Raw genomic sequence first — 288,358 nt, forward strand, 5'->3', positions numbered from 1 at the left:
CAGAAACATAACAAAGGACAATTGCTTTTCAGAAATGACTGGAATCTCATTCTCTTTCTGATTTTCTCCCCCCTCCCATTTTTTTTTCAGAAAAGAAGACACTTCCAGATGGTAGCTAATATTTCTTCATATATAATTCCTAGGATTTCGTTTTAACATAGACCAGACATCATGAAAAGAGATTTTGGTTCCCAAATCTTTTGCCATTTTGCCTCTGCTAAGAGGAAATTGCATTTTCCTAGGAACAATGTGAGAATAGATTACAAGAAAAATTACGATTGGGGTATCCTCTTTAATTCCCTCAGGATTTATACAATCACTTCAGTGAGAATAAAATCAAAAAGTATATCAGTAAAAGAAAAGTGTAGCAACTATACGTATTAGTACACTTTGGGGAACATGCATAGATAATGTATGTGTGTCTCCAAAAATTGTTACTGTATGAAATCCTTCTCCCCAACTATGCCTAGGGAACTCAGACCTCTCTTTTCAGGAAGTATTCTTTAATTGAAACAGAAACAGCTGTATTTCATATCTCCCAGACAGTCTACATTGCTGCAAAAATCAACAGATACCTGTACAAAAACCAAGGCAGCCGATATCTGAAGATATTGCGAAGATATTTGAAGATAAAAGTGCCAGAACTGAGTCTGTGCAGGTGACAGGAGCAGAAATATCCAGGGGTTTCCAGTTAATATGGGAAGGCTGGCAGAACAGCTTCTGATTCAGTGATAAGATCCCTCTTTCAAGTATCATGCCCACTCATCAGCTTTTGGATACATCTCCTGAAGCACCTGCATCTCTTGGAATCCATGGCTCTCCTGCAGTCTTCTACGCAGAACAGCTGCCCTCCTGCCCAGTCTGTTTCCATTCATATATAGGATAGACAAGATATGAAAAGAGCATTGCAATGGATTTTGTGTACTGTAAAAGATGATGACTAAAAATTCCTCACTTCATATTTAAAAACAGATAACCATAAGTTTGTATGTCAGACAATTCCTTTAGGACACAAAATCCTTATTTGGGATCCTATCTGAGGGCTCTTAATTTCAAATCAACATTACTTTCTCTTATTCACACTTACAGGTATGGAACATGACTGTTTCAGTTATTTTCTTTGCAGTAATATGACTAAATAAATAATAAAAACATTCATGGAAGTAAAATGTAAATCACAGATTTCAAATGGAAACGGTCAGACAAATTTACCATTTTTTCAATTGGTAGCATGTGAAGGTATGCAAGTTTCTGTAAATAATTTGGTGACAGTAATGGAAGTTCTGTAACATCATGGGAACAACCTCTGTCAGGGCTCTTTCATGCTGTTTTACTACTTTGAATTCTTAATTACAAGACTAATCTGATGTGATTTTTACTGCTAGTGTAAACAGAACAAACAGTGAAATTTTAAAACCACATTTATTTTTAATACAAAATCCGTTGCACTATTACAGAAGTGAGCCTTTATGTTTACCCCCACATGCACAGATAATTCAGCATCTACAATTAAATAAGAGTAAAATGATATTTTTTTACCAAAACCATTGGCAAATCCTGTGAAGAAATGTTCTCTTTGTGCTTTGTAATCAGTGTTCATAGAATTCATTTTGTATTTCAGTTCCCATTAAAAAAACTGACCAATGGAAAGCTCAAAGGTGCGAAAGAAGCTTATTACAGCTGGGTTACATTTGGGATTACTTCAGTTGTGCTTTACCTACAATATATACATGAAAGCTGCAAGGTGTCCTATGGGCTAATGTAGTGCACTGGCAAAAGCTCTGAATGGTTCAGTTGGAATCTGCAGTAAATGAGCAGATAACTATTTTATTTTCACAGAAAAAAAAAAAAGAAAAAAGAAAAAAAAATTAAGTAGATGCTTTAAAATACCATGCACACCATTGGCTATAGTACTTCTTACACAGTACAACATAAGCTTTCTTGGTTTATTTGTCTGTAACACCTAGAAGCATATAGCATCTACGCTTTAAGTGTATTTACAAATTCAACAAAATATCTACATATAAAAAGCTTACTTAAAATTAAACTTGATGCAAGTTATGAAAAACCAATTTATTGGCAAATGAAACTGAGCATTCCTTCAACCATAGGTTGTTATAAAAATTTATATTTGGAGGTAAACATTTGATTGATATAGTATGCAAGAAAATAATTTTTTAACCGATAAGGGAAATCCTTTACCAATAAACCGTATTAGCACTTGTCAGATGGAATGCTGTGGTCTGAGCGTAACCCCCACACTGCTTCAGGCTGGAGATAATTACAAAGCTGCCACACTGATCAGGCTGGGACACAGAGAGAAATGCACTCTCACCAAATGATGGAGTCAGCTGCTTTGGGTTTTTAATGATTTATTTTACAAGAGCTTATTCCTTGCTGTGTTAGTAAATAATTTAACTCTGGTTGTGTTTTGGGATTTTTGTTTGTTTTGTTTGTTTTCATTTTTGTTTTAAGTATTCTAAGGCCATGAAAACATGTTGTGCTGTAACTGTGTAGAAAGCTTTTTCTAAAGGGAAAAAAAATCATTCTTTATGTAATTTAAAATATTTTAAACTTTCCATTTTTAGCACAACAGTTTCATAACACTTCTTTTTCTTCACATTTTTCCTTTATTTGGCAATGACAGTAGTCTGCTAATCACAGTTTACACTGCACCAACTGATTTAGTAGTACAGCACATTACGGAATGCATATTGTATAAAGGCACTGAATGTAATTTGCCCTGTGTTTTCTGGAATATTTTCCTTAATTTTTAAAGTTTTTCTTTCAGTGACTGTAAAAATTACAAAATGCATTGCAATGCATATCTTTTATGCCCTAAAATCAATTCAATATGTTTTGATGTAAAAATAGAACACTGTACTGCCGTAATACTCGACAGATTAAAAAGGCTATAAAGTAATAGGAGCAAAGAGCAGATAATAGGGTCTCATTAAGCATCAGCAAATGCAAGTGTCATACTTAAATCATTTAGCATTTATATACTGTACATACTGTTCCTAACTGTCTTGCAAAAAGACATATGATAGCTAGACATTAAGTCACCAATTTCACAACAATGTCCACAAAGACATTGAAGTTCTATATAATACTACTATAACACTCTGACATTGAGAACGGAATTCATATCCAGGGATTCAGCTGAGGACTGCATAACAAATTGTCAAACCATGTCTTTATAGTGTACACAAGATTATCTGTGAGTTGTGTAGGGGGGTTTTTTTCCATGCATTTTACTGTATTTTCAACAGGAAACAAAATTACAAGCTGATGTTACTGTTTGTGTCAGTTCCTTTAAAAAAAAGTAAAAATACCCAAGTTTTGAACAAAATTTGAATTTTCTATTTTGACTCATAGTAACATACCACTTACTGTGTCATTATGCTGTGTACTGGTGTTAACCTGCATGTTCTCATAGCATTAACTTCTGGTGGTGAGGAGCTCCGATACCTGCGTGTTCATAGTATGAGAAGGAGGATGTACAAGTGCTTTAAGCAAATTGGAGATACAAGGGGATCAAGTTCTGTGGTTACACAAATGAATTCATGGCATTTACAGGAGAAGGAGCCTCAGAGCTTTCATTTCCTTCTGCAGGTTCTTTCTCTTTTTTACCACTATATTGTCCAATAAAGGAGCCATCCTCATTGAACTGACCATTTACACCTTCTCCATAGTCAACTAAACTATCATCACTGTCTTCTTTTTTCACAGTTCTGTCTGAAGGTGTCCGGCTTCCTTTTTTTAGAGGTTTATGGTCCTCTGCATCGCTGCAGACACAAACAAACAAACATGGGATTAATGAATGTACTGTTTATTAAGACAAAATCAGCCATGCATGCAGATTTTATGAAAAGCGTGTGTGCAGCCCTATAATCCTTTAGTAAACCCACATCACATTGTAGAGACAAATCAATATGATGCAGTTCACATGGAAACATGGTGTAAGAATGGTTTAAACAGAGAATGTCTTCAGTGGCAGGAGGGGGAGTTGTAGTTTCTTGTATTTTTTTCCCCCATCGTGCATGACTTTACAGTGGGTCCTTGGCTTAGAGGTCATGTAGATGCAACTGCAAGCATTAAGAAGTGGGTTGTAAAGCTATAAAAAATAATTTGTTTGTTCTCCAAAGTAACAAGCTCATGATGTGCCATGAAGTTAGTCTGTTAAACTTCTTAATTTCTTTGACTCCTTGAAAATGAATGAGGAATGAATTTGGTTAAATGAAATATACTGATTTTCTTTACTAGTATAAAGAAAATAAAAGAGCTGCATTTCAAATAATTTGTTACATAATGCAGGCCAGACTTGCAATTTTTAACCTTACCTTTCAAGAGACCTACATATTCCATTAAATGGGTGCAGAAGAAACAAATGAAAATAGCCTAAGAAGAAAAGCAAAGTCCATATCCTGATAGTGATCAGTATTGTATCAATAATAAGTTGCTCTTAAAATTTCTACAATATTTACTGTATTGCAGGTAAAGCAACAATTTAGCTTACAGTAGCTAGAATTGAGGAGTTGAGAGCATGCTTAGTCTTTTTCATTTCTTATCAGATCCATCTCCCTACCCTACTCCATGACTGATAATGTTCTGACAATGATGATGGTGATTTGGAGGACAACAGAAAAAGGAAAGGAAAGAAAGGCCAGTAGAGGAGATCCCTGTAGCAAAGAACTGTGGTCTTTCCTTTGTCAGTGAAAAGCTGCAGCACCATCAACATCCTCAAATAAATTTGCAGCTGTGGTAGGCTTGTATTTCATGAAATATAGTTGGGCTCTTTTCAGAATCCTTTACATTGCACTTCAGTGTCAAGATGAGGACTTCAGCAGCAGCTCCAAAGCATTTTGAATTGAAACCCACCATTGCCAGCTGCACTTTTGGGTGCAATTATATACCTTGTCTTAAACAGAACATGTGACTCGATTTCCATATAGGGTACAAAAAAATGAAGTGGTTTGGGGTTTTTATTTAGATTCACAGCTTATGGGAAATATAAAGAAACACATAAAAAATATTAAAGAAACAAAATTACATTTTGCAATTTCTAGAACACTAGGCTGAATATATACTCAGCAAATTATTTTAACCCTCTTATTCCTAAAACCTTTATTCTTATAAAATAATGCATTTTTTTTCTAACTAATACCTTTAAGCACCCAGAGAAACCATATATATATATATATGGGTGTGTGTGTGTATATATATATATATATATGTAAAACACAAACACAGGATGTACAAGGCCACATCAGATCATATAGTTAGCCAACAAAAGCCCTGTTGAGAAACTGTTGCTAGAAAATCATTACTGCCATTTTCCATCAAGCTGTTTCTCCTCATCACCTTTTTCTTTTGTTTGTTTTGGAAAACACTAAGTTATTAAATTCTAAAAGAAGGCCACCTCTAATATGCATATACTTACAGAAAAGCATACCAGAGATTTTATCATTCTGCATATATACCAGAAAAAAAGTGGTAGGAATATCTCTCTTATTTACATGTAAGAAAATCCTCATGCTCAAAGCACACAAAAGAAAAACCTCCAAATGTGACTGTATCAGGCTTGATGTTTTACTTATTGTGGTGTACCAGGCACGAGGATAAATGTCATTCATCTGTGCTCACTGGTGCTACAAACATAGAGGCAAATAACATTTAAAAGACTGTACTCCAAAATTTCAAGAATCCAGCAGCAAAGTGAAAATGTTTGTAACACTATGAGCACAAGCAGATTACAGAGACATTACTGAAGAGAGTTCATTTTGGAAGGACCCCATATTTAAATGTTGAATATGGAATTGAGTATTTAATACTCATACACAATGTAGTTTCTCCAATGCCCCCATCAGAAGGTATTAACAGTTATTAAAAAAGACTACAGGAGTCAAAAGAAGGCCTGGCCCTCCTGCTGAAATTGTAACCAGTCCTTCTCCCAGGGAAGATCTGCTTTCTGGGTTAGTCTGTTAAGGAAAGGGCACTGGTATATGGTTTGCTGTTTAATTTCAGGTGAATAGCTTCATAGTTCTTTACACCATAATATGCAGAAATTAAAATAAATTAAAATTGCAGTTGTATCATACTCCGATTGGTCATGAATCTCTGTGCAAATATTCTAAAGTATGACTCTAAGCCAGTGTAATTCACTAGGTTGGAATATACATATATAAACAATATGCCACTACTGTATAAATACACCAACATTTTTGTGTTTAATCCAATGAAAAGATTGATTTGCCATTACAATTTAGAAAAATCTCAGTATGAGAACTTCTGCTTTCTGTTGCTCTTCTGGTTTTCTTATTTATATTTTTGCAAATGAAGTTTATTTATAAGACAAACAATGAAGAAATACTTACAGAGTTGCATTGAGTATAAGGTTTTTTCTATATTTTAGTCAAGATGTGAAATCCACAATCTCTATAATTGAAAGCAAACAACTGCAGATTTACCCAGGAGTGTAACTACATGGAGGTGGGTACTGGTGTGAGAGGACAGTCACAGAAACTGCAAAAATCAAATCTGAACCCGGGGATTCCTTCACTTGTTGCACTATATAAGTCTAGAGAGAGGTTCTGTCAGGACTCTGGCAGTGGGAAAAACAAGTGGGATTATCCAAGATGCTTTACACTCCTGGTTCAGAAAAGATAACATATGCCATGGTACCATTTTTTCTGTATCAAACTGAATTATGACTCTTAAAATGAACACAGTGTTTTGGGTGGAAGAGAAAGAAATTGGGAAAAAAACCCAAACAAATAAGAAAAGGAGAAAAAAAGTGAACACATCAATGTTTTGGACAACACTTTTGCTACCCTGGGGATTCAAAACAGAGGAGGGGCTCTGGTGGTCTGGCAAAATGAGTGTATTATCTGTTTCCTGACAAGAAGCAAACTACAAAAACTGCTGAATTACATTAGGAAGAGCTATAGAACACTTTAGACAGTAGAATATATAATATTATATTGCCAAAACATGGTAAAGCCATAAATTTTGATACTGTACCCACAAGGTTTGCCAACCTTGCTTACAACTGTTCATAAAACTATTCCAAAGTGCAATCAGGATAAATCATAGTTTCTTTCTGTTTCTGTTTGGGGTTTTGCTTGCTGACTTCTATTACATACCTAGTGTAATACTGTGATATTAAAAAATAAATTGCAAATTGGGTTGACTAAAATTACAGTGGTAAATTGAAGAAGTTTTTTAAAGCGTCATTTATGCAGTGCATATAATTAATAGTCAGAAAACAATACTTGATGGGAACCAAACATGAGGTGAGAATGGGTATGCTTTATTTAGAGCCATGGAAGTTAAGTGTTGCCATACTTTTACTATTTTTTGCTGTAAAAATAAATTCCATACTAGTATCTTTTTAGGGATGCAAATTTCTCAAAGAAGACTCATATGTACCAATCATTTTGATAGGTACTTATATGTACCATATACACTTCTTTTCAGTAAGAAAAGTGTTTCTTATATTCTTCTTTGTATATTAAAGCATATTCTAAAAGCATGATTTAAATATTAATCATTAATGATTGCTATTATATGAATATGTTTCTCTTTCTTCTTAGTTTAATGAAACACATCTCAAACTTGAAGTTAATTATTAAGAGATATAAGTATGAAGGTAACAATAACATAAGTGCAAAGTACAAATTTATTTGTTTAAAAAAAGTAATTCCATTTCACAAGCTTATCAATTATTGAAAGAAATATGTACCTTGAAATCTCCTTTCTTCTTTCAACTTTTCAATTTTTCTTCCTTAGATATGGGTACATGCAGCAACCAGTCAGAATGGGGAAGACACTTTTACGATGCCTCTGCAGTCCAGCAGGCAACTAGTTCCCAACTAAACTTTGCCACATTCACAGACATGCAAAAAGACTCAATATATGGTTAGCAATATACTACTTTTCCTCACAGCACAACTGTCAGGTGAAAGGCAACACGAAACAAAGTGGGTAAAACATTCTGGGCAATGAGACACAGAAAGTGGATGCAGAAGATGAAAACTGTTAGCAGTAAATTCCTTTTTCTGTGACCTCAGGTCAATAGCCCAGAACTGTTTAAGTAAAAGCAATGAGGTAAAGCCACAGAAATCCCTTCCTCTATGGCTTCCCTGCATACTCCAGGAGAATCTGTCCCTATACCTAAGAGGTTTCTGCTGACACTCTTAAATTATTAGGACTGTGAGTCCTAATATTATTACAGTCACTCCAGACTTCAAACCATTTTACTATTTCTTATTTAAGCACACCTGTATTAGTCTTCTGAGTAGTTTTTCATTAACATCTCTCTAATATTCAATCTTCAATCCTGACAGAAGCTGGAAAAACTGGGTAATGAAGCCTTGGCTTTAAAAAGCAATGTGCTGAAAAAGTTGTTAATCACACAAGTATTAAAGAATTAAAACAAGAATTGTCAAAGAAAGTACATGTGCGTAAATTAGAACACAGTGAGACCACTGCCAAATCCAATTGGACTGTTCAGTTCTTCAGGCAGTCCACTGAGATAACCTCTTGTTCTGGAAGGGACCAAGCTTAGAGTTACAGTCTTGAGGCACAAATCATGGCTAGGTCCCTAGGGAAACACATCTAAGCTGCAAGTTAAGTAACTACAAGAGAAAAACCCCACAATTGTGGTTACAAACTTTATTTTCATTGTTAGTTAGCTCAGAAGAAGGAAGAGTAATATATTATCTAGAAATCCCAGAACTCTCTGCCACAGTGTCTCACAGCATATCCTAGAATTTCTAGGAAAAATACTGTGTCAAAATATTGAAGAAAAGAGGCAAATAATTCACCTAAATGTGCAAATATCCTGCATTACCACACTATCAATCCAACCACTGTAGTTGCCTTGTCCTGTTTCATCTTCTTAAGAACATTCTTCAGACCACTGGACTTTCATCCTTCCCTTGTAGTTGCTTGCTTCCAGTCTTCCTACCCATGAACTCACGGGTCTGTAGCTGTCATAACTTCTTAATTTCTCTCCATTTATGGACCAAGAGGAAAATTTAGGCTGCTTTATACACCTACACTGACCTCAACACACATCTGTGGTACTTATTCTGTTTCTTGCAGGTTCTTGGTGTAGACAATGACTGTCCACAATTTATTGTCTCAGTCTTCTACAACTCAGAAAACCACTGAGAGTGCAGAGAAGATTGCTACAGAGGCACTGTTTTCCCTTATTATGTAAAAATGAAGGAATCCATCCAGTCACAGGAACATAGCATCCATAGTCATTCCAAAGTTCCCGAAACACCTGCATTTCCTAAAGCATTATTTCCTTCACTAGATCAATATGGCAGAAAAATCTGATTGCTGTCTGGTCCTGCAGACCAGCCAACTCTCACGCAGAAAGTATTCTCTTAGTTGAAGTTGAGGAGTGCAAAACTTCAAACAAATCCGAAGCATCCCAAGACCACTAAGAAGCCGAGAAATAGAATGGGAAAAAACCCTCCCCCCTAAAGAGAGAGGATTTGAGAGCTATGATTTCTCTAGCTTAATTAGTCATTAAGATTTAAGTAACTTCATAATTTAAATCTTTCTTGGAAACACCTAATTTTCTAAGCACTGGGTTTATTTGTCCAGAAATACTGAAACATTTCCATGTCTTTCACTCTTCTCAGTTCCTGAGAAACTAGGAAGCAAGTTTATGTTCTTAGAAAGTTCCTCTTGATGGTCTGATATCTCTCTGAAAGTGAGATGTCTTTTCATACTTGGCATGAAATGACTGTGAGACCTTATACTTTCCCTTCCCTCCTTTAAACTTTGGGGGAGAACGCAAGGAACTCACACACTTGTGAGGAGAACAGGAAGAGCTTCCAGCAGAGCTCTTTTTTTTCCTCTGACCTAAGTAGTGCTTGTGTTCTGAGACATCCTTCATGATCTGGACTAAGGATTCACCAAAGAGCTTGCCCCCTGTGTATGGCAAGGACAGCAGTTTACATTTCAGATCTAGTGATGAGCTCCAAGGACGCAGCCAGAGAGCTCTCCAGGCTACAGTGAGGCATGCCACATTTTTAACAGTGAGTCTGAGAGAATCCTCAGCTGCATCGTGGATAAAATTAGCTGCAATTTTACACAGCCTGCGTTTTCTCTGCATGGCACCAGATGGGACCCATTTCTTTTTGAATCTAGCTCGTTCTTCCTCTAACCATATTAGTAAAGCTTTAGAAGCATAAGTGCAGTAGATAGATACTCCAAGCTGGGCTGCAACTAGCTTGAAAGATCTTTTAATTGCTTCCTCAATCTTTCTGTCAGTAGGATCTTTAGGGAGAGCATCTGCATTATCAGGCACTGACAGTAGAGAATTACCAGTAACCAATACTCTGTCTACCTCAGGCAAGGTTCCCCACAAAGCAGCTTTGTCCACTGGAAAAGGATAGAGCTTACGTAGGACTGGTGGGGCTTCATGCTTGCCTTCGGGATTTCCCCAAATTCTGCAGACAAGATCTTCCACAGCTGAATGGATAGGAAGTGCATTATCTACCTTGCCTTCTTCAGAGGGGATAAGTAGTTCTTCAGAGGCACATTCAGATTTGGAAGATTTTAGCATTAGCACCCTCTTTATGTGTTCAAAAAGGTAATTCTGATTCTCCATGTCAAATTTACGCAGAGGATCTGGTCCCTCTGGATCTTCTGTAGGGGACTCAGATGCCACCTCTCCATCTTCAGGGGCTGATTCAACCTCCAAGGCCTTGTCAGCCTCAGGTTTCTCCTTCCCAGAAGCTGTTTGATCTTTTAAGCTGTCCATATGATCAAACTCAGAAGTCTGGGAACTGCTCCCAGATGCTTCTAAAGGAACCAGTGGAACTTCTGTAATTGGTACCCTGGGATGCTTCACTGAATGGGACCTAGCCTGTGCCACAGATGTTATGCTTTGTCTGGCTGCTGTCAAAGCATCCTTTAAGACAGTGGCCAGCTCAGGCAAGATTACAGATTTCATTAGTGAATTCTTTTCAGATTCGGAGAAGTGAGTAGCAGTAGAAGGTCTTACCTTCCTGTGGCAGGAGCTCTGCGTGTCGTCTGAATCTGAGCTGCAGTCTGGGGTCTGGCTGCACCAGTGCTGGAGAGAAGAATGCTGCCTTGCCAGTAAGCCACCAATTGAGTTGCAGCTGAGGGGTTGCTGGAAAGGGGATGGCTGTCCTGCCTGAGAATCTGAGCCCTCCTCCAACCCCATAATGTGTTGCTCAGAAGCATGATGTCTAGAGCCATGCCTGTACTTCCATTTGTCTGACCTCTTTTCCTCTTGGCAAAGGGAAGGAGAGACAGAACTAACCCTTGTAAGCTCTGAAGACTGCCTAGCCCTCCTCCTGGTGTAGGAGGTCTCTGATCTGGTGCTGGAGTATTGATCCCCTGACCTTCTGAAGAAGTTGGATCTGTCAGATCTCACAGACTTTGCTTTGGTAAAGACAGGGTTTGCTTCAGGAGAATTGGCACAGCTACCTTTTGTTTTCTTTTCCTTGTCCAGTTTCTTTCCTGTCCAAGCAGACATGGACCTGAAGTGATGAAAAAAGTTCAAAATACTCGAATTCCTAGATCTTTCAAAAATTACATTTTTTTCCAAGGGAAACCCTATACCCTTTTTCCTCAAAGAAGCACCGCATCATGTGAGGCAGACAAACTGGGAACTGAGTGACTGCAGTGATGCTGGGCTGCAGAGAGGATGACAAGGTATCTTCTGTAATCTGACTGGTTGCTGCTCCTGCCCTGTCTCTAAGGAAAAAAGAGGAAAGCCCAATATAGACTAATTACACAGAAATACATTTTTAAAAGGAGGTTTTGCAGGGTACATAGAACTCTCCCATTGAATAAGTGTGAAAGCTTGGCATGCATCTGCCCATATTCACTAGACATGAGTGAATGAATGCATTATAAAATAATTTAATAAAGCTCTAGATCATTCTTTAGATTAACTCAAGCCACTTAAACATGGAGACATAAATTAAAATCTTGCTACAGGTCACACATGAAAGCAGGCTTGAATACTTATTCCAGGCCTGAGAAAACATGCATTGAGGTCACATCATTTGTACAATTCTGTACAAAGGTCAGTTTCTGCTGCTGGAAGTTCCAAGAATCAAGAACCAGTGGAGCAATACAGGAGTATGCAAACTAGGCTTCCCAGGAAAACTTATACAGTACTTAAACTCTCCTTCCAAAGATTGCTCTATACTTCCTTTTTTATCTGTTGAATTTAGGTAATTCATATGAACTTACAGCTGTAATAAAATACTATTCTGAACTCATTAACCTAAGAATGGAGTATATTGTTTTTAATCAGAGAAGAATAAACAGAAACTGCTCCTTAGCATTCAGAACTGCACATCTAGTCCTGTCAGATCAGGATGTACCTTTTCCTTCTATGAAGAAGCTATGGCAACAAAGTAGATCCTTCTTGAAAAAAATCTGCTTTTTCTATGTACATTTGTAAATGCCACATCTTTGCAATAATAAAGAACTTCTACAGTGCTTTTGACACAGGAATGCACCACAAAATCTATTTTATACCCACGTAAAATATAATCATATTGACCTATTTAGAAAATAGTAACATTATTTTTTGTACTAATCAAAAAACAAATAAACTGCTTATTTAATAAGCTATATTCATAATTGTTGTATGAATAGTCTTGCCAAGGCATGCTTTTGGTAATGCCAGATTTGGCTAGTATAAAGAAGAGTGTCAGGAATAAGAGCTGTGTTGCATGCTTTGAAGCTGCTTGCTATAGATCTTGTACTGAAATACATGAAAGGGAGATTTGCTTTCTTTGTAGGACACTCCTTCACCTCTGTGTATAACATCACTTCTTTGTTATTGGATTAGGTGTTAGAACTGGCAGCTATTTTAAACACATTTGTTTTCCAGTCAGCTTTCCAGATTGTCTTTGTTAGGCTTCAGTTAGAAATTTATTTTCAAAAACTGTAATGCTCAACATAGTGCCCCAACTAAGGACACTGCATCTGGCATTTGAAATCTCTGAAAGATGGCTTCGTAAATAAAGATTCCACACTTTGACTTTGAAACACACACAATGGTGTTTGAATGTGGTTTTCACCTTGCATTAGCAAATGGCTTATACTAAGCTTGGATAATTTTTTTTTTTCTAATGGTGTGGTTGAAATGTTATTTTTAGTTCTAAATAACACAGGATACAAAATCTTTGACATGGAAAAAAAAGTTAGTCTTAAATTAATAAGTGTGATACTATATACAGTACAAGTGTGATATGAACAGTGAACATGACAAACCACATCAGCTGCTCACCTGTATTCACCAAATGTTCCATCATCTTCCTTCATAGGTTGTATTTCTGGATCAGCATGTGCATCCTCCTTTTCCTTCACTAAAATATTTGAAATAGCAATTTTTATCATGAAACTGCAAGATGAGAAAATCTAAGACCTTAATTTCTCAAACTGATCACACTTGGCAGGAATGTCTTTCGAATAAAAACTATTTTTAAATGGGTCCGTAGGCTTTTTTTTTTCCGGAGGAAAAAGATCTGCTAATTAGTGATAGGATTTTATTTCCATTCAACTATGACTGCAAGTCATTTTGTATTAGCAGAACTTTTTCTTTCTTTTATTTCTAGCAAAAAGAGAGAAAATTGTTAAAAATCCTACTAAAATAACTTATTTACTTAGATTATTAATAGAGTTATTGCCTAATCAAATTTGAATTATTTAGTTCTACTTAACAATGCTCTCTATTTCTTCTTGATATTCTTCTCATAATGATAGATAAAACTGAATCAGATTCTTTTTTTTTCACTCTCAGTTTGAACATTTTCTGCTTTAACTTCATGTAGTAAGCCTCCAAACAATTTTAGATTTTTTTTCCATTATTAATAATTCTCAAAATACTAGGCATGGTTTGTTTCTTTTCTACAACGTGATCAAACCCAACGCAAAGTCACATACACTGGAACCTAAATTTTACACAATTGTATTTCTTGCACATTCTGGTTTTAGGTTTAATCCTTGTTCACTGGTGGGAATAAATCTAGGCATATAACTTGTCCCTATAACATAATAAATGTAGCACACTGACACAGAAACCCACTAGCACCTGAGGAGTCAGATATTTACAGATGACATATATTCTTATAAGTTAAGATTGTTGACAGGATAAAACAATATACTGACTTTGAGAATTCTATTTATGGTTCTTCCCTTTGCCTTTTCATTTCTGTTTTTCTGGAATCTATTCAATTGTTTCCCTTGTCTAGCAGATACAGTTATATAATCCAATACACAATCTCTTGTCTTTTACTCTGGTAATCTCCACACTTTATTTGTACATCACTGATTTATGTGCCATTATTTAAGAGGATATTAATTATTCTTGACAGTATTTACTAAGTCCATAATTGCAGTAACACATATGGCCTTTAGACATATCGAGCTGTTACAACTTCATACTGAAGTAATGAATTACCTTCTACATACCACAGGCAACCTCAAGATGACATGCAAAAAATTATGATGAAAAAGAGTTCATAACTTAAATTTTCATAGATTTCATAACTTACATTTCATAACTTCAATTTCTCACTACCTGTGGAACAGTACATTTGCAGTGACCCAGGAAATACAAAGTCACTGCTATAAACACTAGTACAAACTGATTCTGGAAATCGTAAAAACAGTCCAGGTCCACCTTTATGTATGAGTCTGTATATACATAGGTATCTGTGCATGAAGAAACGTATACCTTGCAACTAATAATTCTGCAGAAGCAGCAAAAAGGACAGAATATCAAGGATCCACAGAGCAATGACAATCTTAGCATCCAACTGCCCTCTACACTTTTATGTAAAACTTCTGTTTTACTCTCCTCTAGATGGTGGCTCACTCTATGTCTTCCTTACTCTTTTTAGTTTCATCACTTCATTGTTTCAGTCACCTGAATCACTTTTTCTATGTCCTCTGTTATCTCATTTTCTCTTTAAAAAAATCCAAATATTAGGAAAAAAACCCTAAGATGATGTCTTTGGCCTGTGATATTTCTCTATGTACTACTATGTGTTCCTTAATCATCTGTTTTTTCACAGGCATAGGCAGCTGGAACAGAAACTTCTCTTACCTAATTTTTGCTGTCACTAGAAATCTTTGTTCTCGCTGTAAAACAATCTAACAGATTGGGCAGAATAGAATTCTTGTACTTAATAACATGATTGTCTCATAAAAATAATCTGCTATTCTAGTCCAGCAGATTTCCCTATGAAGAGCTGAAGTTCTTAGTGGTCCCTGACACTATGTTTTTAGAAGTGCACTGATCAAAATAAGCAGAAGAAAATAAAACAAAGTGTGGGTTTTATTTAATACTTTTCTAAATGCATCCATATTTTTCATGCCCAAATTAACAGTATGAACTTCAAGAAGTTTGAGTTGAATTTAAATAAGCATTCTAGAGTCTAGATATTTATTCTCAAACCTTAGGAGAAAATATTTTTTCATTAAATCAAGATTTTACATGAAACTTAGCAACTGTACTTTCTATTGCAGCTAGAATAGGAGAATGAAAAATCAAATTATCCTTGGATGCTCACTTGAAGTTCATTCATAGTCACTCATACCTCAACAGCTGCTCTGTGATCCTATCCAGCAGTACTGTGCAAGGTACAGTGGTTGTCACTGCCCTTTTCAAGAGAGCTTTGGTCTATGGAGCTATTCCATGGAAAGAAATATAATACTAGGGAAAGATATATATGATACCTGTATGTCCACATACATACACACACATACATGCCTTCTGTAAAGTACACCAGGAGGGATGAGTGTTTTGATAGAAGACATACATTGTCTAGCTCCAATTTTTAATGAATAATTATAAAACATACTTGGCCATTCCTAGACATAATAGAAAAAGCCATTTATTTTACACCTCCTCTTAGAAAGAAAAAAAATATAGAAAAAATCCCCCAGCCTAACTGAAGGATGGTAACTTTAAACTTAGCTGAAAAACTGCAGAGGCTGAAGATGACACAGATTCTGGGAGGGAACTCAAGGTATTGGAAACAATATAAAATATGAAGAGATTTGTCCTATGGCATGCATTCCCATACTTTAAAGTAACCAGTAGCTATGATTTGGACTTTCTGACCAAATAAATTCTAACTCAACTCATGTTAGTGGACTAAACTCATCTGCATTGGACTTCAGAAAGTGGAATGTGCACTAGTGGTGACATTCCAAACAAAGCTCAACCTCTCTAGAGAGGTCATGCACTGATAGGACCCTCTGGGGATGAAGAAGGTCCTTCTCCTATGCTGAAATAGATGTAGGTTTCCTACCAAAAGGCAGATGGCTCCTGCCAAGCCCACCAAATGATCAGACTGATTTGCCATATACACAGTGTAAATGTAAACCAGCAGCAAATGTAATTTTCCAGTAAGCCTGAGATCTTAGTGGTTACCAACAGATGAATTTTCCTACCCTGGTTAAATAGCTTACCTGGATACTTGCCACCCTTATTCCTCCTTATGAAGCAAACAATGAGTAAAATCAAGATCAGAAGAGCAACAGCACACATTAGACCAATGAACCATCCTTGAGTAGCGATGTCTACCTGCCGGCTTGCCATTGCTAGAGATAAAAGAAGAAAAATTATGTTTTGCTGCATTTAAATGCTATGCTAATTCAGATAAATAATAGACAATATAATGTTCATCAAATAATAACATTCACTGTGAAAAATAGATAGCATTAAGAAAACCAGCAATTCTGTATTTTGTATTTCCATTATTCAGAATATTTCCAAGTACCTACGCATAGAAGTTAGTTTTCGGTATATAAAAAGTCTGCTAACATTTAAGCTTAGCAACTACTTTGCAAAATCTACACACATACTACATTACTTTCTACAAACCTCAAAACTATTCTCAACCATTTTGAATTAATTAAACTCCTGATATAAAATTTCAAATTGTAATTCACACAAATATGTCGATTGCATTCTCAAGATGAATAAAAAGCCAATACTGGTAAGCTAATGTATTTCCATCATTCTGAAATGGGGAAACAGATGGATCATTCAAGTAACCTAGCATTAAATTTCAACTAAAAATCAGCAATAAAGCATCCTTTAAAACTTTATTAAGCATCAGGTTTTCTTTCTTTCCTCAAACCCATACCTCATCCTACAATTAATTTATCATGATTACCATGATTTAGCATTAGTGAGGTGGGAAGCCTTCCCTTGGCACTATTTCTCTCCAAATGCTAACTCTAGCTGGAAGATAATGTAAATAATAAGCAAACTACAAAGAAAACACTACAGGCACTAATAAGAACAGGAATTAACTATGTGTTCTAGAGTCTGGATCTACTGGTCTCCAACACAGTAGGAGGATTATTCTGGTGAAGCTTATTTTCTCCTCTATTGCTGGAAATACACTACAGGCAACTTGATTTAGGATTAGCTGCTGGGAGAAGGTGGAAGAGTGAGAGGAGTTAGGGATACATGCTCCAAACAAAAAAAATATGAAGTGAAGGAAGATGAACATCTCTCCAAACCTGTCTTATTCATTCTTCAACTTCTTCTCCAGACCCAAAACCCAAGTATGAAACTCTGTGAAGAGCTGCTCAACTGACAGAATTCAAGCCAATGTCTCAGTGTCATTTTCTAGTTAAGGAGTGTGAGACAGGTATCTTAGAAAAGCAGCAATGGTCTCACATTCCTGACAGATTCTATGGAAACACAAAGTTCTTCCGATGTACAGAATCTCCAGTCCACTCCATACAGAAGACCAGTGTGTATTCCACTTTAGAAGTACTTTTTCTTTAAATGCTTATATTTGGTCTCACTGGACTATGACTTGATTTTCATCTAAATAATTCAGTGAGTTAATGTGCTCGGTTATTTTGGAGATACACTCAGAAGATTTCTCAGTCCTTGTTTATATTTTCTGATATTTTAGAAAGTGACTCTTATATGCACAAGAATTTAAACTGCTTTTACATCAAAGGCTCTACATCTCATATATAGTTTATATACCAAAATATTTCTACTCTTTATGCCACATATAAATGTACGTAAATACATATACATAAAATATTAAAAAGTGGCAATTAAAAAAGTCACAAAAGGAATCTTCCTCTGAACTACATGTGAAAATAAAAGAAAATTTTGTTTTCATCTTAAGGGTAAAATTATTTTGAGTTTTGTGCATCTGCATTCATAATAGGACATTAGATGTTGTATAATACATACTGTAACAAAATGCAAAAGCACAATTCACATTCAAATGTAGTAAGAAACAGAATCAAGCCAAAAACTCATGCATAAAAATATGCAAGGTAGATGGGAAGATGAAAACTTACTTATGCAGCTTCCTGTATTAGCTTACTGCATTTCCAGTAGGAAAGGGTTTCTAGATCTCTGTGCATCTTTAAAAATGGCACATTTCCTGCCTATGCTAAGCAAATTATTTGCTTCAGGCAGAACAATCTTGCATCTTGGTGAACCACTGATGCAGGAGTCAATGCAGAACAGTCTACCAGGAATGCCCAAAAGGATAAACCTGCACACTATGAAGATGCTCTATAGGAATGCTTGTCAAAGAAAAAAATGTGGGAAAAGCCTCATATTTGAAATACCAAAGTTTCATTCCTAATAAGGACATACTCCAGTGTTTGCCTCTTTGTCCACTCCATCTTTTTGCAGTGTTTAAAAGCTTTGACCAAGACTGAAGACAGTGTGACAGAAGATTTTTCTGTAAGAAATAGGCTGTTTAAAATTTCATGCTGAACATTGAAACTTGCCACTAGAAAGGAGAATGGAGTGTCTAAAGTCCCTTCTTCCTTAACTACACAGGGGAATGAGTTAACATGACTGGGTAAGTACAGGAATCCTTATCTACTGGCTCAGTAATTTTATGCAGGGAGATGCTTTTGGGAAGGTTTCCATGCAACTTGTTTTGAATTATATTACAGTCTTGGTCCTTGTTTTCTGCTCCTTTAGGCTTCAGATGTGTATATGCATAGCATTTCACAGGTAGGCTTTTGTACCACTAGCTGTTCCTGGCTCTGTATTCAGCCTGTACATATTTGCCTGGCACTGTTATTCAGCACTATGTTTTCAAACCTTCCTGCAACATGATAAACTGTGAACAGAAATTGAACGAATCAAAGGAAAAAATGACGATTTTAGAAAGTGCTCACTTTCAATCTGGCATACCCATTATCTATATTGTTGCCTGATAAATATAACATAAAGTTCAAGTGTACTTTTGTATTTTAAATACTTTTTATAACATTCTGGAGTTGGTGGGGCTACTGCTGTATAACTATGCACTGGCTAAAATGCTTAGAATGAGCAGAAGTGGCTGGCAAAGACAAAAATAATAACAGCTGACCAAGAACATGATGATGGCATGGCATGTGATGGCAACACAATATTCAGCACGACATCAAAGAACCTTCCAATAGACCCTTTTTCCTGAGTGCAACTGGCAGGCATTGCTGATTTGCTTACAGAGAAATAGGACTGCAGTAGGAACATAAGAAACTTAAACAGCCTTACTGATTCCCAGGATATATGTGTGACATCAAAATCCATATTAAACTAGTATATGGCAGGAAAAGAGAGATTTACAAGTAGGAATGTCTTAACACTGGTATAAATATATTAAATGAGACATCAAATTGAATCTGCATTTTCTGATTATGCAAATATTTTAGCCCTATAAAAAGCAGCATTATTTAAATACAGCCCTGTAATTATACTAATTGGAAATATAAGAAATAGGTCATCTTCAGTGCACAGCACACAGATGGAGTAAGGGCAGGGCATATATTGCCCCTAGTACAATCATGAGTCAAGTAGAGTGATTTGAAAGGATTGTAACATTCATAATTCAAACATAAATAAACTGGCATTATTTAGGCGTTTATAAAATAATTTAACATTGCTCTATGAAAGGAACATGCAAAGATTCTAGCTGCAGCATCTCTTGCTAGAAGCATTTCAGCATTGGTCTAACATGGTTCTGGCTAGGATACAGAAATGTACTACGGTACAGTGTGCCTCACCTGGACCTGTCTCAAACACATCCTCTGAACTCCTAAAACCAGACAGGCCCTCAGCACCAACCCGGACTTTATATGCTGTTCCTGGTGTTAAACCCTTTAAGACAAAGAAGCTTCGAGAACCATTTACAATTTCTTTTTTCCAATCTTCTTTGCCTATAAAAATTTTAGGAAAACAACAAATCGGTATTTTAATTTTATCTGTATTACTGAAAGTTTCTAGACAAAATACTACTGACAGTTACTTGACTAATCTATGGATCATCTGAGAAAAATAGCTGTTGTCTCAAAAATAATTATATAAAATTATGAGTAATAAATTGCATGCAACATATTAAAGAATTCGTTGTACAGTAATTATGAAACTATTTAAAACATTTGTTCCATTGTACTAAAGAAATAAAAATTTAATTTATTTTTAAAATGCTTATTGAACCTGTAATTATGAGAGACATTAAACAGATTTTAGACATTTTTTTAAATGACACTTGCAGTTTCAGTCCATATTTATTTTGGTCAAGAAGTTCTACTTCAAAATCTGAATCTCTCTTGTATCTTTTTTCTAGGACAGTCTCAGCTATTTCTTGGCCAATATCCAGAAAAATGCATTTCTATTCCAATTTTCAGATTAGTCACCTTTTGACATAACTTTAGAAGGATGAGGTATTTGAAAAGGAGTATCTTGCTTTTATTACCTAACTTTGTTCTAATTATTACCAGTATTATCAAAGTTTTAAACCTGGTTTTAGGCAATAAGGGCACATAAACTGTTTCATATCTTATTTTAAGGTTTAATTTAATAAAGGATATCTTATTTAATCTTTTCTTCCCTGAATTAGGCATAATTTAGGAAAATCCTTGTATCCTACTTTAATGCAAGTAATCGTATTTTTACACGTGTAATCGCTTCATGATAAACAACTTCATGCAAACTACGTTTTTAGAAGTTTGCATTCAAAAGAATTTATAAAATAATACAAAGGAACAAAGGTTCACATTTATCTATTCATCAAAAACATGCTAAGCATTGATGTTTATTAAAATGAAAATTATTTGATCTTCCTGATCAAATTATAAAATAATTTAAGACATTTAAGAGCTATCATTAACACTGGGTCAATTTAAGACCCCATTTACTGTAAAAATCCAAAATACATCTCAAAACTTTATCAGAATTTAATGAAATGACTTCTTACTGCCTGCTACACCATATTCAACATAAAAGTTCGCATGATCTGGTCCCTCATACTCCCAACTGATATTGGCATAGGTCTCAGCAGCAGCTGTTGTAACATTTCTGATCCTTGGATAAAGTGGTTGAACTAAATACACAATAGAAAAACAAAGCAGAATATGCAGTTGTGACTTCATACATTTAAAAAAAGTATTAAAAGAAGTTACTATGTTAATTTAGACCATATAGAGGGAAAGTATAGCACATTTTTCATTGGTTCCATTACTGGAAATTAGTGACTAAAGTACTGTATTTTGAAATTTAATCCCAGGCAGTTACTACACTAAGAAATTAGAAAGTAAAATCTATGTACTTTACTGATCATGCTCTGTACCATAAAAACTGCCAAATACTTAAAAATTACCTAACTGTCAAAATTCTGAAAAACATTATTTCTATTCATCTGGAAGTAAAATGAGTAAAAGAGATGAGAACACTGTCAGGGTAATGGGAAATGGTAGGACAGAAGGGAGGCATGAAGGTGGTAAGCTCCTCCCTTTATGGCATGTGGCAGTGAATGGACTGCAAATGCCCCAAGTGCAAGCCCTTAAAGGATTTTGGCTCTATTGCATGGATAGTGATAAAAAAGGAAGACAATACCCTTATAGAATGTTGGACGGACAGTATGCATGACTGGGGAAGTTGCAAAAAGGATTTCTGAATATCCTTCACCATCAGAGATAGTAGGAAAGAAAAAATAAAGAGTAAAAACATTTTGCATCAAAAAGTAGCAATTAACTAATACAGTAAAACCTTACCTGTTAAATAAATAACACATGCACATTCTAAGATCATGCAGGTTTCAAATAGTTTTACTTGTTAAAAGATGAAACAGCTAAGTGATACACATGTATTTGAAAACAAACTGAAGTATGTATGTACTGGCAGCTTTGCTTTCACAGGACATTCCTGAAATCAGCTTTTGTTAATACTATGCATTCATGGCACCTTTAGACACCAGAAAACTAGATATCAGATATTGGAAAGCCAATATCAGAGTACTCTGGAGTGAAGGACACGAAGGACTGGAATGCAAGGAGCTGCCCATTGTAAGGTGCTGTGTCTCCCCGCTGCCATTCCAGTCAGACAACAGCACTTCTCACAGACATGCAGAATGCCCACATCTGTGAGAAGAAGAGCTTCTCTCTTCAGCATTCTGAAATTAGCCACTTCTCTGCTCATATCTTCGTTCTTTGCCACTTTTCTGCTCATACATTCGTTCTTTGTAACAAGCTAGTAATCCTTGCTACAAATGAACATATGTGTCTCTGCTTGCCTAAGACTAATGAAAAAATAGATTTTAATAGTTTTAATGCTGTAATAGGGCAGATACAAAGAGGATGGTCCTTAGAGGCATGAAATTAGCTTTAACTCAAAATGCTTCACTTTGCCACTAACTTTTCTATCCTGCTAAAAATAGCTTTTCTATTACGAGCATTAAAAATGCTTCCTAAAGGACCATGCAACATCAGAGCTAAAAATCAAGTCTCAGTTAAGACAAATGACAGAATTCCAATGGCTTCATCTACACAAGAAAAAATGAGCAAAAGCCTGTTATCAAGGCAAAAAAGGCTACACAGAATTTATCTATCCACTTAAATTACTTTCTTCTTCTAACAGGCTGGCTTTGTCCATATGGCCATCTGGAAAAAGTTCAGTTATATGCACAGACAAAATAGCTTACTTCGGCCCCTAGATGAAATAATATGTACACAATGTCTAGAAAACTGTAGCTTTTGAGTATTTTTTAAAATACCTAAATTAGGCAAATTCCATTGGTTCTTCTGATAATGTATTCTGATTATTACAATGTTTTACAAAATAATTTTTTTTATCACCAACCAAAATAATAAGGAATATATTATTTAAATAATAAAGAATAGATTAATTTCTTGCTAAAACCACCTGAACACAATAATTGAAAAAGCACTAGATTAAAAAAAAAAAAAAGAAGAGCCATTTAGGTCTCTAAGTCACAACAACCACCCTAAGAAATACCAAAGCCAGAGCTGTCTATGGGAAATCTAGCATGTAACAATATACACTATGGTAATGCAAGGGGATTAGGTTCTGTTTCTCTGTGCCACTTGTAGAGGTAGCAAGAGGAAAGAAAAGCAGTCTCTAAATTTAGGAGGGTGCAGAGTCTGAGATTGCAGACAGGATGTATAAACTTCCTCCTGATTTAGACATAGGAACAGGTGTTTATTTCAATAACAATCTCAGCGTTTGTGCTGTGCCAAGAAAACAAGTGGCTTGTATTTGAAATATGACTTTGTTTTGTTTCATTGAATTGTATTTTCTCAAGGCCATATTCGCCTGGATTTTGGTCTTCCATGGAAGATGTCTAATTAGCTACCCAACCGTACAACTGATATTTGTCACAATATTAAGGACAGAAAAAACTGTTAGCAATAATCTGTTTTGTTCTCCTGCAAACAGATGCCACAGCATTACCCCTAACTTCTCCCTTCTCATGCCTGAGCACTTGGGGATGAAGGAAACTGTCTCATCTTCTGTGAAAGACTCCAGATAACGGAGAGCTTCTAAATTACAAAGCAAATTCAATAATAGCTCCATCTTATCTTGTGGGGTATTTTTCCATCTCCAATTTCCAGTTTCTGCTCTCATTAAAGAGTTGCCTGCTAGATTAAAGTATCTGGTAAAAGTCTTCCTGTTCATATGATTGATCATGTGTTCATATGATCAATCAAGTTGGCTCTGAAAGTTACCGTAATTTCCTTGCCATCCTACTTCTAAATTCTCTCAAGTGACTAATTTATGCTTATATTTATCGAATGTACTCATATCTGATTCTTACCAATAGCTGTATGAACATATAGCTATATTTACCCACATGTAGTATTTGGTCAGATTTAATTTCTGTGGGGTTTAACTATTGAATAAGGTGCACCAGGAAATTTGTTCAGTAGTGCGCTTCTTTGCAAAGTTATTATTTTTGCAATTCTTTTGCATTATTGCTTGATCTCATTTGCCATCAGGCCTGCCAAGTTTTACTTAAGTCTGTTAAATGTGCCATATTTGCAATATGACTACACACAGAAGAACATAAAAGAAGGCTGATGGATCCTGAGGTGATGAAAACCTGGAGGTGAATTGGTTATGACATTTAAAGCTTGTAGTCAATCCACCCAGACTCTTTTGTCTTCTCAATCACCACACCTCTAATTATAATTAACCTCTCAGTTCTTCAATATGTTTCCCAGCACTGTTCACAAATGGCACATGTGTAATTGTCAGCTGGCAGAAGCTCCCAGCATGTGCAAGTGCCACTTGGGAAAAAAGGGGGGAGAGGGGTGGGCAAGAAACTCTGTCCTGGAGAGCAGAGCACTGTGCTCTCTCATCTGTAACCATGCCCCACACTGTGCAGCAGTGCTGGCAAAAGCATCACTCTGAAAAACACGGGAATGGACTGCCAGTAAGTTACAGGTTTTATACAGACCCACTCTTATTCATCTACCTTAATTAAGCTATTTCACTCCTGCCTTGATACCGTGCAACATTCAGCTGGCATTTCCAAGTATGGTTTCATTCATGTAGTATAAAATATAAAAGCACCATTTGCCAATTGTTGAGAAAGAGGCCCAGGCTTGAAGCTAAATTTTCTTCTATTTTCAAATTAATTCCAGTGCTTTTTTACTATAGTTGTTTGGTAGAGTTTTATTTAATTTTTCAGCCTTTCAGGAACACAGTTCCTACAAATAACAGTTATAGCCAGGCTGCAGAATCAATAGGACTTAATAAGACAGGACTTGAGACTGGAAGGTATTTTAACAATGAAATGGTACTCTTTCTCAAGATTTTGTCCAGAAGAACAATAAATAATCCCTAAAGTGACTAAAGTTTAGGAATTTCTTGGAATTCACCTGATATTCAGGAAAAAATGTTGGGTGAGTGCAAAGCACAAATTTGAAGACTAGTGTCAAACGGGAAAAAAAACCCCACAAAGCAATATATCATAGACAATTAAGTTAAAATGCATATATTAAGAGAAAAGTTTATTTAAAGGAAAAACCCACACCCACACAAGAAAAAAATGAAGAACAAAGGTAATAGATTCTGCCAGAGCCTGTCAGACACAGGAAAGTGGTTTATTTTCCTTTGCCTTTTTAACATTTGTAGTATGAAATTCAAGCTTTAGTATAACAGTAGGAGTGAATTCCATTTCTGGCAGTGAGAAATGGGCATCAGTCACTTGTGGGATTATTTAGATCAATTGCAAGAGCATTTCTGTAGTGTAAGAAATACAGAAGCCAAAGAAGAAATGCAAAAAATTATGTCACTGATGAGCACGTAGAATGACATCTACAAAGCAAAAGGCATTTTCAGGAATTTTTGCACAGTGATAATAATAATTTTCTCTAGTCTAGCATGCAAAGCATCAGCATTGTTCCCAGTGAACTTAAAAGAGGACAAAAAAGTGGTTCTGCATAGCAGGCTGTACTGAAAGAATCACACAAATACATAATGGAGAAGTCCACAGGGGGAGAGTGGCTGAAGGAGCAATACAAAAATACTACACTTCACTTGACTGTAAAAGCAGCTTGAAATTGTTAGCAAAGACATGGACATATTATGTGAAATTATTCAAGAGAGAGGGAAAACAGATGGTGGGCAGAGAAAATTATTTAAAGAACTGCATTTTGTACAGAACAAAGAAAACTGAGACAATCTTCTACAAAGAGATCAGAGATACAAATTCAGTTGAGACTGATTTCCAGCCCACAGTGAGGAGTTACATGCTGGTGATTCATTCAAAAACCCCAAAAGAATAGCTTCAAACCCAGAGGACAGACTACTTACTTATCCCCCGTGTAACAAAAGGGAGTACTATATGTCACTGGTACGTGAGATATGGAGTTCAGTAGAAGAAGGCAGACCAGATTGAGTACCAGTGACAGGAGGCACTAGCTACAATTAAAGGTTACTGTGATCCCACAAACTTATTTTGATTGCATTTCAAGACTACCAGTTACCAGTGTTGGCATGCATGCAGATTAGAAGTCCTTGCTTTCAAGTGTAAATGTTGACTAAATCAAAGAGAAAGCAAAAAGTGAAATGAGAAGGCTTGTGGAATGAGGCTGACATGCCATGCCATGACTCCCTATACTTCAGCTAACAAAAACCATGCATCCCTATGACTCTATTTTAAGCAGCAACTTTCATTTCTGCCACTGGTCAAAATGGAATTCTCTTCCTTCCTCTATAGGGCAGGTATTTGAAACTTCTTATGGAAAAAGACTTGACTCCTGTGGTCACCTGAGTCACCTTGCAGGTGCTACTATAATTATTTTATATGTAATTGGGTTATTCCCCCATTTTTCTCACACCTGTGTTACCTCATGCCTGTGGTTAGCTGCCAATATATAAATGGCAATACCAGGGCATGCTTAGTATCTAACATTAGGTATAATAAATTCTGTTTTACATATGAAGTTTTCAGACACATTTAGAATATAGCTTGCTAAGAAAAATCCTTTCTTTTTTCTTTGTAGTACCATTAATTTGATCAATTTTAAGTAATTCATAACATCACAGTATTAGAAAGGAAAAATGACAGTGCAAGTCAAATAGGATTATCAACTGTAATATGATAGCTTTTTCATTTAGTAAATAACATCTAATGATTTACTAGTGTAGGCTTGGGACACTAAAAATATTGACTCTATTATAAAGATCCTTAGATTTACCACAGCAATATATCATTCTGCACTTTATAGTTTTACTGTAAGAAATGAAATATGTCCCAAGTGGCACAGCTCACTAAGGTTTAAATTATTTTAATTCCTCCAGGACCATGTTTCTAATGTATATGGCTGACCAAGCTGCAGGTCTTCACAGGCAGCTATCCAGTAGAAAACACCAAATGCAGAAATTTCAGTTCAGCAGTTTAGGCCAGCTGAATCTGGGACCTACTGTCTACTTAAATTCCAGGATCAGCGTGCTCAAATCAAAAGAAAAAAGAATAATTACATTTTCCTGGTAGGTTCTGCCCTTCAAAATTAAAAACTCAATATGTTTTTGACAGACCACAAAATGGTTGTGGTCTAAATTTGTTCTGGCTTTGGGTCCAAATTAATAAGAAATGTATAGACATGTAGGCTCTCCTGCACTTAACAGAAAAGGCAAGTTCACTGCTGGGTACAGCTACTTTTTGAGTGGGCTGAGCACTTCTATCTTCCAAATCCACCCACTCATGAGACAAACTAACTTGGTGCTTGATCTTGATAATATGATCCTCCTTTTCCTTACTCGTGGTCCCTGACCAGTGGCAAAGCAGTTAACATGGTATTGTAGTAACCACTGAGAACATTCATCTCAGGCCTGCAGCAACTCAGATGTCCTAACAGATGTCATGGCTTTAGTTCTGTGCTGTTTGCAGGTCCAAAGTCTTCTTTGTAACTGCAAGAGCTACATGCTACAGGAATATGTGAAAACTTTGAAACCATAAACAGCATGGAACCAAACAAAGACATCTGCTTAGTTTTCAGAGAATTTGAGATGACAGCTCTGAAATGTGAGCTGCTCCAGCTAATCTTACAAATAAGATGCTTTCTGATAGCCACATACAGCTATAATTAGACCCCAGTTTCACACAGAGAATCCATTTTTCCTTGCATGAGTTTTTAGAGTCAGCTATAAATAATGAAAACTTAATTTACATTTCTGCTGTGCATGTCCAGGACTAAAGCCAGTTTGATTGTTCCAGTCTGTGCTGACTTTTCAGCAACGACTAGAGTAAAATAGTAAAAAAGACTTGCCATCAAAATAATTCCACAACTTCACACTCTTGCCAGAAACACATCTGATATCAGAATACACTTATACCTATACATATAAAAACATATATATATGCCCAAATGCAGGCATACATATATTTATATATTGTCTGATTTATACCAGACTGGGTGAATGAATTTCTTTCTTATGGCTATCATTCACAACACCTGATAATCAAGTGAAAAGAAACTACATGTAAAATAATTTATGCTGTCTCTTCTAAGTTTATTAAAAATGTTGGGTACTTCATGTACAGATTTTGACTTGTGATGTTTATGGTCTGAGAATCTGAGGCACAGGTGCTCATTAGTGTTAATGACACCTGTTATTCAATGACACCTCTGTATAGAGAGATATTCCTGAGTTTGAACTACCTCAGGACAACCTTTGCTTCTGACAATGAAAGTATCAAAATTCATTAAAACTGTATGCAAAACTGCATCATAAAGAACAAAATATTACCAAAATTAATGAATAAGAATGATACTAGCTTAGACTCACTGAAATATCCTCAAGTACTCACTCACAAGATCTGTGAACCTAAAACAGCCGGAAGACATTTGCCTGTCTATTCAATCTGATACTCAAACTGAGAAGTAGACAGAGGGTATTGTCAGTCATCTGTCTATTATGCACAGTTGGCTTGCAAATGAAGTAAATGTGTTCAAGTGGGAAGCAGTAATCCACAGTGAGAACAAGATTGCAGATAGTTTTTTAAAACAAAAAAATGCACATGGCCCAAGCAGTAAATGAATCTCCTTCACAAAAGTGATGTTTTTTCTACTCCAGCTAATCAGTGCTAGTGCACCTGGATCCTGAATATTTATGACAGTGACATATAGCTGTTAAATGTTCAGAAATAATTAGACTTTGCTAAAGCAAAGCTAATGAATTCCCCTGAAACTCTGTGGCAAAATAAACAGATGAAAGGTATTAATAAGCATTCTGGACTCCTTAAAAAAAAACCCAACAAACCCAAACAAAAAACCTCCACAACTGTTTTCTTCCAGCCCTGATTATACTTTGTACAGAAATGTGTAGTCCAAGATTTTCTGTCCTTACCACTGCAATTTCCCCATTTGCAACACTGCAAAATCCACACATTAATAAATCATGCAGTTTCATTTTACCTTTGCCTGCACCTACAGCAGGACGGAGAATACCAGCTTTAGTGGAGGAAAACAAGAATAGGAACACTACATAATTAGATACAACACCAAAGGAAACATACACATATAATTTCACTATACAAAGCATGCAGACTAGATAAAATGTATTAATTCAAATAAATTAGAAACAATCCATCTATGCTGAACCCTGACAGACTACAAGACAAAATGACTGTACATGCATTTACAAAATTTTATTGGTCATGCTTGTTAGAGTGCAAGATTTAAAATAAATATGGTTCATATGCAAACTTAATACCCTGACAGAGAAATTGCATTGAATAGCAACTCATCTATGGCATTTCCAATAAACCATAATTTTAATGAGCATAAAAAGATGTAAAAACATGGTATACCAAAATAGACTTATTAATATTAAGATGATCAAAATGATAAAAAAGTTCCAAATTTCCTGTTGGCTTTCAATTATTCTTATTTTGTTAAGCGTCAATATTTAATTTACAAACAACTTTAACAAAGGTCTAGAATGGCTACAAATATAAAAATCAATTGTGACAGGATTTGACTATACACTTGGTAGTTTTTAAATTCTATACAGTTACTTGAGGCCACAGGTGACAAATGTATTTCAACAGTTTCACAGTTTTTTGCCAGTTCTGTGAAAGCAATTTAGATTTTTTTGCATACTAAAAAAAAGTAAATAACTTCCTCTAATCACAAACCTGCATTATTCCAGCATTTTTCTCTGTAACCAAAGCTGGTCAATGATGCAGAATAGTTGAATAGACAATAACCACTAATGATGTAAAGTTACATGAAACTTGAAGCACGGAAAGGCCAATGACTGTCTTAGAGGTTGCGAGTTGATACTAAAAGAAGAGGCTTTATACATTCTTGGGGGTTCCCACTACAGCAGAAGGCCTTTACATCTATTTTCTTTAAAAATATTTAAAATACTTTATTAGTATATGACACATTTAAGAAAGCTCTAGGAAAAAAAAAAATCACTTGGCCCTATTTCCTTAGTGGAAGGAAGCAATAGAAATTTTTAGATACAGATGTTTAATATAATCTGTAGTGGTTTTTAAACTCAAAGGAATTTCCTTATACATATATATCTTACCTTCATCCATAATTGTTACCGCTTCCTCAGTTATCTGACTTCCTGATCCAACTGAAGTCTGTGCGTTAAAGTAAAACTTGTACCGGGTGCTGTAATTTAAATTTTTTAATATCAAGCTGCTTTCATTGGCAGGAATTCTTATCTCTACCAAGGGACCCAATTCATGTGTGTTGTTGACTGTTGTTACAAAAAAAAAGAAAAACAAAAAAATTAGGAAACTTGTATACACTGTCATTGTATTTTAAAAGGTTTTTGGTTTGTATGTATTTTTTTTTGCTTGTCTCTGCATCTATACTTTCAAAAGAAAGTCATCTTTGTATAAAGGTGCCAAAATCCAACTGGGAGATAGGAAACACCAGCAAGTTTTTTAAGATCAGGTTTCATTCTTATAAATCTCTGAATCCAAGGCAAATGAGTTCAGTTCAAATCACCTGAATTTATGCAGCATTGAAGCCCTCCCTGACCATTGAAAAATTCTGAAACTCTAAGCTCAGTATGCTTAGGAAAAGAAAACATTGAAGCTCTTTGTGTCTAATGCCGAAGAACAGTGGGACTTGGTAAGTGGAAGAAAGTAAATTTCCTTTATCTGTTCCATGCATATGAAACTCTTTCCTTACCAATGTCACTGCTGAGAAACTTCTGGGCTAAGTAAACAGCTGGGATATAAAAGAAGTGATTTAATAGCTCTGAGATGAGTAAATGGCACATTTATGAATTTTTATTTTTAAGATTATTATACCATGAAAATTGAAAAAGCAGACAACAATATAATTTGGCATACTTTGGTTTACTTCTAATGACATTTTCTCTGCAGTTAGAATACAGAATTTTTAAGTAGTAGTATCTTGCATCTGACTTCAATGCCACTTATATGTAGGATCTCACCTTCATTTGTCTGTGAATTACAGTTTGAAGTAATGAAAGTAATAAAAATGTTAACCTTGTACTACCTCAAGAAAAGGTTTCCAAGTACAGTCATCTATGTTATCAAAATGTATTAGTCTTTTTCAAACTTGACATTTGCAATGCAATCATATCTTTTGTACATTATAAATTTAACATAATATTTTCTTCATAAATGGATTATCATTTGGTAGATACATTGCCTAAGTTAGAGTTGTATCACAGAATCAAATAATGATTTGGGTTGGAAAGGACTTGAAAGATCAGAAGTCCAACCCCCAAAATATATTAATATTTAACTTACTTGGCTGAAACTTCAGTGTATATGATGTCAAAACACCATTTGGATGGGTGGGTGAACCCCACTCCAGAGTCAAAGAGTCCAATGTTGGGTTAGTAATCTTCAGAAAGGAAGGTGAACTAGGAACTTTTAAAAAGAACACAGAGTAAATACAAAGTAGATTAACTTAAAACAGGTCATTAATTATGAATTCTTAAGAATATTACTGTATTGAGAAAGATTATTATTTTATGAAGTCCAAGTAAACCCCATTTAAGTTTAATATCTAGGGTTTTCATTTCATACCTCCTTCAGGGGTCTTAAATACTTTGTCTGGGCTTGCTGGTCCTTCTCCTTTACCATTAACAACTCTAACATTCAGCTTGTAGGAACTATAGGGCTCTAGCCCTGGTAACATTCCAAAAGTCTTGTTTCCCCTGAAAGTCAAGATCTTTTTTTCTATATGTCGTCTACTCCTTCTGGATAGACTCTGCACTTTCCAGTAGTAAACCTAAAGACAAAAAAAAGAAAAAAATTTACAGTGACTGCTTAGCTTCTCTGATTTTCTAAACTCTGAGCTTTTCCATAAGTGTCCATGAATTATAGGTAGAAATAACTTCAATTTTAATAAACTCGGATTAGACACAGCATAGAGCTTTCCTGCTCCAGAAACAGACCTTGTCCAGAAACAGTCTACACAACTGGGTACATACTTCCACCTGCCAGTCCTGCCAATGCTCAAAACCAGTTTTCTACAAGTTCTGGCTGGGAACTACTTTGGTCTGTGATCATTCTTCTGCTATCCAGTCTATCTGAGAGGCAGAAGTTATCCATTCTTTCAGTAAGACGTCTACAGGCCTTTCCAAGCAGATTTGGACTTTGGCTCCCTGTTAGATCACATCCCTGACCATGCTATTCCTTGATGTCAGATTACCTATAAATGGGGAAGAAATCAAAAGTTTTGACTTGGCTGGAAAAACACACAAGTTCTGAAATTACCCTAAGGTTACAGTACTGGAATGATCTCCACCCAGGGATGGGAACACTGTCCCTCCAATTATGTGACAATTTGGTCAGATGAGAAAGCTGATTCTGGTGTCCATTGAGCTGACTGAGTTTCTAAAAAACCACATATGAGCCTTAGAGGTGCTTTCCCTGCACCCTCTTTACTACACAGTCTCTCTACCATGGTAACTTGAAAGATATTAATAGCTGCCCCTCCAAAAGACTTGTGTTACTCCTGAGACTGTCAGCCTCAAATACATAATTGTTTATTTTTCACAGCATCATTATCATGTGAATATGATCACAAGCTAACGATCATTAAGAAATCTAAATGAATAAAAAATCCATTCCTATTCAGGCCAACTGCAAAACATCTCTTAAATTTAGGAAGCTGGGATTTCACACAGGAGTTTTAAAAAAAAGGGGCTGTTAAGACTTGCAAAGCCCAGCTAGACAGCTATAAAGCAATGTTGCACTAACATCAGCTTTCAACATACCATTTCACTCCAATCACTTTTAAATGCCACTATGTTTTACATGATTTGAGTTAATGTTTTTCAATATCACCAGCTGTCATCCAATAGCTCTTATCCTATCAGCTAGTGTAGAAAATCATTTACAAGTTAACAAAAATTGAAGTGTTGGTACTATTGGTACTGAAAGCTATAATAAAATAGAGTGCATCACATTTTCCATAATTTCTTCCTAAGTTTGAAAAGCTTTATAGTACTGCAGTATATTAAGTAATAGCTAGATTAATACAAGAGCAAAATATGAATTATGTGCTGTAGATGGCTTTGTTACATATCTTTCTGCTTTGTTCAGATATCTGCCTTCAAGACGTGACTCTTGAGTCACTCTCTTGGTTCTCTCTTTGTTAAGAAATCTGCCCCCAGTGCAACACTGTATATTGGGCTACTGACAGAAAGAATTTTATTAATTAGGAAAGAATGAGTGTGCTGGTAGGATTTTGCGTCTGTGTTTACAAAGAGCTCGTCATGTGCTTTGTAAGCTACGTCAATGATGAAGATACTTCATCCATGAAAAGTTTTCAGTTTGTATTGAGAGAAAGCTTTTTACCAACAGCTACCCACCAGGTCTTATTATTTCTTGCCTTGTCTAATCTTTAACCTATTTTAGCTTGATTTAGCTGTATTTGCAAAAATTATTTAAGGTATTCTTGCTGCATCTGCAACTTATTCAAGGATATATCATTGTCACATCTGTCCTAGCCAGAACAGCAAAACTATTCAGTGCTCTGGGGTCTGCTGTCAATCCTGTGGTTGTGAGCTTGTTTTACTATTTATTATCAAGTAACTTATTTGACCTTCAGTTTTGCTTAGTGTGTGTAATTGTGTGGCTCTCCTCCCCACAGAAAAAAAATTATATCCTATATAGAGAAAGCATAACAAATTAAATAGAAGTGGTCATGACATGGCAAACCCCCTGGATCATGTGGAAAGGAAAGTGATCCCATTAGTGATCACAGGACAGAAGATAACCCTCAGACGCTGAAATTCAGAGGAAAAAAACTTTGGATGATGCCAATTCACTGTAACCATGCTGTTGAACTTAACACCTGCTGTACAGGCAGAAATGTGTCTATGGATTTTGGTTTTGGTATCATTATCAATCTTTAACAGAAATTTTGTGATTGGATTAAGAGCTTTAGTGTTGCTGTAACTTGATTAATAACTACCACTAATTTCACTAGATTCCAACTCTTTAATCCTCATATAACAGACATTTTCTTTTGATTGCCCATTTCTGCATGAAATACCAGGCCGATGTAAAGCTGTTCATCTAATAGATAACATTTAAGAGACTAGTGAAGTCCTGTTTCTCAACTGAGTTTATTGTGTTAGTGTGGCAAAGTAGCACACAAGCTACAAACATTCATACTATGTCATACAGAACTTACATGTCAGACAGTCTAAGTCTCCCTGGATGGTGGTATTTTCTGCCAGGAAAGAGATATCTACATACCAGGAACTCACATTCATGTGGTAACCAACTGAAGTTCAGTTTCAACATTTTTGACTGCTCCATTTTATAAGTATGGTGTACATTTATTCTTCTCCAAATACTCTTTACTGGTTTGATGTTTCAAATACTTATTTTACCTCCTTTCACTTAAAAAGTAGTAGTTCAAATTAGTCTTAATCTAGTTTGGGCTAAGTAATCTGTTTTGTTAGAACACCCTTATGAGAATACTTACAGAGGAGCAAAGAAGGAATTACTTTGATTTTCTTCTATTGTTACATAGGATGTCAGTATACCCTCACTGAAGCAACTTCTCCCTATCCTCCAGGGACATCAGTTTCAAATCTTGAAGTCATTCTGTCTCCCCTTTTCTATTAAATTGCAGTCTTTTTTCTCCAGCACAACTTTTTCAGTTATGACCAAAGGCAGCACACTACCTTAGAATAAGTTTCCTTCCATTATATGAGCACTCTGAATCTTCTGCCATTTCATATGTCCTTAAGTTGAGCTTTTACACTGAGCTTTTTCCTGGCCTCCAAAAAGACACAGAACCCAGCATATGCTACTAAGTGCCCAGTTACTCTGAATTAAAGACATGATTGATCATATTGAAGCAGAAAATGAGTAACCTTAGCATTACACCTAGAAGAGAGTCCTACCAAAACTAGTTCTTCACATCCTCTCAATTACTTTGGAAAAAGGTCTGTAAAACTGTTACCATTTCTTAGCCTGTTTAACATGTGCAAGCTTGATTGCAAACACATGCCATTTTTCTTCAAGGACAATGTCACAGGAAGCTAGTGCTACAAGGCTGGAACATTGCTGAACTCTGTATGAATTGTATCAAAGCTTGCTCTTGTCAGCAGAACTTGGGAAAAGCATGAGTCCTCCTCCATGTCAGTTACTTCAGTCTGGATACAATCTCATACAGGGAGACTGATCTATTGTAATAAATATGGAAGAGAATGACCGTACTTACTTTGTACCCTTGAAGGTGTCCTCGGACACTTTTTAGTGGAACTGGGTCCCAATGCACCTTTGCTAATGTGCTGTTAATAACATGAACCTGCACATTGCCTGGAGCAACCATTGGCACTGTGTGGAAAGGATGCAACAAGCACCTAGTTAGAATTAAAAACCACACAAACAGTTTTTTAGAATGAGTCTTTGCATTGTACTCATGGAACAGGTTAAAATGTTCCTATGTTTTCAGTATTGATACTACAGAGTAGCATGAAGCCTTTATTATCTCTGAATTGCTTCCTTTCAATTAAAAAAATAACTACTATTCCCCATATCAATATTTCAGTATTTTAAATAACCATTCAGGCTACACATTTATCTCCTTTTAATTAGGATAACTGAGTCAAACTACAAAACTTACAGTCTTCCCCTGAATGTCCAATCACCTCTGATGGCTCTGGTGCATACCCCAAGTCATTTAAAGCTTGCACTTTTACTTCATATGGAACAAAAGTTGGTGTACCAGACACAATATATTTAGATACATTTGCAACTATAACAGATGTCCATTCATCATCAACATCTTTCTGGCGCCAGCTGACTTTGTACTGAAGCCCTGGTCCATTAGACTGAAAACCTTTTAAAGGCTGAAATGAAAAGAAATATTTTTTAAAATATTCTGAAGCATCTGAAAAATCACAACTTAGAAAGAAGTACATTGATTCTTTTATAGAATGTCACTGAAAATTCACATTTGTATTCTGCAACAGAGAAGCACTGGTGAAAGTTATGCAATTTAGTTTTTACAGGAGGTCACTTCAATTGACCATTTTTTTCAGTTTTCACTTTTTGGTAAAAAGCACATTGAGTGATGTTGGTGGCTAATTCTTACACAAATAGCACATTATGATTTCTGTATATATATTTCGTTTTCAAATATTTCCTAAGAAGTGGAAGAGAGAAAACCAGACTTGCACCACCTCCTTATGAAGAGTGTACCCTAGGCAATATTTCTTGCCTGAGAGGGCAAATTGATTATACATGGCTCTCCTTCAGCTCCTGTCATGATGGTAAGGGCATGATGGAAAAAACTTCAACCAAAGTTTTCTACTGAGAAAGTGCACAATGATTAGTTTATCATAAAAGGTGACAGTAGAAGTAACATTCACATTAGTATTCACTCTAAAAGTTAGACTCTCCTTGACATAAACCTCAATTTATATTTTGAAGTTTTCCTAAACTGGCAGCAAAACATCCTGTATTACCTAATTATTGGCTTATCTTGAGAAATTATGCAAGGAAATCTGCCCTCCACCTTTAACTTATTTTCATATTAAAAAAAAAAATCAGTTTTTTCATGAAAATGAAGATGGGAAATGTATGAATTTAGCCCTTTTTCAATAATATTTTAAGAGGCAGTTGGGTATTCTCATCATTGGTTCTAAAAAAAAAAAGCTACTCACAAACCTGAAAACACACGAAACCTTGAAAAAAGACCCAACTTACCTCCCATGTTATTACCAAATTATCAGGTTCTGAGCCTATCCCCTGTACATTAGCAGGATTTTCATCAGGACCTAAAAATAAAATATTTACACGTGAACAAGAATGGCTGGTGTGTGATTCCAAGCAAACTCAACGCTATTCATAGCAGGAATCAATCCCTGGGAAATGGGAATAATTATTTACTTGCAGATTTTGTCAGGTACTGCTCAGATGGCTCACTGGGCTGGCTCCTGCCAATCCTATTGACGGCGATCACACGGAAGGAGTAGTTGACGTAGGGAGACAGCTTCAGCTGCGCCATTGTCTGGGTGCCAGGCACCTCCGTCTGGTAGCGCCACACGCCCGGCTCGTGCAGCGCGTCTTCAAACTCGACCACAAAGCCTGCAAGCAGGAATTGAATCCAACCCCACGTCAAAACTCAAAACAGCCTCCCAGACAAGTACAGGCGTTTCTGAATGAGCTAGCCAGAAGGGATTGCTCCAACCAGTGCTTTCAAAAATCACGGAACCTGACATGTAAATCCATAAATCTAACACAAATCTATAATGTGGATATCAAAAGTAGAAATAAAGGTGAAATATAAAAAATAAACCCTTACTTTTATCCTTTGCTACTGTCATTAATGCAGCCATCCCTCAGGTAACACATTATTACAAAAGCTCTCTGTCAGGTACCGGATTTTAATTTAATGGGAGCCCTTGTACTATCACAGCAAGGAAGTAGAATTTGACTGCCAAATACATTGTTCTTAGTTGTATCAAGCAGACAGCAGGCAATACCTGTATAAATTTAAAACTCCCTTAATATTTCATTTTCCACAGTGAAACTGGTATAATGAAAATCTATTTAAAGTCAAGAACCTATACTTGAGGAAAGTTTTTGAGAGCACTTTTCATTATCTTCAAATTAAATCAGGGAATGTATGTTCAGAAACTAAATTTTTTGAGAGTACTCTGTGTGAAAATTATGATGATTACTGTTAAGACCTTACAAAGCATACAACCTCAGGGGTAAATAATTTTGTAGAATTCCAAAAAGAAAATTATATTCATTATGAAAGACAAAAGGACATTTTTTACAGATGTGAAACAGCCAAAAAACCTTGCTGTAAGATATGAGACATGAATTCTGAAAGACTTAGGAGGAATTTTTAGGACTCAATAAAAAAATGGGAAAAGAATGTACAGTCTGAGTACATTCCACAGAACCTGGAGCATCAAATATTTACCTGGAGCATCAAATATTTGTGTGTTGTGTAACAAGAATTTCCTCTATCTCATGTGTGGGTGGAGACAGAATATGACTCAAGATTGATCCTGTTTGAACTACCAAAAAAATCAGAGTGGCATCTAGAAATTTCTTTTAGAAGAATACTTACAGCAAGCACCACGTAGAAAAATGAACAATTTCAGGAGCAAGATGTAAAAGAGGTAAGTAGTACTAATCATAGCCTTCTGGCTGGCAGATTTAATTCTGACCTAAGTAGTAAGAGGGAGAATTGACCCCAAATTACTGAGCTACTGCTGCATTTGTGTGCTCAGTGATATGGGTCTTGGGATGGGATGCCTCCTGGATAAAGTCTTGCTGAAAAGGTGAGAACATTATATGCCAAAAAAGGTGTTCACTACTGCTTTTTGCTTCCCTGTCCACTAGCCTTCTGCCTGCAACTCCAGTAGAATTATTTATAGGCAACTTCAAGGGAAAAAAAAACTATCTGAGCTTTCAGAGAGATTCTAGCATGTCTGTCATACTGTGCAAACAGATCACTTCTAATGAAGTGCAATCCTTGAGTCTTCAACTGCACTTTGAAGTGATAGCAGCAGCAAAAGAAATAGGCTTACTTAGAAAGCAAATGCCTTATTTTGCATGCTCTAAGAAGACCATGCAGGAATATAAATTGTATTATAATTAAACCCAGCATTATTTAGTTAGAAGAGTTCAGTTTCCAATATGAGAGTGCATGCAGTATATAGTTCTAGAAAAACCTACAAGAGACAACACTGCCTAGCACTAACTCTTTTGCAACAGTGTGATCTCATTCCTACAGAAAGACACACTTCTGGCATGGAAAACAATGAGAATACCAATAAAAGTTTATGTATATGAATAAACCACTATTTAACTGTTTACATTGATGTCTATATATTATATTTTAAGGTATATTACTAATTGATATACATTAGAGATGCCTGAGACCATAAAATTTCAGAAAAATCACTTAGCGTTTCATTAAAATGCAGCCAAAATCTTTCATGTGTTCAGAAACTTGTGAAACTCTGTCTTTTACAAATTTTCCTTTCCAGATATCTGATCCTTATGGTTTGTTTTCAGTGTTGATACCAGCCCACCATCAAACCCTGGACAGCAACACCCAGTAAGTCAGTCTAATTTGTTCCAAACATAACATCCACACCGGTCTTAGCAACTTGTGGCTCTTATCATCTAAAAACACACTGCATAAATAATGAAATAATTGAATTAAGTTGCTCATAGGGAAAAAGTAATGCCAAAAAGTCTTTCTGATCCCATGATTTTTTGGAAAACAAACATTAATATCTTTATTCCTTGCTCCTAAATTCCCCCTTTGTCCTCTCTGCTCAATATAAGCAAGAGTTTTCATTATGTTTTAATGGGAAGAATAACAGCATTTAATATCAATTTACTGTCTGAAAATTGTATAGATTGTTTAGTTTTATGGATGTGGTTTATTCTTTTAATGGTCTGGATTAGAACAAAAACCCAGAAAAACTATCTACTTTATATTTTCATGAAAAATAAACTTCTGCACCAGTAGAAATGGATAATCACATACAATGGTGGTACTGATACTATTTCAAATTCACAGAATTACAAAAGAGTTAATGCAAGATGTTAGTAGCTCTCTCATTCAGAAGCATACAAGCAATGTACAAGACTGCTCTCTACATATTCATAAAATTGGACCTTGTCAGACAGACCTCATATCAGTAAATATAACTTCTATATTATCTAGCACAAGTTTTTGAATAAAAAAGCCCCAAAAAGCCCAGCTCCTCTGGTCTTCCTGCTTGGCTGTACAGTAGTTATTAAGGGTATGTTATGTAAATAAATGGCAGCTGTAGAGAATTAATTTATCATTTCCCCACGCTGTACACAACATTTATTCCAGAAATTTTTGGAATTTGAGAACAGTTAGAACAAAACCTTCAATGTAGTGTAGTAGACAAACAAACATACTTGTAATGGGACTGTTGTTTTCATCCCCTGGTATCCATGAGAGATCAATACTTCTTTCTAGCTGACCTGTCAACTCCAAGTCAAAGGGTGGATTTGGCCGAGCTGTAAATCAAATGAACACAAAGTCAGTAACCAAACCAGAATATGTACTTTAATATTTGAAAAAAATCCTTACATTCCAATTAAAGAACTCCACAAATAGAGCAGGGCAGGTCTACTCACTTATGTAAGCATGACTTAAAGACTAATAGCATGCAATTATTACAAAACAGACAAAAATGGAGAACTGATGTAACCTGGAAACTTCTATACCTTACCAAGAATTGGTATTTATTTTTAGCTATGTCTGAGTGCACTGTGATATAAAAATGTGACAAGATGCAAGGAATTATGAAATGCCTCTTTAGTTTATCTTTCAATGATTATGGGTGGTTATCTATTGCAACAGACATACCTCATACAACATGGAAAATAAAGAAACATTCATATAAAAGAAGCTTTTCTAGAACCATTACAAATATTTTTATATGAATTCAAAACAAGTATACTTCAAACAGAAACTAATTGCAAGTTACTAAATTATTTTTGTTGCTCTTTTAAAAAGACTCAGAAATACCATGCAAGCTGTTATTATAAATCCTTATAATACATAAAGATGTAATTGTCTGTTCCAAATTCATGAAGGTAATTTATTATATGATTTGTTACACAAAAATCACAACTAATAACTAGGTTCAGGTAAGAATACATAAGCACTTTCACTGATAGGATTTACATAAAAGTGCTTAAAACCCTTACACTTAAAAGTATTTTAGCTTAATATATTGCACTTGAATCCCCAAATTCAGAAAACATACTACTATCTAAGGTTCTATATAATCAAATATAAGACTATGCCTGACTAACAGATTTTTTTTTTTAAGTTTTAACTTAAATTTTAAAATTTTGGTGATTTCATCAATTATAATTCAAACTGGTCAGTATGAGCATATTCATCTTATGAGTGGAGTAAAATTAAGATAAACTATGAAATAAAATAGAGCAGGACTACAAGGCTGCAAAACCAATGTTAACATACAACATAATTTGGTTGGTGCAAAGTCTTTAATAGTGAATTACCTTTCACCAAAGAACTGGATTTACATTTTAGATATTTCATTTACTATATAACTAACTTGTGTTACAGTGTGGTCTATGAGAAAAACATTGCCATCCAATACCCAATCTTAATTAAAATTATCTCTGAAAACCAATTATTCCCTAAATATAAAGCAGCCTGCATTGTAACATTCCAAAGTTCTGTGCTACAGTAATGGAGTAGTCAGTAAAATGGGATGAAACCACACAGACACAGACACACACAGAGGAAAATGGGAAAGAAAAAAGGCAAAAAGAAATTGCAACAGGCAAATGAGCAATATATCTGCCTGATGATGTAGAAAGAGAACTTTGTTTTAGTTTACCGTAAATGATAGCTGGTGTTGGGGGAGCAGCTGAAAAGAACATTAATATAAAGGATTTAATCAGTTAGTAGCCAAAGAAACAGAATACTGTAGGTAGTTAAAGACTATAGTTATTAGAGACAAAGAAAAGTTAACTTATTTAGATTAAATGCTTAATTAAAAAAAAAAACAGATTATAATTTTTCACTGAAGGGCTAAAAAACCATTCTTGAATACTTTATTCATTTTTAAAATGACAGATCAAGAAAATAAATAAATTAAGCAATCCTATAAAAATTCCTAAATGAGTGCTAGGCTTTTGGCTTAGATCATTCCTGGATAGGCTTAAGATCACAGCAGAATTTTAAAACACAAACATATTTGCTCTGAGTCTCAGATTGAACTCATGTAAGAATCATTCAGGAAATCTACTTAAAACTTTCTTACAAACTGGAGAAAGGGCAAACTAATATATTTGGCAAGAATCTGCAATCATAAAACTTAAAAGAGAACAAAGCTAAAAATACAATCCATGAGAAGTCATACAGCCAAGTCTGCTCAGTCTTTCTGAAGCATAATTTAATTGTTGAAGAGATTCCTGAGATAACACTCTCCCAACACAACAAAGACATGTTCCTGTTGGAAGGAGTTCAGAGGAGAGCCACCAAGGTGACAACAGAGCTGGAGCACCTCTCCTATGAAGACAGGCTGAGAGTTGGGGCTGTTCAGCCCAAAGAAGAGAAGGCTCTGGGGGTGCCTTAGAGCAGCCCCCAGCACATACACAGGCTCCAAGAGAGCTGGAGAGGGACTTTCACAGGGGCATGTAGTGGTAAGACAAGGGGGAATGGCTTCAGCTAAAGCAGAGTGGGTTTATGTTATGTATTACGAAGACATTTTTTATGGTGAGGCATGGGAACAGGTTGCCCAGACAGGTTGTGTGGAAGGTGTCCCTGCCCAAGGCAGGGGGGTTAGAACTAAATTACCTTAAAGGTACCTTCCAACCACAGCCATTCTGTGACTCTACCAGGTTCATGTTCAAATACCCTCCAAAATTAAATTTCCTGTAGTAGCTCAGATGTGGTCAAAATAAAAAGCTATACAGCATGAATCTGCCCTGTAGCTACTCAGTCATCTTGTAAGCAGCTGACTCAAATGCAAACTGTAAGGTGAGACTACATTTTTAAAAAACTGAAACACATTGACACTTAGGTGGCATTTCTGTTATCCTGTCCTAAAAATCAAAACTCTGTTTGTGCTTTTCACTTTAAATCTAATGCTGTTTTCATACTTAACAGTAGAAGTTTGAGAGCATTCTTACCAACAACAGTAAGCACAGCACTTGCTGAAACACTGTCCAGAGTAGTATTAACTATGCAAGTGTATGTTCCATCATCTTTATCAGTTACATTCATAATGGTCAAGTTGTCTTTACCAACTAGAAACCTGTAAATACAATAAATTCAGCCACTGATTTTTCAATAACTGGTACTGTAATAAGAAACTTGCATAAAACATTATCAAATCCCATATACTTGTACATACCTAAACAGCTATGTTTACCCAAGTTAAGCTGTGGGACAACATAATCTTTTTTTTTTTCTTCATTGCTCTTGACCATCTTCCCACTGTGATTTTTATTCTAATGCGCTTTTCTTTTCAAATATATTCAAACAAATTTTAAATATTTGTGATCCAGAGCAAAATAGTTTTATGTTATTTGTTTAGCTTCTTAAGTCAATTATCTTTACCTTACACTTAACCTATAAGGCCAGTGTGCATAGTTTGTATAAATGTTTACATCTCATTTTATTTTTAATTCTATCTTGATATTTTCATCACACTAGGTAGGTCCTTTAGTCACCAAATATTGGATAGCCATGATGTTTATCAGTCTTCTTTGGAAAATATGTCAATAGGTCAGTATGTTCCTTTCAAAGATAAGGAAAAGGAGCAGACAAAAGGACCTAGAAAATTAAAAATAAAGGAAAACTATGCGGTCCTTACCTTTCATCATCTGGCAGTTCATCATTGTCCTTCAACCATGTAACTGTTGGTAGTAAGGTAGAATCATGTTTTATTATACACTCAAAAGAAACCTGGCCATATCTCTGAATCACTTTGTATTCTGGCTGTTTAATGATCATCGTTGGATCTGAAATTTAAAATTAAAATTAGATATCCAGAAAGTTTGAAATTCTGTAAAATTCTGAAAATCAGTGATGAAAGAATGACTAATTTCTCACCTTTAATTTCCAACTGCACCTCATTTTGTATCTTTCCTAATTCATTCCTTGCTACACATGTGTATGTACCGGCATTACTCTTCTGAGCCACTGGAATTTCCAAGGTTCCATTATCATGGAAAACGTACTCATTTCCACGCAGGATGCTACCTTTCACTCCCTTAAACCTTGGTACAAGAAGTAATATCATTAGCCAGCATCACAGTTAAATTCTGAATGGTTTTATTGCCAATAAAATAAAACTTAGGACTGCCACATTAGAAAATAGAGACAGAAGCACTCAAAGAAATTTAAACTTGACTCTGTAGGCGTAACTTTACTGCTGGTTCATTAAGTACATGCAATATTGCATTAGCAAATTGTAAACAGCATATATTTTAAAAACATTATTTTGAAATTGTAAATAGATTTAGAAAATTTTAAAGCTTCAAGTGTTTACTTCCATAGATATAAGTGGCTCATCTTCTGTTACATAAGCACAGCTGGAGCTTACCATTCAATTTCAGGCTTAGGTGACCCAAAATAAGCACAGTCTAGCAAAGCAGGGCTGTCTGCAATGACTTGATACAGTTTATTAGCAGGAGTTAGAATTCTTGGTGGCTCAGCTGAAAAGACAAAGAGATCTGCATATAGTTACAAAGTTACAAATAGCAAATACATAGTAAAAAGTATAAATACAAATACAAAATACAAAGACATCAAGAATGGCCTAAAAAATTACATAAAAACATTTTTCCCTGGGATGATTTTGGGTCTCAATCTGGGCTCAAATACATTCTACTACTGGTACTAGCCTGAGGAAAAGTTAATGCAGGGAAATTATCTTGTGAAAAACAACTGTTTCATGCCTATTTACAAGTAATAGTGATGGGCACCAAAGGCAATGATTTCAATTGGAAAATTTAAATCAGTACATACTTCAAGAAGATAATCTCCTGGGTACAGACCAAACTATCTAATTCCAAACAAACCTGCAGGCAGAAAGAAGCTAGGATGCATTTTTGGTGTAACACCTACATTTTCTGTCTTTTAAAGGACAGTGTCAATCAACACATCTGCCAGTTCCTGCAAGAGAGTCACTAGAGGCCATTCTGCCTAGGATTATGCTACTAGCTTTTTTAAATTCAGTGAAAAGAATTAGAGGGACCACAACATATTGTATTGTAATCAGAAACACATGCCAGGGAAGCCTTAGAGACAAATGCATAATCATGTCCCCTTGCAGCAGTAACTTGGAGATCATCCATTCCACTAATCCAAAACATCCAGACTCAATGAAACTGTATTGAAATGTACTAACTTAAGCAACACTAATTCCTGCCTTCTTTGTTGGGCTTCTGTTTGACTGACTTACACAAACAAAAAAAAAAAACAAAAGAAAGATAAAATTTCTTCCAATTTTTCCCAGCTTTCACATCTATCCTTCTCACTTTGGAACAGTGAAAGTGAAATTCAGAAATATCCTAAAAAAAAAAAAAAGCTATGTATACCCTTGCTCTTTACAGGGGTCAGGAAATAAACCGATTCCCAATGAAGACCTCAAGCAAGGCTTGAGCAGAGTCTGTGTGTTAGCAGGAGACAACTGAATACCCACGAAAACAGAAAAATATGAAGTCTTACCCAGAACATTCACAAATGCATTTGCTAGCAAGTATCCATATTCATTGGAAGCATTGCACTGATAGACAGCACTTGACCTTTCTTGCACGTGTGAGAAAATAATGGTGTCACCATCCACCTTTCTGCTAGGATCTTCTGGGGCAACTGTTGGTGTAAAGAAAAAGAGTTATTGCCTTTCCTAAACTGCTATTGGATTGCAAGTTTCATACTTCTGAAAAGAAGGAAGAATATGAAAAACCAATACCCTTTGAGTTGTTTTTTTTCCCTGGGTGACTGATCACTAGTAAAAATGTGAATTTTAATGCAGTTTAAAAAGTTCTTCTCATTCTACAGGTATTAAGTTAGGATGGTAGATTTCCCATTTTTTGAGAGGTTTTTTTGTTTGTTTTCTAAGGGAGTGAAGTTAAGATTGTATTTTGCACAGAATACAGAGGAAAAATACCAATATTACAAGATTCAGGCAAATACAGTCAATATCTAGAAAATTACAGAAATATTTCTGAATGTCACGATACAATGATACAATGACATAGTCCTCTGTGTCTTTAAAGTTTCAAATTGATTGTTATTCCATAAATAATTTTCCAAATATAAAATTAGCCATACTCAGTTGAAAATTATCTCAGAGTAAAGAATAAGCATTCCTTCTAACCAAGTCAAGAAACAATCTTCTCAAGAGCAGAGTTAGTTCTTCAGTAGGTGGCACTCTTTCCCTTATGTAAGAATTATACAATGCCATTTCCTCAACTGCTCTGGAGTGGCCTGAGCTGAATCAAACAGCTTCTGCATCACAGAAGCACCCAAGACATAACAGAAAATAAAATTCTAAGAAAATACTGAAGAGTAATAGCTGTCAGTTCTGATACAACTGAATGGCATTAAAGAAGTATAACGAAGAAAAAACAGCTTGTAACACCACACTGCATAAAAACGCAAAATCTATAGTTTAATATTTTATGAACATACTAAATAAGACCAGATATATTATTATTGTATTAAAAAGCACAAGTATTATTAATAATGAAAAATTAATGGTAAAATTACTGATCTACTAATATGAAAAATAGATGTATTTCTACAGAAATAAATGCATCATAGTTTGGCTGCATCATCAAAATTGACACCCTTATTGAAGTTTGAACAAGAATATTTGTGGAACACATTATCATACAAGGAAATTCTTATTTTAATTCATAAAAAAAGATCAATCAAGTAAATTAACATCCATTTTCTGTGACAGGAACCTTTTGATTCAGACAATACCTTAGTTCTCATCTGTAAAGAAAATGGAGACATTTCTCCTGCATTTTCTTAAAGTATGTATTACTGAATTCTCTACAAAAGAAACCAGATGAAGGGGACCACAGTTCTGTACTTCTGCTTAAGGGTATTTCCAGCTTGGATGAAATCTAAGACCATTTTTCATGTGAATACCTCAATATCCAAACAGCTGCCTCAAGAACAGATTTCCATTTCTGGTTTTTCTCATCTTCCATCACTCTGAGTTCAAATAAACATCACAAATTGAAAAATTTTGGGAAGGAAGAAAAAGGTACTACTGAGATTTTAAATGCTTAGTCTCTGGACTTCTGGATTGCTGGCACATATTTTTCTCTCATTTGCTTTACTTCCTATTGTGTTCCATGTTTCACATTGCCTCCTTTTCTACGTAAATGCCATTTTCATTAAAAGATTCATGGGCTGAAAATAGCTGGAGCAGGTGAGCAGCCCAGCAGGCAGGCCAGTCAGCTGCGGGAAGCAGTCTGTTTCTGCATACAAATCACAGTTCAACAGAAGACAGGCACAACTGCTCTCCCACGAGGAAGGAGAACTGCCCACAGCCACTCCAAGCATGGCTGCTTCCAGCCCTGGGCTCTGGGCTTCCCTCCACTCATGCCCTCTGAAGCCTGCAGCACTTTCTGCACCCAGCTGGGTCATTAATGGGTGCACAGACTGCCCCCCTCACACACACTCCCACACATAATCCCTTACAGGATGATGGCAGGCCCCTCCTGGAAGGCTGAAGCCATTAATTCAATCTTCTATGGCTGAAGGAACTGCATTGAAAAGAATGATCTAACCACTAAATTACTATAGAAAAACAGAGGCAGCGTCTTCCCTTCCCTCTGCCATACTGACAGAAAAAAGGAGATAACCCCTTTCAGGTATCTGAAGGAAAGGAGGTGCCTGTTCTCTAAAAAGGGCTTCAAACTGGGGTCCCAAGAGAAAAGAAGGCAGAAGTGTCAGGTTAGCTGGTGCTTTCTGTTAATTGGTCAAGCCAATTGGATGCTGAAGGGCACTGATTCAAAAGCTCCCTGTTAAGACAGACATCTATTTAACTGTCTGCTGAATACAGCTTCTTTAATGGTCTGAAGCACGCACTGCTGCACTCACAGACACAGAAACATTGAACTTGGAAGGGACTTTTGGAGGTCATCTGGTCCAACCCCCTGCTCAAGCAGGGCCACTCGGATCCAGTTATCCAGAACTGTGTCCAGATGGGGGAAGGATCACTTTCCTCTACCTGCTGGCTACACTTTTGTCTCATGTAGCCCAGGATAATGCTAGCTTCTTTGTAGCCAGCCATTGCTGGCTCATGGTCAACTTGGCATCCACCAGGATGCTCAAGTCCTGTTCTGCTAAGGCACTATCCATCTGGATGGCCCCCAGCATGTACTGGCACTAAGGCTGTTTCTCCTCAGGTGCAGAACTTTGTTCCACCAATCACCCTCTCTGGGTTTGGCCATTCAACCATTTTTCTATCCACGTCTCTGCTGTTTATCCAGCCCCTACATCAACAGCTTGTCCATGAGGTTCTAATGGGAGACAGTGTCGAAGGCCTCACTTGCAGTCCAGGCAGACATTATCCACTCCTCTTGCCCTCATCTATCTGGCCAGTCATTTGATCATAGAAATGTATGAAGTTGGTCACCTCTTGGTAAAGCCATGAAAACTACTCCTGAAAGTTTTCTTGTCCTTAATGTGCCTTGAAATGGTTTGCAGAATTAGCTATTCCATCACCTTCACAGGGATAAAGGTGATTGTAGTTCCCTGGTTTCTCCTTCTGGCTCGTTGAAGACAGGAGTAGCATTTGCTTTCTCTCCATCTTTAGGCACTTCTCCCCGTTACCATGATCAAGCAAAGATTGAGACTGTTCTTGCAATGACATATGCCAGCTCAGTCAGCACTTGTGGCTGCATCCCATCAGGGGCCACACACTTAGGTGTGTTCAGTTTGCTCCTGACCTAATCCTTTTCCAGCAAGGGTACACCTCATTCTAGTCTTTTCCCCTGGTCTTTGGCACCTGGGATTCCTGAAGGTCAGTCTTGCTAGTAAAACCTGAGGAAAAGTAGCATGCACTTCAACCCATTCCATATACCAGCCTACCACTTAAAAAAAAATCTTTTAAAATCCTTTTCTGGGGAAAAGGAGTGATGGCAGGGCCAGTCAAGCACTGCTTGTTTGTATATATGAATATTCTGGTCACATTACATGATAGTGGCATGAGAAGGAGAAAATGCTTTTGACACATTAGACAAATCTGAATTTGGCACTGATAGGCAAAATAGCAAAAACCTATATAAGAGTTAAAATGAGCTTGTACAAATAGGATGATGAATTAAAAGGATTTGCTATAGGAGTTCTGCTGCTGCAACAAGACAGGTGAACATGTGCCATCTAACAGAAAACATCTGCTCCCAATAACATGGAATCTCAGCTTATCAATGTGTTTTGGTCCTTTCTGAACAAATGCCTGGTTTCACTTGATTTTTTCATCCCATTGTACAATGATACAGCTTCTTGACTCTAACCATGTTCAACATATTCCTAAACAGAGAAGGCAGGGCCTCCATCAGATATTCTTGTTGTAGTTAGAGATCAGCACTGTGAATAACTTCTGTTCATTTGATTGCATACTTCCATCTGTTTCATAAACTTTTGACAGCCTAAGCAATTACTTTTGCTAGTATGCTCAAATAACCACAATGGCACCATTATTACTTTTTCTTCTTGAAAATAAAGACAGAATGGCATGTGCTCTCTGAACAGAAGTAGTTCAAACATACTGTTACACTTAAAACTGGAAGGGGAAAAATCTGGATAAAAAAACCATGGATAACTGAAATGGTAAAGAATATATTTTTCCTTGTTTTACCAATCTCACTTGCTCCTCAGCATATTATTTTCCTCTGATCACTGAAATCCTTTTCTTGCTGAGTTTCTGATTCTGACAGTTCTGTTGTCTCCAAAGGCACAGCATTACCTGCACTAACTATAACCACCCTTGCCTATTTTGTGAAGAATTGAAAAAAACCTGATAATCAAAAGTTTTTCATCTGCTGAAGTTCCTAGGCCAGATGCAAAGTTCCAACACAACAAGCAGTGGATAAACATCTTCCCATGCAGTCTTCTCTCCAAGACTGAAATAATGAGGGCATTAGGGTCAGCAAATTTCTCTCCACCCTCCCATAGCTGCAGTGAACAACTTCTGGTTTTTACTCTCAGAGAAAATGAAGGATGATGAATCTCTCATCCAGGGCATATCAAGGCCTTTCATGACAGAAATCTAAGGGCTAATGTTTCTCCCTTAAATTCAGTGTGAGTACTAATGGAGACTAACTCAAACCTAAAGATTCAATGTGGAATGTAATATAAGAAGAGAACAATGTGTTGAAAGAAGATAAACAGCACTTTTGCACTACTTTGTATAAATCTAAGTGTCTGTATCTAATATTTAATAGCTCGCCATGAAGTATAAACCACTGGACCAAAAAAACCAGTCTTTTGTACAGTATTTGCAATGCCTTTCTGAAGTCCAATTATGAAAGCGTTTCCCCTTCCCAATTAATTTGGGTTGTTACTTTCTTAAAAGTTGAGACATTTTATGCATGACTTCTCTTTTGTAAAACCATCCTGAATATCTAAGCAGTAAGACAGAATGGATTATGCAGTGATATAAATAATGCAGATCTTGAGTGTTAATTGAAGCACAAGGCAACACAGAGTCATGGCCTGAATTTTCAACAGCTACTTGCCAAAGTAATTCTAATTGACCTTAGCAGGACTGGGCACATAAGTTCAACATACTCCTGTGAGTAAACATTAGGAGGTTAGGTTAGGTCCTTATCATTCCAACATGACTAAAGCAGCTTTTTTTTTTTAGAAATGCTGGTGTTTTCAGCACGACTGTTGAAGAAAACTAATTAAAATATTTCAGGAAAACCTAGAATCTGACTTAAAAAATATATTTTTACTCAGATTATTGGAATATTGAACAAAATTCACACCATTGCAATTTCATTTTATAGTTGCTAACACACACTACATTTTTTTTTTTTTTGCCTTTTCCCTATAGATATTTAAAGCTCAGCCTTTGACTGAGATATGGACGAATGGTTCTTTCTCCAACATTCCCTCTTCCTTGTCTGACCCTATTATGGAAAAACAAAACCAGAAGAATTAAGTATCTCCCAGTTGTGCTTTCCAACAGAAAATTAAAGTATTGCAAACAGATTACTAGGCCACAAGAGGCACATTGTGGGATATATGATGACAGCAGTGCTTTGAAATTCAAATGTAGCTCTTTTTCTTTGAAATCCTGCCATGGGTGTAGCTCTCTCAGCACTGCCCTGAAGCAGAAACAGCTGCTTTAGTTTCCTTTTACAGTGATTTCCTAATCATTCAGTTGGAAGACGAGGGGCTCAATTCTATAATTTAGTAACAAGTGAACAAAAAGGCACACTGTACTTGGTAATTTCCAGAACAGCTTTTGATAACTCAGAATAATAAAAAATCACAAGAATCTTAAGAACTGCACTTTCTGTGATCATGATGCCTCTTATGTCCTGACAGATGCAGTGTACTAGAGCATCCAATGAGCATCCAATGAGCTTGCACTTAAATATTTAATGTGGATAAGACTTCAGCTTTTCTCAGCAGTGAAAATGACCTTTAATATAAGGCTGAGCTTTACTTATTTCCTGTGTTCTATTTTTTTTCCCCTATGGAGTTTGAGTGGGTAATTTAATTAAAGTCTTTTAATTTTTACTGAATACCCTCAACAAGACTTTGTGTACCAATTCCTCAAGGCCTGTCCAATATATGCTTCCTTGCATTTAGGAAATGTCATGGCATCCTGCAGCTGCTTCTGGAAACTCTGTTTCATAATGTTTTACTGTTACTGTGAAAGAAAGCAGAACACATCACTGCTTTTCTGGAAAATGTGCTTGTCGGTCCTTTGAACAGCTCATCCCACAGCTTTGATAAGGAAGAAGAGCAAGGCAAAGCTGACTCTCATAGCCAGATAAAAAGATTTTACTAGTCAGGAGGCCTGAAATAATAGTTAACCTACAAGAACTGGAGGATAATAATCCCCTCCAAACAAATAAACAAAAAAGGGAATGGTGAGTATACAGAAAACAACAAAGGAAGATGAGACCATCAAAAACCCAGAATGGAAAGTGAAGGACAGGTACCAAACTTTGATGATAAAATGCATTATGATATATTTATTTATAAATATATACTATACAAAATTACATTGATATTTTCCTGTTTTCCTGTCTTACCATTGTTTGATGAGGTGATTAATGTCAGTTTATGTAACTTATTTACCAATGGAAACTTCTCAATTTAAATTTCAGGCTGTAGATCTCACCTTCCATTTAATTAGGATTCCTGAAACAGGTTATTTGCTAAGTATTTCTATTTGTTTCAATATATACCCTTATTTTGCATTTTTTCCCTACAAATAAGTTTGCTCTCTTTTGTATACCAAATAGTTCAAATCTATCTAATGAGGGTTCTTGTTTACTTCTTGCTATTACCTAGATTCTGACCCTAGACAATCCTTCTCCATGTCCCAAACCTGGTGAATTTTATTTTGTCAACAGACTTAAACAACTCCTAAACTTCTGAAAGTGACAGAAGGGACACTGTCATAATTTAAACAGAAAAGTATTTTAGAGTACATTATCTTTCATGAGCCAACAGGTGAGACTGGTTTTTTATTATTGTTTTGAGAAAGGGGAAGGATAAAGGTAGAAGAACCAAGTGTGACTTTAGAGTACAGGGCATGCTAGTGCAAACCCAGCTGACAACACACTGCAGTGTCCTCCAGAAAGTTCTTTCCAAGGCAAGTTGTACTATATATAGCAGCTACCTTGTGTCTGTCATACAGCATTGCCAGTCCTAACACTGCAGCAATTAAGTGGCTCAATCACCAGTTCAGGGCTGCTTTTCTTACCCATGCACACTGAAACAACTGTTCCACTGCCTCAGGGGTTCCTTTTCTTTGACACCGACTTGGCACAAACTGTTTGCCAGGTAGCTGCTGACACATTCAGACAATTTTGCTGCTGCAGCTTCTTAGAGATGAAGCCTGGAAGGCTCAAACATACTAAGCTGCAAATCCTGCAGTGTATTGCAAATCCTGAAAATCCTACAAGTGCTCTGTATATCCACACATGTGGGAAGTTCACTTTTTATGTCACATTTAGGATTCCTAGTCAACATTAGAGTTGCAGTGAGGCAGCAAAGGAGAGAGCTAGCAGACATGACTGCCACAGAAACACAGGGGTAACAGTGACATCCCAGCAATGGCCCTCTGAGAGGCACCATCCAATAGCCACAAAGATACTACCAGCAGAATGCCAGACAGAAGAACCAGGAGCAGGATTACACATTTCAGCTCTTTCAAAGGCACATTTTGTTGTTCAGCTTTTACAAACCACAGTATTTTATCACATCTTTTATGATGTAGCATTACCTGTCAGGAAAAAACTACACAAATACAGACTCTTCACATCTATTTGACAAAAACCACCCTGAGACTCCTCATATTTTCTTACTCATGCTCCTGTAAGGTAATTAAAAATCTTACTTGCTATGGGAACACCATTTGCTAACCAGCTTATACTAGGCTTCGGGCTGCCATTAGCTCTGCAGATCAATGTTCCATCTTCTCCAGGAGACAAAACCAAGTTTCTGGGTGCTGTTATCCAGTATGGAGCAGCTGGGTTTAAGAAAAGAGAGACAGCAATTATTTGCCAAAATTATCTACAGAAAAACATAAGGCTCAGGCATAGTAATCAGAAGATAAATCAAACAAGCTATGTGCAGATATAGACTTACAGCTATACTGTTACTGTATATGTACATATATACATATATATATGTGTGTGTTTATGTGATACTCAATTAAGTGGTAGATCATACATTGGCCAAACTGACCTCCTGGTCACCCACTGCATTAAAAATCTGAGAAAAACAACAAGAGGACTTTTGTTTTATTTAGGGTTGCCTGCTTTGAATCTAATTTGCCTTTCCTAAAGAAAGCAAAATTTATCCGTGTATGGCATTTGCAGACACGACAGTGGTCTTCTGATTAATTTCAGAGATATCCATGCTCTTAGTAGTTAGGATGTTAGGAATTAATTTAGGTTTGATTGCAAAAAAGAGATTTCACATCAAGGGTGAAATTTTAAAATGACAAAATCCTTGATCTCACTTAATTCAAAGGCTGATTGCAGTGGGGTCAGATGTGTACCTGAGACAGATAAAAACACAGAGATCAAAATGGGTGAAACACTGTCCTTACTAGAAGATATTCACATGTTTCTCCATCCTTTTATACAATAAATAACCACAAACAGCATATATTATCACATCTTGCAATTAATTTTCAGATTTTGGATTGATGGACAGATGCAAACAGAAAATTAAACTTCTGTTCTTAGAAAGGAAGTTAAATGTGATCATAAAAAGATGCTGATCTACAACAAAATAAGTGGCTATTTAGCATGCAAAGTAAGCAATACAGCTGATGATTTCAATGACTAATTAACTGTCATTACAGTTTTTTGTTTCATGGCATTCACAGCATACTTACAATTCCTATTTAGACAAACATGTTGTAAATGTTTTTAGAACTATAAGGCATCATCTTTGGTAAAAACATGAAGAAGATAGGAACAAAAATAACAGTAAAAGAGAAAAAGGAAGAAAAACATAAGAGTGTAAGACAATAGTAAAATAGAAGAAAGAAATAATCTGGGCTATATGAATGAAAAAAAATGGAGAAAATGAGGATGAAATGATGAAGAGAGATAAGGAGGAAGGTAGAGAAGCAAGAGAAAGAAGCACTCTAACGACAGATAATCAAAGGATCTAAAATAAATGTAGTATTTGTGCAAACCAAGGCATTATCGTACCACTGTTACAGTAAAATCAGTAACAGTTTAGCCTGATGCTTTACCAAGTAACATTAAAAGATGAAAAAGCTATTATAGATAGTAAAGCTCTTCCAGTGTTAGAATTCAGATAGTTGAATGTTTCCTCAGGGTGATCTTTAACCATTATCATTCATCCTTTTAGCTATACTTCATCCTAGAAAGCCTGCTTCCATCCTGCATTCTGGACCTTGACAACATTCCATTAAGGATAATTTTAGTATTACCTTTCACAGTTACTGAAATCACATGATGAACTGAACCTAATGCATTTCTTGCTATACATTTGTAGTTCCCAGAGTCAGCTTCTGAAACATCTATAATCTTGAGAGTTTTCTTAAAGTTTTCAAAAAATGTTCTGTTGGCTGGCAGTTCCCCACCCTCCTTGATCCAGCGGATTACTGGTGTGGGTCTGGAGAAGTAAAAGCACAGATCAAATTTAAGGACTGAAGAAAAGGGAGGTAAGAGTTCAGAATGTTAATATTTTTAATATATGTTTTATAAATAATTATTTTAAAAGCCTCTACCCAGATTCTGGGCCACATCCAACAAATATGAAAATATGCCAGCATTTGTTTCTAGGAAATGACAAGTCTCACTAACATTGTCAATGGCCATCTGTTCATAGGATTAATAATTACAGAATACATTTGTCTGCTGATTGACCTAAAAACCTGATGGTTAATAAATGAAGACAAGCTTCTACTATCAAATTGATGCTTATGGTGCTTGTAAAGGTAGCTTCGATAAAATGACAAGTTTATAATTATCCTTGGTGTGAGCAATATCCTAATACTTCATGAACATCATACACTTCACAAAAGACCTGTAAGGAGGCAGAAACATTTCTTGTGTGAAATCAAGAAAAATCGTCAGTATTGAGCCAAGTATAACTTCTTGTCACTGCACTGAGTCTAAATCTTGGCTATGCCCCATGTTATCTACAGAAGTTGAAAGTTGTTCAAACATGTGGAGATATACTTTGAAAATTACAAGAAATTGCAATTTGTTGCTTACTGAATAGAATGTGCTCTCTCAAATAGTAATGGCTCTAAGCAAATGTTCCCTTAGCAGTCTAATACCACATATTTTATACCACAGACAGCTAGGAAAGATGACTTTTAATTATGGTGTCAGTGATTAGGAACAGTTGTTTCAAATAAAATCTGCATCTGGCCCTTTGTAGACAAGTATTCCCTCACTGATTATTTGTTTTTTTAATTACATGACAGCTAAAGACACAAAGCCATCTAATATAGTACAGTCTATTTTTTTTCACAGGTTTTTACCCAGCCATTTTACTGGAATTTGGATCACCTAATACTTTTATTGCAGGGTTGTCAAAAGGCATATAACTATATTGCAGATGGAGATTACCTGGGCTGGTGCTAATTCCACTCACAGGGGTGGTTTTGCTGGTGCTGCTGGGGCAGGCACCTGAGCAGGCCACAGCTGAGAGAGAAATACTGCACTGAGGCTCAGATCAAGCTGGCCTGAGCACATCCTGTGGAGCTCATGCAAATAAACATGTGTGTGGTGCTGTGGTGCATGATTTGCAATTATTGGCATTCCTCATGGCTACCTGAGAGCACTCTGCCTTTGTGCACTGCAAACATATTTACAGTTCTTGAAATAGGTACTAAAGGTTTTCTGCTTCTATTCTAACACCAATCTATTCTCAGATTTCTTCCTGAGAATGAAACTGATTTAAAGGTCAACCTAACTCATGAAGTTAAATTGCTCTTAGTAATTTTCTTCTTGCACAATAACCAGCAAAAGCAAACTTGCATTGCACTGAAGAAACAAATACCAATTAAGCTCAATTACAATGAGAAATTAGATGTAAGGACCTGAAGATTTGTTTTAACAATTCCCACCTAGCACTACTAAGCAATTATTACCACATATAAGCAGTTTTCTTGGATTAGAACAGCAAATTCTTATCTATTTTTATATAATTTGAGAACCTAATGACTGTAAACTTAGGAAAACAACAGAAGCTTTATTCCTGACTGCAAATCTGTGGATATATGTCTAAGATTAGTCTATAGGATTTCTTGCCTGTGTCCTTTACAAACAATGGCCCAACCTATATCCTGCGCATAGGGTTTGGGGATAAGAGAAGGCAGAGGCCATACACATTCACAGCCAGTTTCAAAGTCTGCTGATGCCCAAGTAAATGGTGGAGTTCCTTAAAAAACCTCTTTCCATTTTACACTTCTGCGTCTTTGAAACACATAAGCTTATACAGCAGTCATGTTTTTAAGCATGTCTGAAATGTTTCCCTCTGTTTCTGTAGTCCTATTTAGAAAAAAAAAATGTCTCAAAGGTTACTCACAATCCTGCTGCGATGCACTCCAACAAAAGCACATTTCCTCTGAGTTCCACTTTGGTACTTGTGCTACCTGTTGGTGTTAGAAGAACTGGCTGCCTTTCTGTAACTGGCTTTGCTGGAACAAGAAGTAGTAAAATAATTAATTTCTAAATTTTCTTCTGATATCAATCAAGTGCATACATCCATTTTCACATTTTGAACAGAGATTTTGCTCCACATTGGGCATTTGATTAAAAATCATTGTGCAGCACAATTACAAAGCTGAATACATTAGTTTTTTGACAGACATAACAGATCTGTTAAATGCCACAATGTTGAACACATAGAAGAGAAATGTTATTATTAAAAGACAGGAACAATTGATACAAAGCTTTTACATAGGCAACTGTGCAGTCTTAATCCTAAATAGCTGCTGTTTCATTCAATAGAACTATAATGGAGAGTAAGGACACTGGTGTGAGGCACAGTGCAAGAATGAGTGTTACCGAAAATTCCTGGGCTTCCATCAAAATAAAAATAAAGCAAAGTTATTTTTAATCAGAAATATAAACCAAGGGAGTGGAAGGTACAGTCTGCTTTAGAATGTGTTTTAATATTTTCTAGACCATGTGAGGCATTGTTTCAGAAATTAATCCCGGTATTTTCCTCTTACTATATATTTAACTTTAACGTAAGCTGTTCCCCAGTCTTGCAATATAGAACCCTGATTAACCTGTAAGCAATAAGCACAGTAAACAGGCAGCTATAAATATAAGATTCATTTTTGATACTATACTCTGTTGGCTTTTGAAGAATATGGTATTTCCTATGTCTTCATGGAATTCAGAATAAGAGTTTTCTGTAATTATAGAGTGTTTTCTGTGAGCAGTCTAATGTTCTCTTGTAACAATATTCATATATAGAATTAAATGGCTCTGAAGTGCTGTAAGAGTCTGAACCATTACAATAAATAGTTTTGTTTTTTAAAAATGGGATAAGAAACATAATAAACTCGAAGCATGTTAGGGTACATGATTTACTGATACATTAACATAAATACAACACTTCATTTTAATCCAGTATGTGCTGTGAATTTCTTAATAACCTGTACACAATCAGCTCAAAGTTGTGGGAGAACAGAGCAGTACAGAGTCAAGAATGCAGCCGACAGTCACAGCAACAACTCACCAACCCAGGGGCTGCAGACTCACTTGGCCAGACTGTGAGTGCTCAGAACAATTACTCAGGGTGGTTCTGAGCTGGGAGCCAACCCAACAGTGTTTTCCTCACTAATTGTAGCTGATACATCGCTTTGTGTTCAGATACTCATTTCTTGTTTGTCCCTCCTGAATAACATGCAATTTTTATGTAGAGAAGTAATATATTCTGTGCCCATGTTTTATTTTAGGATAACGTAAGTTATGGTTCAATATGCACAAAGCCCCATTTCACAAAGAGAAAGACAAAAAATAGAACAAATATCAAGTACTTTCTATGTCACCCAATATCAAGTGGAGAGTCTAGAATCAGTGGTGCTCCACAGTCAGCCTTGCTAAACACACATACATCTGTTCAGGGGGATTTAATTCAGAACATACAAAAGACCATTCAACATAGATTAATGGAAAGACCAGCTTAAACACAAACAAAAATTATCCTACCACTATGAATTTATTGGTACATTTGGTAAGTTATTAAATGTGAAGTGGATCTGTTAGGTGCTTGATTGTTGTTATTGATTATGCAGCACATGACATTGCATAGTCCTAGTGATAATGAACATATTGAAACTACTAGGTAAATTGGAAGAAAAATATAAAAAAAATCAACACAGTATAGAAGTAGTTTTTAAAATCTGCACCAGTGTGAAAGCAGTCTTTTATTATAAGCGTTTATATTTTCTATGAGTCATATGTTACAAGAGAATTGAAAAATTAAATATTTGAAAGGATCACACTGTGCAGTCCCTTTGTAAAGTATGTATTATCACCAGCACTAATTGATACCTTTATTAGAAACTGAAAAAGGAGCAAAAGATTAAGTAGCCATGGAGGTGAAGTTAGTTAACTAAATGCTACTGTAAAACAAGGAGTATCAGTGGGGACCAGTGTAACTCACCACCATAAATATCAGTGTCACTCAAATTAGCAGCTATAGTGTCATTCAATGAATCCACTGAAATAAACAGAATATCATGAAGAAAGCATAAAAAAGGGATAAATTAAAGTTCTGGGAATCAAAAGGTGATGACATGGCCACGGTGAGTTAATCAAGTGATTGATTAATTTGCTTCAAAAGTTACAATAATCATAATAACTTCATATTCTTGCACTGGAAAAACATTTGAAAACTGTTATTTTTTACACTGTATATATCAAATCTTAAAAATTTTTTCAAAACATAAAGCCTTATAAAGTGAAAAATTATAGCTTTTAAAATAAATTATCTATCAAGAAAAGTGGAGATTACTTTTCAAGTTCATACACTAATGTAATTTCTTATTTAAAATGGAAATGAAAAAATTCCCTAGCATAACACTACTTAACATTAACATGTAACTTGAGAACTCTGGATAAATACTGTGTAAGTATGTAATTTGGTGATGCAATACCTACTTGAAAAGACTTTTACAGATATGGGTTGTTTCTGCTGTATAGTTTGTGTGTGATTAAATCTTGCGTAGCAGATATAGTCCTCCCGGGTGTCCTCTGGTTGTACATTAGAAAAATAAAGATCTCCGTTTAGACCTTGGGAAACTCTTTCACTTTGAGGCAGCCTTTGGAAAGCTGAGGGAAAGAAAGCACACATTTATGTTAAATATAATTGACACACTCTATTATTATGATCTGCAGACTCCACATTCATTCAATTACACTTGTTTGTGCCTTGGTACATGTACAGACATTTCTAAGCTTCCTGATGAGACCCTTGTCTACTCATTCTTCCCCAGTGGGTTAATCTACAACTTACATTAAGATCTCCAGCTGCTTTTGGCTTCGTGCTTTTGGGCTGTATGTCTGCTTGTTTCCTCTGTTCTACAGAAATGGAAATTCACTGAGTTTTAACTTAGAGGGAAACTTCACCATCTGTGGTTTTGGTAAGCAATGATCTACTACACAGAAAAACTGCAAGAAGTCAACTGCATAAAAAACAAACTCACCATTATCCATCCAAAATATGATAGGTGGTGGCAAGCCAACAGGAGGTCTGCAGTGCAGCACTAGGGAATCACCCTCGCGAACATGATTTGGTTCGAGCTTTTCTTTCGTCCACAAAGGCGATCCTGCAGAAAGTGAATTTGACACACACACAACCTTTGGATTGGCAAAAATCTCAAAAATTTAAAGGGAAAATGCACAAAGTACTCCATAGAAATGAAAGAACTACATGCACCAGAATGTTAAGTCCTTACATGTTTACTAAAGCTTTTATTTTTGTCCGTTTTTATGTTTTCTTGGAAAAGTTCACCAATGATTTATTAAAAGGATGATCAACTGATTCAAATTAATTTGTCTACTCACTAAAGGTTTTATAGCAGCATCTTGCAAATTTTTAACTATACTGAAAAAAAGGTGATGTGCTAAAATAGAAAAAAGGATAGACATTCCTGAAGCAGTATTATACAGGCACTCTAATTAAGATGTGAGAACAGCACATATTAAGCTGAGAAGCTTGAAAACTAAACTGAGATAAAGCACATAAAAAGCTGTAGAAACAATCTACCTACAATCAAAAAATTTTAGCTTCTTTTTAGTTCAAATCTATTATGTTTTAAAGCTATTACAAAAACTATGGAGTACAGACTAATAAACAGAATAAAAATTGTGGTCATCAATTATGCCATCAATGTCAACAAATTATCCTTAAAGCCTTAAAGATGTAAATATTTTATTCTAGCAGTAGTGTCATACATACAACTCAGTTTTAAACATTATAAGGTTATCGAGATGTATCAAGAAAAAAATTAAATTAAAAATTACATTTTAAAAATAATTTTTTTTTGTAAAAAACCCCCGTATTTGAGAGAACCTGTAATACAGTATTATACCTGATTGTTAGAAAATAGGCAATAACTTCTAGCATGGTCATTTGGATGACTGAAGTTTTAAGACAGGAAAACAAAAAGGCAAAAAGTTCATAAGCAAATAAGAAAACCCAAGTGTTTCACACTTTATGAACATTAAGAGCTTTACTTACTAGAAGGCCTTATAACGATATTGTTGGAAACGGCTGCTCCTCGTTCATTCCTTGCTGTACACTGGTAAACTCCCTCATATGCTTCTGCTTTCCCACCATTCATAATATTTATGACAAGAGTCCCTGAATTTGGTTTCATTGTTACCTGGGCATCTTTATCTATATCAAAATGAGTTCCATTGCGTGTCCAGGAGAAGCTAAAACAATAAAAATAAGAAGTAAAGTTTATTCTTAGCTGCTTTTTGTAGATTGTATGAAGAAGAAGAAGAAAAAACAATTAACAAAAATACATATTATGCTTTCATTAGCAGATAAGTAGGACTAGTTTCCAAACTGAATTAACTAATAAAGCAATACAAAAATTTTACTATAAGAAATCTTGCAATATTTTAAGATAAAAGATTTGGTTGAACATATTAACAGGAGCTATTTCAAAGTAATTTCTTTTTTTAAAAAATACATTAAAAATTTCTGAAGTTAATTATACATGGAAAAGAATTTATTTCCTTTCTATTAAAAATTATGCAGTAACATCTGCAAGAACTGATATTGCTAAAGCTGCATTAGCATTTCCATTATAAAACCTATTGTTGAGAGGGTTTATAAACCTGTCTTTAAAAACTTGCTCAGGGCTGAAATGTGTCATCTCAGGCCCCAGCAGGAGACCATTTCTTTTAATTGGTTTGGTGATTTTGGAGTTATGCAAGTGAATTAAAGATTGTGGTGAGTTTGAGTCCTTTTCACTATTCTAATGCAAACATAATTCCCTAATAGAAATTATATAGTCTGAGAGCCTTTATTTCACCTAGTAAATTTATACCAATACTACTCAAAACAAGAGATATTTTGAAAGGTAGTCCTTAAAAATGAAGACTGATAGAACTCATAAAAAACTTGTCAAGAAGCAGAGATTCACAGTCTACAATTTAGACCATAAACACCACTTTCCTTCTTATGCTCTGTTTATGGTCAGAAGTATAGTCACAGAGAGCTTGACCAACACCTACGAAGTGCTGAGCACTCACAGCTTCAAACACTGTGAACAGCAGTTTTCATACTTGTTACATTTCAGCTTCAGAATCTTAAGCACAAACACTTTTTGTGCTGATATAAATGTATAAATATATATGGTACTGGAAAAGCTCAAATTCTAACTGACTTAAATTGTGCCCTGACCCTCTGCAGCAGGACTGGACATGATATTTGCACCTTGTGTTGGGGGAGAGAAGAACTGGACCTGCAGCAGTGCTTGGGAGGACTACCAAGCATAGTGAATTAATAGTGAACCCGTATCTTACAACTTTGCAGGTGAAGTTTCAGAATGCGGGGTTTCTGTTACCAATAATATTAAAAATGCAAGAAAGTGTAATGTAGATTCAAATGAGAGGTGGAAAAAGTGCTACAAACCCCTGAATTTGAGATGAGCGACAGTCAGAGTCTTTGCTGCTCTAGCTATAGGTAGCAGCACATCCACAAACCTTTATGCCAGGTGCTCTCACCAATAAGAAGTTATCACACTGATATCACACAATTCACACTGTGGGCTGAGAAAGTCCACCTTTGACTTCAGAGCTCTGGAGCAGTTCCAGTTCCAAAATACATTTGCAGGTTACCAAGAGTGATGGACCAAGCAGACTAACTATTGATAGAAATTAAATAAATTTCATATCTTAAAAAAACAGCAAGGCTAAGCATAAGCTTAGAAAACTCATTAGAAATTTCTTTACTTAAAACCTGTCCCTTCCTCTGTAGCATGGAAACAAAGCCATGTTTGATGAGGAAGATGAGGATGTGCAGCAGAAAGCCTAGGCACATGGCTCAGGTATCTCAGTCTCACAGGCAGCACTCTTGTTCTCTCAGGTAATTCCATCCAGAAGTGTTCAAGAGAAACACCTGCAGAAGCAATACTGTTGTCCCAAAGTGGACAATAATAATCTTATCCTTTAGGTAAACACCTAGACTATTAAAAATGGTATTGGGCCAGCAAAATTGAAATGCTGTCAAACAAAGCAGCTCTGTGGAACTCTTGTCCTTAATGGAACACTAGAAAGAGTGAGAATATCCCAGATAATCTCCATCTTCTCCATTCTGTTGACTGTGATGCCAAGGCAACCAGCAGGAGTAATGCAGAAATAAAACTGGTTATTCAGAAGAAATACATCTAACGAGCTCTGTCTGTGTCTGAATGAGCAGTTTAACATGGACCTTGCTAGTAAGGTGTGGCATAACACTGCTAGAGTAGAGAAAAGGGCATTTTTATGTTCACAGTCTCTGCAATCAGCAGCAGTTACTAACAATGCCAGAGTGTATCATGGCTACTGATGTTTCTAGTGCAGGTACTCAGTAACTTGAAAGGAGTAGCTGTCAAATATTTTAAAATGCTGAAAGATAATCTTAAAATGGACAACAAACAGGAATCTAATCCATTTCTGCCAAAACCAAAAACTTGAGGCTATTAAATACACAAGATTTAAATTAAATACATTAAATACACATGATCAATAAGACTGATACAGACTACATAACTTCTGACAAATTGTATTTCAAGACCAGCCTCATAAAATGGAATTATTTACAAAACATCACATTTGAATGCATTAGTGTTAGCCTGACTTTATTCACTGTCTGTTCTTCTTAAAGACTATGCCTGAACTTGGCACATGATCCAGGTCATAGTACAGAATGCCTCCTAGTGTGTTCCATGGGCATTTACCTATCTGTAATAATCAAGCATTATTTTACTGTTAAGAGTTTTGAGAAGAAAAAAATGCTACAATTGCTTGATGACTCTAGAAACACTTAAATGTCAAGTGTGATAAGAGTCAAAACTGTGCTGATATCTGGTAGCTGTGTAATTTACAGAGGTACAGATGTGTGCATGTTCTTGCATGTGCAAGCACATTCATACATGTAATCTTGATCTTGTTAGTTTACAAAAATTACAGTATGTTCTCCTAGTTCTTCTATACTCCTAGGCCAATAAAAGCAAAAAAAAAAAAGCTACTAACCTAGGAGGTGGCTTTCCTTTGGCTTCACACTGTATTACAATATTCTCTCGAGGGTCAACAATGTAATCTTTTGGAGATTGCTGAGTTATCGTAGGAGGCTGTGACACTTCATTATGAAATACAACAAAGAGAGAGGATTTCAACAATATTTTCAAAGTACCATCAAGACACTTTTGTAAGCAGAGAAAGAAGAACTGCAGTTAGCAACCACATCATTGACAGAAGAGTGGGATTAAAGTATCATTTGTATCAGGAGGCTGAAGTTCTTTACCCTTGTAAATCAGTGTAGCTATGCTAACTTCCAACTGAGCTATCCTGATTTACAGTGGATGAAGATCTAGGCCAAAACGTTTAATGAAAATATAATTTCTATACCTCAGATTTCAACAGATTTTTACAAAACCAAAGGACACTCAAATTCTAAGTCCAACAATCTGAAATCAAGAGCTGCAAGACTAAATCTCCACAAAATGGTTTTGTACCACACAGAAGGAAAAAATATACATTGCTTTGTGCTTCTAAACATTTTGTATATTTTCAAATTCTCTGCATGTCCACACATTTATTTTGTTTAAGATATTGCCTTAATCTATAAAGCATGCTTTTAAGAACTACTTTTCAGGAGTAAAAAATGTGTTATAAGGAAAAGACACTGTTAAAAATGACAAAAAAAGTATCTAGCTTCCAAATAAAGTAAACATGTAGGAAAAGTAAAGCACCAATTCCCCTTAATGTATCCATTAAAAATATAGTCACGTGAACTGTCCAGAAGAAGTAATCATTTAACATTTTTAATTTTTCAAGTACTATAAAACAATTAGCACAGAATTAAAAAAAAAAATTGATTCACCTGACAAAGTAGTTGGTGTCTACCCATGGTAATTTATAACCTATTACCATTATCTATGCCCATTTTTGCATTTAAAAACACTGTTTGTGATATTAAGACAGTGAGAAAGGTGTTGTCATCAACATTCTTCATATATTTATAGTTTAGTGTCACCTAAATAAACTTGTTGAATAACATGCCCATGAACATCCCTGTCTAAGTGCTGTAAATCACCTGTCCAGCAATACCCTTTGCTTGTGCTTTGGGGTAATTTCTAGCCACTGGAACAAAATATTTCAATCATTAAGTTAGTTTGGTTCTCATGCCTCACTCCAGACAGTTAAAATTCTATAACTGGGATTTTTATTTAAGTCTTCCTTAAGGATACCATTACACATTAAGTACTCCTTTGCACAGATGGAGGTAGCTGTCTGTAAAACCCTAGCTGCAAGAAACAGCAGTGAAAAGAAATCAGACTATGGAATCATAACCCAACACATGAGCTAAGCAGAACAGGCCATGGAGAACTGGGTTCTGCTCCTCACTGCACAGGGGAGAATCCTTGAAAGAGGAAGGCAACATTCTTACATGATGCCTTTGTGTGCATTTCTTTAGGAGTACTTGAAGGCGGTCCTTTTCCCTCTCAGAGGCATCTCTCAGGGTCAGTATGTATCAGATGGCAAATTCACTCTGAAAAAGGATATGACACAAACACTGCCCAGCCTAAAAGATATTCCATCTGATGCACATAAAAGACCTGAAATCTCCACTCCTGTGTTATGGACTGCACTTAAAACTGATTAAATTAGCGATAAAACTAAAGCTAAGTTAGAACCCATAAAATAGGAGGTCTACTTAAATAGCTATATCCACTGTGGATATAAAAATATGTCCACATCAGATATGTAACATAGTACAAAAGTACATATATTCCATCAATTTTTAATCAAATATATTTACTCCTGAAAGTAGTAATAAAACACTGCACATGCTGATATTGAGTGAAGATTTTAATGTTCAAATAGCACACCATCAAAAATCACACAATTTATTCAGAATATCAGAATGTTGTTTTATGTACATTAGTATTTTCTGAACACTGCATGCACAAAACATCCAGATACAGCAAATAAAATTATCAACAAGATGTCAGAATCACACATTTTTGGCAACAAATTCAATTTGCAGCACAATCTGTATTAATTTTCAGCAGCACGCAGCCTATTTTTAGGTGAAGAGTAACTTACATTCTTCTAGAAGTTTTGCTTTTATTCCCACATCAGAATCAGCAGTTGAATGGACAAATGGAGATTAAAGAGAAACATTTGTTAGTGAAGAGAAAATTAGCAATTTTGAGAGGGAAGATAAGTATCTCTGACAAGTACTTTGGTCACCATTAAAAAGAAAACTTTTAAAACATCCAGCACTGCAACCCATGCCTGAAATTCCAACCACAATTTCCATTGTGTTAGATATTACTACATTTATCTTAAAGCTCTTGGCACGAGAAACTTTCCTGAAGTGTTGACTTTTTAATGGCAACCATGCTATGTGATTTTGGCCTTGCAAGGACATAAAATACAAATACTGAGGTGACAGCAGCAAATCAGAATTAATGGAGTGCACTATGCTCATGCTGCAGTCAAAATCAATCCACCCATATGATCACATGGAAGAACAAAGAGAATGCTTCAGGCTAAAATTACTCTTGTAAAGACAAAAGCACCTAATCCTACTCAACAGACTTGCAACGCTTTCTGGCTTGAAAAATAAGTAAACAAAAAAAAATCATCTTAGCTAATTGGAATTATTGCTTAATTCCAATGTTGTGCATAAACACCTCCCTTTATCAATAGGCCAAATGTCCCTGAGTCCCTACATTTTCAGTCATTCCTGGCCTGCTTTGAGGAGACAATGACTAGGAACTAGTGAACTTGCTATGAATAGAAATTTTTAACCTGGATAAAACCTAAATATTCAACTAATCAAGTAGGTTCTCACCACCAGGTCTCTATGGTTGATATTCAGGGAAGACCCACAAAAAAATCTAAGTCCTTCCCTTGTGGTGCTCTCCCAGAGACCATTCTCATCATTATTTATGAAAGCGATACCATTATTCCAGATGTAATTTCTGGCTAAAAATTCAAGTATGTGACTTTATCAGACCTCACAAAATTAATAAGCATGCAGCAGAAGGGAATTAAATTCTCAGTACAGAATTAAAATGATACATCCAAAAGGGCTATTATTTTTTGTCTATTGATGCATTTCTGGTAAATTTAACCTAAAATCTTGCCCTTAAGATAACAATATTAAAGAGGTGCAGAATCTATATTAGTTGCTAAACTACAAGATAGGTTTAAAAGACTATTTATAGCCTGCAAAGATGTTTAAGGAGAAAAATTAAGTGTTGAAAGTAACACATTCATTTATTCATCAAACTTTCAAAGCCTTCCTTAACCCACAGCTTATTCCTCTAAAAGCATTTGCAACACAACAAGTTGGATGTCATTCAGATATATTGATTTTGTTACAGAAATACAGGTCATTGGTTTGATAGGCTTGTAAAATGCATGGGAAAAAAAAAACGCCAAAGCACTTGCAATGTATGTCAATGATTATTAAAGAAAAACATGCATTTCTGGAAGGGAGGAAGGTGTCAAAACCACGGGGTAAAGAAAAACATGCAGATTAGAATCACAGGCAAATTTACTGATGTATTAATCCATCAATTAAACACCAGCCCTAATGTTCTCTTCCCTGGAAATTAGTTTAACAAATGAATTATCACTGAGAGGCGCAACATGGCTCACTGAATTCTGAAAATGTGATCATGTTTATCTTAGAAAGAAAACAGCAATCTAAAACATGAGTAATTTAATAAAATTAGCTATTGAGAATGTAAAACACAGAAGCTACCATTGCTCCCTTTTCAACATGGAGTGCTATCTTCAAGGTTCCCCCTAACAGAGTCTGGTATTAGACAAGAACTTCAGATAATGGGATTTCCCCTCCTCCAGGCGTTTCCTCATGTGTTAATGCTGGACTTCCCTGCCCAGCACATTTCTAACATGTTTTTAAGAAAAAATTCTTAACTGTTTTCAGGCAAAGAAGAAATCTACTCAAGAAATCTAAGAGCCTTACTTACCCTTTGGCATCAAAAAAATCAGATGCTTTGAGTGTCTGAATTTTAGGTATTTGAATTTTTTACTAGCTCTCATACCAGCTCCAGGGAACCTCTTCTCTGAAGGTAAGGGTGATTTGATTGTTTACAACCACTAGGAACTGTCCTGGGATTTTTAGAAAAATATCAATGTGATCTTAATTTCACAAATAATTAACATTTAGTAGGGCTTTTCTGACTTTCTTCAGTTTGATCAAACAAAGGCACACTGAAATGTAAGTAGGATTCTGCGAGAATCCTGTGTTACACCTCCTCAACTGAACAACGTAACTCATTTTATATGCACAGGTTTTGAAAATCTTCAGTAAGTCAGTGTAAATATTCATAATTATAATGTCCTGATTGAAGTGACCAAACACACTCTATTTTTAGCTCTGTGTTGGAGTTATCTTCAGTTTCCTACAGAAATTATTTAATTACTCTTCCATTATTCTGCACTTATTTATCAGGTTAATACTTACAGTCAAGAGGTACATCCAGTGCAGAAATAATTTGGCACAGAAAGAGGACCAGGGAAGTTTTGCTTGTAGACATGCTCATCTTTTTCATCATGATTTTAAGCTGTACTGAGTAAATCACACTTGAAGAATGAAGTTCAACTTCGTAAGACTAGATAGCTTGTGGTAGTTATGTAAATATAGACAAGAAACCTGATAAATAAAAAAACAAAAGAATGATATGCAGATATAATGGAGAGTTAAATGGTCACATGCATCTTAAAAATATTATGAAATACAAGCAGTCTAAATACTATATCTAAAGATAAGGGTTACACCATGTATTCTACTGAAATCCAAGAAATTCACAAGGTCATCTAGATTGTAACACTTTCCTAAAGAAGCTAATGAAGAAATCCCACAACCTTATTGAATGGAAATACAAATACCTCTCCTAAGAAGGATAAAGCATCAGTCAGTCCATCTAGTTAAAAAAAGAGTATATACTAAAGATAACAGTCCTCTGAAGTAGATTTAGAGGATTACAGCTCTGAATGCCCACCTAGTCTCTCTTTCAAGCACCCTGCACCATTCTTGGAAAGAGGCATTTTAGGCATCTACTCCAATGAAAATATGTCAAGCCATGAATTTGCTAAGTAAACTGTGGAATCTTTCTGCAGCTTTGAGTTAGGTATCCCAGCTTCTCCCCACTTCGGAACTCTTTCTAATAAGGCAGCTGTGGACTGAATACACAAGACTTGATTAAGGTGCTAAGGTGCTATCCTGAGACTGTACCTGGGCTCCTACTTCTGGATATCTGACTCAAAACAGGTAACATCAAAATGCTTTGTCATTTCTAGCCTGAAACCAAAATATAATTAACTGTCAGCATATTCTCAAACACCCTTCTCCTCCTTTCCTATGTGACAAACTGCCGGTAATGAAACTTAAGTTCTTGGAAATCTGTTAGATTTCCCTCCTCAGCCAAGCATGAGAGATCACATTAGCCATGCAGAATGATTCTGGTTCCCTTCTTATTTTCTGCATTCAGGAACAAGCTCTAGCTGAGAAAAATGGAGGAGTGAAAACTGCCTGCAAGCCCCATCAGCATCACCAGTGACCAACAAAGAGCTGCGCAGCCCTAGAAATCCAAACGGTGCTTGCACAATGCATTCTCAGTAAATGAACATCCACTGAGAAAGTACTTCCCAGATGGATTAGGAAGTTCACAGTGATCAGCATTAATTCACCTTGAAGAGAACACTTGCTCAGCTCTGGCTACAGATATGAAACACAAAGCTATCCAGTCTACAAGGAGTTAAAGCTGCAAAGAAGCACCTGCTTTACAAATGTTAAATTAAGATTTGTTTGTGCTTCCTGAAGTTACTTAAGCCAGTCTATGGTAAGAATTTCCCTCATTTTTCACATTACAGAAGAATTTATGCCTCTTAATTGCTGCTGTAAATTATCTTTCTCTTTGTACAGTCCTCTGAGCGAGACTGGAATTAGAAACTAGAACTGAGGTGTGGAGCTCTACTTCTCATCCTAACCTAGGACATCAAACTCCCTGATTCTTACTGTCACTATCTGCAAAACAGATTTTTCTATCAAAATAAGAATATTCCAGTAGGTTAAAGTTCTAGACATGTACTATTTGGAGTTGTTGGGAACTACTGACTGGACAGGGCAAGTTGCTTATTGACATTCCAAACTATCTCTAGGACTGCATACTGTAATGTAATGACTAATTACTTATCATGGCAAATTAGAAAAATTATAAAACACATCAGAAGAGAGGACACCATAGTTCGGGCTTTAGCATAATTATTTATATAAATATAAGCTGGAACTTCACAAGCAGTCAAGGTGGCATGCTAATCTACAAAACATTCAGAAAGGGGTTCAGACACGTAGCAGGAAAGCATGAAAAAAACTCAGACTTTTCTAGAAAAACAAACTGAAATTTGCTATATTTTAAATAAGCACCCTAAATTACTGGGGTTGAGGTGGGAAAGGTGAGAAGTGCTTTCCTCATCCCATTTTGGCACATACAGTTTTCTACGCTCCTGCTGAAGTGAGCAAGGAGAAGGAGTAGAGCTTCTGTCAAGAGTGCCTGAGAACACTCCAGCATGTTTCCTGCAATGAAGTGCTCTCCAAAAAAGCTGATTTTATTCCAGCAACCACAGCTGTCTGCTCTTCTCAGTTAAACTAGGTTCTCACCCTCTGTTCTCTGATTAATATGCCATCTCCTCATTACAGTATCACTGCAATTATCAAGGTGTCCTCTCCGTGCCATGACCTGGGATTTACAGGATACTCTTTGAAGTACTGCACAAGAGAACCTTGACTTCTATTGTTTCTTCTCCATGCAACGTTTCAGTTCTCCTTCTGAAACCCTGAAAACCCTCCACTTTATTGTCTTGTTCTTTCGGCATGTAAAATGAGTATTGCAGTGATTTGAGAGTATTGTAAAATCAAATTGCATTTGCTTTGAACAAGTACAAATGAATACACAAGCACTGGTTAATCAGGCAGGGGCAATTAAAATGATTGGGAAAGTAATACTCTTGAGAAATTGTCTCATATTGTCTACCTCTGCTGCTGCAAAGTTCCAGTTGGATACCAATTGAATCTACTGCTGGGATGTTTGGGTATAATATGGGAATTCAACCTCAGAGAGCCCAAAGGGTTTGCGACAGAATATTACTGAAAATGATTTTAGGTTTGTCAGCACAACTGGGTGCTCTTGTTGAATGTAGTCAAGATTAAATCTGGCATAATTTAGTATGAATACAACAGCTGCTATGTAGAACTAAACATTGCTTTGACATAACATTATCTGCTACAAAATAAGGACAGGCCTCTAAGCACAGATCAATGTAAAGGCTTCAATTGCAAAACTTGAAATATTTATACAGCAGATTGCCTTTTCCTCCAGATAATTTATTTACGATCTCTTGTAACTGAGACATTTTTCCCTACCCTTTTCATAGGAAAACAAATATATTGTCACAGTTTGGTCAGGAGTTTGCTCGCTCACCAATTTGTACAAAATATGATTTTCTACACTTGCATACCTCTTATGTACCTAACAAAATGTCACTTGTTATGTCTAATGTGCTTCTTGATGAGATGCTGATTGTGACTAACAACATGGACTAAGGGTTGAAGCTATGGGATAGCAAACAGGAGTCCAGTTAAATAAAAATGCATAAGCAAAGTGCAATAGTATTTCATCATAAAGTATAATTTCAGAAGGCAAGGGTTTTATGTACGTATTACAAAAGAACCAGGATCAAGTGAGAGACATCAACCTTTTTTTCACTTGGGAAAAAAAAAAAACCAAAGAATTACTTTTTAAAAATGACCCACAGAAAGACACAATTAGAAGAATGAAGGCACCTGAGGTGAGCCTGAGGTAGACTATATGGCAGAAGATCAAGACACAGTTGGTTCCCAGTGGTCTCTTCACTGGGACCATTTGGCTATAAATGGTCTTCAGCAAAATACTGAAGAGCTAGGAAAAACAACATGTATATGGAAGGGATAATTTGGAAGGCAGAATTCAAGACTCCTTTTGTAAATCAAAAGGGACAAGGATCTCCTCAATTTTAAGAGCTCAAGAGCAAATGAATCACAGAATTGTTAAGATTGGAAAAGACCTTTAAGATCACCAAGCCTAACTATCAGCCCAGCACTGCCAAGTTCAACACTTCACGGTGTTTCTAAGTGCCACAGCTACATGTGTTAAATTACCTCCAGGGAGGAGAGTTCAACCACTTCTCTGAGAAGCCTGTTCCAGTGCTTCATAATTATTTCAGTAAAGAAACTTTTCTTAATATTTAATCTAAACCTTCTCTGGAGCAATTTGAGACTGTTCCCTCTTGTCCTTTTGCTTGCTACTTGGGAGAAGACACTGGTACATCATGGGTTACATCCTTCCCTTCTACTGAAGAAGCATCCATCCTACCTACTCACTGACACTCCCTGAATTGTGTCCAGGCACCATAGAATGACAATTGGTCAGGTCAGTATTTGCCAAAGAGAGTGCTATCAGGTGAACAGTATCCACAACTGTAGAGCAAACACCCACACACAGAGGATATTTTACTATACTATTACCAGTACTGAGTAATACTGATTTCTGATTGGAATATTAATACAGACAGACACACTATCAATTGACACCTCAAAGGTGAGTCAATTGAGGTTCCAAATGCGAGAGAGAACACATTTTTCCTCTGGCTGTCTTCAACAGAAGCATACAACATGTTTAATTTCCTTGTAAGTGCTGCTGCAATATTTCTTTTTTAGGATGTAAGAGTGTAAGGAAGTGTGTTTACTGAAATTCGATCTACTCCAAAGTTAGACAGCATTTTCTAAACGTAATATTGTTTCACAGAGATTTGATGCATCACTGATTATGGATTTCTACTCAATTATATTATTTTTAAGACAAAAAGGTCTTTAGAAATGTGAATGGAAACCAAGGTCAGTGTAAGAAATGTGAAAAGGTAATTAAATTGCAAGATAGAACAACTGGAATATTTCATACACATTAGGGGAAAAAAGCATTATCTTCTATATAAACATGATTAAATTAATGCAGTACAAGTTAGACACTGGAGATTAGAGAAAAATTATTACTTAGCAAAAAACTCCCACTGCTTCATTTGTCTAATGCCTCTATAGTGAAAGACAGACATAATTAGAATATAGGAAAAATAAATAGTTTTCAAGGAAATTTGTTTCATAGCAGTCTTATATCCACAGAAACATGAAAAGCAATTTTAAATGGCATAAATATATTTAATGATTTGTACATTAAAAAGAAGTGTTGAAGATTATAATAAAAAAGCACAAAATGCTCACTTTTGAGGACAACAGCAATACCCTTGTCTTAAGGATAGGTCTTTATGGTCTTAAGGATAGGTCTTAATGGAAGGTCTTTACAGGACTTACGTGGTTTACACAACTATGCTAGCTATGCAAGTATTAATAAGATTATTTAAAATATTTTCGAATCAATGGTTTCAAATTTCACCCTTCTTTTTAGGTTATCTAGTATTTGCAATAATAGGCCACATAAAAACCACTAATCATAAACAAATATTTAATTAAAATATTTCAAACAGAAATAGATAACAATGCACTTAGTGTTACACTACGTAAGTGGCACAGACACAGCACTACTAGAAACAATAATGCTTTATAACAAGAATAATTCTAACTGTTTTTGTGGAGGTAGTATGACATAATAGACTAAACACCCAGGTCTGTGCTGATAGACCCAAGTAGTAGTCAAAATTCTGCTCTTGAATAACCTTGTAGTCAATTCAGTCCCAACTGGTTTGCTCCCATCCATCTCTTACCTATTAGATGTAAATTATCCAAGTTATGATCTATTTCTACATAGCTGGTCTTAATCTACTTAGCACAGGACACATAGCTTTAGAGTGTCTGAATAGAGGGGTCAATAAATAGAAATAATTTTTTAAACTTTCTAAAAGCACACCGCATTAGAACTATTTCTCATTCTTTAGAACCCTGGAAAACACCACACTGCTTTCCTCCGAGTTTTTAATTTGTCACAATCTACTATAAATCTATCCTTTAAAGTCATCAGGAAATACTAAATCATTTTCTGTGATCTCCTGTTTATGAAGCTTAAGCCCATTGCTTTGGATTTGGCTACACTGTAAATATTATAGGGATATCCATTTAAAGAGAACTGGATGAAATATAAACTACACAGACAGAACTCCTGAATTCAACAAGATCTCCTCAGGACTAATTCAGATGCTTCAGCTACTTGTTAGGGTTAGATGCTTGAAAATGGCACTTAGCCATTTTCAAGCTATTTTGACAAAGGCAGATGGCCTTGTGTGCCACACTCTAAATGTTCTCAGCAGTTCTATATACAGCAAAAAAATCATCAGCCTGGTTACACTCCTGAACTGCCATTACACTCAGCATTACTGTTTTGGCTCTGAGAATGTACTTAAGCATTCACAGTGGTCTCCTTACTTTCCACAATCCAGACATAATTTACAGTCTCTCTACTGTGACTCTATTTTCAACTATGGGAAAGCCACTTAGTCCATGAAACTTCTTTACTGACAATCCTATATAAAGACCTGCCAACTGGTTTGTTATTCATCAAAGTCTGGTCTGTTTTGTTACATAGTTCAATTCATGTTTTTATTAATTGGTTTCACGTGGCAGTAAGCCAAATGCTTTTCAAAGTCATCTTACCGTCATCTTACCAAATGCGTAATTTTACCAGATATTAAAAGATTAAAATCAAGTTTTTGTAAATCATTTGTTTTACAAGCTCTACTTTCCATAAAACTCTGAGCAGAATCAATTTTACTCAAGGCTTTTAATTCCCTATCAGCTGAGTCCCCAATCAGCTTTTTCCATATGTTCACTGTGATTTATATCAGGCTATACTTACCCTGCTCAATCTGCTTGTCTATTCTGAATCTGGGCAGAACACCAGCTACCTCCCAGTCTTAAGGAACATATTAAAAATGAAAACCTGTGAACCAAATATCTTCTCCACTGGCTCCTCTGGAGCTCACAGGTAGGCCCATGACACCTATACTTGCTAAATTACATAAAATTATGTATCTTCAACACATAGTATTCTATATCTACTAATGGTTACTATGACTAAAGAGTCTTTCCATCCTAATATGATGAATCATAATTTTTCTTCCAATAATCATGTTACTTATAATAATATAACAACATCAGAAAACAGTGTTTCTAAGACTTGGTCCTATTAAAAAACCCCAAATATTTGCCTGTTTGTCTCCACCATGGAAATGACCAACACATCTACCATGAGAACATGCCTAAAATTTCATAGCTGCTAACTGGATCTCTTTGGTAGATTACTATGAACACTGGGATGCAGATAAAAAAGCAGAGATAGGGGGTCCTTAAAAATTCCACTCTCATTTCAACTGTCTGGTCAAGAAACACAATCTATGAGCACAAAAAATGCAGGGAAAAAAACCCCAAACAACTAAGCACAGAGGTCAAATATCTAATTAAGGGCAGCAGGTAAGCCTGTAAATTCAGTCATGTGTGACAGACTTGAATCCTTAAAGCAGCCACTTGGAGTTGACTTTTAAAACACTGGAGCAGGGCTAATCTGTGCTTTTACAGTTGTCTCACATATTCCCTTAAGGGCTATATTGGATTTGGCCCTTTTGAGGATTTAAACAGAGCAGCACTTACTTTTTAGGTCCTGCTCAGCTTAAATGATAAACTGCTTTGGCTGGGGTGACTATAGACATGGCCAAGCAAAGCTGTGGATAGCCCTCAAATAGGTAGGTAAGCCTAGTAAGCCTGGCAAGTTTAGATGCTCCCAGAATCAAATCAGCATCTGAACAGCACTTTTGCATTGCAAATTTAAACAGATGTCTAGGTCTTGCTTGGGTCCTTTCTGGTGTCCTAAATACTTGACTGGATTCAGATTCTCTTACCTTTTTAATCCCCTCATGTAAAAATGATGGAATAGAGCATAAAACTAATGGTATAGTGACACCTATTTCAGCAGCCCTTTAGAGTCATTACAGCCTGAACAAATACTCATCATCTCTTATGCATGTGCACATACTTTACTGTCTTTCAAAGACTTGGTTGAGATGTTGGAGTTGAGTGTAACTTTGCAAATCTGCTGCTGATGATGATCTACTCATGCTGAAGACCATGAGTTTACAAAGGAGGGTGTGAAAATGTAACTTGCATAAATTTAGGGAGCTAGTTTGGCTTGAAGTAAATCACTAAATATGGAGATCAAGGAGAGGAAAGAATTCTGCTTAATCATTAAAATTCTCAGTAAGTTAGAAAGAATTCAGAGTAAGTGAGAGAAAATAAACTAAGAAAACACATTTTCAGAGCTTGTGGATGGTAAAAGCAGGTACCTAGATGATGCTATCATTAGGACAGTTCTTCATGCTTTGACACTTTTAGAGCATGCAAATGATCTCGTCGCTCTTTAAGTACAAATAATTCAGCAGAAACTTCAACAAGGAAAACATTTTCCAGAAGCCCATCTCTTTCCTTTCTCTGAAAGGTTTTGCAATAGAATAAAACAGTACTTATAAGAAAAAATATCAATGTATCGTCAGCCTGCTTTCACAGCCATACCCTAGTGAAGTGGTGAGTGGAGCCATACCCTGAGTGAGGACTCCCAGTTCAGTTCCTTGTAACTATGCAAAGAGGATGCTCAGCTGAAATAGTCCCTGAAATATTTTCTTTACCCGGGAGATGTGATAAAATGGACTTTTTTTTCTATTTTCCTAATTTTTTTCTACCCATCAAAATTAAGTGCAGGGGTTTCAGAAAGCTACCTAAGGAGAAGGTAATACACTCTGTATTACACTGGTTAATTATCCTCTTTGCATCCCGACAGCTAACCCCAAAAGCACTGACCGTCCAGAAGTATTCCTGCAATCCTGGAGATACTCTTGAGAAAACCATACTGTGCAAAAGAGCAGGATCTGATTCACAGACAGGGCAACTCCTCCCTTGGGGAAGTAGAGCAGAAACCACTAATACTGGCATGAAATGCTGGAATAGTTATGCTAAAGAGGAGGTCACTCAGAATAGGGACATTGCCAGAAAAGGAGGACTAAGGCATTCTGTCAGATATAAAACCTTAACAAGTACATGAACAAAGGAGGGTAAACAGTGCAGAAGGAATAAACTGTACCAACTCCAGCCAGCTGCCCTGGGTACATTTTTTGGTGATGGTCATTGGGAACTAGCCACCTACGTGCAACACCTATTTAACAGGTAAAAGTTAGCCTGTTTGCCCATTTAATTTTAAATAATTCTGTTAAAGTAGTTACAATTAAACCTGTTATCTGCCCACCATTAAAAACTGAAATGAACAGAGAACTGTGATACAAGCACTTCAACACTGTAGAAATCTTCTTAGCTTTCTCTCTAAAAGTGAGACTTGATAATCTTCACATTTATTATAGCTATGCAAATCAAGTCTGTTCCTGCTTTATACAGCAATTCAAACTGCCACTGCTCCAACAGAATTATGTGAGACCTATGTAAATGAACCAACTTATAATTTGTTTGCAGATATCACCAGTGTTGTGGTACATTTCATAACCAGGTCGCTACACTCAGGAATGCTGCTGAGCACCATATGTGAAGGGGTGAATAGTGTCCTAACAATGGTTAGAAAGAATTTGCCCATTTCAGGACTTTCTGAAAGTGATTTCTGAAGTGATTTTTACCACATGTTTAAATGAGCAACTCTAATTTCTCCTCACTCTCAAATAATTCATAACAACTCAAAAAGTTCTGATTAACTTCATCACCAGTAGAAAACCTGCCTGCTGCAGCTGGACACCTCAATTCTATAGATAAAATTAAGCAGGTAAGATTGGAATTCAGGTTTTTTTTCTCTGCTACCTTTGTTTTTCTTTTTTTTTCCTTGAACCTCCACCCAGCTCTAGTGAGGGCACATCTGGAGTGCTGTGTCCAGTTCTGGGCTACTCAGGACAAGAGAGACATAGGATCTCTGGAGCAGCTGCCACAGAGGGAGACAAAGATAATTAAAGGGCTAGAGCATCTCTCTTATGTGTCAAGGCTGAGGGAGCTGGGCCTGTTCAGCCTCGAGAAGGGAAAACTGAGAGCATTAATGTTCATGGAGCATTGGAAGTTGATGGAGCAGATCATCTTGAGTGCCATCATGTGTCACATACAGGACAACCAGGGGTTCAGGGCCAGCCAACAGGGATTTAGGAAAAGCAGGTCCTGCTTGAGCAACCTGAGCTCCTTGTACAACAAGGCGACCCACTTAGTGGATGACGGAAAGGCTGCGAATGTTGTCTACTAGACTTCAGTACGGCCTTTGATTACTGTTTCCCACAGCATTATCCTGGAGAAGCTGGCTTCCCACGGCTTGGATGGGCATACTCTTTGCTGAGTAAAAGCTTGGCTGGATGGCTGGGCTCAGAGTGGTGCTGAATGGCAGTGAGTTGGCAGGCAGCCACCAGTGGTGCTCACCAAGGCTCAGTATTGGGGCTCATCCTGTTCAGTGTCTTTATCAATGATCTGGACAAAGGGATCAAGTGCACCCCCCGTGAGTTTGCAGGCAACACCAAGCTGGGTGGGAGCATTGATCTGCTGCAAGGAAGGAAGGCCCTGCAGAGCGATCTGGACAGGCTGGATCGATGGGCTGAGGCCAATTGCATGAGGTTCAACAAGGCCAAGCGCCAGGTCCTGCCCTTGGGTCACAACAACCCCAGGCAGAACTACAGGCTCGGGGAAGAGTGGCTGCAAAGGGGCCCCATGGAAAAGGATCTGGGAGTTTTGGCCAGCAGCCATTTGAACATGATCCAGTGTGTGCTCAGGTGGCCAAGAAGGCCAGTGGCACCTGGCCTGTACCAGCAATTGTGTGGCCAGCAGCACCAGGGCAGCAATTGTTCCCCTGTACTCAGCACTGGTGAAGCTGTACCTTGAATCCTGTGCTCAGTTTTGGGCCCCTAACTACAAGCAAGACATTGAGGGGCTGGAGTGTATCCAGAGAAGGGCAATGAGGCTGGTGAAGGGTCTGAGCACAGATCTGATGAGGAGCTGAGGGAGCTGGGGCTGTTTAGGCTGGAGAAAAGCAGGCTGAAGTGGAACCTTATGAAAGGAGGTTGTAACAAGTTGGAGGTTGGCCTACTCACCCAAGGAACATGAGATAGGACAAGAGGAAATTGCCTCAAGTTGTGCCAGGGGAGGTTTAGATTGGATATTAGAAAAAATTTCTTCACTTCAAGGGCAGTCAAGCCCTGGAACAGATTGCCCAGGGAGGGAAGTGGTTTAGTCACCATGCCTGGAGGTATTTAAAAGATGTGTACATGTGGCACTTTGGGACACAGTTTAGTGGTGGACTTGACAGTGCTGCATTAATGGCTGGATGTGATGATCTTAGAGGTCTTTTCCAACCAACCCATTCCATGATACTATTATTCTGTAAAAATGAACATTTTCAGTTCACAGCAGGGTAAGTACCTTGGATCAAAACTTTGGAAGCACAGATGACATTTTGGATGAACCAGCATTGCACCTGTTATTACTTCCCCACACAGTCTACTGCTATCCAGAAAGCTTTCCATTTATTACTATATTTTTCTTCTTGTTTAGAAGAAACTATGTGATTTTAGTAGGTTTTACTGACACTATTAAACCACATCTGTTCAAATGGATACACCCCTGTTGTTATGTTATTTTAGTGGAAAGACTTCAAATAACAGATATAGTTTACTAGAATTCATATTTTTAGTATTTATCCTTCCTTTTGCCAGTGTTATTCAATTAAATCTGTGACTGGCTTCATCTGGCGTAATTAAATCTTGGTTTGATTAAGATATGTTCTATCTTTGCTGCAGCTGATTCTGCTAACTTTCTGTTCTCCAGCCATTTTCTTGTATCTTCATTATCAAAGGCCGAGAAAAGAGAATTTATTCAAAAACATAAATGAATGTCTATTTTTATGCATTTCACATTTATGTAAATGTGAACAATTTCTCTGCTAATATGATGTTAAAGGATTAGTATGGTTTTTAAATGAATGTATTTTTTAGTTTAATGTATCAAAAATAAAACCCGGCGGCTTAATTCTCACAATAAATCTTACCTCTCTAACAGAGTTTAAAAACATCATTAAAAGCCTGAAACCTAAATGGGATGTGCTAACCTACATTTCCATGCTCTTGCTCTTTCATTTGAAATACATTTTATACATTAGGAATATTTTCAATTTCTCATTTAAAAGAATCAGAGAAGGCATTTAACACCACTGAAATAATGTAATTTCAGGTGCAATTTAAGCAAGCAGGATAGAACAAAGCAAGTAACTAGAGCCTGAGTATGCCTTTTTATAAAATCATTAATTTAAACCTTAAGGGTAAAAAAAGCTCATTTATTCATCAAGAAGTTAATCCAGTTTGTTCCCTAACTAGGAACTTTTTTCTTTTTTTTTTTGTATGTCTATGCTATTCATTAATGAAACAAAAAAAAATTCACCCAGGACTTCAGATCTATTATGTCAGTAAACATTACATTTTGATGTAAAAATTTACATTGTTCACAGAATCATTTGAATTTCACATTCATATTACCACTGAGGAGATAAAGGGAATTTCTTTCATGTTGCCATGTTCACTACTATTTTCTTTGACCGTTTTAAAACCAATTTATTCTTTACATCAAAATCTCAAATGCAAACAGCACACATTGCAAGAACAGTATTTTTTTTTTGTGTAAATACTATTCTAAGCATATATGATATCCTTCCACAAAATACTAGATATTGAATTACAGAAAGATTCAAGGTGAAGGAAAAAGAACATTGCAAGAGGAAAACACAATACAAAATCCGAAAATAACAAAAAAAACCTCTTGAAATTCTGTATTTAGTACTGCAAAAGCACTTCACTACACAACTTGTAAACCAGACTGTAAATTAGTACTAGTAGACTGATAAGCATATTATTTTATCCACAATAGAGAATGAGTACATTTAATGGTTCAAAAATAAAAAGAGCTTATTTACATATATACATATATAATATTTGTATTGCTCAAAGAGGCTTCCAAAGTAATACCTGCTTGTTATGACAGTATGTCTAGGCAGAGTAATGAAGTAGCACTGAAATGAATTGAATTCCTATTTCATTAAAAGGCACTGGTTTATAATTATGTATACATCTTCTTTCCAAACTGCCATTTTTTCCTAAGCCAGGTTATTTGCTCAATTTCTAGACATACACAAAAAGTTAAAATCTAATTTCTCTCCAATTACCCAGATACACTAAGAGCAATTTCTCACAGCACAACTATTAAAAATTATTTCATTCAATTTTGCCAGCTCTAACCTTTTTTGTAGTTGTAACATCTAATGCACCTTTTTCGTGCAAATGCAGTATCAAATATGAACATTTCAGAAAGAAAAACTCAAGAAACTATAACAGTGAAGGCATCGTAAAAGTGAAAATAAATCACTCCTCATTAGCTTTGATTATTTCAAACACTTTGCTACGCTTTATAGTTTTATAAATTACCTTACTCTTTGAGGCAATTTTCAGTCAATCCAGTCATAGTCAGAACAACAGTGCATCAAGGCAGCTCGTCAGTTAGACCCTTCTCCTTCACACATCTTGAAATATTGATCCTTCAAAGAAAATACAAAGGACTGTTCACTCAACTCTCAAGCAACACCTGCAGGTAATACAACCATATTAACATAACACTATTTTGGATTTCAACACATAAAGAAAGAAAAATTGCTATAAATCAACATTAAAGGCAAAAATTATTTTCTCAGACATGCTAATTTGAATTGAGAGAGAAGCTGTTGTCCCAGGATTTTTAATTTTACATTAAATTGTCTTACTGCTTATACACCAGAGAAACTGTATTTAACTAAAACCAGAAAGCACTCTTTAATCTTTAATATATAATTAAATCTTGGTGGTTTTTCAATTTATCCAGAGATATAGTACCTCTAAAAACTGTGCTTTGTTGTATTCATTTTAATCAAATGTTATTTTAATTGGGTCTGTAAGGACATGTAGAAACTACTGCACCATAGGGAAGAAAGTAATTTTTGATCTTCTATTCTTACATCTCTGAAACCAGCCTGGTTTGCAGTCTCACCTTTAACTTCCCTTCAGGCATTATTCCCTAGGATTCCACAGTTTCAATTCCCAGTTCAGATTTGCTCAAAAGAATAATGTGTCTCAAAGCAGTACTTCTGGAAATCAAATCAAAACATATGGAAATGGGGATATCTTACCAAATTTTCCATGTGATCTATGGGAAGAAGTCAAAACCTAAGGTAGGGCTCCTGGGAAATGCTTCACAGACCACGTGGACATAGCACAAACAAAAAGGCAGCTCTACCCACCAGGTAGGTTCCTGATGTTTATGAAGGTGCCACCATATGAGCACATTACAGAACTGGAGGCCCTCCTTCCAAAAAGGAGCAAGAAATCAAGACAAGACCTTCCTTAGACAAGCAGTTGTGAATGGACTGCATCCCTCCTTCCCCAACCCTGATTTCTCCTAAGCACCATTTCTTCTAGAAAACAGAGAGGGGCTGCCTTTCCTTCCTTCACAAAACCTGTAAGCTAGCCAGCACCACCAGACTGATAGAAAAGCTATTCTCCACACTGCTGAGTGCAGCCACCTATGACAAGAAAGGGTGATGGGAAATAAAGCCCATCATGGGAAAAAAACTCAACCAGACCTTGAATAAGAACAGTCTACCTCATACTGAAGAAGAGGGTTTGAGACACGGCTTTTCTTACAGTCAGAATAATAAAATAATAAATCAATAATACACTCACACAGAAATCAGTTATAATAGCTAAGACTGGTGGCAAATCCAGCCTGCAAAATTAGGGCCGCCCCTCTCCTAGTCCTCCTTCTTTCCTTACAGGAACTTGACTCAAGCTGTTTCACTGTAATCATTTGAGAAGTAGTTGACCAGTTTCTAGCCTAAACAACAAATTAAATTCATAATTATACTCTACTATTCAGTTTGGTTCAAATTTTCCAGGCAACACTTAACTTGAAATTAAAAGCTTCACTTTCCTGTCAGAGTCAAATTTAAGGCAGCAAATCAACTTTCATCTCTTAATGCATGAAAACAGTGTTTCTCATTCGAGACATATTAAAAAGTTCTAAGGATGGGGGTGTGGGGAATGCATTGAGGTTTTCTACATTTGTGGGTTTGGTTGGGGTTTTCTTTCATTTGTTGGGGTTTTCTTTCATTTGTTGGAGTTTTGCACTGAGTTTTATGCAGAAATGAATCAAATTTTGAAAGGGGTTATATCATGTTGGCTGCCTGTGCAGCAGTAACTAGACAGCAATGAGAAAAGAAACCATTGCAAGATTCCTCTTACTGGAGGAAAAAACCAGAAAACAGGCATCAACGTATTTAGGGATTTTCAGCATATGAATACTTTTCCTATAAACCTGAATAGCAGAAAAAGGAAAAAATCTGTGCCTTCTTTAAGAGTCATATCTTAAAGAGTTTTGGTTTTCTCACATTTGAAATGCAAATGGAACCCAAAGGCAACCAGGCTTTTTGTACCCCATATCATTGTTTTAAAAATGTGTACAAGTTTTCACAGCACATCACGGGGATCTCTGCATTCATACTCATGTCGCATTTTTAACTTCACAACTCATTCTGTAACAGGAACTGGTTTCTTTAAAAAGGAGTCACTTGGAAGCAATGTCCATGAAATCATGGAGAGGGTAAAGATGAAATAAGATCTTTTCTCACTCTTCTTTAATCTTGATGGTGAGTTCCCAGCATAAGACTGGGTCCAACAGTTTAAATGAATTTTCACATATAATGCTTGCTGCTGGGTTGTTGCCAGGTAAGATCATAAATTTCTGCTTAATTAAACCACATTCCTTTTTTTTCCACAGCAGCTGATAATCTTGGCTATTTTCAATGCTGCAAGATGTATTCACATCAGTACATGCTGGGAAAAGTATGATACACCTTTTATTTAATGTCAAAAACCAGTATTTCCAGACGTAAAATCAAGATTGGCACAACCAAGACTCTCTGAACTTCACACATAAGCTTTCTCACATATTTAATCAGAGAAAGTTTACCCTAAGTCGTTACACTGGTTTGGCAGAGATATTGAATGTCACGGGGAAAACAGAAAGAAGAAGGAAAGTCTCAAATATTTAAAATGGACAGAAGTGTAGTTAAACTATTTTTTAACAAAATTAATCACTTCAGTGTATTTGAGTCAAGACACCTGCACCAAAAAAACTCCCCCCCCTCAAAAATCTGATTTCAAATAAAATAAAAACACATAAAATTAAACCTGAACAAACTTGAGTGCTGGGTCTGTATATGAACTCATCTAAACAACTGGCTTTGCTATTGTAAAAGCATTAGGGACCAGGTTAGAAAAGTAGTTTCCCCTTTATTTGCCAGCAATCACTGTAATCTCTTGATCACTGAAGTACTTTATCAGAAGGTACTTTTCAGTACTTAAATCTCTCATATACCCTAAACAACTCCCAGTATGAAAAAAGGAAGCTTCACAGAGACTTGAACAATGACTTTTCTTCTTTGGGTGGCTGGGTGGAGTCACGGAATTATGTAGGGAAGTTATTTCCACAAATTAAACAGAATCTTTGTGTGTGTGTGTGTTTGTGAAGGGGTAGAATTAGGGCCACGCATTCACTGGCTATACTCCCTTCTTTTTGCAACAATAGACCTTAGTGGTCTCTCCAGCATTTCCTTTTACTTAAATGAAAAAGCTGGTACTTTATTTAAGGGTGGATTTTCCCACTAGGCTTGCTCTGATCTAATGAGAAGTAGCTGTCAAGAAGACATGAAGAGGTCCTGAGCTCTTCTGCTCCTCACTGCAAGCTCCCACCCTCTCCCTTCACATTTAAGAATTGCAGCATCCCCGAGAGAGCTACGTCAGTTCATTGATCCAAGAGACAGCAAACCTCTGCAAGAAAAGATTAGGTTTTGACATGACAGGGATTTCCTCAAAGGAACTACCTCTTTGGGATAACTGCCTGAAATTAAACAGGGTAAAGCAGGATGTGAAACTGTATTCCCAGCCTAAGTCGCCATGGATGTGAGGTGAATGCAATAATGACATATTCCCATCGCTCTACGCTGACTCTGTTCCTTCCTACTTAAGCATTGGCAAGGAATACTCTGCAAAGCCAAGGGCAATTCCTTCTGAAGTAGAGTCAAACATCTGAAAACTGATATGTAATATTAATTAAAAAAATCAAATAAAGATCCTAGTATCTCTGACTTAATCCATTTGACTCAGTGAACAGTGAGTCAAGTAACATCCACTGATTTTTCAAATCGCTACCAAGTACATAAAAGTTCAAATATGTTCCTCAAAGACAGCCTTGCAAATAGGCTTTCTTTTCACCTACTTTGCTATGGCAAGAACTTCTCAGAATTGCAGACTTACTACTTTCCCAAGGAATTCTGTCACAGTCTTCAAATTTTGTTTATGCTTGGCTTTTTCATTCAGACTAATCAGCCATCCAGTATTTTGAACTGCTGATTATTCTGAATGACTTTCATTCAGACATTCTTTTCCATGACCTTCAGCAAGGACACAGTTCCTCCAGTGTCTGGGATTCACAGCCATACTTTCTTTTTAAACTACTTTTCACTATAGCATTCCATTTCCTTCCAGATTGTAAAACTTTCAGGTTTAAATACATTCAACTTCTGGATGTAAGAAACAATCCTACAGTAATCCTAACATGAAAAATCCTGCACTAAAATTTCTACCTCATAGAAAACTGACTTCAGTTGTGACAATTTGGCTAAAAAGAGCACTAACTTGGACTGAGTTCTACTTTATTTATATCACTTCACATGCACAGAATTGTACTATTCTCAGCAGAATTTCTTCTAAAGCACACAGGGAAGAAGAGAACAGAATTGGATCTCCTGCCTTTACAAACTTCCTGTGACAATCCATAAAGTCCGTACAGATTTTTCTCTCACCATGCCTCAGACACTTTTCATAAGATGTCATAAATTTCACTGTACATTTTTATTAAAAAACACTGACATTTTATTTTCCCCATCTTTATGATTCAAAGCATGTCTTTGTATTTCTTTCTAATGAGTTGCAGCATTGCTCCTAGTGTAGGCTGTTAGATATGTGAATTTTTAATTCTGAAGAGAAGCAATATATTCTGCAGACTCCATAAGTCATGTAAAAAGAAATGTCAAACCTTTATTGGATTTCCCTGAGTTTTATATCCACCAACCTTTCAAATCGTACTTGAATAAATTAGTGCATTTGGTTTATCAGGAATAAAATAATTCAAGAAAGGGTAGGCAACTACCATACACCAATGTATGCAGTTTTCTGCAAAATAATTCTAAAATAGTATCATCCTTCATATACATTTAACAGAACGTATTTTATAAACAGCATAAATTTTGTATCTGAAGGCTTTTATTTCTAAATATAGGAAAATTATGACTAAGACACTCGATCATATCTGAGAAGCTGTGGCAGCCCAGTTAAGTTCCCACTCACTGGAAAGAAGGAGATTTAAACCTCATTTTTACAAAAGGAAACAAAGGAAAACCCAGGGAACCACAGGCCAGTCAGTCTCACCTCAGTGCTTGCCAAGACCGTGGAGAGCAGAACCTCCAGGAAAGAATATTGAGAGACATGGATGGTAAGGAGGTGATTGGTGACAGTCAACACAGTTTCACTAAGAGAAAACTGCCTCACAAACAATAGGATGACAGCATCAATGGATAAGGGAAGAGCAACTGACATCATCTCCCTGGATTTTGTGAAGCATTTGACACTATCCTTGCATTGTCCTGCATCCTTGTCCCTAAACTGGAGATAAATGGATTGATGGATGGACCACTCAGTGGATAAGGAATTGGCTGGATGGCCACATTCAGCGAGATGTAGTCAATGACTTGATATCCAAGTAGAGACGAGTGGTGTACCTCAGGGGTCAGTGCTGGGACCAGGACTGTGTCACATCTTTGTCAGTGACACGGACGCTGCCATTGAGTGCACCTCAGCAGGTCTGCTGGTGACACCAAGCTATGTGGTGTGGTCAACTGTGGCATTCACATTTTCTGGAAAAATCCTGAGCGAAGGGATTTTTCCAGAAAATGTGAATGCCACAGTCAACATGCTGGAGGGAAGGGCTGATACCCAGAGGGACCGGCGCAGGACTGAGTGGGGGGGTCTGTGCAAACCTCATGAAGTTCCACAAGGCCAAGTGCAAGGTCCTGGGTCAGGGCAACCCCAAGTACAGGCTGGGCAGAGAACAGACTGAGAGCAGGCCTGAAGAGGTCTTGGGTGTGTTGAAAAGCTCAACATGACCTGGCAATGAGCACATGCAGCTCAGAAAGGCAAACGTGTCCTGGGCTGCATGAAAGTAGCATGGGCAGCAGGGCAAGGGAAGTGATTCCCCCCTATTACTCTGCCCTCATGAGACCCCTCCTGGAGTGCTACATGCAGGTCTGGTGTCCCCAACACAAGAAAGATGTGTCTCTGTCAGAACAAGTCCAGAGGATGGTAACTAAGATGATCAGAGGGCTGGAGCACCTCTCCTATGAAGACAGGCTGAGAGAACTGGGATTATTCAACCTGAAAAAGAGAAGGCCTTGGGGAGACTTACAAGTTCCCCTAAAGGGGCCTAAAAGAAAGCTGGAGAGGGACTCTATAAGGGCAAGTATTGACAGGACAAGGGGGAGTGACTTTAAACTGGAAGAAGGTAGGTTTATATTGGATATTGGGAAGCTATTCTTTACTGTGAAAACGGTGAAGCATTGGAACAGGTTGCCCAGAGAAGTGTGGATGTCCCCATCCCTTAGGTGTTCAGGGAGAGGCTGGATGGGGCTTTGAGCAATCTGGTCTAGTGTAAAGTGTCCCTGCACATGGACCTTTCCAACCCAAACCATTCTATTTTTCTATAAAAATTATGGTTTAAGTGATAAAGTTACTAACATTATATACTTATAAAATTAATAATATATGTGTGTGTATATATATATATGCACACATATACATATCAAAATTATACTTAGTCCATCCTGTCACAAATTAGAGCTATATTTTTCAACATAATGAGAATTTGTTGCTCTGATGAGTACACTTTAAAAAAATACCCTGATTGCAATTTCTGTGCTCACTGAATCTTTAATACTTCTGGCACAACACAGCTTTTCCATTTGCACACTAGTTTGCAAATTATATTATTGCTACCCAATAGTCAAATCAGCTATTGAAAAGGAATATGAAAATTTATATTTAAGGTATTTATGGAAAAGGGGTGCAAACAAAGACAGATCATTGACAGAAAATTTGTTAGGTTAATATAATATTCTGGAATGTGACAAAGAGGGAGAATTAACCCAACATTCTCCATCAGAACTCACTGAACTAATATCAGAATTTAAAATCTATTTTTGTCAAAAAACTAAACTGTGTGCCATGTTAAAGAAAAGCTCACAGGAGAATAAAGATTTGCAGAAGGCTCTGGCTACTAATTTCATTTCAACTGTTGGTATCCTTTTAGGAAGAAAAAAAAGAAAAAAGGAACTTTCAAAACACTGTCAATACAGTAAAAGAAGACAAGTACTGCTTTTGGCATGAATGCTGGCCAAGAGGCATCCCACTGTGTAGGTTATTCCAAAAAGGAGATTTTAAAAACATATTTAATTCATCTATGAGAGTCCAATGTAGCATTCTTTCAAAAATTAATCTAGTGCTATTTTTGTGCTCAAAGCTTCATGGTCTTTTCAGGCAGCACCCTGATGGAGCAGCTCACTGCTTCCACTTTGCCCAGGCCACTGACACTTTTCCAGGTTCTGTTTAAGCTTCTCCCTCTCTTTCAGCATTGTCAGTGTGAACACACATGCCAGCTGTCATCTCTTCAAATCTGTAGGAATCCTTTATTTGTTAGGAAGTTTCTCTGTAGAGAAATGTTTCTGAGTGGAAAAGCATTTAGCTCAGTTTAGCTCTGTCAAGACAAACGGCAGTAGCTAAGTCAGTCTATCAGCATCAGGAAGCTCTCTCATAACAATAAATAACCATTTATTTTGTTCTCTAAAGGTAGACGGGTACTTTAGACATGAAAAAAGTACCACATGCGTTATTAACAATACTAGAAGGATGTCAATGGGCACAAAAACTTTCACAGGAAGTTTTCTACTAAGCTAGTTGTAGGTTTAAAGGTGCTGTACTCCGAAATCCCAAATTAATTTATACATGATCTTACTGACTACAGAATGCAATAAAAAGCACGTTAACCTTTCTTGATGGAAGAAAGCACATTTTTTGTACAGAGGTACTGGCAGTGACAGTAGGTAGAGCCTTTCCTTTTGCCACTTGACAGAGTACAGTGCAGTAGGTAGACACAAAAGAGACTTGCTACTGTTCCCAGAGAGTCTGCCCATCCTTTTTTCTACACTATCATGATTTGGTTTAAAGGAATTACAAAACAAAAGTTTTTGGTGAGTAATTAATGGATTAAATTTTTTTTGTATTTTGGCAGGCAGAATCTTCAATTTCTTCTGTTATCTTGCCATTAGATTAGGTCAGTATTTTCCTTACAAAACTTGAGTAAAAATTTTAACATGAGAAGGATATATCATTTCAAAACAATTTTTTCCTTTTTAATTCATGTCTGCTTTGGTGGCATTTCAAAAACTAATGAATATACAGACAGATGACTAGACGACAGATTTCATGTTTTTGCTTTCTGTGGCTAAACATTTGATGGTTTTCTTGCAGAAATGGGTTTCCTGAATAACACTTCATAGAAATTCAACAAAAAGAAAAAGAATTTATACTGAAAAGCTGTAAAAGCCAAAACAACATGAACTGTAATTATTTTAGAATCTAAGTGGCCATCAACTTTTGTATATCCCAGTCTTTATTGTTTTGTTCTAGAACTGTACACTGTCATTATCTATTCTTTCAGCAGTATTAAAAGGCTTTACAAACTGCTGATTCTCAGTCATTTACTCTCTGGTGAAGCCAGAGAGCTTTAAAACATTATCAGACCACATCACATATCAAAAGACACTTAGCTTCTGCAAAAGAGGGTTCCTGATGCCAGACAGATTACATTATTGAGCTGTTACAGTACTCAGATCTGCTAAATTTTAGAAGGCCCACGAGAGTTCATGAATCCCAAAACAAAACCAAAAGCCTCTGTGGGATACATGAGATTATGTTTTCCCCAGCATGCATTATTTAACAATGTTTCTGCTTTGGATTCCACAAATCCCATATAGATTAACCATTTAATAAAAGCCTGAAAATGTAGATGCTCCACAGATTCTTTTGCAATGTAGCAGTTTTTTCTGTTTCACAAAAGACTTACAAGGGTTGCAGAAAAAACCATAACTAGAGAATTTTCATATCACAAATATTAGACTTCTCCTTTTGCAACAGAGGGAATGCAATCCCTGGTGTTTAATTAGAAGTCTGAAATCACCTACTACTTTGTACTATTCTAATACTGATCCCAAGTGAATGCCAAGTGATACTGTAAGCACTTTTCCCCTCTGATGATAGTGCCCACACAGCTACATTATAGGGTCAGTGAGATTTTACCTCAGTCCTGTTGAAAGCTGAGGTCCTTCTTCCTGCCTCTGTCTAACGAGTTTATGGCCAGAACATTCAGTTTTCTATCCTGAGATGTACACATGATAAGAGAGCTCAATAGGAAAAGTAAAACCCATGCAAAGCACAAAAAGGAATTAATTCACTGCTCTGCAATGTTCAGCCATGCCCAGAAGGGCAGGGCCCCATTATGTGTAATGGTTACTGGGGAAAACAAACACCATCATTCCAAATATTCCCCCTGTTCCTCCTCCTTCCCTCCTCTGCACATACTGAGCATGGTGTCATATGGAATCTCCCTTTGGTCAGCTGGGGTGACCTGTCCTGGCTGTGTCTCCTCCCAACCTCCTAGCAAGTTCCAATTTCCTCAGAACAAGAAGCAGAAAAGGCCTTGGGTCTGTGTAAGCGTTGCTCAACAGTAACAAAAACATCTCTATATTACCATCACTGCATTCAGCAGAAATCCAAAAGACAGCCCCATACCACTTCTGTGAAAAAAATGAACTCTCTCCAAGTCAAATCAGAGCACAATGTGTCACAGAAAGCTTTCCATATCCCGTCATGGCCACTCTCCTTTCAAATTAATTACGCTGAAAAAAGCATTGTCATCTTTGTATGGATCTACCTACTTGTGTAGACTAGTACAGATGAAAAGAGCTCCAAGAAATCAACTAGAGAAGTAAATCAAATATTCTGAGCCTAATTCTATCAGTTTTCCTATATCACCAGGAATGCAACCTCACCACAGACACCCAAGGTAATGAATAGTATCCTAACTTAGTAATGTCAATAGGAATTCTGCTGCTAAGTTCAATTAGACATGAATGCGTCCAAAGCAAATAAGATCATCTCCCAGATGAGTACAAGTAACAAAGGAGCTACATAACCTGGTACAAAATGGGTTCCTCCTGGAGATAAAATGGAAGGTGTGCTGAACCAATGTGATTTAAATTTAGGAGTGGAGTACAGGTCAAGTAATTAGCTTTCCTGAGGTCTGTGAGAAGAAAGCAGGGTGCAACAGAGTGCCTGAGATCAAAGGTGCTGTGCCAACCATATCTCACAGAAGCCACTGTCAGACAGAGCATGTCACAGGCAGTCATTGTACCAAGCAGACAAGGATGGTAACTGCACACATAACAGAGATAACTGCTGACGCCTGTCAAGGTGCAGTGCACACACAACATATTGCCCTGCAGCCTGTTTGGGCCCTAAGCCTGTGCTCTTTGTAACCTTTCTCTCACAGGCTCACTTCTTGTACAATACCTCTTCTTGAAGCTCTCCTGAAGGCAAGACCAACAGTGGAGCCCTCCGCTGAACAACAGGTGCGGGAGAAGAGCTGAATCTTTCCAAGAGAAGATGTGCTACTGCAGCTGCAAGAACAATCACGGGTGCAGGAACATTTGCTGCTACAATCTGCAACTCAGTGTTCATGTATTTGTTTATTTTTACTTTTCCAGGGAAGAGAACCTTGTTCTTGACTGGTTAGGTCATTCAATGCTGGACCCTATGGATATGTAATAACTTGACAATGAACAAGCTGAGAAGATTAAATACTGTATACACAAGACAAGATCCTACTTGAACACTTTGGACCAAACCCAGAAAAAAGAGACACATGTTTTCAAACCCTGAATACCATAAGAAGAGTAATTCATATTGTTGGTTTGGGCATCTATGTCCCCTACTATACTGAACACAAGAGACATTTTTGCACAGTATTCAAACAGTTACTTAGTGAGGAAATACCTATCTAGACAACAGAAATTAATGGAAGTTTTTAAATTCTTTCTCCTGAGTTTAAAATACTATTATATCAGCATAGACCCAGAAAAGAGAACTACAAACCTTTTGTGCAGTGATGAGAACATATAATGACTTTGAATATGGAAAAAGGATGCAGCAACACTTGGCACATTAGTGTGGTAGAATCACACCAAAAATCATAAAATATGCTGAGTTGAAAGGCACCCATTAGGATCATCAAGTCCAACTCCTGGCCTTGCCCAGGACAGCCCCAAGAATCCCACAATGTGCTTGGAAGTGTTTTTTAAATGCTTCTTGAGCTCTGACAGGCTGGTGCTGTAACCACCTCCATAGGGAGCCTGTTCCAGTGCTCATATAACAACAGAGTAGGAGGAAACCTGTATAGTAGGCCTTTAGCATTTCATGTTTAAGCTAGCAAAAGGCCCTAAACATGAGAATCTTGGGAGTTTCCATTACTCCATAAGCTGGGACTCTGCACTCAAGAAAAACCTAACTGCTTGTATGAAGTATAGCAAAGAAGTATTAGTAATAAGGAGTACACTGTGTGTCAAACTCCAGGTATCATCTTGTGTAGGGCTGCCCTCTAACAGGAACCTCTGATACATCAGTTTCTGTTTTGTGGAAGCTGTTCCTGGTCCTTATGAGTGCTCTGTCCCACTTGCTAAAGGGCAGACTGTGTTACAAGGTGCTTGTGAGAAGAATAAAACTAAGAATTTTTCTTGGACCTCTAAGGGAAAAGGTTACACCAATGAAAAATACCTTGTATCAATGACAAATCTTCCTGCAACTTCATACAGGTTTTCTGCACAATTTTTGGAATAGCAGTATGAAGAATCAACTCTCAAAATCCTCATCATAATTTACTTCTTTGATACCAGCAAAAAAGCATCAAACACCTTGGAAGAACTACTTTGGTTTTAAAAAGAACAGGCATGGATCCAATTTCCTTATAGTTTAGGCATAAGCTATTCATCACTTTCCTGCATTGATTCCAAAAAGGAGTCAAAAAATGCTCCATCAGCTTTTCTAGACTTGTGTTAATTTTCAACTGCCTAAAGAAAGGATACTTCTGTAGTGAGCAAATTGGTTTTACAAAATATTTTAAAAGCTTACTTATAAACTAAGTTAAAAGCTGATAGCAGCATTCATGTGAAAATGTTGAGAATCCCAATAGTATTTTACACCAGGTAGTGTTTTGTGGGAACTGTGTAAGGAAAGAAACAAGATTCAAATGTTAATGTAGATAAATAACTATTTTATGGTTCCTATTAAATCCCATAACCACTTTAATATCTGCAGGCTGCATTAATATTTTGTGTCTTTCCAGTGTTTTATATCAACTAATACAATTCATGAATATATCAATTTTCCACATTCCTGAACCACCTCATTGTTCTGGAAAGGATCCCGGAGGCCCAAAACCCACAAACTACTGTCTACTCTCTCAACACCAAACACTCTACTACCTGAATCCATGAGATATGGAAAAGTACTGTGGGAAAAAAAAAAAGTTAAAATAAATGGTAGGAAACTTAATCCATTTAATTTGCATGAACTGAAGCTGTCAGATTCTTCAGGGCTCTGCAAGCAGTCCAAGGCAACTAATACTGTTTGGATGAAGGGTTGCTTTATTCCACACCATCATTCAACATATGGTTCTACTTCATAACTTTTACAACTACTTGAACAACATTAATGGGTGGAAGCAGATCATCCTTCTGCAGTCTGCTGTTCTAGATGTGAAGGATTCAATGCCTTCCAAACCTGTGTGGTCTGAGAGCTGCTGGAGAAATCTGTCTGAACTCACCTGAGCTAGCAGAAAGACCTGACAGTTAGCAGTAGGTTATCTAATATACACCTAGAGGGTTTAAGTCTTCTTGCAACATTTTTCTATTTTCTTTGTCTGGAAAACATCCACTCCTGCAAGCCAAAGATCCATTTTCCTTTGAAGTACTTCCTGGGAATTTAATCGCCCAGTAAATTGCCAACAAATTTCCAAGGCGTAGATCAGCCCTGAGAGACTCCTGGGAAACAGCCTGAAATTCATCTTTCCACAGTCAGCAGGGAGGGCAGAGTTCCCCTTTAGTCATAAAAATCAATATTTGACTGGATGAAATTTACTGAGCTAAATACAGCCATATACAGGAGGCAGAAGCTCTCACCATTCTCAGTGGAATCTGACATTCCACTGGAACAATACTTTTGAGAACTGGGATATTCAGATAATTAGTGTCTAACTACATTGGCAATACAACTACAGTGTTTCCTGTTTGAATATTTGTCTTAGAAATTTAAACTTCTGCAGTTATTCAGCCCCCTTATACAGTTCTTCCATTCTTGGCAGGTCCTCCAAATTGACTGTGTACCACACATTTCAGGTCAGCAAGGTTCAAATGATGACACAACATAAGAAATACAGTGAAGAAGAACATGGAGTTAGCAAAAAAAAATTTTTTAGTAACTGAAACAATTGTAGAGTCTCACATTCAACCCTTCTCAAAATAAATAATTGTCAATAGTGAAACAAAAATACTCTCTCACAAGACAGAAAATATGGAGGTTAAACCAGAATCATTTATTTTAAAAGAAAATGCCAAATAACTTCAGCAAAAATCCTAAAAGTGCTGACTTAAACTTAATTTCACAACACTGTAAATTATCTAGCTCATGCAGTTCTGGAAACTATGTTACCTGTCAGGAAAATGTAAACTGAGGTACCACTGAGATGCAACAATGCCTAGCATAGAATGAATTATATATGAATTATATAATATTAGGGTTTGTTGTTCGGAAACAAGTCCTCTACAAAAAAAAAGTTTATGCTAGACTACAGGCTGTTAATCACTCATGACACATTTAATTATTAACATTTTACTAAATATTCTTTAATTTTTTAATTCAGAAAAATCAAGACTTTTACACACAAGATACTCAGGCCAGTTAATGGTGCTGGAATACATCATCATGAAGGGTTAACTTTAATGGCATTATTTCAGTTTTCATTAAAAATAACCCTTAAGAATTGTAGTGAAGCTAAATTGCTATTATAAGCTTGGTCTGACCTGCTTGCAGAAGAACATAAGATGCATATTTGGAGCGCACCAACAGTGCTCCCTCTGTTCACAAAAACAAGCCAGGGATACTAGAGGTGCTTCTCCTCTGTCCCTGCTGAGCTTCTGAATTGCAAATAGGGCAAATTCTTCTACTGAAGAGGCAAAGAGCCTCATGGAAAACTGTCCTGAGGTCAGGCCCCAGCCTCATCCTCTTCTGAAGACAATAGGGGTCACTAAAGAATTAATTCTGGGTGACGTACACACAGTGTTCTGCTGGGAGCAGTGAGGGCCATAAAGAATAAATGCAGCTTCTACCTGGCTACTCTGAATGATTCTGCAAGTTTCAGAAGGTTGTTTCAGTTCACTCAGAAGAAACTGAGGCTCTGAAATCATAAGCAATTCCGATCCCAGGGAAGGGACTGGTACTTTTTCCTAGAGATTGATCAACAAAACATAGTTCAGAATTTGAAGACTGCAGCAAAATCATGATTAAAGCCCATTGAGTGGAGCAATTACTATTATTTTCAGAAGAAAATTACTTTCTATCCATTCTGTGCCTTTCCCTGGTGCTACTATATGGTTTTGATACAGGAGAACTAACTGACATAGAAATGTATTGGGAAATTAGGAGAAGGGTGAAATTAGTTCCAACACAATACTTGCCTTACTCATTCTATCTAAAGCACAGATTTAGATTTGCTAGCATATTACATTTTTAGAAATAAATCCACACATTCCAGATAGCTCTCCATGTACTACCAATCTGTAACACTGATAACATGAACATCTTGCTGCAGAGATGAACATGTAGCTAAATCAATAACACACAAATGACTTTGCTGTCTTAACGCTTTTAGAATATTAATTCCTTGATAGAAATAGTACAAAATTAAAATGAAGATCTACATTGTATCAGTCACTTAAATATTCACATACCTTCAGACATAATACAGTCCTGCTGCAAAACACTAGAAGAATATTCAGATAATTATAGGGTCATTTAGACTCTGCAAAACATCAGCCTTCAGCAAATGCTGAAGCCTTCCAGATATTAAAATGCACAACATTTTCTGCCTTCATTACATCATTACATTTTTCTGATGCATAAATATGTCCAGATTATCTCATAATATTATGTATGCTGATTATGTTTTCTAACTCTTCTATAAATTTACGATAAAAACAAAAAACTGTGTCTTTTTTCCTTTATTATAGACAGTAATAAAAAAATAGTGATTTAAACTCAACAGTGATTGAAAAAACAATTTATCCCTCTCTATGTTGAACTGTTACCCTTTGTCCTTTATGTTTTGCTGTAATCCCTTCCAGTGCTCTTTTCCTAAATGATTTTGTAAGCTCATCTTTTGCGTCATACAGTATCTGTGTCTAAATTGTGTCAGATTTAGAAACTTTACTTTTTCAATACCTCTCCTCTATTTCCCCCTCCATGCTTCTTTATAAATCAAAGATACAACCAAGCTGTTGAAGCATTAACTAAGCAAGAACTAGATGCAATCTAGGAGTTGTCCTATAATTAAAGCAGAATCAGCTACAGAGAGTACTGTCAACTTGGGAAACTTGCAACTTGCTTTTGGTTCTCTTTCTTACTAGTGACACACTCAGAAAATGTTTGATTGTATATTTAGAAGCATGTAACAGACTTCATAACATTTAAAATGCTTTTAATTGCTGCTGTTAGTGATCCAGAAAGTTTCAAACGAATAAAACTTGGTTTAATGTTTCTTTTATTTTCTTTACCATCCCTCCCTTTTTAACATTATGCTAAAAAAAAAAAAGTTATAAAATGGTTTTTTATGGCATCAGTGGTTGCATGCACAGTTACCACAGGAACAGACTCAAATTTGCAGTGATGTAGGAGTATCACTTTTATCCCACAGAAGTCATCACCCAAAGTTCTTGAGCATGCACCAGTAGCTGAGAAACTCAGGAAACTCACAGCTTAAACACTGTCCCTTTTTTAGTATATTGAAAAAATACATAGCAAGACATCTAAATAAAGAACAAGTGCTTAAAGAGGTCCACTTAATTTAATCTATATGAAGTGAGAAAAAAAGCTGTGCAAAACCTAATGTTTTATATGAACACCAAAATTATCCTAGACACCATACACTTACTACATTTGACCAGGCCGCAGTAGAACTAGAGTGGCTGTGATCCCTACATGAGTTACAGCTTCTTCTGTTTAAACTCTTTTTAGCTGTAAACACATTTATGAAACATATCAGTTTATTAACAATAAATGAAAGCCTTGTGAGGTATTTTTTAACATGTATAAATTCCAAAAACCAAAATAGAATAGTTCTCTTTCTAGACCCTTCCATTTTCCAATCTGTTAAAAATGTCTCTGACTTCTAGGGGTAATTTCTGTAAAATGCTTACATTTTGATTCTAGAATATGAAGCTCTCTTCATCCTTTCTTTGCTGATGTTAGGTAACTACAGATTATTGAAATATGCTTCTCTTTTCCAGACAATTTCTCCTATCAAGTTTCTTTAATGTAACTAGATGATATGCCAGCCTTGTTAGCATGAGGGCATTTTTCACAATAAAATTTTATGAGGAATAATGTAAACTTGAAAAATTGTACTTCTGATATTATAAACAATTCCTCTGACTCCTACCAATTAAAAGCACCCTTTCTTCAAGTCTGTCTTAAACAGCTGTGAGATGCCACATCAAGCCTTTTCTTCTCTTTATTTTCCACTTCTGTCAGCAGGTATTTTTATTAGTAAGGACAGTGAGGAACATAAACAGTTGCTGTGTAAACAGTGTTGACAGTAGCTACCTAGCTTCACACCACTTAAGAGTATTTTCAAACTTGACAATATTTAAATAGCTCTCTTCACACTTTTAAATATACACCAATGAAAAAGCATTACTTTAGAAATACACATTCAAGTCAGTCAAAGCAAAAGTGAGAATATTCTTTTAACAAACCTTGAACTGGGGAAACACTGATTTCCTGGAGCCACCCTGCCAGCAGCACCTGCTGGGACTGAGACACTCTGGGCAGAACAAACCAGCTAATGGCAGGCTCTGAGTGACAGGAGAGCAGCAGATGTTGTTTATATTGACTTTTGCAAGGCTTTTGACATGGTGTCCCATAAACTCCCCATGGACAAACTGATAAAGTACAGACTACAGAAATGGACAGTGAGATAGACTGAAATCTGGCTGAACTGCTGGGCTCAAAGGGTTGTGATCAGCATGAAGTCTAGCTAGAGAAAAGTCTGCTGGTGTACTCCAGGGATCAGTACTAGGGCCAGTTCCATTTATCTAGTTCATTAATGCCCTGGATGATGGGATACAGTATGCTCTCAGCAAGTTTCCAGCTCACAGACCAGCTGGTTGCTCTCAGAGGGACCTTGAAAAGCTCAGCCATAAACCAGCAGGAATTTATGATGTCCAACAACGGGAAATACAAAGTCCTGCACCTAGGGAGAAGTAACCCCAAGAAACAGAACAGGAAGAGGGATGATCAGCTGGAAAAAGGCTCTGCAGAAAAACACCTGGGCGTCCTCATGGGCTCCAAGCAAGACCATAAGCCAGCAGGGTACCCTTGCAGCAGGGAAGGGCAAAAGCATCTTGTGCTACATTAGGAAAATATATTGTCAGCATGTCAGGATCAAGATCATTCTGCTCCACTCAGCACTGCTGAGACATGCCTGAAGGGCTGTGTCCACTCATGGGCTGCCCAGTAAAAGCAAAAAAACATCCCAGAATGCAGTCCAGGGTAGGACTGCCAAGATGATTAAGGGGTTGGAGCATCTGACATGGTGAGCCTGAAAGCACTGAGACTCCAGCCTGGAGAAGACTGCAAGGGATCTTATCAACATGTATAAATACCTCAGGGGGACACAGGTAATCAACACTTCTCAGTGGTGCCCAGCAACAGGGTAAAAGGCAATAGCCACAAACTAAAACAGATGAAATTCCACCTAAACAAAATAAAGCCCTTTTCTACTCTATGGCTGTTCAACAGCTGTCCAAGCAGCAAGCTCCTTTACTTGATCAGGGTAGGTGTTGGACAAGAAAACCTCCAGACACCCTTTCTAACCAGGTATCCTATGGTTCTTTGTGGAAGAGACAAAAGGAAGGCAAATACATCTAAGTATTATAGACCATGGGCTTAATGTCGGTTGTTTTCTATGCACACACCAAGCCTTCAATAAGAGAAAACAGTTGTCTGTGTCTGACTTCATTATATGAAGGCAAGTTGTTTATTTGACTAAGGAAAAGCCTCATTGTGCAAATACAACAAAATAAGTTCTTTTTCTCTCCCATACTTTTTCTGATGCCCAAGCCCATAGGTCTAAACAGTATGAGAACCATCTAACATAGAGATTAAGGCAATGTATTTGTCATTACCAGTCAAATTATTCACCTTATTGTCTACTGAAATGTCCATTTGTACCAGCATATCAGCAAACTTCCATCACTGTAATGAATTTCTGTGTGTCTCCTCCAGCTAGTACTCAAGCAGTAAAGCTACTTTAACCAAAGCAGGGCAATGGGAAATCATCCTTCTCCTTTGATAAAGCCTTTTCTCTCACATCAAAGTATCGACACTTTTGGTCCACAACTGCAGGAAAAATGAGAGGAACCAAGAGAATGTCACAGAGGAAAGCTAGAACATCTCATTCATGAAGAGCAGGCACCTGTGCACTGACCCAATTAGGCATTCAAACACTTGTCACTTTGGAGCTGGCTGGTTGTCACTCACCCAATTAGCCCCAGGGGATGTATTGTATGGTGGCATTCCCTGACAGGAGAACTGGAGCAATGGAGGCAATGAAGGCACAGTGATAGGGTGCCAGGATCCTGGTGAGAGAGAGCAGCCAGTAGCAAAGCCAAAGAACTTCAGAGCTTCCTAAACTTGTTTATCGTCCAAAAAGCCTTTCAGAGTCTTCAATGGTCTTTTTTTTTTCCAGAGCAGTCTAGTTTAAAAACCTTACAGTAACAGTTCTCTTTATCCAATAATGCATTTAACTCCTGAGTGACTACAACAAGAACCATTTCAGAAGAGGTAAAAAACAAACAAGCAAAGTATCTTCATTGCAGAGAGAGATGCTTTAAATGTTACTTTCAGAAACACTGCCAGCAAGTAATTCAGAAGTCAAAATGCTTCAGGGACCATCTCCTACCTTCTCTGTTTTAAATATATTACTGACGCTTTCAGGCGCTCTGTTTGCCTGACTGCATAAATGAGGGATAAAATGCTTTACAACCATCCACAACTACATAGTGTAAAAGACATAAAAGTTCTGTTCTACTGAACTACATACTGTACAACATTCATACTGTATCATCTTATGCTGAGAGAGCAGGGAAGAGTTCAAGGGGGACTGGGAAAAAGGTGTTACAACCCAAACCATTTGAGCAAAGATTTCAGAATGTTCCCATATCTAAATTTGTGATCTATGCTAGAAGAAAAAACTTACAATTTTTTGGTACAATATTTCATGTTCATTCTCAGTCCATTTTTCCTGACTCAGTCTTTCACTAGTTGACTTGCCCTGACACCTATTCTCTCCAGTAAGGAACATTAAAGATGACTGAGACTACCTGCAATTATATGAAACCATGAAATATTTTTAGCTGCTTTTCTATTTAACATACTTTGATATGCCCTTCAGTTAAAATCTGAGCTGAAATTAAAAAAAAAAAAAAAAACAAACATAAAACAACCTAACATAAATCACAGACTGTCAACTCAAACAAACATGAAAATGTAGGTAAATGCATAACATGTTACATGACTATCTTGGAAACCTAAGAGATAGAAAATCAATGCCAGTAGTTTAGGGCTTTTTCCCCACTTAGCATGGGAAAATAAAATTTAGAGGGAAAAATTATCTTACCTTTGTACAAATAACTTCTGAGAAAGTTGGTCTCTCTCTTTACTTTTCCTTCTTTTCTTATCTCCTGTATGACAGCTCTTTATTTTACTGCCTCGCCTGAAAAAAATAACACACAACATGAAATATTTATAGAGGAAAATAATTACATTCATTCTTAAATTACAACAAATACTTCATATATATCTTTATAAAGCTGCAATACTAAATTCAGTTAAGTCAAGTGAAATTGTATTTTAATAATAGCTAATTAATATATGTTGGGCCAAAGAAAAAACAAGAAGCAGTAGAAAGAAAAGTAGCTCCCTAGGTTTCAAAGTTGCGTTTTGTATTTAGCTCTCCAAAACAGCCACTTAGATCAAACTAGAGCAACCATGGTTTATCCAGGTTCTCTGCACCATGGGTGAAAACCAGTCAGTGCTTCACAAAGCTTGAGCAAGACAATTAGGAAGCTTAACTACTTCTTTCCAGTGTTCAGTAACCCACACACCCAGTAAGGCACACTGGGTACCTCAGGAGTAAACACTTCAGTGCTCTTTGTGCTATGGGTGCCCAGAATTCTAAAGACATGCACTGGAAGAGGTGGATGCAAAATGGAAATGTTTGGTCACAAATAGCACTTGCCCAGAAAGAGAGGGCTGGGAAGGGAAATTCATAATTTGTCTTAACTCCTACTTTCTAGGAGAACAGCCTAAATTCCAGGGGATGGATGGGACTCACATACCCTGCTCCCCTCCTCCCCAATTTAAAAGCACAAATCAAAGAAAAAGAAGACAGCAGGAGAGGCTCGTTTTGAATTCAGCTGCTACCTTCTTCATTTATTGATAAGAATTCTGCAGTCAGGTCCTCTTATCTCTCACTTTTTATTACTTTAACCTATCTTAAACACATTTAATGTTTTGTTGAAAACAAGTTGCCTATCTTTCCATAGTAGTGCACATGAGGAGTCAAACTTTCAAGTAAGCAAGGTTCAAGAAGGACCAGGAATTTTGAAAGTGAGCTTCAAAAACTTTCTGAGGAATCCCCTTATCATCTTTTAGCTTGCCACAATATGCTGTCCTTATTTCAGTGAACTGGTGATGAACTGTAGCAAACAGCAACAAATTAGCATCACTGCAGCACCAGTTATTTTGTGTCCTGTACATGAAAGCATATACATTTTATTTTCAGGAAAGTAATTAAAGTTCCTTGTTTAGTCTTAACTGCAGATTGGTGCTGTTTTGTAAAGTAAACCAGGAGACTGCAACATCTCAGCTTACAATGGTGATACAGGAATACCAGTTTCATTTCTCATCAAATTCATAATTCAGTCATACAATTTCTTTCCATATACTTTTAAAAGCCTTTTTATTGTTAGATTGGCCTGCAAGTTGGTCAAACCTTAAATGTTGACTAGAACACCCTTGTAGCTATTTCTTTCAGTAACAAGCAATGCTTCTCATAAATTGCTTTTTATCATGCTCTTCCAAAACAACTTGTTGCTCTTACATAATAAAACATTGGAAACAATACATTATCTTTGTAAAATCAGGAGTTTTGGCATACATACATAATTTATTTCACTGGGGTGACATTCTCTTAGGAGATTCACTTCATTGCCCTAATCTTTATTCAGGCACTCAAATCACTTCCAACCCCCTGCCTCTATGCTCAGCTGGAAAAGCTGCCTGCAAACCAGCAGGACCTGGATGAGCCAAAGCCAACAGAGAACTTGTGTGCAGCTCCAAACTGACCACAGCACAGCCTGACAGTGATCACACAGCTCCCATGACACCAAGGTACCAGCTACATCCACCCTGCCACTCAAGCTGCTTCCTGGCTGGCTCCATCCCACAACAAACTGTCTCCAAGACAAAAACTGAGCATGCTTTAGGGAGTGTTCCAGCCTGGAGAATCCTTCCAAACAACAGCATGGGTAAGGCTGCCTTAAGTTTTGATTCTCCACTCTTGGCAGACAGCCCTGCAATTCTCTCCTGCCAGGCACTGCATCCTCATTTGCAGCCTCTGTCTGCCTCCATGGGACTCACTGGAGCAAACCCCAGGGTTTACAAGTGTTAGCCTGTAACATCACGACTTCGGTGGGCTGGAACACAGCTCCCAGCATCCCAGATACTCTGAACTAAAAGACACCAGCTGCTTATCAGGGCTGCAGGAACACCACAGCACCCAGACCACACTCAGATTATGGCCAGCCTTCTTTTTTAAGAGACTCATTTTCTAAAGCATTAAAATGCAGATGTAGCCCAGCCCTTACCAACCAACCTAACTCAATGACAGGTATTTGTCCCTGTCCTCTTATTTTTGCCATTTAACAACATTTGTAGCCTCAAAGGCATTGTTTAAAAGTTAGGCATGTTCTGAAACCCAGGGATGACTTGCATAAGACCTCATATACAGCAGAAAACCACAGCTCTGTTGACATCATGGGTAATCTTTCCAAGACTTCTAAGATTCACTAAAAGAAGGGGAAAAAATGAGTAGGAAATAAAAATCAAGAAGGAGGGTAAAAATGATGGTTCTAAAACAAGTCCATAGATTAGATGAAATATGTTTTAACATTTATGAGATGTATTTGGGAGTCTTACTATTAGCTTGGTAACTAGCATATTGTGGAAATGTAAAGCACACTTTTAAATTTTCTGCACCTCACATTATACTTACTACATACTTATTTGTTCAGACATTCATGAAATAACTGTAACTTAGTATTGTTGCTTTTCTTGCAAAAGTGTTGATAGACTGCAGGGAAGCTAAATTTAGAAAAAGAAATAATACACAGATACCAATAGGTAAATATGCAAAAAGTTCAAATGTGAAAAACCCAAAATAAAAAAAATCCTTTTTTTTTTCATAATCTGACTGGCTAAATGGTTTTACATAAAATGTACTCAAAAATATTCTTTAAAATATCAAGACACTTTAATATTTTTACTGCAACCTTAAAAAGCAATAGTGAGACAATATGCAGCTTTCTCATAAAATTAATCATGTATCTATGTACACATATATTTAATTCAATTTCTGTTTACTTTACAATACTGTGCAAAGTTCTTTAATATAAAATATTTGCTTTGTGATATTTGATGTGTTTAAGCACAGTTCTATGCAATCCAGTACCGCAGAGCTCCATTGTTCAGCCTTGTGTAATTTCTTCTTTCAGAGCTAAGGATTAATGAGGAGTTCTCAGAAAAGGAGAAACCACCCTGGTTGGTTGATGAGGGCAGTGATCCATCTTGCTGTCATATCTATCTTACTTCTGGGTGTGCCCAACCCCAGATGATTCTGCCAAAGTAATAATGGAAAAAAAATACACTGGAAATACAACAAAAGTAGCTTTTAGCTTTTTTTTCATTTCTGATACACACACCCTCATGAAGCCACTTTGTAGAGTGGGTAGTCCAGCCTAGATTATATTAGCAGCCGTAAGGAAAATGCCCAAATTTTACTCATAATATACTAATCAACACAGATTTAATCTGATTTTTAATATGTTGCAAAGCCATGCCCTTCCTTCATGGATACAAATGCTAACCTCATTCTGTCAATTCCTAGACTATTAATCAAAGTTGACTGTTTCAGTAAGTTACATAGCATAGGTTTGTTCTCCTGTTCAAAGTCATAACCTGAATTTTTTCATGACACTTCATTCCAATAAATCAAATTAACACTAAGGTACATCAATCTCAACTATTTGGGTGAGCGGGAAGTACCAGGGTAGAGAAAGAAACTCAGCCATTACCTTGTGCATGTAGCTATACAGCTGTCATGGTCCTCTTCCTTTTTTTTGGTGGGTTACTTTTTCTTTTCCTCCTTTCAGTAAGTGGTAAGAATTTGTACCATGCTCCCCTCCATGTTGCAAGCTTGACAAAACTCTGGTGCTAAGCCCTGCTGCTGCTGGCCTGTGGACAGGGGCACACGCAAGAGGGGCCCTTTCCAGCCGCCCGTCGCTTTGTCCTCGGCCCTCCCGAGCTTCTGTGTGATCAGCACAGCCTTTGTGGCCATACAATAGGGGTTAAACATTTCCCTGTATTTACAGAAAAGCAGAGCTAAATCTGCTTAACCGCATGAACCTTTTAATAAAATTACGCTCACACTATTAGGGCATTTTTCCATTTGTTTGGTTTTTTAAGAGAAACTAAAAATTATAAAAACCAGAAGGAACATTATATATATATATATATATATATATATATATATATATATAGGGGTTTTTATGTCTTTCATATGTAGTGCATCGAAAATGCAATCAACATTAAGATCTATCCCCAGGTCTTACATCCACAGTTTCCTTCCAAGCAGTTACCTGAGACTTGCCTATTTACTCAGAGATATAGTTTAATTTCTCCCTTACATTTATTCTCCTTGACGACTTGCCACTGGGACAACACCCCCTCTCCAACGGGGTGTCTAAGAGACAGATCACTGCAAAAACTACAGTCTGTACTCAGTGGTGAAATTCCAGTGTAAGAATGTAAAAATGTACAGAGAAATAAAGGAAAACATTTTAAAGAGTCAAATGCACTTGCCCACATTCCTAAAGACACTGATCTCGTACACCACATGAGCCTCTGGACCACCCCTCCTTTCCAAAGAACTACCTTGAAGTAACACTGGTACAGAAAACTAACATTTTTTTCAACTCCTAAAGAAAGTTTTTAAACCATTTCTTTCTGGTTTGTTCTGTTACAAATCCAGGTTTTTCCCTTTGTGGTTTTTTGGTAGTTTTTTTTTTTTTTTTGGTTGGTTTGGTGGTTTTTTGCTTGTTTGATTGATTTTCTTGTTTTGGTTTGGTTTTGTTTGTATTTTTCTTTTTGTTTGTTTGAGGGGGTTGTTTGTTTGGATTTTTTTGTTTGTTTGGGGTTTAAGTCCAGTAAAAACATGTCTAACTTTAAGGATTTTGCACCTTTTTATAGCTAGCAGGATGAATTCTGTCAGTCTCTATTAGCACCAAAACCAGTTCAGTACAATAAATTCATCTGGTCCTTTTGAAATCTATTCAATTTTTAAGGCTTCTTAGAACAATGTTTTTCCTCACAAAAGCATGAGCTGGACTTAAGAATATACTTCAAAGCAGATTGCCAGTGAGGTTCAGTAATGACTGCATCCACCTGAACTCTTAAACTTGACAAAATAGAACCTGAGTATGCTAATTTGAGCTCTCACTTCACATACGTGTCTTAATTCTAGAGCTGCAAACACTTCACTGAGAAGGATAAAAAAAATAGAGTTTAATTACCATTACAGGTCATTAATTTTTTTACGTGGAAATTTATCATCAAATAGTATGGTGTTGATTAGGCAAAGCCTCTGCCATTCAGTTACTAATCTTTAACTGCACATTTACAGCTGTACATTCAAACAGCAACAGCAGACATTAAACTGTAAATAAGAAGCTACTTACCATGCCACAAGCATGGCACAGTATTCATCTATTTTTGCTTAGTAACATTTAATTCTTGGAAAAGCTCAATTCTCAAAATAGTTATTTTCATGGTTTCAGTCATTCCTTCCAAAATGAAGTCCCAGAAGTAAACAATTTGGGTAAGGCAGTAGCTTTAACTATTTGCTCCCCTCTGCCTTTGACAACATATTATATCAAGAAATCAGCTCATATATAACCGGTTGACCAGAGTTTTTGTGTTTAACTGTGTTTAAGCAGGAATTGGCCTCTGAATTTTAGAACTGAATGATGGAGGGGCAGGGCTTATTTTGTCATCTGATTGACCAAGCCTAATCAGAATTATTTCTGCACACTGCTTCACTACAGCTGTAGATCCATTAAACACTAAATGCTCCAGAGGCCCAGTGCCCTCCAGCTTCCCACTGTGACTCCCACTTTTCAGACAGTAGCTACTCTGTGGGCTACTCACAACATTCAAAAAATGGAGGTGTTATATTTAATGGAGAGCTCAAAACCCATAGCAAAATCTGTCACTTGAATGCTAAGACAGCAGCTATCATAATAAAACAGGCTCTTTGTGGTGGAGACTTATAAAGAAGCCTTTGATATGGTTCCCTTACTTTCCAATACATTTCTATTAGGAAAAGATTTTCAGTCATAATAGCTTTTTTTCTTCAACAGAAATAATCATGTCTGCCTCTGAAAATGTTCACTGAGATAGGCACTTTTTTTTGGTAATCATAATATTACCCTTTTAAATCTTAGTACCATTTTAGCCTAAGGAAGCTGTAAACTAATATAACCACTAGGAATGACTTAGTGCACAATTTACTTATTAACAAAACCATTTTTTGAACTGTTTAAGCAGAAAAAAACCTGTGATATGCACATACAGCACACAATTCCTTACTTGGAGATCTGCTTGTTAGAAAATATAAAAGAAAAGATTCTGAGAAATATCTAGGAACTGTCGATACATCTAAGACATTTCAAACAGATTTTGGGCTTTCCTTTCCAAATGTCCTCAACTCTTTCCAGATATATGATAATACTCAGGAAAAGAAACAAATCACTTATGCTGAGGTCAAAGTCATATTCCCATCAAAATTTATTTAGGGCAATACTCATCTGAGACCTCCTGAAGAGCTAACCTCATGGTGCAGCTTAACCCCAGGGATAGGCTTCGGACTCTGGGAGGTTGGACTGGGCAAACACATATGGGATCTGTAACTCTAAAATGCAGCAGAGCTCACAATTACCCAGGAATGGGGCAAAGGAAGACCCAAAATAAAAGCTGCTCCTGCAGTTAGGTTAGGGCAATGAAGAAGATCAAAGGCTCACAATCATAGTATGATAATAAAATGGGCTGCTTCTTTTACCTGTTACTTTGCACACTGCATGTCTTTAAAGCTTCTGCATGCCTAACAATTACAACTGAAGTCATGTCAATAGCATAATTTTTAGAGTACAGACTTCAGTATTGAAATGTACACCATTTATGTCCACATGACAAATGGTAAGATGGTATTTCTATTTGATGATTACACCAGGACCAGGATTAGGCATCCTGGATCATACTACTATTACTAGTACTATTGTTTGTTTGAAAATCAAGAGGCAAAATGTTTCCATTTCCTACATAAGACTTAAAGAAATGCATAGTCTTGCTTTGTTCCTTGTACATGTTTTGATAGATTCATTTTCTCTTTGCCATGCTTTGCATACACAAACTTGATTTTTTTTTAATTTTCCAGCTTCAATTTCCTTTACCAGTAAAGCCTTCAGCAATCATAATTTTGTGTGCAAAACTTTTGAGTTTCTTTATGAAAGACACCTTTATGATTGTGGAGTCTGAAAATACTTTAAAATGGAGATGACATTCAAAAGGACAGTTTCACAGGGATAACAAGATATCCAAGGTGATGATTCACTGTCACCTGCATATCCTTATCCCAAAAATTCAACCCAAGTACTTGGGTTGGGAGGTGAATTTTAAAGAGTATCTAGTAAGTCTAGGATATTACAAAGCAAAAATTGTGAAGAGCAGGATCCTCTAAGGATTACAGAATTTATTTATTTACTTTAAAACTTCATCATAACCACTTCTACTGGTTTTAAGCTGTTACCACTGAAATTTCATGGACATACTTTAATTAAATCCATTGCTGTTGCTCTTTCAGCAATCATTTATTCCTTTGCTTTTTTTTTTCCTACAAACAACAGGAGGCTCTATACAAGAACATAGCCAATTACTTCTTACCAGTCACCAACACATGGTAGGGAAAGCAGGTAAAGTAATTTTTAACTAGACCTGAGTAATTATTCTTTGTTCCAAAATAATTGTAGCCTATATGTCCTGATCACAATTTTTAGACTTTTGTCTCCTTTCTACATTTTCCTGAAGTTCATGGTACCAGCCAAAGCAGACTATCTGCCAGCTACAGAAAATCCCTTCTCACACACTCTGGGGATGCAGACTCATGCAGGTCCCATTTCTCTTAATTCTTTACAGGGAGAGCCTTTGTTCACATACATAAGGCACATAAGCTGTTTATCACACAGAGAAGTTGCCAAGGAGTGTGAGATTCCCCTGAAGTGATTCCAGCACAGCTGACTGAGAAGAGTCCTCTTCAAATAACTCAAGGTTTATTCACTTAATTATTTTATCAGCACATCCAGTTAAGTATTGTACATGGGCTTTCTCTATATTTTCATGTTACTTTTTAATGAGGAAGCACCATAATAAGATTCACAGCATTAACTTTAATTATACTAAGATTTTCTCTAGTACTGTTCTCCATCCCTTTTCATAGTGGAACAAATGCTTTGCCTTTCCTCTTTGGGCACAATGAGTGCCCTTGACTACTGGATGCCTAAAGCCATGTAAATATAAAGAAACACAGTGTAAGTGTAGACAAATGTGCACTTCCCAACCTCAGGATGAGGAGATTTATCAGCAGCTAGAAAAGCAATTGCAGCTTCAGGAACAAAAGAGATCTGCTGGTGCTGCAGTGCCTGTAGCTAACTGGAAGTTACTGAAACTAAAGACATCAAGTGCACAGCCAAAATGAATTTGCATCAACTACCCATTAAAAAAAAATTAAACAGAATCAAGCCCATGAAAGAAATGGAAGAGGATGACAGCTATGAAGTGAGGTTACAATCTGGATTCTGTAAAAAAAACCCAAACCAACCAAACAGGAACACAAAACAAAAAGCACCATTCAAATAGTACCATTCTAACAGGCAAACAAAAAAACCCAATAGGACAGAATCAAGAGTCTGTCTGTTCTCAAGGAAAGGAAAAAAATTAATGAAATTGAGTCTTTGGATGTAGAAATATTTTTGGGATGCTGCAGGGGTCCAAGATTTTTCTTTTTCTTGGTAAGGCACATGTTGTTTGAACTTCTGCATGTGCTATATGTACCTAAGCCTGCACTCACTACCCAAAGAGAATCTGCCTAGAATGGAGGCCACATTCAGCTGCTGATGTTCCTCTGTCCATCCTCATCTATAATCACACATAGAAACATCCAAATTATCAGCACCTTGAACTTTCCTTGAATGCTCTCTAGCTATCTACCTTTTTTTCCTCTGCATCATTTTGATAAAATTTAGAAGCTGTCTGCTTGAATTGTGTCAATAACTTGACTGATATCTTGAAACTAAGTTTAGCCACCTGAAACTCCTTAGGGACAGTACACACACACAGCATGCCAAGCATACAAAAGAACTGGGCTCCCCAAAGCACTGGCACAGACAGCTGTAATTTGCTTTTAAATAAGAGTGAGAGGAATTTGACGTGTGGCAGTGCTTTCTCCTTTACACTGAGCAGCACTGGCTGTGGCTCACCCAGGTTTTAGCACTTGGCTTCAGTGGCACAGCTTGTTCAGAGACAGGGAAGAAAATCTCTTCCCCTCACAGATCATATCTGAGGGGAAAAAAAAAAAAAAAAAGACTCTTTTCTACCCCCTTTGTCCTTGCTATCCAAAGATCCTAAAACACTATGAATAGGGATTCTCCTCAGAGACAAACCATGGGGGCTTGCATCTACTTAGCAAAAAAGCACATTTTATCTCCAGTCTCTCTTCCAGTCAAGGCTGTTTTTTGGAAAAGGCACAAATCCATAACAATTCTTCCAGTAAGTTCCAAATACAAGATCTTCATTCAAAAAAACCAGCACTCAGCAGTAAAGCAGTCTTAATAAAACAAAAAAAAAACCTGACCTCCTGATTCTGTGCCAGTTTTGCTGTGTCCCAGCTCCTCCCAGTGCCCACTGCTGGCCCCAGAGGAGAGCCCTGGAGGCACCACTGCCGTGCACAACTGGAGCAACACAAAGTGGGGAGGGGAGGGGAAGGGAAGGGAGTGTGAAAAACTGAGCAGCTCCACAGGATACCTGTGGGAACATGCACAGCCACACTGGGAACTGCTGCTGGGGAGTGGAAGCCCCCATTTTGATAAATCTGACAATTTTCAAAAGGGAAAAGTTGAACATGACTTCATTTCTGGGCTTCATCTTCCACAAGCTTTCACTTTAAACCTGGTTTCTATTTCTGAGACTAAAACATGAACATTATACCAAAAACACACATTAAACTGCTTTCAGGTTTAACTTCTTAAACATGGCATGTTTTTCACTGCAGCAGAGCCCTTTTATACTATACAATTAAGACTTCAAGGTCTCAATTTTAAAAAGATTTTTTTGTCAATCTGCTGGTAGGCAAATTAATTTTCATGACTACTGATCTAGAATGAATTTCAACTATTGACCTGGATATAAAAAAAAAAAAAAATACTCAAAGGCTTGAAACCATTCCTTGCTGCAGTCCAGTTAGAACCACATTTGATTTTAAATACATTTGAATAATTTGGCATTACTTATGGAAATAGGACATTTGATATTTTTCTTTCTAATTATACTTGTGATTTCAAAGTATTGTCTCTAGATGTGCCTTTCACATCTTCACAAAGACTCTGTATCATTAATATTCTGTAAGTTGTCAAATGCTTTAGTGTAGCAACTAACTGCTGAATTTGGCTTGCATGAATAGAATAAATATTTCATTTTTATAGTAGCCACTGCAGTAATATTAAGCAGGAGCCACACAAGCATAATAGCTTTTACACCTCTGCAACAAAAAAAAAAAAGAGAACTATTTGTATTTTCTTTAAAGACAGTAAAACTATATAGCAACAGGGGTAAACTAAGCAATAAAATCACACATTCAAAAGATAGTTTCAGCACGAAAATACACTATTACAAATACTGGCAGTGGAGGAAGAAAGTGGCAGGTTGTATATAGTACCCAAAAAGACCAAAAAAGAAGAGTTGGATTCATTTAGAAATAAAGTCATTATTAAATATTATAATATGGAAATTTTAATAAAATAATTAACATCATATTCATTACAGCCAAATTACCACAAATCCAAACTCACAGCAGGTCCAGGTTTTGATTTGCATGCATTGCATAATTTTGTCTTCTCTGCAGTAAGGGATTAAATATTCACACACATATAGAAACTGGCTTTATCACTGCTTAAAAACCCCAAAGAAGCTGTGCCCTTTATAGGTTTTTCCTTACTTCACACATATGTCAAATGACTTCCTACAGGACTCAAAAAAAAAAAAAAAAAAAAAAAAAAAAAAAAAAAGCTAGAAATCTCTACAAGAACCTGAACTTTGCAGAAGCCTGCTTTGCAGTTATCAAACAACCTGATGAGCAGCAGATGTACCTCTCCTTCATTAGCAGCTTAGATAGCAAAGGTGTTTGGAATCATTTTTTGCACACAGGAGGCTGCTGGAGTTGCCAACCATCCAGTTCAGTTGTTTACTAACTGCCTTTCGTAGAGCAAACCTGGTTTGCAGCAGCCAGAAGTGCTGCTCAGACAGAGCAGTGGGGAAATGGCACAGCTGTAACTGCAGCAGCTGTGACAGCAGCAGGCACAGTCATGACAGATTACCTCCTGAGGCCATGTGGTCCCTCTGCAATAACACCATCTCCTCCTTTCATTAGGAGTGTATGACACAAGTCTAAAGGTATCAAATTATTTTACTTTTCAATTGTAGAAGGAGGAATACAATTTACATATAATTTCTATATTTAAATGTAATCCATTTAAAGCCCTTTTTTGCTTACCAAATTGTATGCCATATACAGAATTGCAAAATAGCTACCTGTTTTACAAACTCAATGGAAATCTCCATCCATAGGACAGGTTTTACTTACACAAGAGCCTGCAGCTCTATTTTCCAAATTGCTCTACCCAGGAAACCAATGCACTTACAGCAGGTGCTCAAGGTAAATGTGCCGTGTTCTCCTCCAAAAATATAGATAGCACATGCACCAAACAAACACAGCCTCATGCCTCAAAAGGTGATGAGTTTACAACATACACAGTAATCAAATGTGAACTCACAAAGTAAGGAGCTTGTCTTTGAGGGGCTTCTACAGCCATTGTTGACATCTTATTGCAAAGCTCCCACACCTTCTTGGCAAATTCTCACGGGCAGCTCCTCACAGCACTGATTCCTTCTTCACAGCACAACCAACAAACTCCCTCTCTCTCCTCACCCAGCTAACCCACTCTTTTGTAGCACTCATCCTTATTGGACACAGCTGTGGCCTGTTCCTAATCTTTGGTGATTAGTGCAGCTGCAACTCCTCAGGTGTGAGACTACCTTCTGTACTATCTTTATTTTCTTACATTCTATACTTCCACAGGCCATGACTAAAACTGATACTGTTTTATTCAGGATACTAATATTAGTCAGTATTTCAATACACAAAGAAAAATTATGGTATAGAAGGGATCTGTGAATACCCTGGTCACATGGTGTCCTAATTCACTTCTCTCTCAGTACCACCTGTCCATATTAAGAAAACCCCTGGTTCCAATGAGTTACACTTCTTCCCAGCAATCTTCAAGTATTTCTTTAACTTCACTATTTACTCAAAAAACCAGTAAATAGATAAAATAAAACCTTTAATCTTACCTTATTGTTTTAGTTATACTATTATGGTCTGTAAATAACAATTTACATTATTAGTCTTTCCTGAAAGCATGATGATAAAGATGTTACCTCATTTTTAAACTAGGAATATTTTGGCACAGGATCTGTGATGGGTGAAATGCCAACTTATGATAAACCCAAGTCCTATTGAAATTCTGCAAAACATATTTGGAAATTACCTTAGCAAACACAGCCTATTAAAAATTATGATTTAGTCTCAAAACACTGAAAGCATTTCTTTTTCATCTTAAGAGATTATTCAAGCAGGCCTCTTGACTTCGTAAATAAGCTTTTAGCAATTATTTTCTACAAACACAGAAATAAAAATATGTTTTCACTTTGCTATGCTTTGGGGGGGGTTATTTGAAAATATACTTAAATCTAAAATTAACTAGTTAACATATTAATTACTTTAGCTACTATTCAATTTTCCTTTAAAGAACAGTAAATTTTATTAGGATGTACATAAAACAAATAAATACCTAAAGGATGGTTATGGAAAACAAAGACTAGAGACTTGAAGACATATTAAGTAAACCAGGAAATAAAATAAAAAGTGTATTTTATTCTGCTGTTGCTGTAGAACTGTTTTCCAATTACAAATCAGATTGTTTTTATTTTCTGCAGCTGCCACAGTGTCATAGTCTGTCTAGGATAATCCATCACATCAGCCAGTAGTGGTATATGTGTACAGCTCTCCCTTATTAAAAAAGGAAAAAAACTTGGGCAAGGACCACAAAGAACAACTTTAAAAACATACTTTTACTCTCCAAACACTACAAACAGCAAGAGAGTAAGTGTATACTATTGACAAAGCTAAATTCAAGATGGGAACTGGAATTCAAACAGGTTAAAGGAAGAAAAAAACCAAGCAAACAAAGAGTATAAGAAAAAAAATAGGCACTGCAGGTTCTTTAAAAGGATTTACAGGCATATATTGATTGAGGTTCACACGGGGCACTACCAAATGACTTCAAAGCACTACGGTAGTTTTAAAACACACAGCAAGTTAAAGCTGCGGCATTATTAACATTTAATGTTGTTTTGACTTTAAACAGTGACAAGATGTCTATTTTACCAAAATAAAAAATTCATTAAAGAACTCTTTTGAGATAGAGAGTCAGGTTTAAAGTGTGGAGTGCAAAACTTTCAGGTTCCTCAGCTCCTGAGGACATTTGAAGAAATGTGTCTTCATGCCAATTACAACACTACCAACTCAATGATGGTATCTGCATTAAAAAAATAAAATTGTAAGTCAAAATCAAAACCTATTTTGAAAAAAAATATTGATAAAATAACAATGGCTTTTGATAAGTTCAGAATGTCATTCTGGTTTTATGTTTAAACTGAACAAGAACTAAACCCACCTAAGCCTCATGCTAAGGGCAGTTCTGTTAAAAGAGCTCACTTTTCTGCCAGCCTTGCAAAGGCATGACATCCTCCATGTAACCTGATAAATGATGTTGAACTGGGATTAACTTAGGTGGCCAACAGCAGAGTAACAGGACCTGTCAGTAGAAGAAATGAGACAGTCCCTCATCCCTCCTGTGTTAATACAAAAGCTAATAAAATTCAGATGGCCACAAATAAAGTGAAGTACAAGAACCTTCACTTATTCTGAAAATGAAAGCTTAAAAAAAATCTTTTTAATATAGATTTAAATGTAAGACTGTTCTACAGAGAATTCTACAAGCTGCATATCACTACTTAATATGGCACAGTTGAGTTGGCTGCTGTCTATTAAGAGCTGAAATGACTCAGGGCTACAGAGCAGATGATATGCACCAGTGTGACAATCACACAAGCTTCAGAAAACAAAGAACTTTGGTGATGACAAGATCACAGTAAGAGATACTAATTCTTCATTGTGTTCTGTATGGGCCTCCCAGACTTACCTGGTTCTGCTTTTTGTCTCCTTCTCACTCTGCAGCTACCAGGACTCTGCACCCTCTCTCCAGCCCAATCTTCCTGAGCCCAGTTCCCAATCCAATTCAAATTGCAGTGTTACAAGTGTCAGCAGTGGCCAGAGTCTTCACAAATCATGCCCCCTTTTTCAGCAAACACTGTAATGTACCTGCATTAATGGTATGTTTCACTTTCAGCTAAATGTATCTTACAGTCTAAATCAGCCTCCCATTCAAGTAAGCTCTGCTTCATTCCCTGTGGAATACGTCCTTACCCTTTTTATATATCAGAGGCAAGTGGAAGGTGCATTTATATTTAGGAAGCTAGTTCAGGCACCTGGGTATTGAAACACAGGAAACAGAACTACAATGACAACTGATAACAACACAGTCTAGAATGATAGCAAGCTGTTTTCATTTTGCACCCAGTACATACATTGGTAACACCTGTCAAAACTACAGGGTATCAAACTGATTTTCACCACCTGCTGAGAAGGTGAGCAATCCACAGAAACCACCTGACTCCTCTAATAAGCAGCAAAACTAAGATAATGAAGAAAATAAACCCCATATCTCTTTCCCTACAATACCTAGGAATTGCTTTTGCCCCAGGAAGAGAGGCTAGGAACACTAGAAAAACTGAACTTCACTAGAGATGATTTTGATCTTAGCTACAAGGCTGGAAAACCCAAAGTATTTTTGTCAGCTGGCAAATGATTAAAGCCTCCAAGTTCTGTGCTCTCCCAAGGGGCAGCAGGAGCTGGGGTTTGTGTGCTGCAAACCCCCCCTGCCTGGCAGCAGAAGAGCTGACAGATCACCTGCCAGCACCACAAAGACAGCACTGCCACTAAGCCTGGAAGCTGGGGCTTCAGCCACGCTGCAAGCACCAGCTCCAGGAGAAGAAAGTGAGAAAAAGATCCACAAGACTATCAGTAGGTCTCTGAAAATAGACAACTCAAGTTGTCCATGCTAGAAGTAATTGGGAATTCAGTCCTACGGAATGGGGGAGCTTCTGCAAAATGTTTCTCCAGAAAAGTTTGATATTTAACACTCTGGGAGTGGCCTGTTGATCCTTTCTACGTGTGCTTCCCCCCCCCCCCATCCAACTCCATGTATATTTCATAAACCCTACGTGGTAGGATGAACTGTTATCTTTACACTGATCTCTATAATCATAACAACAATTAAATTTTCCAGCAACAATTTCAGCCCTACCCCTTATATAAGCAGATGATTATTTACATCAATTTCAGCATGCCTTATCATGTAATGATTATAATGCACGTGTACGATAAGACTAAAGTTCCTACCACATTTGCAAAATTATTCTAGTGTTTTTATTGAATCCTTTATTGTGCATTTTTTTTATTTCATTCAGCAAACCTTTCATAGCAGATCTTCAGAGAAATTTTTGGGAATATAAATTCTATCTATTCCTCATTATAAATAATGACGTAGCTTAAAAGCAGAACTGGAACTTCAGATCTGTTTCAAGTGATCTAAACTCTGACCTCTGCACAAGTGATCTAAAAAGAAGAAAAATAAAAAAAGGAAACGTCTTCACAAAACGCCACCAGCAGAAGAGATAACTTAGGCTTTTGCAGTGGAATACACAGCAACAGAAACATGACCCCAAAATTTTGGATTCAACCTTAGAAGCTGTGCAATGGATACTGTTCACAAGCCCATTACAGCCCAGATGAACCTTTTGTGCATCTCTATCCCGCCTCTTCTTATACTGCTGCACCTTGACCTCATCTCATGCTCTCTGCTATCCAAGCTTCAGCTTTTCCTTCAGGTTTTTCCTGATATCTCCTCACTTCCCAGCTGTTACTCTTACCTACTGCACTCATCCTTTCTGTCCTCCAAATGCATGCATAAAAACAAGCTTATAGGTTTTTAGATCAATCTGTTTCTCCCAGTTCCCCAACTTCAGAGGCCTAATCTCTGCCATATTCATCATGACAACACATGAGTACAAAAAAGGTCTGTGCAGGAGCTTAAGCACTGATGTGCATGACCATCCACAGTGTTTGGTTCCCTCAGCTGGCTTTTCAAATTATCACCTCACTTGGGGGCTGTTGGCAGTGGAGAGCATCATTTCTATTTTAGCCAGCAGTGCTCCAAGACCTTCCTAGGCAGCTCCTGGCTCTTGTACCCCTATGTTCCCCAGGACACATAACACACATAACCAAGGCCATGCTATGTAAAAGAAGATCCTGGCAGTCTTGGCATTATATCAGACACTGAACTGAGCCTTCCAAAACCACCATTTGATTAAAGGACAGCATTAGCACATAGGACTTGGAGGAGACAGCACACAGTGTGGGAGTGCCCAGACCATTAGAGGATGCAGCATTTACCAGTGTCAAGACAGACACCCTACCCCAGTTGCTTAGCAGGGAAGGATCTGTTTACTGCCTAGCAATTCCAAGCCCCAGCTTCACCAGTTTCACAATTTCTCACAGAGTCTGAGCCTAACTATTCACCCTCTTGCTGACTCTCCTTGCTCTTCCACCAGCTATTCATTCCTCAAAACTGACAATATTATTAAGCAAAGGGCAAACTTCCTTTTCCCCCTAAGCCACTGGCTCCTTTGCCAAGCCCCAAACTTGGCCAGCTTCAATAGCTTATTACTATAAATACAAAGCCTTGTCAGACACCTCCAGGTATAATTTGGGATGCACTCAGTATAGTTACAGTATTTGTTACAGTTTATGCTTTAGTACTGAAAACAGACAAGCTGAAATTTATCAAAGGTTCTTTAATTCAGCCAGTATTTAGTCATAGCAATTACAAAGTACCAATCCTACACAGGAAGGTTTCTAAGTAAAAACTGTGGCTTTTTTTATTTCAATAGTTTCTACTTTGTCACCATCTCAGAAGTGACTGATTTACTTTGGCTGAAATGTTTCAAACAAAACTAGCTTGCAGCAAACACTAATGTCAGACAGCTTAAAAACCAGATAGCACTAACAATTCCTCCCTTAAGATAAAGGGTGAGACATGATCGACTGTTACAAGTTATATTTATTTCATGCAATTTGGTAGCACTGTACCCATATGTATGAACTAAAATGACTCAAACCAGGAATGAATACATAACAAAAACTAATTTCCAGATTTGAACAGAGCTCTAATTTTAGCTCAGTATTGTGTAACAGTTTTCTCAGGTATAATTTCTTTCCAAGTGTTTAAATTAGGAAGTTGTTCCCAACCACTTTTAAAAGCAACTGGAAGAAAAGCTGCATCTAGATCAGGTGCAGCACACGCCTTACTCAGATGGCTCAGGAGCATCTGGTCTGCTCAGAGCAACACTTGACTTTTGGCTCTGTGTTCCCACATTTTTAGAAGCCTACTCTGTATTCAGGACTGCAAAAGCAGAAGCATCCTCCTGTACACACAAACACATGCCATCCCCTAACAGAAGTGTGGGAGCAGCTGGGATCCTTAGAGCCTGAGCACAGAGCCAGCAGCCTGCACTGCGAGGCACACACCCTTGACAGGAACCCTGCTCCAAGGAGCAGCTAAAGCACAGCTCCTTTCCTGCCTGAAACATAACAGTGCCAGTAGGAAGAGCTTTTAATTCAAAAGCAGCACACTGGAAGTAAAATTAGCTCAAAGCACTGGATCGTGACTTGGCATCTAATCACTGCACCATCCTACATGATTCACCAAATGAAGAACTCCCAAGTGGCTGACCTTAACAAAAGCAAACCTCCACCACATACCTACAGTACAATATTTTTAAGCATAAGGAACGCTGCAGTACACACTGATCAGCACAACCATACAAGTCAGACAGCTGGGCACATTCTGTCTGAGCTCATTTAACAATAAACAAAATCCATCAATTATTAGAAACATAAGTATATTACTGCTTCAATTATGCAATAAACCTTCAAAAAGGGTACTTGAATATTTAATGGTTTAAGCATGGTGGGCAGAGATTTGTATTTTAAATAATTGTTGCTAATTTCCCGACCACCATTGCCACCTCAAAGGAAATTTCCAACGTGAGGGCTAACAACACACTCTAGAAATCAAGCATTTCCATCTACTTTTCTATTTTAAAACATTTAACCCCCTAATAGAGAACACTAAGTGACTAGGTTTCCCAGGTTATCTGCTGACATAAAGATACTGACTTTAAAAATGTTAAATAATTAAAAACTGCAAAACATTTTTTAAAGTACACTTAAAAAACCCAACTGAGAAACAGTTCCACAGAATTTCCATAGAATATTCCGCATTTCATACAAATGAGGAGAACAGACAACAGTAATTCGCTTTCCTTCAGGATGAGCACCTTCCACTGTGTAACTAAATCTTGTCTTTAACATCATGCTCATTTGAGCAAAAACTTCTTCATCAAGAATTATTGGTCTAACACAAAGATAACCTTCAAGTTAAAGAAATAAATAAACGTTGCCTGGTACATAATTTCTTGCATTTTTCATTTTTCTGGGTTATCATTTTCTAGTGACGTCTGAATAACACTGGTACTAGTCAGTGTAAATTGATCCTATATAAAAGAAAAAAAAGCCAAGTATTTTCTCCAGTAAAAACCTTGCAAGTATTTTGTGTAAAAAGGAAACTGGTTATGCTTCTTCTAACACCATGACTAAATTCTTCTTTTCACTCTGCTTGAAAAATAGTTTATGGGTCCAGTTCTAGAAGGCAACACAGCTTCATAGTTCCTTGAGAGGTCATCTGGGGAAATAGTGCTAAGTTTGTCAAATAACATCTGACAGTTGACTAGGTATCACTCTATGCTAGAAATCTAATAAACTAAATTACAATCCCACTGAAGGCAGAAATAATATAATTGAGGATACAGGCAGCTAATGAGGAAAAGAAGGCCTTCCAAAGCAAGACATGTTAAGCAGGGCATAGAGAGATTGAGTCAAATTTAACAGCTATTAAGTTAATTGAAAATTATGTCAGGAAAGCATAGAATTCTTAATATAGCACATTCTCACAAATAATTATAACTGGGAATTATTATCTGAACTGGAGGTTATTGTCATCATTCTCCTTCCTACTAAAAAGTGCCAAAACCATCAGTCAGATAGGATTTTCTTTCTTGCCTTGTAAAATGCTGTAATTTTTTTCCCCCATTACACATCTGAAGAGCACAGAAAGAAAAAAAAAAAATTTACTTAGGCTCCAACAGTGATGCAAGTCTACTGAAATCCTGCCAGTTAAAAACACCAACCTTTATGTTCAGGTTTCACTAAGAAAGACACTAAAGATGTTCCCAAGGCTGTATTTATGCCTTGCATCATCTGTCTGGCGATAGACAAAAGTCTTTGCAAGGTCTTTATTGTTAGGCCAGGAAGTTAATGAGGCAGTACACTTACCAACAGCAGGGAAAGCACAGACAAACTCAACAACTGTCTCGGGCTGGTTTAATACGTTAAATGAAATGCAAAATAATGACTATTTCACATATTCCCAAAATGTGTTTGTACTCATAGAAAACATTTCTCTGCATTTTGCATTTGAACTTAGAAAAGCCTGACTTGAAATCATCCTGATTCAGTAGTCCATGAATCACCCCACATGCACCCTTGCTCTTTAGAGCCCACTCACTGCCACACCACGCTGACGTGCCGTCCTTAGGATTACTAAGGATGCTCCAACAAAGGGGGATCGCCCACTGGTTTCTATAAATCACCTTGAACCTCACTGATTATTTCAACAAAGGTGGTTCTGATACACAGGCATCTTTGGCTGCCTTCACAGAGAAGGGAAAGGACTTAAATGAATGACAATATTGCATCCTAGAATTAATTACAGAACAATGATGACAACTGAAATAGGCCAAAAGCAGTGAAGTCATTTAGCTTTCCCTAACAAGCAGCATATGAAATGCAGCAGAGGAAAAAATCCAACACTTTTTGAACACTCATTATTAATTACTGAAGAAATAAGAATGCCTATCAAGCACACTAATCATGACTGAAAACTATGACATTATATGAAAGTGTAACAAGGTATTTCTCTTGATTTACAAGAGATTAAGCAGGAGGGGAACATGAAAACAAGTCATAAGAATCCCTGTTGAGCCTGACACCCAAGTTCTGCTTTCCACATCTTTCCATACTTCAATAAACATGAAATGAAAGTTTTACATTTTTCTATGGCAAAGAAGCCCACCCTGAAACACCACACCTTCCTCTCATAGCATAAAAATTATTCCACTGTTTAACTACAAATGCATACTTTAAAGCTTTAAAAAATATTTTAAAATACATATTTTATCACTTTTCTCCATCTAAAAACCCTTTCCTTCTTGGAAGTTTTTTGTTTATTAGACCTAATTGCATGAACAATAATGAAACAACAGAAATTAAAAAAGCCTGAAACAAACAAAACATTACATTGCAACTCCTCCTCTTAAAGCTAAGTAGAATGGGAAAGTCTAGACAAACTTAGCCTTTGGTGTGAACTGCAAAAACCAGTTGGGATTTTTCTCTCTCCCTGTTTCATTTAGGCAACCAAGTGTTTAACCACTTCTGTGTGAAATTCAAAACTCTAATTCTAAGAAGACCAGAGAAAAAACCTCTGCCCTAGATTTCAGGTAAATACTTCATAGGAGGGGAAGGATCTTCCTACTTCATATGCCCAGTGAAGTAGCACTTTATTATCACTTTATTTGAGTTGGTGCTGGACAAACCTGTTGGAAACCACAATTATCTTATGCATGTTAAGACCATTGCATTCCTGGTTCAACACCCACTCCTCCCTGACAGAACATAACCCACCCTGTTCTTGTTCTCAGGGCACTGAACTCAGCCACACGAAGCCAGTATGAGAGAAGTGTCGACTCCTTTGCTGTAGGTGGGTCTCTGCATGCTCCAGCACATAGTCACTAGTACAGAAGGAGGCAGATATTCCTCCTTAGGGCGCTCAGCAGGACGAGAAGGAGTCATTTATTGCTGCCTAGGACATTGGGCTGGGCTAAGATATTTGTCTGAAAGGAGAGACCACACAGTTTAGCCCCTGAATCATTTCTAGCAAACCACTATCAACAGGAAACACAAGAAACAGTCCGGGTTTCACAACTGGAAAACCTCATTATTCACATCCTCTCCTCCTGCACTAGAGAAACTTCCCTCTCTCACAAGTGAAGATGCACTTTTGACAGACTTTTTCTCTTTCCTTAGCTCTCATTTTTATCCTCCACCCCCACTCATTACAAGCTATCCATATTTTCCTGCTTAACATTAAAACTGAGACAGCCTCAGCCTGTGTCAAACAAAGGCTTTATCTCTGCCCGTGGGTCTGCACTGACACCGTGGCACAGCACAGCTACACCTGACACAGCTCAGGTGCTCCAAACCTCCATCTCCAGGGCAGTGTGGGACCCAGCACTGGCTCCCACGGTGATGACAGGGATGAGCTGGCCTCTTCTGAGGTCAGAGGCAGCATGGCACAGGTGGCTCAGCAACACCACAGCCATGTAAAGCAGCTCTGTATGAAAATTTGCATAGAACCAGCTTCAGATACCCTGTGAGGAACAGCACACTCAGGCTCTCCACGCTGGCCTTGGGCTAGTAAACCCTGCCAAGCCTGGGAGGGAAGGCTGTGAGCAGTCAGACTGGGTCTCTCAACCTCATGCTGGGATCTCAGGCTGCTTACTGGAGAGAGTTTAGACACACCCAGCACCCTGAACTCCAAGAGAGCTTGTCAGCTTCCCATTTAATGCATGAATGCATATGGCTGGCTTACTGAACACCTAAGCCAAACTGCTGGCACCTGCTGAGGATGGCAGAGCAAAAAAGCCTTATTTGGAGACAGCAGGAGACAGCCCAAGTCCAGGCAGAGCCAGTGCCAAGCACTGAGTGGGAACTTTTTGTGCCTCCCTGACTGAGCTTATGCAGTCTTCCACTTCAGGTGGGTACTTGAGCCTCTCCACTGTCCAGACTAACACTCTTCCACTCCAGGAGCAGCTGCTATGATCTTAAAAACAGAAAATGCCAAGGTGTGCAGAATTTTCAGAGAGTAGTAACCTTTGGTCGTTATGCAATGTTAAGATTTAACCATACAAGAACAGACATAATTTAGTTTTCCACTGTGAATGACAGAGAGCAGGTTTTCCTGGTATAATACTAGGAGCAGTAAAACTACTTCCCAGTGATTAGCACTTTCCTAGATAAACACCTTCATGTTTTTCCTAGATTAATGGTTAGTTAAACAAACAACTAAAAGAAAGAAAAAAAACCCACCCAATACCAACCAAACAAACAAAAAAAGAGCTGAAAAATAACCATTTAGGTTTATTCTGAAACACAGTATTACATATCAAAATTGAGTATCACTAAAATGAAGCCTTGTTTAAGAAGCCACAAATGCTTATGGGAGCATGTTCATGAGTCATTGAATTGCTTTCCTTCTCTGAAATCACCAGCACTGGGGAATAGTAGATTTCTGTATTAAAGGTCAAGCCAGAACAAAACAGGTAAGAGTATACACTGATAACCAAATGTTTTCAGCAGAAAACAAATAAATGTTTTGGTGAAGTTAATTGTAAGTAAATTCCCACAGTGTGTGGATAACACTATGACCTTTAACACATGCACATCCATAAATCTATGAGCAAGTTTTCTCAGAATTCCACACTGTAGTGAATCACAGGCAGGTATAGATCACAGTATGATTGTCAGGTCACTTTATTCCAGCCAAACTGAACAAGCATTAAGACAGGTAATAGACTAAGTATTAATGTAAGTGTCTTTACATGCAAACACCTGGGAATGTACATAAAAATCTTGGCACTGGTGAGTGCATATGGAAAGAGCAACTGACAAATATGAGGGAATTTGTGAGAATGACTAAAATCAGTCTAAAATAAGTATCATCTTCACCTTCTGTGAACACCAAGCTTTGCTGAAAAGGAATAATCCAGTCCATGGAAATCCACGAAAACAAGTAGGTATCTCACCAGGAAAGGAATGGAGCCTCACTGTAGATCTACACAAGAGGAGTGTTTAATGTTCACCCACTGGAGTCTGGGTGGCTCTTTGCCCACTTCAGACTCTCATGAGCTCTGCTGCCCTCGCACAGGCCAAGTCTCTCCTCCTAGATGGTGAATTAGGGCTCTGTCTGACAAAACAGGTCTTGTCTAACCTGAATTTGTGATATAACACATGACGTAGGTGAGAACCCACAATGTGTGAGAAAGAAATAAAGGGGAAAGGTCACAAGCCTGGTTTTCTGGGGCAGAACCAAAACAAAGTGCCACTTCCTCATGCCTCAACTTCTGCATCTCCAGATGGCTGATTCCCCTCTGTCCACAAATGCTTTCTAGAACATATCCCATATAAACACAGGAGTTTCACACCCATCTTATGCATTTATGCTTCTTCAGAAGCCAAGGGGTAGAATAATTGAACCCTTTTCAATGAACACACAAGCCCATTTCAGTCAATCAACCCAAAAAATTTACTATCATTACAAGGGTGTAAGACTGACCACAAGGATAAACTGAAGATGCAACATTACTTCTAACTTTATCCAAGACATCTCAATTCAGAAGATGAACATTACACACAGTTTGACTTTAAAAAAAAAAGTAAAAAACTCTGGCTCTAACAGACACAAATCAGCTACAAAAATTAAGATTTTTATGTCTACTAAAACATTCTATTTTTTTAATCCCTTTTTTTTTTTAGAAATCAAGATTCAGTTAGAACAGATAATTGCTCTCAAATTCAAATAAAAATTATAATGATCAAATAACACCTAGGGGTAATATGAATTTTATAGTTCATCTCCTAATCAAGTCTGTCTTATAATATTTTTTGAATATCATTTTGCTTGTATTTTAATGAAATTTGCAGCACAGCCCAGTAAGACTGAAATAGGTTACTGTGCTGAGATGAACTGCCTCAGGGACTCTGGGGTAAAAAAGAGCTGGGACAGACTCCTCTTCAGTAGTGCCTCGTGCTGCCTTCATCTGTCAGCTCAATTCTGTACCAGCATGTCTGTGATCACAGAGACGGTGCTACAACAGCCTGTTATTTATTTAATGAATCCAGCCCAGGAAAAGAGTATGGGAGGATTTACTGTTGTGTTTTAATTGCATATTTCTTTGATAAGAAAAAGACAGAGGGAAAACCTCTTCCACATGAGGCTCCTGCCCTAGAGACAATGTTGACTCTTTATATTCCCTTTCAAAGTATATAAACATGAGCCTGAGAGCAACAGTGCAACAGGGAGTGAAAGATGCCACAGGGGCAACACCAGCCACTTCAGATTACCCTGACTTCGAGATCCTTGGGGCAACAAGGGATGCACACAGCAAGCTCACTGCCCTGAACCTCAGGAGAGCAGATTTTGGCCTCTTCAGGGATCTTGGTAGGGTACCACGGGATAGAGCCCTAGTAGGGGGAAGAGGGGCCTAGGAAGGCTGGTTAATATCCAAGGATCTCCTCCTCCCAGCTCAGCAATAATGTATCCCAAAAAAGAGGGTAAAACCACCAGGAGGCCTGCATGGATGAGTAAGGAGCTCCTGGACACACTCAAGCATTCAAAAAGGAAGACTACAGATTGTGGAAGCAGGGATAGGGAGCCCTCTGAGGAATACAGAACAATTGTGCAAGCAACCAGGGACCCTGTTAGGAAAATTGAAGCCCAGACAGAACTACATCTGTCCAGAGCAACAAAAAAGCTTCTACAAGTACATCCACAATAAAAGGAAAATTAGGAAAAATGTGGGCTCTCTCCAGAAGGAAACCTGGTTACCTGGGATATGGAGAAGGCTGAGGTACTCAGTGAGCTCAGTCTTCAGTGCCAACTGCTCCAAGCACATCACCCACATCACAGAGAGCAAAGGCAGGGAGTGGGAGAGTGAAGAAACACGCGCTGCAGGAGATGGGGTTTGAGACCATCCGAGGCACCTGAAGGTGCACATGGCCATGGGACCTGATGAAATCAATGTAGAGGCCCTTAGGGAACAGCAGATGGAGTTGCTAAGCTGTCCATCATATTTGAGAAGTCATGGCAGTCCCATGAAGTTCCCACCAACTGGAAAAGGGGAAACATAACAGCCATAATTAAAAGAGGGAAAAAAGGAAGACCCACAGAAATACAGGCCAATCTTATCTCTGTGCCTGGCAGGATCATGGGGCAAATACTCTTGGAAACTATGCTTAGGCACATGGAAAATAAGAGGGTGATTTTTGACAGCCAGCATGGCTTCACTAGGAGCAAATTTTGCCTGAGAAATTTGATGGCCCTCTATGATGCTACAATGTAAAGTTAGTTTCTTGTTCTCAATTTGAATTTTGCCATCAAGACAACATAGTCCTCTCCATGTGGTTTTCCTGCCATTTTTCCCCTAGTTTTCTAGTCTGCTGTCTGTTTCTTTACTCAATATAGCTGAAAACATTTTTAGTTCTCTGCTTCTTCCATACAGCTTTTTTAAAGAAATCTTTTCTATCTTCACTTATCATCCCTTGAGAATTCTGAGGTTTCATTTTCTTGTCGCCTCCAACTGTCTGTCCTTTCTTACTGTCCTGCCCAATGAAACCCTTACACTGACACTGACTAGTGAAAGGAGGGGAGAAATACAGAACAAAGAAGGCTATTTCCAATTTACTGGAAACTTGAATCAGAAGAAAAAAATACACACGCAAAAGAGTATATTATAGCCAGGAATCACTGCTAGCCCAACTCAGCACATAACAACCAACGCACTGCAAAACCAGAAAAGCCACTACACATGCAACTATTTAAAAAGAAGTCTGAATCAGTCAGCTTTCTCAACATGACTACACAGAAAGGCAATGTTGCCAGGCTGCCCCAAAGTTACAGCTATTCTGATCCAAGAAAAGGCACTCAGAAGTCAAGCATGCCCATTGAGAGCACTGAGTCATACCACCCTCTCACTGGCAAGAAGCTCTGCTGCCACTTTCCCCACCTCTACAGCCTGGTTTTGGGACCTGGCAGCTGCTCCCACACCCAGAACAATACCCCATCATGCCACAGACAGCTTGCCATTTTGCAAATTTGGTACATTTTAGTTCTGCTTTTATGATGCAAAGGTAAGTAACATTTGATAATGGATTGAACTCAGAATGACCTCATCTTCAACTGTCACCATATATTGACTCAGCAACTGAAGAGGGACAAGTGTTTGTATGAAGAATTATGCAGAATTGTGACCACATTAAATGATTATATCTCTGGGCGAGAGAAGTCACGTGTTTTTGATTTCTGCATTTATACCATAAGCAATTAAAACAATAATTGTAATTCAGTCTGAGTATCCATATCCATTTTATAAAAAGCAGAAATTCAAAAGCAGAATTTATGTTTTGCTGTTGAAGATGGAAAAATCCATTATCAGGCTTTCATTTACTTTATTTAAAAATAATTTTAAATCCTAACACATAGAGAGTACTACACCTTGAAGAAAAGGACATGGATTTGTAATCAGCTATGAACTTCTTCCCAAATATTTCCAATGAGCTACTGCATAAAACAGATCTAAAATGTGCCCTCCCTTGCACACTGTTCTCCCTGTTCCCTATTCCAAGTTTCAGCAGCTTAGAGTTAGTGGTGTCCCACAGTATAAGTCTGTATTTTAGGACACCAAAGCAGGTTAAAACCATAGCAACAAGTAGGAAGAGAAATTATCTATCAGCACTGCTACTGAACACTGGTTGCTAAATGCAGACCAGGCATTAAGCATGGGAGAAGAAAAAGTACAAGCTTGGAGCCCTCATTAGAGATTCTGCTTATTTTGAGAGGGACTGCTCTAAAATTCTAACTAGGAAATCACGTTGGAGGGAAGGGAGGCTATCCTGAGTCCTGCAGGGATCCATACTCAGGCTTATGCTGCTCAGTGGCTTCAGAAATGACCTGGAAAAGGAGTAAACTCTGAGCCTTCAAGAGCTCCAAAATCCTGGTAACTATAAAGACTGGCTACAGCTAAAGAAGGGCCTTGCAGTAAAACAGAAGACAATAAAATAGCAAACCCAAAAGTCAAACAAAAAATAGCTACATAATGAATTATGAATTCATTGTCAAAAAATATCTAGAATTAAATACTGAATTTATGTTCAGTATTTAAGTTTATGATTAGACCTAAGTCAGTGCAACACTCATCACTGGGTGAAAAAAAAACCAAACCAAGAACTGGGAAAACAACACAGAAACAGAAGAGGATTTTTTTAAAATGTTTATTTTATATACATATCTGATGTTTACAGTATAATTCAGCTGCACCTGCATCTGTTGTGTAATATTTTTCCTCCTTCAAAAACCTCTTTTCTCCCCAAATCTCAGAAAAAATGTCTACAGCCACATTGGGAAACAGTTTTGAAAACAATCTTCCAGTTGCCTCTTTTTTCTCATGTATAGAAATTGTTACTTCTCTGATTATAAACAAAGCATATAATTTTAATAGATAGCTTTCTAAACAGACAGAGGTCTAAAAAACTGGCTTTAGGATATAAATATTTTCTTATTAAGACTCACCAAAAGCCATGATGAATTAATACAGTCCAACTTCTGTTTTCTCAAAATGATTATGGAAGAGATCATATTAAAAATACCACATTCCAGGAAAAAAAAAAGAAGTATTTTCTGTTAAGTATTCCCTCTCTTGCAATACATTTAGTACTTCTATTATACAGAGATACCAATTTTTGCTCACATGTCTGACAAAGGGACTGGAGTAAGCATTAATCTGGAAATTAATTTATATTAAGTTGTCACCATTAACAAGCCCAAACATAAAGACAGCTAAATGTGCTTGTGCAGAGACTTCCTAAATGCAAGAGAGACCAAGATCAGCCAGACACACACTTACCATTCCTGACTGACTGTAGCAGCAGCTCTTCTAATCAGAGAGATGAATGGATACGCAGTCTGTCAGAAAAGGGAACAAAGACCTGTGGCTACAGGCAAAAAGCTCCCTGCTCACTGGGCTAGGAAGCTTAATTTGCATTATTCGAAGCAAAACAGCTCTTGTCAGGAGGTTTTTGACCACCCATTCTCTTTTATTTCACAGTGGAATTAGGTGATATTATCTATAGCTAATTGTTTGGATCCCTAGAACAGGCTGAGCAAGCAGTAACATTGGCTGGGCCACACTGGTTTAACACAGCTTTGGAAAACAGAAGGCTAGATCATCATCCTGCTCACATCCCCAGCATAAAACAAACCTGTGTCCTTTTCCTCAGAGTGCTGTGTCAGCCTCTCCAAGGAAGGACAGCATCCAGGAGGATCAGACTCAGCATTAGAACTTAAGCTTTCCAGAGCTGCCAGAGCAGTGGTTCTGCCTCTCCAGGTGGACTGGCACTCTCCTGCTTCCAGATGAAACAGCTCAGTTTATGCACTGGTGTGAGATGGTGACAGTAGAGAACTTGCTAGTCATCTGCTGTATTTACCTCAGCTCTGCTAACTCACTGCTTAACAATTCCCTGGCAATTTCTGGCTCATTTGTACCCATGAAAAGAGCTCTTTTTCATTTAAATGAGTTTATGGGGTAAGGTTACCACATGGTGGAGGCTAGCAGGTGTCACTCTGAAGGTGTATCTATTACACAGGTATATGTTTACCCCTTCCCTGTATCCGTCCAAAAAAAAGGAAATAGTTTCTGACAGGAGGACACGAAACCTCCCCTTTGCATCATGCTTTGTCCTAGGCTTGCCTGTGGCACATGTGCTCTGCAGACTGCTCAGCTTGACCAAAAGGCAGCACAGAGGGTAACAAGGAACCTACTGAAGAAAAACAGCCAAGCCAACACCTGTAGCTCAACAGGCACAAGAGAAAGGAGCATCTCTTCCAGCAGCACTGCCACTCTAGGAAGCAATCACTGCTGTTCCATCACTGTGCTGTTCCACACCCATTCCCCTCCTACCATAAAATCCAAGAACCCCCACTAATCCCACCTATTCAAGAGCAGAGGTTTAAAAGCCATGCAAAACACCACTGTGTCCTTGACCAGGCTGTCATCTAAGAGCTGAGAGCACAATATCTCCAGGATTAATTCCTGCCTGCTTAAAACTGAGGGCTACAGGGAAAGCTGAGCTTTGCAGGAAGCCATTGGCTTTTCCAGCTGCTTCCTTGGTATTTAAGAAACATCAAGCTTCATACTCCATTGTTTTTTTTTTATCTCTTTGAACGTAAATTGTTGGTAATCACTTAAAAGGAGCTTTTCCTAAGGTCGCTTCCAGCCAATTTTTACCAGAAATTATTACCATCCTAAAATTCTGAAAGTCAGAATCCACTCTTCAGGTCTCAGAAACAATCATCATTCCCTCACTGAAGAGCACATGAGCACCTATCTGAATGCTCCCTAGAAATGGCAGAGGGGGAATACTACAGGAATTAATCTTCTAAAAGGACAGGCTCTGATTATTTCCCTAACATTTAAAGTTCTTATGGCCTGTGGCATTTGGGAGCTCTAGTTTGGTGCTCAGAGTACAGTGTTCCACAGAAATGACAACTAAGCTGATGGGCAAACCATCTAGTTATACTAAGAGATACAAATACATGTCACAGAATACAAGAACTTTTATTATTTAAAGTAGAAAGAATAAACTATCTACATGCAAAGTACAAGTTGAGGTTTTTTTCTTGCATATTTAAGTGCAACACTAGCACTTGACAAGTGCTAAATTTTTTTTCCCCTCTTAAGTTTCTACTTTTTCTTCCTTGGCATCTATATACTAAATTGTATATACAATTCCTTGCAATGCAGGAAATGCTGCCAAATGTTTCGCTGGGAAAAACATTAGGGTAATAAAAGTTTGGAAGAAATCTGGTGAACAAACCAGATATCAACACATTTGCATGAAACCAGGCATAAGATATGTGAAACAGAAAAACTGAAATTACTCTGAGGGGACAAAAAGGCATCCTTCCAGTTAAGTCTGTTAATAAGGAACCTTGGCTGCTGAGTACATCCAACAATTCAGCTTTCCAGCAGGAAACACTAGCACTGTCAGAAACTTTCTTAGCCTCTCTGTTAGGGAGTGCCATATTTCAGGCATTCAGAGCATAAAGCAATGACAACAATGCAGAGTCACATGAAGTTGTTCCACGCCAGCTGTGTAAGTTTCCTGAAATCTCATTCACCTAAAGGTCAAGAACTTTTGATACTGTACATATGAGGCCTTTGAGAAATTATTTGGAGTTCAAGTGCCTGTAAGATTTTCCTCATGATTCATTGCAAAGCCAACACTTGACTGACTTGCTTGGCAATGTGACATGTTATCCACATATGTACTGCTATGCAGGAGATGCATTTGGTCTTTTCTGCTGGTTTTAGAACCAAGTAGCTCCCTGACTTAGAAAAAAACTTTACGGGGGTATGATGGACTACAGCAATTTCTGATTTTACCAACACAAATTAGATTGTTTGTAACAATCCTGACTCAAGATGATATCCACCTTGAAAGTTACTTAAAAAAAACAATCAAAATTCAGATTTTCAATTAATATTTTAAATTAAAAACTTGAAGTAATCTAACCTGAAAATATCAAGGATTTGGAAAATGGTATTCTGCCAAGCCTAATCCTAATGTGCTTGGTTTTAAACATACATAACCCAGCAAAATGTAGCCTCTGGCTTAAAAACAATCCTGTATTAAAGCCATAGGTAATCTGTCTTACATAATGCTATTTGCATTTTGTAAATCCTGTTAAAAATACTTGTGACATCAAATCAATGTCTTCTAATCGCAAATGCAGCATCCAAACCAGGACTCACATAGTAGACCTGGTTTGAGGCTTTTTCTTTATTTTATGAATAGTCTTTATAGCATTTGTGGTATACATAAACAGCACAGTTGTATGAACTGAAGTTTAGTATTTTAGTACAAATATAAATTAAATTAGAGAGTTATCATCACTTATCCTTGGAAATTAAACTAGAGTCTAATGTTCCAGTTTGGTGAATTACTCATATCCATGGGATGTGATGATAAAAAAAGTTTTGCCACTAATAAAACAGATAACTTTATGGTAGGGAGTTAATACTAAACCTTTTACTAATTCACCTTATCCCACCTAAATTTTGAACAGCAATTTAGTTTGTAGCATAAAAAAGTTGCAGAATGTAGGCAGATATCCAAGTACACTGCACAGGCCCCAGGTGAGCCTTAGAAGTTCCTAGAGAGTCAACTTCACTCCCCCAGCTGTGCACACAACACATATTCTGAGCAGATAAACACCTGTCTTTGGTTTAGCACTCTACAGCTCTCTAAGTAGATGTGATTAAGCACCTGAAGTCTACAAGAGTTCTCTTGAAGAACTGCAAAAGTCAGATGTGGTGGGGATCACAATTCCTGAGAAGCAGAAACAGTGATAATTCTGCTGACTTCCTCCTCAGCCAGGTGGCTAGGGCACATATTTAATGATTGATGGGAGATCCAACATCAAGCTCCCCATAAGAAGGGCTGATTGAATAGGGCTGCTGATGGTTTATTACAGAATACAGGCTCACTGGAAAGTACAATCTGGCAGCCCTTCATTCCCTGTTGCACAGGGGCTCAGGACAGATGAAAACTTTCACATACCATGCTCTTTGTCCTGGCAGTCAGAACCCAGAGCACAGAAGTGACTGAGATCCCATGAAACCCAGCAAAAAACAAAAAACCCACAAAAACAAAACCCCAGACCAAAACAAAAAGCAAACAAAACACAACCAAAAAAGCAACCAAACAAAAAACCCCCAACAACCAAAACACAACAGAACCAGGATCTCCCACTTCTTCTGTGACCCAGTCACTGGGAAAAAATGTTCTTTTTCCAATACTCTGAAACATTTGTCCACAGAAGAACAACAGACAAACTTGTTCTGAAATGGACAGAAGATGTCAGAATAATTTGAGTAGTTAAGGTTGGAAAGGATTTCTGGAAGTCGTCTGGTTTAAACATTTGCCTCCCACTCTGCTCAGCAAAGGAACAAATTCAAAGTTAGATACAATATCCTAATGATTCCTTAATGCTTTTAAGGAAAGACAGACAAGGATTTCATTGGACTGGTCTTCAGTGAGTTCTTACTTTTCAACAAGATGCAAAATGCTAAAAACAAAGTTCTCTAGGGCAGGTCTACCCCATACCAGATAGTTCAGATTCTGGTACAGCTGAGTTTAAGTTATAAAGACAGGATACCACTTTATTATCCATAACCAGACAATGAACACTACATTTATAGATATGTTCAATTATTGCAGTAACATTTGTCAGAAAAATATCCTAGAATCCAACAGGATTCCAAGCCCCGATCTGGTTCAGTTTAGTCTGATGGTCTCTTTAAATTTGAAAATACAAGTGCTGCATGTCCTACCAAGTCTGGCATACACTCAGCAGAGTAACAAGTATCCCAAGGTCTCATCTCTGATTGTAGCTAAAAGCAGACGCCTGAGGGAAAAGGATACATGTGTGGCAATACCCTCCCAGCCTTCATCACCTTCCCATTGCCCAACTCTACTGCTATACAGTCTTGATGAAGTACTAACATTTGTACACCATGCTGTCACCAGGATAAAGGCATCCCATTTCAGAAGCTATAGCAGGCTGTTTGAAACATTACATGCTGTTAGTGGCAATGGCTGTAAAGTCAGCAATTAACATTAGCACAGAAACCACTTAAGACATAGTGTGCTTCCAGGAAAACAGCACAATACCACAAAGTTTTTCCAGAAAGCTTGTAAAATGTGTATCCGTTCCTTTATCCTGATTTTACTACCAAATGTTGGTCTAAACCAATATATTTTATATTGTAGCAAGATATACAGAATTTATAATTATGGAGAAAAACAAAATTACATTCAAAACACCATACAGTTACCACGGCTGTGTCTGTGTGCACACCCAGCACACTTACTCACCAGCCTCCAGCATGGACCAGGAACTGTTCAAATGAAATATCTCAAATCAGTCCCTTGTAGCATTTGCACAGCACGATGACTGAATAAACTCTCACCTGCCTTTATAACAAGGCAGCTGGTAAACAGGACCCCTTCAGCTGGGAATAATGGGCAGTCCCTGAAGTTTCCCTAGGCAGCTCCAGCTGTGCAAAGACCAACTGGAGCTGCTTGCAAGCATGAATAGCATCTGATGTCGAGAATCCAGCATTCCCAGAGACTCCCTCAGGCAGCTGAAACTGTTCCTATTTACATGGCAATCTTCTGTGTATATGGCAAGACAGCCAGGAAATACAAAATGGAATAGAGTTTATGGTAAACTGAAAGAAACAGATCATGCATAATCAGCAGAAAATGTTTTGTGGAGTCTCATTTAATCCAGATGAAGAGACTTCCACCACCAGGTGATAAAGGACCATCAGACCCTATCCAAGAGATTAGATTCCTCAAATGAGCATTACTCAACACAACAGAAACTAGTTGATTACCTTTCCCATTCACTCTTTAAACAAACAGTTGTCTGTGTAACAATATTGAGAAAGTTATTTGGAGACAAGGGACTACATTGTCTTTTTCAAGGAAACATTATGGTCATCTCACAGAATTTGTCAACATGTTAAGCCTACTTCATTTGCATCTGTGTTGCTTCCTTAATGGTTTCCAAATTTAGGTTTCTGGCATAGTACCTAGAAATACTTTTTTATCAAAGTTGCAGTGAACTAAAAGACAGCAAATTATCAAAAGCCCAATTCAGGCTTCAGATCAATCCTAGAGACATCATTCCCAATTTACATATATGCTAGACCAGAAAAAGCCAGTAACACTGAGATTTTCATGTAATTTTGAAATAATGACACCAGATGGAAAAATAGAACTCCAGTCATTTCTCACACATTTTTTTCTGAAATAGCTGAAGTGAATTCACTGCAAATTCCTGCAAGTACTTTAAATTACTACCCAGACAGGATCAGAACAGTATTTCCCAAGTGAAGGTTGCACCTACCACTCGCATCACAGGTTCTCAGTCAGTCCAAGCATGATCAGCTTCACAACTCTGGCTTCTCAAAAAACCCAGCCATTACAGACAAGTTTGTTCTTAGTCTGAATATTTTCTCCATATACACTGTTAGGCAATTCCAACAGTTTTCCTATTCCTTAAAGATCAACCATGACTGCTTTGAATTGAGAGTGATGAGCAGCCGTAATCTCAAACACAGGTGACACCTTAGGAGCAGTGGGGAACCAGTGCTGATGTGCAAGCACAGTCACCACCCCAGAAGGTGTCAACTCCCACCCTCATTTCCTTCCCTACAAGCATAGTTTTATTTCACTTATCCAAGGCAGTAAAGGTTACTCTCCTGCTCTCTTACCTATGTTTGCTCACAAGAAGTCAATCTGGGGCACTTCTGCATTTACAGCACAGTTAATACATAGCCTGAAAAATAAATAGAAATAACCTTGGCAGAAATCACAGCTTGGAGAATCAACAGAAATACACATAATGGAAAGCTCTTTATTTAAAACTACTGTATGATGATACTTCTAATGATTGCAACTTGCCAATGTAACATTAAAGCCACTACCAGTTCCTGGGACAGTTAGCTGGATGTGCAAGGGAAGCTCCACCCAAACACACCCCCTGCTTCAAAGTATAACAAAAATGAATGAAATCTCAAAACTCATCACCTTTCGTCATCAATCTCTGTATCTAATCAATAACTTCACTACAACAGAATATCATCCATTCATGCTGAAGTCAGTGAGGATAATCTGGCCATGCTGGTTCTCCAAACTCAGTACTAGTGGCATTGTCCTCAGCCATCTGCAGGATATTATATTTTCTTTACAGTACAGTTGTTAGCTTTCCAGTACTGAAGCTACTGAAGCACTTTTCAGAATTAAACTAGTTTAATCTAAGTTTTCCTTTCCACATCACCAATAAGATTAATCACCTCAAATCTCAAATGCAGCTTCACTAACAGCAAAGGAAACTTTTGATGAGCAAGGTATGCTACATGAAGGACTTCTGAAAGTGGAATACTTATGCTAACCATGTGTCCTTTCACACAGAGTTTTTAAACTGTGGTACTGAACAGTGAAATAATAAAACAGTAACAAAAGTCACCACTATGAATCTATTTAGTGGAGCAGTATTTAATATTCTTGAAAAGCATTAAGTGTTAAAAAACTGTACTGCATAGTACCCATCAATTGTGTCTAGAAGCTGTAATCATACCTTACAATCTCAGTAGGACTGGTAATGTATGGACAGATAGCCACAGTCTCAAACAACACACAGAAATTTGCAAAATAATTTGATATGAAAACTCAGAAGTTATTAGACAACAAAGGTTTTAAGATACTTCAAAGTCTGACCGTTTGATTATATTAAGTATGTAAGCCTTCTTAAAAGGCAGCTGTAAGTTTTACTTTACATTTCTGTGCCTACTAACACTCAATTGCACCCAAAGTAAGATTTACATACTAATTACTTGCCTATGCCTGAATAGCAGGTATTTAAAAATCTATCACTGGATGGTAGAAAAAGCAATGAAGGGATAAAGAAGAAAAGGGAGGAAAAAATGTTGCTCTTCTGGGTCCTACTTATAGACTTGCAAGTGTTTTATTTTGGGCTCTGCTCAAGACTTTGTTAGAGGATTAGTGTTCAGAAATTGAATTACATTACTAAGGTTGACTTGCCTTTTCAGTACTGTCTGAAAAGGGATGGGTTGTTCTTTACAATGATATTCAGTGTTAAAAATTATCAATATCTCTGTTTCCCATAGTAATATTCAAATGGCAATATACTGACAAGTACTGAAATGTTTAAATTCCAAGTCATATTTCAAGGCCATTAGTTCAGTACCTTTCATCATTAACTATAAAAATAAATTAACATTAAAACTGAGGAGAATTACTGAAATTATGATCAAACACTTCCTAATTCCACTAATCTGAACTCTATTTTTGAAAAGGATCAAAAATTAAAGTAGTGCACTACCTCACCACCACTAGTGAATTATAAATTATTTCCCACGACCACAGATATTTATCTTTTACTAATAAAAGCAAATATTCAACTATTTTTAAATGTACTTGCAGAAACAGAAGCCTCACTCCATCCTCTCTACTATCCAGGATAATCCAGGCACTCAACTTCAGTGATCATTATTATTCTGCATCTTCAGAGAGATATGTTCTTGTACTATTTTGCAATTTTCATTCCAGTTTTCTGTCACAACTCAGATGTGTGCAGAATAATCACCGGAGCATAGATCAAGAAAGTGTCACAGAAAGGTCATTTTTACACTTGTGAGCAGCAAGTAAAGGAACAGATGAACAATCTTTAGGAGAAGAATCTTAAAAATCTTTTTTCCAAACTTAGTTCTTTACTAATTCAGACAATACTTCAGAGTTTTGAGCATCACTCACTAAAACTACAGCTTGAAGTTTTGTTTTAGTAAACAAGAAATCATAGTACTTATTTGTATGTAATTAACTAGGCTTCTTCTCTTTGCTCTGTTTCCCCTCACTTTATCTTCACATTTTCTTCTGGTTTCAGCACTTTCTTCCTCTTCCATTTCAATAAATATGTCTTTCTATTGACAGTCAAACAAGGAAGCTACCTATTAGTTTGCAATTTGAACTTTCCCATTTATAATAATTTTAAAAATCATATTTATTTACTTTAGCTTGCTGTCTTGAGTATGATTAGTAACTGTTGGGCTGTCTTTCAATACAATCTCAGTTAAACTAAGTGGGTAGGGGAATTCACAGGAATGTTTGACTCTTAGGACAGCTTTACCTCAGGAAAAAAACACACATAAATGTCTGGATAACATAACTAATGTTATCCAGAACAAAGACTAATCTTCCTACTAATGTGAACTTTGGCATTAGCCCTGGCAGCCACTTAACTTCCAACAGATTGTGATGCTGCAGATGTTCTCAGCAATAGTGGTTCTGCCACTGTATCTAAGGGATAGAATTGAGCCCTTGTAGAGAGCTATCAAGCCTCATAACTTTAGCCACTTTACTTTTTTTTAAGGTGCAAAAATCAACCAATTATTGACTGCAACTCTTATTTCATTTTCAGGTGTTTCTAGGTTTCTAGACATGGGGGGGTGGGGGGAAGCTACGACACATTATTCAAGTGAATGAGTTATTAAGATTTGTATATTCATATTTAATCCCATGATACCCTTTCAGATGTCTGATCCTGTCAATTCTGGATGTGATGAGAAACCTACTCCTGTATTTCAATGCCAAGAAGGTGAGAAGCTTGTGAACTACATAAAACTTGAGTAGTAAAAAGTACCAGCATAACTGGTAGAGTTGAGACCCCCAGAGAGCAACCAAAGGTCTTTTAAGACATGATTGTAAAAAATATTGTGGCTTCAAAACAATGGGTTAAAGGCTTTTCTTTCCTCACAAAACCAGTCTAGGTTTTAGAGGAAAATAATTCAAAGAAAAGACATTATCACTGTAACTTGAGACAGTGCATGAGCAGTAAAATCCAAAATATTCACTTACTTTAATTAAACACCTACATTCCTGTCAAGTAAGCTAATTAAAATTTACTAGACACCATTTTTCACTAAAATCTACACTACAGCTTTCCTGAAAAAGGCTACTTTATTGAAGCATTTAAGGTCTGTAATATTAAATATTTTCCATAATACTCTGCAGAGCAAAATTACACACTTTAAAGGACACAGATATTATTAATAAAATAAAACTATATGCAAATCCTGGGATATATCTGGGAAAACATGAAATTTAATTCAGAGAGATTCTTTATTCTTTTAACTACAAGGGAGAAACTATTGAGAAAGGAGTCTACTTTTCATTTCCAAATGAAAAACATGTTCAAATTAAAATTACTGGACTCAATATAAAGGCAAATGAGTTGAGTTAAAGAACTCATTATTTACAGGTCAACTACATGATCTGATGAACTACTCTGACTTCCACTGTAGAAATACAAAACCTCAGGTGAGTTCTAAGCAGACATATTCACTTTCATCTTAAACACTATTTCTCTGTATTATATTCCTGTCAGTGTATGAAATTTTGTGCCTTTTCACTGTTTTATTTATTCAGTCATTATCTCATTGCATTTTTATAGGCATAGACTTCTTTCTAAGGATTTTGGGTTGGAGTCATTAAACACAGTGTCTGCCCTCTGGTGGTCACACTCTTCTTCTATGTTCCAACATTTTTATTCCTTCTTAAGTTAAAAATGTACTTCATACAACTACCACCAACAAGGTCTAATAGACATTTAGCTTTTAGTCACCTTGGAGTGGCTTGCTTTCCAGTTAGTCAACTGTCTACATTTAAACTTTATCATGCAGAAATAGCTCACATGTAAGTTAAGACATTCCTTGTTTTGTCCCTGTCTAGAACCAAGTTTACATATCACTTTTTAATTACTCCAGCACCATAAAAGAAGAAAACCAGAACTGAAGTTTCAACTTACTTTGAGATTATAAGTTTGGTGTTGTCTGGGAAAGATGTTACACTTTGTAATACATTGAAATATTGGCTACTAGACTCCAAGGTCCATAAACACATTAAATGCTTCTGAGGGAAAACAGGGATATTTGAAAGACTATTTTCACATTGCAGGTGTCAGGGCTGCACTGTACAGAAATTTCTATAAAGACACAATCACTACAGCAGGCAAAAAGCACACCAAACTATACATAAGGTACAAACAGCTCCAGTATGAATGGTGAGTTCCTTCACAAGCCCAAAGGTGTCCCAAACACCCTTGTAGTACTACTTAGACTGAGTTGCAGCAATAGTGATAATTTTTATCTTCCCTTAGGCCCTAACCAAACCTAGACCAAGGAAATAATAATGACACCTGCAGCAGAAAGTAGCTTGGAGAACTCTGGATTGTCTGTAAGAGTCTCAAGAACATAACACAGAACCACAGAAACACCACAGTGGAAAAGGAGCTCAAGGACCTCTGGTTCAGCTTTTCTTGGCAAAAGCACAGTCTAGACAAGACGTCCCAAAAGTCTGTCCAGATGCATCTTAAAATTGTCCAGTGTTGGGGAACCAACTGCTTGCCTGGGGAGATTATTCCAATGGCTGATTGTTCTCATTGTAAAAAACTTCCTCCGTGGAGAGAACACAGCTCTTCACAGCAGCTGGACCAGAACACAAAACTCACAGCTCCAAGACTCAAGAATGCCTGGAGGCTTCAGGGTATTCGGCACTGCATGCAAAACCTACATTTTTGTTCTCTTCTCTTTCCATGAAGAGCTCTCTCTTGCAAACTTACTCAAATCTTGAACAGTTTTGAAAGGATGGGAAAGGAAAATCAATCTATTTTGCTTTTCTGAGCTTCAGTAGGAATTACCTAGTCAGAAGAGATGAAAAATCAGTAAAATGGCTAGCACAGCCTATCAACATCTCATCTCACCCAACGGGAAGACCGGGTTTTGATTTTTTTGTTGCCATGTAACAAATTCCACAAAATATACCAAATTCAGTTGATCTCACAATTTAAAAATTACTCCCATTTCAAAAGAGCACCAATAAAAGAGGATTTAACTTCTATTATTTATTTAGTTTTTCCAGAGACCACAGGACTGGTCTACAGGTGGTGGTGGGGCTGGGTGGAGGGACTCACAGCTTACTTAAAGAGGCAGTAACCAAGTCACTAAACCTGTTTATCACACCCAAAGAAGAGCTGTGGCCAAGCTTTTCTCTTCCTGTTATCACTTGAAAATTCTAAGAAGGAATGCACATCAAGTACCTCCTGCATTCTGATTGTCTTAGAGATATGAACAGCAGGAGGGTGGGAAACTACTTTTTTGTCCTTCTAAACTGGAGAAACAGCAAAGAGAACCATTGATCTTGTTACAAAGAGAAACTCGTGTACAAGCCTACTGATGAGCACCACTGAACTTTTAAACATTCTTGAAACGTGGTCTTTCTCAAGATTTGTTTTTCCTTGTCTTTTGAATTTTGTTGGTTTCCACTACCCTGGCAATGCTACAACACTCAGTGGGGAAGGCTCCCCGTGGCCAGCCCCTGTGCTCTGGTCAGTTAACTCCATGGAATTGTCCTCCACCACCACAACTTTTTGTTTCCTGACTCCAGGTCTGGTACTGAAAGGCTGACTGCTGCACTCACTGCTTACACACCACCTCTGCAAATACACAGACACACACAGAGCCCTACAGGGTTATGACATTGTAAAGGCAGTAAAGGTCATTGTAAAGGATTCCTCTACATGAGCCCTCAGAATCATGCTGGACAAACACAGCAGCACTGAAAACACAGAGAAAATAAAGTTTGAAGTCAGGGGCACAGATCAGAAAAAGACAATCTGACTCGTGTATAAACACTGTCATGTCCTCACTTAGGTAACAGTCTAAAGGAAAATGGTATGTTAATTTTTTGGTTGGCTGTCCAGAAAAACCTAATTAGTGGCCAAAGACTAACTCATGCTACCGGGAAGTTATGGATCAGCTTTTTTCCCCCCTCAAACAGTAACAATTACAAACTTTAAACCCAAGGAAATTAAAAGCCATGTATACTTTGTGATGCAGACAAAGTATAAGGGCAACTCAATTCCCATTGGGATGCATCCAAATTCAGCAGTCTTACATGAGTATTTACAGAATTTAGAGAGACAACATCTGTACCAATTCTGTCTGATGTAACTGACAATTTAGACAGCTAGTTCCTTTCTAATGAGGCTGTTTTTTAAAGTTATCACGTCCTCATAACTTGAACTAGCCTTTTTTTTCCTCTCTTGGCTATTTTTATGCATCTGAAATGCTCTGCATCAAATGCTGCTTTTTTATATAAAGTTTAGTTGCTTAAAGGAGAATGGGGGTACTGTGAGCTCTTACAGAAACATTTTATAATTCAAGCTGTTATGCTTCCATACTAAAAAGTTAACAAGGGGAAAGCTGTAACCACATTATGAATTGAGCCATTTCAAAACCAAAACAGTGTAGGAAAACAGTGTATTCACAAAATGAATGCTAAGATACATCCCAATTCATACAGCAAACAAAAAAAAAATTGAAAGCTTCTTAACAACAGTTAATAGAGGATCCAGATGAACATTTCTGCACTTATTCAACATCTACTAGAAGGGAGAAGCTAAAGATCAATCCAGAGGAGTATTTGCAATGCAATTAGGCTAGACAAGTAAGCCTGAATGTATGCCAGCTGCAGGGGTCTGCCCTTAATTCACACAATCAAATGTCTAGTGTGTCACACAGTGTCTAGCATCAGTATCTCCAGTATTAAAAGTCTCATCAGATATGCACTTGTTTACTGAGTGTCTAATCAGGGTCTGAACACATATCTAGCTGTACCTTCTAGCAGTCTATATGCCAGTCCATCACCATCTGTCAGTTAAAGCTCCCACAGACAGAAAAAAAATCAATTCTAACAAATGTGTTCGGTGCTCAAACTAAGCTATCATTCACATTTCAATATAAGACTTGAATTCCTTTTCAGTCTTCTTCAACTCTGACCCAGCTCTACCCCCTTCTTCACTGAAAAGGGCAAAGACAACAGCCCAGCAAGTGGGACAGGCAAAACAGACCTCCTTTGTTCACTTTTTCCCTTTCAGTTTTCTATTGAGGTAAATAACTGAAAGCTCAGCCAGCCTCCAGTAGCTCAGAAGAAAGCAAGATAGCTAGCTTGCAACTATCCTTTCCTGGTTAACAAACTGCAGGACAAAACTTACCGTGCATCATGTTAATCTTATTATTAGAGATTAACTCCTTACAAATTCCCTTAATATCACATTTATGAGACAGCATTCATAAATGCAGAAGTTGCAATGTCCTGAATACTAAATTGAACAGGCAATACACACACTTACCAATTTAAAATGCAACAAATTATCACTGCAGAGAAAGTATTTAAAAAATTCTGTTAATACTACCAGCCCACTCAGGAAGGCAAAATCAAATTCATTGCATATTGCCCAACACAATACCTCCTACATTATTCCCTCAGCTTTCATTACCAAGATATACTTTCCTCTGTATGCCTTCTCATTTTACCAACTCTGAACAGCACAATTTCACTGAACTATGTCAATATAATGGAAGTTAAGTAATCACAATTCAAGGTGATTTGAGACAGATTAATAAAACTACAGAATAACAGCAATTTCACTGGTGCAGTCAAAATAGATTTAATTTTAGGCAGATTCAGCTATTTGAGCTCAATCAAAATGCTCAAAAGATGCCAAACCCTTATTGTATTCAATATCATTTATGTCCAGATACCATGGCGAGTCATTTCGCTAAAGCAGGAAGAACAGGCAACATGCATTACCTGACTTGAAATCAGAATCCTCAAAATAAAATCTGACAATTCTAGAGATATCTCATTAACCCCAAGAAACTCTTAACTTGGTTACCTAAGCTTCTGCTACCACCTTTTTGGGCACCAAAGAGAAACACCACAGTGCAACAAGCTAGCAGGAGGTATCAGTATGCATCACTGGATTTATTTCATTTTCTTAAAATAAAGACCATTAAAAATAGCCAAATTTTCTTATTACAGCCTTTTTTTTGTCAAACAAGCTGTGGTATATGTGATAAATAATACACTTTCTCCAAGAAGATATGGAACAGCATCCAAGGCTCAGATTCTGGTGATCTCATTCACCTTGAACATTATTACTTTTGAATAATTCTGCTGAGGCCAGTAATACTAATGACAGAACTAAGATACTATTATGAGTATGATTAAGATACTATTATGAGTATGATTAGTGGATTTATCTGTGAGTGGTGAAGAAGGTTTTAGCTCCATCCTTAGCACCAGCTGGTGTACACTACTCCACCCTCCGACGTGGTGACACAACTGCACAGTTTGCCTTTAGCTACACTGCCTTTGCACAACCCAAAATGTGAATCCACTCAATGGATCCCAAGCTCTGTCACCACCAAGCAGCCTTCTGGGTTTGCTTCTTTACTTTCAGTATTCTCAGAATGTAACACTTTCCCAGTTCTATACTGATATAGTCTGACAGCTAATTTTAGACACACAAGAGAATTTCAAAGTACTTTGAAATTCAAATAAATAACTTTCACAGACTTCAGCATCACACTCATTAGGAGCTCTGGTCACTTGCATTGCAATTTCTATTCAAAACTAAACAAATGCCTGAGGTAGTCACACAAATGATAACATCAAACACATTAGACAAATATTAAAAAGGTGCTGCATCTGCAAGTCAGTTTTCTGATTTCTAGGTTCTTTGAGCTGTGTAACACTGAACTACCTTTCTCTTTCCAGCTGATATCTTTTGCCAAAGAACTGCAGCAAGACGGCCTCATGGCATATAAGCTGCTCTCAAACTCAAAAGACAGTCCAGATGCTTTCTGATGTCATATAGTGACCTGTTTTATGCACAGACCCATATAACTACTATCCATAAATTATCATATCTATTACAATAAATTATGGGAGATGTCAAAATTATTAATAGTGCACTTATTAGATACAATAAAGTTTTCAGGTTTCATCTACCTTTTCCACAATATACTTGAGAATCAAAATCAGACAGAGAAAGAAATGCATAAAGAACATTAGAAAAAAGAACCCAGGTGTTTGACACTGGCTTTTTCACTCAGTAGGAGGTTGTTTTGAATAAACACACAAAAGCTGGACCTTTAGGGATAAAAAACCATCATGTCATGATCTATAGGTTTCACTGCAGAGCTATATATCACATTTTCCATTGTTTTATCCAACTACACAGAGAGCTACGCAACAGCACTCTTTTCACAGAGTACTTGTCAATATGGAACAGGCTTATTGACTGGGCTGAAGCACACTATGATCTTAAATATTTAAACAGCTTGGCATTATTAATCAGGTACTGTTTACACTTAGACTCCAAAGCCTTGGTTTAAACACATTTCAGAGTTCAAAATTAACACATCTATGCTGAAGACCTCAGCGTCAGCTGAAGGTTTGGTTAATTATTAGTTTATAACCAAAGAGACAAGCGCACCCGGCACACAGACTTCACCACGATATTCTGCATTAATCGCCTTCAAGAAGCCAAAATAGGGAAAAACACGAAAATCCCGCAATTCAGACACACTGTAGCTATTTTATACCTAAATAAAATCGCAACTATGAGGAGCCGGGAAAGAAAAAAGAAAAGTACGGGCGATAAATAAAGGCGCAAGAGCCGAAAGGCGGACGGCGGCAGTTCAGCACCGACAGCTCCTTCCCCCGCACACGCCCGGCCCTCGCCCCCGCCGGGCCGCGCACGAAATGGCGACCGAGCCCGCCCGGGGATGGATGTGGGCGCGTCGCAGCCGCGGAGCGTCTCTGCCCGGCCCGCCGGGCCCTACCCGCCCGCCCCGGGAGGTGCCACCGGCCGCCGCCGCAACAAAGCCCCGCAGCGGCCGCCGCGGCACCGGGCGGGCTCAGCCGCTGCCTCCTCGCCCGCCCCCTCGGAGGAGCCCCGGCACCCACGGAGGGCGGGCGGCCTCTCGCCGTCGAGCCGGCGGTGCGGGGAGATGGATGTGACACCGGCGTTGCGGGGGGATGTGACACCGGCGGTGCGGGGGGGATAGATGTGACACCGGCGGTGCGGGGGGGATGGATGTGACACCGGCGGTGCGGGGGGGATGGATGTGACACCGGCGGTGCGGGGGGGATGGATGTGACACCGGCGGTGCGGGGCGGATAGATGTGACACCGGCGGTGCGGGGCGGATAGATGTGACACCGGCGGTGCCGGGCGGATGGATGTGACACCGGCGGTGCCGGGCGGATGGATGTGACACCGGCGCGACAGCGGGCGCGGCAGCTCACTGTGCGTGATGCGCGGCGCGGTGACAGAGACGGCCAGGTCGGTACTCACGGGAAGGTGCGGCTCCTCTGCCCAGGGAGAAGAGGGTCAAGGGGTACTCGCGCTCCTCCTCCTGCTCCCGCTGCTGCCCGCTCGGCAGCCTGGCGAGATGAGCCGCGGCGGGCGCGCTCCCGCGCTGTCCCCTCCCCTCCCCTCTCCGCCCCCGCCCCCGCCGCGCCGCGGGGAAGGCGCGCTCCCGCGGAGGGTGGGGGGGGCCGGGGCGGGGAGGGCGCGCGCGTCTGCGCGAGTCGCACCGGAGCGGGCGCGCGCGCGGCGCGGGGGCCGGGGCGGGGCGCGGGTCCCTCGCACCTGAGGGGGCGCGGGGCGCGTCCATCTTGGGCATCCCTTCCTCCTCCTTCTTTCGCTCCCTGCCGCCGCCACCTCGGTTAAAAGCGGGGTGGAATCGCCATGGTAGCACCGCTCAAGGGCTCCCGGACCGAGCCGGCCCTGAGCCTCCCCAGCAGCGCCCGTGCTCGGCAGGCCCCCGGGCCCCGCCTGTGCCTCCCCCGGCCGGGGACAGCCGAGCGCTCCCCGCGGCACCCCTGGAGCTGCCCCCCCCCCCGGCAAGGGCGGTGTTTTAAATAGCCGCATTATTTTAGCCCGGCAGTGCCCCTCTAAATAGATGGTTTCAGCGAGTTCCCAAACTGGAGACAAGGATATTAGTTTACACTCGAGAATTGTCCTGTTGAACTCGTTAAATTTGCAGTTCACAAGTTCAGGAGGGCGGGCGCTTGGATGCGATCACTGAAAGGGAAGCTTTGCGTGACACCATTTGGCGAAGAGTCGGGAACGGGGCTTATTCCAAGTAAACCTTTCTGCTGAGCACACAGAGCTCTCCTTCCCTTTCACGTCGGTTCATTTAATGAACGACATCAGAAATTATTTTAATTTTGAATCTTTCATGGGCTGTGCTCAGTATTGCTCAAAATTAATCCAACTATACCTTTAACATAGCAAATGTGATTAACTGCTGCTGCTGAATTTGCCTTTGGATCAGCCGCTGTAGGAATAGCCTTTGTGCATTGCAAGGTGGCAACTTTTGCAGTGGTTAACCATTATATATTTCAGGGAAGAGCTCTCAAGCTGAACTCTACAGTGATAACTTAATAGTGCAAAATGCAATGCCTAAGATGAGCAAATAGCCCTTACTCTGCATCTCTGCACAAACCACATTATGACTCTGGCAAGTTAAATCTGAACATCTGACTTTCTGAAAACAACGCTTGAGATGAATAACAGATTCTGTAAATGATATAGCACATGAATATTAATATCCAAGGGTTAAACAATAAGTCAGACATTACTTCTTCAGACTTTGGAGATATTCAGACTCCTATCAATCTGAGGCCAGGATATTAATGTCTGAGACCAGAATATGCAAAGAAGATTAGCTGAATGTGAAGAAAAACCATTTTATATAGAGAGATGAGTTCCAATGTTCTTTAATTTGTTTGCTAACATTTTCTTCTTCACTATACAACCCCCATGTTTCCAGCTGATTTATTTAACTACAAAAACACTACAGTCTAAGTAAAGGTACATAAATGTATCTACAGATGGCCTTAAAATGCTAGGATAATGCCTGACTTTTCTTCCACGATATTGCCTTCCATCAGGAGATTGTGTAGCCACTCCTGGCTTTGTGAAAATATAGGTATGAAATGCAGAGAGAAAGCTGAGAAATTATCTGTCTGTTTGCATCCCTGATGGATTTCATAGGCAACATGGTGAGCCAAACCTTCAGGAGGTTGACTGCAGAACTGCAGGACACTCGAGAAGAAAGATCTGGGTTGAAAGTTTTCCTTTCTTGAAATGTAGGATCAAAGATCTGGTTAGTATTTGGGTGGCCAGCCTACAATTCTTTATAGGCACAAACCAGTGGGCTGTGGCAAACAACTTGGTGGAAATTTGACCACAAGACCTATGTAAATGAAGAGATTTTACTGTTGCAGGGAGGGCGTAAAAAACAACTTGACACTGATATAATAAACAGCTCTGCTGATGTATGGTAAAGCTGTAGTGTTGCAGCTGGTATGATTACACCATTGTGATTCCCCTCAGAATTTTAAATCTGTATTTTTTTATATTACATAGATAGACAGATATACACATTCAATAGCACAAAGTAGATCTTTCGAAATTGTGACATAATTTTTAGTAAACAAGTAAATTCAAAGGTTTATACAGCTAGGAGCTACTGGTGGTGGCTTCTGCTAGTCTGGATGACTGCTACCCCTACTGACAGTAGGATGCTGGCACCAAGTAAAAAGAAGCAGGTGAGCTTGGTGCTATAGAAAACAACGGCCATTATGATAAGCAGTTTTGTGGCTGAAGGAATATTAGCTTTCAGAGCTCTCTGCTGCCTTGCATCTTTTCAGTCATAGTCATCATATTACTTTTTGTAGCCTTTTTTCTCTCACTTTGTCTTCTGCAATTCTATCCATGGATGGGCAGTTCCAAGCATACTCCTAGTCTTCATTTTCCTTTTTTACCGACCTTGGTTTAATTAGCTATCATCTCCTGCTTTCTTCTGTACTGATCTGTTGGAGTTTTTGTAGTCTTTGTTTAGGGAAGCACTGATCAGGTACACAACACATTTATTTGAAATACAAAATTGATTCAGGATCGCAGTATTGTGAAAAAGGAAAAAAATTAAAAACTTGTCTGTGATGGGTATCAGTTGTGATCTGGATCTTGAAGAGTGTTTTTAGGAAGAGGTTACAAATAAAATACTCAGAGAAATGATACTTTGGTAAAGGCTAGTGTCATTGTAAGGGACCCCTGGCTGGGTGATAAGTTGCATAGACTCCATGTATTTAGAGAAGGATCAATAATCTTTATTAAGAAACCTATACTTTGATACCCCAGCTTGCTACAGGTGGACCTAATTGGTATTCCAATCTAAACACTATCACCATTGGCTAATTAAGAAACCACCCTTGGGTAAACAAATCTCCATAACACATTCCACATGTTCACAATACCAGGTGTAGCAAGTTAAGATAAGAATTGTTTCTCATTCTTTTTCCTGATCTTCTCACAGCCTTTCCCCAGAATAATGCATGGGAAAGTTGTGTTTCTCTCTGTGGGCAGAGAGCTGCTGTCACAGGCTAGTGTTAGCTGAAAATAATTCTTTGACATTTTCTTCCTAAAGCAGACATTTAAAAGGGATGTGGAAAGACATGTTGGGTTGTCCATCTCACCTAACTTTAGACGTCTACTATGTGAATGTCTGCATCTGAGCTAGTCAGTCTCTCCTCTGAGCATAAAGGGAACCAGAAATAAGCACTTCTAGTGTATGATTCATCTAACCTATTTTAGATGTCTACATTAGAATAAGCCATGTTGCATCCTAGAAATGCCTATTTCTCTCCGTTGGCTGTAACAGGACCAGCGGGTGTCTCATTTAGCTGTAAATGTCTACATTGTAAGAATCTGCATGCACTCAGCTGAATGCCATCCATGTGATTTTAACATGAGTTATCCCACTGTCCCACTGTTCCACTTGTTTTGAGGCTGTACAATGGTGAATGGAGCATGGTGTAGCCTGCAAAGTACTTTACAAAGTAAAAGAGTGAGATATACTCCACTGAATGTATTTAAAGCCAATAAAGTTTAGACTAATCATATTCAGTAGATTTTGGGGGCCCCAATCAAACACTGAACAACTTTTGAGATTAATTTAAATCTAATTTATTTATGGGGACTTCATATTTCTTTTCGAGGTTTTTTTGATACTATAGTGGTAAAGTAAATGCACTTAACTGCTGGACTAATACTCTTCAGAAGCTAGTATTTATTTACTACAGCAGCATAAAATTAGAATATTTCTAAGTAGAAAAGAGACCAAAGACAAGCTCAAAAGCTTAAGTGATAATGTCTAATGTTAAAAGCAGCACTTTTTGGTAACAGTAACAAATCAACTTTCACAGAGCACCAGGCAGAGGATGTGTTTTGATGTAAAATATGTTGAGAACTAGGGTAGCAAGAGGATTGTACAGCAAAGGCATTGCACAGAAGTGTTGTGATGTGCTGTCAACAACTGAAAAATAATTTAAAGCTTCAGAGCTATTCTCTCAACAGACAATTTGTGACTAGAGTTAGGTCCTTCCATGTCCAATTCATAAGCTGTCACCTAGGTTTCCCTTACAAGAAATCAGAGCTCTCCTGGAAGCCAAGAAGGCTAACAGGCTAAGCCAAGAGCCAGTTGGAGACAGCCACATAGAAATGCCATGGTTTGAATCATGCCTATGTAGGACTTATTCTATTCAAAGCTGGTGGCAAATACTGCCAGGGATTCACAGGGCAAAAACTTCCTTCAGGAATTAGATGCTTGAATGAAAAATGAAAGGACATGATCCTGTTCTTTGAGAAGTAGGTGGAGAGGAGGAACTGTCGATGCTGTCACCTACCACATCTTTCATTAGCTTGATCATTAGAGTGCTGATAAAGAAAGCAGGGACTGGGCTAAGTTGTTAAGCTCTTTCACTTAATGAGCTTCAACTTCTCAGGCCACAAACTTTACAAAACATCTGAGGATGAAGGTAGAGTTTTCAATCCACCCTTACAGGATAGCTAAACACTGAGAAAAAGTAAGATTACACACATAAAATACATATCATGCAAGCAAGAAAAGTGTAATTGATGTATTTGGCTATTTAGGGGGAAACTTGAGTTTTAACCCTATGTCTCAACATATTTTACTGCTTTTTTTTTTTTTGGTGTCTTTTTTGTTGTTGATGCTGTGTTAGATTTTTAAGTGGCCTCAGTTGTCCCCAATAGCTTGTGTGTCTAGCTTGTTCCTTGACTAATGATTAGAGCATTCTCTCTTGTGCCTATGAGTATTTAATAATTCCATGGAAAGTGAAGTACCTTCAGAAGTAGAGATGAGAACATAATTTTATTTAGGAATACTCAATTTCTTAGCTGCTAGTTAGCAAAGGCTGGGAAAAAAAGAGTTAAGCATATGTCAAACACCCTGAACAATTCTAATTGCAGGAAGACAGTTCCAGCAGCTTGGTTTTGTGTCAAGTTTAATTGATCAGGTGGATGTGCTCTGAGAATGATTAAGAAATCAAAATTTTCAGGTAAAATGGAGAGATGAACTTTTTACAACATTTGCAGATACCATCATATGCAGACAACACTAGTTTTGTCCTTGCTCAAGAGGTGATTTCAAGGGATATAAAGGACCATTGGAATGTTTCAGAAACTTGAGAGAGAAAGGATTATAAAATTTGCATTTAATACAAATTTTCTGTCATATTACAGAAACTACATCTTTTTTGACAGCTGTGTTCAACATGGTGAAATGGCTAAAGTCAATGGAAACTTGATATTAATTTCAACAGGACCTGTGTTTTATCTGATATGTAAATAAAGGAAGGAAGTCCTTCACACTCAGTGGGATTAAACTGTCTGCAAACACCAAACACTTTCTGTATGTATAATTAGACTTCACATTTTTCCATTAGAAGAGGTTGACTGAGACAGTTAAAAATCTCTCAGAAGCATAACTCAAGGTTCAAGGTTCTTGAAAAACTACTCCACAAAGATCAAAAGTCTACAGACACAGGCAATTTGTCCAAAGGACTTCTAAAGTGATGATTACTAAGCAGCTCCATTTTCAAAAGCAGGAGCCTAAAGTCAAGCTTGATGTTATGATTTAACCTGTTTCATCCTTCAGCAAAGTGTCTCACATGTTAAGAGACTTTGCCTTCGGTGGAGTGTTTTCCATTACGGAAATGTTCCAGGAAGAAATGCCAAGATTCTGGAAATGCCTAATAATAGCTATTAGAGCTATAACTCTTGCTTTAGTGAAACTTTATTCCTATCCACCAAGTATTAATGCATTTCTTTATTGTGCATATCTGTAATGTGAATGAACTTAATGATTTTCACACACACTCACAAAAACTGAGCATGTATTGAAGTCTTTTATGATAACAGAGAAAAAGAGAAAAGCTGGTGAAAAAGTAAGGGCTGGTCCTTTTTCCAATACATGAATATAAATTTTGATCACATGTATAAGCCTTAGAAAAAAGGTAAGGTTTTGCCTGGGAAACTGAGAACACAGAGAGGGAAAACTTTGTGAAAATTCTGTCAATTAAGTCCTTTTGAAGTTATCCTTTAGTCTTGAACTACAAAAATACCCAAAGGACTTTAGTAGCTCAGGATACACCTTTTCTTTAAATCTGCTGTAGCTTCTGAATGAAATTAGTTTTAAATTACAAACAAACCATTGCCCTAATGGCTTATGCTTGGATTTCTTTAGCAGTGAGAAAATCTCTGGATACATTGACCGGCTCTACAGCAGAGGGATGTCAGGTCATGGTCCTTGTAGCGTTCTGAAGCAGACAACAGTGAACAGTCAGCTTTTTTTTTTTTTTTTTTGCATAATCAAACATATTCCAAGATTTTCTTGGTCACCATATTAGGATAAAAATATATTTTTAAAGGTACAGAAAACTAGCATTATTTCAAATGAAAGGTTTCACTCTTCATGGTTTTATTTATGATTGTTCAAAATACCACAGAAAAACCCTGATTTCTGACTCTGAAATTGTGCAATTCACATTGACAAAACACCCAAGGAAGGAGGAAAAGCAATCCTTGTGCAGCCCATCCCCTCAGTTACAGTGAGTACTGTTGTGTGGTGTGCAAGTATTCTCAGCTTTAAATGGCACTGAGATTAGTTAATAATTCCTAGGGTCTGTCATAGTTCAGGCACAAAATGATATTTAGAAGATGTGATTGATGATCACTGGAACAGCCAACCAATAGCTCTTCTGAAACCAGGAAGAGGAGCTGAGATCCCATGGGAATGTTCTAGTTGTATGGACCTCTCGGTATGAACTGGGAATTTAGAAGAGTTCTAGAAATCTGCCTCAGATGAGTGAAATACTTTAAATTACTCAGGAAAAATATTGCTGAAAATGGTAATTAGGGAACATAAGAAATGAATTAAACCCAATGCATTTGTGCATCACAAGAAATGTAATGACACACATTTAACAAAATAAAGGAATTTTAAGATTTTGAAATGCTGAGATTTTCCAAATGCTGTCAGGTGCGTTACTGCTAGACATAATTTCCACATGCTTTTGAGGTTAACTTGAGGTGCAACAAATTTGCAAAATTCCTGTTTCATGTGCAGTGAGAGCATCAACATAAACAGAAGGAATACCTTTCTTCTATCTCCTCATTCCTAACAGAAAATTGCTCTGATACATAAAATGCAAGTATAACTATTTACTTTTACTATTCTGTCTCTAGCAGATGGGCTTCTGCTTGTGTTTTTGTATTTTGTTTAATCATTTCCAATTCATGGTTTACTGGCATAGCATTCCCCAGTACAGCACCAAATGCTTCATTATGTCTTCTTCTGCTTGATCCCCCTAACCCTTTGCCCTTTGCCACATAGTCCGAGCTTTGTTATTTTTCCATTCTTTACTGGTAAGAGTGTATCATTTTCCTCTCACAAAGTAGACGAAAGTTACACAGTTTCTAAGAACCTGGAAAAAGAGAAATTACTCTTCTCTGTCTCACTATTTACACTTTACTGGAAGAGCTATTATCACATACAGCAATTATCACAAAGTTTGGGTATCTACCATTTCTGTGCTGTGTGTCACTCAAATACACAACACCCTGTAATTATAATGTATCCCGGTGTTCACTCAAGTGAGCCCCTTTTCCAATTTGTGTTCTAAGATAGACAGTCTTTCATTCTGTAAATACCCTTGCTCCTTCCAAAGTGCTCAGGCAGGGCTCACATTTTGAGAATTATCACTTGCCTCTTCCAGTGCCAGAACCTGCTTCCCTGCTTGCTGTGATGCTGACTGCTACAGGAATTCAGCAGCTTCCTCAGCTCAGGAGTTCCTTTGAGTATTTTGAAAACTTTCAGAAGCAAATTAGTGTAGCTACCAGCTATATGGTCTCAAATCAGATGGCTGAAGTGACCACAGAGCACAGACTGTGTAATAATCCATCATTCACCAAGAGTTGTGAAAAAAGGTTTTCCTGGTTTACTCAAACTAATACCAACTAGTTTTTTTTTATTTTTTTCCTTGCCAAACAGCTGGGGGAGGGGATTGTCCCACTCTGCTCTGTGCCTGCAGCCTCAGCTCAGGCACTGTGTGCACTTTTGGGCACCACGATATAAGAAATATATTAAGTTGTTTGAGAGGATCCAAAGAAGGGCAGCAGAGATGGGGAACAGTCTAGAGGGGAATAGGGGAGGCCTCATAGCAACTTACTGCTTCATCATGAGGGGAAGAGGAGGGACATGTGCTGATCTCTTCTCTCTGGTGATCAGCCATAGAACCCGAGGGAATGGCATGAATGATTAGACTGGATATCAGGAAAAGGTTTCTCACCCAGAGGGTGGCTGGGCACTGGAACAGGCTCCCCAGGGAAATGGTCACAGCACCAGCCTGACAGAGCTCAAGAAGAGTTTGGACAACACTCTCAGGCACATGGTGTGACTCTTGGGGCTGTCCTGTGCAGGGCTCAGAGTTAAACTTCATGATTCTCCTGGGGCCTTACTGACTCAGCATAGTCTATGATTCTCTGATTACTTTAATAATAAAGGCAGAGTGGAAGCAAGCCTAAAAATGAAAAATGTTGCAGTTTTGTTGCTCCTTGGTGCTGAAAGTCCCAACTGGTGATGAGCAAGGTGGTCCGTAGGCTGGCACTGGCTCTCACACATGTAGCTGGCAGACTCTGATGACTCACCAAGAGGCAATGTGGGTCAACCAACCTTAGGATCTTGGGAACTGAATCTGTGATTTTTAAATCTATGTATGATCTTCTGTCACTGTAGCTATGTGATAATGATTTTCTCATTTCTTGTATCATCTGTTGTTCTAAGAAACATTTGTGCTCTGCTCAAAGGTTTAGAAATGCTATAACGCTGACATTTTGAACTATTGCCTTTTTTTTTCCTGTAACACTTTTATCATTTTATGTTCTATGGCAGAAATTCAAGAATTAACATGAAGAGAGCTATCTTAGGCAAGCCCACTCTTTTCCAGAAATAAACAGAGGAAAAGATGAGCACAGAGGTTGTTCTATAAACCATTTACAATTGTTTATAACATCAGCATTGGGGTTCAAAATTAGGCATGTGATCTTTAAAGACAGTACTTTACATCACAGCATTAGAAGTAGAAGGGTGTCAGAAGTCAGACAAGTTCCACAGGGCAGAGCTAAAAAATATCAGTTCTTCAGAATGGTGAACAATGATATAGAAAAAAATTGATCTATTTTGAGAAAGAAAAAGGGAACATCTTGAAACAGTACTCAGGTCGAAATTCCTACAGAAATGCTATCATACCATTTGTCCCTAGGGGAGTAAATCCAGACTTGGATTCACAACAACTATTGTTCTAGATCTTGAAAGCAAGATGAGAGTAAGGCAGGATGGCTTCTCTGAGTGAAACTTTAAATCCTAGACATCTTCACCATGATGAGGAAGGGTAGATGCAGTTGAGTGCACAGCTGACTACTTGCCACCATCTTCCATGACATCTTGTTTTAGTAATGAGACATATGCTTAGAGATGAGAGAAGACACAGAGCTCTAGCATATATACCTGGATGAAGATGTAAAACACTGACATTGAGCCTTCTATGATCTGATGATTTGTTGACCTTCACAGCAGTGACTACAGAGCAGAGGTTAATGCTAAAATACAGGCTAGCTGTAGCAGTTATTGTTTAAGCAAAAGGAAGGCTGCAGCACTATATCTCTATACAGCTATTTGAGCATGTCTGCATCAGATTAGAAAATTAACTGCATTCAATCATTTTCTAATCTGTTGTTTACTGTTGTGGAGAAAGGGTTTATGAGATTCAATGTGTTTGTTTTTACAAATACAGTCTGACAAGGTGACTTACCTTCTGAAGAAGCTCTTTATTCTTATTTCTTTTTAGGTAACTAGGGAAGAAAAGCTGTCCAGAAACTGTCATAAAAAAGTACATATTTCTGAGCACCTAATTAGAACTTTTCTACTTTGAACAGGCTTTGGCTCTGCTTTGTGCAGTTTCATATTCCTTCATTATCTTCCCTTAGAATGCCTCTGGCTGCATCCCTAATGCTTCCAGGCTGTGGAGAAAGACTCAGCTGTTGTCCAGAGGATCCATGTTCCTCAAGGAACATGACTTCCACCATTGCGGTCAGAACACCTCCTTGTGCCCTGCAGTGATTTGGGGCTGCCAGCACATACTCCATGCCCCCTCCATGAGGTGTGCTTTCAAAGAGTCACAGACAGCACTTCTCTGAAAAAGCATGGCAGCACAGGCACATATTGGGACCGAGTAGGTTTCACCACCACCACCAGCAGAGTGCCCTTTCACAAAACAGAGAAATAAATCTGAAGTAGCAGCCTCCCTATCCCCATGTCACCCCATGGTGACAACCAAAGTAATCCTAGTGGTTTGTAGGGTTAGCAGAGCAGCACCTATGCTGATCCTTTGGGGTTGTTCAGGAAACACACTCCTTTCCACACACATCTGACAACCTGGTCTAACAGCCCTTAGCCCAGCACTGAATCTGGCTTGGAAACTTGTTGGCTTGTGTTGTCTCATTGTACAGTAGATTTCTCTGGGACAGAAGCTGGCATGGGAGTCTACTTTTGAGGAACTGTCACAGGCAGAAAGGAAAAGGCTTGTCACCATCTTCCTGCTAAGAATAGCTGCTTATTTTACACACATCCTTGTATGTCAGCTGGGCACTTGATACCAGCTCTGTTAGGGATGTTCTCCATAGAAAGGTTACTAAAACAAGGTCAGATGGATTGCTGTCAGATGGATTTTATTTCTTCTGGAGACTCCACACCTTTGAAATGCTTTTGCAATGGAGAACTTACCAGTGGAACCTTTGCAGAGGGACCTCTTGACGCTATTAGTCTCTCACAATGCCTTCAGGGTTTGACATTCTAAGCCCAACTGGAAACCAGACATTTTAAGTATTTTGGGACCTGAGAACTTGTCCTTTCCAGTGCTTTTAGTGACTTAGAGCTGACTGTGAGCTATTTTGACCATGGAGTATTGTTTTCTGAGGCCTAGTTGCAAGAGCTTCTTCTTTACAAGGAGCTATTGTGAGGGAGGAAAGCAAAGGCATTGTTTCCTCGATGGTAATAATGAACTAAGTCTTCTTTCTCATTATCTCCAGATGGAAAGAGAACTATCTTGTTCTGTGTGCTTTTTAAAGGCCTGACTGGTCAGAAAGACCACTAATGTGAAGTGGCTCCAACTCCAGTGTGAAGGAGGAGTATCTGTGGAATGCCCAGTGGCTGCCCGTGTCCAGCTGCTGCAGTGTCCCGTGCCAGCAGGGCCATTTGCAGGATGACCAAGCTCCCGTGCAGCATGAACAGCGTGGTAATGATGCTGCTTTCTGGGCATGCCACAGCGACATCACCTCACACCAGTGACCAAGTCATACTGACAAAAGACAGCAGCAATCCCACAGTCATGATCTAACACATGCTGGATATATGCAGTTCAGGAAACCAATCTTTTTTAACAGTGTTTCTTTTAAGTGGAATATGATGCACCTACTGTAAATGTATTGGTTTGAAAAGAGGTAATGTTTACCTGAGAGGCTGCAGTATGCTAAGCCCTGCATAATGGATGAGGAAAAGCTTTCCATTTCTCTCTACCTGAAGTAGATGCACTCTACAGACTGGGCATAAAATACATAGGAACAACATCATGCTGGTAGTATTTTGTCTTGTTTTTTTCTTTACTATCTCCAATATACACAACTGTATATGTATCTATAAATATATATATATATATATATATATATATATATATATATATATATATATATATATATATGAACCCACATAATAAACAGCTGTCCAGAGCACACTTGCTTCCTGGCAATCTCATCTAAGTTTTCCTTACGAATCTGCAGCTCCTCCCAATGATTTCTGACATATCTAGTACAAGTTATTTAAAACTTACTCTGCTATAGAAATATTATTTGCTTTCCTAATGTATTCATAGCCAGATTGTTTAGACCTGCTTGGAATGGACACAGTGCTCAAGAAGTTATGGCATGCTTATGTCTTAGTAGATTCTATAAAGAAATGCCTTGAAGTCAGATTTAGCAGTGTCAATGATTTTGCCCTTTGACTCCTCATATTAAGCAGTACCTGAAATACCTGCCTTTCCTTGTAGGACGATAAATACATCCCCTACTCAGCTTGTAAACTCTCCAACATTCCTGTTTTTTTTTTTTTTTTTCTTAGCAATATAGGTCCTGTTGTCCCATTGTTACAAGTTTTCTGACTGCCTGACTCACTTGCCTGAAAATACATTCAAATGAGGTTTACAAAATGGCAGGACCATATTTCTGGTTTCCACAGAGCAGCCAGTGAGGAATCATGGAACAGCACCTTTTGTTGAAATGATACCCTGGACACATGTCAGATTTTTAAGGAGTTACATTTGGGGATTTGCTATCCAAATTTTGAGACATTCTAGAAGACCATTTCCCTGTGGTATTAGTGTGATGATTATAATATCATTCAATTACAAAATAATGGTGTAAGAACAAAAATCTGTTCCCTTTCCAGTTTCCAAGGTCTTTAAAAAGAAAAAAGAGCTTTTAAATGCTAAGAGCAAAACTTTGCTGAACTCAGCATTGCACTTCAAAGGTATTAGTTATCTTTCCAGTTTGTTTCTGTGGTTTTACGTGAAAATGTTATATTATAGCTTCTTCCTGAAAGGTAAAGATATCAAAATGCTCCTGTGTACTTTTTATGCTATTGCAACTATATGGGGAAATAGCTGTTAATGATATTGATATAAGAAATTAATAAATAAAATTAAATCATAAATAAAAAGCAAATTGAACTCTTTCCATAAATTAAACATGCATTACCAGGGATATAAGTAATACAGGATTTCATTTCTTGTTTAATTTTTACAGTATATTGAAAATTGCTAATGGATCCCCTTACAGAAAACTGCCAACTTTATTAAAATAAATAATAGAATTATTCTTGTTAAATCATGAAGAAAGAACAATTTAAATAATTATGAGTATCTGCAAACAGTGAAGGCCATCAGCAGAGTATTGGAGCAGGTGGCACACTGGAATTAACGGGCACGTACCAGGAGCAGACACAACTGCAGGTATAGGAATGAGGAGGCTGAGCAGCGAGCATGGGAACTGGGGGGCAGCACCTCCTTGAGTTTACTCCTCAGCAGCTGGAGCAAGGAAAGAGCCTACTCATCTTGTTCCTGCAGTTTGAAGAAGAGGCATTTGGCATGCTTATTTTTCTTTGTAAATGAGTATGACTGCACCAAGAATATATCTTACTTCTAGCAGCAAACTGTCCTTCAAACAGACCAATTCTGCAAGGTCTGAAAATCTGACTCCCTGTTTAAGCAACAGTGTGAAAAAATCCTAACAACTTGGTTTTCTATCTTGCCTTATGTAGTTGAATGTAAAAGTCTATGGGTTTGTATCACAGCCAGTCTGGGGTGCAGTCTTTAAGCTGAAAGATGAGGCCTTAACACATCCTCCCCTGCAACAGATTATGTTTATATTTAATACTTGTCATTCTGAGAACAATCTTGTAATGTAAGAAAACCAGCACTGTTTGTTGACCCAGCAGAATATAAGTATTTTAATCACTGATGAAAAATTAATGTGACCAATAAATGGTAAGCACATACCAGATTTTTCTTTCACCTTTCATTTGTCTTGTATTACTTCAGCCTGTATCAGCTCCCTTTACCAGCTCAGCAAGAAAAGCAAAATAAATGAAATACAAGTAATGGATCAAAGACAAGACATAATCCTTATCTATTAGAACTAAAGGGAAGAAGCTGTTAGACATTTCCACAAGCCTATGGATTCTATTATATATGAGAGATTAACGAGTTCTCATCTGCCACATTGGTTAGAGGGATTCAGCTGGCCAAGGATTGTAGGCACAATGCATTATAGAACCCCCTCCAAGAGGCTGATTTCCAAAATTTACATTAAATCAGTTTTTTTTTGCTCTTTTGATTCGGTGTAGCCATTCTGGAACCTTGCTCTGAACATGTTTAGCACCTTTTACTTTCAGGTTAAATTTACTTTCTAAGTTTGAGTACTTTTGGTATTATGCAAGTGTTGTCCCTTAGCCTGTCATCTTTTTCTTCTTGAAGTATTTTTAAACAGCAGCAGGTTCCCTGAATCGAGCCCTTGTTTTGCTGGATGAAACAAACCACACTCTCCTAATCTTCCTTTTGGCAGCCCTTCTTTGCATCTGTTTTAGTCTGAATATCTCTTTCTCTAATAGCACTGACCAAAACTATAATTATAGTCAACTGTGGCTGCCTGCAGCTTCTGCAATAGAATCAGTATCTTCATTTTACTGCTGGAATGGACACTGACAGGAAGTAGCTTAAAAGTGATCACACTTTGATATTGAAAAGTTTTATTTTCTTCCCTTTGGTAGTGAAACTTCCTTCAATTAACATCTCCTTCTGCATAGATAATTAGAAACTAAGAGTTGACCTAAGAAGGCATCTAAGAAAAGCTAAGAGGCTTTTCTCTTTCTGACTTTGCATAAAGGGAGATTATTTTATGCCTATTCCTTTTCATTTCCTAGTCTGGACTCTTTCTTTCTGCCTTTCAGAATCAGAGCAAAGACATTTTGTCAATTTTGCAAATAGGATATTTTCACTTTCTCAACTAAAGCTTAAACTCATCACAGAACCATAGAAAGGCTTGGGTCAGAAGAGACCTTAAGGATCATCTTTAAGATCATCCCCATTGCTGTGGGCAGAGACACCAATAAAGTTCCTAATTTTATTTCCAGGATACAGGCACATTTTTAAATGCTAACACTCATCTGGTCAGACAAAGCTTGTAGTCGTCTCTGAATGCACAAGTTACCCAGAATGCTTATCTACTGTCTTCTTGTGATTGCTCATTCTAGATTCAAAACTCACCTAATTTTTTCAGGTTTGCTCAAATTTTCCTGTCTGGGGAATTCTCTGGTGCAGTGATACAGTTATTTTAGCAGCTGTGACTGCCGAGTCAATTTCAGTTTTTTAACTGGATAGCCCCACAGCATTCCCAGGGGTACTTTTTCAAAGCAGGATACCTTTAACATGATGTTCTGCAGTAGAGTATTCCTTTTCCCATTGTTAATATTTTTATTCTTCAGAGGCACTTTTTTCATTTTAGTCTATTCTCTTCTCAAATCCATGTTACACTGAAATCATATTGTTAAAAGTACTCATGATCCCTCCTAGATTCACCTGTGAAGAGAATTATCATGTTCTTCAGTCCATTACAATGATCAGTTAAAACCTGTTTGTATTTGACCCAGTGCTAATTCCTCTGCTCCCTATCAATAAACTCCTTCGATTTAAAATCCTGTTTCTTAATTTACTGAGACCTCATTCCACTACAGTTCTTATTCCATTTTCTGCTGTTGAAGTATCATGCAGTGTTCCACAGCCAATGCCTCAAACTTCCTGAAAATAATTTTACTTTATATAGAGTGCTGCAGGAACACATCCATAGTAGTTGGGAATTCTGACAAATTGCTGATTTTTTTTGAAGTAACTAAAACCTAATTATAGCTCAAGTAAAATACCTATTGCATCTCTGCATTTTAAAATGGTTTACAGAGGAGAAAAAACTCATTAGTGCCTCATGACAGTGCAGCACTTGCAACACTGAGGATCAAGTTAATTTGAAGGCATTCAATACAAGCATCTTGTGAATTAATGTACCATAGAGGCCTAAAACAGTCTGAATTAATTACTCTACAGCTCAACTCATTTCCATATGTACTTTTAAAAGCCACGCTTAAGAAAAATACTGTTATGGCAATAGGAGGGAAAAAGGGACGAATGAAGATACGACAGCAGCTTCCAGCAAAAACAGTATCATTCCAAATCCAGATCTTACCCTACTTGAAATAAAACCCTCAGAACACGAGGTTTTATTTATATAAAGAAATTAAATGGAAATGTTATCATTTTGTTTACTAAAGGTACATGTTTTCCTTAGATAATACTTGCCCCAAAAAACCATGACTGGAAACTTATGAATTCAGAATAATGCCTTTGATATCTCAGGGATGATGCTGTGACTTTGCTCTCTGCCAGAGAAGTGCACAATGTGTTATTACATGAGACTACCTGATACTGTTTGTTTTGACTTATGGTGCAACAAGGTTTAGCTCTGTACAACATATCTCTATCAGAATAATGCTGACCTTTCTTTTTTATATGCTTAACTCATCTCAGGCCTATGGGAAAGGTTTGATCTCATTATTCTTCTATTTAGTTCTTAGTAATTGGAATGCAAAAGGGAGGCTGTATAAATGAAAGCTGAATTATGATCATAAATCTCTGCCTTGTGTGGTAAATGTAAGGAGAGAACTCAGGATGAAAAGGATGAACATCTGAATAAAATGACACAGGTAAAAATTAAAAATATATCAAATTAAAGAAAAAAAAACCACCTCAATCAAATGTTTTCTTGCACAGTAAAGAATATGATGTAGCACCTCCAAGGATCTCAGCTGTCTGCCTCAGAGTTCCTTTCCGAACTGCAGCCTAAAAACATTTTCAATGTTTTAAAACAAGTACAGAAGGTGACTATCATAATAAATGTTATTTTTAGTAGATAATGGCAGGTGATTAGTTCCAAACACCAAAGTGACAAATGCACTGATTTTGGTGAAACTGGATGCTTTAGCTACTGCATAGAACTTACATTTTATCCAGTCAATATTCTCATGCACTGTAGCTGTCTACTACAAGACAAACATTCCCCCAGGCACCTGGAAAACAATCTTATTAACAGGTACATGCCAACATGTGACAGCAGCTGTGTCTACCTCAAATTTCACTGCACTGTTTTGAAGAACTCCCATGTACCTTCCTGTTGTTGAAAATGCTGTTTGAGACACTGGGTTGTCAGAGCTCACAGCATCCCTCATGGCATATGCAGGAAGTATGCCCAAAGGAATGGGCGATAGGCCTGGACTAAGTTCTAAATGTTAACTTCACAGCCCTGGCATAATTTCAGGAGAATGCACATATGAAAGTTGGAAGACAAAAGGAAATTTATATAATTTGATGCTGCAACTTCTAATTTTCTTCTTGACTAGAGCTACACCTCAAGTCTGGACCCAAAACTTAAGTTTCCCTAAGAAACTTTCTCATTCATATGAACTATTTCAATATTTTATTTCCTTTATCCTGTAACTGAAATAACTGCTTAAGTGAAGTTGTGGGGCTTGGGATTACTTTCAAATAAAGAGTTAATCAATCTGAAGTTATTCCCATAAAAACAATAAGCAGAAAGTTCTAAAAATACCAGTTAATGTTATAATTTAATAGGCCATTTATAGTCATCCAAACATTTTACTCAATACTGTTATGTACAAAATCCACTAAAATAAAAAAACAAATTTAAATGTTATCTTTCAGATGTAAAAGTGCAATTAACACAGGCAGAGTTTTTGCAAGAATATTACATTTCTATTAAATTCACTGCCTACATAAGAGCCTAACAGGTATATTGCCTACACTAAAGTGAATGAGGATTTTTTTTAAAATTAACTTTGAATAAGCCTGGTAGTTGTTAAATAAAGGTTTCTGCCACAATCATAGCACATACACCCAAAAATGCATTGCACAATTGTTTCCATAATTTTCAGTTTTACTGACTTTAGAAATTAAAGTAGAGCAACAGAAAGATTCATTAAGTTCCAAGAGTAATTGACACCTTAAAACCTTGTAATGAGTGTGCACAAAACAGCCATCCTGAATGGCTTTCCCCGGAATCCTGACAGCTTTCCAAAGATGTTATTTACCCCGAATCAACGTTCCGCCTTTACAGTACCAAATGGATTTACTGGAACAAGATTTACATTTATCTTTCATGCATTACTTATTCATAATTTGGAAAGAAACGGCAAGCCTTCATACATGTCAGCCTTTAATTTTAACCAGTCCTGAAACCTCTGCAAAGCTGATTTTTCTTGTGTTAATATTCTTGCAGCTTTTCTCAGTTTTTCTTCATTTCGTTCTAAATAACGAATTCCATCTGTCTGCAGCTGATTGAGTTTCTCTTTACGGCTTTCATCCAGAGGAATGTCTTCATTCATAAGAGGGTTAAATCTGAAATAACTATCTGGAGGTAACAGTGCATCCAGCATGGTGTGGACTTCTGTATGGAAAACAAATTAAGAAAACAGTTCAATTCACATGACAGAGTCAAACAGTCCTGCAAGTGATCTGAACAAAAACTGCTCTGGAATGACACAGTAAGAGTAAATATGTGCTGCTTTGCTGAGTAAACATTTTTCTACCACTGCCTCATCGAAACCCCTTTCTCATTAGAAGACTTATAAATGACCTTGTAGCTCTGTTTACTCTGGAAAAGATTCATCGTTTATTCCAAGACAACTTCACTGGTATGACAATTAAGTAAGCTTTGGAGCTATCTAGATTTTTAATTACATTCCATTCCTTAACAAGTAAGAGCCTATCCTGAAGAGCAGGAATGTAACTTCCATATTCCCATTTCAGGATACCTGTGATTTGTTACACTTAGTACTGACAGAAGTAGGTATTATGAAAACAACAGGTATGTTCTTCTGCAATCTCAAAGTAAAAATATGTAGGACTAAAGCTTTATTTTGTTTACAACTATTAACAATTTTTTTAATAAATTACTACATATTCGAGGCTTGAATTTAACATGCATTTAATTTAAAATATACAAGTTAAATTCTATGACTTCAGTTAACAAGTAAAATAAAAAACTATGTAATGCATTTATATATTCTTTTTTTATAACCTGTTTCTTTCTCCCTTTAGATCTTTTTGTTGGCTCACTTAATTAAAAGTGATAGAAAATTCCATTTCTATCACTTCCTTCAGCATTCATTCTATCTTCTTTGTATTCTTAACGTGTTCCTCCATTCTTTTAAACATTTATTGTCGTATAAAAAGTTTGAAGTGAAAAAAATATCAGGTATAAGATAAAAGCAAAAGATTCTTGTAAATCTGAAATAATCTTGTCTTGGCCTCTCCTCCTGCAAATTACTCAGCTATGTCTGTTCTTGTCTCACCACATCCAGTCTTTCTTGCCCTATTTAACTCTCCCTTTTTTCCTTTGTAATACAAGTTCCCATTTGCTCAAATCTACTCCCTTCTCTTTCAATTCCTTTTCCTTTGGTCGCCGCAATGAACTTTCCTTTCTTCCTTTTCCCTTCAAATTTCTTGCCTCATTTTTCAGATGCAATGAAACTTTCTGATAGAAAGTGGACAGCACATACTGCTTCCCACAATTCCCGCTGCCTTTCCACAGCTCTGCAAAAGCGAAAAGGCAACCCAAAATCTAGTTTTCTCCTACTAGTGACAGTCAGCTGACAGAGACTACACAGCAAGGGATCTAGACCATAAGACCACTTCTTCTTCCCTGGCTTTTTGCAGTATCACTTTCCTTTGTAATGGGAGGGGGAAATTATCTGTGTATCAATATTTCCTGTTTACAAAAATAAAACAGATGTAAACTGCTAGAGACAGAGTTCCAGTGTACTTCTATTTAGGAACAGAATTTATTTTAGAAAACAGATGCTTGGCTCTTCCTGACAGCAATGGAAGTCATCAGCACTGGAAGATACAGTATAGTCCTTGGAAAAGTACAGGTATAAAAGTATATTTTCTGAAGGTGTTGAAAATAAATGCTCTATATTAACTACTAAGCATTTCTACATTATGGGAAAAACAAATAAAATATAAGAAATATTATTTTAAAATTAATTCCTGAATATGCCTTTTATCCTAAAGCTCAAGTAAAAATATTTATCCTAACAGTAATACTGGTACTAAATAGTAATACTGGTACTAAAACCATACACAGTAAGTTACAAAGAGACATGCTTCAATTCAGTTTCATGGGGCTGGTAGAGAAGAAAGACAAAAGTTTGAAGATTGTTCTCTGAATTGGAGCTATAATTCTAAGAACCATAAATAAAATTGAAGACAGTCACAGTACAAGTATATCTTAAGACACCAACCTTCTGTATCAGTTGCACTGTTGATAACATTTGTCAGTTTGGCTTTCAGACTGGTGTGTGTGACATTGGTCTTTACCTCACTTTCGTACCGACCAGTGCCCAACGAAATCAGACACTGCAATGGAACATTGGGCCAGAGACACTTGCACTCATGAACTGCCAGCGCAGAAGGATTGTTTAGGAGCAGACCTCCATCCTGTAAATTAACAAGAAATACAAATATTGATACTATACATAACATATGGTCACAAAAGAAACTGCAACTGTAAATTAAACTAGCATAGCCCTAATATACAAAACCAATGAAAACCTGTAAGCATTAATTTCGAAGTTTTGTGAAATTGAACTGAAGCTGTTTGTATGATAAAGCAGCTTCCTAGCTTGGCCTCCCAGGCACTGTCTGAGCAGCTGCTGGGGCTGTGCTCAGTTCTGCTGCATTATATACAAGTGGTATACTGAAACAGCACTGTTCACTGGAATATCTAGAGAAGTTATGACTTCATTTTTGAAGACCTTTTCAGTAAGACAGATACACATATTAACAATTTCTTAATCAAAAATCTGCCTCGTGAAATGCTTATTAGTGATATGACATGGAAATTTTCTGTAACAAAACTCAAATCACTACCTGAAGATTCCAAAACAAATTAAAAAAGAAAAATCACAAGAGCTAAGCTTGGCCAAACCTTACTTTGTAAACATAGTCATTACACAGGATGCTACAGCTTTGATTTAAGAGTTGGAAAGTCATTTAGGTTGGAAAGAACTTATTGAGCTCATCTGGTCCAACCGCCCTGCTCACACAGGGTCAGGTACAGCATGCTGCCCAAGGCCATGTCCAGTTGGGCTTTAACTATCTCCACAAATGGAGACTCCAAGATCCCTATGGGTAACCTGTTCCAGTTTTGACCACCCTCACAGTAAAATATTTTTCCTGTGTTCAGATGAAATTTCCTGTTTGCATTTACACCATTGTCTCTTCTCCTACCAGTGGGCACTACTGGGAAGACCACAGCTTCCTCATCTTCTTTCCCTCCCACTCTTGATTGGTATACATTTCCTGCCAGAGTCTTCTCTTCTCTTGGCTGAATAGTCTCAGCTGACTCAGTCTCTCCTCACAGGAGAGTCCCTTAATCATCTCTGTGGCCCTGAACTGGACTACCTCCAATAGACTCATGTCTCTATTGTACTGGGAAACCAGAGACAGGACTCCAGATGTGGCCTCAGCAGTGCAGAGAGGAAGGGCTATCCCCCATGATCACTGGCAGCACTGTTGCTGATGCAGCCCAGGATGCTGTTGGCCCTTTTTACTGCAAGTGGGCATCACTCATGTTGAGCTTGCTGTTCACCAGCACCCCAAGGTCCTTCTCTGCCAAGCTGCTTTACAACTCAGTGTAATGAGGCTATTCCTCTGTATATGCAGGGCTCTGCCTTTCACATTTTTCAACTTCATGAGAATTCTTCAGCCTGTTGAGGTCCCTTTGAGTGGTGGCCCAACCATTCATGTAACAGTCATTCTTCCCATGTTTGTATCATCCACAGAATTCCTGCAGGTATACTCTGTCCAATCATCCAGATCATTAATGAAGACACTAAATAGAATTTGCCCCAGTATAGGTACACCTCTAGTGTCTTGTTTCTAACTTGACTTTGTGACACTGATCCCAGCTTGGGCCTAGTTATTCAGCTAGTTTGTATCCACTTCACTGTCTCTACCTAACCCAACTTTGTCAACTTGTCTCTGGGAGGTAAGTGTCAAAGGCTTCACGAAGTTGAAGCATCCAATGCCTTCTCCTTGTCTACCAATTGCAGATGGCTGCCAGGGTTGCTCAATCACGAGTAAACTACTTTATAAATCCATGCTGACTACTCATGAGCACCTTTTTGTTCATCACTTTAGAAGTCCTTTTCTGGAGGATTTCCTGGAGGATTTCCTCTATCATCTCCCAAGGGATTAGGACTGAAGTCAACAAGCCTGAAGTTCTCCAGAGCTTTCTTCTTACTATTCCTGAAGACATGAATGGTATCTGCTTTCCCAATAGCCACTATCATTTCAAAATAATCAAGTCACTTCACAATGGCATCAGCCAGCTCCATCAGCACTCACAGGTGCAGCACATCATACCTTATGAATTTACATATGACCAGGTCATTTAACTGCTCCCTAACATGCCTCTCCTCCCCCCAGTACAAGTCCTCCTTGCACCAGACTTTTACTCTAGCTGCAGGGGCCTGGGATTCCTGAAAGCCATTTTTACTGGTATAGACTGACACAAAGGCAGCATTAAGCATCTTGGACTTTTCCAAATCATTTGTCACAAGCTCTCTTGTCCCAGTCAGTAGCAAGCCCACTTTTTCCCTAGTCTTTTTGCTGTTCACGTACTTTTAGAATCTTTTGTTGTTGCCCTTTATATCCCTCTCCACGCCAGCTTTTGTTTTCCTAGGCCCACCTCTGCAAGACTGGACAGGACATCTATACTTCTGGGTCACTTGTCCCTCCTACACCTTTTGTACACTTCCTTTTTATGTTGAAGTTCAGTTAGGATATCCTTGCTCATCCCTGCCTGCCATCTTTGCTTGATTTCCTGCTTATTGGGGTGGTGGTCCTTTGCTGAATTTAAAGGGAGTGATTGCAGACTATAAGCCAGCTCTCCTAGCTCATTCCCTCTTCTCTTCAAGGTCATAGTCCATGTGATTCTTCCAAGCAGAGCTCTAAAGAGGATGAGGTCTACTTTCCTGAAATGCAGTGCACTAGTCCTGCTTTTTCCCCCTGCTTCCTCCCCTTACGATCCTGACCTCCATCATCTCACAGTCACTATAGCCAAGGCTTTCTTAAATTTTCATAGCCCTGACCAGTTCTTTATTCTTCATAATCACCAGGTCCAGCAAAGCACCTTTCCTTGTTGGTCCACCATCAACTAGGACAGCTGCTGTCACCAATGCACTTGAAAGATCTCCTTGGTGGCTTGAGCTCTGCTGTACTGTCCTTTCATCAGGAATCAGGATGATTCAAGGTCCTCTGAGGACCAGCCCTGAGGATATGAGGCTTTTTTAAGTTGTCTGAAGATCAGACTTCAGCCCAGTACTACTAGGAACAAATGCTACTCTGGAATTGAGGAGAGACATCTTTCGCTAGCAACATTTCAAAAGTGTAGGTGATGAGGCTGGGATAAAATACTTCAGGAGTAATAAGAATCAGTGTGAATGACAGTAAGCCTGAGAAGCATTCAGATAATGAGATTTTAATCCACCGAACCTCAAGAAGTACATTCAGCACTTCCTGGAAGTAAAATGATATTCACTCCAACCAAGAAGTAGATTAATTTGGAATTTGAATTAAACAGAGGTTTTTTTTTTTTGGTGGGAGTGCCTTAAAACCAGCAGTTACAAAGGCAAAACTTAAGCTTGAGAACATTACCAATAGCAGAGATGAGGATAGCTGTTTCCATTCAGAATCCATACAAATAAGTAAATATAAAAGAAAGAGAGTATTTACTATAATAGGTATAATGCAAGCACTCCCTATATTCTAAAATTCCCTTTTCTGACACCATATCTGACATCACATTACTAAAACAATAAGGAAAAGCAACTCTACCCAGGAATAGCTTAGAATAAAAAAGGTTTTAGAGATGAAAAACATTTTATAGAAACTCCTTGTAACTACAGCTGTGCTAGATAAGTAAAACCAGGATTACTGAGCTTAGTTTTTTGAGTTTGCTTTCTTTTAATTAACCTTTCATTTCAACCTACAAAAAGCTCTTTGAACCCTCTCTGGATACCATCCGCCTTGCTCAAAACACTAAATACACTGCTAACATGAATGATCTCTTCAATGCCTATTATCCTTTGCTCATGTTTAGTCTAGAGAACTAAATACAAGGATGTTTTTGTCCTTTATATAATTCCCCATGAATCTTTATCTAAAATCTTAATTATTATTATAGTGCTGCTTAATTATTTCTTTAAATCCTAGATTTAAAACATGCTTACAAAATAATTTCCACTGATACTGTCAATATAATTAAACATGACTGCTACACCATGGGAAAATTAGTGTTATCAGAAGTTTGAGGGTATATTATACTAGAATACTACAATATTTTTGTAATACTGACAAATAAAAGATCAAAGGAACATAAAATATATGTACCAAATGTGTTTGTGATGATAACTAATGGCTTTGTGCGATGATTTCCATATTTAAACATTCTCCAATTTAGGTTTATTGTAATGACAGTAAATTCCTAATGATTTGCAGTTTAGACACAACTTCTAGCATTTATACAGATAATAGACACATGTCCATTTTTGAAAGTTAGAAGCAGGACTAAGAAAGGCAACTGACTTGTTTCTTCTCCTCCAAAGAGATTATGGGTGATAGTAACCACATCCTAATCAATACTTCAAATAATATTACTCTGTTAAAAAAGCAATGTTCATCATACTACTTTTGCTTACAATGATCAACTACTAAAGGAGCAAATAATGCTGTTAGTTAAACTGTACTATTAAGGACTTTGTGAAGGAAATACTGCAGTAATTTATTTAAATCTGCAGCTCCAGAAACAATAGAGCTAATTATGCAAAAAAGCTGAAATTCTTGTGAAAAAGTATTTTCACCATTTTAAAAATTAGTTATGATTTCATGTATGTGCATTCAAAGAAAATATAAACAACAAAGAATTTTCCATTCTGAAAAGTAAAGAACAGAAACTAATTCTTCTGTTTCTGAATAATTCCTCTAACTCCATAAAACTGGAAAAAAGCCCATCCCAAGATGTCTACTGAACTAGAAATACAGAAATATGAAAGTCTGATCTAAATATTTAAAAATTAATTTTAAGAAATCATGACATATTCTTCTCCATGCTTGCCCTTGAGACACACGAACAGAATTCCCAAATGATTGACTCCACAGTGTTGTACAAAAGATACTGAGATCACAAGAAACTTCACTGATCCTTGTTTTGGAGAACTGCTAAATCTGCTGTCTTAATTTTTTTCTCATTCTGTTGAACTTATTCTATACCTATAAAATACTATATAAATGCATCTAAATTATTTATAACTTACTAATTACAATATTTTATTGTAAGCATTGGGCTTTTAAAATATATTTATAAAAAAACATTAACCAAAATGCAACAAACATAAATACTGAGTGATGGCCAGTAGTATGGAATGTCTTGGTAACTAACAAAAGCTTCCTCATCCATGCTAGATTCCATGAGCTTTCTTGCCACTCTGAACTTCCATGCAATTAAACAACTGGAAGTAAACAAGGCAAATTTATCTGATCTCTGGCTACAGAGATGCAACATCAATCCCTGTTTGTCTCAAAACAAAATAATGAAAACAAAATAAGGATCTTTATACCACATATGATAGTGCAAAAAGTCTTGTTGATATAAAGTGATATTTTCACTCATAGTATAAGCTTCAAGCTACAATTCAAATTCTACAAAGCATTGCTAACTTTATGCACAGCCCTAAACCTTTTTGGTTCCTATTAAGTTCAGCAGTTCCTCTTGGACAGATGGAATGTCTTCAACGTGTCACTCCTTTCCTCTATATTGTTAGCTATGTCCCTATGGAATGGTACTGCCTGTGTGCACACAGAGTCCATACAAACAGAATATTCAATAAATTACACATTATTGACATACACTGGGTCTAAAAGCAAAACCAATAGATCAAGGGAAGTGCTTATCCCCTTTTATTCAGTATGCACAAGGCCAGACTAGGGATAGATACTTTGGACACCCAGTTAAAAAACACTGAAGAACTGGAACACATACAGTTAATAAACACTAAGATGGTTTGGGGCCTGAAGCACATAACATACGAGACGAGATGCAGGGAAGTAGGTTTGCTTACCCCGTTGCAAAGAGAAAGCCAAGGAGGAAGCTAATCACAGTGTTCCATTATCTAAAGCAGAAATACCCAGATTCTTTCAAAAAGTACAGAGTAAGAGCTGGAGCATCTGTGGAATCTCCATCCTTGGATATTTTCAAAACTAAGCTGGGCAAAGTCCTGAGCAACCCAAGCCAGCTTTGAGGTTTAGCCTGTTTTGAACAGGAGGCTGGACCAGATAACCACCTGAGGTTCTCTCCTCCCCCTCTAGTTTTCCTAAGGCTCTACTCTATTTAAAGAAATACTGCATGAATCACAGATGTATGTAATTTTAGCTGTTAAACAAAATTACATCTCAAAATCTATTCTTATTAGAATTTGAATTTTGTCAGTCCAGTCTCAGTCTTGTGGAAAATGCAAAATTTGTAGTGCAAGGAGAGGTTCCGGTTGGCCATTTAAGAAAAATGTCTTCACCAGAAAACATAAGAACACACTGAAGAGGGAAGTGGTGGAGTTACCTTCCCTGGAGGTGTTTAGAAGACATTCAGATGTGGTACATAGGGATGGGGTTTAGGGGTGGACTGGGCAGTATTAGGTTAATGGCTGGACTTTGTAGGGTTTTTCTAACATAAATGAGTCTATGATTCACACCTTGCAATCTTTAACAGAAAGGGTAACTTACAGGAACTTTACAAATGACTGAACTGTTAACCTATATCCACAACAGGTGGAATTGGCCCAAGCTTTGACTCAGAACTCAGTGTTGGGCAAACAACCAGGGCAGATACCTTTTTTCTTTCTGTTCTCCTGTTCTTGGATTAACTGGCCTTCCCTACATTTCACCCTCTCCTCTCATTTAGCTAGATCTCAAACCAATTGCAAACTCTCTTTTTCACTTCCCAAACACACATTTGTCATCCCTTCCTTTCTCTGCTGCTACACTCAGTGCAGTGGTAAGTGCCAGACACTGCTTCATCTGCTGAACTTTGCAAAACCATTCTACACTTGAGTTGACTTAATTTGCTGGCAGCACACCAAACACAAAGTGCTGGAGTAGGAATGCTAATGCAAGGAGATACTAGAAAAGGGGGCATAACTCTCCCAATGTCATCAGGCAGGCAAGCAGCAAAGAAAAAGGCTTCTTAAAAATTTCTAAATAAAAAAATAGGTATTTCCAAATAAAAAATAATGGAAGTAATAAAGTAAGTTAATATTAAAATGAAACATAATAATAATACAACTGCAAAATTGCTAGTGATAGCAAAGCAGTGAACTCAGGGACTGGGACATTGTTTCAGTCTTTTGTCAAATGCTTTTCAGGTGGTAAATATGCAGTCATTCTGTTTTATTTAATGTCTTATTCCCAGATGAAGCCAATGAAATTTTTTCACACGGATTATTTCACAAAAATTCCTTAATATAACAGTAACCATATTTTTAGAGCTTCTGGTAGGTAACAAGGAGTCTAAAGCTGTAGCTAGTATTTTCTATCAGTGTTCTGATAGTTGCAAAATGGTCAGGCAAGGCTCCCCCCTGTTACTTGACTTATAGATCTTCAATTATTTAAAGCAGGAAAATAGACCTTTTGTAAACAAATGTTCCAATAAAAACTCTGATGGAGATACCCTGCTTGCACAGTTCTAGAGGTAAAGAAAGGCCTGGTTAAACACTGTGAAACAGATGAGTGCAAATTCTACAATCAGAAGGAAAAGAGACTGGGAAGTCTGCAAGAAAGTATTCCAGAGCACATGGGAGCCTGGTACCAAAGGACTTTCTGAAAATCTTGTCCTATTTAAATAATTATGGTGAATGGGCATGAAGTCACCAGTGACATACTTAAGTCAATACTTTGAAAATAATTATTTGAAATTAAAATACTAAAATTCAAAAATTGTACTTTACTATGGGAGAGCAGTTGTTTCTCACAAGAACATTCTCCACATTCATAGGCTCTCATTGCACTTCCTAATTCTGTCAGACTAAAGTTGAGCCTTGTAACTGTTCTGTATAACACCTTGTGTGCTGCACAGTTTCATTTAAATTATCCTAAACTTTGTGAATAAAATAATCTAGCACTGAATGAAGGATATATAGTGTATGAAAGCCAAGTCTGAGATTTGGAAGCTGAGTTTGTTGGCTCCATAGTAACCACTTCACCTCACTGCCTATGCAGACATGCTTTGCATTTTAGTTCACTCTTACAGACTTGCTCTGTTGTTTACTTTCACTGTATTTGTGAAAAAGCAGAGACAGAATTAGTACAAAGCTATCACAGGACAAGACAGGCTAAGACTCTGAGTGGACTTCTGAAAAGTATTTTTTAAATTCTATGCTTAAAGTCAACATAAATATCATAAATATGCAGCTTAAGGATAAGTCAGTTGCTGCAAATGAGTTTGAGGAATTGCTGCATAGAAAAACTAAAATGGCTACTTTAAAAACATTTACTTTATTTCCCAGAAGTAATGGGCAAAATCATTCTGTAAAATCATCTCAATATATTTATGTATGTAGCAGCGAACATCCTCAGAGTAGAAGACAGGAATGAGAAAGGGGAGAATTCTTTCACTACCTAAGGTAGTAAGGTCTATCAATCCAGGTAACTTCAAGATTCACATCCCAGCCTAGTCCTCTCACTGCCCTGGGCACCCAGTGTCATTATGAAAATGTCAGTAATTGTACCCTAAGTTTTAAGCCTTGCTCAGTAAAGCATCACTGGGCTAAAAAGTTATAGTTTTTGACAAGTGCTTTGTGAAAAAGAAATCTATACATTCAGATTTAACTGTACAATAAACTAGCTCCCTATAGCTTCAGCACAAACATAACCTTTTCAATACAAAGATTAAGTGATTATGTTGTTCTGTTATACATATACAAATATGTTTGAAATATACATAAATTATGGCTTTCCTCTTGGCAGAAATCAGTCAGACTGATCACAGTATTACTGAGGATGAAACTGGTGAAGAGAAGCTCCCAGTAAGACAGGCAATCTTTATTTTCCTTAACAAACTATTTGGCAAAATATAAAAAGTTTTATAAACACGAAACAGGACAGAAGCAGAACTGTTTTCATCTTGCTGACAAGAAACGGATGGTGGTCAATATTTCTAACAAATCTCTGTCTAAAATGTACAGTGACCAAGAACAATTAGATTTTGCTTCATTCTAACAGTATGTTCCACTTTGCTGTTTGAGTGAGAAACTTATTTAAATAACTTCAGTCATTTTTTATAAAGCACACAATGACCTACAGTTGTCTCCTTATACAAATATTTAATCCAATTTATTCGGGAAGATTCACCCTTGCTTTATAATCATGCTAAGTAGCAGACTCCTGGGGTCAACTACATACAATTATAATATATTCTGCACTATGCTGATTCCCAGCAGAGGCCCTAATTGGTGACAGATATAAATGTCATCCTCTTACACACCAAATTTCTAACAATTACAGAAAGAACCAATTCCCTTATTTAGGGAGAGCCAGAGTGCTCCTTTAGATTCCTGAAATAAGCACCTTGTGCTCATTATTTTGAAATGCTGTCTCAAAATCATGATTTATGTTTAAATAAAAAAATAATCACTTAAGTTACTAGAAAAATAAATACTTAAGTTACTTGTCATAAAGACTGCAGTGAAAAAGGGATTTCCCTTGAACTGGCATTGGGAAAAATTCTAGAGAAAACATTTACCCAGAATATGAAAATTAAATGCATTGGAATTTATATTATTGAATGACACCAATATTAAATTTCCATTACTGCATTATTTTACATTCTTTATTTTTTAAAGAAAATATGAAGGTGCATTAGCTGTATCTGTACTCCTGCCACAGCAGTTACAGAGAGACATTATACTAAGAACACATGACAAAATATAAAAAAAAAATTCAATAACATTTGAAAATTTACTGAAAAGCTTCCTTTTCAGTTCAACTGTTTTCCCATACAGTATTTATAACTTTTCCCCCTAAAAACTAGCAACACCACAATACAATTGGCATACACCCAAATGTCATGATCAATGCTTCTGAGAACTGTCAATACTATTGCTCTTAAATGCAAAATATTTGATAATATATTTTACATTCACTAGAATGAATGCCTGGCTGAGGTCGACTTCTAGGTGATTATCTTGAATTATTAACTCATCCTAGTGAGTCATTAATTCACAGAAAATGACCTGCTGCTCTGAAGACATCACTGAATTTATGGCTTTATGTCAGATACAGAAAATGTATCCTTACAGGGTACTGAGGAAGTTTGCTAAATATTAGTAGACATCATGAAAGGAAGAATTGTTTGGCAATAAAATATATTGTCAGATATTTCATTAAAAGCATAAGTTGTGCATGACAGATCTAATTACATTAATTCTGCAGCTAACAACAGCACACATCACAAAAATAGTATGTATTTTAACCATGTTTCCCAAATGATGAATTGGCTGTGATATTACAAGCAAAGATCAGAGTGTGTAACCTAATAAAAACTGGGCCCATGGCTGAACCTACACTGACCCCAGACACAGGCCCAAAACTCAGGGTCTCTTATGATACCTTTGAAGCACAGCTAAGTTAACAGTACAGTTTTAAACCCCAAAACCAAAACAACCAACAAGATCCCCCAACCCATGGGTCTGAATAAAATCCTTCTATATTCAGATAACTCCAGTATACTCAAGTCTAGAAGTTTTGCACTTGCTGAAGACATTCAACTTAGGAAGCATGTAAACACTCTATTTGCTATGGCAGAATATACTGGACTAAGGAGAAAGCTGCACCAAACAATTACATTAACATGAAACCTCTACAACTGAGCAAGGAATCCCAGATATGGAGATAGCCAAATCTTTGTGAAATGGGACCATATTAAATTTGCAAAATTTCTAAATTATTTAAATTTTATTTCCCAAGATAACAATGGAAATATTTAGACTCAATACATTTTTACATCAGTAACTTGATATTACATATTGATATTAGTTTTCTTAATTAATTGGTCTACATTTTTAGCTGCTAGCTTATTAAACAACAGTAAAATGTCAGGAACTTCAAAATGCATTGAGAAAAATACAGAAATACTAGCAGTGACCCACAGGGAATGTAGGTGGCTCATTACTGGATATATCAACTAAAAATGCTATTTAAAACATGTTGGTCATTCATCTGTTCAAAACCATATAACAATCAATGCTGAAAGCTAACTCTACAGTCAACTGTCAAATCTAAATGTATTACAGACTCCACTAATTTCACATTGCAATTTCAAACTGAAATTGGATTTCCAATTATAGCCCTTTATTTATAGAATTGTGCAAGCTACCTAAATTTCTTAAGACAATTTTATTCTTTACATGTTGACTCAAACACTACATTTCATTTCACTGCAACTGAAATGTATGTTTGCAGTTAAAGGATTTGATCTTAAAATGGACAAAATGTATGAGATAAAGTGAATTCACTGAAGATAACTGCTATGAAGGATTCAGGATTTGGACATGAACTACCTAGTACCTGTATCCACAGTGGAGGCAGGTGGATGGGGAGTAAGGACTGAAGGAAAAGTTCTGCACTTTCTCAAGTCCCCTAAATTAAGAAGTACATGGCTAAATGACAAAATACAGTTGGTATCAGAATCATCATGAAAAAGCTCTGAGTAGGGAACTATCACACAATGATTTAAACCACCAACATATAAATTGCAAGGCAACATATAAAGGCAAGTGTAATTCTAATCTGTATCTTTGAAAAAGGAAACACATCATACTGTTAAGGTAACATGGGTTCCAGCCCGACCAAGTTAACGCCTCTGAATTTTGTTTCTGATTTAGAAGTGCTAATTTTGACTCCAATATATCATTCAATGTTGTGAAACGTGTCTTGGGTCATGCAAAAACCACACTGAATAGTCCAGTTGCAAGAAAGATTACTCAAAATGCAGCAGGTGCAGCAGAAGACCATCAGGATAAACAAGAGAACAGAGTCTTTCTGAAAAACTGAGACAGACTCACATATTTAGACTAAGAAAATTTAAAAAAGATGAGTGTCTTTATATAAGCATCAGACACACTAAGCACCAGACCACTATATATATCAAAATCAAGCTTTCCTTGAGGGAAGAGGCAAAAGTTTATCAATAACCACACCACATCCTTGGGCTTTTATTTGCAATGAACATTAAAAGGCTATTTTCTTTGGAAATATGGTCCCATTTAAGTCAGTGTTGACAAATACACTAACCTAAGAAAATAAAAACTATAAAGAACGGAAAAAATTTTTCTTTTTGATCTAAGAAATAGTGGCTGCAACATCAGAACATGAGTGTAGAACCTAGATTGTCTGTACAGAGCTTACTGAATGGACTCCGTTCATAATCCTCCACTCTATGCAGCCTCCTCTGACCTTACAAGATTTGTTTTATAGCAAATATTAGCTGGTCAGCAGTGTTGCTGAAGATGGACTCAAAAGTCTAAGCAAAAAAATAGTTAAACGATTACAGCTTATTAAGAGCAAGGTTTTGTTTCTTCTTTTAAATAAGCCCTCTGAAGACTACATTAGGAAAACATCACTCTGAAACAACTGAGATAAAAATTAGAATGCTTCCAAGTTAAATGCCTAAACAACAGACACTCTCAATTTCATTATACTAAACAAATCTGCCAATAATATGTCACTTAGCAAGGCCCTGCAGGGAATCTTACAAGCAGTCTGCTCTGCAAAATACCACTGGTACAGTAACCACAGCAATTTCACAAAGGCTGGTAAACTGCACAGTGCATGTCCACCTTCAGAGCTGTTATCCAAACCTAGGGAATCCATAAGGGAGAAAGAAACACAGATACCCATGTAACTTAGATGTGTCAGTAAATTCCCTATTCCTTAAACAGTAAGCAACACTGCCTTGATTGCTGTGGGCAAACGTGCATGGCAAAAAGTAGACAGAGAAACAAAGAAAGAGCTGATTCTATCATTGTGAGAACAAGATACACCTATTAAACTGCAGCCTGCATAAGCTCTGGTGCATACTGATCACCGTGGCATATCCTAAGAATGAAAAGAACTTCAATGTGACCTATATTCTGTGTCTTCTCAGAGCCTGGGAAGCACCCTTGAATCTAATTTTAAAAGCTACCATGTAAAACCAATTAGGGTAGGGTGCACTAAGTGAATCACTTTTGAAGGCCTCTCCTGTAACAAGCTATAAAGATGAATTGGCTTTACAGATTTGTTACCTAAAAAAATAACAGTTTGAAAAATACATAGAAACAATGAATTATCTTTTTCCAATGAAGGTGTGACTTCAAATTTTAGTTATAACTATTGTACTACATATATTTTTTTTTATTTTTAGGTTGTATTCTCATCACACATCTTGTTACACCTGCTTTATTAAAACTCCACTGACAGACTAGGTGCCAATTTAACTGCTTTACTATCTGATCTTGTTCAAAGAAAACACAGTTATTGGAGCAATATTATATATCAACATCAGCACTATAATAAATGGAATTCTAATACAACAATGGATTCATGGGAAGCCATCAAGAAAAAGGTGATCAAGTCCTTTGTATTAAATTTGGTGTATTTTATTTGAGAAAAATCTGTGGCTTTGTTGAATTTACCACAATCACACACACAATCCATGCTGCCCTTTGAATTAATCCTGTGGGATGAATTAAGTTTGTACGGTAAAAGCTATTAAATGAAGTGTGCATAATGATTTTCTTAAATTCTAAATTGCTCTTTTAATGAATTTAATTAATAATTTCCTCAGCATACTTTATTGTCTACTGAAGTGACATTATTGAGTACCTCAAATGTTTTTCACAGCACAAGAAAAAAAAAAGGGAAAAAGGAAAAGAATAGATAAGAAATAACACCCCTCTGATGGAAGTAGAGGGGGAAAAAGTCACTGGATGTAGCAGGACTGGGGAGAGGTTAAGAGCCTTCAGTACTTCAAAAATACATTTTAAAATAAAGGAACTAACATGTGGCAATACAGCTTCTATAATGTAACATCATGATTTGGTCTCTCTTAACTTGCAGTGTTCCTGGAGAAGCATGTTACAGGGATTAAATCCCTTTGAATGTTAATGTGTTCCTCTTTTGAACCACAGAGAATATTAATCCTACTCCCCTCATCTACCAACAGCTGCACTGTTTTTTCTTACTTGACAGAGCAGAACCAGATAGCATGGCATGATTGACCCGAATGTAAATATTGCTGTTTGCAATAACTGATGGCTTTTTGCAGAAATTTAACAAACCAAGTCATCAGCTCACCTGCAGCACAAAAACGTGTTCAGGCACCTAGAAACCTCTTTCTAAAGAATGACATCAGAAAAACTGTAAAACTGATTTATTACCTTATTAAAAAAATAACACGCTTTACACTGAGAGTGCCCAGTGCAGGAAATCAAAGTGAAATGTTTCAGTGAAAGGGCATGTGTGTGTACACAAATACACACTCACATGTAACTCTACAATTATGGAAAAGCAAGTCAAAGCCAACAGTTCAGTTGAGCCATGACTCCACCACAGACATCTGGAGTCATATCTAAGAACTTTAAGAATTCATCTCAACCCTATACATAACTCTCATTCTGCTACTTCATCCAGTTTGTGAAAGGACTCTGATTCTAACAAAAGCTAGATAACATAAGACATGAATATGCAGGATGACTATAAAAAAATCCACTAAATTTCCATTATCAAAATAAGTATTTTCACATATTTGAAGAGTCTTCAGCCAGATGAACTCCTAGAATGCTTCTGATTCTCATTTAAATGCACAACTGAAAGCTAATATGGAACACGGTCCCTATATAATGCTTAAAGAGTCACAAACTTGAAAGCTAGGAAACAAATATTGTACTTAGCATTCTGAATTTTCACATACATTTTGGATAACTCTGTTCTTGGAATTGTTTAGAAATATCAACACTTCAGAGGGAGGCTATATATAAACTAGTAAGAAACTAGCACAGTTAATGTTCAGAAAACAGATTACGATGATTAATGGAAGTTCCCAATCAATGAAAAAATTCTTAAAACACCATCTTTCTGACACTATACTGCAATTTTGAAGCCTTTGGCATAAATTATTATTTACACTTAATGCACACTGTGCTGATGCTCTTTTCAAAAACCACAGTACTATCAAAAACATCTAACAATGTTATGCTTCATTTATTCATGTAGTTCAAAAGCAGTTCAATCTGTTAGGCAGTGTATATACAGAAAAGAGCAAGAATTTCCATATACACTACATATATACTAATGGCCAAGGAACTTAAAATTACACTTGCAGTGCATTTTCAGAATAAAGAAGCTTAACAAGAATCTACTATTCCCATATTTATGATATGAACTATAAGAACAAAGAGTTACCAATATTAACATATTGGTGAGAAAGCTATTTTAAGAAGGAATAGGGACTGCATTTGGGATTCTATTTATTTTAAAGTATATTAATTTAAAATATATTTATATTTATTTATGTATTTCTTTCAATTCATGTTGACTATTTCAGCAGAGGTAAAACTCTTGAATATCTTGCTTTTTCCTATGAGCTACCATTAACTCCCAGGAAAATGAAAGCAGTCTGCTACATGCACAGAGGCTCTTACCCCAGGGTTAAAACAAGGCAATTCAAGGTTGTTTCAGAGTGTGCTGTGGATTTATAATCTCTGCTAGAAAGCTGCATGATGACAGTTATGCAGCATTTGCCATGTAGTAACTTGGTACCTGGACATCCAACTACCCCCCCCCCCCCCCCAAATCAGATAATTATGGAAAAAGAGTTGCAGTAAGAAAAGTGCTAAGAAAAATGTAATCTGAGGAAAGAAAAGAATGTCAGACATGAAAGGTGGTTTCTATAAGAACTCATATTTAAACATTCCTGGCTGGGGAGAAGAGATGTTTCAGATTATATGAAAAAGTTTGAATCCAAAAATTTAGCATCTTGTTCTACTACAATAAACTGCTTCAGTACTGAGAACATATTTAGTTCTTTATGGCTGACAAAGCTGAATTACATCCTAAGCAGCAGCTTTCAATAATTATAATAGATAAAATAGAGAAGAATGGTGAACTTGGGAAACAGGGTTTGTAAGATCAAATGGAAGGGCTTTGTCCAAAGACTCTGGAGCAAGGAAAAAAATAAGTAGACTTTATTCCAGTCCTGTGTGTCTGAAAATACTGAATCTGATCTCTATTGACACCAATTATACATTCCCTAGTCCAGTAAACTGGACTTAAAAGTGAAATAGATTAAATAAGTACCAGCCTTACTGCATTTCACACAAGTCTGGTTATTCAGAAACTATGTTAAGATGAAGAATTGTGTAAAGCACTGTGTAGAAGTTATAAAATCATGTTGTTTATTCAGCTATCCTTCATGTAAAAGCACAGATCAATTTCCAAGTACTTTCAATTCAAGGAAAGAAAGGGTGGAAAGGTAAAAGAGAAAGAAAACTTCTTTGCATAGATTAACACTGACCCATCCAATCAGTTACAGAGCAGCTTGGAACAGCTCCCAAGGCTAAAGCAGCTCCCTTCCCAGTTTTGCTTGTCCAGATGGAAGATGAACACACTTCAAGATTTCAAGCAGTGCTTTGGCTTGGAATCTGATGTGTTATTCCACTTTTGGTTCTAAAAACCTGTCAAAACTTATTTGCTTATTTCAGATAGTAGTTGATTAAAATGTTTTGAGGCTAACAAGATGCACTGTACCAGGAAGGTTGTGGGGGGCAGTCAAGGGAGGGAGGGAGGAAGAGTGTCCTAAATGAAAAAGGGAAACAATAAAATGAAAGAAAATTCAGAGTCTCCCTTCCTGAGCCTGAACCCTTCCCCTTCACCTCTTAATTTCTATGCAGCTTTTAGATAGCTGAATTATTTCATCACCTTATAGATGTTGAATCAAAATATGGAAATATGCTGTCTTTATTCAGATAAAATTCTAGCTGTTTGTTTGGTTGTACACATCGTGTTTTTTTACCGCCTCTTAATCTAATGAATTTTTCTCTATTTCATCTTACACTCATTTATCTGTTAGCCTTTAAATTTCAGTACTACTCAAGCACATTACAGTGCTAAGGATATTACACAGTGTTCTAATGGACACCATCAGAAATTCTGTATTTGATCCAGGTACATCTTATTACTCAAAATACGCTACTTGTTTTCCAGCATTTGAGGCTACTGCCATCATATGAATTAATACAACAGAAATGCAACAGATGCTTCCATTAAACTTAAGTGTCAATCCTGTGCTCTCTTTGTTGAAGGTCTCTGGTTCAGTCACCCTTTGTAGTCTTTTCTGCCACAGATCTGCATCAGGTATTTATTAAAATAAATACTAATAGTTTTTAATTAGTATGCATTGCAAGAAGTATTCTTTGAAAACCTGAAGAACTGCAGAATAATACAGGGGCACTGGAGGGCTAAAATCCCATGGTTAAAAAACTACTGAAGAAATTCATTTGCTTTGTTCTTTACTTATCAGGGTCACCAAGAGAGGCTGTAATATAATAAAACAGCATGCAGTGATGATAGGAGACACTGCTTTATCCTCAAGAGAATTTCTTTTGCAGTTGTCCTCTCGGTTTAATCTTACTTCTGTGGCATCTCTTACTCTTCTTACTAGCCCAGAACTAGGGTAAAGCTGAATAAGCTATCAATGGAAAGAATTAAAAAGTAGACCATAAACTGAGTTAGTGCACTAATAAAAACAATGCTGAAGTGTATAATCTGGTTTTTTCACATTTTACAATACAATGTTTTTAAGTTACACCACCTATTTAGTGAAATAATGCTCAGCAACATACCAGTTGCAAGCAGGAAGTCAGAGGCAATTTACAACTCATATAAGGTTTCCTCCTAGGCAGAGAAGAAAGCAATAGCAGAAGAGCTTAGGTTTGTATTGAGAAGACTAAGATTTTTAAGCCTTTCTAGTTCTGTAAGGGCTATAGAAGCTAAAAATATCTTTTCTTACCCCATCTGTCCTAGATTTCCTTTGTACTACCAACTTATTTGCTTAGTTTTCATTCAGAGATTCAGACCATGTTTTTTCTCAGGTGTTGGAAAATTGGAAAATATTTACTCAAGGAGAAGATTTCAACTTACCTGATGAAGATCACTGCCCAAAACATATTCCTGGAAGTAACCTGGTGCAGCAGATGATGCTCTAATTGCTTGCCACAGCTTATATTGACAGCCTCCCATATAATGGGACTTAATGCCAGGAAAATGGTTGTAGTTTCTAAACACAAATGCTTTCAGTGGTGTTCCTCTGTTTACAATGGTGCTTACTGCAGCTACCTAGTAAATGAGGAGGAAAAAATTAGTTATATATGATGATAATAACCATAATATGAGAATGAAAGCTTCCCACCATATGAAATTCAATGTATACATTAATGCACCTTTGGAATCTTACTAGGTTCATTATTTATTTACATTTTTTTAATATCTAGCTAAATTTTAAAAGGGAAAGTAAAACACAAACAAGAGACCCAAATCCCTAAAGAAAATGCTATTTTAAACCGGCAATTAATTGTTTCCATGGCTATTCTGTTTCTATGAATATCTATGATATTTAAACAAAATGTGGGTGTCAACTATGTGATTTTAAATACTTTTCCTTTTGAAATAGTATTTCGTTCTCAGAAGTCTGTAACCAGCAATACAACACTGCCATTAAATATGAATGTCAGAACTGTCAATCAATTTCTTTCTCCAAGAAAATGATTACTTTATATTGCAACTGGAGTTAAAGAATTGTAGTAAGAATCTCTCCTGCACAAGAATCAAAGTCTTTCAAGGCTTTTTTTGTAAGGATACTAAAATGTCAGTAACAAAAATCACATATGTTCATCTAAGTGAAAAGCCAAAATGGTATTTCCATCGAAAAAATCCCAACTATGACAACAAAAAGAATATATCTTACATATCTAATCACAAGGAGAAAGTACATGTAGCTATGGATGAGTGTTAGAATGTGCAAGACCTTTAGAGGTGATGCAGCCAGCCTGGCTGGCACTGTCAGAACAACACTCTTCAGCAGCCAAGTGGGTGCTCAATTCTATCTTGTTTACTGTATTACAGAGCAGGGTGTTTTCATGAAACGTTACTCAACAGCACAGCTGATGCTGTGATATCACTGTATACATTTTCACTCTTCAGCTACTTAATTTAAATAATTTTATTCACTGTAAATTAATCCTTATAGAAAACAAAAATGTAACTTCTACATTACAATGCAAAAGTAAAACTGCCTGATTCACCCCCCATCATTTGATGCAGGAAGTTTCCTGTTTTTCTCAAAAGGAGGGTTTAGTTCTAAGCACTACCAGAAGCAGTAAGAAAAAAACTTCAGAAAATATAATAGAAAACTTATTAAAAGGATGCTTTCATTTTTGGCAATACCCATATACACTCCATGATGCAGTCTATGTTGCAAAGTGCTCAGCACCTTCTGGAAAAACCCATCTTGTAATGAATTTAGCAGCAGCAGAGCACAGAACTGTGTTTAATTTTGATTTTGCTGTGCCTTGTAAAGAGTGCCACCACTGACAGAACTATAAAGAGATTAGTGGGAACAGCTAGTTTCAGCTCTATTTATATTCACATTTTATTACTGAAGAACATGGAAGGAAGCCAAAGATCCCAGTTCAAAGATAACTTTCAAGTCAACACAGGATAGCTTCTCTCTCAGAAAGCAACATACCACACCAGCCTTTTCATGTCCTTGTTTTAGACACGGACTAGGAACGCAGTCAGTAAGGCACACGTTTCTATGTTTAGAAAAATGTGAATATCTTCCATTTAACAGTAAAGCATTGAATATAGTGCTATGACACCAAAACACCTGTTAATTACAGATTGTTCTGAAATATATCCTATTATATTTCGCTTCTTTCTTCACACCCTATCCTTCACCAAAAATAAAATACCCTTGCTTTCTCATCTTTCACTCTCATGCTGCTGTATGTAACACCCCTCCTATGACTTAGTGCCTTTTCCATCAGACAGGAAGAGAAGAGATTTTGGGGCCCAAGAATATGAATGGAGAAAACCAGGTACTCCAAACAAAGTGAGAAGAAACCCTGCCCTCTTGCAACACAGTAACACAGATCACAGCTTACAGGACAGAATCTCCAGACACTAGAATTCTTACATGAAAAAAACGAACTTGGCACAACACCAAAATGCTGACCCAGTATTTCTACACTTACAAGTTTTTTAACATCTCTGCAATATATTCCAACTAGAAGTAATAAAAATATCAGATATTGCTGCCAAAATTTAAGAATCTAATTAATTTTTATCCTTTAAAAGCATGGGTTATCACATATAGAAGCCTGAAGAGCACTTTAACATTCATGCTGTCTATCCAATGTTCTTCTAGGTACAGAATTTACTCAGAACTCTTAAGAGTATTTGTGAAATATACAATTAGTATTAACCTTAGAAAACTGTACTTACCTTTGGACATTTGGACTTTCTTGCAGTTTCAATCATAAGATTTGAGCCCATTTTTTCTCTAAAAAAAGTGTAAAAAATTGAAAATGCTCCATCAATTTAGCATGAACAAGTGAACAACATACATTTTTATCATCCTTATTTCTGAGACCTTCGCATTTAAAAGAAGCAATGTTTGTATTTCAATTTAACAATCCCATTTATATAAGTGACTTCAATGCACCGACACTTCAAAATCTTCTAGCCTGTTGGAAATAAGTCTGAAGAGTGACTGAAGAGGTCTTGATTCAAATACCTAACCATAAATCATTACAATTACTAAACTACATAGTTAGACCAAATACTTTGCCACATTTAGGAATCAAAAGTCAACATCCTTATGAAGTGGTTCTACAGTAATCAAGAATTACTCTTCTGTAGTTACAGAAACAAAAGCTACAGAGAGAAAGATGTGATTCCATATAATTTAGAAGAAAGTTAAAACATCTACATGTAGTCTTCCGTAACAGTAATCCAATATGCATTTACCATTCCTTTCTGAGGTAATATTTTCTCACATGAATACATTTCATAATCACACTAATGGTCAGCACTGTAATTTATCATCAGGGTCAGTATTCCCATTGTCAACTAGAAGATAGTCCTTCTGCACAGCAGAGGAGACTGGAGCAAATTAGCATACTAGCCAGTGATCTCACCTCACCATCTACTTCAACTTTGATTTGCTTACAATAAAGGCATAAAGGTATAATAGAGACTGGGTGGTCACCAAAAATTATTCCAAACAGGCTTTCCTTTAAATCAGCAAGCTTTCTTCCTCCCCTAGCAGACAGGTGCATCAGTCTTGTTTTGCAATTTTGGTTTTCTATACTGCCACACTTTTAAAGTAAAGATATTCCATGTGCTGTTATTATGAAATCATCCATCTACAGCTTGCACCCATGACAGGAGGGAGTAGCACTTCCACTGTTAAAAACAACAACTTTATCTACCTACTCAGGTCAGAAGACAAAAGAATCTTTAAAGGCTACCATAGCAGCAGTCCTCCATGCAGACAGTAGACTGTATATGCAATTAGGACAATTTGCTCTTCTAGTGGATATTTGTGCTTGAAGGATGGCTGCACACATGTCCTTGACAGGGAGGAAGGAAGGCAGACAGGTTCCAGTCCTACAATGGAAAACTCCCGCTGACACAATTCTTGTACCTGTAGCACAGTTTTGTTTTTGCTTTGATTCTAGTCTCAGAATCACCAGCCAAAAGGGGAAGAGTGACATCTGCACTCATTAACTGATTACAGAAGGAGATGAAGGCACACAGATCCATGAAGTAGGAATAAAAGAAATGGGACTGACAGAGGTGAGATATCAAAGCCATCTACTGATTTGCATCACTTTCATCTATTTCTGCAATGTCTGTATTAGGTATTTTTCCCAAACCCCAAATGCAAAGATTAAAAAAATGCATAAGCAATATCCTCTGCTTAATTATGGGAACCATCAAACTGAATAACTATCTCATCACATCCTGTTTTTTATGAAGGCCAGAAACTCCAGAGTAGGTACAGAGTACCTACTCTGTAGAGTAGGTACAAGAAATCCTTTCAACTACTATGCAACTTCAGACATTACAGTCTAAGGAGAAAAGTTTAGTATCACCTCCACATTTAGTTTAGTTCTGTTGCTACCATTAATACTGTAATTGCATATTAAACAAATGCATTTGTCTCATTGTTTAATTTTCTTTTATGAAGTCACAACAGAAGCAATTCCACAGTTTATTCACATATTGTATTAAAAAATAAAGCCTTCTAATTTTATTGAATAGTCCCCTGTTATCAAAGAAAAGAAGAAACTGGTAATTCTCAAGATGCCTTACTATCTCAAATTACCACTTTAACACATTTGCCTTTGTTAATGTAAAAGACTCGTAATGTGTGTTGTCTTTAGGTTACTTTTTCTCCAATCTTGCAACAGAAATATTCTCTAAAATGGGGAAACCAGGACTGTAAATAATATTTTAAATGAAACTATGTTGTAAATTAATGTAATGGCATTATAGTATTTTATGTATTTTCAATCCCAACAGTCACACACTGAAACATCTTGTCTGACCACAAGCATACAGATGTTTCATTAAACTGTCCGTGGCAACCCAAATCACTTTTGATATTAAAGTTACTTTAAATCCTGTAAGCATTTTACATTTTTCCACTCATCGGTTATTATGCCATCCTGTTTTTCCATTTATCTACTTTGTGTCTGTCTGTGACCTATGTCCTCTAGACATGACCTACTTAAACAACGAATCTCTTTCACAAACATTGCTCTTTCATTGCTTCAAGTCACTAATATTGCAACACTTATTTCAATATTGCTATGAAGAACATATTGTCAATCATATGCTGGAAGAAACATTCTAATGGGCTACAGCAGTGATGCAAATATTTTGGAGAAAGAGCACTCAATACAAAAGGCAAAATTGTAACTTTCACCCTCTTCTAACAGCAACAGTAGTACCAGAAAACATCTTTACCAAACCTACAGAAGAGACTTTTATACCATGTGCTGGTATGGAATGTGTTACCCAGCTAGTGACTAGAGAGCAGTGTCAATTTATATTTCACTCTGCAAAACAAATACAAATAATACAAGTATTATTACTTGTATTCCCAAACACATGCATTATCCATTTTCCTACCAAAAGAGAACACAATTTTTATCCTACGCTTCATACAGTGAATGCTTCTCAAGACTATAAATTCCCAACATGAGATTTTCGCTAGCTTGTGAAAACTCCTAGCTGCTCACCAAATTTCTCCAGTAGTTTCTTAAGACAGCATGCAAGAAGAAAATTTTATATGTCAACAACAGTCAAAAGAAAAGAGAGAAGTTGGAACTAAGAGCCAGGTTCTTACAAATGCATTCAGTATAGCATTTTATATACTGATATGTTGTAAGTAAAATCTTCTGCATAACGTAAATCATTAAAACCAGTCCTCAAATTGCTACTCAAGAAATACATAAGAGTTAAAATAGACATACATAGAACATACGAAACCAATTACCTATAGTACTCTGAACAAAATGTCAGTTAACCAAAATTAGTTGTCATTTTCTGAAATGCAAGTTATAATATACCCCATGAATGCATAGAACATTAGACCAATGAAATATCAACTTAATTATTTTCATCAAGAATACCTTCTGACAGAAAATACCACCTCTGATATTGTGGTAGGACTAAACACACATTACATGTCTGTACACTGTCAGTGGATTGTCTCTATTTCAAGCAAGGCTGATAAGTTACCATTTAAACTACAAAAACACACATAGCACAAGTAATGCTTTTAAATTCAGAACAAAGCATACAGCAGTTTCCCCATGCTGTAACAATGTTAGACCTGACCTTCAATATTGATGTACAGAGATACCATATACCCTTACAAATCCCTTCTCAGCTCCAGGCCCCCACACCACAGGGAAGCCTCTAGGAATCCCTTCAACAAAATGCTGTGCAGGCATAGCAACTCCCTTCAACATTGAAGGTGACCAAGAAGCCATTTTTGATCAGCACATTTATTTTTTAATATATTATCCATAGACTAAATTAATTGCCTGCTTTTGTCTATTGCACAGGAGTTCTTTACCTCCCTCATGTGCTACATGTAGCTGCAGAAAAACAATAGTATTTTAATTAAAGTAATGTAAAATACTTTCACATTAGGTTATTGTGACTTTCACAAGACTTCATTTAATTGGGTGGGCAATGAAATGAGGGAAGACAGAGAAAAATCCAATTTCTAAAAAAACCACCTTTAGATACCTGAGAAGAAAAGCTAATGATATTAGTTTGATAAATGCATTTATTTCTAAAAATATGCAAGCTTCTTTCTCCAATTCATCAAAGAAGTAAGAAGCTTAAAATTCAGACACTACTGGTATTCGCACTATTATGTCATAAAAATTCTTTTAATCCCATAAAACACAGTAATTGCATTCCCAAAGGAACTTGTTATTACTTATCAAGAGGAATCTTTTACCATTTCACATTGTCTCTCAGAAAAGATTGTTCAGTTCTTTCAGTGGCAGGGTCAACTTATGCTGGTGGGGAAGCTATGATATTAGCTTGCTAAAAATGGTAAACAATTGAGCTATCAATACAAATACAGATTAATAAAACTAAGAAATAAAACCTGTAATATAATAATTCTTTCTAGTGGCTTTTCCTGAATAGCCATCAATGCAAGTGAATACACTTCACAGGCAACTCTGACACTGCAGATAATTTTTCATTGCAACCCTTACAGCTCATTTCCCTTTTAAAGAAAGTGGCAATGGACAAAGCCCTCCAATATAGCAGCAAACATTAAAAATCTCTACTACAGCATATTATTTCATTTCTCACCAATCTCCTCTACTAAAAAGGGCACAGCAGGTGGTTAGTACAATTTGTAGCAAATCTGTAACGAGTCAGATCTAGCAGAGCTGGCGGGCATACAGGAATATCATCAGAAATCAGTGCAGTAAAGCTTACTTTATTCCCCAGAAACATAAATCATTACATTAAAAGCTTCCAGCATCTTGGTAAATATGAAAACAGCTATTTCAAAAGAATGAGAGTATATGTTAATCCCTTCTAGTTGTTTTAAGAATCTGCACACCAGTGAAGCAATAACAAAACCAAATGCACTCAGTCATTGCACTAATTATTTTTCCTCTGATTATCTTTTACTTACTTGAGCATTTTTTCCCATATATCACTGTCATAAAAGGCGTGGTTCCAGCCCATTTTGACTGTTCCAACAATGACATTCTGCTTAAAAACATCTGATCCTAACTTATGGTACAGTTCTTCACAATCATCCAGGGGGATATGGAACAACCCCAACATAAAAGCTAATATAGCTCCTGAAAAAAACAAATATTTTGCAATATTACAAAAACGTATCCTGGAGTAAGATTACAAAGATGGATTACCAGTTAATGTAGTTCATAGGTTAACAGAATATCTGTCTTGAAACAGCAAGACCAACTGACATTTATTTCACTAAATTCCTGCTCAGAGATCACAAACCATGTTTTAAAAGAACATACACAATACAGAAAAAGTCAATTTTCAAAAACAGAAATATGAGAAGTTCAAACATTGTATTATTTAATTTTGCAGATTACAACAAGCATATGGCAGAAAGCTAATGAAATCTACTACTTTACTTGGAAAGAGAAATGAGTAAGAGAAATCTGTGCTGTGGTACTAAAAATTTATTTGGAGCATTATTTGCTACCATGCAAACTCTTAAGTTAACAGAGAAATATTCTAAGAAAATTCTGCAAAAATAAAGGAGATTCCAGTCATTTGGATTACATTTGGTTCCAACCATTTATAATTAGTTTCATACATGCTGCCATCTAGTGTGTCCCTAACAGAAATGATGACCTACCCTTGCAAAAACAAAATAACAGCACTCAAAAAGCATTGCTGCTAAACACCATTAAAAGAACTGTGGAAAAATACAATTAATGCATTCTTACAATTCTCAGATATATTAAATTAAAAGGGACACACAAAACTTTAAATCTAGTTGTGCCATACTGTGAGAACATGTAATTAAGCATTAGAAATAATTAGGACACATGGTTTTTTCAATCTGGAAATAAATGCCATAGGCTTGAATACAGTTAATTTTAAAAGGTGCCAATTTTTGAAAGAGAGTAAAAATACAATGCATGTGCAGAAAAAAACTACATGCAGGAAGTTACAGAAGGCTTTAAAAGACACAGGACTTCCAAGCCCTCTTTCACTCTCACAGTGCCCACCAACTGCGAGAGCTGAGCATTAGCGGATTGATGGTCTCAGTTTCTTAAAAGGCAGCTCACATCCTTAAGGCAACCTGGGCCTACTTGACACAAAGTTTCATCATACTTGACACAAAGTTTCATCAAGAGAAACAATCTCAATTGCCAAATCACCAGATGTCTGTATTCAATGCAGACTTAACACCTAGCAGCAGAGAAACACCATTTTCCTGAGTCATGCAAATCCTCTACCACATTCTCTTTTTCTAAACTCTCCAGCACCAGTTCTAAAATATCACATATCTGCTATTTTGGTGAGCAGATTCAAAGTATGCAGAATCTATTAGATCATTGCAATGATTTTTCTCTGTGACTGCCTGCATTTATACCCTCTGACCCCCAGTGAAGAGAAGCATGGGGAAGATAACCACAAAGACAGTGATGCTGAATTCACAGCAGGGGCATTTCCAAACTTCAAAGGCAAAACAGCTGAACAACAGTAAGAAATACAAAAACTGCAGCAGAAAAGAGAAGTACAGTGCACAAGAGGCATCCTTCCTACCATTTAATGCATCACTCTTGTAAAGCACAATTCATTCAACTGCAAGACTACTGGCATATGTACTGTCAATACAAACAGAACTGCCAGACAGACATGCACAGCCTCACCCAGACATGTCTTTCCATTTATTATTGCAAACTGGACAACTGCAGACAAAAGCTTAATTGCATAAACAAAATTTAAAAGAATATGCTAAGTATTTACTAGCAGTCATTCATAAATTCCAAAAGTTGAGGAAGAATTAAAAACCAAGTTAGTTCTAGTGACAGTAGTGGGAGTAAATTAAGAACACAAGGCCTCTCTATCCAAGGTAAAACACCTTTATTCATTGAAGACAACACTGGAGAAGTGTTTTGTAGGGAAACCATCGTCCAAAGAAACCTCTTACTGCTACACTAACTAATGAAGGATTTATTTGGAAGAGTATTAAAAATGTAAAGCAGGGAACTATATTGTGGCTACAAACAAATTCTGTCTAGGAGACCTAAACACTCTCCTCTGCTATTTTTAGTCTATTAAGCAAATCTCTTGAAACATACTTCATCTACTCAGGGTGATCTGTGTTTAATATAGTTTCTGATCGAATAGAAGTATGACAAAAAAATTGAAGAATGTGGGTTTCTAAAGGAAACTGACCTAGTAAACTACAGCATACCTCCTATGTTAAAAAACATACTTGTGCTGCTACTGGTCTAACAATTTCTGAAGGAGATTACTGTATTTAAAGGAGAAACTTATGCTTTGGAGTTTCCTGCTTTCTAGGGAGGAGTAACTTATCACTGAGTCACAAGTGTAAATAAGTCTGGGTGCGGCCTGTAGACATCATCTAGTCCAACCTCCTGTTCCAACAGGTATAATTAGAATAGGTTACTCAGGACTTGCTCAGCCATCTCCATGGACAGAGATTACAAAGTCTGAACAGGCAACTCTTTCCAGGGTCTGACCATCCCTGCAAGAAAAACATAATCCCGTACCTAATTATAACTTCCCACACTCCAACTTGTCTGTTGGCTTTTCCCCTACCCCTGTACACCTTAAAAATTATTCTAGATCCATCTTCTCTTTATTTTCCCATTAGCTGAACGAGGAAAAAGGCCCACCCTTAGCCTTCTCAAGGCCAAATTAACCTGGTTATTGCACTCTCTCCTTTACATGTCATGAGCTCCAGCCCCCTGGCTCTCTGCCAGATGCACCCAGTAGAAAAACACACCCAAAAGATTAAGAGTTTATAGAGGAGCCCATAACAAGACCTTTGTGGCCAAACAGAGATACTTCAGTTGTTGGGTACATTCTCATCCATGCAAGCCAATGTAGTCAGCTTTCTTTGCTCTAGAGTACAGTGATGATTCACATCCCACTTGTTCCAAACAAGACCAGGTCCTTTCCTGCAAAGCTGGTTTCTAGGCTGTCAGCCCACCTCAGTCAGCCCACCTCAGGCTTTGTATTTGGATTTACTGAACCTGCCAAGCCATTTCTCCAGCCTGTACAGACCCATATGAAGGGAAGACACCACAGCATTGACCACTTCCTCTATTAGATCATTCAAGATCTTGCTACAGGTACATTCTGTCCTTCTGGCAGATAATTAATAAAGATGAAACATTGCTGTTAACTTAATAAAGGAAACATGACTGACTCAGCACCAGTTCTTGAGGACTATTACCTTAGCAGTCTGTAAAGCTCCATAAATACCTAAGATAACTGTTTCTATGTGCAAATTGAAGATTTCACATAAATTGAAAAAATAACAAATCAGTTTAAAGCCAAAAGTTTGCCATGAACTGCCCAAAGTTCTTATTCAGAAGCAAAAAAAAAAGGACTCTAGAAATGACAAATGTACTTTCTCAGCTTACATTCTAAGTTAGAAACTGAAAAATCTCTATTTATTCTCAGATGTTGATAGCAAAACTCCAACTTGTGACTTAATAATTACCTGTGCTTACGCCACAGATGTAGTCAAAAAGTTGATGAACCGGCTTTCCAGTTAATTCTTCTAGTTTCCGTAGAGTCTGAAGTGCAACTAAACCCCTGAAACACAAAATTCCCCTTCACATACAATGGCAGTCTTATCTTACATAGCTCCAATCATTTTTCAATCACCTTTACTTCATTATAACTAATTATAATTGAAAAACTGCAACAGTAAGAATCCTGAGTATTTCAGTAAATAAAAGAGCAGCAGGACACAGTTGAAATAGAATGATGAATACTAAATATGAATGACATACTCAGGCATACCAAAAATAGTATTCAACAGCTACAGCCACGTTGTTTTACAGCAAAGGCTTGGGAGGTGATCAACTTCTGTGGATGTAGACTAAGGATAGATTTTAGTTGCATTCCCACTACACAGCACTTAAATTTTGGTCTTAACAGGGCTACATAATGCCCCTTGGGAGCATATTTTCCAGTATGGGGTTTGCTTGGCCTCAATTCAATGTATCTGAGATAATGGGAGAGATGAATTAGAGACGATCAGATTCGTGTTTCTCTATCACAAAACAGTATCTGGAGTGCAGCAGTGTGAACTCTGTTGGGATAGAGCAAGATAACTGTGTATGGCAAAATGAGCACCAAAACAAACACCATTCAAGGAGAATTGCATAGAAAAACAATACCCATCCCTTAGATAGTCAAATGGGACAGAAATGTAACTCATGTAACTCCTTGGGCATTTATCTATCAAAGAGAGACTGAAATTTTACTTCTAGTTACAGTATGAAAAAGGTTACAAGTACGTAAAACCCCAGAAGTTTTACCTTGTTCCTCCTCCATCAATGGTGAGGACTCGAATTCCCCAGCCTTTCACAGGGTCTGTATAGCCAATCAGAGCTAAAGTTTCTCTAACAGCAGCCTGAAGACTTTCATCATTAGCCTGTCTCAGTCGCAACAGGCATGGGATTAATTTTTCCTATTGATAAATACAAGGATATTTCATTCTAACCATATGTTTAAACCAAAAGAATCCATTCTGAAATTTACTAGCACAGCATTAAAGCACAGAAGTAATATACCAGTTAAAATTGGAAGAAAATGTCTTCAAATCTGTATTTACCAATGTTTTTCTCTAACAAAAGAAAGAAGGGATGTCAATATTATGCTGTACACACCTCATTGCTATAGTAACTACTATCATTGCTACAGTATCAGAATTAAACAAGCAAGATGTTATGTAAATATTGTTAATAGCTAGGAAAGCTACATTTACCAGTTTCATTTTATTGACTTAGTATCACATCAGCCAAGTGCAGACTCGAGTATGAGGCACATCAAGTGCAGGCAAAACCCCAGACTTGCTTAGTAAGTACTGCACTGCTTCAAAACAAGAAATGCCTTCTAAGTACACTAATACCAAAACAAAATTTAAAATGCTTTCCCACATGGAGTATTTTTTAAATGGACATTACCACAAAGATACATAGCATTGCAATCAAAATGGGAGTAGTGAATACACTCTTTCATAATAAAGTAACTCACATATATTTATGTGAATGCCTGACCTATACCCTGCTCAGATGATTCATCTGAACTGCACTCCATTCCCAAAGGCTACTTCTTCCAGAAATTCTACAATCTTGGTTTTGTCAGGTTTGTCACATCTTGTGGAAAAAGGCACAAGGGTGACAAATGCTGTGATTTAGCTAGTACTTCTAGAATAGTCTACCACCCACCTCCTGCCCTCTCAATGCAGGGAAGAAAACAAGTAGGACTAGATTGCATTAACTTGGTTAATGGTGGTTTTCCTGCCACCTCTCTTGGAAGAAAGCATGTAAACAAGCATAGAAAGTACTGTGCATTTACAGATCAACTGTACAGCACATTCCCATTTGGTCAACTGCCACAGGGGACACAGTGTACGACCTTTATCTACCACTGGAAAAAGCTATACTACCTATCCACATGACCATGCCGTATGCTTCTAAATTAAACATTGCAATCTCAAGAGCCTTTAGCTAAACTCACAGCAGCTTGCATATGAATCTGCTTCAAACAGCTAAAAAGTTATAAAAAGAGACACTCAAACTACAATCCTTGCAAACAGGAAATATGACTAGTCCACAAAAGCACAGAAGGAGGTTTTATGTTGTTCTGTATCAATCATTTGTCAGATTGATTTTTATGTAAGCATAAAAACTATTGGCACCTTAATTGCAACTCCTCTGCTCTCTGGAAATTCTAGAAGATGATAGGTCAGTTCTTCAACCCTGTTGATGCAGACTTTTAGATTAGTGGATCTCCGCAGGGCTTGAACTAAAGCTCGAGTCCTGTTATCAATACTCACTCTTGCAATGATCTAAAGAAGACAAACAGACAACATAAAACTACTCTGAGAAATGTGTAAAATTTGTCAAGACTAATTTCCAAGTGTTATTTTAAGATTTCTCAGAAGCAATGAACAGCATGTTGTACTAGAGAGCTCCTATAGGTTCCAAGTAAGCACTGCTTAAATTGTCAACAGATATCTTTTGATTCTTTATTTAGTAGAAAATGAAATCAAGTTTACAGCAAGAATACCCCAAACCAATAGGTCAATATGTATTCAGATGGACTTTCAGGGCAACTCTCTGTATTTAAACCATTAACAAACCATAAACTGTAAAATTACTATAACTACAAAAAATACCACAATTAGATCTATCTGTAATTATGGACTCTATGCATATATGAACTAAATATATGTACCTACAGCACACACACACAGAGGTGTGTGTGTGTGTGTATATACATACTTAGACACTGTATATAAACTTGCATAAACAGATCTATACCTGCATAAAACATCTAATACTTAAACACTGATGTATCTATACCTACTTTTAAGTACATATATATATTTGTAAGTTCACAAATAGTATGCATGCATATAGATAAAAACTATATCGTTTTATATATGTATTCATTTATAAAAGTGCACAGAATAAATCAGAGAACAGTTTGGGTTGGAAGAGGCCTTAAAGATCATCTAGTTCCAAGCTCCCTGCTGTGGGCAGGAACACCACATATATACTTATATATAAGTAAAAGTATGTGTACATATGTATGTAAGTATATAAACGGGTATATACTGATTTACATAAGTAAATGTGTGTGTGTCTATGCTTAAATATAGGTATATACACTAGTGCAGCACATATGCACACTTGTATAAAACACACATAGAAATAATACATAATTAACACAAAACAAAGACTTGCCTTTTCTCTCTGAAGAGACAGATGTTTTTCCCTCTCTTCTGCAGTCTTGGCCTCTTTTGCTTTGTCCTCATCACTCTTCTCAGACACTTCTTGTTCCTGCTGTTTACTCTTTTCTGGTGAAACAACTTTTGTATCAGATCTTAACTTTGGAACCAACCCACCAATATAGCTGTCAACAAAAGCTTGTACGCTGTTACTGGGATATGAAAGAAAGTCAGTAATACTTTTTTTAGTGGAAACTGGGAGAGCAGTATTTGTCTTTTCAGTACCCAAGATCTCTGCTTCAGAAGCTAAAGTGCCTGCTGAATTCACTCTCTTTTCTTCACTTGTTACAGTATTTGCTGATGAATCAAGCTTATTCCTCTCTTCACTTTCAGAGTCCTGTAATAAAGCATTCCTTTTTCTTCCTTGTTCCATAACAGAATTGTTAAAGTAAGAGTTGATATGATCAGCTACGAAGTTGTAAGTCTCTCCAAAATTTGTAGAAAAGTAGCTTACATGAAAAAGGTGGCTTTTAGTAGATGCTGAAACTTCTGGGGTATCTTGACAAGTGCCGTTTGAACCTACTAACACAGATTCCAAGTTTTCACTTGCACAAGTGGATTTTTTTGCAGCTGGGCCTCTGTTGCAATCGTCCTGAGTTTTGACATCTGTAACTTGCTTATCATTTTCTAGATTTGTGCTGATGTTATTTGCATCTGCACTACTTTTATTTGCTTTACCCAAAGTACCTGAATGGGACTTTAATCGAGCTATCCGTGACACCAGCTCACTGTGAGTGCCAGACACTGCCTTCGAAACAGATTCTATGGTATTCTTAATTCGTGACATGCGAATGCTCACCCTTGTAAGTCCTTTAGAAGAAGAAGTTAAAAGTTTGGAAACTCTGTAGTATAAAAACTCATGGCTACAAATGTACTTGTTATACCAAAATGTTCTGCTTTTGGCCCACTTACACCAAGGCTCACTTGTATGAAAAACTCTCAGGTGTGCAGCATGATTTGTCCTCCAGCAGGCTTTAGGTCTACAGAAACACAGGTATTTGTTTCTCTGCTTCCACCAAAGACTTTTTGGGTTAATCAAAAAGAATAAATATGCATCCAAGGATAAATGAACTGTCATAACTTATAAATAATTGCACCTTTTCTATGTTGCTTTCTACTTCATTCCAAAAAATATATGTCAATAATTAAGTCCCGTAATGTAGTGTTGTCTGAAAAAGAAAAAACAAAACAAAAATTAAAACCAACAATGGAAACCCCAAATCAGAAACAAGATAAACTAAAATCACAGAGTTGTTTAAAACAGATGAAGCTTCTGTATCCTTCTGGTAAACACAGACAAACATTCAAATCAAATCAAATAATCTCATGGGAAAATCCACTGCTCAGGACATTTGGTAGGTAGCTCACCCCAACATTTCAACACGGTACTCCCTAAAGGACAGTTTAAGCCCATCTTGAGCAACATGTGACATATAGTACTTAATGACATATAGAAAATTGATTGCTGTTTCTTCAGCAAATTATCTTGTGCAGACATAACGTTTCAAATGTCATTATATACCCCGTAGCAGAATTCCTCACAGGGGAGAAGTGACACCAAGTGCTGATGAAAGTTCAACAAAACGTGCCCATCCTAAGAGCCAAGTGCAGGATATAATCCTTACTCTGCAAAGAAAGGTGCAACTAGTGGAGCGGCGTTTTACACAGCACACCAGAGTTGTGCTGATATCGCAGGAGCAAAACCATTATTTGCCGAAAAAGCAAGCCCAGGCTTCTCCAGCGCCCGTGACAAATGCCGAGAAGGGCTGCCAGGCAGGCACACAGGCCAACTCCTAAGCAGGCCGACTTCACAGTGTGAGCAGAGGTGAAGCCCCGCTGGCAGCACCATCGTTACTTACAGTCTCCTCTGCCTATGCCGTGCCTGTCCCGCCGGGTGACCGCCGCGCAGCCGGGCTGCGGGCCCCAGGCCGGCCCGGGCTATATAAGCACGGGGGCGCCTCCTGTCCCGGGGGCAGGCGCGGCCGCTGTTCCTGCCTTGCGCCATTTCCCCGAAACGCTGCCGAGAGCGGCGTTGTAAACAAGCACCGAGTCCAGGCCCCGCTGTCCCCGGCCCACCTTCCGTTACGCGAGCGAGCCCCGCGTGCCCGGCACGCGCTTATCGTGCTCCCCCCGTCCTCATTTGCCCCACGACCCGCTGGAGACGCGGCCCGACCCGGTGGCGGCACGGCGCGGCCCGTCCTGGAGGCGGTACCTGCTGGACAGTGGCTCCCGCCTCCCCCCTCTCCCCAGGCCGCCGCCGAACGGCAGGCAGGGGCCGCGCCCTCGCGAGCGGTGCCGCCCCGGCGGAGCGGGCGGGAGGCGCCGGGGCCCGGCACCACAACACCCGCGGCGCGCGGCACTGCGCCTGCGCCCGCCCCGCGCGCCGGAAACAGCTGGGGCGCGCGGCAGCGCCCCACGGACCGCCGCCGGGGGGGGGGGGGCGGAGGGGGAGCTGATGGGGGTGACGCGCGTGACGCGAGACGGCTCGCGGGGCGGGGCGGGGCCGGGCAGTGCGCGGTCAGGGCCGGGGCGGGGCTGCTGCGCCTGCGCGCGCGCCGGGGCGGGTGGCGACGTGCGGCGCGGCACGCGGAGGGCGGGGCGGCGCCGGCGGTGGGCGCGCGCGGGGCTGCCGAGGGCGGGGCTGGATGGGACGGGGAGCGATATCCGGGCTCAGGGCCGCTCAGTGCCCCGTCCAGCCTCGCTCTGAGCGCTGCCACGGTCAGGGCATCCACATCCCTGGGCAACCTGTTCTGTGCCTTTCCACCCTCACAGGGAAAAATTTCTTCCTCATACCTAACCGCAATTTCCCGTCTTTCCGTTTGTGCCCATTACTCACTGTCCTGTCACTATAGTTTCTGTCCTCTCTGGCTTTTATGTCCGTCCCTTTCAGGTACTTGAGGTCCCCACAGAATCAGAAAGCAGCCCACACTTTCTCGCCCTGTCCTTTCACGGGAGGTGCTCCGGTTCCCTTACCAGCTTCATGGCTCTCCTCTGGGCTTGCTCCAAGAGGTCCATGTCCTTCTTATGTTGAGGACTCCAGAGCTGGGTGCAGGTGGGGTCTCACCCAGGCCCAGTAGAGGGGCAGAATCCCGTCCCTTGGTGCTGCCGCCCACGCTGCTTTTGGCGCAGCCCAGGACACGCCTGCCTTTTAGATCAGGCACAGCGGAGCAGGTTGTGCCCCACGCTGCTGCTAGTGCTGGGCTCTTGATGCCGCACCCTGTGGAGTCACTGGGAGCAAGGGGCTGAGAAGAGAAGGGTCCCTACCCAGCCTTTGTAGCTCCTCACTGCAGGTGCCTAGGGAATATGCTCCCCCCTATCTCCTGTTTAATGCTCAGGCAACAGTGACAGCATATTTTTCACAGGTTGGACAGGATTAGGGGGCACCTTGGTCTTCCCCAGCCGGACTTCAGAGCAGCAGCTGGCCCTGAGATTCCTGCCTGCACGGCCTGCCTGAAACAGTTTTAATGAAGTTGCCAAAACTTCAGGTGGCAATGGTAAGAGAGGATGGATGCACTGTGTGCTCAGGTGGAAAAATGGAGTCCTTACCATCAGGGTTAGGAGGGTCATGTCACGCATTTACAGATCCCAGTTGTCTGCTTCTGTTCTTCCTCACAAATAAAGAAGTAAATTAATTTTCTTGCCTTGAATTTTATTCTTCAAAAGAAAATTTATACTCCTTACAGATTGTAATTTTTATCATGTATTTTTTTATAAATTGCACAGGTTAAATTCTCCACATCTCCCTATGTCCTAGCAGGACATCCCTATCTGGATACCAGGTGCCCACCAAAGTCACTCTGTCACTCCCTTTCTCAACTGGTCAGGGGAGAGAAAACAGAACAACAGGTTTGTGAATTGAGATAAGGACAGAGAGAGATCACCCACCATTTACCATCATGGGCAGAACAGACTTAGTGTGGGGAAATTAGTTGGATTTATTACCAATGAAATCAGAGTAGGGTTATGAGAAAAAAAATCATGTCTTAAAACTTTCCTCCCATCCTTCCCCTCTACCAGGCTCAACTTCACTCCCAGGTTCTCTCCCTGCTCCCCATACAGCAGAGCAGGGGGATGAGGAATGGGTTCTGCAGTCAGTTCAACACATACTGTCTATGCCACCCCGTCTTCCTCAGTGGGAGGACTTCTCAACTCTTCCCCTGCTCCAGCATGGTGTCCCTCCCACAGGAGACAGTCTTCCACAAGTTTCTGCAGTGTTAGCCTTTCCCATGAGCTACAATTTTCACAAACTGCTCCAGCAAGGGTCCCTTCCACAGGGTCAGTCCTTCAGGAACAGGCTGCTCAGTGGGTCTCCTGCAGATTCTGACACCAAACCTGCTCCTGTGTGGGCTCCTGTGTTCATGGGGCCACAGGTCCTGCCAAGAGCCTGCTTCAGTGCAGGTTTCCCATGGGGTCATAGGCCCCTGCCTGCTCTGGAGTAGGGTCTGCCAGGACCTGCAGGGGAATCTCTGCTCCAACACCTGGAGCACCTCCTTCCCCTCCTTCTTCACTGACGTAAATGCCCTCTCGCATATTCTCGCCCCACTCTCCCAGCTGCTGTTGCTCAGAAGCTTTTACCCTTTCTTAATATGTTATCACAGGGGCACTACCACCATTGCTGATGAGCCCAGCTTTGGCCAGTGACAGGTTCATCTTGGAGCCTGCTGGAATGGACACCTGCCAACACAGGGGCACCTTCTGATGTTTTTTGCAGAAGCCACCCCTGTAGTCCCACTCCCCATTCTTCCCCACCAAAACCTTGTCACATTAACCCAATGCAATGACAATTTTACACTCAAGGCATGTCACTTCCTTGGTGAAGTACTCAGTGGCCACAAATTACTCACAAGCCACATATTATCAGGATCCTTTTCATACCCAGGTGCTCATCTGTTCCCTATTAAATGTTTCCAGAGTTGCTGCCTTCTGTCCTGTTCTGCTGGTATGGTCTGCCTGCCTTGTTTGTAGATTACTGCACATCCGGTTGTATTATCCAGTGGGGGTGTACTTATGTTTTCAAGATTTATCTACTCTTCTTTAATTTTTCACAGGATTTCATTATAAATGCTTAAGCTTATTTTTAAACCAAATACTTCAAACAGTAGTGGGGTCTGCCCTAGGTGCCAGATGCAGCTAAGCAGGGAGGTTTCACTGCCTCTTGATGTATGAGTTACTTCATGTAAAAGCCTGAATGCTGTTATGAGAGCAACACAGTACAGATACTTTTAGAATGTGTAGCAGTGTCAGCTTAAGCAGCTTCCCTGGGTGTGTTTGCTCTCCTGTAAGGCCCAGGGCTCTAGTGTGTTTGCCAGTGTGCTGAACCGAGATACATCTCACCAGATGACTTAAGAAACAGTCACCCATCTGAAGCCACAGTCTGAGGTGGCTTTAAGCAGGGTGGCTTGCTTTCTTACAGCAACAAAAGCTAAGGCAAAACAAGACCTACAACTTCAGTAAGAAGGAAGTTTGGGCATGATAAGCTTCATCCTGCCAGGGCACATCCTGCCTCTCTTTGACTGGCAAATAAGGTATTTGAGGCAGGAGGCAACTGATCCCTTTTAGCTGCACATGTCCTTCCTACACAATCACACTTTATCCCATAATCTCATTGTAAAATTCTCTCCTGTGCCTGCTCAGACGTTTGTCTCACCACTGGGATATGTACAATGAATGGTGTGTTGATTCACACCTTTGCTAAGGAAAAGATTCAAGGATTTCACATTTCTGGTCCAATCACAAACCCATGTGTTCTTGCCATATTGCTCTCCCCAAGGATGGGCAGACCTGTCTGATCTGGCATGTTCAGAGGTGTGTGATCCATCAGCTTCTCAAAATGACCATGAAATGATACAAAAGAACTGAAAAACACTGGACAGGAAAAGATAAATTGATGTAGTCCCAGGCACAAATTTTGCACCATCTCAAATGTTTTGCCAATTTAGTATTCTCTTTACTGTAGTCATGACATTAAGAAGAAATTATCTCAAATTTATTTAAAGGATTGACTACTAAGAGAGCTTATAAAATCAGTCTAAGATGAGTTCATTGTGTTTAACTAAATACCTACTTTTTAGATAAGAGAGATGAATCCACATATGGTATTCAGATAGAGGCTACCTCTGTAGTTGTTTTCACATAATATAGATATAATCTCATTCAAATTATTTGGAAATATATTTAAATTTTAGTAGGATGTATATAGACTATTTGAAAAATACTTCCATTTCAGTACTTTCCCTGGAAATATCAAGGGAGAAATCTGTTCTTGTTATTATTGATGGGTTTTTGTTGATCTCTATTAGGTTGCATACCCAGCACTCAAGCTCTTTCAGAGTGGTCCCATGAAACATGATTGTTTTCAGTTTAGTACAACACTGAGAGTGGTTTGATTTTAATGCATTCTTTCTCTGCTACTAAATTAAAAAAAAAATAATCAAAGGCTTTCAAAACATTTGCTCATTATACCTGTTACTACATGATTTTATGGGTAGGATGAAAACTTGTAAATCAAGTTACACATCAGTTGTGGTGAATCTTCCTGTTTTAAAGGGAGTTCTTAGGTGTACGTGATTTTTGTCATGTTATAGCCAAAGTATTGTGGTGTCAATAATTCTGGTGAGTTACCTGTGTTCATTTATAAGCATGCTATAGTTTTTTATTCAATGCCATTAATTATTTGTCACATTCATATTTGTATATGTGTCTTGGACTGCTGCTTGGAGGGAAAGTCATAAAGGGTTATGAGGAAGTTTGATAAAAATTGGATTTTTACCAGAAAAAATGGTTCCAAAATTTGTCAGTCTAGGATTCTCACTCTTGATCTATGAAATGAGGAAATTTTTATTTTGAGAAAACAGCTTTGCACATACTTTCACTGTATGTTTGATAAAAAGCTATTATATGAATAGCATTTTTATATATAGCATTATTTTCTTTTTACTTGTCATATTGATTATGGATGGTATTCTGAAAATACAGAACTATCACCTGAGAGACTCAAACAAATTTGAAAAAAAACCCATGTATTTCAAGGCACTGTGACAAGTTAACATATATTAGTAGAGCAGTATTCTACTAAAAATGGTGTAGAGAAAACACTGTTTTGTATTTTTATCAGCAGAATATGACATGGACAGAAGCTAGGAAACATGTAGTGCTAGCAAATATTTTAGGCTTTGCAAACACAAGTATTCTGTCTCTTAACACTAGATGGCAGACAAAAATGGGAAAACATTTCATTGTTTTCAGGGATAGAATATTGAATACATAACTGCCAACTTGAATAAACATTCACTGAAAACCCTCAAAGTAATCAGAATTCAGATGATTGAACATGTGCTTGTGACAGCATGGATCTTTCTGCAGCCTTTCATTTGGATGTGGTTTTTGGCACAAACACTGAAAATAATCAAGTGGAACTTCTCCACATTATTTTCATATTGCTTTTTTATCTGTTACTTCACTTCAATATTTTGCTCTTTTCAAAGAGCTGAAAATTCTCGAAGCCTTAGAAAGGGTTAAGCAACTCAAATAAAAGAGAAATTTTCAAAAAAACTGTCCTTGCCAGGTGGTCACATCATTGTGAAATTGTCTTCGGTAAATCCAAAGAGCAAATGATGTAAGACTTAGACTGCAGCTGCTTAGTATCTTTGCCTTGCTTCAGTTACCCAAAGTAATCAGGCTGCTTTGCTCCTTATTGTCATTGAATCTTAGACAATAATGTGTAAGTAACATGTTTGCTAAGGGAGCAACTCTCTTAATAGAATATTATAGTGTGCCAAATATTATGTAATCAGTTCACCTAGAAGCCAGTGAATATTTTGTATCATTATCCCCTTCCTCTCCCAGATACATCCTCCAAAAAAGAAGGGTCAGAATCCCCAAGATTCTGAATCTCACTCTAAAATGTCAGTTCTCTTAGCTAGTTGTGATGTGCATACACAGTACTAGAACTGTAACAAATCTCACCAAATCCCACCTTGTCTTTCTTCCTCAGGGTTTGATTTCCTGTGTCTACACTGCTCATAGCTGATGGTCTCCACTCTTTTGTGCATTCTAGAAATCATCTGCCAAAACAAGAGTATACCAATCAAATAATTATAAACTAGACATGAATAATGTAGTTGATTACTTAGAATTTAAAATTCAGACTTGTGTTAGAGGTCATATTATAAATTCCTCTTCGGCCCCCTGTGATTATCATAAGAGTCATTCTGTTACCTTTCATCACTCAAAAAGTGATAGATGCAAATTTTGTTACTGCAGCATCTCATTGAGTGTATGATTGTGCAAGCGTCATCTTGCCATCTTATTACAGAAGTTCCATACCTTCTTGGTGATTTCTCATGGGCATCTCCTTGCAGCACTGACTCCTTCTTCCTCACAGCACAACCAACAGACTCCAACTCTCTCCTGACCCAGCTAACCCACTCTTTTGTAGCACTCGTCTTCTTATTGGACACAGCTGTGGCCTGTTATGGGCAGGCCTGGTCCCAGTTTTTGGGGATTAGTACAGCTGCAACTCCTTCTGCACTATTTTCTTACATTCTATCCCTCCACAGTGTCACCCAAGGTTTTTTTGTGTAAATGGAAGTAGATCAAAATGCAGAGTCTACTTTAGGTCTGCTGGTGTTAATTCACTGTCCATAGTATTTGGAACTGCTTACTGAGTATTTCTGGAGACACTGACTGTCATTTTTATTTACATTGTCTTTTAATTAAATTATTGATGTGCTTGATCTTTGCTCTGGACCTCTCAGTATTGTACTAAGTACCATTTTAGCATTTTTTCCTTTAATAAAAAGATCTGTTTTTAACTCCTCATCCGTGGAAAAAGTGCATTGTTATTCTTGATCAAAACCAGTTCATCTTAGTTCCTTCTCCTAAAGTTACACATTATTTCTCCATTTTTCTTTACTTTGACCAGCCTTGGTGAAGCTCCTTTTCTATCAGTTGCTTTCCACGACCCTGGTGGCAGGTGAGCTATCAGGCCATTTAACGTCCTAATAGAGAACCCAGACTGTCTGGAATACTGCAAATGAAAAAGACAGTTTTTGGCAGAAGCCTATATAACTGATTTATAATGATTTATTTCTGTCTTAAAATAGCCTGATGGAAGTTGTACAAGAAAGAGTAAAAGCTCTGTACTCTGTGGGTAAACACTTCATTAAAGTTGCATGACATTTTACAGCAGCAATAGGAAAGAAGCATTACTTAGTGAATGGCTTACAAATTGTGGAAGATAATTCCAGCACCATAATAAGAACATGAATTAGGCAAACTGGTTCCAGGCTTTGGACCCAGTAGCCCCCTCACTCACTGCTGTCACTAACAGCTGTAAAATCAGAAACTTACCTAAAGAATGATGTTGGCAATAGCGAATAATAAAGTTCTTACTAAAACAGGTTTAAAAGTTATTGTTTCAGACATAATCTCCCTAGGGATTAAAAAGAGGCGCGTAGTACTCTGCGTAGTTAGTGGTGCTGTTTTGTGGTGAGTATCTGGGATGTGCCTAGTTACAAGTCACAGGGGGCCCATACACATTTTCTTTCCCTCTGGCTTTCATTCCTGTAGCTAATTCCTACTGGAGGATGCACTCAATTTAGAAAGGTCTTGTTCCAAACTATTGCCTAACAGTAAGTATAGTTGTTTGATGTGTTGCAGTCCTACATTCTAAGGCTGTATAGACCTGCATCTGATTTGATGTAGCCTTTAATCTTACTAAAGTAATACCCTCTTCCTTTAAATACACAGTTAATTTACTCATTTGGGAAATGAACAGAGTTTCTTATAAAGTGGCAGACATCCAGGTCACGTGTGTGCAGGCGAGCAGTGTTTACATGCACATGACACATGTACACCAAACACAGATGTGCACAGTTCCCTTTTGGTGTATAAACAGGGCTAGCAGGACAAAATGTTGTCCTGTGTTCATTATGATATTGATAGGAAAAGTTAAGGGTGGTGTCTAGTTCATCTTGACTGGAAATGGATGAGATTTCGGGTTGTCCTGACATTTTCTAATAATCTTTTGGCTTCACTAAGACCTCTCCCTCCTGACCAGAAATGGTTTTGTCTGAATCAAAGCTTAACTCTTTCTGAGGAATAAAGTTATTGATGCTATTTGTCATTTCGTGTCTCCTTGTGTGGTGACAATGGCATTGGTAGCTGCGTACATTGCATGACTCATTATATGCTGTCTGTAATAGTGTCTGTGATGTATTTGTCTCTGTCTTCTCTTGGCACATTGCCTTTAGATGTAATTTTTTAACTATATAAGGTTGAAGTGTACTGCTAAGTTGGGTCCAAAGAACCTTGTATATTAATATAACTACTGTACTAATGGTGGGATTTTTTTTTAAGAATCCAGAACTGTAGGGGATTGTACAGCATCATTAAGGTGTACATAATGTTAGTTCAGTAAAAAAAGACTTACAGCAAAGTACTTTATCCATCATATTCTAGAAATAAACAGAATTACATTAGTAAAAAATATGGACCTACCTTGCTGTAAATATATCTGTGCTACAGGCTAAGTATTGAACAGTATTCATGTGTAACTTTGACTAATTTTCTGTAGGAAAGAATCTATTTGCTATCCATTGCACTACTTCCAGAAGCAGTTCTCGTAAAATTTCATGCTGCTGATATGTATTCACATTACTTAATACATCTTCTCAAAGGTTGTCTCTATCAATAGGGCAATTTCAATGCAATGCTATGGTGACTCCTTTTATCTACCCTAGAATATATTACTAAGTAAGTATTTTATGTAAAAAAGTATTAAGAAGTAAATGTTTCTCTCATATTCTTGGTAACTGAGTCTTTTACTGCACATTCTAGTCCTTTCCTTCCTATAAGGCCTATGGAAGCTGTTTGTACATTTTAATGTTTGAACATAAATAGAATCACATCAGCAGTAAGGAAATAATTTTTGATTTCTCTAAAATTCTCTAAATATGTAGCAAATCATGCAAAAGCTTGTTTTTCTTAATTACTTGGTTTTCATGACTTGTCAAGTGCACTAATGATAGTCTACTAGCTCTTCACATCTGCAGAATCTCACTGAGAAAAGAGGCAGACCTGGGTTTCTTACATCAAAAGCAGACAGCAATATTTCCCACTTGATCTTTTCTTAAATAGAAACATTTTAGAACTTGCTTATCCATTCCAGAGTAAAAGACTGCAGATCTCTTCCTTCACAAGTTGTGTTTAATAAGTAATAGCTGTCAAAAATTAAACAGTTTCTGAGTTTTAGAAACTGGTCGAAGGCATTTAACCCTAAAATGCATATATTCCTGCTTCCATGTATATTCCTCTCCTGGCTTGGCAAAGATAATCTGCAATGCACTGCAATTCATGCAGTTTTTGGAAGGCAAAGGTTGTGATGGGACTTGACACACTCACAGGTCACGTGGAATTCATAGGTCAGGGGAAGTGTTCCCCACCAGCTCAGCACACCCCACTCACCACATGTGGAATAGTTCCTTTGGAGCCCCTGCACAGGAGAGGTGTTGATGGGCATGAGTGAGCTCAGCATTGCACTGTGAAAATGATCAGAGGGCTGGAAGATGTAGCCTAGTGAGGGAGGCTGAGTGAGCTGGGCTTGTACTCTGCACCAGGAGGTGCAACAATAAAGAGGATATTAAAATACCTGTTTTCTTAAGGTAGGGTAAACCCCTGAAATATAGGTAGTGAGGAAATCTTAGGTCCCTTCCAATGCTGGGAACTCTGTTTTTGTGCAGTATCTGAGAGAAATTACATGGATTTTCCCCTGCACAGATGCCAACTGTGGAGGGGTTCCACCTTCTTCCCACAATGTGGAACCTTTTCTTTTGTGTGGCAAACAATCAGGCTGGGATGTCATCTAATTCAAAATATTCACCACTGTCAGCACAGGCTTTAAGTACAAGCCTCAGTAGAACAGACATGTACTGTTCAAGATCACTAACTCCTTGAATACAACATTTTCCACAATGCTCTCAGTGTAGCTTGGTCTGCCTGGAGGAGAGACAGCTTCAGAGGCACTAACAGTGCCCGTGCAGTGCCTAGGAGGATGCTGGCAAGAGGTCCAAGCCAGGTTTTTACTTAAGTCATGCCAGAAGAACGAGAGAAGGTGGCCTGAATAAGGGGAGGGTGTGGTGACACATAAGGAAAGCTTTTTCACAATGGAAATAAGCATTTGTAACCAATTACCCAGGGAGGTTTGGGGTTCTAAGCTCTTGGTGGTCTTCAAGACCTGACTGGACAAACCCTGGGTAAAGTGGTCTGAATTCAGTGTTTTCCCTGCCTTGAGCAGCTGTGTGATTCTGAAATTCAGAGCAGCTAGCTAAATTGGAGTCTTAATCTATGAGCTGAATCTCTCCCTTTAGCTAACTAACAAACATTAGATGACAGTCCACCCTGATAAGTTCAGCAGAAGTTAATTAAAATAATTTAGGAAAAGAATTCAACTTGGACAGATAAAGTTTGCAATGAAGCAAAGCTGGGCAATGGGAGGACAATACTGGCATAAAAGAACAGCTAAGACTGCTTAAACATTTTCACCGATTATCTTAATTTTCTTTTCTCAGCAAGTTATATTCCCAGAGTGGATTAAATTACAATTTAACATTATCCTGACTATCTGCTTGCATGGATGAAAAAGATTGAAATGGAACAATCATAAAGGTATGAAACCATTAACATATATTGAACTGATTATATGCAAGATGGAATAGAGTCTTACATCACTAGAACAATTTTTACAAGGAGGGCCACCACTCTTTAAATAAACATAGAGAAGGCTACTTGTTTCACAGTGTGCTTGCCCTTTAGCCTGTGTCCACATCTGGATCCAACACCTGGGCTGTTGCCCAGACACTGTGTGCTGTGTGCATGTCTAGACTGAGGAAGAGTTGTGTGTTCCCAGGGATCTTGTTGGACCATTCTAGGCATAGCTTATAAAACACATTTGCCTGAAATATGTCTATCCATACCTTATGTGTTGTGAAAAATCATACAAATAACTATGGTATTCTGGTTAGTCTTCCAACACTATCCCAGAATTGACTTCGGTTGCATATACTGGGCTTCTTGCATATAATTTCTTGATATTGAAATATAATAATGAAATATAAATTTATGTTTGTCTTCCATGCCTGACCCCAAACTTTAAATTCTCTTTAACATGTTCCTGTCTCAACCCTCTTAATCCTAGCTCTGCCGAGATGTATGTGTTTACATCATATCTTGCTGGAAGAATAAAGATCCCACTTGCCTTTTTGTTAAGTTGCAGAGTGAAGATGGTCAAGGTAAATGATTTTGAAGCACACACCTGGAACTTAGTCTCCATCAAAAGACAGAACCTGAGATCAGCCCAGCTGCTCTCCAGCGCAGTGTTTGCTATCAGCAGCATTTCCAGGGGTTTGTTGTTTGTGGTCAATTCAGTTACTCTTCTGAGAGTTGCTGGGTGAAGGGAGAGTGAGGGTTAAGGCAGACCCGCTTGTTCCCTTACGAATTTGCTATGCCTATTTCCCACTAATTGAGCAAGATTCCAAATTGAGGGGGAAAACTAAAAGGAAACAACCTCAGGAATCCAAGTCTCCTACAAATAGGCCTTAATTTAGGAAAAAAAACCAAGGTATATTAGATTAAGTTGTTGTGATTCATACTCTTTGCAACACAGTCTTAGAGAAAAGCTTTTGTAGACTCAGGCAGCTGCAGCAGTGTTCAGCCAAGTCTAGATAATGGATACTTACAGCTGCTGTCACTGGAAAAGCTTCCTGAGATTGTTCAGCTTCTCTGTTGTCTGTTCTCACAGTCTTACCCTTTCATGAGCTATTAACATCCATTGCCTGGTGGCAGATAAGGGGGAAAGAGGGAGAGCAAAAAGGTCATGTAGGTTTTCCAAACTTTGGTAGTCTACCTCAGCATCCTCTTTATGAATTTTGCCCCTCACGTTTGTTGGTACATGAAAACCTTTAGTAGCATAGAAGTGGTGGTCTTCTGTGAGCTTCCTGAGCTGGTCTTATAATATAATTGTAATCACAGTGATTAATCAGCTTAGGTTTAGTATTATGTACTATATATGCAGCATGGATATTGCTTTTCACCTTACTGGTTTCCTGCTCAGAAAGACTTCAAACTACCAGTGTACTGACTGTAACCAGAAGGATATGGGTGCCCTAGCTTCAAGTAAGGCTGCATACAAATATCTGTTATTTTTCATATTAAACTGATCAATTTTATTTAATCTCTCTCTTTTGTGATTAAGAGGGCAGGCTGAGAGATAAAAAAAACTGAAATCAGTTTAAATTTTCTATTCTTATCTGCCACAAACTTTATGCAAAAGTCATATGGGAATGTTGAAGAACAATGAATTTCCTGTGTTCATGATACAATTTACATTTACAAAAACGAAAAGGTTTAGATACTGAAAAATGATCTCACAGACTTTAGCACTGTAATAGAATAGAGACCTTTGTGTATTGTTTCATCATAGAGACCTTTTCCTCAGTTGGATTTGCCACTGAATTTTCATTTTTTTTAAATTAAATTCTCAGTAGCCTCCCAGTCCCAATAAAAGTAATTTATTTCACATGTGTTATTTTTCATTTTGCTGAGAAAAAACCTCTAAATCTTGACCATGTTTTGAAATAAAAATATTGTTTTTAGGGCAGTACAAATATTTTTCTTTTTATTTTAGAAACAGGTGACTCCAAAAGAGAGAAGAAGGAAAAAGAGGGCTATGGAAAAATGCATTTCTTTCTCTGTGCTGCATTTAGGATGTGGTCATGCCCCAGGAGCCTGGAGATTGCTGTTATGATGTGCCTGAGCTCAGGGATCCAATTTTATCTACGTATAAACCTTCCTCCCACTTCTCCTAAAGTGTGCTCATCTGGTTTGCGTAGAAAAATTTTTGCAAGAACTCCCCCGAGTAAGGGCATTTGAGTACGAGTCTGGCCACAGCTATTTACAAGTTTGGGATTTTGACTGAAGTGAGTAATTGAATCACATTGAGCCTCTGAAGTTTGCCTTTTATTTATATCTTCCCCCAATTGTGTGGCTCGGTCTGCCATTGGCTGCTGTCCCTGCAGCCTACCCGAGGGCTCTGCAGTTACATAAGACTCTGTCTGCTGGAGCCTATATAAAGCCTTTTGCATGCCAGTAAGAGGCAGAATTTTACCACAATCCAAGTCCCACTGCTTTAGTTCGCATGAGCAGGAAGATTTGCTCGAGGATATCCTGAAACTGGAACCCAGGCTGGTCTGTTTGCCAGCCTGTGCTTCACAGCTGTCAACCTCAGTCGCAAGTGGCAGCTACTGTGAGTAGCTTCTGTGCATCATGAAGAATTTTTCATTTCCTATGCAGGATAACACACATCAGACTGAGAGTCCTCCTCCTCACAGATTCCTGAGTTTGACAAATCAGTCAGATCCTATTGGAAGACCAGAAAGAGATGAGCAATTAGCTCAAGTAGAGATTGCTGTACTGGGGGTCATATTTCTGACAGCGTCTGTGGGCAATTTCATTCTCATACTGGTGCTGTGGCGAAGAAGAAAGAAGCTGTCTAGGATGTATGTGTTCATGCTTCACCTCAGCATTGCTGACTTAGTGGTAGCCTTTTTCCAAGTGCTGCCTCAGCTCATTTGGGATATTACAGATGTTTTCATAGGGCCAGATTTCTTGTGCAGAATTATCAAGTATCTACAATTGCTGGGCATGTTTGCCTCTACTTATATGATAGTGGTCATGACAGTGGACAGATATCAAGCTGTTTGCTACCCTATGGTCACTTTCCAGAAGAAGAGAGCTCTCTGGAACATCCCCATTTGCAGCAGCTGGTCTATAGCACTGATTCTTAGCCTCCCACAGGTATTTATCTTTTCTAAGACTGAAATATCTCCAGGTGTCTTTGAATGTTGGGGTGAATTTATTCAGCCTTGGGGCCCAAGGGCATATGTGACTTGGATTTTTGTAGTTATATTCTTCATTCCCTCAGCAATCCTTATCACATGCCAGGTCAAGATTTGCAAAATAATCAGAAGAAATATAAATGTGAAAAAACAGAATGAATGTGAAGCAACAAATCAGAATCAAGTCCTGCCATCCCGAGCAAGCAGTGTGAACTGTATTTCAAAGGCTATGATCAAGACAGTAAAAATGACAGTGGTGACAGTTGTTGCCTATGTTCTCTGTTGGTCACCTTTCTTCATTGCCCAGCTGTGGTCTGTGTGGTTCCCCAGCATCCTGACTGAAGGTAAGATGCTCTCCCTCCTCAGCCACAGCTGCAGAGCAGGCTGGCACACTGCTGTCAAGTGCTTTGTGTTTGCATTTTGCTTTTGTGTAAAGGTTACGTGTGGTCATTTGAGGAGGATTAAAAAGAAATACTTGGATTGATTATCTCCTATATTTAATTAGGTACAGGGAGCTTCTTGTGTTATGTGATCAAAACATCATGTGTCTGTTTTGTGTGTGTGTCTTGAGTGATTAACAATTTAAAGATTCATGAACAGCATGGTGAAAAGTATCATATGCTTCAGCAAAGCCTCAGACTTTTAGAGGTTTGAGGTATAATAGCAGTATTTTGGGTCCTAGAGGTGAAAAGAAGCAATTGGCTACTCAAAGTAATGAAATTGTTTCTTATTTACTGGGTAGAACAGTGGAGTTATAAGACATCTGATTTTTTTTTTTTACTATTGAAATCATCTTGATGAAATCTCTGTAGTAAACTATGAAACAACCAAAAGTTGTCAACCAGCTGTTAATAAAGCAAAAAAGCATGCCTGAGAGAGTTATCAAGCACCATGTTGTAAACAAGAATGGGCTTGTCAAATTTATGCTATTGCCTTTGTGAAAGGCAGACTCTATATGTGACTTTAAAATCACCTATTCTAAATAAAGAGAAAAATAAAAGAGAGAAAAATATAATAGTCCTGCCTGATAAAAACAGTAGTTTCTGAACTTTATTTTAAGAATTCTTCCTGTCAGTGTGAATTTGAATCTTATTCTACATACATTTATGTCAAAATATATACCAAATAGTATTTATTTGTATCTGTTTAACAGCTTAGTAATTGCTTTTAAAATTAATGCAACTGCATCCAAAAAGAGCTATATGAAGCTATTTAACTCTGAATGCATACAATAAAGTGTGCTTTATACCTTCAGCAATAGCAAATTGCATTGATATGGGAATTTCCTACTATTAGATTGGTTTTAACATATGAATAGATACAGCAGAAAGCAGCAGACTGTGAAAATGTGACTTATATTTATAGGAGTGCTTTATTTAGTCTCTCATTCCTTTAACTGTTTTGTTCTAGGTTCAGCATTCACCATTATAATGCTCCTTGGCAATCTAAATAGTTGTGCCAACCCATGGATTTACATGTATTTCTGTGGCCAGATTCCACATTGCAGAAGTAAGCAGCTGGAGAATACCTCGGCTCAAGAGGAATCCGTGTTCACGGGGAGCATTCATCTCGCAGACAGAGACCCTGAGAACAGTACTTCTGCATAAATGCTGAGGGCTTGTTGTTGTGTTGTTACATTCCCTCTGTTCACAAGACATATTGATATTTTACCATCATCCCTTATTTTGTGGATAAGGAAGCTGAAAAATTGGTTTTTGTTGTAAAAATATATTTCTCTGCAGTTCTGTAGCATATTCAGGAAGTTTCTGTGTTGTGCAAGCCTGACTCAGTGCTTCAATCACCACTGTCTTATAATGAATTCCTGTAAAGACTGACAAAGATACATAAAAGTATCTTAGATATTTTGTGTTCTAAAGTACTTCCCCATCTATGATTCTGGATTTCTAAGAAGTAAATTTTTATTACTACCTGGTTCAACAAATTGAAACATAATAAAAAAGAAACCGGATGTAATTAAACTTGAATATGTTTTCAGAGTGAACCATGAATTGTTCATCATTCTGGTGTGATTGAGGGACAATCACAATCTTGAGAAGGCAGCACAAAGTCAGAAAAAGCTTTTGCCAGCTCTTACCAACACCTGGTTTAAATTAACTCTTTATGTACATTTATAAAATGCCAAGCAGCTTAATATAATTTAAAAAAATAAAAAAAAATTGGCGTGCTCGTGACATTGAACCCTTACTTCAGTTTCAAATTCCGTTGCGGATTGCAGGTATCAGCAGCATAGCAGCAGTTCAGGTTTTTTGGCTTCACACCATGGGATTTGATTTTCCATGCATTTCATGATGTGTAAGCAGTTAACTGGACACCTACACACACCCCATACACACACATATACATACTCTAAATAAAAGTGGGTGCTAAGAGAGACACTTTCATTTGGCATTCAGACCCATTTGTTCTAGCATGAGATTTATTGACAGAGAACCAATTATTATTTTATTCCTTCGTATCCCTTTAGGTTCAAATTCAAATATTTCCATTTGCTGTAAAAATAAATCTGCATATCTTTATTTCAAATGCTATTTGTTTGCTGGTTTGTGGGTGTTATATGCAGGTAGCTATTTATTTTCTTTCAATGTCTGCAATCTGATCAGAGGAATGTGGAGGGAATATCAGCAAGGCTCTTTCAGGTGAGAATGGATCTGCAGGGACTCTGTGGCACTTACATCTGGTGACATGTAATCTGTCTACTGTATTTCATCACATTTCAGTCTTCTGAGTGCTAGCAGTCTCAAATTTCAGTAGAAAAGCTATAAAATTGTGGGGGTTTAATAGTCTTTAAATTGTAGTCAAAGAAACATTGATTTTAACTAAATACTGATCACATTTAGTGAGTACTGAGAAATTCTGCTGTATGGTGAATAGTAACACTTCAGGTTAATTTATAATGAAATGACTGCATATTCAATGATTTCTATTCTCTGTATAATTAGATCAGGTAAGGGCAAGAACCAAATATTGCTGTTCTTTATAGTGGGAAAAGCTGGTGCCCCAGCCCAGTTGACAAGTACAGGTCTCCAGCTGTTAGGAAGAAGAAGAAGGTGGGTGAAGGCAGAGCCAGGCAGGAATGGGGAGGGTTTGTATGAAGGTTTTACTACAATTACAGCTGGTAGGGTTTTTTTGCTGTTTTTTCCCCTCTCCCTTCAATTAGTAGTTAATAATTCTACCCCACAAAAAATTCCCTGTTAGAGCAAATCTGTAACTCAAGTGAATGTTCTCAACTGGGGAAAGAATATCCAAAATACAATTCATTCTATTGATAGGATAATGATACAGCCACTCACTGACTTTCTAAGACTTTCAGTCAATTAGCTCTTACTCAAGTTTTCCTTTATGACTTAATCCAATGGTTAATGGTGGGATTTTTGGGTTTTTTTTCCGTTTCCTTTGATTGTAGTTAGTTACACAGCATAATATGCAGACTTGAAAGGAACTGAAAACAGAAATGCTTCAAGGAATCACCCGTGTCACTGCACTACTGCAGCAAAACTCCTCAAAAGGCATTGATTTGCAAAGAAAACAGGCATTCAGATTGTGTGCAAAGAGTCATCCAGATCCAGACCTGGTGGAAGTCACAGTTCTCTTGAGACACCACAGTGGAGTCATTGTGCCATTTGGCACCACCTGATCCCATCTCTGGTAGAAGTTTAAAGGTATAACTTCTACTACTTACATTTCTGCATTGCTGACACATTTGTTACCGGCTCTATAAATAATTTGGTAGAGTTGGACTTTGCAAATAACAGTACCTTGATGTGTTCATTAAAAGTCTGAGAGAAATGTTAACTGTCCCCATCTCAGATATTTTAATCATGACGTGAATAAAATATTAGAACTTCTTAAGTTCAGTGATGATTTTTCACCATCTGTAATGTTCAAAACACTTATGTTTTTGACTCTCAAGTGTTTTCTTTCTGAGTTTTTCATTTTCCTTCCCCTGACATCAGTCCTGTGATTAAAAAGAAAACTAAAGGTTGCACTATAGTGCAAACTTGAGGCTACGGATACTTTTAGTTTCAGTCTCTCAGAAGGAATTTGAGCACAGGTATTCCTGCTTTTTCTCTTAGGAAAATGAAGTGGGCTGCATTTTCCAGTTGTATGTACTCATCCTACATGCCCTGCCCTGCCTACCCCGTGGGTAGCACTGAATAACTGTCTCAGTGGGGAGTTTTGTTCAGGTCCACTGTTTTTCCATCAAAACTTATTTTCAAATGATGGGAAATTCATTTGGATAAATTTTTTCCTTTCCCTTTTTATTTTTAAAAATCCTTATAATGTGCCCCTTTCAGGACTTCTCTTATTTCTTAAAAAAAAAAAAAAAGACATTTAAAAATAAAATTTTTCTCTTTGTAAATTTATCCATCAGTGCTCTTGGAAGTTGTTGTTTGGACATCTTGTGCCCTTGCATTACTTTATATTTTGAGTCTTCATCTGAACTATATATTTTTCAATTCACTGCACTTAGATTTTCAGCAGGTATTGCAGTATCTCATTAAGAGAGAGGGTTGACTTTGGCACAACACTGTAGTCTGGCCAAGGTTTTTAATCCATATGGGAGAGTCAGTAACTCAAACATATGAGTCCCTAGGAGCACTGTGGAAGCCCATAAAAATGGAAAAAATCCAATTATCAGATGAAAGCCTTTCTCATCAAAGCCTAAGTTCTGTTTTCTCACACAAATAAATTCTGAGTAAAAAAAACCCCTAGTGTTCCCAGTGCTGAAATGAATGACTATGTTGTTGATGCTGGCACTGTGACATGCTTTCTGGTTATCTGGGTGGGGATTTTTTTTTTTTATTTTCCATGGTTTTGTTACTATTTGGGAAAGGCACAGTCCACTAAAAGGAATTAGATTCTTGCTTAAAAATTAGTAGTTTATATTTTGCGGTACAGATAAGAAGAATGAAAGACAATGTAATCTATTGGTTCTGTATAGATTTATTATAGGAAAAAGAAACTACAAAAACAACCTAGTAGAATGAAAACAAAATCCCAACATGTTTTGCACTATTAACAGAATATTTTGATCATTCTTTTATTCTACAGAACTGCTTATGTATTTTCATGGCCAGTCCCAGTTCACATTCTTGCAAATGGTGAATACTGAAGATAGAAGTGGTTCATGATAATCTTTTTAATATTGCAATGAAATAATGCTGAGGAATTTTAAAGATGGTGCCAAAATAATGTCCTGACAATTTCACTTTGATCATTTATTTCTCACAAAAGAAACCGGTTATCAAGTGGAATAAACTGCTCCTGTGTCTGCATTGTTGGAGGACGACTGGCAGAGTGCTTTGGAGACACAAATTGGAACTGGCAGGGTTTATTCTGTGAGCCAAACATGGCTGTAATGTCTAGTTGCCAAACACATGACCAAGACAAAAGTGTCCTCAAGAAATTGTGAATGTTGTTAGCTACTTTTGGCTTAAGGGTGTCATGAACTGGCAAAGGGAGAGCAGAATGACCCAGCTAATCAGTTCATTTAGGAAAATTCGGTTTGGATTCGATTCCTTAGAGTAGGAAAAAAAGAAGAAAGAAAGTTGTTTTCTGACTTCATAAGGTAGAGATTTGGGCCTGAATGCCCTGGCTATCTACAGGAAACATCCATGATTATGAAACAGATTGTTCATACAGCAGTGAAACAGTATTGCAAACAGTTCAAATAGGAATTGTGTTACTTGTAGTAATGCAGCCACAAATAATTTATTCTCTACTGAGGATCTATTTATGATGATCCATATCTGATCCATATAGATTTGAATTGAAAGGAAATCACGTTGTTAGAAAATCAGAAATAGAAACTGATGTAATCTATCCTACCAGATCAAAACTCTGACTGCCATTCCAAATCGTACCTCTTCAGCCCTATGTGTGCCCAGCAACAGGTCCCTCTCTGCTCTCCTGGTCCCTGGTAGAACTTCATGATCTGCAAAATACTTCCCAAACTCTACCTGCCTTAATCTCTTGCTAAGGTAGCAAAGGTTATCTTCACTTTGCCTCTCTGAAACAAAAGGTCAGAAGCTGTATCTTGCTTATATGATGCTCCTGTGTTAACCACTTGAGGACTTTCTGAAGGTCATCTCATTAAGGGGGCAGATTCTGGGCATTTTTACAACCCCTCCAAAAATTGTTATTAATTTGCACTTCACTCCTTAGGAGCCAAAGAAAAAACAGACTTTGAGTGAAACTAGGTAGCCACACCCATTCCCTCGTGCCTCCTTTTTTACCAGCGCAGCAGACCAAAGCATACGCTTTCTGACAGTGGGTTGTAGCAACTAATTTAACTGAGGTCTATCATCCATCTCCATAATGAAATTTGGGGGCAATGAAACTCTAAGCAAAGACTTCTTGTCTTTCCATCCAGTGCAAACCTATTCAAGTGCTATTGTATTCATCAGGAGCTTTTTTATATCATGGCTCCCACTTTGAACGATCTTTAGCATTTTGAATTTGTGTTACTTACATCCATTTCAGTATACCAAAATTGTTAAAACTGTGTGTTACCCAGATTTTAGCTACAAATCTTCTGAATTCTGTGGTAATGCAGGAATCAGTAGGACTTTGTGGAGGAAACATTACATTGCCATCTGGGGAAGAAGTTTAAAAAATGCCAAACAAAAACATTTGAACTTGAAGAACTCTGGATATTATGGCTGGGGAGGTGGATATAACTAGAAAGACATCTCCTTACATGCCAGTGACCACTTTTCAAGACAATAGATGTAGTAACAAATACTAAGACCCAAGAAAGACGTGATATTCTTGCTATCATTTCCATCATCATGATCATCATCATGATCATCACCATCATCACTATTATTTAAATGAAATCATCATATATCCTGCAATAAGTTTTAAAAGAAAATAAATTTAGGACAGCGTGACATATGTAGACCATTTATGAAGCTGAAATATGAGAACCATGATTTTAATCACAAGTGTACATTTTATATGTGATGCTGTATTTTATTTAGCTAAAAGGATAAAAATAATTTTTTTAGTTCAAATATTATTGCTGTGCATTGAATTCCATGAAACTACCTTGAGATGAATTTTGGTACAAAATGTTAAAAATTTGTTTCATGTTTATACATTTACTTGGATATTAAACCAAAATTTTTGCTTTCAGATGCTGTTCTTGTATTCCTTACCTTATTCATGAGTTCAGTTATTGTCTCTATCACTACCTTTGAAGAGATACTAGGAGTAAATTATCTGCTAGCTATCACAGTGCATTGGAAATATTTGCCCATGTCTCTAAATGTGTTTAATAGATGTTTGACTTCAAATGATTTCATGCTGAGTAGCTCCAGCTTTTGACTTACTGATGGGAAAAATTGTACTTTTTCATGAAGAATACAAGCCTTCTGGCAAGCAGAGTCATGATTTGAATGTACTGCCTATTGATACATTTAATACAAATTACAGTCTGCTGGGAATATGATTCATATTCCTGATCCTTTCTTGACAAGACTCATGTTCTGAGATTATTTGTGTTTATCTTTAACTATCTCTTCCCAAAAAATATATAAGACAAACCTCAAAAAAGAAGTTATTTTTTGGGTTTGTTTTGTTTGCGTTCACACAAAGAATTAATGCTGGATTGTATGATCCTTCCCTGTGAGCTCTGGGCTCATAGACCCATAGAATCATTGAGGTTGGAAGAGCCACCACAATCATCAAGTTCAAACATTAATCCAGGGCCACCATGTTCACCAGTAAACCTTATTCTCAAGTGCCACATAGAAATGCCTTTTAAACTCTTCCAGGGGTGATGATTCCACCATTACCATTCACAGCCTCTTCCAATGCCTCACGAGTCTTCTAGTGAAGAAGCTTTTTTCTAATATCTAATCTAAGCCACCCCTGACACAACTTGAGGCCATTTAGTCTGGTCCTGTCACTTGTTACCTTGGAAAAGAGACTGATCTCTACCTCACTCCTGCTGGAATGTTAGCATGCATGTGCATAACACACTAGGTTCATGCCACGGATCTGCCACAGGACTGCTCTGCAGCTGCTCCTGTGCATCATGGATGAAACGTGCCCAGCATGTTCTGTACACAGTTTTTAGAAAATTTCCCTCCCAAATGCTCCCCGAAGAGGAGTGAGGTGGCACTAGGAGTGCTCATGAGCTAATGTTGCATACTGTAAGGGTGAAGCACTCTGTGTTTATATTGTGAACAGTGGTGACAAAGAGATGACCAGAACTGGACCATTTGTATTATTAACAAGGCCATCTGCCCATGGAGATATGAACACAAACAGGCAAAGTGCTCAAGGAGCATCTCTGGTGCATGTCCATACTGAAGGCAGTAGCACAGGCATGTCCATAGCTACTTCCTGTGCTGTTTTTGTGTCATGAAACAATGCATTGAGTGTCCAGCTGGGCATGAACACACCAAAACAAGCAATCAGTGTGTGAAAGCTGACATAATTGTGGAGAAGTCCTGCTGGGGTGCCACTGCCTGTTTCAGGAGTTCAGAGGGCAGAGGTGCTTTGTGGCCAAACACCCTCCCCACCTTCACCTCTTATTTATTCCATGAGGATAAAAGGAAGACACAGCACATAGTTGCATCTCTGCAACTTAAAAACATATAGATGTGTAAATATCTTCATCTTTTGACTCCTTTTACTGCAATGTTAACTTAGTCTGATACTTCTGGCCTGCAATGTCACCTTAGACTGATACTTCTGGCATTGCTCCCAAATGATTCTGCAAGAGAAGGGAATTAAGCTGTGATAGAGGTTTTGCTCTGCTAAGAATGAGACAGTTGAACTCATCTTACTTGCAATTTAAGCAAGGACCATGAAGAGCTGAATTTTGTATTAATTACCTGAAGGACACTATAAAAATTAGATTTTCAGTCACTGAAATTAGGAAACCAGACTGAGTAGCTAACTTATTAATTCAGTAGCTTCAGATTTTCCTTTAATAAAGATTCTTTCCTGTAAATTAAAGCAAATGAGAGGAATATCATAAATGTAAAATTAGTCTATCCTATTGAATTTTACGCTGTGCCAAGGCTGCAAGATAGAATTAAATCATTGATAGAAGACAAAGAATTAACTTGAGACTTTGATATTTAAAATAAATACAGTATTTTATGTGCACCATCTGTAAAATAACTGGAGGCACAAAAGGACTATCCATAGAAAGCTATAGAATACTGTTTTATAAATCAATTTCTAAGGTAACTCCATAATTTTACAATTAAAATATCCATGCCAGATATAGATATGTTTATATGTTAAAATTTAATCTTGTGATTTGATGCAAACTGCGTCTTGTAATACTCTGATTTTTTTTTAAACTGTGCTCTGAAGATGAAATATTTTCTCTGCCTTCAGGTTAAGAAATCAATTACAAGTTTATGAATGCAGTTTTGTCCTGAAGGGAAATGTGGGGTTTATTCAGACAGAAGTCTCAGAACTGAATTGCATTCAAATTATTCATGAACATGTTGCATCTGTAAGGGAAAAGAATTGTGCAAGCAGTGCTGTTTTTGTAGAAGTTTCAACATTTCTCTAACACTGAACATCATGAAAATATATTGTTAGTATGTTAAGTGGCTAGAAAGTGTCATAATTTGGTAGTGTATAAATGTCCCTTACCTTCCTAGTTAATTTGTGGCACTGTATAATTTCACATTTTTTTCAATTTTTATTCACCTTGTAATAATAAAATAGAAAAATGAAAAAGAAATAATTCTGAAAATTCTTTTCTGAAAATTATTTTGAGCTCTGTTTCTTTAAATTCAGCTCTTCACGAATTGCTCCAGAACTCTCAAAATTATAATGTTCATTTTATTAATTTTAAAGTGTCTCAGTTCTCTGGTGCCAAAGGTAATGTGTTTAGAAGAGTTTTCATTAGTGGCAAAAATATTTAGACTTCACTGTTTGGTTAACCCTGTCTGTTTATGCAGTGACCAAAGTCACTCTATCTCCTCCTCAGCTGGAAAAGGGAGGGAAAATAGAATAAAAGGCTTGTGGGTAGGGATAAAGACAAGGAGAGATCACTCGCCATTTGCTGTCATGGGGAAAACAGACTCAGCTTGGAGAATTAATTCAGTGCATTGCCAATCAAAATCCGAGAAGGGTAATGAGAAAAAACCCAAATCCTAAGCCCCACCTTTTCCCCTCCATCCTTCCTTTCTTCCCAGGCTCAGCCTCACACCCAGATTGTCTCCCTCCTCCCTGCAAGTAGGACAGGGGGCAGGGAAATGGGGGTTGTGGTCAGTTCATCACACATTGTCTCTTCTGCTCTTTCCTCCTCATGGGGACGACTCTTCACAAGTGTTTCCCTGCTGCAGCATGGGGTCCCTGCCACAGGAGACAGTCCCTCATGAAGTTCTCCCATGTGAGTCCTTTCCTTGAGCTGCAGTTTTCACAAACTACTTCAGTGAGGATCCCTTCCAGAGTCAGTCCTCCAGGAACAGACTGGTGGAGTGTGAGCTCTCTGCAGGGTCACAAGTCCTGAGAGCAAACCTGGCCACTCCCACACATACTGCACACTCAGACTGTGAAAGATCATCCACATAGGAATGTGCTTAATGTATTTCATGTAATAAATATGATAAATCGGAAAAATGGTTTGATTTTTAAAAAAATTATCAAATCCAAGAATAGAAACCTAGTGTATATGCACATTTAGACATAGAAACAAACAAATCCTCCACTTAGCCAAATTGCCATTCACGAGAAATTGCCATTCAGGAGAAGGTATTTAAAAAGCTTTTTCATGTCTTAGGCTATTTAGGACTAGACCACTTACTACAAGAATAAAAATACAGTAGAGTGCAAACATGATGATTGCTCAATCATACAACATCCCTATAAACAAAAGTTTGTCTCATTTGTCTGTATTAAAGCACATTTTGGCAAAAGGGTGCATTATGTGGAAATCTGTGGTTTCCTTTGTGGTCTCTGGGGAAAATAGGACTATTTGTCCTTGAGTAGGCTTTAAAACAATATTGTCAAATACTCTGATGTGTCACATGCAGAATGATGTTTAGGAGCCAGTTCCATGCTATGTGACATTAGCACAACCACATCCACGTGTGCTGGCATTTGTTGGGTTGCAGTGTAATTGAGTGGCACATTTGCAGCCTGCCTCAATACCAAGCAGATACATTTAAGGAAGCACAGATGGCAGACAGCAGGCAGCTACTAGCCAAGCTTTTGTGCAGCACATATGTTACAGAACAGCAAAACTATAAGAGAGATGAAAATATAGGTTTGAGGGTCAGTGAACAATGCCAATTTGTAAGACACAATTGCAAAAGCTTTTGTGCCAATTTTTTCCTACGCCCATGAGAACATCTACAAATTACATAATAACTATTAAAGTTTACAGCTTTCCCCTTGGCAGAAGAACAATTCAAAATTTAAGCTGTTTATATTACTTTTTTTTAAATGTCTGTGGTTTGAAGTTGATTGCTGCTTGAACAACTGGTACCTTTTTTTTTCCTAAGTCTTGGGAATTTTTTCTGAAGTTTCATAGTGTTCTGTTCAAAATTGAAATTTCAATGACTAAATCATAATGTCAGAGCCAATGGGTATCTAGTGAGTGAAAACAGCCTGCCATCTTTTGGGTCTCCTAATCTTAGGTCTGGATGAAAACATTAGGATTCAATGTAATGCAAAGGTCTGAAAAAACCCTTGTGAATTGTCCACAGGGGCTGCTTGGGTCCCTGGCATTCTCTACATAATATCTGGAGGAAGAGGTGATATGCATTTTATTCTTATTATATGTGGCCATATCCCTTGCAGAAGAATAAAATGTATATCCATATAAGTAGATTTCTGGTCCACACTAATGTGTTTTTCAGACAGGGAGAGACTATTATATAAACCAGTTATTCTTTTCATTGCCCCCTTATCATATACACTATGAAAAAAGAAGTTTAAAACAGTCCATTAAATATGATTATACTTAGTGCTTTACAAACAGATAAACTACTCCTTCCACATGGTATTCACATTTTTAAGACTAAATACCACATTAGTAGGTGGCCAAATATAGAAATTATAGACTCTTTTCAGTCAGACAGTAATCTGAAAATGTGACTATTTTCTTAGCATAGTTTGTTTGCTTTTCACTCTGTGCATGAGCTATTGAACACAGAGGCTTCCAGCTGTTCTGTCCTTCAGCAGTTTCAGCCCAGATACAAAACCACGACTCACAAATAACATTACCTAAAATTAATTCTAGCAAGTAAATGAGTGAAATCTTTTCTGCCTTCATCAGCTACCCACAGCTCTGTATCTTCAAGTGACATTGCAATGCAATATAAAATATGTATTTTAGATACCCATAGTGATGTAGTTAGAGGAAGAGTCCAAGATAGGTGTCTTTTTAGAAAAGGCAGCCTTTAAAGTGTAAGTCTTTAAAAGAACAACTTGTTTATTGAAGAACAGAGATAAATTCACAGATACAATTTTAAATACAAATCAGTTATAAAATATTCTTAGAGGTCCTTCTGTTTGTCTACCTGAATATGAAAACAGTGAGATTGAAATAGATAGGAAAAAACAAAATGAGACAGGGGAGAAAGAGTAAGAGCCTTTAAAGTATTCTATAAAAATGTGAATACAATAATCATGGAGAATAAACAGAAAGAGGCCCAAGGATACCAGCGAATGCACTTGAAGTTCATCTAGCTTCATAGTTTCAAATGCAATCTTTCATGTAAATCTCATTATTTATTTATGTCTATTGTAAAAGCAGATTGGTGGCTTATTCTGAGAAACGTAATATATCAAAACCATTAGTTCTTCTATAAATTGTTCTTAAATGGGAACTACTAAGTTTGAAGAGTATGGAGCTAGTAAGGTTGTCTCAGATGTAATTTTAATATCCTAACAAGCCAGCCTATATCAAAGGAACTGGGTGTTAAGTAAAAGTATTCATTAAGCATGCCATACTTGTCTTATGGAATGGCAATCAGATGAGCAGAGGCTTCTCAAAGCAGTAAGTATCCAATTAAAAGCCAATGAAGGCTTTTCTTTAATCTTTGTTTGAAGAAAGTGAACTGTGCAAAGTACTTTTACCCCTAAATTTGTGAATGGGTTAGATTTTTTTAGTAGCAATGCAGTAGATGGCTAGTGATATTCATCCCAGTTCCACCACCAAGGAGAGATAAAGATGGAAAGAAATAATGGTGGAAATCAGAAGTAAGCTCAGACACCAGCCAGTGTGGAGGCAGAGACCCTGAGGCTTGGCTGCAGATGGAGTCAGAACAACTGGTCCAAACAATACCAGTAGCAGGACTGAATATTTGCTTTGGATTCATGGTCAAGCATGTGATTACTTGAGGAAAATGGGCAGGTTTGAGTAGGCATCAGGGCAGCTGCCTTCCATCCTCCATACATGGTTATTCCTCAGATTTGAGATATGGATTACTTTTAACTTTCCTTTAACATTGTCAGAGAAATGTGTGTGAAGTATTGACTTTTTCAAATATTTGTAGGTGTCATAATAAAGGAATTTAGAGGAGTCCCTGGAAATTCCTCATTTAACACTCTATGAGAAGTTTAATACGGATTTTGTTTGCTGGCTTTGTCTGAGACAATCAAATCAGTTGGGGAATTTTGTTCAAGTTGAGTAAAAAGTTGATTGAAAAGCTTCAGCTAAAGAAGAATAAGAAAAAAAATGTACTATGACAAAATGGTCAGTTTTCATTGAAAGACTATCAATTTATGAAAAAAATAAATAAGGATTCACCTAAAAAATTAAACATGATTAGTCAATTTAATTTTTCAATAAATTGGAAGAGTCTTTCTGTTTTGAATTGATCTCAATATTATTTTCAATGTCCTATTTAAAAAAAGTGCTTTAGTTACTCAATTCTGTATCTGAGAAAACAGTTGGCCCAATGTGTTACCAAACACAAAAGAACTGGGTATGCAAAGATTTCAAAATCATCTGAGATCACTCTCTGGGTAGCCAAACCCCAAAACTTGGACCAGCTCTTGAGAAGACTAGAGCTGAGTGGGTATTCTGAAATATAGATAGTATTGCAACCCCTCTAGAACTATAGGTCTGTGTCAGTTTTTGTGCCTCCTTTATACTGTTACAGCCACTTCAGCTTCCAAAAGATATTCCTGCTAGATGTACTGTCCTTCTGAATAGCTATTAAAACCTGCATTGTGTGAAAAAGAATACTGAATTTAAACTTCTTGGACTTCAAATACAAATGAGCAAGAACTTAATAACCAGGCAATCACTGAATCATAAATTTCTTATGGAAGAATAATATAAAAAGGCCTCTGGGCATAAATAATGCCTTCATGTTTTGAAATTTGTTATACCAAGTGACTTGCTAACTGTATGAACTGAGGATCCTTGTAATTTTTAGCACACAGATAGTTCATATTATAATAAAGAAAATGGCCTGATATTTGTCCTACAGGAAAGGCATCCCCTGGGAGACATGATAGTTTGATGAACAGGCACATCATTGAGAGGTAAGTCCTGCATTGCAACATGCAATCATTTCCTCCAGAAATTTGTTCATCTTGCACTGGACACTGCTCCTTTATGAGGAACATGACCATGAAAAATCAGGGATTTATACTGACTTTAAATGAGGAGGATATTGTGTCATGGAATCATACAATTATTTAGGTTGGAAAAATGGAGTCCAAACCCCTGCTCAGGATAAGTACAATTAGTTCAAGTTGCTCAGGGATTTGTCTAGCAGAGTGAGCAGCAAAGATTATAAACTTTTTCCATTTTATTTTAAACACAAAGCCTTGTTTTTGTAACTAGGCAAGATCTACTTATGGAGAATTTAAGGAAGCTTATATTGTCTATTTTTCATTTATTAAAACCATAATATCTGCTTGTTATATTTCCCAAGCACACTCAAGTTATACCAATACACAAACTGTTGAGAAGCTTCCTGCTGTAATGGACTACATCATGGCTTATTCTTTACTTTTGCATTTGAACTAGAGTTACATGAATTATTTATTAGTATACTGCAAAGTTCTGACAATGTAGTGGAAAATCGTTTACAGATCCTTCAGCTTTATAAAGCCTTTTGTTTTGTTTTGTTCTCAGATTGCAATTTATGCTATTTTTATTTATTTCTGGGTTTTGTCAGCAAGGATTTTACAGGATAGAGTGATTGGTCTGGATGCATTCTCAGAGCTAGTACATCACTACTGCTGGCCTGCTACTTCCATACTCCTAGGTTGGAAGTTTAGTGAATAAAGTGAAAACATTCAACTCTCTGTAGTTACTCTTTGTGCCTGATTGCCTGAATGTGGCCCAAAAAAATTCATGCTGCTTGGCATGTATTTTGGAAGCCAATATCTAATTTAGGCCACAGCTCTGCTCTTGAATCTGGGGGTTCTGATTTTGGCTCCAGCCTTCAGTTTAAATATGAACCCAGACACATCTGACTGAGGTGGGGGGATAAGGACACCACACTCTCCTCACCCTTCCTATCTCCACACTGGTGTCCTTGCATTCACAAATAAGACAAATGACCATGCCTGGATGGCTGGAGAATCAGGCTGGTGAGGCTGCACCAGCCCTGTGGAAGATGTGGCACAGGAGTCCTAGCTGGGAGGTTTTGTATGCAGTTAGGGCACAGTAGAGGGAAGGAGCAGGAGACAATCTTGAATCTTTGGAGATCATCTCCAGAGAAATCACCTTTCTGTTAACTATTCAGACAGAAAAGGTTAGCTGACTAATATAGTTATCTAAAGCTGCCCTGTATTACTTCTCTGCTACACACAGAGGGATATAATTCTTTTAAAAGGTGTCTCAAAATTGCCCAATATAACAGCAAGATGGGTAATGGATTGGTAAGCATGCTATCTTGAGGGATTCACATAAACCATGAGTGAGAAAAGTTAATACCGTGGATGATAAAAGTGAGCTTTTTCTCTGGATAAGATTAAATGTTTGGTGAGAAAAGACAAGACAGGAGAGAGAGACAGAGAACATTTATTTTCTGTTATGGGGACAGATAGCTTTAGAAGAGGACTCATTTATCACTGATTGACAAGTAGGCTAAATTTTTACAAATGGAGGAGTGATACTGAGATGGCTATATCCTTTTGACAGCCGAGTGACAGATCATTCCTTGTCCTTGACTTTGTTTCTTTGTGATAGAATTGTGAACAAAGGAGGTATGATTAGTATTTTAAATCTTTATTGCATTTAAACATAAAAAATAATGGCTTTGGTGATTTATACAGAATCATAGAATCCTTTTATGTTGCAAAGTACCTTCAAGATCATCCAATCCAATGTCTAACCTAGTACTGACAAGTCCACCCAGTCATATCCCTCCCACTCAGTCAGCCAAGGAAAATGAGGCTGCCTCTGCTACTTATTTTTCTTTGTTCCTTCCACCCACAGGTTCTTCAATTTACTAGCTTAAAATCAACCTAGTTACAATCAGATTATTTTGTCTGTCTTTGTTTTTTGACTGCCTTTTACCATATTCTTGTCTTCATTGTAATTCTTAGTTTAAGCCTTAGATCATAAGCTCAAAACATCTCCAGAGAGACCTTCTAATTTTCAGATGTCTTTTCATAATCTACCTTTCATTTATCTAAGCACACACCATGAAGATGCTCACTTCATTTCACTGTCAGTGTTAGAAGAAATCTTCACTGGGGTTTTGGTGGAAACAGATGTGAGTCATACTCCAGGCAGTAATGCCTTGTGTGGATTGTAGGCTTGACTGAGAGGACAGAGCGAAGCTGGGAGATTGGATAACCAAAAAGGCAAACTTCCTTGTGATTTCAAGTCTATTTTGTGCATGTCTACTTGAAGTCTCCTATCTATGCACGGGTGTGTGAGGAAAAGTGGCTGAGTGGGTACAGCTTTGGCATTCAGTATTTCTGGGATTGCCCAGGGCTAATGGGTGACTGTGGAATCTGGAGCCTGCCTAGACCTCCAGTTTGGAAAATAGCCATACCCAACAAGAGCGAATTCCCAGGGACCATTGGCCCTGAAATTGTGTGGAAATTTGGCCTGTGGTGTCCTATGAATCTAAAACAGCTGACAATGACATTTAGAAAATTAAGTCGATAGAGCACGCTGAATGGTTCACAGGGCCCATGTCTGGAAAAGTATATAAGGATAAACTGTTCAGCCTGTATATTACCCAAAACATTTACACACTGTTCTGCAAATGGATTATGTGATATTCTACAGAGCAGTACAAATAAATCCAACTCAGGCAAAAATATGATGTGCAGGCTGCTTGAGGAAAGCCAGAGAGTGCACAGACAGATATGGCACAGGCACATGTGTAAATGCTACTTCAAATGCTTATAAAAAACAGATACATAGAATTTCAAGGAGGCTTTTTGGAATCCCATCAGGGTAGGGTTTACAGAGCTTTATCTCATGCTTTTAAACCCAGCTTCTGTTTAAATTGATGGGAACTAAACATCCAAAACCCTTAACGAGTTAAAAATGAAGAAATCATTAGTCACTTGGTGCCTCAGTTTCCAGGGAATAATAATTTTCCTTTCTTTCACCTCTCAGCTCTCATAGCTAATTTGAGACTATCTCATGTAAAATGACTTCCATGCCAATCTACTCTAGAATCATCCTGGGGTTATGAATAGGCTGACCAGCATATTCTCTTTCTTGCTTGAGGTTTTTTTGAAGGTATGTGTGGCATTTACCTCTTTCTGGTCATCAGTCTGGTAATTATTTATCTCAATTAGGAATTTAGGCTAGCTGGTTTCCTACTCTGTCTACCTATTTTCTTGCAAACCAGGATTAATTGCTCTACCACATCATGGAAATTGTTCTTGACGTCAACCAGCTCCCCTGGGCATTTTTCCTGTGAGAACAGCCTCCCAGGACAACCATTTTAACACTTCCCTGAACAAGCATAACTCCACTAATCCTGAAGTCCAGGCTCACAGTTTTTTAGAGTAATTTAGTCTGGAATCAACTCCTGGAAATCATCTGGTCTCGTCCCACTCCCAGGGTGGGTCCAACCTATAGTGGGCTGGTCAGGACCACGGACAGAGGTTCCACAAAATACCTGGCCCATCTGTTCCAGTGTTTGACTGCCTTCAGAGTTAAAAATATTTCTGTCTATCTACTCAGAATTAGCCTTATTTTAACTTGTGGCCCATGCCTCCCATCCTATCACTGAATACCTTCTGGAAGAGTCTGGCTTCATCTTTCCTATACTCTTGCACTTGTTACTCTGTTAGCATTCTCACTTGCTCCAGGGTCCACATTGTGGTCAGTGCAGCCATCGATTGCCATATCTCTGAACAATTATTCTTTGGTCTTGAGTAGAATAACCATAGGAGTACCTCCCATGTGTGAAAAAAATCTTCCTTAAAACATTCCATAAATACCTCTGTTGCATGGGTGATGAATAGCAGAAAAAGTTAATTTCTTATGTTTAACTAGAAACTGAATGACTAAAGCTTGACTAAATTTCTAGCCTGCCCAAAGCAATGAACACCCCAAAATACACTATTTATCAGCCTGTGGCACTGACATGAACAGCATAGATATGATATATAATGTTTCAGAATTTAACTAGAAACTGCAACTACAGTTATAATCTGAAAATATTTCCTGTCTTATAGGTAATGATTGACCACTAAAGTCTATTTGAATTTGACTTGAGTATCCTTATTAGAAACATTTCATTAGAAGTCATTGAGAATGAAAGTAAGAAACCACACAAGTTGATCATTTTCATACCCTAAGAGTTTATCTCAAAAGGGCAGAAAATTCTTCTTGCATAATTAAAGTTTTGCAGTCAACCCTTTAAACCAATAACTATAATGTTATTTCTGACTACCATTATTATTATTATTAGGCTGTTGTGCAGAATTTAAAATAATGACAAACACCACCTACTGATGATTTTAAGTGTTGCAGATTGTTGTAGAGGATTTGCTGTTTAGTGATTAATTAGGACTAGAAAATCAGATAAAATCCAAGGCTTTGGCTCTTCACATAGGAATATGCATCACTGTAGACTTTTATCTTGCTTCCTCAACAGTCATTAGTGAGACCATGGCTGAGATCTCTCCCTGAAAGTTCTGCAGGAAAACAGTGGAGTAAAATACGGCTCCCTGGCAACCTTTTATTACTTAATCATTTCCCACTAGAACACAGTGGAAAACACAGCACAAAACTATATTTGGATATATTTAGCCAAGAGATTTATGACTTTTGGGAAACTCCAAATAGTACACAATGTGATCATGCCTTCCTCAGCAGCATAGGCCACTCTGGGCATTTCTGATCGGCATTCAGATCTTTACACTCACTTGCCACTGCTGAACTCAGGGTTTTAGTTCTTATCTTATTACACTTAAAGGTCTAAATTCAGATAATCTGAAATAACATCAAAAGCTCATGGATAAAAACATCTGTCCTTCTTTGTGTACTGTAGCATAACTAGTGTGTTGCATGGTTTATAGATAAAACTTTTTGCACAATGGTAAGTACTTCAGAAACTCAGGCAGCTCAAACCAGGCTTTAAAATTAGTGCCTATTCCTCCTCTTTTTCTCCTTGTGCCTCAGCTCCACATCTCTAAAGGAGGGCTCCTAACACCTACTATCTCAACAGGATGCTGTGAAAATGCAACTATATGCAAACAATGCTCACATACTGGAAAGACAAATACTACAGAGGAAGTCTATGAAGAATTCCCATGTTCAATGCAAAGTTTGATTGGTGTGTAACACCTCAAGCTTTAAGCTGATCATCAAACAGTAAGCCTTTGAGTTCTGTTTGTATATGTGTCAAATGACACAGAGATCTCAGGAAAAAATAGTAGCAATCATACATTGAATTTAATCCCTATTATAGGCACAGGAAAGATATAGGCTTCTACATTGTCTACCAATATGTGTGTCAGGGTGTGCATTATGATTATGCAGATTAGCTAGTCCATTCATCCATTTAATTTTGAAGCCCTAAAGCTCTTGTAGTCTAGCATTCATGTCTGTGTGTATATGTGTTTAGTGGAATAAAACGACTGTCATTGTATGTAAGGGACTATATGCAGATGAGATGTTCCTTCTCAGTTTTTCAATTTGTGTTGAGATTATTCTTATCACTACCTAGCCAAATGTGGCATACTCTCCAAAAAATATATTCACAGACTGACAATTTTGCACATTTCTGGCTCTACTAATGTTTGTTTTGTCTTATTTTTCTAGTATTTTCTGTTATCAGCTGTGGGTCTGTCATTTACATTTAGTTCAGTCATTATTGCTCCAGCAAAGATTTCATAGGGTATTTCTATCTTAGTAGATTCAAAAATCGCCAAATCATCACTATTGAGATATTAATTATTGTAAACTCTTTTAGAGATATTCTTTCTGATCAAATATAGTAATTCCAAGCCACTGAAACTGGAGTAGGTATTTCCCCATGGTACAGGAGGATTTATCAATAAAGTATTGATTTATACTGACAGGATGTATGTACTGACCTGAATGTATGTGCTCTTATTTGAAAATGTCCTTTTAGGTGGGGAAATGAAATTTAATGAAGGCTATTGGAACTTAGGATCTGTAACAAAGGGATCAAGTAGACCTCTGTTTGGGTGTTTTTCACCCTGAAAAGATGTATAAATATTTTCAAGTTCATACCTGTCAAGGATGGATCAGTATTTTCTTGGCTTATGAGTTTGCATCTGCCAAAATCTAAGATGTTACTTTGCCTCTGTCACTGTGCCATTAATACAATAATTTATCTATCCTGGTGTCAAGACACTGGATGCTTTTTGCTGGGGACCTTGGAAAGTCAAAGTGCTATTACATTTTTATTTTCAAGTATGTCAGGTGCATGCACTACAGAGAAACAAATCAATCCTATCTGCTTAAAAATACTGCAATTAAAACCCATGTCTGATACCATTTGTTTATGGAGAAAAAAGCTTAATGATATTAATATTTCTTAGTTGCACATTTGTCCTGTATTTGCATCTATTTATTTCCATAGTGTTTATAGCATTCTTCATGGTGTCTCAGAAAGAAAAAGATCTGTGCCACCCAAAACAGTAATTTTAGTCAGACATGAAAATTGTCTTGCCTTGAAATTTTTCTGAAGGAGACATCATGTCACAACAACTCATTTTTTATTTTACTTCTTGTAACATTAATCCATTTAATTCAGATTTCTGTTGACCCTAACTCAGAAAACAATATGATTTGAGAAGAGCCCTGTATTATTCCTCTCTGATACAAGTTTTGATAGTGTTCATCACTGCTGAGGGAGAACAAGGAGTTTACTCTGACGTCCTTGGTGGTATTTTTCCCTTTCTGGATGCAGTTGTGTGCAGCCAGAGGAGCCTGAGGTCTGTGTCTGGAGAGGGATATGCTGGGGGCAAAACATGGCTACAGAGCAAGGTGAGAACGTGGTCCTTGGACAGAACACAGGTGCCTGAAGCAAATAGTATCAGCACAGGAGGTAAGGCAGGAAAAATGTCCAGCTATACAAAAGCATGTTTTTCTGTCAGGCTTTGTTTGTTTCCAGGGTAAAATGCCCATGCATGACTTGTGCTTTTTTATTGCTAAGACATGTTTAAATGGAAATGAAAAGTTTGTATAGGAAAAACTATAGCCTTCTATAAACATAGAAATTAATTTTTCATTAATAAAAGGACCCTGAGACTCAAGTTCAGTAAAATGTTAGCACAGAGGAAGTGACCCCTTCTTCAGCTTTTTTGTCAGCTGCTTTTCTTTGTGACTTTTACAGACTTTCACACCAGAACAATTTTTTTTTTCCACTGAGTTTTATACAGCAAAATATTTTCAGTACTTTCTGTTTATAAAACTTCTATATATAAAATTTACTGCATGGAACAATTTATAAAGGAGAATATTCCTTCTGCTTCATATCTTGTGGGAGTCTCATCTGAGTGCTCATCAACTCTGTCTGTTACAAGAAGCAGTTCTGTAGGAAAGAGGGGACAATTTTGCACATTTTTTTTACAGCCTAAGTAATTTTTCCTTTGAAAGATTTGTCTGTGGACTCATTTTGATTGTATTTTAGTTGAACTACCTGATATATTCTGCAGGACTTCACTAAAGCTTCCCAGCAATGATTTCCCAAGTCACCAAACCTGTCATATCTCAGTGCAATAGTTTATTCAAAATAATGTCTGCTTGCTCACAGTGCAGGAATACTGGGCCAGTGGAGGAACATATATTACAAGACCTTCAGTAAATTGATACATTTTGCTTTCATATGCAAACTTGCCATTCTTATAACCCTAACTTGTTTTATTGCCAGTGTGAAATTTCCTGAACATTCCCTTCATCCTTTGGCAGCTGCTGCTGAGCTTCTTTATAAATATTAATGATTTCTTCTCATAGACACTATTTAATCTGCATCACTCCACAGATGTATGCCAGCAAGTTCATTTATTATTACTTTTTGCTTGTCTTTTTTCTGTTCTTTTTTTCTTCTTTTTGCCATCAGAGAAGGAAAGACTCAATTCAGATCTGTTTGTTGACTTTATATTGTTTTGTATATTTGTATTCCAGGGTTATGTTCTTGCTCCTAATCTTTCTCACAGAAGAAACTGAAAATCAACCTTTTCTCTGCTAATCCTGTTCTGATTTGAAGATGGTTGGTATCCAGCACTGCTTTGTATCTCAGCTTTACTGATATAATCTCTCCTCAGAAATGCCAGGGCACTGTTTTTCCATAGTCACTGTGGCAGTATTTTCCCCATGTGTTATTCTGCTGTCTGTGAACATGACTTGGTGCCTGCAGACCTTGGTATGGTTGTTAGGCTGGGTTCCCATAAGAGGTGGCTGCCACCAGCCTGAGATCTGCACCTTTTTCTCCCTCTTGCCTCTGTCCATCTCCTCTTTGCAGATTTTGTTTATAGCAGAGGAAAAGCAAACACAGATCACAGCAAGGACAATAGTATTATTTAAAGATGGGGTAAATATTATGCAATGATATTTGTGCATATGAATTTAACAATCAGTACCAACATCATCATAAACTGAGACAAGTGACAGGAGCTTTGAACAAATCACAATGGAAAGTACTAAGGGGAATTCTCTACAGCCTCTCCATCAGGTCAGCGGGACAATGTCTCTCCCGCTGGGAGAGATGGAAATCATCCTTCCAGACATCTTCAGTGTTGCTACCTGCTGCACTGAAGAGAGAATCCAGAGGACTGTTGCTGCTTTTCTGATCTGGCTCCTTTCCTTCCTTCCTCTCACACTTCTCCTCCCTGTCTTTCCCTGTCTTCCCCCCTTGTGCTTTCTCTCTATCCTTTCCCTTTCCTCCACCCTCAACCCTCCTTCCATCACCCTGATTTTATTCTATCTGAGAAATAAATTGCATTCTTGTAATTGATGTACCCCACCAGCTGTGAACCACCCTACTAAATCTTCATGCATATGAAACGTGACATTATTTGGGCAGTGGCACCATTCAACAAAAAGGGGCTCCTTAAATGTGGAGCTCCATGTTTTAAAGTCAGTCTGATGTGTTTTACAAGAGAAAAAGCACTCTCACTTTAGAAACAGCTGTGGGATTTGAAAACACTACTTTTCTCCCAAACTCCAGCTGTTTGTTACTGTACTGGGAAGAATGGGTATCTGGGAGTGCTGCTCATGATATGCCTGACTGAGTGCTGTTCAAACCTTCCAGGTGATGTTACAAGGCTGTGTCACTGGCAAGCCACACCTGCACCCATTGTAGCAGATTCTGGCTCCAGAACTAGCCCCTTTCAGCAAGACATTGTTTTCCAACTAACACAGTAATTTATTAGAGACAACATTGACATACCTGATCTATTTCAATGATAACTCACTGCTGATAGTGATTAAAAATAAATGTGCCAGTTTCAGTGAGTGTGTACTAAAGAGGATCCACACTCTATCCCATTCTCCTTCCAGTGGGGTCTGTAATCTCACATCTCTGAGACATGTGTGGAGGACAATTAGTGAACAAACAGAAGGGGTTTTGATTACTTAGGGATTACACAGCCTGGGAAGCAATGGGAGAGTGTGACTGTTGTGAACCTGGGGAGATCTGTAATACACTAAGAATGAAGAGGCCATCGCTTTGAGCTTTCTATTTCTTTTTTCCTGTGAAGAACTCTCTTTTCTGAGTAAAACCCCCAATTAATCCTGAACCTTTTTTGGTGTAGATTCCATCTAGCCATTATTAAAAAGGAAAAAAAACCTGAGTGAGTCCTATCAAAGGATCATTCACCTCTTCAAATCTTCCAACACATTGATTCCTTCTATGGTATTTTTGGTCGTCTCTTTTTTGACACTGTATGAGCCTCACTTTATAATTTCCCAGGGTAGGGCTGACACTCTGCCAAAAGCTAGACAGTGCCATTTTCTTCATAGTTTGCTGTTTTGATTTTTTCTTCTCATTAATAAGGACTAATTTTAACACTTTTTATTAAACTCTGTGGTAAAGTCTGTGGTTTTCATTATTATTTTTAAAATGCCATACTATTTTATTGTGCTGTTTTCAAAGTGCTGCTTATTGTTAACAACAGAACAATAATTTTAACATTGACCTAATTTTGGAATCCTTACTGATCAGAACAGGTGAAATATCCCTGTTTGTCAAGGAAATAACTTTTGGTTGACCAAATAATTGAAAGTAAGATGGGGTCTTATATGTTTCATGAAAGCCAGTGGCTTGACAGAGGAGAGACATTGTCCCGCTGACCTGATGGAGAGGCTGTAGAGAATCCATGCCTTAGCATCAGACTTCATTGGTACTACCACTTGTGTATGTTTTGCTTGATTTTCTGATCTTTCCTCTTCTGGTTCAGCTGCTCAAAATGTCTTATTCACAGTGACAGTGTTAGAAATCCATCCCCACTCTGCACATCACCAATCACAGCCACACCCTGCACCCACCTGGGCTTTTGTGCAGGCATCCTTTGAAGCTGGTTGTTGCAGTTTTCCTTGTTGTGGTAGGAAACTCTGCTCTTTTACTCATGCTGTAAGATCCTGTTCGTTATCCACTTCTATTGTCAAAGACTTGGTTCTCTAGCCCATAATAGCCAAGGCCTTGACTTTGTAAGCAGTTAGTTTTTTATTCACTTGTACTTATGTGCAGCAAGTGGGTAAATAAAGTTGCAGTAATTTTCAGCATGGCCTCCACATTGACCTCCCTCAATAATGCCCCAAACTCATATCAGATCTCTCCTATGGTGTTTCTTTCCATCAGTAAGACAGAATTCTGAACATATGGAAGATTCCCCTTTTAAACTGTTTTAGAGACTTGCATCTCAGTCTGAAGCAGGAGCAACAGCTGCCTTTATTCTATTTATTAGAAATAACTGTCTTTTTGTAGTCCGAAAAAGGCCTGGTATCTAATTTTGCTCTTGTTGGCTATGTTTTTAAGTATGTCTAGTCAGACAACACCCATGAAAGCATTTAATAAAAGCATTAATGAATTTAAGAGCAGTGAGGGAAATTTAGGAAGGGTATTGTGGAAATACCTTCTAGTGGGAATATTTAGACATGGGATTAGGTTGCCTAGGGAGGTAAAAGAATTTCCATCTCTATAAACTTGCAGACTCTTGTTTGACAAATGTCTGCCAGGAGTTATTTAGTTGATCCTGCCTTATACAGAGAGATAAGTAATATGACCTTTAAAGTCCTTCCCACTTCTATTTCTTGTGCTTGCTAGGAAAGAACAGCATGTATGAATTAGGAGCCAGGAACACCCATGCCTCCTTCCAGAATCTGTAACAATCTTAATAACAGGGCTGTATAACAAGGGCTAAAACACTCATCTTCATGAAGCCTCAAGGTGGTCTGCAATAATCATGTGTGCTTTGGAATACAGAAGAAGCACCACCATTAAATACAGGAGTTAAATGTATTTTTAGACATATAAAGGGACATGTTGTTAGTAGCCTAGCAACAGGCTCATCATCCAACATTGTGGTGCATTTAGAGACACACAGATGTGCTTGAATGAATACTTTGAAGATAGAAGAAGTAAAAATAAACTGGAAGCTCTCCTACTTGCTCATCTCCATCAACATCAGCAGAATCCATTGTAAAAGTTTCTGTGGGGTGTGATCTGCTGGCTGTTTTCATGTCAGCCAGGGAGCCTTGCTGATTTCTAACATTATCTTCAGATCTGGTGGGGTAATGCCAGTAATGAGGATACCGTGGAGTAACTAAAACAATACCTCCTGATAAATGAGATCCTGGATCTAAAGACCATTCATTTGTTCCCTTAATTGAGTAGCAGTGTTTTTCCAAGCAGTCATGACCAAGAAATGACTTTTTTCATTTTTGAAAATCTGATTTTTTTTTCAAATGAAGGGGAAGGAAGGAAGGAAGGAAGGAAGGAAGGAAGGAAGGAAGGAAGGAAGGAAGGAAGGAAGGAAGGAAGGAAGGAAGGAAGGAAGGAATAAATGGCGGAAGGAAGTGGTGGAAGGAAGGAATGCACCCTGACAGAATCTAGATGTAAATGAACCATTTTGTTGTTCATAAACAATGACATACAATGGGGTCTCCAGATCCTTCTCAGATGGCTGCAACCATTGGCAGTAAATGAGGGCAGGAACTAAAGCAACCTTATTTTGCTGTGGAAGACAACAGCAATGACTCTGAACAAAGATTTGAAGCAAATCTGAGGATGTGGTGTACAATTTTTACAACATCCTTTGTCAAAAATAAACCATATTTTGGAGAAGTTAGTGCTAGGGCTGAATGCAGGAAAGAATGTAGCCACTTGAGTATGAGGGGTTTCTAAGGGATTTAAAAGGTTGTGTCTAGAGGAGCTGGACAAAGAGACAAACAACCACTTCTTTCTTTCTTTCCTTCTTATTCTTACACACAATTAAGGAAAGTAAAAGGGAGACAGCAGTATCATTAGAAGCTATTTTTACAAGACAGTTGATATAGAGGAAGGTAAATGTAGATCTGGTTAGAAGCATTTGGGACTTGCAGACTGAAGTTAAAGTGAACAGCCAGCAGCACTCCTTGGGAGTGTTTTCTTGTGTTTCAGAAGAGGGTGACATCTACAAGGGAGTATGAGTATGCCTCTGGTCAAAATTCAATGGGCAAAATATGTTGTGAGAGGCAAGTCTGTACTTGGGAGAAAGCTCAAGCCAGCTCCACAGAGGCAGCAGGCATCAATCCTGCCCTATGCTGAAGCACACCTTAGGAGCAGTAATTCATTTGAGTTCATCTGCTCCTGTTGTTGCTCAGGATGGATAGAAGGATGTGACTTCATTCACAGGTACCAAAGGATTTGACCTGCTCAACACACATCATCTTGTTTTCACATTTGCATCAAATCTTGGTAAACTTTGGTGCCGTTCTGACTACAACTGTCTCATAGTAGATCTTTTAGGCTCCATTAGATGGAAAATGTTCTAATCTAAAAAGGTTTTTGTCATCTAAACCAGATGGTATGATTAATTCTGCTATGTTTTTTTTTTTTAATATAGAAAGTATAAAGATATGACCATTATTCAGAAGGATGTCTGGAAGAAACCATACATAACTAAGAGGTTCTATGGACTTTGGGTGTGTAATTTTTATATTTTATTTCTACAGGGATGACTGCAATTTTTTTTGTCTATTTAGTTTTTTGTGGCTGTATAAGTGCACTTGAGTTATTCTGCTAAGTAAGCAAAACAAGAACTCATTTTAACATGGGAAGTTACAAGTAAGAGCAAGACCCACTGAAGGATTTGGCAGACCTTGCTGTGAGTTAGGTGGTTGAAGAAACCTGAGCCACAGAGAACTGGTATGAGGCACCTCTGCACCCAGTAGACTGCAAAGGACATGTGCCAAGGCCCACACAAACCAAAAAGCAAATCTTGAAATCTTCTTTAATTCTGTTCTAGAATTGCTCATTAATCTTCATTTATGCAGTAAGTTCCCCGAGTGAAAGGCCAGAATGAGTAAACTAGCTTGGTTTTATTCCTGTTAGATCATATGCCTGACACTCCTGATCATGGATTCAGTGTTTACTGACAGCCAAAGATTGAAGAGAAGTGTAGTTAATGTCCTTAACTCACCTGAATGCCTTCTACAAGTCTTTTAAAAGTACAGCTTCCCACTGAGGTTGTACTTAACTCCCTTTTCTGTATTTATTTGAAGGTGCCAAACAGAAGATTAGGACTACTCAATCTAGAGGTATTTTTCCTGTCAACTCTAAAGAGATAGATGCTTCAGGGATCTGGGAAAAGTCTGGCTAAGAAGATAAGTAAACAGGGCTCCTGCCCAGGCAGCCTCCAGCATTCACTTCTTTCTTGGATCTTCCTGACTGAAACCCTCAAGGTCAGGTTCAATGTGATTGCACAGCTGCTTGCACACCCCATAACCATGTCCCAAAAATGTAAGATTGGAAATCTTGTAGGATTTTCTTCATAAACAATGATGAGCCAGATATCAGCTTCAGTGTTTCCTTCTTCTCCACTTTTCAAGCATGAGGAGGACGCCAGCCTGACTCAGGACCTGTGGTTGACTACAAACCCCCTCACTGTGGTACACTGCTCTCCTGCAATGTTTTAAATACTGCAGCATGTGCTTTAGTGTGTTATTTATTACTAGACTTACAAGAATGTTGCAAAGGCTGAAAACAATATTTTTGTAGAAGTGTTTCTTGGTACACATGTTGAAATCAGAAAAAAAAGAATGGCAAATGGAGGTTAGAATGTCACAATATGCAAAGTACAGAGTGGGTCCCTGAAAATCCTGAAATATGAATTTCAAGGTCTATTGTGCTAACACTCCTCCTCAGTTTCCTCACCTCCTCCTCAAAGCCTGCCATCTTTAATATGTTTTGAAATAAAAAGTTATGCTCCTTAAATGTATATTGGCAGATCTAGGGATAAGATGTTTCTAGTAAAAATACGTTTTCTCCACTTGAAATCAACAGCCCTGACTATTCCCTGGAGAGTGGTTTGATGGTTAAAGTTCACACCTATAACCACCTTTCTTTTGTTTTCTTCCTATCAGAATAAAGATGATTTTTTTTTTCAACTCCCAAGGAAAATTTGAGGGGAAAACTCCAGCATCCATCTATATAAATGTCATTTGTCTTATTTTTGTGAAGAGGCTTAAGGGAAGGGATTTTCCTAAAGTGGCTTAATAGCTGCCATAGAAGCCCTACAGATACATTGCCAGATAAGAATGGTAAACTAAAGAGCTCAATAAAAATAGTCCATAACAAAGGAAGAAAACACAGCTGGTGTCTAAGCAGAGTGGAAAGAACTGAAAAAAGAGAATGTGAGAGCAGGAAGAATACTTCTTCCAAAGCACAATGCATCTTATTTAGTTAAAACAACTATTATGGCTTATTTAACCATGCAGTTATTTTTACCTTCTCCCCCTTCTTTGGCAAATCTAGCTCTTAGGATTGGAATCAGGATAGGGAAATTGATCATCCACGGCAAGCTAGTGAACGGAGTCAAAGTTTCTGATAAAGATGTCCCTACATATGCATTAGCTAAAATATATATAACAGGAAAACCAGTCTCAATGGCTTGGAGACGTAGCAAGTAAAAGTTAGGAGTGGTATTTCTAATATGTCTTTCCAACTAGGAAAATGATCCAAACTTGCTTTAAAAGAGTAGTCTGAAGCTGGGAGGGGATTCTTGTCTTTAAAACTGATGGAAGAAATGAGGAAGAGGACTTTGCTATTGCTCTTGGGGACCTTCAAGAAACATGATGCTGCTGTGTCACTGATTAGGAAGGTGAATTATGCATCTTGCTTTTAAAACCTAGGCTTCTCTGCCAGTTTGTGTTGTTAGTCCCCCCTTCTAGAATACAGTTCCCCATGAGCAATGGCTCAGTGGCATGTTTGAGCATATCAACCACCAGTGACAGGTGAATTGGTTCTGCCATACCTGTGTTCACTGGGCCAAAAAAACAAAAGGGTGAAAAAAACTATATAGAGAATTTATTCTTGTTTTTTTTTTTTCCTTAACACTTGATCTAAATCCTACTAGAGCCACTGGAAATAGTTCTAACTTCAGGACTTAGATGTAAATATCTGTTACATAACTGGGAATATTGGCTTGGAACATAGAAATCAATTCAGGTTCAGGAATGATTTGGTATATGTCTGATGTACATGTTTTGCATATGTTAGATTCAGATTCTGGTATATGTTTGAAAGTGCCTTTGTAAAAATGAAGATATTTTTCTATTACAGTCCTGTATGGAACTAGTAGGAGACAAAAAAGGTCTAACACCTTGAAGGGTTAAAAGAAAAGAAAGCTTTTAAAAAATCAGATGTTAAAAGGCCCTAATTACAGTCAGAGCTATTGTGAGATGCAGCATGTCTCTGTGAGTGAATAATTTTTTCTGTATTTTAATAGCTTACTATAAATATTACACCTCCCACATTACAATTTTTTTCTGGGTTTATAAATAGAGATTCAATCTAAATGAATTATACCTGAATAATTGCAATAGGAAAATGTTTTTAAATAGAGAAAAATTGCACTCTTAGATTACATTGTGAATATTATATTAATTCAAGAGGGAAGAAAAGACTTCAATATATTTCCAGTACTTTAAAAACCCTTATTCTTGCCATCTTTAAGTTCATTTTCATGTGAATTGAAGTGGATTTGTTGTCATGAAAGTTTTGGTTTTTTTATCAAAAGTGTCTACAAATTATAATTTTTCAATATAAAAAGAAAAGTTTTCCTACAGAGCTTATACATGAAAGTATCTAAGCACAGGAGAGAAAAATAAAGAAGCTGAACACATGCAGAAGCACTCAGTTGCTCCTTCTTATATATTCTGAAATTCTATCAACCTCAAATGCATATTCACCAGCCCCAGACAAGAGGATTTGATTTCCAGCTGTTGGCTGCATGCTGCACAGATCCCTGTGCCTTCCTTTAAAACACTAATTGTGCAGGTCTCCAGACAAGCTGCTCTCTGAGAGGGCAGATCTGCCCTCCCCAAAGAGGCAGTGATGGCATTTCACGCTTAGGCAAGGAGTGAGCATCCTCAGCCTGGCTGCCCCCAGCCCAGAGGTGCAGGCCATGACCTGTGCTTTACCTCTGGCACCTTTCATACCAGTTCTGCCCCAGGGGTGCATGGGGTCACTTGGAAAAGCCTTGAGTCTGCCTCCCTCTTCAGAGCCACAAGTCCAAGCAATGCGTCCTCCTGCTCTCTTGGTGCCTGGTGTCCTGAAAGCCATACTGATCCTGGAGGATTAAAGTGAAGATCTGTCTTTTATAAGGCATTTGTCTAAGGCTGAAAGAATTATAGGCTTTGTGTGCATTAGGACATTAACAGGGCCAGGGCTGAGCTCTGGTATGTGCTCACCATCTGCTAAAATGTTTGCACAGACTTTGGCCCAGTTCTGCCTTTGGTCAGCTAAGTGGTTCCCAAACAGTCTCTGGGCTTGAGGTGCTTACCACAACCCAGCAAAGGGCCAAGCCAATATATTAAATTGTATGTGTGATAGTAATATTAGCACATTATTTATTACATATAGATGTAATAAATAAAATATATTTATATAATGCACAAACATTTATATACTAGTTTAAAAGAAATACTATTTGTATAGAGTAATACTATTAGTAATTATCATATGGATAATAATTACCATAAAGCTATAAAAATCTATCAATATGTTAATAATAATGTCTAATAATATGATAGTACATTAATATTAGTCTCTGTGTAATGCTAATATAATTGCTTTGTTTAGGTGTATACCTGCACTGTAGCATTTGTCTCAGAACCAAGGAACAGCTCCCATTTCATTTTACTCCCATTAGAGATGTGACCACAAAGTCCAGCAACTGGTCTGCAAACAGAACAGTGGTTTCTAAATTGCTGTGGGTTATCTCTGTCTCATCTGCCACAGACCATGTACTGAAGCTAGAGATAGCTGTGCTCAGTTTATGATAAAATCCTCAACTCTGCTCTTATAATTCTGGTATCTACAAGTGACTTTTGGTGTCACTGGGCCACATTCCTACAGCCATTGGGGCCTGTGCTCACCTTACTACTTCTTTTCTATTGAGATACTCTTTCATCTAGTTTATCCTTTTTTTAATACTATCACTATAATTTTTAAGGGTGCAATTAACAGGCAGCATTTCCATCTACAGACAAGAAACACACGGCCTCATCAGCAACTCCACTATGGTCAGAATTTGCAACACTGTTAAGAATATCACATGGGGATACTCCTCAGATTCATAATCCACAGGAAAATTAGGGCCAGAATCTGGTAGAACAATGTTTTGTCAGCTTTCCTAAAATGTGCTTTAATCACTTCCCTTTATCAGGCCTATGCAGCCCTTGTTTGCTAGGAGAAATTAGCTGGAACTAATTTACAAGCAATGAGTAATAGGCAATTTATCTAGTAGCTTACAACTGTTGCCTGGATACAAATCTCTTCCAATGTTTTTATATATAAAACGCTTTGCAGCAATTTGTTTTGATGACAAATCAAACAGAACACCAGGGCACATGACATAACTGCCTTTACCTCCTTTTGACGCAAAATACTGTCCCTGTGCTGCCACTGAACAGGTATAATAAGGAACAATATCTTGCCAAGCCCTGTTTGGTGGGAGAACTCTGTACTTAGTTCTCATTTGCCTCTAGAGCATTAGAGAAATGAGGGTGCAAAGATCAGAATTTCATTTTATCAGATGACTAAATAGCAGCTGCTGCTATTTTTGCAAGGTAAAGCATTAGAGAAATCTCTTATAAAAAACCACAACCACCCATTCAAATACACTGAGTTAGTAAAGGCATTCTCTAGCTGTCTTAAAAGCAGAACTGTTGGAATTGATTACAAGGATGTTAAAAATCTGTGAGAAGGAACAAAAAAAATTGCAAACCAGATTATCATACACGCTGAAGACGTTTTGAAGCAGCTTTTTCTCTTGTTCTAATATGCGTGTCTCCCTTGCCAAAATCAGTCTGTGTACAGATGTATGCAAATCAAATATTGGAATTCCCAAGGTGAATGCTAAGCTGCACCCACATGTCCAGCGGCTGAACTGTGTCCCAGAAACACAAGACTCTGGTGGGAAACAAGGAAATCTCCTTTGCAGAGATTTGCTGCTCACTCTGATTACACCCACACTCTCCTTCTGGCAGAATGAGTAGTTTTATCAAACTGTAACATGTAAGAAGAATAGATCTTCTAGTTTAAGACCTTTTTTTTTGGCTTAAAAGATAAAAAAAGGTGGAAAATAAAAGAAGTAGGAAAGCAACTCACACATGAAGACAGCATAAATCTTCTGTTTCATTTTCCCCATTGATTTATCCCTTATATTTTTGAGCTTCATCAAAGAAAGGACATGAAGTGCACTTTAAGAGTCTGGAACCTCTGGGTGAGGAACTTAATTTTGGTAATATTGCTCAGTTTCTCTTTCCCTGGCAGCTTCCCAAACAGAGCATAGGCAGGCTGGGCAGAGCAAGCTGGTTCCCATGCTTCTTCACACTACTCTGGATAAAGATAATTTACGGCAGTTGATCAAGAATATTTTTTTGTATTTTTAAAGTTTCTAATAACCACAAGTTTCCATATTAAAACCACTATTTAAGATTTTTAAAAACTGCAAGCAAGAAAGCAGGGAAGCAAACAAACTAATGCACAAGATAAAGTAAATTTTACCCACTGCTTCCTTTGGCTCTGGTCTGCTGCTATATGTCTCCTCTAGGTCTAAAAGAAGAGGAATGAGATCTGGTAGTCACTACAAAATCACTTTTGCCATAATTATGCCCTCTCAGCTTCCCTCCTCACCCCAGGTAGGGGAATAGATATGAAGCTCTGGAACTTGAGGGCTGGGGAAATAGCAGTGAAGGTCATCCAGGGGTTTGCCCAGAGCAAGTCAGTCACTTCCACACATTATAACCATGGCTGCTCAGAAAGAAGGGCAATTGTTTTAGGTAAGGACTGGGGGAAGGCTAACAAGGCAAACATCCCGCTGTCTGTAATAGACCACCCAACCATGACAAAGTGGTAGATGAAGTGTTTTACAAGCTGCTGGCTGATATGTCACAAAACTGAAACTCAACACAGCAGAGAGGAAGCAGCCTGGCAGGTTCCTGGAGTGTGCAGAAGACAACTTCTGACATATCTGGTAACTGAGCCCCACTAGACCTGCTGTTTATAAACAGAGAAGTGGTGGTGGGAGGTGTGGTGGTCAGAGGCCTTCTTGGATGTAGAAACCATTAAAAGATTGAGTTTTGATTCTTGGTGAAGTAAGGAAAGGGGTCAAAAAACCTCTACCTTGGGCTTTCAGAGGGAGGACTTTGGTCTGTTCAGGGCACTGCTGTAGGGACTCCCTTGGGAAACAGTCCTTAACAACAGAGGAGTCCAGGAAGCCTGGACATAGTTTCAGAAGGAAATCTTAAAGGTGCAGGAGCAGGCCATCCCCATGTGCTGAAAGATGAGTCATTGGAGCAGAAGACCAGCCTGGCTGAATAGGGAATTTTTCCTGGAACTCAGATTAAAAAAGAGGGTTTATGACCTTTGGAAGAAGGGTCAGGCAACTCAGGAGGAGTACAAGGATGTAGCTAGATTACATAGATAGCAAATCAGAAAGGCAAAAGCTCAACAATCTGGCCACTGCTGTGAATGAGAATAGAAAGTGTTTTTATTAAAAGGAGAGCTAAGGAAAAACCTCCATCCTCTATTGGATGTGAAAAGGAACATTGCCACAGAGGGTAAAGAAAATGTCGAGGTACTTAATGTCTCCTTTGCATCTGTCTTTAACAGAAAAGAAAAAGAAAAAAAATCAGTATCCTCAAGGAAACCAGGCCCCTGAACTGATAGGCAGGAAGCAGAATAGGCCCCCTACAATTCAGAAGGAAGTGCCAACCTGCTCACAAGTCTATGGGGCCAGATAGGATTCACCCAAGGGTACTGAAGGAGCTGGTGGAAGAGCTCACCTAACCACTTTGCATTATTTATCATCAGTCCTTGGTAATGGGGGAGGTCCCAGATGATGGGATGTCTCCCTTCCTGCAAAATGCAGTCCGTTTTGCATGACTGACAAAAGAGCTGGCACAAAACATTCAGGACCTTGTTAGAAAGGTTTTCTATGGAATATAAATCCTTGAAAGATTCAAGTATATGTTCAGTACAGTCCTCTCTACCTCCAGAAATGCAACCAACAGTGTATTTCCCCTAATGCATGTGGGACAAGTAGCAGAAAGCAGTTTTCTGTAGTGGCGTTTTTTTTTTTTGCAATTGAGCCTGTAAAGCAATTTTGCCTGTTTACCTTACCTTCTGTTTTGCCAAATAAATCTAGTTTATCAATCACTTGGGTGGTAACTGTAATTACCAGTAACTGTAATTAATTACTGTTTAATTACTGAGGAAAGAGTAACTTTCTTATTTTTACTTGCAGTTAAGGAAGTGTCTGCTTTCAGGAATGGTAGATCAAAGACAGCACTTGCTTAGGACCTGTCATCACTTCAGAGCATCAAAGAAAGTGTTTCTTGAAACTGCAACCTCTGGCCTATATCTCTTTTAGGTAAGATATGGTTTCCACAGCTTGAAATGACTCACCTCAAAGCTGAAAAATACTTATCCATACTTCTAAACATGAGAATACAGGACATCTTATTAAAAGAATATATGTTATGGCCAAAGAAAACTATTCAAAAAGAGTCTCAAAGATCATTTAATGTTGTATAAACCAAAGACTAAATATTTAAAGATGAGATATTTAGATGCAAAAAAAGCACAATCCTTTCCTTCAAGCAGCAAAAACTGCTAGTGAGTGATCACACAGAAAAATGAAGGGAATATTAACAAAAAAACTCATTGATGTTATTTATGTTGTTCCAATTTTGTAAGACCCTTAAAATACAATATTAAAGTAAAGAATGAAAAAAAAAAAAAAAGAAGCATAGCCAAGTATGAGGGACACACAAACATGTTGTCATCTTATTGCAGGGGTTCCATACTGTTGTCTCCTTATCACAAAAGTTCCATACCTTCTTGGTGTTTCTCATGGGCATCTCCTCAGAGCACTGACTCTTTCTTCTTCACAAAGCCACCAGCTAACTCCAGTTCCCTTCTCACCCAGCCACCCCACTCTTTTATAGCACTCTTCTTCTCATTGGTCACAGCTGTGGCCTGTTAAAGTCAGGCCTGTTCCTAATCTTTGATAATTGGCCCAGCTGCAACTCCTTAGGGGTAAGATTACTTTCTACACTATCTTTATTTTCTTATATTCTATCCCAAGACATAAATAGCAGCTGAGGAATGCTGAGAGTAAAAAGGCAGGGGGCTCAGAGGATCTGCTGTCTGGGCACTGTGTGACCTGGAGCTACACTGCCTTGTGGGACCTCCTTCTGCAGCTGATGGATCCATGGAGAGACCCCCCCCCCAGGCATGAGGGACCAGGACATTTGCTGCTGATAGTTGCTGAAGGTTGTACTGGCATGATGAAGCCACTCAGGAATGGGGAAGGGTCTGGAGGAAACCTGTCACTCTGCCACTTGCCTCAACAGCCAGCATAGCTGGCTGTGGTGGGAGCGGATCGTCAAATGATGCCCAGTGGTGCAAACTTTTCTGGTTGGTTTTGTGGATTGGGGTTGGAAGGCAAAAGAAGGCAGTACTCCCAATTTTATGAGAATCATTTCATTTTCTTTACATCTGTAATTGACTTTCCAGACTAATGTCAGTTTTTGCTAAAGCAGATTTTAGGGGCCACATTCTTCTCTGACAGTGACTCATTTATGTTCTATATTAGCCCTGTATTACATTTAGGAATAAAAGATAACCTTTTGTCCTCAGGAAATTGAATGTTATCATAGAAAATATTTTGTTTAGCTAGTAGTCTTTCATATCTTCCTATTTCATGATAGACTGTATCAGCAAAAGTAAGTGAAAACACAACTTAGAATTTAGAAGTGACTGTAGCAAACTTCAAATGCTACTTCACTTCACTAAGTTTTCTTCCTTGAAGTAAAATATATATGGAAAATTGATAAGGGTGAATCCTGTGAGAGACAGAAACCTTAATCTTAATGGTTGTGTGTTAAACTTCCATGGAAAGTGATGAAGCACACTACATAGTTATGAGCTTATTACTGTTTGGTTTCATGGCACCATTTTTTTTTTCCTATGCCTGTTTTTGATTAAAGTTTTGAGTGATAATTGTTTTGCCAGTTTGAAGACTTTATGACAATACAATGGGTTTAACACTGTGCATACAACACTTTTTTTCCATATTCTAAAGCATACAAGAACAAGACAAAATTTTTATTCCTGTGAAAAATAAAGCTGTGTTTTATGGCTCCTTAACAAAGCATCTTCAGAATCATTGCTGTCATACTTACAGATAAAGCAAATTACTTTTTTCTCATTAAAAAGCATGGAAGACATGCCCCCAAGTTTTGTCCTACAGATTTTCTTTTAAAGGTTGCATGCGTTGCCATGAATAGTCCTATTGAAGTAATCTTTAAATGTATTTAACAATGCATTATTAATAATTATTAACTTCAATTTATGCAAAAGTCTTTTAGGTTCCCTACATTTGAATAATGACTTAGAGGTTACTACAGTAATTACCATAAATCAGTGTCAGAACACCAGATGATTGTAGCAGCTCAGGCCAGAGGTCCACTTAGCCTGCCATTTTGTCTCAACAAGGGTCAAAAGTGCGAGACCATGGCAAATGCAAATGACACTTCCCCTACCTTTCTGGAAGTATTTTGCTTACTGAGCGAGTCCAAGCAATAGAAGGTGCCCAGATGGTGCCTTTCCACCTCATCATCCAACTCCTCCCGAGCCAAGCTGACTACTTGTACCCACAGTGTCTTCTGCCAAGTCTCATGAAACTCCCTGTTCTAAAAAAGTTCTACCTCCTTTCATGATGCACTACATCTGAATTGGTAAGCTATGGAGAGGAATGCTTGCTCTACAGAAAATTTAATGGAAAAACATCCCTAAATCTTTATCTCTATAGTATGTGTTTTGTTGTTACTGATGTCTGGATGGTGTGACACCTGTGAGATAGAAACTGTCATACACTGCAGAGTTTTCAACCAATTCAATATTTATCTCCATGGCAAACATAAAATCTGAGCAGCCACTACTTTTCAAAATAACAAAAAAAAAAGGTCCAGGTTAAACACAGGAGCAAAGCTTGACTCGTGGAAAAACCCATATGGCCTATTACACCAGCTGGAGCAGGTCTCCATGAGTGGTCTTCTCCCTTCCATGCACAGATGGATCCCTCTCTGGCCTCTGCTAGGTATATTCTGCTGCCAGCAAATGCTGGGGCTTTTCAGGGGTGGGGAAAACTTGGGTGCTGGAATTAATGCAAAATCTAATAAAATGCTATAAAACACTATTTTTAAAAAGTGGATAGCACTTTAGATCAACAAATTCTCATTTCAGAAAGTTGTTATTCTTTGACCATGAGATTCAGATGCAAGAGGAAGGACTCAGCAGCCTGTGGAGTTGTAATGGGAAATTACAAAGCAGCCAGCAGACATCTTGGCACACACATGTTCTTCTGAAGGTGGCAGCTGCTGTAGTCTGACTAGCAGCCATGAAACTGGTTGGTTGTAAGCCAGGTTGATAAATAAAGTAACTCTTTCAATAACAAATCTGCCTTTAGATGTTAGAATGGAAATATATTCCAAAAACTCTTGTTTATATTTTAGTCTTCCAGCACGTCTGTTAGACTAAAACAAGGGTAAGACCCCATAATGCAGAATGTAGTGGGGTGAATATGGTGGGGTTTTTTTGGAACAATGAGAAAACAAATTAGTTAAAACTGTAGAATGAGACAAGAATAATGTTGGTTCAGGTCATCAAAAGTGTCTTCATTTCTCCTCAGTTCTAAAAAATATTGGTTGCTTTCAGCAGTGTCCAAAACTGTTTTGATTTCCTTTTTGGCTGAGCTGGGCTCCTGAACAGCATGTTTGATTCTCAAATCAGAATTAACATGTTTCTTCTAGATAGAGTGGTTTTATAGGACTCTCTAGGTTGCCTACAGGAGCTGCAAAAGCTGAGAATGCTAAAGAATGGCTCCTCTAATCTTTGGCACACAAAGGATTTTATGAAGGGATAACACTGACTTCAAAGATAAGCAAGTGGCTACAGAAATTAAATCCCATTCAGTATGACGACAGCTGGGGAAACCAAGTAAGAAGATTAGTTGAGAACATAGTAGTCATCAGTCTTAGCAAGTCAGAAACTCCTAGTTGATCCTGGAAAGCATTTTGAGATGGTGGAGAAAATAACAGGGCACTCCCTAGGTAACCCTTCTTCATGGTATAAACTTTATTTACACTTAAATGGCCATGGCAAAGAATAGAGGAAAACACTAAAAAATAAATGAAATTTTACACAAGGGGCCAAGATATCTGCAAGGTACTTTGTTCTCAGTGAAAATTCAACCAAAAGAGAGCATATAATTAGTGCCCACTGAAACACCATCTCCCAGGGGTCTGCAAATTGTCAGAAGCTAAAGCCTAGCCACATCAGCCTGGTACAGATCCCTTTGCCTGCTGGAGGTTGTAAGCTCCTCTCTGCTCCTTATGCTTGGGTATTACCCTGCTGTGTTGATGAGAGTGGCAGCTGCTCACTTGGATATCGTGGTGCGCTGCTGGTGGTGATGTCTGACGGGAGCTGCTCAAGCAGAAAGGCTCTTTGTGTGGAAAATGGTGTCTGTCTGCAGCCTACCAGACTGTGTAAGGGCAGCTCAGGCTGTCAAGTGAGACAGTTTGCATATTGTAATTGCCATGCTGCTAAAAGCAGAGGTTTTCTTTAGAATCAAGTGTTCAAAGTTATTAATAGTTGTGAGTGTGTGACCCAGGGAAATAACTGGAATGGCATATGGGAAATAAGATGATTTATCAATTACAAGATATTTCTTTATCATTTAAGTTCCCTGTTACATTTCTGTCATTCCTGACCAAACAGTGTGCCAATTAGTTCAACTTCACTGGGGAAAGGATCTGACACTTTTCTTCACTAAGAACATATTTTCACACTTTTAATCAGAATATGCTGAGACTGCCTTGAAACACAGGAGTATGATAAAATCCATAATAAAGTCTGTAAAATGGCACTCACAGGTTGGCTTTCTGGTTTTACACTCCTTGGTGTTTTTACCTGTAAGGAAACAAACTTAAACCTGTACAGAAATATATATACATATATACAGATATAAATGATTGGTGACAATTTTGGTGATTGACTTCTGAGACTGATTTCAGATACTAGCCAATAAAAGCAGAGTTTAGAGGCAACTGGCAGCCCTGAGGGATGCTATCAGAAGTAGGAATGGCCCTGTTTATTCCAAAGAATATAAACTTATATCCAGGCCCCTCCCATTGATATTTCTCATTAGGATCAGCAGCACAATCTGAAAACAAAGCAGGGCTTAGTGTGGAAGAATTATGCTGTTCCACTACCACTGATTCAAATGGGTGTTCCTGGATTTCCCTTAATCATCCTGAGTGTCTCCAATGCCATTGTAACTTCAAAGTCTGAAAAAGGCTCTGCTGCCCCCTTGTTTTCCAGCCTTTCACCTACTATTTCCTGCTAAATATGGCAATGTGAAGGATAATAAAAGAATTGCAGAAATATTATAAAGTTAGCAAAAATAAACTCTTAGCACCAAAGTATTTTCTGTAATTCTAAGAAGCTGTGTCAAAGAATAGAGTACTTTTTCTCTTTGCATTTCCCCCTAACTGGAGAAGGTATAGTACAGTGCATTGTCCCCATTATTTCTGATGTTTTGCATCATGATTATTCATTTCCTATTCAGCAGAAACAGAGCTCTGCATGCAATCTTAAAATAAAAATGGAATTTTTGCAGCCTCAGAGTACAACTGGGACATGGATGGGAACCATTGTCATTCTTGTTCCATTTTTTTTTTTCCCTTGATGACAAATTTTCACCAGTAGCAAAACCAAAGGAAAAACTACTACTTCTACTCCTACTACCACTATTACAAAAGTAATTTAAAAGGCTTCCACCCTAGAACAATGTCTGCCTGGTCTGTAGATTCCTGTGTGGACACAAGCACATCCTTGAGCCAGTATTATATTCAGAAGTTATAAGTGGGAACACTTGCCTTTTGTTTCAGGCAGTGTTCGTTGGCAGAAGAGAGAGTGTTTCAGAGTGGTGCTGTGGGCACAAGGACCAGGACCCTCGTGCTCCCCCTGCTCCTGGCAGGGAGCTGCCCAGCTTGGACAATCCCATTGCATCAGGGCTTCAGTGCTGGGAGGGGAGGGGCTGCTGGGAGAGGGAACCACAGAACCTCCAGAGCCCTGCTAGAATCCATATTTCTGGGATTTTATGGTTTTGTAATTTGTGCGTGGATACTTAAGTAGATCTAGAGCTTGGAAGATGGAGAGTCTTTTCTCAGCTTTCCCAAAGCCATTCACATCCCTGTCTGGTTCTAGAGCTATACAATAGGGGTGGTAAAATCATCTTTCTTTTACTTTTTAGTTGATTCTTCTATTAGATTCAGAACTGGCTATGTTTGCAAGGTCCACCACCCCTGAGCCATGCTCCCTTCATAACAGTGATGGAAATTTAGCCAGTGGGCAGTCATATTGCAGTTGTGATGGGTCATGGGAGATGGAATGTGGGTCAAAGTTTGACATTTTGTGTTAGTTTGGCCCTCATTCTCTCAAACCCTTTAAAAGTATTTTTATAGCATGTTTCATAGTCCCTTCAGGATCAAAAGTTAGTTCCTCTTCTCTTCTGTTTTTCTTATTAGATTTATGTTTTGGCTCAAATCAAAACCCAATGTTTTTAGTTACAAAGCTTTTAATCAGTTTTAGGAGCATTGTTGCCCTTTGCATCAAATATTAAAACAGAAACATGATATTCATGGAATTAAATAGTCTGAGTATTTATTACTAATATAACATTTAAAAGAACAATATTGACCCCTTAGGAGTTTTGAATAAAGACAAAGTGTGATGCCTAAGGCATGTTGTATGTGCGATTTGGGGAAGCTGCTCTAAAAGTAAGCAGTTGGCAATAAAGGAATAATGTAGCTTGTAAATGGTGTAAGGCATGTGGGTCATCTTTGCCAGGATTCCTGTTCCTATAGAGCTGCATTTTGCTTATGGTATTTGTGGTAGGTTATTGGTTTTGTGTTTCAAATGTTTTCACTCTGGAAGGGAAGGTTTGCATTTTTTTCCTTTGTGAGCTACCGTACAGTGACTTTTTGCAACATCAGATGTGACAATAGACTGGACAGAGAGCAAATATTTGTCCTTCACTGGGGTCTCTCTGAAGCCCTTTGCAACAAGAAGGGATCACAGCTGGCTGGGAGGCAGCTCTGGGGCATCCTGACTTCACTGGGAATTTCATTTCGTGCAGGCTCTGACATATTTGAGGGAGAAGAAGGAGTAGCATTTCTCAGAGGAAGCACTGAGTATGTTGAGGCAGTTCTTCTGTTATTTCAGGTCAGCATATATTTAATGAGTATAGTGCTTGAGTGCTTTGTTATTAAACCATGCCAGGTGACACAGGTATCAGCTCTCTCTTTCAACATTTGTAGCATTTTCCCAGACCTGAGTCTATATAAGTTGTGTCACCTCCTCTTAGCTGCTACTGCTGCCCCTTTGAGGGGCTGCTTGTGAGGAAGAGCTGTGCCTGGGCTGTATGGTGGGGCTCCAGGCCACTGGCACAGACTGCCAGCACTTCCTGCCTCTGGCCAAGCATCTTGGACCTGCAGAGAATAAAAAAGATTAGTGGCATGATTTGTAAAGGCAGCCTAATGTGTAACACCTACATACTTTTAAAATGCAACCTTTAGCATTCAGCTTCTTTTTAAGGAACAGAAATACTTGAGGAAAGTGCAGCAACATGAAAAGCTATATGTTTGGAATTACCTACATCTTGTCCTGAGAACGGGGGCTGGGTGAAAGTGCAGTGGAAATTTGTAGGACATGTTAGAGGGCCATGCATTTAGGAACTTCAGTGATAAGTAAGACTTACATCTGACTGGGTCTCTGGTGAGTCTTCACATTGCTTGTGGGATCTAACACAGGGCTGCCTGCCTAAGCCTGGCGCAGGGAATTTCTTTCATAACAGAAATTGGCTTTTGCTGTAAAGGACAGGAAATGGTCTGTGTGGAGAACAAAGAATATCAGGGTTGATTTAAATTTTTAAAATTCATGACTCTACTTTTGTTTATGGTCTTAATCATATCCCTTGAAAATCATAAACCTTTTGGGAAGAAAATCAGAATGAACAGTCACTTAATGCTTTAAACGTCCCTGCAGCTCTGAAATGTTATTTGCTTCTGCATTTTCTCTGGAGAACTGCAGAAATGTGGCTGTTGTGCAGGTGTCAGCATTCATTTAAAATTGTTCATTCCCATTTACAGCTTTTCAGGAAGATAACTTGATAACAGATAAACTTTCTGTTTCAAAATCCATCCATTTGCTAATTAGAAAGCAGTGAGGGATATTTCCCAGACAGTTATTGATCCTGTCAAATGTAAAAAAATGATATCAAATACTGCAGTTTTAGAAACAGTCCTGAATGAAAAGGCAGGACATATTATTCTGTCATATAATATTTAATTACTGCTCCATGTTCTATTGTTAAAAACTTGTTGTATAAACAATAAAATGCATTTTTACAATAAATGTTGAGAACCAAGAATGTATAGGTTTTTATGCTTACAGGGAGAAAATAGTAGTGTGTCTGGGACTTGTTTTGGCAACATTATTAAAATATCTTTTTGCTTTATGAAGTGAGTACAGTATCTTGAGAGTTTTTGGGGTGTGCATGTGAGTATGATAGAGTAAAATTCTTCTGCCTCTGTATCAGTTACCTTCACTTCAGCATTGTGTTCATACCAATGCATGACACTCACAGCATCACTTCATCTCCAATTAAGCTTATGTTAAAACCTCATACTTTAAATTGTTCTTAAGCATACTTATTTACAACCCTAAGCAAAACTTTCATTTCTGGCTAAAACATCATTTGAGAAACTTGCAATATTTCTTTAATTGTCAAATTATTTTTTTCCTGTGGTGAGTAACTACAAAATTTAAAAAACTTGCAGGTGTTTAGAACAGGCACTTGTCACAGTGACTCCCAAAAGCTATTAATCTTTTATGCCTCTTATTCTGAGGATTAGATCAATGATTTCCATATTATATTATCTATGTAGCTGTTGATGGCAAATTTTTAAAATCTGTTTTTATCGAAGAAACAGGTCAAATAACTAGACAAGCTCCATAGCTGTGTTTGTAGTCTGCCTTTTTTCTTCCATTTCCATCTATTATCTGCTCTCAACAATGAGGGAGCTGAAGCTGCAGACCCCCACAGTGACAGATTATTATAAGCAAAATCCCTTCAGACATAATGGAGAATTATTTTGAATAAAGCAGGTTAAAAAGCTGTCCTACTCATTGAAAAAGACAACACCTAACATATTTACACTAGCTGGTGGAAGATAATTGACCTTACCAGGCAGGGTGCAGTCAAAGGAAGCTGAGGATTTTCAGGGCAAAAAGCCATGGGCATATCTGCATCCCACAAATTTAACATGTGAGCTTGTGGTAAGACGAAGGGATGGAGGCTGTAAGCAGTGCCTGCTACAAGCAGCAGGCTCCTGGCAGCCTGGTGAGGGATTTTGCAATAGGATGTTGTGTTCTTGAAGTCCTGAAATGAGATCGGTGCAAAAGGTGAACAAAACCAATAAATAAAGGTAAACAAAGAATGTCTGCAATCCTTCAGTGCACACCAAACCCCATTGATAAAGCTGTAAATTCATTTCAGGTTTTAAATACAGAATAAAATTTATTGAAATCTCACAAAATGGATACTTGAAGAAGCAAATTTACGGTTTTAATGTGAAAGATGTAAAATACATTTTCATTTGGATTTATGACTATGACTGTGATATCATTATGGTGATTTATGTTTAAAAGCTGTGAAATTAGTCATTTCAAATGAAACTGTGGCTGATCTCATGTTTCTGTAACAAGTCTCAGATAATGTCAATGTCTAATATATTTTTAAGTAAAAATCTATTTGGGATTTTTTATTGATTCTAATAATGTTCATAAATAAAATGTAGTTTTGTGCTCATTATCTATATTTTTTTTTCCTTGCAAGATTTCCTATCCCAGTAAGTCTCAAAGTCTCAGATTATTGGTTCCTGTTTCACTACAGTAAGGGGCAGGAAATAAAGGAATATAATCCAGCATCAGTCCAGGTTTTGCTTCTTTGTCAAGTCCCTGCTGGAGGTCTGAGCTGTGATTCAGCTCAAAGCAGATGTCCTCTGAGCCAGCCAAACCTTCAATGTGTGCTTTCCTCACAGTGGGAAAACGCAGTGCTTCTGTACCAGGTGGGAAGCTGAACTCCTTGGGAGAGTCCCCCCACTTGTTAAGGGACTTCACAGACATCTGAAGCTCAGAGAGGGGCTGCTGCACTGCCAGTGAGGTGGGGATGCCTTTCTACAGATGTTGGCTGGGGCTCTGGCTTGAAAAGAGCCATGAGTTGTACTCCTCCTTATCTGTCAGCAGCAGAACACTCACCATTTCCTGCAGACAGCCTGTCAGTCTGCTGGAGCCAGCCCTGGGGAGGTTAATTCAGTGCTCTGAGAGTATTCACAGTCTGTCAGTGGGCACTGAGGCAATATGGGGCTGTCACTCCATGCCATGGCTTAACCCCAGCCAGCAGCTAAGCGCCATGAAGCTGCTCACTCACTCCCTTGGCTCTCTGTGGGATGGGAGAGATAACTGGGAAAAAAAGAAAAGGTAAAACCTGTGGGTTGAGATAAGAACAGTTGAAATATTTCAAATTTTCCAGCTTCTTGTACAATTCCTCCCTAGCAGAACATGGGAAACTGGAAACTCCTTGACTGGGGGTAAACACTGCTTCACAACAATTAAAACATCACTGAGTTATCAACATTATTCTTATGATGAATCCAAAAAATGACTACAGTCTCAGTAGCACTGTACCAGCTACTGAGAGTAAAATTAACTCTAGTCCAGCCAGAACAAAAGGAGGACATATTAAAAAGGAGGTGGTCTGTAACTACTCCAGCTAGAGCCAGCTTTACATGGTACAGGAGTTCTCACCACATAAAACACTGAATAAAGAAATTTGATGTAAGATTAGTAACAGTTGCTGCAAAGTATAGGATCTAAAGGGCTTTATATATTTTGCTTGCTGTGAAACTATCCCTCTCATGTCTTTATTATCTCCAATCAATAGTTATTCTTGTCATTGAGAGCTCCTAAAGCCTAGCTGTTTCTCAGTCTACTGGCTCGGAATGAGGGTCAGACTGCTGGTATTTGTGCTCTATAATGTGCTTAGCCAAGCAGGCATGGCTGAAAAGGACCCCTCGTGGTGTTTGCTGCCACTCCAGAGAACAGCTATAGCAGCAACAAGTTTGTTTTCAGGCCCAAGGGGCTGTCAGAGGTCAAATGTGTCTGACTGCAACCAGTTTGTGCTATTAATGGAGGAGGGCAGAGCTCTCATAACTGATGTGCACCTTGTGAGGATGTTTGGCAGCACCAAGACTTCTGCCTTTGGCATACTTTAACTAAGGCAGCCCCTGGTGAATCAGTTTTCCTCCTTTCTTACAAATTTCTTACAGAGAAAGAGGTGTTTGTCAAAATCTTAGGGAAAAAAACCCCAAAAAGTATTGTATCTGTACAAATGAAATATCTGAGCAAAATCCCTTCTAGAATTTTCAAAGATGTTCATCTTGTCACTGGCTGTACAGGAAACTTGAGGCATGAATTTTAGGTATTTATAATACATTAGGTATTTATTTATTTTATATATATATATATATATGAAATATCTGTCTAGAACATACCCCAGCTATATTCAATAGATGAACAGACATTTACTTAATTTCTTTTTCTTCATATCAAATATCACTTAATTGTGGTGCACCTCATGGTGGAGACATACAGAGTCAGGTGAGAAGATTTCTTTCAGGAGGCTGTGGTGGAGGGGCTGACCACCACTTGCTGAGGACTCAGAAAAGCTGCAACACCTGGCCCCACCAGCCTTGAGGATCATTTATGCTTTTGAAGGCAGTGGTTGCCATGGTACATATCCCTTCACTCTCTGGTTTTGCAGTGCTGGGCTGCTGCCCCATTCCTTTCATTCAGAGAAACACATGTGTACTTCTAACCTTTACTGTAATGCCCAAATATTTGTTAACATTTTGAAAGTAACAATGAAAAAAGGAAGAAACTTACTTGGATGTGTACAACCAACACTCTCCTATTCTGATCATCTCAAGCTGTATATTCTCAGCAAAATTTAGAGGGGATTATGCCACACATAAACTGTTGTGCACATCTCTTCCCAGTCTCAAAAGCATGGCTGCAGTACTTGAGCAGCAAACCAGACACCTCTGATGAAGGATATGATTAAACACTCACACTATTATCCTGATTTATATGCAAATAAGCACCACTAAACTGTTTGTGGGATTCAAACAGTAATCACTGACCCACTTCAACAAATGAGGAATGCAATCAGGTTCCACATAAGGACAGTGAATGCATTTCTTTTTTTGCCATTCATTTGAGCAGAAGGCTCTCGAATTTAATGTTTTATGTTCAGAATATAAATTAGTTGCCTCTTGTCTGAAGGTTTATTTCTGTAAGATTGAAGAGAATGTCAGACTGTTTTGTTCATACGCTACCTTTCCTTATTAAAGATACATTTGAAATTTAAAGACACATCTGAAATAAGGAAAAAAACCCCAAACCCTGCATAGTTAATCTGTTTGCAGATGTTTAATCAACAACAGAATAAAAATAAAATACTTTAGTTTCACGTCTACAGAGTGATCCCGTAGCACCACCTGCTGTTTAGAGGGAGCACTAGTGCTTTAGTTATATGCAATATATATTATTTTTATATAGAAATGTACATACATTCCCTAGGCATCCTTACGGTTCAACCTTTTTGAATGGCTATGAAAAAGGCTTCTAAATTGCTCTTGTGCCATCAGAAATGTCAATCCTTTACAGGAAAGGCAGGTATTTAAACAGTGATAGATTTTTGCAATGTACCCCATAATATTTAACAATGCCAAGAGATATGTTTACTGGAAAAGGTCTATTTAGATGTTTTACTCTTACTGTTTTCTTTGTGGAAAATCTTTTGGCTGAAACTCATATCTTGGCAGCAGTAAATGGTCTGGTAAATTAGAAATCCATTACACTGGTTTTAGTAAAGGAGAAAATTGAGCAGTGATTTTTTGTAAGTGGGAATAAAATTCTAAAGGATTTACAGAGATCTGCTTGAGGTTGCAGACATTTAGTAAGTCAGAAAATTGTCTCATAGATGAACAAAGGATAATATATTTTTTTATCCAAATCTAAGCTCATTTTAAAGTAATTCATGAGCATGTAATTTGCCTTTTCCCTTTCCTCTGTTTCTCTCCCCTCTTGCCTTGGTACTGGCAGATCATGACATCCAGTGCATTACTTGGTTTTCTCTGCAGCTTTGAGCTGTGCCTGGCATTGGGAACACAACGAGGGGGACAGCACCCACAACTGGTGCTGCAGTGGCGCAGAGATGTCCCACAGGAGCACCTTTGCCAGTGCCAATGTCAAAGCCTACTCCTTCCTCCCATTTCCCTGAGTGCCTCACAAGGTCCCAGTGTGCAGCTGTTGGTTCAGCTCCAGCCTTACAACACAGCAAGAGGCTTCCTGCTTGTGGAATCTATGGAAAGGAACCAAGTCATTCACCTATGTCTTATGCCTTTCCTCAGGGTTGGATGTGGAATTTGTCCAGTTCTGGTGGTTAAAAAAATCCTTCTGCTGCTCACAATGTCTCCTGGGTTGCCTATTGCTGTGGTGCCTATTCTGTGCAGCTCCAATGTGACAAAAGCAAGCTCTGGATCTCATTGCTCTACTGTCATTATAGTAAGACTTTAATGCCTTTTAGACTTTAAAAAGTCTAAGAGCAAAGAAATTTCTGCACTTTTTCAGAGGATTTAGAAATAACACATTCTGCCAAGCAGTCTCTTACCACTGCCATTGACATAATTAAGTAATCATGGTTGTAGGAATCCATGGAGTGCAGACAGCCCTGCCAGCATGATCCCTGGCCTGGTGATGTGATGGGGTCCCTGGGTATGTGTCATGGGGTCCCTGGGCGTGTGATGTGTCCCTGGGTGTGTGATGGGGCCTTGGTATGTGATGGGGTCCTTGGGTGTGTGATGTGTCCCTGGGCGTGTGATGGGGCCTTGGGTATGTGATGGGGTCCTTGGGTGTGTGATGTGTCCCTGGGCGTGTGATGTGTCCCTGGGTGTGTGATGGGTCCCTGGGTGTGTGATGTGTCCCTGGGTGTGTGATGGGTCCCTGGGTGTGTGATGGTGTCCCTGGGTGTGTGACGGTGTCCCTGGGTGTTGGACCATCTCTCTGTGACAGGGAAGGGCTGCTAAGCTGTCCTAGAGCTTTGCTGAGGCAGCACTGGATAGGCTGAAGTGCAGGACACGGATTTGTGTGTATGACATTAACCTGCAGCTCAGTGGCATCGAGGGAGAGGAGGCATCGAGTTGTGCATAAAGCAATCAGGAACAAAGCGTGTGTCATTGTTAAACCTCAGTCAGAACCTAAGCAAGCCTCATGCTGCCACTTGCACACTCTTCCTGGTGGGATGGGGAGAGAGAATCAGAAGAATAAAAGTGAGGGAATTTGTGGGTTGATTATAAAGACAGTTTAACAGCGAAAACAAAAGCTATACATGCAAGCAAATAAAAAAATGGAATTCATTCACCACTTCTCATCGGCAGGCAAAGAGAGTTTAAGTGGCAAGTGATTTAAGTGGAATAATTACAAATTCACTGTGGTAAAAAAAGCGAAAAAAGATCAAAGACATTGAATGAGAGATCTAGACAGACTTCAAAGGAATGCTTGTGTGCATGCAAGAGTGCAGTCAATATTTGCACCTCTGATGCAAGAAAGCACAAAAGAGAAACTCTGGACAGCTGTTAGTCTGAGAGGAATAAAAAATCCCCTGTAGCTGTCCCTGCATTCAGAATGAGAGATAAATTTCACAGAAAGAGAGTGATAAATTTAGAAGATAGAAAATCACGATAAATGGGCACCAGTTTATTCCAGACAGAATGCCACTTTTTGTAGGTAAATTTAATAAAACTGGTGGAATTTAAATAAAGACCCTGGAGAAAGCAAATGCCAAACTCCTACAGTAGACAGAAAGAGAGCCGAGAATTCAACAGGTGACTTAAGAAAACAGATTGCATCTGTTAAATATGTACTGTTGAAGTAATTAGTTACATCAGTGGAAGAGGAAAGTCAAAAGATTTTTTTTAAATTGATGTAAATGAATATTTATTGAAAACATAAACATGAACATTTGACCTGGATCAAGATGAGCCCGATACATTACAAAAGGAATGATGATGACTCAGTGCACTACTCAGATGCAGGGCTGCAACTCTACAGAAACAGTTACCACTGGATCCTAAGGAGTAATATACAGCACAAGTGCCCATAACACTTAGTGAAATAAAATTGTGTGTGTGCAGGGCTGTACTTTATGATTAGGAAACACTGAAATTGCACTGCACATGTAGCACCTAAATCAGAGGGGTTTGTTGATTCTCAACATGCTACTTCTCCTTACTTGTAATAATTACGCACGTAATTCAGGGTTAGCGTATAACTGAAGCAAAGCACCCAGACATTCCTTTCTGCCAGCAGCAACAGCCAACAGTAATGCTGAATACTTTTAAATGAATTTATCCACCCTGGGCCCATTGGGACCACCCTGGGTCCAAAACACACTCTGGAGGGAAATCTGTAGACCTGGTGAGAGGCTTGTCACGTTACTGAGTTTTTCTGCTATAATCTAGGACTGAGACAAAGCTCATTTCTCCAGAGCAGCCCTCACAGTGCTGTGCTGTACACTGGTAGCTGCAAAGGTGCTGGTAACACACCAGTGTTTTGGCTGCAGCTGAGCAGAGCTGGCACAGCATCAGCACAGTCTCCCCAGCTTCCTGGCCAGGGGTGGGCACGATCCCAGGATGGGACGCAACCAGGACAGCTAACCCAAGTAGTCCAAAGGGATATTCCATACCATATGGTGTCAGCTCACATATAAAAGCTAAGGGAAGGAAGAGAAAGGGGAGGAATTGGTTATTCGCAGTATTTGCCGAATTGGTAATTCACAGTATTTGTCTTTTGGAGCAACCTGTATGTGTGCTGAAGCACTGCTTCCTGGGAAGTGGCTGAATGTCATTGCCAATGTGAAGTAGAGAATTAACCCTTCTTTTTCTCTCTCTTTGCTTGTGTGTCTGTAAACTTTTCCTTCTGCTTTAGTAAATTGCTTTATCTCAACCTATGAGTTGTCTTCTCTCCTGTCCAGCTAAAAGGAGAGAGAAAGCTTGGTGGGCACTTGGAATCCAGCCAAAGTCAATTCAAGAAACTCCATAAAAGAAAGGGAAATTGAGAATTTTTGATTTTTCCCCACGTTTAAAGAAATCTATGCCATGAACAATATTCTCAATTTTAATACTGTAAGCCACTAGTAAAAGCAGAAATATATCAGCAATAAAAATCCCATGTTAAACCCCACAAATTTTGGGGGGAATAGAGCTTTTCTGAGACAAGAGCTCATGGTGTTGCAACTCTTTTGCTCTTTTGCCATTGTCGGGTTCGGCTGTCTGTCTCTGCCCGGACACGGGTAGTGTGGTTCTTGGGTGGCACGCGTTTTAAAGGACGAGTCTGGACTCTTCAGCTTCTCAGTCTTCAGATTGTTTATTATTTCTTATCTGCAAAATTTTCTGTCTGCTCAACAGAGGTCTGATCTGCAAGCAGTCACAGGCACTCTCTGACCACCCACGGGGCGGTCATGTCTTTTTATACTAATATCTACGTACATAATATTTACCTTTATTTCCCAATGCTTTTCACCCATGTTAGCAAGTGCACCTTCACCATAAACCAATCCCCAAGTGCCAACATCACCACAGGAGATGGAGGACAAGAAGAAGAAAGAAGAAGGACGAGACACGCCCTGATCCCTCCATCTTGTCTCCATAACCCCCCTGTACCAAAAACCTTAAAGTCTGTATTTCACCTTCTAAATGTGTCCCTTTTACACCTTTTACTCTAAAGTGATTCTCTTGTCCTCAAACTCTTGTTATTTCTGTGGATGGATCAAAATCAAGCCACCAAACACTTCTGGCAACATTCCAGGATTTTCGAGATCCCCAAGGGTTCTCCTGGCATCTCTGGACATCGGGAACGATGTGCTGAGATCCCACATGCCATGTCTGAGTTCCCACTGCCATTCAATGACTACAGTAAACTTTTGAAATGGGTTGTCAGTCTTAAAATATACAGCATTAGCAAAGGGTTTGTAGTACATTCATGAGACTTCTAAAATTGCCAAATAATTTAGGAGTTTCATATAGCATTTTGTAAATCACCTAGAAAGATCTATTACTTTGTAAAACATTACAAAATGTGCAGTTTAGAGAGGCCACCTGGACAATGTTCCCAAGACGGGATCAGAAATGGCAGCAATGTTTCCACAGTATACAGGACACCCCTTGTGATTTCATAGCACACAAGGCAGAACAGGAATGTTCTCTTGTTCCAGGGAGGGCAAAATGAGTGAGTCAGAGACATGGTAAATAACTCACTGTATTGTAAGGGACCTTTGTCCTTTAGCAATTTTACCAAGAACAGCCTGTGCTTCAAGCTGAAAGAAGTTAAGGAGTTGCAGGACAAAGCAAGCATAATCCAGTGGTTACTAATGCAGACTAACCTCCTACAGCACTGTGCTTTAGCAGCCCAACTTCTGCACTTCAAGATATTCCAAGTCTCAAAAATTTTGAAATTGGAACTTATTATCTAGTTGAAGGCCAGCTTTGTAGCTAGTGTGAACTGATTCTCAATTCCTTATGAAAAGATTACCAGAACAGTTTAGGAAGCGTGTAAAAGACAATATAAATAATATTGAAAAGGAACCCTTTGCTTCAATCCTAGACTGAACTTCTGGTGGTGGGGATGACACCATTTTGAATAAAGAAAAACATCCTCAAACAATCTAATGGTTGTAGAATATAATACACTACAAGAGTTCAGCTGGAAGGGGTGTAACAAGGATCACCCAGCACAGCTATGATGTCAAGTCAGGAACCAGACAATCTAGGACTTTTTCACTGTACTAGAGCATACAGCAAGGCACACTGACAGAATAAGCAGAAGGTATTTAAGCAAATAATTTTCCTTGAAATGAATTATGGTATCTGTCTACTATAGTGACAACCCATGCTCTAGAAATAGTTAATAAAATCAGGACAAGGGAATAAATTTCTAGTTTTGTAATTCTGTTTCTTGCAAAGTAAAATTCTGCTACTTTCACTAGCAACCTGCTCTGCAGAACATTGTTTCCTTCAATGTATTATTAAGGGTATATGCATTACCCAGCTGTAGGCTGGAACAGGATCAGTGCAGACAGCACTCACTAAATAGAGCTTTCCTTTTTACTAACTAGCAAATACATCTGTGATTAAGATTGCGTTCCACTTGAGCTGAATCACAACAAAAAAAATGAAAAATGAGATGGGCCTGTCCACTGGAACCGTATTCTTATGAGAATTTTTGTTTCTAGAAACAAATGAAAGAAAACACCCTTTATGCAGAAACAATTTTAATAAGATCAAAGCATACAAAAAACTATCTGAAGAATTGTTATAGAAACAGAAAACTAAACAGCAATTTTGACCTCACTGGACAATGCACATGACAATGTACATATATAATCGTTCATCCTGTATGCTTATTCTGTCCATTCTACTGCTGTCCCCAATGCAAGCATTGCATGTTTCAGAGAAGCCTGCAGCTAAGAAAGGGTTAAATTATCTTTTACTGACTTGATTCACACATTTAAGAAAACTTCGCCCAATTTGTTTTTTTTTTTAATTTTACTTGCCAGTCATGTTTTACAGACAACATTCTACCATTTAGCTTAGTTTGATGTAACATTTTTAAGTATTCACATGATTTTCATTAGATGTTTAAAATACTACAACTGGAAAAAAGTTAATTTGTCCAAAAGTACAGTCAAAGTGGTTAAAAAGATATTTGGGAACCATCAACTGAAAGCTTTTACTGTATCATAGTCACTTCAAGTGTTGTAAAGTAGTTTTCTACCAACTTCAGCTTTTCTTCAGAAAGCAGGTTTTCTTGCTTCAATTGTCTAATAAGAGCTTCCAAGGACCTGAGTCTCCCCAAAGTTTTTATCTCTTGCATTTCAAGTAAAGTTACCTTAGAGTGCAGTTTTGAAATTTTTTGCCAAAGGTGATCTCTGTCTATGTCTTGTTTGCAGTATGAATGCTCAGTCTGTAGTATTTCACTTCCATCATATTCAATCACTTCTGTCTCCTCTATGTCAAGAAACTCTTCCTTAACAGGCAGACAAGAAGTATTTACTCTTTCAGGCTCTTCAGGACTCTCAGCTGGCATAATAATAGCAATGACAGACTCTTCAGTTCCACTGAACTGTTCAATAGTTTGTGTGACTGTACTCAGTAAAACTGCATCTTCACTTGTCTGCACTTCAGAACAGACCACATGAGGGACAGAATTCTCAACTGCATAGTCAGTAACAGATCCTAAAGCACTGCTCAGTTTCAGAGATGAATTCAAGCAGTAAGGGTCTGTAAATTGCAGGACTGTAGCTGTACAACCTCCTGAATGCTCTACAGAAGTATGAGCACCAGTAGCCTCCATGCTCTGGGCTGCTGCTGTCATTAGAATAGGATTAGGCTGATGTATGTACTGCCTAGATGAACTGTCAAGGATGACATGGTCTGCCTGAAAGCCACCTTCATGTGGAAGCTGCAGGTTTTGAATTTGTAAAGGTTCACTCAGTGCAGTTGAGCAAACCTCTTCTGCTTTTTCCTCTACATTTTGTGCAATTACAGAATTTTTCTTTGGTGTACAAGGTTCAAGTGGTACAGATACTTTCTCTGACACAACATTTGTTTCTTCCTGGTCTTTTTTCTGTACCTGCTGTGAACTGTTCTGAGAAGAATCTTTTTCCTGGAGGAGAAAAAAAAAAAACAAAAAAGAAAATCACCACCTTGTAAGAAGAAAATCACTGAGTATTAAAAAATTAGGCAGATCTCATTTCATAGCACGGTATTGCAAAAGGACTAACTTAGATGAGCACTGCTTAAAAATTACATCAGAGGCCCAAGAATTCATGTAAGCATCTTTCACAACTTTGCTTCAGGCTCTACATTTAAAAATACTATTTTAAAACTGTAAAAGCAATAGTAGTGTTTGGGTTTCTAGATTTTTTTTTTTTTTCTTACTGTGGTTTGGAGTTTTTTATTTGATTTATTGAGGGATTTTTTCAAACTCTAGGGAATTTGGACACGAAATACAGTAATTATTCTCATAAGAAATTTAACATTTTCTATAGTAAATGCTTCTGCAATCTCCAGTTAAAAAAAGATATTGAACCTCCAATCAAACTAGGGGAAGTTGTTCTTCCTTTACATTATGGAATCACATGCTTTGTGTCAGCCCAGCTGACAAACTGTATTGATGGACAGGAATTCTATTTTTTAAATAAAATATAATTATCTGACAGATTAGACAATCTGTATAACATCAATAGTTGGTTAGCTTCATACTACAAAACAAAATAAGGATAGAAATAGATTACCTCATCATCTGGGGAAGAGAAAATGGTTGGCACAGCGGTGTTTTTCAAGTAGCGTATCCCCCACCGCACGTCCAGGGAATCGGGGGTGAAATGATCACTGCAGAGGAGCTGGTGCTTACTTGGAGTCCAGGAATCCCGCTTCATGTTCCGCAACCATTTCTCAAGTCTCTCTTTGTCATGAAGTGGGAATCTGTTGGGGTGCACGAGACACAGAGTACTTTGGACCTTATTAGCACAAGAGAATTGATAGACAAAATGCCTTGGTAATGCAAACGGAACTTTGAAAATTAGATCTAGATAGAAGAAATTAGATCTAGAAAGAAATTAGATCTAGAAAGAAGATTTAATCAGACAGGTTTACCGGAAAAAGAAAATCCTATTAAACTCTGCAAGCAAGAGATGTTGTTATATGCATAAGTTTGTGTATGTGATTTTAACCTCATCATTGTAGTACACATTACTAGTCTCCCTAAAATAGTATATCAGCGCTTGTATCCCACAATAAAATAGAATTCTGATCACCAAGTCAGTCTCCCCGTCTCTCTCCATCGCCGAAAAGAATCTTTTTAAAGCCGTCGAAAAGACAAACAAGAAAATATACAGAACCCCCTGTTATTGTTGTCTTTCTTTGTTTTAAATAAGAATATTAGAAGGTAGCCTTCCTTTAGAAAGGATTACAGTAAATTTTTTTAAAAAATTTTAAGTATTAAATGCTTATCTGGATGTCATGTACATGTTAATCCAATCATTATATACATTATTTCTAGTTGGGTATTTTCTCTGGAATTCAGAAGCACAATTTCTGATTTCTAGTAGCCAAGGGTTTCAGAATCCATGGCCAAGATGTTTTGAAAGGTTTGATCGTACAACACTTGCTCAGAAAGCCGTTCTGCTGAAGGGAGATGAAATACTGAGACATAATTTAAACAAAGTTAAGACTGGTCTTCATTTTATTAATAGTATTTCTTGGGCTTATTTGTCTTTCTAGACACAACTAGTATTTTCTGTTTAACAGAGTACCTCATACATGCCCCTCTTTGGATTATCAGATAATTTGGCGATGCAAATATTTCCAATACAGGTTTTAAATTTTGTTCAAAAAGTAAATGCATGCAAATGCAAAGCATTCCTATATTTTGTGTTTCAGCAATTAAACTTTCTCACAGTGTTAGGAGCCCACATCACATTTTATAGTTTTCCATCATCTAACCTACCTGAAAAGGCAAATTATGAGTATACAGCCTCATAGAAAAAAAAATTGACTTTAAAAATACATGCAAAATGGTCAGACATCAGAAAGAGAACTAAATTAAAAAGAAAGTGTATGACATGTGTGACAACATGTAATTTACTTAATGACAGGCAATACACAAATGAAAAGGAAATTAAAGGCTTATTATGATGCATGCACAGTCAAGAAGTGATGGTAACAGGAACATGAACATTCAGACCACTCTTGTCTCTCACCTCTTCTCAGTCAGGTATCAGGGTATTTGAAATGTAGTTGAAATGTTTCTCTGGTGCATAGCAATTTTACTTTAACTCTAGCAGATAACCACATATGATACATATGTGTCATTCAAACCATAAGTTGAATTCTGAGCACTGTTAAGTGACTACTGTTCAGAAATCAATATTCCTGAGCATCATGAGCAACAATAGTTACAAAGTGAAAATTTCCGCTTCTGTAACCGCACCCTCAAATCCCGGAAGCTGCAGGTTTCCTCCAAAAGCCACACATAGCAGCAGACTCTTTCACAAGCCCCGTGTTCCAAAACTGCAAACTCAGGTGATTTTGAGAGGAAGAGTGCTGAAATTCACAGCATAAAGGTGCATGCCTTTACCCCTTCCCCAATCTTTTGAATTTGTTGCCATGTAAGTCTTCAAATTACCAAGGAAACAGAGCAGGCGTTTGATGCACCCAGCTCTGTGTATCTGCAGGAATGCAAGGAATAATGCAAGGAATAAGAACACAGTAACCTCTGAAGAACAAGTTAGAGGTTCAGGCTTTTCAAATCCTGTCTGCTTAGATCATGTACACCCAGAGGCAGCATTGCATGTATGACAGAGCATGGTCCTCGGTAACACAGCTTAGCCTGGCTGTCACTACAGAGGTCAAAAAAAGTCTCCCGGGAAGACGATGGCTTCCTTTCATTGAAGGCCATGTCATGACTCACACCCTCTCCAAGAAGGCCTTGGGAACACTTGCTCCCACTGCAGTTACCCTCACAACACAGGACCCACTGCTCTACCCAGACTCAACCAGCTTCAGATGGAAAATAAAATAATCTGTAGCAAGAGAAGGGTCTGATAGTGAAAGTTATTATTTTAGCTTAAAGGCAACTTTGCTAAAACCTGTTCATGCTTCAACTCCTCACTAATCAACAGAATCTGTTCTCTAGTGTAAACAAGACACAAAAGAAGGGGAAATGGAAAGAGGAAGTGGACAGAATTTATTTAGCAGCTGCATCATTACCCAAGTCAAAGACGTGAAGAAATAAAACAAAGAAGAGCAGTTAGGCCAGTTGAGATTAGGTGACAAAGGGTTTGGAAGGGGCTCAGACCCCAACCACAGAGCAGCAGAGGACTTCGGTGGTGGTAAGAGGCAAGGGAATAAAACTTGCAATTCATGTCAGCAGTAGTCACTAATATAAGGCAAGAGAATCTATAAATCAAATCTCAAACCCCTTCTACAGGAGCATGAAACTCAGAATGGAGCACAACTCAAAGGCTAGATACACCAGCTAAGTTTTGGCAATCATCTCCATACTGATGCCATACATTTGAATATGTATGTATACATGTCTCAATGCTCAAATTTGTTTTGATTATCCATGTGACATGCATGCTCTCTAAAGCATAAGGGAAAAGAAATTATTTTCCTTATTGTTTTATGATGCATTCCATGTTAGAAACGTGCCAGGGAAATAAGCTTTCCTTCAATCTAAAATAAAATTTCTTTCAAAGCGGTCTTCCTGTAGGTCTTCCTACACCGCCTTCCTGATATTGGAATAACTATGACTAATCAGAAACTGAAAGGAAACCTAGTTTGAGGTATAAATTTTACCAAAACAGATTTTGAGGCTAATTGTGAAATTGATTTTTCAAATTTTTCTTAAGTTGCTTCTGTTGACAAACAGTTCCATACTTTTATTCTACACAAATACATTCATATTTAGTTACCTGCACTATGTTTCTCTCAGGATTGTGAAATACTGTTTATAACTCATCATCCTGGGAAGCAACAGCCACATAACCACAACAGGGCAGAGGTTACTGCAGGCCTGGGATGGTGACTGGTCCATGCAGAGTCTGCACAGCACAATGCAGCCACCATAAACTGGTTTTGGCAACCGAAGTAGCTAAGATCCAGCTAACTCAGCTGCTTCCTAACAACAAGCAATGCCTCTGTTCACAGCACAGGTAAGGTAATAATTCTAGTGGTAAAGTTTAATTTTAAGGAATCATTTTATCTTTACTAGCTTAACTCTTCCTGGCCCTTCTCCTGGCATGTAAACCGCAATACACAAGGCATTTCACCATTAAGCCAAAGCCTCCCCTAGTGCCTGCCCTGCTGGAACATCGCTTCCACAGAGGCAGCAGCGAAACAGAGTCAGAAGTGCAAATTTTATTTTTCAGTCGAATCTCCTTGCTCTTCACTTCACGGACCCTCTGCACCTATTCCAGAGTCCTTAGACGCTGCCGTGTCATCGCCCCCTAACCCAAGTTCCGTCTGTCCGTCTGTCCTGTGCGAGGGACGGTGTGTGCAATTACACCTCAGCTGTCCGCTCTTTATTCCCTATACCTTCCCTTCCCCCAGGGGTCAGCGACCTTTCCCTCCAGCCCCCCGGGAGCAGGCGGGGTTCCAAGGCGACCACCAGCGTGGTCCACCCGTGCCGCTGAGTCTTTCGGCCATTTACTTCCGCGGTGGAGCGCCCCACTGCCGCCACGGCCAGCGCTCACCCAGGCCCTGCCCCGCTCCGCGGCCACTCACGGGTAGAAGCTGAGCTTGCGCTTGTCCTTGGCGCTCTGGCCGCCGCGGTTCTTGCAGCGGGTGGCTGCGCAGTACCGCGGCATGGCGGCCAACCCGGGCCGGGCTGAGCTGAGGTGGGCTGGGCTGGGCCGGGCCGGGCTGAGCTGGGCTGACCTGGGCGGGCTGACCTGGGCTGGGCTGGGCTGGGCTGGGCCGGGCCGGGCCGGGCCGGGCCGGGCCGGGCCGGGCCGGCGGCGGCGCCGCCTCCCCACAGCGCCCCCAGCGGCGGGTGGCGGCGGCGCCGAGGTTGCGACCTGTCGCGTGCACCGCGTCACGTGCCCCCCGGCGACCAATGGCGCAGCGCTTCGTGTAGGAACGGCAGGGGGCCGGACTGCGCGAGCGCCGGGCGCGGGCGGGCGGGAACGACGGCGGCGACGCTGAGGGGCGGCGGGGAAGCGGGGCCGGTGTTGAGGTGAGCACGGCGGGGAAGGGCCGCGGCCGCCGGGTGAGGGCTCTGAGAAAGTGGAAGGTTGCTGAAGTGGGTGGAGTGATAGGCGAACGCGGACGGGTCGGGAGGGGGGCGCTGGGAAGCTGGGGGCAGCGTGGGAAACCAGGCGGGGGAGCGCAGAGAGGGGCCGCTGAGGCTCGGTGCGGAGCTTTTATTTGGAATTTGGGCCTCTCTGGGCCGCGTTGCGGTGGTGTTTCCCAGGCTGGCTGCGCTGGAGTGGGAGAGCGTCGCTGAATGTGGCTGTTAGCGGCTGCCCAGCTCTGGCCTGGCCCCACCCGATGGTGCGGTCCGGCTCCAGCGAGGTCTTCAGGGTCTGTATAGGCAGGGTGGTGTCAGGTTGATTCCTTCGTTTCCCTGTGCTCCAGAGCAAGATTCAGAAACCTTCTTCTATATTTGCTTTCGAGTCAGTATAGGAGAGGCCAAGACAAGTACAAGCCCCTCCGCTTGACAGACTTGCCTGTAGCTGCTTGAAGATTGGAAGACTTGCTTACTCATCACATTAGTCGTGGTAGGAGAACCGAGGGAAGACCTCGGTAACTTTATTACTATTAGAAAATTACTTGCAGAAATAATTACAGGACGTGAGCATTCCACAGGTTAGTGTATAGCAATTCTGTAATGAAAGCAGTAGCAGAACTCTAGTGATGCTCCGTGTTTTCTGAGTACGTGAGACTTTGAATATAAGCATTTATCTAAGATTTTGCTTAACTACTTTCAAAGAAGGATGGAATAAGGTATTTGTGTTGCAAGATGAAGTAGCTTCTTATTTTCTAAATCTGACAGGTTTTATTCTTGGTGCATCATCCTCAAACATCCCTTCATTGTGCAGCTGTTGTTAAACAAATGAAGAACTGATTGTTATTACTACTGCAGTACTTTGGATAAACATTAGACAGTGCACTTCTTGTACAAAGGTGAATAGTAGTTGAGATCTGTACCTACTCACCCCACAGAATTAAATAGTTATTATGTGACCTAAGGTCTCTTACTTCATTGATAGATGTACCTAAATTAAGTACACAGATAATTATTAGAAGAGCTCATTATTGCATGAGCTTAACGTGTACAGAATTTATTGAATTCGGGAAGGTGGTTTAAGTAGCTGCAGTGTATGACCTGGAAAGTGCAACTTACGTGTCCCTTTTTGATTGAGAAACACAGGGTGAAGAGACATAAGCAAAAAAAAAGTATTTAAGAGACTTTATTTTGAAAGGGATTGTAAAAATAGTTTGGAATGGCAAGGCTGAAGTCGTTGGCAGTCGCAACGCTAAGATACTGACAGCATATAAAATAGGTGTTTTCTAAAAAGTAAATTGAATAATTGACAGTATCTAAATATAAGACTTGCTCTCTCTGATAACTGTGAAGTTTAAAATGCTGCTTATACTGGAGTTTTATTTGTGTTTTGTTTTTATTTACATCTTATTCTTAAATTTGAGTTTGATTGATTTGTTCAAGGGCAGCATTAAATATGTGTTTGCTAGTTTAAAAGATTGTGAAACTTAAGTCCCGTTTTTTTACTGTGCTTTAGAAATCAAATATAGCAAAGAACTTCATTGCAGAACTCCTAATGTAAAGAACTGTAGGAAAACAAAATCAGGTGTGTTTTGTTATCAGAAATAATACAAGTTGAGATGGTGAGCCAGAGCAGAAAACCTGAAGGACTAACTTGATGATCTCCGGCTCTCATGGGTTATGAAAGAGGGGTTTGCTCTTTCTTAGTGGAGGACATGAGCTGTTCCTTTTAGCTCTTTTCAATGTTCAGTAGCAGAAGTAGGATGGTTGACCTTAAGAGAGTGCAGCAGGTGATTATGCAAGCATGATGCAGGTGTGGGCTAATGAAGCAAATTAAAACAATCACATATGTGAGATGAACACGTAAGTCTGCATCTATAAAGTACTAACAGAAAGAAAGCCCTTAAAGCATGGAAGGATATATATGTGTGTGGTTCTTAGTGCCCAAGTCGTAAAATTTCAGGTTACTGAAGTGGTGAGAGAAGGTATGTGGGAAAACTTGGTACTAAAAATATGTCTGATATTGTGCATGGTGAATATTGGAACAAACTATCCATTTGGTATTTAAGTACACTGATCAAAATACAATTTGTTTCAACTGCTGCCCCTTAACACTTGATATCATTCAGGCTGCTGGCCAAATAAATGCTTAAGAGGGCATGGGTAGATTAATCTTGCAGGCCTTTTGCTCTTGTCTCACAGCATTCATTTTAGCCCCCTGACTTGCCTATTGGAAATGGTATTCTTTTTTCCATTTTTGGTTCTTGCTTTTTAAATTTTGTTTAGAGGGAATTGACTTTCACATAAATGTTTAATTTTCATGTGTATTAGGTATTCAAAGGTTTTGAATTCTGCCTGACAAATTTTGGGTCCCATGCTGGCTAGCAAAAGTGTTCTGACTTTAATGGTGCTCAGACTGTAAGTTTGTTTATTCAGCTTTCAGGAAAGTAACACCAATTGTCTCATGAGTTGTTCTTACAGTACATTTAAATCAGTGTAATCTGATGGGGGGGACATGTTACATGTGGAATGTTTAGGGTCTTGTTGTACATCCTTCTGGTCAGGTGTCAGCCAGCATTCTGTCTTTGAATGTACTCTGTGTTTGCCTTTCTGCACTCTGTGTTTTTAAATATAATATGCACAGACATATTATCTGTCCTCATCTTCTAGCAGGAACAGCTCACTCTGTCCTTCATGAAAATCATAAGACATCATGTGGCTATGTGGAACTGTTTCTTTAAGTCATTATATATGCCACAGTTTTCCCCTAAGTTCTGATATATTTGTTTCAAAATATATTTTTTTGACAGATGAGTTGTTCAAAAAAAAAATTACAGCTTTTTTTAAGAGCTTTAATTATTTTTGAAGATACTTGTCTTGTATAAAAGATGTATTTTTGCCTTCAGTTCTAACACTGAGGGTTTCATATGTAAACCTTTCTATGCAGTGGTATTTATCAGATTAATTCTTTGATATCAAAGATATGGTAGGTGTTTTCCTTTATAAAGCAATCTGATATGCAGATGAGCTAAGCCAGCCTGTTGTTAAATAGAGGAAAGTGTGCTTTACTTGGCTGAACTCTGGAAGTGAATGGTCTGCTTTTTATTATGTTCACCTTAGTTAAACAAACTGAAGCTGAGCATGAGTGTCTGATAGTCTTGTCTTCCTGCACCTCACAGTCATCTCTAGGCCAGTTGTATTTTCATGCTCCTGTTGTTGTACCAGCTAATCAGTCACTTGGTCTTCCAGCAGGGTCACTACTGGTCGGAGCTACTCTGTTTGGGGTCCTAGAACTCAAGATTAATGTAAAGCTAGCTCAGGTATGGCAGTGTGAAATGTTAGATGCAATGAAATGTGCTGTGTATTTACTTTTGCAACTTCTTATGACGCTGATCAGTGAAATGTAAAACAAAGACAAACACTAAAGTCGTTGTTATGTATATGAAATGTCGCTTTGCAGTGTTTTCACTTACGTCTTTTGTGAATATGAAAACGGCGTAAGGGAGTTTGACAGGTGTAAAGCAGTGTGCTTACAAGTCTGGCACTGACTCTTGTGACATGCTGGTCTTCCTCTGCCAGCCTACAGCCGTAACTAACTTGTTGTGGAATGTAAAACAACTTGTTCTTCATGTATATTTCCTTTTCTTTTTAGGAACTGGAGAAATGGCCACTACACAATCTGTCTTCACATTTGCTCTCTGCATTTTAATGATAACGGAATTAATTCTGGCTACAGAGAGCTATTATGATATCTTAGGAGTTCCAAAAAATGCATCTGACCGCCAGATTAAGAAGGCATTTCACAAGCTGGCTATGAAATACCACCCTGACAAAAATAAGAGTCCTGGAGCAGAAGCAAAATTTAGAGAAATTGCTGAAGGTAATATATACTGTCTATGGTCATAATTTGATACATGTCTTATATCTAGAATGTAAGTGCATTTTGTTTTTACTGAATAAGAGGTATACAGGGTTTGTTTTTTTTTTAATTCCACTTAAGTGCTGTCAGATATAATGCATCAAAATCTGAGTTGTTTCTTTGTTTCTGTGTTCTTGCACATAGGAAGGCCTTTTACACAGTTTATGCATTTCTGCTTATTAGGCTTTTGGCATATTCTTCTTCTCACAAAAAATACTTGGTCGTAGGACAGCTTTAGCCCTAGGATCTGTTTCATAAGATCTGGCTCAGGATTACTACCAGGGCTTCAGGAGGGCCTAACAGCAACCTTGCAGTAACTGTGGGGAGATTATTAGAAAACACACAGCAGGGTGCTTCAGTGGGTCATGGTGGAAATACAATAGACAGCAGGTGAAAGAGGTTCAAGTGGTTATAGGGAGAAACTTTTTCACCTTGAGGATGATGGTTGGATTGGAGGATCTCAGAATTCTTTTCCAGTCTTAACAATTCTGTGATTATGTTCTACAGGCCAGTGTTAGAACAAATTACCTAGAGAGGTTGTACAGTCTCCAGCCTTGGCACTTTTGAGGAATGATTGGGTAAAGCGCTGACTAGCCTAGTCTGATCTCATAACTGACCCTACTTTGAGCAGGAGGTTAGAGTAGAGACTGAGGTCATGTCTAACTTAAACTAACAAATATAACTTATAATACTTATAAGTATTGGGTGATAAAATGGTGGAAGTGGATAATCAAGAACAGAAAGACTTGCTGAAAAATGAGGTATACCCACTTCTGTTCCCTGTAGACTCAGGTATAGCATCCATCAATTTGTGTAGTTCTCTTAACTAAGCTAAATGGGATATCTGGCTTTTACCTTCTTGTCTGCAGAAGAATTGTTTTGAAAGAAAAGTTGTTAGTAATATAAAGAAAGGGAGTCACAGCCTCGTTAGATACTCACTGCAGTTGTTAGCACCTACTACAGGAGGAAGTAGGAACTCTTAAATGTTGAATTATATAGAATAATTGCAAGTCTTTGACAGGTAAGAAAATGAGTTTTTAAAATATTTTCTTATCAGAACGGGTGTATTTTCTATCAGAGTTTCTGCCTTGGAATACCAGTAGCTGTAGTTCTAAACCAAAGATTGGAGGGAAATCTAATTTCATTTTGGGTATATCCAGTCACGAAATCTAGGTTTATTGCTGAACTTGTGTGAACTTGTGAAAAATGGAGAATTGACACATGGTGAAATTAATTTTCTTTATTTCCTCAGTTTTTATGTTGTTGCTTGTAACTGGTGTAGCTGGAACTTGCTGGCTGGCAAGTAGCTTTGCAGATGTTGCCCTGTGTTTCTGTGATAGGAGTGCAGCAGGTCCTTAGAACATCTAACTCATCCTTCCACCTTCAGGCTTTCTGATCACCACCTCTCACTGTTATTTTGTTTCAAATCTAAATGCTAATATGTATTGGTAGTTAAACTGTGTTGTATTATGTGTCACCTATCCTCATAATATAGCTGTGTTTGTTATTGTAAGTACCTATTTTGATGCAGTTTATTTTGGTTTGGAGAAGGTAAATAAATGTAGAGCTCTTGATTGGGCTCGAACATTGAATGAAAGTCTTGTTTGAAATTTCTTCGGTTCAGGAAGAGTGGGAGAGAAAGCTGCTGTTCTTTGTGTTTGTGTATGGTTTTCTTTTTTTTCTGGTGTTTTGAATGGAAATGAACTGTAACTTCTTTTTTTTTTTTTTAAACATAAATAGCATATGAAACATTGTCAGATGAGAATAAACGAAGAGAATATGATCAGCTTGGTCGTCACGGAGGAAGAGGAAGTAATGGAAGTCCATTCCATCAGTCATTTAATTTCAACTTTGACGATCTCTTCAAAGACTTTGACCTGTTCAGTCAAAACTCGCGGTCAAAAAAGCACTTTGAAAATCACTTCCGAGGTCATCGGGAGGCTCATAACCGGCAAAGACGTTCTTTCCAAGAGTTTTCTTTTGGAGGTGGACTGTTTGATGATGTGTTTGAAAATATGGAAAAAATGTTTTCCTTCAGTGACTTTGAAAATGCACACAGACACGCGGTGCGAACTGATGCCAGGTTTCATGGATCCAGCAAGCACTGCAGGACTGTCACTCAGAGACGAGGAAACATGGTTACCACATACACCGACTGCTCTGGACAATAATGTTTACTTTTTTCTAAACTTTTCTTCTTTACTCAACATCTTCATAATCTTTCTTGGTTTTGTGCTAACATGGAAGAAATTCTCTGAACTGTATTTTCTAAAAAACACTTAAACTACTATAAAGAAGTTGTAGATGAAATTAATCTTCAGAATAGAAACAACATGCTGTTGGGAAGTAAATGTGTCAACAACTACTTAGAATGGGAGAGAAGTAATCTCATGTGACAGAAAAAATTATATATATTTCAGATTAGTAAACACTTTCCCTGAATTTGAACACAAGATATATATTTTTCATTTCAGAAATGTAATATAATTTTTTTCATGTAAGCCACTTCAGGACTGATTGAATTACTTGTGTGTGGATTGAAGCAGAGGAGATAGTTTAATTTTGATGTGCTGCTTTTTTTTAATCATTTCTTTCCAAGTTTGCACTTGCAGTTTTTACCTGATACAGATTTACTGTGCAAATTACATAATTTACACAAAATAGCAGCAGAAATATAACTTCCCTGGGTCTTTGTTACTCTCTCTAGCATTGCAAAAGTATTAGTAAAAACCTTACTTTTTGAAGTTGGAAAATAGCAAGGGAATATGTGAAGACTGTGAGTGATGTAGGAATTAGTTTCATTTCTGAATTGGCCTGAAATGATCTTAGGATTTGAATAACCCTTTACTTATTTAGGGGACATAGGGATATTCATGTACATAAGTTTGTGTGCACACAAAGTTTTTGTTTTGGTTTTTTTTCCCCCTCCTTCCACAATACAAATATCTCTCTGACAAGGTTTGGAAGGGCACACCCAAAACACTCTTGTTTTATTCTTACAATATTACCACGTGTGCAATGTACTTTTTGTGACTCACTTTATGAAACTAAAATATCCCTCTGAGATCTTAGGAACTTGAATAGGGTAAGCTTGTCTACAGATTAATGGTGTTCCTGAAAGGGCCTTAGTAAAAGCTACAGTGTTTAGATTGGCAGATTTATTACCTGTCAGTAGGAATTTTTTCAGTGTTGTGATTTGAGAGGTAAATTCTTAGCCTAACCACAGAGTAAAACTGAAAATTGCAATCCTTGTATTCATCCAATGCCTTGTGGGGCTGGAAACTTCTAATAAGGACAGCACTAATGGGTATTGGTTTTAGCACCATGGAAACTCACAACAAGTATAAAATATATACTTAAAACTAAAAAGGAAGAAAAAACCACCAGAAATTGCTGCACAACAAAATCCCCAAATACTTCAGCTGATGTCAATCAAAGAGTTCTGTTGTAGCTTAGTTTAACTAGTATCTTCTGTTTGACTAATCATACAGGTTTAGTTTGTTAAATTGGCTGTCCCTTTAGAACTGGGAAGTAAGAATTTACCTTTCAGGTTGATTGCATGAGCAAAATAAGCATTTTAACTAGCAGTGTTCTAAATAGGCTTTGACTTCTTAAAATCTTTATTAAGAGGTTTAACCCTTTGCTTCTTGGATAGATATTGAAAGCTGCCTATTTGTTAAGGAACTTTGGCCTTCCCCTCCAGTGTACGTATTATCACTTGTTTTCATTGCCTAGTCCTTGGAATGGATTGTTGCGCTATATTAAGTGCTTTTCCTTTTCCGTGTTCTTTATTTATTAATAGACTAATACCTCATATATGGTCTTTTATTAAAAGCCAGTAATTTGTGCAACATTATCGGAATGTGCAATATTCTTACAGTAAGAAAAGTGCTGGATTTAGTGTGTTTGTTTTTTTCACCCTTTTCTGTGTAAGTAGAGATTTTTGTTTCTTCTGTATAATTAATATATGATTCAAGCAAAAGTTGTACTTTTCTGTAGATTCCCGCATTTATTTTCTTTAACATACTCCATTAGTCCTGTGCATGAATCAAACTATCTGCCCAGTTTATATCATATAGGCATCCAAGTGAACAAATTATTAACTTGAAGTTATGAATTACTTTCTCTCACAAAGATTAAGTATTAAACATGAGAGTATTTGTGAATGTCCTTTGGTAGGAGGCAACTCTAGAACCGGGATGCACAGGTAAAATATTAATGCCTTTCTTAGTTGAGTGAATATTTTCTTAATTAAAAAAAAAAAAAAAGATAGTAGAATGATCAATTCACTTAGGTCCCTTCCTGAACTCTAAATTAAAGGGAATGAAAGCTAAAACGAACACTATCAATTACGAAACACATTTCACCCCAAAAACTCAAGTCATTTAAGTGACTATATAAGTCCACAATCTTTCAGGCTAAACTTAAGGGTGAAAATAAGGGTCCTGGCTGCTTCTGGACTAGTTTCCCCTCTTAAGAATGCTCCAAACTTAGTGCAAAGTGTACATCTTTTCCTGATCTCTTTAAAGTGTAAGTATGAAACTGATAAGAAAACCAGTAGTGTTGCTATTTTTATAGCTGATCCACCTTTAAAAAACTCTGCCTAGTCTATTTTAACTTGCTTTCATATTATTTCTCTTAATTACTTATCATGGGAAAAACAACAAATGCTTTCCATTATTTCTATGGGCTTCTCCAAGTCACCTTCTGGTTGTTTTTGTTGTCGATCGAAGGTCAAATCCGCAGAAACCAGTGTATGGCTGTCCCTGTGGTTGATGGGTTTACTTGGAATAGGCCTTAGCTGGGGAAATTCGGGCAGGCTTTCCTCAGCCAAGAGTCTTCACTTTCATGGCCCTCAGAACACAGGCTTGCAAAACATGTTGTGCTTCTCACTTATTCGGAGCTCTTGCACATTCTTTCCCCTATTTATAGTGTTTGCTTCATGGCAGGCTCCAGCGGAAGTCCTGGTATAACCTTATGACATCCCTGACTCCAGAGTTTCTTAAGTGCCATTTTTGATCTCTCTTTAAATCTTATGAAAATATCCAGCAAAATTAGTTTTTGTTAGATAAGGGTGAAAAATAAAATCCTGATCAATTTTTTGAAAGTAATTTATGCATATGTAACTCTAAATGATTTAGTTTTTGAAACTACCATCAAAGTGGTTTTTATATGTTTGTTTTCTTCCCATTATACTTTTGAAACACAGTATCTAGTGGAGACAAAAGTACTGTAAAGTTAGAGTGCCATTACATTAAACACATGAAAATTAATGGTGTGATGTGTCTTTTTTCTTTTCTTTTTTTTATCATTTGCTTCAAGATATAGATGGGAAACCAAATCGAAGTGGTTTATGTGGTGCTTTGTTTTATGGAATGTTTTGACTACTGCATTTTCCCTGAATGAGATGGTGGAGTTGTCAGGGAGAAGAGTGGGGCTGAAAAAATGGTCAATTTCACCTGATTTGTATTTTTTTGGAAATGTTTGGAATGGATTTGAGTTAAGAAATTATGCCTTTAAACAAAGCAGGCACACAAGCCTGTGCAAAAGGACTTTTTTTCTGAGAAGCAGGGGCTGTAAGAGCTGAGAGCTTCTGCCTGGAGCTGATGGGTCACTGTCTGTGCTCTGCCCTGCTGAGGGGCGTGAGGGCAGTGTGGCCGGTGCTAGAGGCTTGGAGTGCCACAGGGAATCGCAGGTTCTGAAGGCAAGGTCAGGTGCTGTTGTGCTAATCCACAAGGCTGCTTGCTAGTTCTTGTTTTCTGGGTCTGATCTTTAAGAGGTGGAGGGTGTGAAAATTTCGGGATTTGGTTTGTTTCATCTGGCCATTTCTCATTAGAATCATCCTCCTTGGAACCCAAGCAAACTCATCTTAATAATGCAAGCCTAGATTTTGAGGACTAAAAGTGTTGGAAACAATGTATGATCTGCATTATATTTTTATGGTGAGGAATGTAGGGGTTTTTAAAAATTATTTGTAAATTGAAGACTCATTAGAAGTGTCTGTTGGACTTAAAAGCCACGTGTAGAGTTTGTCGGCTGTGCCAGGTATGGGGCTCCTTTCAGGATAAAACGCTGTTCAGAGGATTGTTTGGCTCTGGCAGCCGTTGTGGTTGAGGCTGACTGGTCTGCCCTCGGATAGTGAGTGATTCACACAGCCGTGCTGCTGGCTTCAGTCCTGTGGGCACCTGTTCCTTCAGGAATGGGCAGAGACCAGCTCTGTGGAGGCCACTTTGCAGTTGTGATATCCCTTGACTGTCAGTCACTCCTGGTACAGGTCTGAATCAATTCTAGGCTATGGCTGTGCTTCATCCTTGATTCCAGTTCCTTTTTTTGAAAAGTGTTTCAAAACAACAAACTTTTCCAAAATCAAGCAAAAAATGGACACAATAATAATAAAAAAAAACCAATACCAAAGCCCAACAAATCTGCTTTGAAGTGACGTACTCCAGAGCTTAATTTGGGGCGTGTTACCTGTTACGCAGTGGCGTGTGATTCAACAGCATCTATTTTACGAACTACAGTGGCACTGAAATGAACATTACTGCTTGCATTGTTCCTGCTGAGGTTGCAGTTGCACCAAAAGATGGTGTGGAGATGCTCAGGTCCCTAGGGATGGTTGCAGGATTCTGCCAAGGCTCTCAGACACTGGGTGGAGATGGCAGACTGTCTTGTCCAAGCAGCTCTTCTGGGACAGTCCACCAAGGAATAAATGTGACCCTGGTATTAATATATCTTTTTTGTGTGTTTGCACAAAAAAAGGGGTGGGTTGTGCTGGGGGTTGTGTTGACTTGTGTATGATCTGTGTGTTTCTCTAGGCTGGCAAAAACTGATGCTCCTCTCCAAGGCATCCATGAGGGGAGAGGGATGTCTGACACGCCTTTGCTCAGCCTGATACCTGATCTCCAGCAACGGGCAGCTGGGAATGGGTGCTGACAGCTCAGTGGCACTGGTGCAGTGGAACTACTGACCACTGTTGATTGGTGGTGTTAATAGCTGAAATCATGAACCTATCTTAGGTGGGCTGTAACATCTCATGTATTAAGCTGAAGAATTCTGGCCAGTGTATGTGTGGTAGCTAGAAGCAAAAGCAGAGACTATTATTGTTACTCCAGATAGTTAGGCTGGATTTAGAGGAAACAGAAGTATAGAATATTGAATAATATACATCAAGACACCCTGAAGCTATACTTGTGTTGCTGTCTTATGAAGATTTTTCTAATTCCATACTGAATACTCTTGTTAAGCACCACGTATCACTAAAATTTTATCTAGATATGAGAAAGAAAATGAAGTGTTAGTGGTTACTAGTTGGATGTTATTGCCGTTCATCTCCCACTGATATAGGAAAGAAGAAGTGAGCTGTCTCGAGGTTGCAATAGAGTTTAACCCATTTTGCTTTAGGATGTTGAACTTGCAAGATTTTTAGCCTTCAATATGAGGATTTTAGGTGGTGATCTAAATGACAAGTTGTGTGTTATGCCCACATGGCGGTAGTACCATACCTGTCTCTTCTGCTGTGCAGCAATAGGCACTTCAGGGAACTCACATTATAAAGTGGAGCTGTGTGGTAGCAGCGTTTGCCAGATTCCACCTGGTTGAAGCAGGAGAATCCATTGCAGCACCATGATCTTTAAAGCTGAGCATGCAGAGCTCCAGCTGAGGGAGAAGGTGCTTTCTGTCCAAATTGCTTAATGAATCCCAACAATGACTTTGATTCAGTCTTTCTGCTTTAATATGTAAATTTTTGCATTGAAATTTGTTTTAAAATAATATGGATCTTCAGTCTGTCAGGCAGCCAATGCCTGCTTGGGTGGGTGGTTCTGCCACCTCTTGGTAGCTCAAATTTGGAGACAGGTGGGGAGGCAGGGCAGAGGAAGGGCTCACATTGTTGCTGGGAGCAGAGTGCAGATGTTATCACTTGCGTACAAATAAATTAAATCATTACCTCTGCAGATGGAGCATAAATATAGCTTGCTTCTGCTGGCAGCTGAATGCAGAGCTTGTGGCTTGTTGGTAGAAATGTTATTGCTATCAAAACCACATATTTTCCTCACTTCTTCTTACACTGTACTCCCCTCTGTTTTTTTTCTGCTTTTGATGACTGATGACTCTGCTCCAGTTGCTGTGTTTTCCCCATTTGGCAGTGGCTATAGTAGTTATGTTTCTACTTGCTTTGCAGATTTTTATCAATTGACTTTAGTTCATACGTACAAAACTTATTTTGCAAATCCAATTTAAATGGGTTTGGGTTTTTTTTTAATAGTGCAAACCATTTAATTTCCTCCTGTCTTTCCCCATATCCTGTTGAGTTAGCCTCATGTGCAGCATGAGGTTTTGTACTGGTTTTCTGCTTTATTCCATCTATGGGAGGACAAATGATACCTAATTTGGCATAAACTGAGACAGATGCTGACAGATTGTATCTCATTTAAATCTGCTGATATAAATTTAATCTAAAAATTTTTGGAAAAAATATCCCTGGCAGAATAAGTTGGTCTAATCAGCACTTGGCATGATAACCTTGAAGCTTAAAGATGAAACAAACCTGAAACTGCACCCAACCAAACCCAACACCAGTACCTTGGTGAGTGTGAAGGTTAACCTGAGCAGGGTAAATATTTTACAAAATCTCTTCTGTGTTGAGGGAAACAGACTTTTTAACAAATGATAAATAAATACCTGTAAGAAATAATGGAAGTGGCTGGATATACCTCCACAGGTAGATTTATAATTGCTAAAATAAAATGATTTATTTCAACTTATGGGCACTTAATGAAATCAACATAGGGCACTTTATGAAGTTATCCCCGTGACAACTGAGTATTATTTTCACTTTCTAAGTACTGTTTTGCATCTGCCCAGATTCAAAGTACTTGCATCAGCTTATGTATCCTTCACTGGCTATGAGAATGCAAGGAGTTATCATGAGTTATTGCTGCTTAGACCCACAGTGGCTTATTGCACGCTCATAATTCAGTCACGCGTTTGAGCCCTGACCTGAGTTGTGCATAGTTACATAAATAATCTGATATACAGCATGAGGAGAGGCTGGATTTCTTGACACCTGACATTGTACTCTTATCATGAACTTGTTCTGACTCTTTTCAGTCAGGTCCTGCCTTCTGAACCAGTGTCAAATTAACAGCCTGCTTCAGCTAATGTTTTTGGCTGTGTTACAAGACATGTCCTGTGTACCAGGTGCTTCTATTAAAACTTTTTTATTCTGTTGTGATGAAGGTGGATCAGGAACTAGCACTGTTTTATTATTTGTTAAAAATAATGTGTTTTTTGATGTATGGATCTTTAATGAAGAAGACATAGGTAGTTATTTTCATATCTGTGGATTTACAGTAATTTAATTGATCTGTGTACTAAAAAGAATGTGGATGGAATAAATTGCAAGCTCAAAAAGACTATATTTGAAAGTGGTGGATTGTGCCATAAAGAATGGGTAAGCATGGAGAATGGGCAATTTGTCACGGAGCATCACAGCTGCCCAATAAGCAGTCTTGATTTTCCAAGGAGAGTGCATTTAAAAGAGGGTATATGACTGCATTATTGCATTTATGTGCTGCAGGACTCCTGTGGATACACATTATTTATGCCTGTATGTAGCATTTCCAGTAGGTGGCTGACTGTCACTTCACACTGACTTAAGTACTGTAAAATAACAGCTGTCACACCTCATGAGACCCACAGTCTATTCCAGCAATATC

At 38.0% G+C, this 288,358-nt stretch overlaps 5 protein-coding genes across 42 annotated transcripts; 2 read left to right on the forward strand and 3 right to left on the reverse strand.

Moving 5' to 3' along the window:
• Window positions 1-272: 272 nt before the first annotated feature.
• NRCAM (neuronal cell adhesion molecule) lies at window positions 273-146,771 on the reverse strand. Of its 26 annotated transcripts, XM_066550430.1 has the most exons (35): window positions 146,668-146,771; window positions 101,578-101,673; window positions 81,801-81,910; window positions 68,737-68,925; window positions 66,339-66,356; window positions 64,263-64,368; window positions 61,255-61,451; window positions 60,218-60,340; window positions 59,673-59,843; window positions 59,176-59,232; window positions 57,082-57,193; window positions 54,971-55,155; window positions 53,396-53,527; window positions 45,514-45,657; window positions 44,387-44,498; window positions 43,894-44,060; window positions 43,655-43,802; window positions 42,969-43,093; window positions 41,672-41,701; window positions 40,209-40,310; window positions 37,176-37,373; window positions 36,993-37,063; window positions 35,908-36,133; window positions 35,503-35,618; window positions 31,842-32,046; window positions 31,560-31,682; window positions 30,353-30,529; window positions 29,230-29,265; window positions 21,902-21,967; window positions 21,264-21,389; window positions 20,071-20,223; window positions 16,492-16,623; window positions 13,301-13,379; window positions 4,344-4,401; window positions 3,676-3,788 (listed from the first exon to the last, which is right to left on the reverse strand). In XM_066550430.1, exons 4-34 carry the CDS (start codon window positions 68,825-68,827, stop codon window positions 4,368-4,370), a joined length of 3,762 nt encoding a protein of 1,253 aa, XP_066406527.1. In that variant the 5' UTR covers window positions 68,828-68,925; window positions 81,801-81,910; window positions 101,578-101,673; window positions 146,668-146,771; the 3' UTR covers window positions 3,676-3,788; window positions 4,344-4,367. The 26 variants fall into 26 exon arrangements, with proteins under 26 accessions (XP_066406516.1, XP_066406514.1, XP_066406515.1 ...); XM_066550419.1 differs by lacking the exon at window positions 4,344-4,401 and having other exon boundaries at window positions 273-3,788; window positions 81,806-81,910; XM_066550417.1 differs by lacking the exon at window positions 4,344-4,401 and having other exon boundaries at window positions 273-3,788.
• Window positions 146,772-164,001: 17,230 nt separating this feature from the next.
• PNPLA8 (patatin like phospholipase domain containing 8) lies at window positions 164,002-200,999 on the reverse strand. Of its 2 annotated transcripts, none has more exons than XM_066550446.1 (10): window positions 200,876-200,999; window positions 198,620-199,832; window positions 197,569-197,718; window positions 196,184-196,335; window positions 195,358-195,452; window positions 191,803-191,974; window positions 187,065-187,122; window positions 184,704-184,898; window positions 166,718-166,913; window positions 164,002-164,859 (listed from the first exon to the last, which is right to left on the reverse strand). In XM_066550446.1, the coding sequence occupies exons 2-10, from the start codon at window positions 199,739-199,741 to the stop codon at window positions 164,585-164,587; spliced, it is 2,415 nt and encodes an 804-aa protein (XP_066406543.1). In that variant the 5' UTR covers window positions 199,742-199,832; window positions 200,876-200,999; the 3' UTR covers window positions 164,002-164,584. The 2 variants fall into 2 exon arrangements, with proteins under 2 accessions (XP_066406543.1, XP_066406544.1); XM_066550447.1 differs by lacking the exon at window positions 200,876-200,999 and adding an exon at window positions 200,740-200,760.
• A 12,868-nt stretch (window positions 201,000-213,867) lies between these two features.
• Window positions 213,868-217,100, forward strand: LOC136556698 (arg8-vasotocin receptor-like). Of its 2 annotated transcripts, none has more exons than XM_066550060.1 (2): window positions 213,868-214,900; window positions 215,967-217,100. In XM_066550060.1, the coding sequence occupies exons 1-2, from the start codon at window positions 213,985-213,987 to the stop codon at window positions 216,161-216,163; spliced, it is 1,113 nt and encodes a 370-aa protein (XP_066406157.1). In that variant the 5' UTR covers window positions 213,868-213,984; the 3' UTR covers window positions 216,164-217,100. The 2 variants fall into 2 exon arrangements, with proteins under 2 accessions (XP_066406157.1, XP_066406158.1); XM_066550061.1 differs by having other exon boundaries at window positions 216,050-216,092.
• A 51,085-nt stretch (window positions 217,101-268,185) lies between these two features.
• THAP5 (THAP domain containing 5) lies at window positions 268,186-274,385 on the reverse strand. Its single transcript, XM_066550457.1, has 3 exons — window positions 274,222-274,385; window positions 270,228-270,417; window positions 268,186-269,596 (listed from the first exon to the last, which is right to left on the reverse strand). Exons 1-3 carry the CDS (start codon window positions 274,302-274,304, stop codon window positions 268,661-268,663), a joined length of 1,209 nt encoding a protein of 402 aa, XP_066406554.1. The 5' UTR covers window positions 274,305-274,385; the 3' UTR covers window positions 268,186-268,660.
• DNAJB9 (DnaJ heat shock protein family (Hsp40) member B9) lies at window positions 274,283-283,915 on the forward strand. 11 transcript variants are annotated; one of them, XM_066550459.1, is made up of 5 exons: window positions 274,283-274,334; window positions 275,113-275,216; window positions 277,973-278,043; window positions 278,376-278,603; window positions 280,383-283,915. In XM_066550459.1, exons 4-5 carry the CDS (start codon window positions 278,387-278,389, stop codon window positions 280,811-280,813), a joined length of 648 nt encoding a protein of 215 aa, XP_066406556.1. In that variant the 5' UTR covers window positions 274,283-274,334; window positions 275,113-275,216; window positions 277,973-278,043; window positions 278,376-278,386; the 3' UTR covers window positions 280,814-283,915. The 11 variants fall into 11 exon arrangements, with proteins under 11 accessions (XP_066406556.1, XP_066406565.1, XP_066406559.1 ...); XM_066550462.1 differs by lacking the exon at window positions 274,283-274,334 and adding an exon at window positions 274,632-274,672 and having other exon boundaries at window positions 275,113-275,304; XM_066550458.1 differs by lacking the exon at window positions 274,283-274,334 and adding an exon at window positions 274,632-274,672.
• Window positions 283,916-288,358: the final 4,443 nt, after the last annotated feature.

Source organism: Molothrus aeneus, chromosome 5, assembly GCF_037042795.1.
Source record: "Molothrus aeneus isolate 106 chromosome 5, BPBGC_Maene_1.0, whole genome shotgun sequence".
NCBI lineage: Eukaryota > Metazoa > Chordata > Aves > Passeriformes > Icteridae > Molothrus > Molothrus aeneus.

Bases quoted from the DNA above. Each gene is read 5' to 3' on its own strand.
- NRCAM (XM_066550444.1), bottom strand. From the start codon at position 68,827: ATGATGAAAAAGATGAGCATGTCTACAAGCAAAACTTCCCTGGTCCTC. The intron at 60,341-61,254 runs GTAAGTAAAGCT...CACTTTCTGCAG, and splicing joins TATCGTTATAAGGCCTTCTA to GATCGCCTTTGTGGACGAAA. The intron at 32,047-35,502 runs GTAAGTACGGTC...TTTTGTCTTTAG, and splicing joins GACACCTTCAAGGGTACAAA to GTTTACTACTGGAAAGTGCA.
- PNPLA8 (XM_066550446.1), bottom strand. From the start codon at position 199,741: ATGACAGTTCATTTATCCTTGGATGCATATTTATTCTTTTTGATTAAC. The intron at 195,453-196,183 runs GTAAAACTTCTG...TTTGTGTTTCAG, and splicing joins ATTGATGGAGGAGGAACAAG to GGGTTTAGTTGCACTTCAGA. The intron at 191,975-195,357 runs GTAATTATTAAG...TGTTTTTTTCAG, and splicing joins CATCTGTGGCGTAAGCACAG to GAGCTATATTAGCTTTTATG.
- LOC136556698 (XM_066550060.1), top strand. From the start codon at position 213,985: ATGAAGAATTTTTCATTTCCTATGCAGGATAACACACATCAGACTGAG. The intron at 214,901-215,966 runs GTAAGATGCTCT...GTTTTGTTCTAG, and splicing joins CCCCAGCATCCTGACTGAAG to GTTCAGCATTCACCATTATA.
- THAP5 (XM_066550457.1), bottom strand. From the start codon at position 274,304: ATGCCGCGGTACTGCGCAGCCACCCGCTGCAAGAACCGCGGCGGCCAG. The intron at 270,418-274,221 runs GTGAGTGGCCGC...GCACCCCAACAG, and splicing joins CGCAAGCTCAGCTTCTACCC to ATTCCCACTTCATGACAAAG. The intron at 269,597-270,227 runs GTAATCTATTTC...TTTCTCCTCCAG, and splicing joins TCTCTTCCCCAGATGATGAG to GAAAAAGATTCTTCTCAGAA.
- DNAJB9 (XM_066550459.1), top strand. From the start codon at position 278,387: ATGGCCACTACACAATCTGTCTTCACATTTGCTCTCTGCATTTTAATG. The intron at 278,604-280,382 runs GTAATATATACT...AAACATAAATAG, and splicing joins ATTTAGAGAAATTGCTGAAG to CATATGAAACATTGTCAGAT.